Consider the following 288,358-nt stretch of genomic DNA (forward strand, 5'->3'; position numbering starts at 1 on the left):
CATCCAGAAGTGACTCTGGGTCCAAGAAGTAATGCTGCATGAAGGAGAGTTGTCTTCCATGTCGCAGCTTGACAGATGTCTTTAATTGATACACCAGCAAACAGCGCACAGGACGCAGATATAGCTCTGGTAGAATGTGCTCTCAGGCTTGCAATGGTCTACCTGCTTTCTGATGGCAGAATATGATTGAGTCTTTTTTCCATCGGAATATAGTCAGTTTCGTTAGAGTGACCTTTTCTAGCGGCACTGAAGGCTACAAATAACTGAGTGGACTGTCTGAACAACTTTGTTCTGTCCAGACAGAATTTTATGTACCTTTTAAGGTCGAGTAAATCGAGAGTCCTTTCTGCGGTAGTTTGCGGGTTCGGGAAGAAAGACTTGATCACCACTGGCTCATTGATATGGAATTCCGAAGGCACCTTAGGAATGAACCTGGGGTTGGTGCGTATGATGACTATCTTGTTTGAACTGCAAAAATGGTTCTTGTATAGTGAATGCTTGAATTTCACTAACTCTGCGTGCCGAAGTAAGGGCGAGACGGAGAGCCACCTTCCAAGAGAGGTACCTGATGTCTGCCCTGTGAATAGGCTCAAAAGGCTCCTTCATAAGCTGGCCAAGGACGATGTAAAGTTGCCATGCCGGAGGTGGAGGCTTTACTGGAGGACAAGATCTGAAGAGACCCTTCACAAATTGCTTGTCTAATCTGAGAGAGCATAAGGACGGCTTGCCTGGTACTCTTCTGTATCTGGAGATGGCCAAATGGACTCTAATTGAGGAATGGGCCAGTCCGGAACGTGGCAGTTGTAAGAAATATGGCAACACTGCCTCCGGTGCAGAGGAGAGGGTGCATTTTTTGGGTTTCACACCACAGAATCGCTTCCACTTTAGGGGGTAAGATTTGTTGGTGCTAGCTGTACGTGCATTAGCTAGCACTTACCTGCACTCAGTCGGTAGATCTAAATGGCCGAATCTGTTGTATTCTGGAGTCATGTGCATAAACTCAGACTTGGGATCCGGGTGCCTCACTTGCCCCCAGTTGATGGTAAGCAGCTCCAGAATTGGTCTGTGTCTGATGGGTGGACAAGCAGACAGGAGAAGCAACTCAGTGTACATGGTTTCCCCGGCCACGCTGGAGCTATTAGGATCATCTGACAGTGTTCTGACTTCATTTTCCTGATCACCCTTGAGAGGAGAGGAATTGGAGGAAAAGCGTACGCATAGATCCCTGACCATGCGATCGTAAATGCATTCCCAAAAGATCCCTGTTGGTGATGCCAGCTTGCATAATGTCGGCATTTGGCGTTCTGGGAGGATGCAAATAGGTCCATATTCAGTTTTCCCCACTGGTCAAACATTCGATCTAGTGTCCTCTGGTCTAATTCCCACTCATGGGAGGATGTCACCAACCTGCTTAGTGAGTCCGCAATGGTATTCTGTAGGCCCGGGACATGCTCTGCTGTTATGTGGACTTAGTGGTGAATGCACCATTTCCAGAAGGTTTGCGCTTCAAGAGAGTATGTGAGAACGTGTTCCTCCCTGCTTGTTTAGGGTTTAGGTAGAGCATTGTGGTGGTATTGTCTGTCCTGACAAGCACTGCCGACCCTCGTATCCTTGGAAGGAAGATTTGCAAGGCTTAATAGACTGCTCTCTGCTCAAGAACATTTATGTGGAAAGATGGTGAGAAGGTGGCCACTTGCCGCTCACCCAAAGGTCCTGCAGGCATGAGCCCCATCCTGTGAGCGATGCATCCGTAGTTACAATCATTGGAGGAATTCATGCCAAGAAGCCGAGTCCTTTTGAAATGTTCCCAGGAATTGTCCACCAATCCAGAGAGTGGAACATGCGCAGTGTTTTGAGGATGGTATCCTTGAAGGAGCCTCATGCTTGTGTCCATTGCCTGTCCAGCTCCTCCTGAATTGGGCACATTCGCAGGCCGCAGAATGGAATGAGGCTTATACATGACGACATCATGCCTAGTAAGGACTTGTACAGCCGAACTGAAAGACACATCTTTGGAAGCGCCTTGCCAGTTGTATTAACCTTGCTTGTCTGTCCGGCACTGGAAAGGCTTTGGCCTGTTGAGTCTAAGATAGCCCCTAGGAAGGCTAATCGAGTGGATGGCTGTAGGAACGATTCTTTGTTGAGCGTAATTCCTTGAAAAGGCACAGAGTCACCTTGACTGAGTTCTCACTGGACATCTGGAGCGTTTACTAGCCAGTCATCGACGTAGGGAAAAACCCGGTGTTTCTCCTTAGGTGGGCTGCCACTAGCGCTAGACATTTGGTGAAGATTTGTGGTGCTGAACTTGGGCCAAAGGGAAGGACCTTGAACTGGAAGTGTTTGCCGTTGACCACAAACCTCAGGTACTTTCTGTGGAGCGAATGAATGGAAGTGTGTAAGTACACGTCCCGAAGGTCTAGAGAGGCCATGTAGTCTGCTCTGTTCAGAAGCTGGAGGACGTCTTGTAGGGTGATCATCCAAAATGTTTGCTTCTTGAGATACTTGTTTAGCTCCCATAAATCCAGAATTGGCCTCTATACGCGAGACTTCTTTCGGATGAGAAAGAAGCGGGAGTAGAAACACTTTCCCCTCTGGGAATGCGGAACAGACTCTATAGCCCCTTTCTTCAGCATGGTTATTACCTCCAAGCAGAGCAGACGTAGGTGTTTTTGTCTGGTCTGGGATAGATGAATTGAAGGGGGAATCTGGGTGAATTCCAACAGGTGTCCGAATCAGATGACATCCAGCACCCACTTGTCTTTTGTTATTTGTTGCCAGCGTTGGGTATGAAGTTTTAAAATTCCGTGATAAATTGTAGGAGGAAAGTGTAGAGGACGTGTTGTTACAGTAATTGTCTATGTGCGGATTCCTTAGGTTGTTGCCCCGACTTGTTCTTGTGGTAGGGCATGGTATAGCCTGCGGGAGGCGGTTGCCTCGGCTGGTATTATGTCCTAGAAGGCTGGAACGTGGAGGAATAGGATGGATACCTATATTGCTGGTATCCTCGGCGAAAGGAAGGTTGACCTCTGCCTCTAGCACCACAAAAGGGCACTTTCCTGTATTGTAGAGTGCCTAAGGATTTTGCTGTCTCTGTACCAGATTTAATGGCTTGAAGAGCGTCGTTGACGTGCTTCCCAAATAGTGCTTCCCCGTGATATGGAAGATCCAGAATTTTTGTCTGTACCTCGGGATGAAAGTAGGTGGCTTTGAGCCAACCTTTACGCCTCAACACAGCTGAACCCGCGAGTAATCTGAAGCCCATTGCTACTATATCTAGTGCACAATCGATCTCTGCTGAAGATCGCTGGCCCTCTACGAGTACTTTTCTAGCTTCTGTTTTGGAAGCGTCTGAATGCTCTTTCAATGATTGGGAAATGCCTGACCAGAGCTGTCGATCATATCTGCCAAGTAGAGCAAGGGAATTGGCTGCCCTTACTACAATAGCGGACATGGAGGAGAAACGCTTGCCGATGTTATCTAAGCATCTCCCTTCTTTATCCAGTGGTGATGTCAATGGCGTAGAGGGGTTCCTGGAGCGACATTGGGTGGCTTGCAAAATCAGAGTCAGGCTTCGGGTGGCCTGAGAGGCAAGCCAGAGCATCCTCCGTGAGTTTATATTTTTTATCCAGTCTCGGCAACACTGCAGGGACCATTGCCGGATTCTGTAAAATCTTTAGCAGGCTCCAAATATGGTCTATGATGGGCATAGTTCTGACCATCTTCCTGTGGGGTTCTTTAAAATCAATCCTGCTGAGTTGCGGGCATTGGAAGATCAAACTGCGAGGTGGCACGCTCAAGCAGGTTATGAAAGCCACCTATATCTTCAGGTGGGGACTCTACCATGGGTGCTGTAGGAGAAGCAGGTGCCAGTATGATTTAATCATCACACTCATCGTTGTCAGGCTGTATTTCACCTTCTTCCGCATCCTCATCGCAGGAGACCTAATACTTCGGTGTGGAAAGAACAGAATGCTGTGATCTTGGCTGAGGTGTATGATGTGGCTGCTGCAAGTGAGGAGTTGTTGGCTGAGGCGGAAGTATTGGTTGTTGAACCAACAAAGGCTTTGCTGGAAGACGTTCCCGATAGTCCACCAACATTGCTTGTAAGTCTGAAACAAGCCCAGGGGGAAGACCTACCAACCCCAGCTGCTCATAATACCTGTGCATATAGTATGAAGCATCGTAATCTGAATATTCTTGGCATTTAACCCGTAACTGGGAAGGGCTGCTGGCTACTTCAAAAATACCCTCCTCAGAGTCATTGTTGTCTAAGAGATGTGAGGGTAGAAGGCTGGAAACCTTGCTAGGGGACGTGACTGAGGGCGTTAGGTGATACTTCTTTGCCCTCCTGTGTGCATCCTGGTTCGCTGGCGAAAACAGAGGCAAGGAACATGGTCTCTGTACTTTCACTGCAGTCTTCGTCAGACGAGAGATGTATCGTTGACGGTCGAAACGTCAGCAGTTGAGACATCGACGGTTGGAGTGTCTTCAGTGGTGGGACTGGCGTCGGTGAAGCCGGCGACTGTTGCTCTGTCAACGAAGCCATCGTCGGTGGAAGCAGTGTCGACGAGGCCATCGATAGTGGAAACCGCATCGACTAGGCCGTCGTCGATGGAAGCGTGGACCGCATGAACGCCAACGATGAAGATATACAACGCGCCGTTGACAAGGATGAGCATACCGTTGAAGAGCCGGATTTCACCATAGACACAGACAGTGTGGTGCCGTGGAAGTCGTAGTCAGGACCTGAGCCGTCGACACCACCATCGTTGATGATCTTGTCGACGGAGTAGAAGTTGGTTTCTTGAAGGTATGCTTTACCTTGAATGGTGATGTCGATGGCTCAGAGACCGGCTTCTTTTTTGACTTCCTTGAAGGGCTTCCAATTTTTGAGGATATCCAAAGTAGATTTTTTAAAAGCTTTTCTGGGTCTTTCCTCTGAAGAAACTTCAAGTGTTTTCACCACAGAAACAGAAGAGGCACTGACCTCATCAGAAACTGGATTGTCTCTGGATTTAAATTTTTGTAGCCAGATGAGGAGATGACCCTCTTTGTCCTTGAGAGTCTTAGTAGAACAGGTTCTACTACCTTACAGTCTCTAGGTTTATGGCTAGGATAGAGACATTATATGCAGTCCTTCTGCTGATCATCCACATGAAGCCTTTTCTCCATGCAGGTAGCACAGGCTCTAAAAAGCTCCTTTTTAGGTGTCTGACATGGTAGCCAGGTTGACTAAAAAAATTGAAAAAGAGGGCGAGAATGGGATATTCAGAGAACAAACTCCTGGTCCTGTGTGTAAAGTTCCCAATAGTCAATAAATCAAAAAAGGTTACACACGGTTCCAAAAAAGGAAGAGGGTTACTTTCAAGGGAGTGGTTCAATCAATAAATGGAAACCAAAGTTTTCGAAGCAAGAGCCCTCGCTCACCTTCTGGTGACATGCATCATAGGGCCAAGCTACTCGTCAGGCCGGCACTGCAATGCCTGACTCACCTCGATTGATTTCTGAAGAGAATAAGTATCCAAATCTCTTCAGAAAGGATTTCTGAGAGAAAAACTGAGCCGAGCTCAGAGGAGACTCCTTAGCAAAACATGGTGGAAAATCTGAGGGAAATCAGCTCCTCACAGGAGGGTTTTAAAGGGTGGTGTGAGCTGATTGGGTTGTCTGTTAAGTTTGGTCCTTTTTTATAAAAGGACTAAGATGTTACTAAATTAAGAGGCCTAGTGCCTCTGAGCTTTATATGCAATTGAGCATGGCTTGTGTATTACACCGGGGGCTCCCATCTCGACGACGGGGAGTGATTCAAGCATGTGAATCTATGAAAGTTCCAATACTGGAGTAAATGGATGCTTCATTATTTTCCTGGTTCTGCATCGTTGTTATCACAAGGAAGGTTAACATCAATACTGAGTGCAGGGACCCTTCAAGAACAAGTTACTTAAGCTTTGCTAATGAGGTTTCTGGTGGATACTTTTATCGAACCACAGATTCCTCACCTTCAGAATATCCACTGGAACTAGTCTGGATCCAGAGTTTTTTCCTCAGCAATTCCCTCATTCACCAGTAGGTGGCATGTGTCTCCGCAAGATCTCCATCCTGTCCTGGAAATTATACCAGAACCACATATAGCCACCACCACTAGGCACCGACTTCATTTTTTTTTTTTTCCTGCACCTTTGGACATGGAACTTCAGCTAGCTGCCTTGTTTTTGGTCTTTTGACAGAACTTGTTTTTGTCAAAATTGTATGAAGCGTGTAAGGGATATGTCTTCCCCTAAAGCTATGTGCTTCAAACCCTACAAGGACTTCCATAAGCAGATTTTGGCACAGAACTCCCCCCCCAGATCGGTCTGTGGTGTTCCCATTACAGTTAGAAGTATCCATTAGAAAACTATGTGTAGAATGCCTCGATATATCTCCCCATTTATACATGTGTCTCTGCCACTACCCTTTTAGGACAAGTAGATTGCTACTAGTCTAGCTTAAATGATCAGTGTCAGAGTTCTGGCCAGTGTGAGACACCATATGGGTTTCGGAGAAAGGATGTGGGTTGCTTCAAGAAAGCCATACTTGTTGGATACGCAGTATGGCATAACGGTCGATTTAAATGCCACAGTTGTCTCCGGGGACAGAGCGAGCGCTGTTTTCACATCATGTATATAGGCTACAAAGTATGGTGCAGGGTGAAAATTTGGTCTATGAACTTTTAAGTTCAACAAGTATAAAACATTGTGTTGCCATGTTTAGGCCATTATGTTGCTGAAAAGAAATCGCCTACTACAACCTAAAGTCTAGTTTTGGATGTACATCAGTTCTGTGTAACCTCGCTATCACCACTTACAGGCTTTTTAGGAACCAGTGGGTGCCGTCTTTATTGAAGCAGTATGAACAAGGAATTGACACCATTTGCCACTTGCCTCTCACTACAAAACATATTTTTGTGCATCAGGTGCATGTGGAAGCATGCATGCTTTAAGTCTAGTGCAGCGAGGAAGCCCTAATCCCCAAGCAGTGGTATGTAATCATGCACGCTTATTAAAATGAATGCTTGAAACGCTTCTACAACTAGTATGTAGTCTGCGACTCGTGTATATTATGGGTTCTTAAGCTTTTTGTTCTTTGTACAAACTAATCAGTATTTTACATTCTGCAGCTTCCACTTGCCTGAATGTATTGCATACCAGATCTAAAGTTCATATGCTTGCCACTCAATTGGAAGTCACCTACTGGGGGAGATGGGGAAGGTAACCTTTATTAAAATGACCACTTGGTAGGTACTGAACTTTTGATGGTGTGGCTTCTTCCTTTTCCTTTGCCTTGAACAATAGGTCCTTGAAGTGGTGCACTCTACTGCCAGAAACTGGCCAGTTCATGTACATAGGCTAGTTGGAAATGTATGAAAGGCACGGTGTTCTCCATGGTGGAGAAGCTAGTAGTCCCTGCCAGTGTCCATGTGAGGTCAATCGACTCTTTTTCTTTCTGACTGATCTACATTTTTTTTCTCTGCAAGACAATCACGATGAGTGATTTCTCCGGTACTCCAATTCTGAATGCAGCTTCACTCTGCTGGCTGGAGGAGGTAGGGGAGGGGAGGGCAGGGTTGGGGGACAAACTAGCCATGCCACAATTGCTGATGGTAGTTTAAAAATGTCATGAGCTACATTACGTTATAACTGCACTCCAGTAGAGTACAGCCTACTGGCTCGCACAGCGTAAACATGCAATGACTAGACATCGTCATTGTACATAAAGTGCATGAAAAGTTGGGTACATAAGAGATTTCATACCCACAGTTAGGCTCCCCATGCAAGATGCCACTAAGGTTTCTAGGGTGCGCCACAGTGTTTAAGGGTACTTAGTTTTTTGCTGTTTCCCCCTTTCCTCCCCTTGTGCTACACTGCAGAAACCATTTTAAGTCACATGTATCTGTCTGGATGGAAATCACATTCATTGGATGGAAATCACATTCACTTGAATGAAGCACAGATTATTTTAAGCTTGCCTTGCCTGGACCAAGAGGGTTCAGTTCCTGGTGAGCATGTGGCCTGACAGGAACAACACTTACCCAAGGATTGTGTCCAAGAACAAGGCCTAAGCTGCACACCTAGGACACCGATGGCATGCCTGCCCATCTTCCACATTACTTAAGAGTAACACTTACTCAGGTAACTCGTTGACACACCTGGAGGAAATTAACTTGCCACTAATAGAGGACTCTAAAAAGTTTGGGTACAGTTTTAAAACTGAGTGACTGTTCGATCCGAACTACTACAATACTACATATAATCTGACTCTTCTGGTTTATATAGTATTCACCTTTTACGTGGGACAGCTCTACACATCTCGCAGGGAGGGGAAAGGAATACACAAGGAGCAGACCGCACTAGCGTAACCCATAGAAAATGATACAAGACCGTGTCATGTAGATCTGCGGTTCAGTGCATCAGAACCTGACCCAAAGAAATCTAATTACCAGCTATGAAAAGTCCTGCGTACTGGAAACCTGCAACCGTTGCCCATGACAACGGGTGTTCCCTGTGACAGACTGATTTCCGGATGAAGGTTTGAGTGTCATTGTACCTGTTGCTTCATCCGAAATTCCTCCCACTACTTGCGTAAAGCCGCAACCTCAGACTACATCGCACACAGGTAAGCCTCTGCAAACTACGCTAACAGCAGCGTAAGGGCCAGTGTGCATTCAACTCATCACCAAGCCTGCGATCCCATGTGTGTGTGGAGCTAACATCCAGAAGGGACCCAAGATCACTAAACCTTGAATCTCCCTTGTCACGAACATATAACACAGCATATAGGTCTGTGTACGACAGCCGCTAAATCTTTACTTTGCTCTTTACAACTGCAAATTCCGAGTCCTCAAAGGGATAAGGGAGTAAAGAGGATGCTGCCTACACAGACAGTGCTCAAAAAGTGCAAACATCTACTTACAAAGTAATATGAAGAGCTTTGAGCATGCTCCAGTTACAGAACAGATATCACTGTATGACCATGTCGGCAATAAACCTACATTGCACTTGGGCTAAATCACGGAGAGAATCCTTCGAAACGGATCTTCGCTTTAAGCGTGCACAGGTAAAGCATCCAAACAAAAGAACATTTCATTCAGAAACCAATTTTTAAGTTGAAAGAATTTTATTTTCAAATACACTTTCTTAAAAAACCCTTATGGAGAGAACAGTATATTAGACGTCCAATTATATAAAATACACTACAATTATACTGGCTGTAAAAGAATTGTCCCCAGCCCACTTTCCTGGCAACATTGCATCCAAAGTGACTAATTACACAGTAACAGTTATATACAAAAAAGCCTTATATGATGTAATTTGTTGTTCTAAATAAAAAATCTTTAAGGAACAAACGAAGATGCTTTTTATCCATTGCCAATGTCTGGATTTAAAGCTTTGTTAGATCACATTTTATATGTCCAGAAACAATTCTTTTTGGCGCCATGTTATATATCTATTCTGTGTGAGTCGAGAATCTCAGAAAAATAGGAAATTCACAACTAACCCACCAAGCGGTGCCACAGTGAATATTACCTAGATTTGCATTTTTAATACTGTGTATTGCAAAATATGAAGCTTACACATACCTTAGACAATTGTGACACTGCATGATGAAAGGTGTGAAGGTGCTAATGTTTTTAACATCGTTGTCCATAAATCCATACAATCACCTTTATTTATTTTTTATTTTTTAAGTATTTCACTGACATTCCTGAGAGATCAGTGAGTGGGTTCTGGCAGGTAGGTCTTTTCATCAGAACATCTTAGTGTAAAACTTAAGTGAATACATCATACAGGTATTCGAAAGCAAAACCAAGGGTAGTCACTTAAAATGTAAGTGAGTCTTTTGCAAAACAGAAAAAAACACCATATAGGACAAACCCCAAAGGAAGCTGACCGTGGCTAAAAAAAATGTTTTGCCTTGCCACAATATACACCTTCAAGTTTGCACCTACTTTGCAGGTACAACTAAATACTTGATGGCAAAAAACTAAAGTTAAAATGAAGATGTCAAACCTGCAACAGGAGGTCATCTGGGCGATGCAAAAAAAAAAAAAAAACCTACAATTGTCTATTTTTACTATACTTTAAAAATGCACTATTTTCCTCTAATTTGCCACTATTTACTCGTTAGTACAAAGATTGCTCATTTAAGGAATGTTTAAGATAGTCTTGAGCGTATAACTGTTATTGTGACAAGGCAGTATAACAGAAGAAAATGTTGAGAAATTACATCTGACTTGAATACCTGTAAGCAAGAGGAAACTGTTTAAAACAAGAGATCAAGAAAGGAAATCATATACTAAGATTAATAAACATCACTTCAGAATCTTGTTAGCCGCTTGTTGCACAGAGTGCTGGATAGTGCCCGCAGCGTAAGGCGGCTGCTGGGTTTAAATGAGAAGGCACGTTGACTTTTTCTTGCCTCGCCTGGCTTGCAAAGCTGCTCTCGTAGCCATTTCAAAAACTTCCCGTACACCATCTTTTGTCTTGGCAGAGCATTCCATGTAGCCAAAAGCACCAATCCTGTTAGCCATGTCCCTGCCTTCCTCCGGTTTCACAGGCTCCTACAAACATAGTAAAAGAAAAGGTGATCAGACAACGTCCGTGAAAAAAACTAAACTATTGACGAAATGAAGCAGTTAGCTCTTTAAATAAAAATGAGGCAGGATTCAACAGAAAAACAATCTACAAACTTTCTCCAGTCATCAGGACGAGTATAAAGCCCCAGAAATCTGATACGCATGTCATATTTTCCAGAAACAACCATGAACTGTGGAAAAAATATATATATTTGTTGGGAATATTCGTGCTAAAGGATACCTTAACCCCGGGGGGTGGGGAGGGGTAGAGGCACGAACAATCCCACCGTTTGGTCAGGTGGGTCCCAGAAGTCCTTGCTTACTATGGTAATTTTCAAGCAGTACCACTGTGCACTGATCGGTGTTGTCATTCAGTGCTGTGTCAGCGCCATCCACGTCGGAAGTGATATGAGTAATGCTTATATAGGCACCACCCCAGCATGCTGTCATCAGTTGCTGTTTACTGCTTTTGACGCAAGACGAGCTGAGTCACAAAGAATGCGGTCACATTGGTGTGTATTACCCTTAGAAGAATGACACTATGAAATCAGGTTGCAGAGCAGGGAGGGTTGGAAGATCGGTAAGTAATCTGCAGCTAGATAGTCTCAACCAGATAAGATATTTTCGAAAATAACTGGTTCATCTTAGAGACTTCTAGCTACAGAATCCTTACCTTTGAATAGATATCCAAGATATCCCTCCACAGTGGTGGCCAGTGACACAGATTAAAACAAAAAGACCCGCAGGACCAAACAGGCAAAGCCACCTTCATGACACACTTAACCATCCAGGAAGTAATAAATGCTGATCATGTGCAAAGATGTCTAGGGACACAACAAGCTAATACAGTGGTTGTAACCTTAGATATGGTAGAAGGAGCATGAAAGCCCTCAGGGGTTGCTTTCTGGCCAGTGCCTATCAGATATTTATGCAGAGAACTATCCATCGTGAGATGGTACTCTACTGCACAGCCTTCCCCTTTATTAACACCAACATACCCAGAAAAGAGTTCATCATCCACCTGGAACTCTTGTTCCATCTACCCAGAACAATGTTCTTTTTGGGCTCAGATGATTGTATTCTCTCCTCTTATCTAGAAGGGTGAGGCAGAGCAATGAAGGTAAGCAAGGTGATGTTTTGACCTACATGAAATGGTGTCACAACCTTCGTGAGAAATGAAGCACAAGTCTGTGGAACCAGCTTGTCTGGGCAAAAGTGGTACAAGAACAGTGTACAGATTGCCTGCAGTTCGCTGAACCTCCTGGCCGATGTTATGAGTAATAGAAAAGCCATCTTGATGGTAAGCGGGCAAAGTGGAAAGTTGTGCAAAAGGTGCACACAAGAAATTAAGATACCATTGGGGCATGATGAATGGCCAGGGGGAAAACGTGTTGTAGATTTTGAGGAATTTAGTGCAACAGGTGACTTGAACAAAAAGGTTGGCCTGGCAAGTTTAAAGAGTCAGAAATGTCAGACAAGTAACCTTTACCAGTGTTCAAAATAGAGCCCTGCTGAGCCAGAGAAAGAAAAAGCAAAATAACTTTGATAAGGATTCACAAAGATCAATACCCTAGGATGCACACTATGCCACAAACTTGTCCCAACTGCAGACATGTACCATCTTGGTTGAGGGACACCTGGCTGCCAGATAGAGTCTTATGGAGGAAGGTCAAAAGCTGTCAAGTGCCTCTGCTAAGTCTCGAAGCATGAACTTAGAGCATGCGCAGTTTCGGGTGCTGGACCCTGCCTTGTTGCCGAGACAGAAGATCCTCCTGAAGGGGCAGCCTTAATGGAAAACCAATTGTCATGTTCAGGAGCTTGGGACCCCAGACTTTCTGTGCCCAATTGGGAGTCAAAAGAATGACTTGGGCCTGGTCGTTCCTTATCTTTTTGAGAACTCTGGGCAGGAGTGGTATCGGTGGAAAGGCGTACAGGAAGCCGGAGTTTCACTAGTGATGAAACTAATCTTTAAGTGAGAGCTGCCTTGGAAACTTCAAGGTGTAGCACTGCTGATATTGAGCGTTCTTGGCAGTGCTGAACAGATCTAACCAGGTTCTCCCCACTGTGGAATAAGCCTTGCATCACCTCAAGATGGAGACTTCATTCATGGTATGCTAGGCATCGAAAGCTGAATTAATCTGCTCTGGTTGTCAGAGAGCCCTGACATTCCAGCTAAATCAAGGCGCAGGGCCTGTTGACAAAAGGATCAAGTACTCCCAACCCACCCTGCATGTTGCAGTACCACATGGCAGTGGAGTTGTCTGTATATGCCTGAACACACCTTCCCTGGATTAAAGGAAGAAAGGCTTTCAGTGTCAACTGGCTTACCTGGAGCTCCAACAGGTTAATGTTTAGCTCAGCTGGCGACCATATTCCTCTGATCTACACCTCTCCCAGACGGCCACCCCAGCCCAAGAGTAACGCAACTGTCACTACGGTCAGTTCTGGTTGGGGAAGGGACAAAGGTCTGGCTGACCAAATTTCAGTTCATCAGCCTTCTCTGCAGGTCTTTTGCAATACCCTCTGAGATCTGGACCAGGTCAAAGAGATTTCCCTAATACTGCGGCCACTGTAACTTCAGGTCCCGCATGTGTTACCAGGATGTAGGAAGCCATGAGGCCTATCTAAATCCAGGATATTGGCTAAAACATCTGTATTGGATTCAGAATATCCTGGACACGACATTCAGGTGGATAGGCCCAAAACTGCAATTTCTAGAACAGCTCCAATGGAAGGGAGCATTTAAGAGGGAGTCAGGTATGACTTTGGCATGTTAATAGTGAACCTCGGAGAATGCAGGAGGTTCGTCAGTCTGGAGGTGGGAGACGGCTGCCTGGGGTGAGCATATGTCAACAGCCAATCTTTGAGGTAGGAGAAGACTGGAATTCCCAACCCACTGCCCCCCCCCACCCCCCTCCAACAGACCTCCTCAGACGAGCGATGCAGTCACCGCCATCACTTTGGTGAGTACCTGAGGGGTACTGGTGAGCCAAAGAACAGCATGGCAAACAATGTGTTCTTGGCTCGCAGTGAACCGCAGATATCGCTGTGTACTGACAGGAAAGGTTTTTGGAAATATGCAGCCTGCAAGTCCAAAGCTACCTTCCAGTCGTAAGGGTTCAAGGCAGAAGCCACCTGATCTAAGATGAGCACCTTGAACTTCTCCTTTTTCAAAAAAGAAGTTGAGAAGTGGCAGATTTAGGATAGGACAGAGGCCGCAGTCCTTTTTGGGCACCAGACAGTAACAGGAATAGCAACCACAACCTACTTCTGGTGCCGGAATCTTCTGTGGCCACTATGGCCAAAATTACCTAAGCTTCCGTTTGGCGCAAGGAGACCTGGTCCTCCATCAGCAGGAGGTAAGTGGGTAGGTGAGTCTCCTGAAAGGGAATAGGTGAGCCCCTATCGGCTATTTGTAAATAGCAATTGTCTAATGTTTGGAGTGCCAGGGGCGGGTGATGGTGGATCCCCCTCCCACTGGCTGCCCATGTTGGTGTAAGGACAAACCTGCCCTCTGGCTAGTGGTCCCATGTGATCTGCATCCATTGTCACAAAGGGGTGGGAAGCTTGTTGGCCTCTGTAGCTGGGCGGGAAAGGAAGCAATTTGTAGCCCCGTAGCCACGGAGGCAACAAAAGGTGGACTTGGGTTGGCGTGGGGCCATGGCTAGGACAAGGACCTAGCCGTAGCTCTGCTATCCTTAAAGCACTCCAGCACTGAGTCTGCTGTCACATCAAGGAGGTGACAGCAATCTAAAAGCATGTCCATGAGTGAAGCTTGGACATCCTCTGAAAAAACAGTGGTTCTTAACCAGGCATGGCTTTAATAGCCACAGACTATGAAATCACTCTGCCCTGCAAGCTGACTGAGTCAAGTCTACAGCTGATGGTTAACTTTGCTGCATCTTGCCCATCAGCAATAGCTTGGGATGGGATGGTATGGCTGGTGCATCCTCCGAGACCATAGGTAGCACTAGCGCAACCGAATCCCACAAAGGTTGGGAGTATTGGCCCAAAAGGCACACTGTGTTCACTGACCACAGTGCTAAACTGGTGGAAGAAGAAATCCGCTCACCAAAGGTATCTAGCCTTTTGGATTCCCTATCAAGTGGAGTGGTTGGGAACACATCAGAATTGATCCTGGAGGTGGAGGCTTGAACCTCCAAGCTCTCCAGGGTGGGGTGCTGGGTGAGGAAACTGGTGTCCCCGGAGTGAGGCGATGACACAAGTCAACTGTTCTGTGCATGGCTCTGACCAGGCCCTAAGTACATCTGCAAGGTCTTCGTTAAATGGGAATAAAGGTTTGGAGAAGGCCACTTCCAACTAAAGCAGCCAGAAGCGATGTCACCGGAGCAGGCATCAAGGAAGGTTTCAGTTTTGAGGGTGGTTCTGCTCCAGATCCAAGAGCACCGAGGTGGAGAACCAACTGGCAGAGAACCAGTAAGGGCAGATGCCAAACCCATGGAACCCAAAGGTGCTCCATAAGGTTCTGGCCACACAAATGCAATGTGCATGGCCTTAAAACTCCTTGAGTTGGGCGGTGGTCGCTCCAGGGAAGTCGAGGAGGTACAAACTGAGGCCAGGAGTGCTGACACTCTTGCACCTAGTCTGATGACATGGACTGGTGCGAGGTAGTTTAAAACCGCTTCCACTTCTTTCGCTTGTGGGACTTACCTGACAATCATCAGGAGAAGCTCTGCAAGCGGTCTTAGGACCTTTTACGTAACCAGAATCAAGAGCGTTGAGGGGTCGTCTTGCAGCCTCTAAAATAGTGCCTAACATGATTCATCACAATTAAATTCTACTGCCAGGCTTTTCCAGAGTGGGTGACAAAACATAACCTTTGGCTTAGGAATGTAATCTGTAGAATTACATGTAACATGCCTATCTGTAGGCTTTAATACAGAGTAATAGAAACCTCCACCATTACATTTCTATTAAATTTAACATATGCGTTTCATTAGAAATACTTCGAGCCTACTACCTTTTCTGTCACATTTCAGAATAAAAAGATAAGTCCTACAGCCAGGATTATTAGCTTGCCACTAAAGCCAACTCAGTCCTGCTGTACTGAGTTTAAGATCTGCCACAAGCGAAAAAGAACAATCCAAGCACTCTTTTTAGAGAAAGCACTCAATTTCATCCCAATCGAACAAGTTACTTACCTTCGCTAATGCCTTATCTGGTAGAAACTATCTAGTTGCAGATTCCTTACCTTACAATATTCCCTCCAGTACCAGACTGGATCCAGAAACTTTCGAGCAATCCCTTTTCATGCTGGTAAGAGACTTCATGATCAGATGAACAAGTAACTTACATTCAGTAACACCTTATCTGGTAGAGAGTACCTAGCTGCATATTCCTTACAGACCCTCTAATCCTCAGGAGTTCTGCCTACTCTAAATCATATACACTCTAAGAGATCCTTCAGGACCTCATTTTGGCTCAGTAGTCAATTGTCCTCAGTTTGGCTCTACTTCTGGTGCGCAAAAACAGTCAAGAAAGGAAATCAGGTCTCAGCGGTGGAGCCTATATAGCCATTGCACATGTCACTTTTGGCACAGATGACACCATGCAGAGCTGAAAAATGCTACCGATCTGCACACATGGGAACGGCTTGCAAATTCCCTCATCCAGTCTGACGCCTGGGGAATATTCTATTCTAAAGTAAGGAATCTGTGGCTAGAAGTCTATCAGATAAAACTCTACTCCAGGAAACCAAAATATGGGTGGAGTCTAAGCCCCTTTCTGTAGCACACAGGTCGGCTTTTTTTTGGGTTGTACTGTTAAGCCAGACGGACTAGGAGTTAAGCACTAGGGACAAGGGGAATACCTAATAGTTAAAGGTGGGAGAGTACAGCGGTAGGTCACCACCAGTAAAATAAAAATAATTAAAAAAAAGAAAACCTTAAAGAATTAAGTAAAATGCTGTTGTGATCTTTATAGTTTAAATAACAGGGTGGGAGGAACCTATAGTGGCAAACAGTATTTAAAAAAAAAAATCTTGTTGATAGTTGAACCTTGCATTTACAGTCTACACCGAAAAAATATCGGATGACGCCAGTTATATCCATCACCATTTAATACGCAGAAATAGGTTTAAATATAGGTACCCGTAATTAATTACCTCATAATTACTCCCACAAGATTAATCTCAAAGTAATTAACGGATAAAAGTAAATGGATCAAGCTGTCAACTACTTGATGATTTGAAGCAAAACTAGTCTCCTACCACACCAAGCACAGAAGAGAGGTTTTCATCAATATGAAACAGGACTCTTAATCCTCTTCAAATGGGACAGGAAAGGTCTTATTGCTTCTGCAAAATGTCACTCATCCTCTCAACCCTAAAGTGGAAGCAGCACTTTACAAAAGAGATGCAGAGTCATCCAATGGTTTGACTGCCACATATTAGTTTGGTTCACTATCGGATCCGAAGTGAAGTGTCTGGACAATCTGCACCCTATAGCCTTGTAAGGTCTTAGAAGCTCCTCTTTTCACTTGGCTGATCAGCATAAGGGCACTTAAACACAGTACATGGATGCTCTGAGGTTACATGTTTAACTAAGTGAAATAAACCATCAGTTTTATGAGCAGCCAGGACGATCACTGGAACATTCTTTGTTCTGGAGACAGAGCAGCCTGAATGTCAGCAGTAGCACTGGAGGAACCATAAGAAGGCACATAGAAAGTCCATACAAAATATTTTAAGCTAGCTATGAGAAACTGTTCTCCTCCCAGGGCTGCTGCATATTTCGAGCTATAACTTCAGGCAGAATTTCCATGAGCTCATCAACGGTAAACTAATGCCACTCCCTGGACGTAGGTGGTCCACTATACTAGATCTGTATAGTGGTACTCTAGAGCCCAACTTTTTTCTCAACTGATTTACGACTGCTGGATTTTAATGCTTAGATAAAAGAGAATTTGTCACATAAAGGTGCAACTGACACCAAAGTGGGTACCCTTGTTTCCAGCACAAGCTCACCTTAGAATCCAAATACTGCTTTATTTGTCTCAGGAGTGCCTATGCTTGAGCGATCAGGTGCAATCTCAGACCAAAAACCCTTCTTTTCATGTTTTTGTACTGCCAGTCCCGCCAAGGCATTCAAATGGAAACCCAGTCACAAACGTGGCAGGAACTAGTCTACCCTTCAATCTTAAGGAGTATGCAATTTGGTGGCAACAATGCCAAGATATCCACTTCCTTTCTTGAAAACTTTGAGCCTCTGGAAGGTTAAGTATTAAATTAATAGTAGTCATGCTTAATACCATATACAACAGTAAGGTGTGTCAGTCTTTGGCACCACATTATTGTATTTCTGAACCTTTTTGAACATGAAGGCCCTTTACTCATGTATTTTGGTTTGAGAGGTAAAGCGGGTGCAAACATGAAAAACAAAGTAAAAGTTGAACTTGTGGGATAATTGAAAACCTGGGACACAGCTCCCACTGAGTTATGAAGTCCCAATTATATAAAGATATCAACATAGGACAAAGATTCCCCTGATGGCACTTGTCTGCCCCTGAAGGTATCTGCCTGAGGCTGCAATATTTCCAACGTGCTATTGTAGTGTTGCAGGTTACCATACAAGCCTATTAGCACAGCGTTGTGATGTTAAGTCTCTGAAGGAAGAGAACATACAACCATTTCAGTCAGTCACATACTCATACCTATGTATGCTATAATTTCAATGATAAGTAGTATCAGTGGTTAATTAAGTTATTCTGTTCAAATTACACTCGTTTTTCAAACTCCATTCCTCTTCCCACTACCTAGTTCCAGTGACAACTACTGGAGATGATGGATGAATGCACTGACCACTCTGTTAAATTCAAAACATTTTTTCACAGCAGTCCCTCACTAGATTGGTACGATAATGCAATTACAAGAAATACGTTTTCTTTGTCAAATCGGTATCCATGGCATGATTGTGGTATCTCCTAATCATCTTGGGCATTACAGCAGGTATTAGAATTGGTCTGTAGCTTTAGTTACACTGAATAAGCATCTTCAATTCTTGGGTACAGAAGAAGATATTCCGCAAGACAGGTGGTTCAAAGTGTAGTTGCCACGCCACAAACTGCTTTCATTCAAATGGTTCAGAGAAACATATCTTGTATGTATAGGACATCGAAAGGAAAAAACATCCAGTGTTGAGGTTAAATTATAACCTTAATACCCTCATAAATGGACTATGGAATATCATTGGTTCCCTTGTAAGTATTCTCACCTCAAGTAATATCTTGTAACACGTAAAATTTGTACTACCTCAGTTTAATAACATTTCAGTCAGACAGCAAAAGTCTAGTGGAAGGTTACAGCTTGAATGGTAACTTATGGAGGGAGAGCTGCATTCATTATGCACCAACCTATGAAGCTACAAGTGATAGCTTAGCAACACGTTACTAATTGGGTAAATGAGATTTTTAACCCATTCTAGCCAAACTTGATTTTAATTAAAACGGTGCTTAGGACTATGCAATTAGGACTAGGTTGCAGGCTTCAATAGACCTGTGGAAAAAAAAGTCTTAGCTGCAGGACTAGCTCACCGAAAGTAAGCTTAGATATTGTCAGGGATTGGTTTTGCAAACCAGCCCGAAAAACAGTCATGTGCCAAAGCTTCTGAAAGTGAATTTTGATCACTACAAATTAAAAAATAGAGAGCTTAGCAGACATCTTTTGGCTTCCCTTTCAAATGTAGGGTGGAAATTTAGAACAAGTAACACTTGTGTTTAATGTCTTTCCTCTCAAAATCACTATTAGGCGAGTATCGAGACATAACTTTGTGAACAAAGTTAATAAAATTTTTTACTGTGCGGCTAGGAGAGTATGCTAGCGTACCACATTAAAGGGATGATATGGAGGACAGGTTGTTTGAACTCTGATTCTTAGGTACAATGCCACTTTTGTCTTGATTTAGGCAATTCAAAAAACCTCTGCTCAGAATTAAGGCAAATAAGCATGAAACAAATCGATCCACATAAGCAATGAATAAAACATTTATCAACTTTAAGTGACCTACAAAATGTATCCTATTAAATAATTCTACCAACCCTCTGTCCTGTTACATGCACTTTAAGTCACAAGTGAACATCTGTGAGAGGGCTACTTTTTTATCCAGAGAAACAAATTGAAATTCAACTAGAGACCTAAGAAAGGGACACATCCAGTTACCTTTCTTTGGATTAGCTATATTACTGTGTTCTTAAATAAGGTGCCTGTGCCCAACAAGATCAACTGATTCCATCTCATGTAAAATGGCCAGTAATACAACCAACGCCCTGACCCAGCTTCAAGAGTATTTTATTAACCCAAAATATGCATGGGACAGATAAGTAGGTTGTGGACAATAATGTTCACCTGCCTTGACTTGCACTTACGTAAACATTCTCAAATTCAATGGAGGACCTGAGACTGCTCTTTCACTTTCCGGAAAAGGGCTTAGTACAACTAATTTGGGTGAGGTGCAGAAAGGCAATAGGTAGAGCCCTCAAGTATATATTCATTCCCTGTTTCGCCTCCTGCATGTACAGCATTTGCCTAGTTTTCATAAGAGCTATATAGAGTGTGTCCGCATCAGATTCCACAAGCAAGCTTACCCAAGCATTATTTCTGAGACCGTTATTAGTTTGTTTTGCTCAATCCCATTCCATACTTACTTGTGGTTTATGAACCTAATAAAGGGCAAGATGCGGCTCATTCCATATGGAGTATCCCAGCACAAAGCTATAAAGAGGCGGCAAAAGAAGCGCAAGGTAAGGGCAGGTTTAAAAGGCATGTTTTATGTTTTAATCAGTTTTTTTTTAAAAGTCCCAAGGTATTGCAGGATCAAATATGGCCATTACTTATTCCAGTAATAAGGGGCCAAATCCATTTTGAGTTGTTCGAATACAGCTGGAGTGGGGGCGGCTAGTGTGATATTTGAACGCTTCATGGCCTTGGCTGGATAGTAAAAATTGAGACAGGACCGAAGGTACAATGGGCCAGCCCCATACATTGTCTTGCGGTAAAGACAAAGAAGCTTGAAGAAGCATCTTTACCTACCACCAGCAGCCACTGCAAAGATTTCAGCACCTGACGTATTTTGGAGCCCAACGGAAACTGGCAAACCAAACGCAATACCATATTTTGGATCAATTGAAGTCTTGTCACCAGGGATGGAAAAGTTACATACCTGTAGTTCCATGTCTGTACACTGAATAATTTCCCTGCAACCTGTGCGGACCCTGGAACACCATCTATAATATGCTTAAACCTTGAGGAAAATGTAATTGAGGAATGGTCGTCATTTGAATGATTTTCCTTAGAGTCGCAGTGTAGTCTGTCAGATTTATTTTTGTTTTGAATACTGTAGAAACATAGTAGATGCTATTAAATAGCCCTTGAACGTAGAATACTTTTTCATGGAAAAGGCTACCTTTATAGCAAAAAGCACGAGGAAAAAATGCATCCTGATAGGCCACCACTGACAGGTTAAAAGAAGCATGTTCCTTTAAGAAATTCAGAGGCACCCCATCCCAAAGTGCATTGCAGTGAAGGTTTGCCTGTTGGAGTCCGTTCATTTTTACATTAACTACAAACGCATATGCCCTTACAGCCAGGGGGAGAGGGTCGTTTATCACTAATAAAGATACCTATGATGCAAAACTATAACTACAGGTATGTAGCTTTTCCTTTTGCATCAAAGGATCTCAATTGACAGTCAAATGCTGAATAGTGTAGCACGCTCTAGGAATCTGTATTGCGGCTGTCCGGTATATGTAATATTATGAGAAGTAAAATCTTATTGGTGCTGGGGTGAGTTAGTCCAACCACACTGTACCTACGCATCAAGTTGAAAGGTTTGCAACTATTTAAACAGATTCCTCAATGTTTCCTATCTCAACTTTGCTCTGGCGTCGGTCTCTAGACAAAAGTGTCTTGTAAAGGGGTATATATGATCTCCAAGTAGCTGCCTTATGCCATTATCTTGAATTGGAGCTTGTCTATCCCAAGCTGCTGCTGTTGCTTTACCTCTTGCACAGCGGGCCTTAGGTTTGCCTGGTAAAGGTTTATAAGCAATCTGATAGAAAAAAGAAATAACAAGAAACTGTCAATTTTGATACAGATTGTTTTGAAGCAGCTAAGCCCTGCCATGCCATAAGGATCCAGAATGTATAAAAGATAATTCAACTTTTTATCACCTCAGATTTGTCTACATAGAAACGTAGCACTCTTAACATCTAAAAGAGTGCAGGGTTCTTTCTGCTTCTGTAGTATGGTTAAAAAAAATGTCGGAAGCGCAACTGATTAATTAGTATGAAAATCTGGGGCCTACTTCAAGTAAACAAAGGATGTGTACCCTGAACTATTCTATTGATATGAAATACCTGTAGTTTACTAACAAAACGTGCAAAGAGAATGGGCAATAAAAAGGCAATTTTCATGACAAATGTTGTAATGTCAGTCTATGGATGGATTCAAATGGAGGACCCATTAACTTTGATAGTACCAAGTTTAATTCCAAAGGAGGAGATGATTTCCTAACTGAATGAAAAACGGTTTTAAGTCCATCTAAAAAATCTTATCACAGGAATCTTAAAGAAAGAAGGTTGCACTGGAGCTTTTCTGTATGCAGTAATCGCTGATAAGTGGACTTTAATGGAAGAAACTTGTAAACCTGACCTGGCAAGTGAAGTGTGAGACTGACATTCTCTTGTACATTAATAGGATCACAATTGTTTAGACACCACATACAAAAACATTTCCACTTGAGGGTACAGCATGATCGTGTTGGACACTATCATGTTAATACACTCTTCAGGTAGATTTAAATAGCCATACTGCCATTTCAGTAGCCATGCCGCCAAATTCAAGGACTGGAATTGTGGATGTAAGATTTGTCCCTGAAGCCTGGAAGGAGATCCAGTGAGTGGAACTAGCCTGTGACGTGTTATGGACTCCTGGAGAAAATCTGTGTCCCACCACTGATACGGCCAGTCCAGAGCAATTAGGATCATTCTGCATCTCAATTTCTGTAATTTCTGGATTACTTGAGGTATTATTGGAATCTGTGGAAAAGCATATGCAAATGGAGTCGACCAGTTGATCAAAAGGGCATTGCCTATAGAGTGGTTCTGGTACCCTGGAAGCAAAGTTTCTGCATTCTTTGTTTTGTGCTGTTGTGAATAAATCCAACGTTGGTGTACACCACTGTATAAAGATGCTGTTTGCCACCTCTTAGTTGAGAACCCACTTGTTTTCTTCATGAAACCGGCTGGGAAACACTGCTCTACATTTTGGATTAATGGAATGTGGAAGGCTGCGAGTAATAAACCTCTTTCTAGAGCCCAATTCCACATTGCTTTTGTTTGGAGTCTTGATTTTGTTCCACCATGTTCGATGATATAGTGCATTGTAGTGGTACGGTCGGTTTGAATCATTAGACCTTTGGAAGTGAGAGATGGAAGAAAATCCTTGAGAGCTAGATGTACAGCCTTTAGCTCTAGCAATTTTTTGTGATAAGGCTTCTCCTTTTGACATCAATGCCCTTGAATTGTGAGGTGGTTCATGTGTGCGCCCCATCCTGAAAGTGAGGCGTTTGACTATAGTTTTTGAGGGTGCTTCCTTCAGAAAAGATACTCTTGCTAGTAGACGGATACTTGATCCACCAGGTGAGACACTGACGTGCATGGTCTGTCAGATAAATTTGATCTTCCTAACCACTTTTCTGAGACCACTGATCCTCTTAGACATATCTGCAGGTCAAATGGAGAGTGTTGCATCTGGGACTATGAATTTGCAGGATGCCAAAGTACCCCCATGAGAGATGCGGACTAATAGTTAGTCTGTCTTGCTGCATTTCCTCTGAATTGGTGAGAATCTCTCCTCTGAATGAAACAATTTCCTTTTATGTATTTATTTTGGCTCCTAGTAAAGTGAGGCACTGAACTGGTGTGGAGATCGATTTGAAGTTGATTTGTAAACCTAGCTTGGACAGTAGGTTTGTTGTGACTGAAGTTTTTCTTCACCTTACACAGAGAACCTGCTTTTAGTAGCCAGTTGTCTAGGTAAGGATACAGATTTTTAAATGTGATGCTACCGCTGCCATGCTTTGGAGAAGGTTTTGGGGTGGGGGTGGGGGTGAAAGGAAGCTCATCATATTGGTAATTATTGTTAACCTATGGGGAATCTAGATATTGTCTGTGATGACAAGAGACTGGAATATGGAAATAAGCATCTTGTAAGCCTTTTGCAAATAGCAAGTCATATTTTCTTATGTGTGGATATATTTACTCAAGGGAGAGCATCCTGAGTTATTCTTTTTTTGATACTTTGTTTTTTAGGAATCCGAGATCCAGAATTGATTGGCTGAAACTGCTTGGAAAGACTTCTTTTGGTCTAGAAAGTATCTGAGTGAACCTTCTCTATTGCTCATTTTTGCAGTAGAGCAGATGTCTCTTGAAAGAGGTTTAGACAAGTCGCTGACAGGTTGTGGATGAACAGGTGGAGGAACGTGCTTGGAGCAGAGTGCATATCCATTTTGTATGACGTTAAGCACTTATCTGACCGAGGATACAGATTTTTGTCTTTGGGCTGTGAACATTTTGTTGGAGTGAACCTACTCATACAGAATCACCCTTGATATGGCCTTTAGGACGTCTCTGCTGTTGCGAATATTGATAAGGCCCCCCAGGGGTGTGAACCCTATGGTAGTAGTAACTTCTGTCTCAGTATTTGTACTGCTGCCTGAAAATGTAATTTTGTTCTTCAAGACTTAATTGTTTCCACCTCAGACTTCGTCCTCATCTTTTCTTCCTAAGTATGCTGTCCAAATAAAGAGGGACCTGAAAAAGGTAAATTCACTATCTTCAACTGGGCATCAGGTTGTAGAGAAGATAGTCTCAGCCAGAATGTGTGTCTTACGGAAATGCCATGATAGAATGAGGTGGCAGAGAGTTCAACAGAATCCACTGCTGCACTAACAGATTGGTTGGAAATTAGTAAACCCTCATTAACCATTTTCAGAAAATCATCTTGTCTGTGAGCTGGTAACTCAGACATAAAGGACTTCATTTCATACCAGATTTCTTTTGGATATCTATCTAGTAGGGCAGCAGCATTGGCATTCCTTAACTGGGTGGAGACTATTCCACATACATTTTTGACAATAGTATCCATTTGCTTGCCCTCCCTATTCAGTGGAGCTGTGGATTCAGACACAGAAGCATGTCCACGCCTAACCACTGTAGTAATTATTGATTCCAGTTTAGGATCCATTTTTTTAAAAAGTTGAATCCTGTTGTGGATTCTTGCACTTTGAGTAGTCTTGGTGTAGTAGACTTTACTGTAGCCAGAGTAAGGAACTTTTCCTCGACTAAGTCTTAAAGGCCTGGAAGAAGAGGCAGAAGAGGCCTTGGAGTCATTCTTGGCTGCAGAGTTTCAAGGATCACAGATACTGCTGGTTGAGGTGTACCCAAATTAGTATTCACACTTGAAGCCCCTCTTACGAACGCATCTTGAAATGTAAGGATATCATCTAATGGTGCTATCCTAGAAGTGGGACTAAGGAGGAGAGGTCAAAGTCAGTCTGCATTCTTGGTGGTTGTGTCCATATACGAGGTTTCCATTTCTTAATGGGTGACATGGACGTGGCTTTTAAAAATAATTTAACTGAAGACAGATTCAAAGCGTGTTAAGGAATCTGTAGAGGATATTGTATGTATTATAGGCCTTTAAGGAAAAAATGAAGTATCTGAATAAACCAATGGAGCTTCTGACTCCTGAGATGTGGCTGAAGGCACAGAAGGAGACGGGCCATTCTGGGGAATAAGTCAGACAGATGTGAGGTGCTCTTGATGGTGCGACTGGTGTGATCGTCACCATACAAGTCTGTTTTGCTGGTACTGGAATCTTCAATGAAAAGTGTCTTTTTGACGTCAAATGCTGCATCTTCGATGTTGATTGGTGTGTCTGACGCTGAACACGAGTCTGAAGGCAGTGAATTTGGTACAGCCAGTCTTCAATGTCAGTGATGACTGTCACCGTCGACTTGGATGCTGAGCGGTGGTAATGGTGTGTTAACCCTTCCCTAGAAGGAGAAATGGGTTGAGCCAAACCTATCAACAGCCACGTTCTCTCCCTGTCATTGGTGTCGATGAGTGACGATGTCAGGGAAGAAACTTTCTATCTGTAGATCTCCCTCTGTGGGAGTCCTTACCAGATTTTCAATGCTATTCAGCAGAAGAATGAGATTAACTTTCTAATCTTTTTCTCTTCTTCTGCTTTCAGGTCTTGCCTTTTGTTGTGTCTTTGTTTAGTCTTTAAACGTCCTCTGATATTTTCTGAAAAATGTCACATCCTTTTGTCTGGTGCGATTGTGAAAAACAAACCTCACAGACTATGAGCAACAGAGCTCATCTCTTTTCTTCAACATGAAGGGCAGTTTGTAAAAAGAGAAGGCATTCGGACTGAAAAATACGGTAAAGATAAATGTTTTGGAGGTGTGAAAAACCACCTGAGGAGTTCAGAGATCCTGCCTGAAGGAGCAGGAAGAAAGAACTGACTCACAGGCAAACTGCCACTACAATGCATTGTGGGATGGGGTGCTTCTGAGGTTTTTAAAATAACAGGCTTCTTTTTAACCTCCGTCAGTGCTAGCCTATCAGGCTGCATTTTCTCATCATGCTTTGGGTACAAAGGTACCCTTTACCATGACAAAGTGTTGTACATTCAAAGGCTATGTAATAACTAACTTTTTGTTTACAGCATTCAGAAGGAAAACAAGTATGACACACAACATTGAGACTCTACGGAGAATTATTTTGAGTGATGAACATTCTTCAATTACATTTTCCTCAAAGTTTAAGTATATTGAAGAATGTGTTCCGGGGTCCGCCCAGGCTGTGGTGAAATTATTCAATATTTAGGACTATCATTGAAAATCATAAAAAGCAGTACTAGTCTTTCCTAAGCTTACAATCCTATGTCTAGAGAATAAACCAAGGTATATTCATTTTAACCCAGCTTATTATAACATTTGCTGGTCACTGACACTGTTAAGGGTCCTCTGCTTCTCAGTTAATTGAGAGTCAGAACTTTAGCCTAAACGTCCAGTTATTTCAGATAGCTCTGGGTTAAAGGTGTATATACAACTAATGACAGTGATAGGAAGTGTATGCTTTTTGGGGTTGTACATCTGTTTTATACAGTGCAAGCATCTGGCTTATACAGAGTACCGTTGGTAACACCTTGCCCTCATAAGATCTAAGAGTGACAAGAAATTCCACCAAAAAGTAATCTGAATCGCTAAAGAAAAAGCATTATTAGTTTAAATACTTCATGGGTCACAAGCGGTCCAAGGAGAGGACGAAGTAGGCGCACGGCGAGCGTCCCCTTTGATGTATGTGTGACTATAAGGGGACACTCCCCCTCCTGGATACCAGAGGCTAGCTGCCTCTAAGAAAAGGGCCGCCTCAAGGTAATTCCTTGGGTAATGTAGATCATTCTTTTTTCATTCTCTCACTCTTTGATTTCCCCATAGAGTATTTTCCTCCAACGTGAGACGTAGGGATCCTAGGCCCTGACGAATGCCCCGAGACCTTCATTGGCTCACTTTTGAGGGCAGAAACATGTTGGCTAGTAATTAGTTAGGTGACCCTGTGAGTCCTTGTCCTCACAGAGGTGTCCCAACCCCCCTTTTTAACTACACCAGACAGACACCACCATTAAATTTGTTGCTCTTCACAGGTGTCTGCTTAGGTGTTTTTAGTTTTTCAGTAGATTAGCTGGATCCCGATCTTTCCAGAAACAAGTTTATTTACGCACTCCCTCCTGTTCCTTTAACAGTGAGGTTGAGTCCGCCCAGGTGGCAATGTCCTACCTGGGTGGGTCTAGGTGGTCAAATGATGAAGCATGACACTATATAGTGTGTGAGACCACCTAGTCCGTAAAAGGAAATTCCCTTCTTCCCACCCCTCGCTGTTCCACTCGGTAATTTCCAACTGACATTCCACTGACGTTACCCTTCCAAATAGGAATACATATAACCTAGGACTACGCTAATATCCGCGACGTCCGCTTCTAGAGAACCCCGTACTTTCGTGTGTACTTTAAATACTTCATGCTCCAGAGTATCCTGAATATTATGTGACAAGTGTCCTATAAAACCCATCCCCAAGTATTGATACGGTGTTAGTAATTGTAGAACAAGTTACTTACCTTTGGTAACACCTTATGTGGTATAGACTATCTGGCTAAAGACTCCTTACCTTAGACTGTTCTCCAGGCATCAAAATGTATCTGGAAATTTTCAAGCAGTACCTCTGCACACTGGTAGGTGACACTGATCAGCTCTGTCGTCCACACCAGTTGCGACTCGTGCAGCACCTTCGTAGGTGCCATCCCAGGGAACTAACATAAGTTTCTTTTGTGACATTTCTGTGCAAGAAGCACAGAGCCACACAGAGAAATTATGAATCAGTGTGAACACTAAGGCCCTGCAGGGGCCTTCTAAATGGAAAGAATCTCTTAGCATAAGCGGGAAGGATAAGAAATCTGTGACTAATGTGTCTACTAGATAAGGTGTTACGGAAGTAACTTCTTTAGTTCATCTGATAGATGCTTCTACCCACAGATTCCTAACTTTGGAATAGATACCCAGGCAATATATCCTTAGAGGAGGGTCTGAGAATAGATTAATCCAAGATGCCCTGGAGGACCAAATGGGCAAAGTGCTTTTAACAACGGCCTTGACGGTCCCGGCAGTAGTGTTTAGTGAACGCGTGCATTGATGTTTACATAGCAGCCTGACAAATGTCCAGGATGTGGACTCAGCAACTTAATGTAGTGATCGCAGCCTTAGCTCTGTTGGAATGAGTCTGCCAACTCTCAGAGGGTAGCTTTTTGGCCAATGTGTAGCAGATCTTAATGTACAACTCAGTCCATCTGGAGATGGTTCGCTTCTGCACAGCCTTTCCTTACTTTGTTCTGGTGAACCTAATGGAGAGTTGATTGTCTACCCAGCTTTCTTTGGCGCAATCATGTTGAATGACAACACTCTTTGGGTCCAGTTAGTGTCTCTCCTCCTCTTTAGAAAAAAAGAGGTGGACAAAAGGTAGTCAGCAGCATGATGCTCTGGCTGACATAGAAAGGCATCACCACAACCTTTGGTAGGAAAGTAGTACAAGTATGGAGAACTAGTCTATCTGGATAAAGGTTGGGGTATGAAGGGTGTACAGAAAGTGCCTAAAGTTCACCTATCCTCCTGACTAACGTAATGGCCAATAAAAAGACTCTTGATGGTCAAGAGGGTTAGATGGCAACCATGTATGGGCTCAAAGAGCGAGCACATCAGAACCATGAGCACCAAAGCATAACAAAAAATGAATTTGGAGTAAATAAAAGTTGAAGTCTTTAGAAAACCGATTGCAACTGGTGACTTGAACAGAGAGGGTTGATCTGGCAACCGTAAAAAGCCACAATGAGTGAAAGATACCCTTTAACTGTGCCCAAAGCAAAGCCTTGCAGGGCTTAGGACAATAAAAACAACAAGACCTCGGACAAGGGTGCAAACATGTATTAACATTTTTGTCAGAGCACTAAGCCACAAACTTTTCCCAATGGCAGCCATGTACAGTGTTAGTTGAGGGACGCCATTCTGCCAGAATTACATTACATACTTTCAAAGAGATATCAAAGGCTGTCAGCTGCTGCCGCTCAATCTCAATACATAAAGATAGACAGTGCACAGGTGTAGAACTCTGGCCTGCTGCTGTGACAAAAGATTCTTCTGAAGAGACAGCCTGGCTGGTGGGCCAATGCGGTTGCTCATGAATTCAGGATTCCATACTCTATGTCCAATCCAGGGCCACAAGGATGACTTGGGCCCAGTCATTCTTGAGAACTCTGAGCAGAAGAGGTATCAGCAGAAAGGCATATACAAGTCCTGAAGTCCACTCAAGATTAAATGTGTTTCCGAGTGAGACCAGCGCAATGTTGACACTGAATATTCTTGGCAGTGGCGAATAGATCTAACCAAAGCTCTTCCCAGTTGAATGGCACCACTGGAACAGGCTCTTGTAAAGGTCGTAGCCTCCTGACTGGAGCAGATTCAAAAACTGATCCAAAGGACCAGACTGGCTACGAGGGTGAATAGCCAGTGGGAAACCAGTAAGACCACCTACCAAACCCATGTGGTCCAACAGCGCTCCACAGGGGGTCATCCCATCCAAATAATAAATGCATGGCCTCACATAACTCCTTTAACTGGGCGGAGGTCGTTCCAGCTCGGGAAATTCTAAGAGGTGCAAAGTGAACTTACTCTGTGGCCGACTAGCAGGAGTAGGGCGTATACTTGTGGTGTTGTCCAAAGACATGGATGGGCGCCACAAAGGTGAAGAGCCTATCAACTTCTCAGATTCCTCCTGGAACATACCAGATTTGGAGTACGGGGAGCACCAGAAACAACTCAGCAAATGGGCCAGCGACCATCCATGCAACGCATGGGGAACGTTGGCGTCAACTGGCATTGAGTAGCCAAGAGCTTCAGGGAACACTCCTGAATCACCTTGGGATTCATGGCACCACAGTCCAGGCAGGCCTTTGAGTCACGGCCTGTCTCCAGGCCCCAGAGGCAAACCAGATAGGGGTCTGTCACAGACATGTGCCTGTGACAGGAACGATGGGGTTTAAAAACCATATGTTTTAGAGAACATCCCTATTTGCACACCAGGAGCAAAAGCTCCAAAAAAGTTTGCAAAAAATAGTCTAAAAATTTAACTGAGATAGCTCTCTCCATATCAGCATTGATGGCAGGGAAAGAAAACAACTGATGCAATGCGCTGGGGTGGCACCACTCACGTCATATTCAGCACAGATGACACTGACCAATGCCTCAAACCTTTACTGCTTAAAAATTTCCTGATCCAGTCTGACTTCTGGGAATATTCTAAAGTAACAAATATGCGGCTAGAATTCTCTGTCAGATAATTTAGTCCTGTAACATAAAACAGCTCATGGCAAAAACTGTATCCTGTGCCCCTTGCCTCAATGAAGACACATCCAGTTGCTTTTGTGGGTCTACTGTGGCCTGCTCTAGAAAAACCGTCATCTACGCACATCAACTATTTGCGTGCGCCTACATTGCTTTAGATGAGAAAATCTTGTGCCACAGTCAAGAGGCCATTAAGGTCTTGCATGAAGAAAGAAAAAATAGCAGGGAATGGCATAAACCCAACCCAGTTTTAACTTGTTTTTAGACCTTGCCTACAGACAGTTTCTTCCTGTTTGAGAAAGGCCTATTACGGGAATTCCAAAAACAATGAGCTCAGTGCTGGCCCATTTCTTACTACTGGCTGTGTGTGTTTTTTTTTTTTTTTGTTTTTAAACTCACTGAGATGCTATCTTTTACACAGCTTCTTTTACATCCCAGCATCCCTCTCCTGTTACTCCTTGACTTTGCTTCTCTGTGACCAGGTACAGTGAACCCCTTGCTTTTAGGCTACATCTGTGCTAATGAAATACCAATTACGTATATACATACTTGTATGCTACCATCGCTCAAATTTAGGTAACTACTTTATTCTCTCTCTCTCTAAGCACTCCATGAGAGTGGGTGTATTTTGTTAGTATGTGCGCTGCTTACTGGAAATGAAAGAAAACCATGCTTATCCTCAGTGTATGGGTCACATTGTGTGACCACATCACTACTATAAAAGCTGAGTAAGCTGACTAAGTCTTGAAGGTTTCCAACCGTGTGATAAGTTATTTTGGCTTTTTCATTGATGTATTACTATATAGTTCACCCAGTCAGAAGAACAAGTTACTTACCTTCAGTAATGCCGTATCTGGTAGGCTGGGCAGCATGTGCAGCACGGTGTCTGGCAGGGAATGGACGCAGTTGGAGGCCCCTTCTGTAGCTACGAAAGGCAGACTGGGTGGGACAAGGGGCTGCCGACAGGGCCATGGACCTGGCTGTAGCCTGAGAATTCTTGAAGCACTTAAGTGCCAAGTCTGACTTGTCTCAGAGGAGAGGGGTGCCATTAAAGGGCATGTCCATCAAGGAAGCTTGGACATCCCCTGAAAAGCCAGACATCCTCAGCCAAGCGTGGCGCTTACAGGCCACTGGCAAAGAAACCGATCCACCTAGCAAGTCAGCAGTGTCCAGTCTGCAAAGAATGGTTAACTTTGCTGTGTCTCTCCCATTGGCAACAGCCTGGGAGAGTACAGCCCAGGAGGCAGCAAATGGGTGACCGTATCCACCAGCATGTGAGATTAACAGCCCAAAAGGTATGCAGTGTTCATGGACCACAATGCAAGGCTGGCATTAAAAAAAATGTTTTCCCAAGCGAGTCCAACCTTTTGGATTCCCCATCTCGGAGAACAGAAGCGAACACACCCTGGTAGGTAGAGGCTTGACCACCAAGCTCTCAGCGGTGGGGTGTTTCATCAGAAAACTTTGGGTACACAGGTGCAGGCCGATGGCTGCGGGCAATCGTCCTGTTCCCAAGAGCACCAGTGATGTGATGTGATTGGACCAGGTACCAAGTAGGGCGTGTCAGTGAGGACATCACTGAACTGCAGCAGGGGCTTTGAGTTGGAAGCTCCCAGTTGCAGCACTTCTGTAACAAAATTAATCTTGAGGACCACCAAAGGCAGCTGAAGGTTCAGGACCTCAGCTCCTCACCTCACCACCATAGCACAAGAAGCACCATAATCCACAGCCACAGTAGGGGAATAAAGCATGCCAGTATTTGGAGAAGCATCCAGTCCATTTCTTCATGGGGTTGATATTCTAAAGGGTCCAGTGACCCCCCTCCTATTCATCTACAAAGCCTAATCCATAGTAAATTGGCTCAGGATCCTATCTAGGAGAAAAGGCTACTGAGTGTCATACGATGTCCATCCAGCTCCACGTTAGAGTCTGGGATCACAATGGTAATGGCGCCGCCATAGGCGTGGACAGCACCTGACGCATTGGGGAAGGTTGAGGTGGTACAACCACTGCCGGTCCAGGTCCAAGAATAAATCCCTGGGAGCTCCTTGGCACCGAGGACAAAGCTTCCAGTGCAGAAACCAAAGGGACCCCTTCGACTCTGCTGGGTCCAAAGGTGCTCTAGCTGTGTCGGGTTGCCCAAAAATGAGGCGCATGGCCTTGTAAAACTCTTGGAGTTGGGCAGGGGTCATTCCTGGAATCTCAGGGAGGCAGAGTCAGCCCAGGCTCCACAGAACAAGGCCTAGAGCATCAACCCTCCCTTGTCTCATCAGCTGAGAAGTCGAAGAGCGCTTCAACATCTTAGATTTTTTCTTGTGCCTTGATTTACTGTATCACCCTGAGGACTTGTAGTGGAACGATGACGATGGGGGACTCTGCGACCAATCTCAGGACCCTCTTTTCAACAGAGATCTCAATTTGTGCAGATTCAAGCTTCAGGCCACCATCAGCTTTAGGGATCGCTCCCTCAAAGCCTTCGGACCCGACACTGAGCACGACTTTGGGTCGTGGTCGCCTTTCAGGCACCAAAGACACAGAAGGTGTGGATACTTCATGGGCAATGCCCGATGACAGGATTCACAGGGCTTGGAGATGGTCTTTTTTTCAGGACATCCTCTAGGCACTAAGAGTAGAAAACTCAAAAAAGAGTAGACAGTCTAAAAGAGCTGGCACGGAAAGAAAAAAAAACTGATGTCAGCAAGCCAGGGTGGCAGTTATATAGGAACCACAACGTCATCTGGTGTGGACCACGCTGAGGGACAAGGAGCTGATTAACGCCACCTAACGGGGTGCAGGGGTACTGCTCAAGAAAATCTTCCAGATCTAATCTGATGCCTAGGGAAAATTCAAAGGTAAGGAATCTGTAGATAGAAGTCTCCATCAGGTGATGAACCTTTTACTCCTGAACCAGCACCCATGACATGGTAATCAGAAATGTACTACTGCCCCTTTGTTATTGGCTTTTGTAAGGTCGTTTGCTAGGGTTGAGAGATCACACATTACCAGGCTAAGGCTTTACCCTGCACCTGGAACATCAGGACTGGTATCTCAGGGTCACAGTACTATTACACTCCGAATTAGATGGCCAAGAGGCACCCTTTAGACACTTTACGCTTTCAGGGTGGTAAGGGTGCTCATACAAAGCTTCAATCAGGAGGCAGAGGGGCTTTTAGAGGCTGCTCAAAAACTGTGGGCATGAGTGGTAATGGGGGGGAAAGGCTTACAGGAGGCCAGAGCTCCACTCGAGAAGAAAAAAATTCTCTAAGCAAAAGCAGCCTTGGAAACTCCAGCACACAAAACTGCTCACATTGTGCATTCTTTGCAGAGGCAAACCTATCCAACCAAGGTTCACCCCACTTTTGAAAACTACCTTGCGTCATCTTCAGGTGGAGACGCCTTTGATGATCCGCTGTGCAAAGAGGGCTGAATTTGTTTGCTCTGACGTTCAGAGAGCCCTCGAGGTGTTGAACCACTAGTTAAGTTCCCTAGTGTTCCCAGCATGTCCAGATGTGCAAGGCACCTTTACAAGGGGTCCACAACCCCACACTGCCTGGTTTGTTGCAGTACTACATGGTGGTAGTGGTGTCCAGGAACACCTGTACTAGCCTTCCCCTGACTGAAGGAAGAAAGGCTTTCAATTCCAAACAGATCAACTGAAGCTCCAATAGATTGAGCTGGAGTCTGGATTCCATTGGAGACCAGAATCCTCTGCTCTCCACATTTCCCAGATGCCCACCCTATCCCAGGAGTAAAGCATTTGTCGATACAGTCAATTCTGGTTAGGGAAGGCAGAGGGGTCTGTCACTGACTCAATCGAGGTTAGTTAGCCACCACTGCAGATCTTTTGCACTTCCCTCGCAGATCTGCATCATGTCGCAGAAGTTCCCCTGATGCTACATGCACTGGAACTTAAAGTCCCACTGCAGTGTCTGCATATTCTAGGGGACATGTGTTACAGGCACGATTCAGGAGGCCATGATGCCAAACAACCTAAGGACCATTCTCACCGAAATCCAGGACAGAGGCAGAAACATCAGTATCACAGCATGCATATCCTGAATTCTCGGCACGGGAGGATAAGCCCAAAACTGCTCTGTGTCCAGATGAAGGGGAGTGTCTGAGAGGGAGTCAGGTGTGACTCCAGCTCTGAGTGAATCCAACGAGTGCAGATACTTAATTGTAGCTTGGAGGCGGGAGACAATCTGAGGAAAGTTGGCCTTCAACAGCCAATTGTCTAGGCAGGGAAAGACGAATCCCTGATCTCTGCAAATGAGTAGCAACCACTAGTGGGAGAGCAAACATCTTTAATTTATCCTTTTTCAGAAATAGGTTAAGAAGGCGCCGGTGTACTTAGGTCCAAAAGATTCTGTCCTTCTAGGGCAACAAAGTAGTGGGAATTTCAAGCCTGACCTACTACTGATGCAGGCTCTCTCAGTTAAGAGAGCTAACAGATCAAGGAGCGGTGGTTCTTGTCTCGAGTGTGCCAGGAGGGCAGATGGTCAGAAAGGGAAGAGAGTAGCCCCTTTAGATAAGCTTCAAAACACAACGGTCAGATGTTAAGATCCAAAGGTGCAGGTGATGGCGTATCTGGAGGATGCTCAGGTTGGGGGGGAGAGGGGGGGTTGAATTATGGGGCTTGGACTGCCCAGACTTCTGGCTGCCTGTCCTACGTGGTCTGTGTGATTTGCGTCTTCAGCCATGAAAGGATTGGTAAACTTGCTGGCCATGGTAGCTGGGAGTGTAGAGACGCAGTTGGAAACCCTTGCTGTGGCCATGAAAGGCAGAATAGGGTTTGTGAGGGGCCACAGGAAGGCCCAAGGACTGTAGCCCTACTGTTTTGGAAGTGCTCCAGTGCAGAGTCTGCCTTCTCACTGAACAGACGGGAACCATCTAGGGGTATGTCCATGATGGATGCTTGGACATGCCCTGAAAAGCCAGTGGTTCTCAGCCAGGTGTGGCACCTAAGGCCCACTGACAAGGAAGAAAATTAGTTACTTACCTGTAACTGCAGTTCTCCAGTATTGGTATCTTTCATAGATTTACATGCTTGAATATTCCCCGAAGTGGGGGTCCAACGGTACATTAATAAAGCAGTATATATATATATATATATATATATATATATATATATATATATATATATATATATATATATATATATATATATATATATATATACACACACACACATATATATACACACACACACACACATATATATACACACACACACATATATACACACACACACATATATACACACACATATATACACACACACACACATATATACACACACATATATACACACACACACACATATATATATACACATACACACACACCCTTATATATATTAGCAATATAGGTTACAATAGGAACAACATGTTATCTTAGTAGCCTAATTACATCCTTATCTTTATATAAAAATAAATAAAATAAAATAAAAAACACCAAAGTTCACTTTAACCAATCAAGAGAGCACACTCTAGAATCTTCCCCACAGAGGCTGAAGCCCAAGAATTTGTTAGCACTAGTGTACTTTAAATTATCTGTTTATGCGTATGGGGAGCCTCTGAGGGGGAGGAAGGTGTGTTGCATGTGACTATGAAAGATACCAATACTGGAGAGCTACAGGTAAGTAACTAATTTCCTTCTCCATATTGGATCTTTCATTGATTCACATGCTTGAATAAGATTAATAAGTAATGCACTAAACAACCATATATCCATTATAACAACGATAAATAGTGGATGGTGGGAAAACCAGAGGGGGGAAAAAACAGACTCTTCCAACCCAACAAGAGGGCACAGCACTGCCTGTAACACTGCTGCATCTGTACAGGGAACAGAGCCGTCTGTGAGGCTACAGCTCTAGTAGAATGTGCTTTCACTCTGCCCCGCAGGGGTTTTCCAGCTTGTGTGTGGCTGAACCGTGTAGTAGCAACCATCCATCTGGCAATGGTTTGTTAGGTAACTGCAAGTCCTTTTCTAATGCTTCTGTATGCTAGAAATAATTGGTCTGATTTCCTTATGTGATGCATTCTTTGTAGGTAGAATTTTATACATCGTTTAACATCTAAGGAGTGTAAAGACCTTTCATCTGGCGTCTGAGGATTTGGAAAAAAAAAAAAAAGGTTTTTAAAACCACAGGTTCATTTAAGTGAAAGTCTGAAGGAATTTTTGGAATAAATTTTGGGTTAGTCCTCATAAAAACACCATCTGTAGTGAATTGTAGGAACGGCTGTTTAATGGTGAACGCTTGTATGCCACTCTCTTTGCAGATGTGAGAGCTAGTAGTACAGCAGTTTTCCATGTGAGGAACTTGATGTCAGACTCGTGAATTGGCTCAAATGGCAGTTTCATAAGTTGGGCCAGGACTATGTTAAGATACCACAAAAGTGAGGGTGCTCTGACTGGTGGAAAGGTCCTGAAGAGACCTTTGAGCAATTGTTTTATAATGCGTGCGGACCATAAGGATGGCGCATTACTGGTTCGACGAAATCTAGAAATTGCTGCTAGGTGCACTTTAATTATTTTTTTAAATGTAGCAAATATGGGAGAATTTGATGCAGTTGTGCTGTGAGCGGGTGGATGTTAGATGACACACCAAAGACAGAACCGTTTTCATTTGAACTTTTAAGTTCTTTAAGTTGCGTCCGCTCTCACCTTTGATAGAATGTCTCTACATTCCGATGGGATATTTACCCAGGAGAACTCATTGTACTCAGGATCCATGCTGACACGTGTAGTGATGTTGAATCTGGATGTTGTGCCTGGCCCTGGTTCATTGTCAAAAACATCTGTTACTTTCAGTTGGAGAGGAGGTTGCTCTGAGAGGAGTAGAAGGCTGGTGAACCAGAACTGTCTGGGCCACGTCGGTGCTATGAGGAGTATTTCTCTAGGTGCCCTCTTTATCTTGCTGATGACTTTTGGGATCAACGGGATCAGTGGAAAAGCGTAGACATATATACCTGACCAGAATATCGAAAAAGCATTCCCCCACAATCCTTTCTGGGGATGCCAGCTTGTGCAGAACAGGCATTTCTTGTTCTCCTTCATCGCAAGCAGATCCAAGTGAGGTTTGCCCCCACAACAGAATAGAAAGTTAAGGATCTGTTGCTCTAGCTCCCATTCGTGATAAGGAATGAGGGTCCTGCCCAAGGAGTCTGCCAGGAAATTGGACCTTCCTAGTAAATGTTCTGCCTGATGGTTATGTGGTGCCGTAGTGCCTAATTCCATATCTCTTGAACATGAGTGTCTGGGAGCGGGTCCTCCCTGCTTGTTCAAGTAGAACATACTGGTTGTGTTGTCTGTTCTTATAAGGACTGCAGAGAGTCATTTTGGGGAAGAAAGACTAACGCTAAGGCAATCGCTCTGAATTCTAGTTGATTGATGTGCAGGTTTTTCTCCTCTGCGGACCATCTCCCGCTGATTTGTAAGCCCTGGAAATGCGCTCCCCAGCCTTCTAATGACGCGTCCATTGTTATTATGAAACTAGGTATCCATTGTAGATATTCAAATCATTTGGACAATATTTTGGCCAAGTCTACCAGATTACTGCTTTTCTCATAACTGGTGTTAATTAAACGAGATCTTCGAATGAGCCCTGTGTTTGACGCCACTGAATGTCTATCTGCTCTTGCAGTGGCTGTAGATGTAGCCAACAGTTCGGGAGTAGAAGGATGCACGAGGAAATCATGCCCACGAAAGCTTTGTAGATCTGAACTAAAACAGACTTTTCTGGACAGTCTGCCATGTGCTGGATTTTTAGTTGTCTGTCTTTGGAAGGATATGCTTTGTTCTTTATGGTGACTAGGATTGCTCCCATGAACTGTACCTTTGTAGTTGGAGTTAATTGGGATTTGTGGTAATTTGTTGAAAGCCCTAATATTTTGAATAGTAACAAGCAGGTGGTTGTGACCACTGCAGTTTGCTGCGATTTAGGAGCTTTTATGAGCCAATCGTCTAGATGAGAATACCTGGATTCTCTGCTGTCTGAGATGTGTTGCTACTGGAGCCAACATCTTTTTTAAGATTCTGGGAGCCGATTTTAGGCCAAACAGTAGCACCTTGAATTGAAAGTGGATCCTGGTTATCTGGAACAGTAGTAAATTGCGATGATTGGGACTTATTAGGATATGAAACTATGCATCCTGTAAATCGATGGAGGTCATATATAATCTCCGTTGTTCAGGAGCTGTAGAATCTCCCAAAGGGTTACCATGCGAAAAGTCTGGTTTTTGTTTTAGTAATTTGTTGAGCTTTCACAGATCGAATATTGGGGGCCTATCACCTGAGAGTTTTTTTTTTATGAGAAAAAAAGTGAGAATAGAAACCCATTTTCTTTTGAGTTTTTGGAATGATCTCTATCACTCCCTTTAACATATTGGAAATTTCTCTCACTAATTGCTTCAGTCCAGGTGGAGTTGGGCCTGATGGTGGAATGTAGAGATTATTGTGGAACATTGTTGGAAATGATTTGATATTCTCCCTCCGACTCAAGATGTTGGTAAGCCATATGGTGCTCCTATGCTGTCCTTGTTTTCTAGAAACTCTGCCTCTTGCTGGCAACTTGCCTCTGGATCCGGGTCTATATGCAGCTGACAGAGGTCGTCTGTATTATTGTTGCTGTGAATACGGAGGTCGGTACTGCGGCTGTCAAGGCTGATATTGCCTATATGGTTGGAAGCCTGCTCGAAAGGAATAATGTTCTCTTCCCCTAGCTCCTCGAAAAGGTTGTTTTCAGTACTGGAGCATTTCAAGGGACTTTGCTGTTTGAGTCACTCTTTATAGTTTGCAATGCATCTTCTACATGCTTGTCAAACAAACATTCACCGTCAAGCGGCATGTCTAGAATTTTTGTCTGTATTTGTGGGCGGAAGGAAGTGGATTTCAGCCATCCTTGTCTGCGAAGCACTGCCGCCCCGCTAGCTGTCTGTAACCGTTGGTAGCTATGTCAAGTGCACCATCGATTATTTCTGCCGAAACGCGCTCCCCTTCTTGTAGGATCTTGCGTGCTTCTAATTTCTCGTTCTCCGGCAAAAGGTCTATGTATGGTGTCATGTCCGACCACATTTGACGATCATAACGAGCTAAAATAACCATCGAGTTTGCTACCTGTACAGTAGTGGCTGTCTTTGTTGAGAATCTCTTTCCAATGCTGTCTAACTTGCAGCCTTCATCAGGGGGCGATGAGATTGGTGCAGAAGGGTTCTTTGAGCGCCATAGCACTGCCTGGAATACCACTGAATAAGGTTTTGTTTGTCCAACAAGGCAAGCTGGAGAACTGTCTGGAACTTTATATTTTTTATCAAGGCGTGGGATTACTGGGGATACAGTAGTCAGATTTTTCAAGCCTTTTATCCCTTCTTGCCATATAAACACTATTATTGGAATAGCTCTTACTGACTGCTTTTCGGGTTCTTTAAAGTCACATAGGAAATAGTGTCTTCCTTGTTAATAGTGGCTAGTCAAACCTTTTAGCTGCTCTGTCCGTAAGGTTATGGAATCCCCCAATGTCTTCTGGAGGGAGACCACTGAGTCGCCAGAGGTCAAGAGGGTGCGGAAATAAGGTAGTCGTCCCACTCATCTTGCTCAGTTAGTGTCTTATTTCCTCTTCTTCTACATGCTGCCCGGATGATATTACATCTTCTTCTATTGGTTGTGATACTTCCTGTGTAGGGATAATTGGTGTTGGACGTATCAGAACGGAATGTGGTAACAACATTGGGGTTTGAAATAGGCATTCCGATTGTGCCCTCTGACCTATAGGTGTGGCAGGTGTTGACAGTGGGAATCTACAATAATTGTCCTGTAACACATTGTAAACTTGATACTAGGGAAGCAGGCATTGGAATAGACTGTTCTTGATGTTCTCCATCGAATGGTTCAGCTTGTTCGCCTGTAGTACAGTACTGATATTCTTCATAGTCATCATCACCATAATCCTGATGTTTTACCTGTAAATGGGACAGGCTACTAGCAACACCAAAGGAGCTTTCATCGTCTGACTCCTCGTCCTCATCCAAAAGGTGTACAGGTGGATAAGGCAGTATTTTACTTGGGGAAGTACTCAGGTAAATCTTTTGATTTTATAGATATTAATGATATTTGAGGAAATATTTTTTAAGCCTGATTGGATATGTCCATACCTTCCTGTATTTGATGACTATCTTGCTTACAAAGTTTTTGGTCAATAATGGTGCCGTTGATGATGTCTTTCTTCTCGGTCGACGGTGCCTTCGTCGACAGCGTTGTTGTAGTTACCAATTAGGGGGGAATTAAAAAAAGCTGCCGTCGATGGAACCTCCGCCGCTTGAAAATTTTAGTGGTGACTATCGTAGTTGAAGAAGCCTGTGATGTTCTAATTAACGGAAACCTGGCTGTTGTGATTGTCGTCAGAGACGGCGTAGTCTACGGTACAGGCTGGTTTAGCCTTGATTTTCTCTGAGGAGTAGTGGGCTCTGACCTAATTTTAGAGATAGGTCCTTCATGTTTAGAGGTCAAAGGATGAGCCTTATGCCCAGTTTCATAGTCAGTGTCATTATTTCTTTTTATTTTTTACTGACTTTTGATGGTGGCTCTGAGGAATGCTTTGTTTCCTTTCTTTTTCTTTTGCTAGAATTTGTAGTGTAAGAGGAGACTCCACTGTCATTGTCTGACAATGGATACTCCCTGGTTTTCAACTTCTGGAGCCACAATAAGAGTCTACCTTCCTTGTCCTTCAAAGTCTTTTGTGTAAAGGTGCAACAAAACTTACAATCCTTTACCTTGTGGTCTGGATAAAGGCAAAAAATTCCCCTATGAGATCTTCTGAATGGAGCCTTTTCTTTCCACAAGATTCACAATCTCTAAAAAGTCCTTTAGATGTATGAGACATCTTTACCAATCTGAGTAAGTAGAAAAAATGAAATAATAGCAACTCTAAAGAATTTTTTCTGGATTAACTGAGGAAAAGAGATTTGAGCAGAGCTGAAGGAGACTCCCTTCACATGACGTGCGGTAAAAAAAAACAAATCTGAGGGCTTCAGTCTCTGCGGGGAAGGTTCTAGAGGGTGCTCTCATCTGATTGGTTAAAGTGAAGTCTGGGTCTTTTTTAAAGAAAAGGATGCAGATAGGCTATTAAGACAACATGTTTTTCCTATCGTAGCCTATCTCGCATACATATATATATATACATACATACATACACACACGGAAAATGTCACGCAGTGTACATCTGTTTGTGGCATGTAGTGCTGCAGATTCACATGCTGTACATATATCGCCATCTAGTGTTGGGCTCAGAGTGTTATAAGTTGTTATTTCTTCGAAGAAGCTTTTTTCAAGTCACAGGATCGAGTGACTCCTCTCTGTGCTAGTGCACATGGGCATCAACTCCTTTGTTAGATCGTTTTCCCGCAGGAGGGTGAAGTAAGGAGCGAAGAATTGTGTTTGTATATATATATCATATTTACTTACAACGGCTACAGGTTTCCTGGGAGGAGGGAGGGCGCACGTGAATTTGCAGCACTACATGCCATGAACAGATGTACACTGGGTAAGTGACATTTTCCGTTCAATGGCATGTGTAGCTGCAGATGCACATGCTGTGCATAGACTGAAAAGCAGTTCTTCGCCACAGTAAGCGGTAGCCTGCAGGAGTTGAAGTAGCTTGAAACAGTGTTTTAAGCACTGCTTGCGCAACATTTGCTTGTTGTCAAGATAACACATCTACACAGTAGTGTTTAGTAATTGTGTGTGGTGTGGACCATGTGGTTGCTTTGCAGATGTCTGCCATTGGTATATTTCCTAAGAATGCCATTGAAGCACCTTTTTTTCTAGTGGAACGTGATTTAGGAGTTACTAATAGTTGCCTTTTAGCTGTAAGATGGCAAGTATGAATACACTTTACTATCCATCTGGCTAATCCTGGTTTGTAAATAGGATTACCTTTATGAGGTTGTTGGAAAACAACAAAAAGTTGTTTAGATTTTCTGAAGTCTTTTATTCTGTCTACATAATACATTAGAGCTCTTTTGAGATCAAAAGTGTGGAGAGCTCTTTCAGCAACTGAATCTGGCTGTGGATAGAAGACTGGCAATTCCACTGACTGATTAATGTGAAACAGTGAGACTACTTTGGGTAAAAATGTTCAATTTGTCCTAGGTACTACTTTAGGTTTGTGTACTTGGAAGAAGGGTTCTTCTAAAGTGAATGCTTGAATTTCACTTAGTTTGTAAAGTTGTAATTGCTACTAGGAAAGCAACTTTCCATAAGAGAAATGGATGAGGACAAGAATGCATGCGTTCAAATGGTGGACCCATAAGTCATGCGACTAAAATGCTAAAATTCCATGCTGGAGCTGGAGGTGGAATAACTCTGAAGACCTTCCATAAAAGCTTTTATCACAGGAATTCTAAAAAGAGAAGTATGTTGCCTGTTTTGTAGGTATGCAGATATTGCTGTTAAATGATTTTAATAGATGAATATGCAAGATTGGCTTTCTGTAAATGAAGCAAATAACACAATATCCTGTCCGGTTGTTGTAAGTGGATCAATGTTTTTAGTGTGGCAGTAATATTCAAAACGTTTCCATTCATTTCCGTAGCACTGCCTGGTCGTAGGTTTACGTGCTTGTTTCAGAATGTCCATATATTCAGATGGAAGATGTAGAGATCTGAATTCTATAACCTCAAATCGCCAGTTTGAGCATACTGTGTTTGGGATGTCTGATCTGACCACTGTTTTGAGTCAATGGGTCTGGTCTGTTTGGGAGTTTCTGATGTGGTACTACTGACAGATCCAATAGTGTTGTGTACCAGTGTTGATGTGCTCACGTGGGAGCTATGAGTATCATAATGAGGGAAGTGTGAAGGATTTTGCTGACTAGAAATTGAACAGGAGGGGGGACAACTGTAAGAAAATATCCCTGACAAAAATTATCCATATAGCATTGCCCTTGGATCGAGGGTGTGGGTATCTGGATGCAAAGTTTTGGCATTTTGAGTTTGCGCTTGTTGTGAAAAGGTCTGTTTGGTGTTCCCCACATGTGAAAGTAATATTGGATTACTTGTGGGTTAATCTCCCATTCGTGTATTTGTTGCTGCATCCTGCTTTAGAGGTCTGCTAACTGGTTGTGTATCCCTGGGATATATTCCGCTAGCATGTGATGTGAATCGCCGACTTCCAAATTGTTTGTGCTAGAAGGGACAATTGGGATGAGTGTCTCACCCCCACCCCGTTTCTACAGATAATAATACATTGTCGTCATGTTGTCTGCCCTTAAGTCTGTTGTGTATGATTTGTGGCTGGAATGCTTTTATTGCCAAGTGGTTTATGTGGTACGTGTTCTGGATTAAGTCCCATTCCACTTCTATTGTAAGATTGTTGAGATGGGCTCCCCAACCAGTCATCGATGCATCTGTGGTGATTATATTCTGTGGCACAGGGTCTTGAAATGGCCGCTCTTTTGATAGGTTGGTTTCATTTCACCATTGCAGAGATTTATAAGTTTGGCAGTCCAACAACACTAGATCCTGTAGTTGACCCTGTGCCTTAGACCATTGTTGCGAGAGACACTGTTGCAGTGGTCATGTTTAGATGTGCCTTGGGCACCATTTCTATGCATGATGATATCATTCCCAATAGCCTCATGACAAACCTTACTGTGAAGGTTCGATTGTAACTGTGATATGAGATTGTGATTGGATAGTATTTGTTGTGGATTTGAGAAGGCTAATGCTGACTGAGTGTTTCCGATTTTCTCCTAGATATGGTTGGAATTGTGCTGGCTGAAGGTGAGATTTCTGGTAATTGATTGTGAACCCTAATTTGTGTAGGGTATCTATTATATTTTGTGTGTGCTGTTGACAGTTTAGAATGGTGCTGGCTTTTATTAGCCAGTCTAGATAAGGGAAAACATGTATGTGATCCCTTCTGAGGTATGCTGAGACTACAGCTAGGCATTTTGTGAATACTCTTGGTGCTGTTGTTACCCCCAAAGGGTAGTACCTTTAATTCATAGTGCTTGCCTGCTATTACAAACCTTAGATACTTGCGGTGAGCTGGGTGTATGGGAATGTGGAAGTAAGCGGCCTTTAGGTCTAATGCTGTCATGTAATCTTGTTTTTGTAGCAAGGGAATAACATCCTGTAGAGTGACCATGTGAAAATGCTCTGACAGGACATATCTATTTAGAGGCCTGAGGACGACAATGGTTCCGGGAGTGCCATCCTTTTTTGGTATGAGGAAGTATAGAGAATATACTCCTGTCCCTTGTTGACTGATGGGAACTATTTCTTTTGCCTCTTTTAGTAGTACCTCTTGTTTCAGCAGAGCAGTGTGTTCAAGAGAGCCTGTGAAAACGGGGTAGAATGTTTGGTGGAGTAGAGAAGTGCAAAGCAATAACCATTGCGGATATTTGACAGTACCCATTGATCTGTTGTAATTTGTTGCCAGTGAGAATGGAAATGTTGCAGTCTTCCTCCCACAGGAGATGTATGTTGTTGTGGAACGGATGGGAAGTCATTGTCTTGAGGAGGTAGAAGCACCCCTTGAGGCAGGGGATTTACCTCTGGATATAAAATGTTGTCCTCAGTAAGAACCCCTAGTGTAGTATTGTTGCTCCTGTTTTGAGTGGGACGTGGAAGCCTCTGGAGCTAGTGATTTTAATACTACTCTGAATTGAGTAGTATGAAAGGAGCCCCGAAATGGTGAGTTATAAAGGGCTCCCATGGGCTTTGCTCTCCGAGTCCTTTTTGCGTTTATCAATGGTTGTGCCCTCCTCTGGTCCAAAAAGCTGCTGTTTATTGAATGGCATATTAAGGACCGCCTGCTGTCTTTCAGATTTAAAACCCGAGGACTTTAACCAAGCATGCCTCCGGATGGTAATGCTAGTGTTTATTCCTCTAACTCCAGTATCAGCTGCATCTAATGCAGACCAGATTTGATTATTTGCGATAGCTTGCCCTTCCTCCACTCTTTGGTGCACTCTTTTCTGATGTTCCTTGGGGAGATATTGCAAGAATTCTTGCATCTCAACTCAATGTGCCCTGTTGTACCTATCTAAAAGGGCTTGGGAATTAGCAATACGCCATTGATTGGCTGCTTGTGTTGCTACCCTTTTACCTGCCACATCAAATCTGTGGCTCTGTTGGGGGGGATATCCCCAGAGGACTGGCTGTTCACACGCTTCCTGGCTGCACTGACTACAATGGAGTCTGGTGGTAACTGCTGAGAAATAAAAATTGGGTTTTTTGGTGTAGGCTTATATTTTTGATCTGTCCTGTTAAAGACTCTGGCTTTAACAGGCTCCTTAAAAATGTCATCCACATGTTTGAGCATACCAGGGAGCATTGGTAAACACTGGTACTATTTGTGAGTTAAAGATAAGGTGTTGAAAAGGAATTCTTCTTCTAATGGTTCAGCATGCATTTGCACCCCATGATTTGTGGCTGCCCTGGAAATAACCTGATTGTATGCTGTGGTATCCTCGGGTGGAGATTATCTTGTGGGATACAATTCAGGATCGTTAGGTGGGGTTGGATCAGAGACATACATATCCCACAGATCTATGGAATAACTAGTATCACCTGTGTCTTTGTCCTTTGAGGAAGTAGGAGAGTGTGTGGGTGAAGGTGGTGGAGTAGAAGGTTGTGAAGAAAAGCAAAGTTGAGGTGAACGTGTTGGAGCAAGCACAACAGTTTGATTTATGTTTGTACATTTACGCCGGTGAAGGTGCAGTATACAGACTTTCCTGGAATGCTAACTTCCCTTTGGTAAGCGGAGGAGAAGCAATTTTTCCTGTCTCTTTCTGGATATGAATTCTTTGTTTATGGCCCATAACCTCCAGGATGGGTTGAATGTCCTTCATCCTCTGGTTGTTCTGAACTATGTTTTGTGCCTTCAAAAGAATGTTCTGTAAATTCACTGGCAACATGCTTTGTTCGAGTCGAAAGTCCCGTTTCCTGGATATAGAAAGGTGTTTTCGATTCCGAAAGTGGACTCCAATGCTTCGGCTCCGAAGAGGAGCGAGAATATTTCAGCTATGATGTAGCGGTGTGCTGACTTGGTTCAGAGGTGGAAGCCTGTATCTTTCGGCTTGACAGACACAAACAGGTGTGGTAGCCTGTTGGCGGAGTGTCATGGCCTTCTTTGGCGCCGAACCGAAGGGTCGGTCGACAATGGTATGTTTTCGGGTGGAACCATGGCTAAGAAGCAGTGGTGCACCCAAGGACTTGAGTGTTTTTTACTTGCTGGGATTGGGCCTGGTGTACTCATGTACTGCGCAGCAGATAGTGCCTTGCCGTCCTTGTCAGAATCTCGGTCGGAGTCTGAATCTGGAATGGAAACTGCCGTTTAAGCCTGTTCCTCCCAAAGGGTGTTGAGCGTAGATTTCAACGCCATCTCCAAATGCCTTGCTCTCCGATCTCGTAGTGTCTTCTTTGATTGAAAAAGTGGACACGCCTCGTAGCTTTCTTCACTATGGTCTGGAGAAATGCTGGCCGGTGTAGGGGAACTTGGTGTGGCGCCGAGAGTAGAATTGGAATGGAGTCTGATCCATGAGCCTATGATGCAGTAGGCCCAACGAGGCCAGAGAAGGGCGTGGGCGCCTAAAAGGGCTTTTAACCGATCTAGACGGTACAATCGGATTGAGTGCAGTGGGAAACCACATTCAAAACTATACTGACGGTAAGAGAAATGATAGAAAGTTCAGAGAAGTACTGAACCGAAAATCCCAGAGTGAGAGGGAACACATCGTAACCCTACTGCCGAAAGAAAATCTAACAAAGGAGTCGATGCCCATGCGCACTATCACCGAGAGGCAGAGTCACTCAGTCCAGTGACTCGAAAAAACTTATTTGAAGAAAAACAACTTGTGGCACTCCAAGCCAACACTAGATGGCAATATATGCACAGCATGTGTATCTGTAGCTACACAAGCAGTCACGGGATCGAGTGACTCCTCCTCTTAGGCTCCACTGGCATGGGCATCGACTCCATCTTAGATTGTTTTCACGCAGAGGGTAAGGTAGGAGTGATAGAGTGTAAAGAAAAGAGATGTCCATGCAAATGGAATAAAGATAAATATATACATAAATTCAAGGGTAACTTAAACAGCTACAGGCTCCTGTGGAGGAGGGAGGATGCATGTGAATCTGCAGCGGAACATGCCACGAACAGATGTACACTAGGTAAGTGACATTTTCCGTTCGATGGCATGTGTAGCTGCAGATACACATGCTATGCATAGACTACAAAGCAGTTTCCCCCTCATAAGCGGTGGTCAGCCTGTAGGAGTTGAAGTTGTTTGAAATAATGTTCTTAGTACAGCCTGTCCTACTGTGGCCTATTGTGTTGCTAATATATCTACACAGTAATGGTTGGTAAATGGATGGGGTGTTGACCAAGTGGCTGCTTTACAGATTTCTGTCACTGGTATATTTCCTAGAAATGCCATTGTTGCTCCTTTCTTCCTGGTGGAGTGTGCTTTTGGTGTTACTAATAGCTGTCGTTTAGCCTTTAGGTAACGGGTTTGGATGCACTTTACTATCCATCTGGCTAGTCCTTGTTTTGAGATAAGATTACCAGTATGGGGTTTTTAGAACGCGACAAATAGCTGTTTAGTTTTCCTAAATGATTTTGTTCTATCAATGTAATACATTAAAGCTCTTTTAATGTCTAATGTATGGAGCGCTCTTTCTGCTACTGAGTCTGGCTGTGGGAAGAAGACTGGAAGTTCCACTGTTTGATTTATATGAAACGGTGAGATGACTTGAGGTAGGAATTTTGGGTTTGTGCGAAGTACAACTTTGTGTACTTGTATAAAGGGTTGTTCAATATTCAATGCTTTTATTTCACTAACTCTTCGTAATGAAGTGATTGCAACGAGGAATGCTACTTTCCACATTAGATATTGAATCTGACACGAGGGCATGGGTTCAAACGGTGGACCCATGAGCCGTGTGAGTACAATATTGAGATTCCATGAAGGTAGTGGTGGTGTTCTTGGTGGTAGGATACGTTTTAGCCCTTCCATGAAGGCTTTGATGACAGGGACTCTAAATAGAGACTTGTTTTGTATATTTTGTAAATACGCTGAAATAGCTGTGAGATCTATTTTAATGGATGAAAAAGCTAAATATGCTTTTTGTAGATGAAGTAAGTAACCTACAATGTCTTGTATGGATGCGGAAAGAGGCGTTGTGTTTGGATTGCCAGTAAGAGACAAACCTTCACCATTTGTTTGCATAGCACTGCCTGGTAGTGGGTTTTCTTGCTTGTTTAATTACTTCCATACATTCTGGTGGAAGACGTAGATATCCAAACTCTAAAATTTCAGGAGCCAGATTGCTAGATTTAGTATTGCTGGATTTGGGTGCCTGATCAGTTGTTTGGTTTGTGTCAACAGATCTGGCCTGTTTGGCAGCTAGATATGTGGTACTAGTGATAGGTCTAACAATGTTGTGTACCATGGTTGACGTGCCCACGTTGGTGCTATAAGTATGAGTTTGTTTTGACGCAGTTTGTTGACCAGAACTGGAATGAGCGGGAGAGGGGGAAAAGCGTAAGCAAATATCCCTGACCAGTTGATCCATAAAACTAGAGGTTGTGGGAACCTGGATGCAAAGTTTTGGCATTTTGCGTTCTGGCCGGTGGCGAATAGATCTATGTCTGGTGTTCCCCGGTGAAAGTACTTGAAGTACCTGGGGGTGTATTTCCCACTCGTGTGTTTGCTGATGATCCCGGCTGAGAACATCTGCTAATGGATTGTGAATCCCTGTAATGTACTGTGCTACAGGGTGAATGTTGTTGTGAATTGCCCAATGCCAAGTTTGTTGTGCTAGAACACAAAGTTGTGATGAGTGGGTCCCTCCCTGTTTATTTAGGTAGCACATTGTAGTCATATGGTCTGTTTTGATGAGAATGTGTTTGAACGAGAAGAGGTTGAAAGGCTTTGAGTGCTAGGAATACGGCTAGCAATTCTAAGTGGTTTATGTGACGTTGTTTGAGTTTGTTGTCCCATTGTCCCTGAATGTTGTGATTGTTGAGGTGTGCTCCCCATCCAATCATTGATGCATCTGTTGTAAGTGTGGCTTGAGGCACAGGGTCTTGAAATGGCCGCCCTTTGTGGAATTCCACAACTGAAGCGAGATATGTGTTTGGCGGTCTACCAACACTTGATCTTGAAGTTGACCATGTGCCTGTGACCACTGTTTTGCAAGGCACTGTTGTAAGGGCTGCATGTTTAGTTTTGCATTGGGGACAATGGCGATGCATGATGCCTAACAGTTTCATGACAAATTTGACAGTGTACTGTTGGTTTGGCTGGATTTGTGGTAATATTGTGGAATGATTGTACCCTTTGTGGACTTGGGCTTGCAAGTGCTGTTTGGGTATTTAATGTGGCTCCTAAATACTGTTGAACCTGCGCTGGTTGTAAGTGAGATTTTTGGTAGTTTATTGAGAACCCTAGTGTGTGTGTAGGGTCTGTATTAAATAACGTGTATGGTGTTGACACTGTTTGACTGTTGGATTTTATTAGCCAGTCATCGAGATATGGAAATACATGGATATGTTGCCTTCTTATGTAGGCTGCGACTACAGCAAGGCATTTTGTAAATACTCTGGGACCTGTTATCCCGAAAGGTAACACCTTGAACTCCGAACCGGAGATATTTTCTGTGCGCTGGATAGATGGGTATGTGAAAATACACATCTTTGAGATCCAGTGTTGCCATAAAATCTTGTTGTAAGAGTGGGACTACATCCTGTAGTGTTACCATGTGAAAGTGTTCTGATAGGATGTAAAGATTGAGAGTTCTGAGATCTAGTATTGGTCTCAATGATTGTACCTCTGCTTGCAACATTGAAATGTGTTGGGAGGAGAGTTTGTGTGGTTTTGGAGGTATATCTGGAGGAATGTGTGTGAATTCTATGCAGTAACCATGTTGTATAATGGATAAGACCCAATTGTCTGTTGTGAAGGGTAACCAGTGTGTGTGGAACTCTTGCAGTCTTCCTCCCACGGGGGAGTGTGGTGAGGGAAGATGTGGTGCAAATCACTGCTTTGTGTGTGGTTTGCCTTGAGGGCTGATATTTTTCCCTAGTTCTGGGAAATTGGCCCCTGTAGGTTCCTCGAAACCCCCCTCTTTGGTACTGTGGCTTGTAAGGCAGTTTTGATTGTGAGGTAGATGCCTCAGATGTTTGGGCTCTAAAACCTCCCCTGTATTGAGGCTTTCGAAATGAGCCTCTGTACTGTTGATTAAAGCGCTCCCATAGCTTTAGCAGTGTCAGCATCCTTTTTCATTTTTTCAATGGCTGTATCAACCTGTGTGCCAAACAGCTGTTTTTCATTAAATAGCATGTTAAGGACAGCTTGCTGGATTTCAGGTTTAAAGCCTGATGACGGAAGCCATGTGTGTCGCGTAATGGTGACCACTGTATTGATAGTTCTTGCGGATGTATCTGCGGAGTCTAACGCTGACCTGATTTGACTATTCGTAATGGCCTGCCCTTCCTCGACTATTTGCTGGGCTCTTTTCTGTTGATCCTTGGGGAGATGCTGGATGATGTCTTTCATCACGTCCCAGTGGGCCCTATCGTATCTAGCCATTAGCGCTTGGGAATTGGCTATTCTCCATGGACTAGCCGTTTGTGATGCTACTCTTACTAGCAGCATCAAATTTCTTGCTTTCTTTATCTGGTGGTGGTGCATCACCAGACGACTGGGAGTTAGCACTTTTTCTTGCTACCTGAACACTACAGAATCTGGGGGTAGCTGTTGGGTAATAAAAGTTGGGTCAGAAGGAGGCAGCTTATATTTCTTTTCTACCCTAGGAGTGATTGCTCTTGCCTTAACTGGTTCCTGAAAGATTTGATGTGCATGTTTTAGCATGCCAGGAAGCGTGGGTAGAGACTGGTACGTGGTGTGAGTTGAGGACAACATATTAAAAAGAAAATCATATCCCCAAGAGGTTCTGTGTGCATGGCTATGTTATAGTATAGTACGCTGCACTAGCTAGAACCTGAGTGTATGAGGTGCTATCCTCTGGCGGTGATGGCTTTGACGGATAGCACTCTGGACTATTGTCAAAAATGGGATCATCATAAAGGTCCCATGGGTCGACATCTTGGTTTGACTCAGCAGAGTGTACTGGAGACTGTGCAGTGGGGGTAATAGGTGGAGACACAGTTGAGGAGAATGAGGAGGAGACTGCTGAGGTGAGAACTGAGGAGGTGGAGATTTTTGTCTGGGTTTTGGCACTTTAGCCAGTGGCTGGTCAGTGTCCAAATGTCCTTGAAAGGCCAGCTTCCTCTGTTTTTAGAGGAGGTGCAGTGAGGATCTTGCCAGTGTCTTTATGAATTTGAATTCTGGACTGTTTCATCAAATTCCTCCATTTGCGTAAGTTCCTTTGCAAATCTATGGCTTTCTTTCAATTGTTTGGAAAGTCCATGCTCCTCTGTATATATGGGTCTTTTCGGCTCAGAAGCCAGTTTCCTCGGGATCGAAAGGCCTTGACTAGGCGTTGGCCTCTGCTCCGAGATGGATTTTCAAGGCTTCAACTCGATGGGTCAGTGCTTGACTATTTCAGAGCCTGCGCTTTGGCTCGAGTCCGAAGGCTTCAGTGGCGTGACCTTTCTCGGTGCTGAAGTTGTTGCTTGGTCACCAGCAGTCTTTTTACGGGTGGAGCCATGTATGTATGTATGTGTATATATATATATATATATATATATATATATATATATATATATATATATATATATACACACATACATACATACACACACACACACACATACACATATATATATATACACATACACACACATATATACATACACACACACACATATATACATATACACACACATATATATATACATATACACACACATATATATATATATATATATATATATATATATACACACACATACACACACACACATACATATATATACACACACACACACACACACACACACACACACCCCTTTACTAATGTACCGTGGGACTCCCACTTCTACGACAGGGAATATTCAAGCATGTGAATCTATGAAAGATCCAATACTGGAGAAACTGCTCTGCCTACATCTTATGGTGAACGTGGCTGCATCTCTCCCATCGGCTATCGGCTGAGAGAGTATGCCTCCTTCGAGACCATTGGCAGCACTTGCACAACCGAGTAACCAATCCGATGGGAGTATTGGGCCAAAAGGTACGCAGTTTTGACCAACCGCAATGCCAGAGGCTGGCAGAAGAGAACATCCCCTTCCTGAAGGTATCCAGCCTTTTGTATTCCCTATTTGGTGAGGCAGTAGGGAATGAGCTTGAGTTGATTTTGGATATGGAGGGTTGGACTGTCAAGCTTTCTGAGGTGGTGTTCTCTGTGAGGAAACGGGGGTCCCCTGGGGCAGGATGATGGCAACAGGCTATAGTTCTATGCACAGAAGACCCTGTGCAGGGCTTGGACCAGGCCCCGAAAAAGACTTCAGTAAGGGCTTCATTAAATGGGAGTAATGAGTCAGTGGCGGCAACTCCTGAGCTGAAGCACCTCTGTGAAGAAGTGTGTCTTGATAGCCACTGAGGGCAGCATAAGGTCCAGGACCTCAGCCACCGCTGCACCACCATAGCAAATGAGGAACCCTAGCCATGGCAGCCACTTGTAGCCATGGTAGATTGAGACCAAGCAGGTGTCTGGGAAGGTGTCCAGGCCACTGGCATCTGCCAGATCCTCATACCAGGTGTTTTCAGGATCTTTTGTATGATAGCCAAAAATGTCCGCAGAACCCTCCCACTCATCACCCAATCCAGGCATGTCGAAGAAATAAGGCACTGGCGCCAATATGAAAAATCTGCCCCGGTCAACGCAGCTGGTGTTGGGAAAGGTTGAGGCACCTTGACCTGCGCCACCCCAGAACTGTCAATGGATCCTTGGGGCCCAACGAGCACAGAGGGTGAAAGACCAGTACGGGCCCCTCGTAAACTCACTTGGCCAGAGGGAGCTCCAGAGGTGTCGGGCTACCCAAATATTAGGTACATGCCCTTATAAAATTCTTTAAGCTGTGTAGGGGTTGCTCCAGGAAACTCAGGAAGGCAAGGAAACAGCCCAGGCTCCACCACAGAGGTAGGCCTCAAGGGCCAACGTCCCTGCAATTCGTCCAAAGATTTGCACAGGTTTATCCTCACCTGTCTGTTGTGGCCGGGAGCAATACAAAAGATGCAAACCACATGCAGGTTTGTTACAACATCTTCCGGTGACGGTCACTGCAAGGTTTAAAACCTACTTTTCTGATTGACATCCTAGAGACCAGGAGATGGTGTCAAAAATTAGTCGAAAAAAGGTCAGTCAAAAAGTGACTGGGGTAGCTCTCTCTGGACTACGCTGACTGGAGCGGAAAGAAAAAGTACAGATGTAAGGGTGCTGGGGTGGTGCCTATATAGGCACCACACACATCACTTCTGGCATGTGCGACACCAGAAGGAGCTGAACAATGCCACCTAGCATAACACAATGGTACTGCTCACCATAGTTTCCAGATCCAGTCTGATGTCCGGGAAATAGTCAAAGGTAAGGAATCTGCAGCTAGACATCTGTATCAGATTGACTAGTTATAGGCAAGAATATTGGTCAAGGTTTTACTCGCATATACCCATCAGTAGCCTCAAAGAATACTTTAGACTAAAAGGAGGCACCCCTAAAAGTAACCAACACAAATATTTAAAAAACAGCCCCAAAAAATTCACTAATCAATCAGTATTCCCACCTTTGGGCAACATCCGCCAATGTCTGGTGGCTTGTCATAGATGTCCACAATGGGTCAGAGTTTGAGTGACAGGAGTCCAAAGACTACTTAAGAGCCCAACTGGTTCCTCGACTGTAAATATTGGGACAGACAGAAAAACTATTTCCCAAAGGTTCAGGTCCATCTATCCAGTTTTCCACTAGTTGCACTGGAGAGTTTCCAGTAGCTGGTAACCATCACAGACCAAGGTCAGAAAGAGGTTCCTGGCGACAAACCCCAAACAGTAAGAGCTAGAGCAACAATTGTTACTGTTTTGGGAAGAGCACAGATTCCACTTGCTCGCAGGCCCAGACTCCTACAACAGTAGTGTGAAATAAACTGTTTCCAGATCCAGTCTGATGTCCGGGAAATAGTCAAAGGTAAGGAATCTGCAGCTAGACATCTGTATCAGATTGACTAGTTATAGGCAAGAATATTGGTCAAGGTTTTACTCGCATATACCCATCAGTAGCCTCAAAGAATACTTTAGACTAAAAGGAGGCACCCCTAAAAGTAACCAACACAAATATTTAAAAAACAGCCCCAAAAAATTCACTAATCAATCAGTATTCCCACCTTTGGGCAACATCCGCCAATGTCTGGTGGCTTGTCATAGATGTCCACAATGGGTCAGAGTTTGAGTGACAGGAGTCCAAAGACTACTTAAGAGCCCAACTGGTTCCTCGACGGTAAATATTGGGACAGACAGAAAAACTATTTCCCAAAGGTTCAGGTCCATCTATCCAGTTTTCCACTAGTTGCACTGGAGAGTTTCCAGTAGCTGGTAACCATCACAGACCAAGGTCAGAAAGAGGTTCCTGGCGACAAACCCCAAACAGTAAGAGCTAGAGCAACAATTGTTACTGTTTTGGGAAGAGCACATATTCCACTTGCTCGCAGGCCCAGACTCCTACAACAGTAGTGTGAAATAAACTGGCTCCTGGCAACAACGACCAGAGGGCAGGCTCACAACTCCAAACTGCAGGGGACACACTGAGTTGCTCTTTCACCATCAGAAAATCTTTCTTCTCCAGCTTCTCGTAGCTTTGGAGCAGATTATATTTGTTGAGTCCAGCTTCTCATGCAGGTAAACAGGTTGTCTCTCTTCCAGACCAAGAAGCAAGGCAAGAACACAGGCTTCCCATGCTTAAGCCCAGTCTGGAGGATGAACAGCACAAATGCTTGGTCCTTATATAACTTTTGACAAGGATGCAGAAGTCTCCTTGGTGCCTTGTCAACACAAAGAAGTCAAGTAGTGAAAGAAGGATCAGTATTTATCCTCTTATGACAGAGAAAGGCACTCTCTCCTGACGGAGAAAAGCAGAATGGTCTGTGCCAATCAAAGGGGCTGGAGTTACAGAAGTTCAACAGTCCCTCTAATTACAACACAGCATCTTTCCAATGGCTAATAATCAAAATCATAGACTTCCTCAAAGGTAACCGCACAGTCCACTTTTGTTCGGGGTGTCTGCCATATGCATTCAATTCATTTGTAAGCTTCACTGTCTGGGGAGATGGCCACAACTAAGGAAACTGAGGAGGGATGGGTTCTAATCAAGCAGGGCATACCTGGATTAAAATCAAAAGAAATGGGCTGGGACCTCCCCTTATCCATGAGGAGGCTGGATTAGTAAATACATACAGAATGGGCTGTCCATAATGGACATCACAATTCTAAAAATACATACAGAATGGGCTGTCCATGATGGACATCACAATTCTAACACAAGTAAGACCACAATCTTGTGCAGCAAACACAACACACAAGCTGAGTATAGCGAGCACAGCACTCGCCAGGCCAACACCTAGCAAAATAACTGCTCTGAATAACCTATGCTGGACAGCCTGGCAACTGTGATTGCTAGATGACCAGGAAAGCTGACCTGGACCAAAGCACCATCAGTATGGCAATAGCTGGATGCCCTGAATATCAGAAAAAGACCCAGTCATCTTTACCAAACACTACTGAAATCAAACAAGGAAGATCGTTGTTTGCCAAGCTTGAGCTGGGGCCTCTTATCGTTGGGTGCTGGGTTAGTGTGTAGGCTGGAGGGCTGGTTGAGGTTTATGGCAGTTGAATTCAAAACAATCAAGCACCTACAACTGAAACAAGTAAAAACAGATACAATCACTCTGCTTTGAAGCATGCCATTAATACTACCTGTCAAGGGTATTTTTGCAGTACTGAGATGTGGCCTCTGTGTTGCTGTGTAAAAGATGTTATTTTACAAGATACGCTGGCTTTATACATGTTGAATACAGGAGTCTCACTATGGTCTTGGCAAATATCTTGGATTACTTAATATGGGGGCTTAACTGCACCTTTGGTGCACACAGGCTATAATACTGTTTGGGCTAATATCTCAGTCTACAATGCTGTCAGAGACTTCAATTTTCCACTGCTGATACTAGTTACATGTGCAGTGCTTTATTCACAGATTTAGAAACTCCTTTGCAAAGTATGGACTGGATGGTACCCTTATCTGGTAATTCTGGGCCAGATGTAGGCAGGTTTTTTCCCCATTCTGTGTCTATGGGAAAAAGTGTTCGTTCATATGGCCCACTGTGTAAACTTGCATTTGAAGTGAAGCTCATATCACCTTCTGGGTAAGCCTTTGACTTTGCAACTTTGTTACTCTGAGTCAGTCCAGTTATTAAGGGGGTGTGGGAGGTTTGGAAAGAGTACTTGGTCAAGTGTTGACAACGGCTGAAATGCTATTGTTATAGAATGGAGAATGCCCTTGCCAAGGTGCATTTTAGGACCATACAAAAACTGTGAAAATATGCCATATAAATAAGCAGAATGAATCATAAGATGTAGGTAGACAGAAAGGTCCAATAGGTTACAGCTTTCATTACAGTGATACTTTAGACTATGTGTTACTTAGGGTGCAATAGTTACAAAAGAAACAAAAAAGCAATCTTGACTGCTTGCTGGTAGTAAAATATAGCAATCTTCAGTGGAATTCCTGGAGATTTAGGCCCCTGCGCCACTGCACCACTCAGATCATGGCCCTGGTGGCTGCAAAGTAACTGAGCTTGTGACTACTTGCTTGACAGCAACATATAGCTCTAATCGGTATTCAGTGGGGTTCCTGGAGCTTTTGGCCCCTGTGCCACTGCACCTGCAGCACCATGCGACAGGGTCGTCCAGGGAGCTGCCTTGGCGACTGTTCATGGAAATGAAACCAAAGTTGGATCACTTGCAATGGCCGGTGCCCTGCAGTATAACTACTGGGTCCTGCTCCTCTGGCTGGTTGTACCTCCTCTGATGAACACAAGACACCTCCAGCAGCTGTAGACAGAGTAGGTTGCATTAAGAGTGGGGTTTAATGAAGAGACCCAGCCACAATTGCTGAAGGAAAGGAGGGCCGCACTGAGAAAGGTTTATCTGTAACAGCAGCGCATGTGAGGGGGGGCAGGGCAGTCAGAACATCAGCGGCAGAGTAAGCGGGGGTGGCGAATTGTCCCAGACTTGATTGCAGAAGGAGGGGAGTGCCACTGAGCATGCAAAATGAAAAACCCCATGGTACTGCTTTGTGTGAACGCGAACAGAAATTGAGGATGTCAATCAATTAAGGTGTTAAAATAATTTGTAATCTGGTGTAATTTTGTAATGGCCCTGGTGCCTGCAAGGTAACTTTGCTTGTGACTGCTTGTTTAGTAGCAACTTTTTAAAATAACTGGTGCTCAGTGGCCTTCCTGGACCTTTTGGACCCTGTACCACTGCACCATTCAAATTATGCCCTGGGTGCCTGCAAGGTAAATGCGCTAGTAACTGCTTGCTTAGTAGCAACATATAGCTATAATAGGTGTTCAGTGGGTTTCCTGCAGCTTTTGGTCCCTGTGCCACTGCACCATGCAACAGGGTCATTCAGGGGCCTTTCCCTGGCAACTGTTCATAGAGATGAAAGCAAAGTTGAACCACTTGCAATGACTGATACCCTGCAGCACAGCTCCCAGGGTCTGCTCCCCTGGCTGGAGGTTCCTCAGACGATGAGAACAAGACACCTCCAGCAGCCATGGACTAAGAGGGGGGACACTTTGAGGGGGATTTGCGAGGAGCAGCGACTAAGTGAACCAACCCTGATAGCTGAAGGAACAGGGGAGGGTGTCACAATGAGGGAGAGTAGCAGTACAGCTCACTGTGCCTCCTTTGAGGAGAACTAGACAAAATTAACTTTAATATTTATGTATATATTTAATAATGTTGGGTGGCACTCAAAGACAAATGAAGGTATAAAACTGCTTTAGACTACAACCAAAGATACTGCAACAAAAGATATAATAGGGTTTATCTGTAACAAAAGCATCGGATGTGAGAAGGCAGTCAGAACATGAGTCGCAGACTGAGAGGGGAGCTGTGTTGCTGGGGGTTTGTTTGTGAGGAGCAGCGGCAAAGTGACCCAGGTGGGATTGCTAAACTAGAGTACCAAAAATCAAAGAAAAGGGGCAGGACAGAGGATGTGGCGTAACAGCCAGAACTCCCTACCTCGCACTGGGGAGCTTAGTTTGAGTCTTTGTATGGTAACGGTATGGCCTTTAGGAAAAAAAGAAATGCAGTGCAAGGCTGTACGTCCAATGAAGTTCCTAACACTACCACTAAACAGCATAGCCATTCCGAAATGCCAAATAAAACAACAAATAAAAGTAGTGCAGGGCTGCTCGTCAGACAGATTCAAAGCACTACCAGTAAAGAAGCAGACAAGTAACGTATTAAAAAATAAATAAATCTAGTGCACGAAAACAATAGATAAGAGCAACAGTGGAACAATTCAAGTAGTTAGTCCCTCTCCAGTGGAGGAAACAGATGAGCATAAGGCAGGACTAAAAAGATAAATTACCTAATAGCAAAGAAGCCTTTTTCAAGGACACACCAAATAAATAAAAAGCTACTGGGTGGGATGAAAGCACATTAACCGATTACAGCATGTCTCGAAGAGACAACACATGCGCTGCCTAGGTTCCACATAAAAAAAAATACTGGTACCTTCTGCTGCAAGCTACCACCCAAATGTACTTTCTACAACACTGGCCTTATGACCAACATTATTTTTAGGGGTTTGGGCTTGCGTAGTTTCTGGGATCTGCAGGATTACTTGAGCTGTGTTTAGCACAAAGGTTTTTCCCTCGTACGCAATACAGTTTAGTCGCTGGGATACATGATAACACAAATTCCACCACGTCCTTGAAAGTGGAACAGGTCTTTCAATGCTCATCTGCACAAGTAATTCAAATGCAAAAGTTGCCCAATATCTCAAAACTGCCCTTAGATATTAGACTTGAGGTCTGGCTACTTTCTAACACCTGGAGCAGGTTCACAACCTAAAGTTATGGCACTAGGTGCCCTTAAGCACTTTAAGTTGTGTTCCTGGTCTCCAGGAAGAACAGGTTTTGACTTATTGTTTCTCTTCTTTATCTGGATGAAGCCCTTTTAAAAGGCATGGCTTAGTCAATAATGTTAGGGGGATGTGATCCTCAGATTTTCTAACAAGGTGTACTAAAAAAAAGGATAAAGGATAAAGGTTGGCTGCTTCCCTTGGATGTTGATAATATACAGAGTTAGGGGCGGTAATTTTCAGTTAATTGGAAAAGTAAGGCCAGCTTGTGTAGGGCCCCCATGGGATAGTCTGTGCTATGTTGTCCGCTCTAGTCCAGTTTCTACTCAAAGCAATGTAGTGCAGAGAGGCCCAGGAGAGCAGGCTAGTATAAGCCTATGCCTATCAGCAGGACCAGGCGCTTTGAATGGGCAGTAAGACTAGGCATTTTTGTAGCACAGATTGTATGTTTATGAAGTCTGAACACCTTTATGAGCAACTCATAGTGAAAAATTCAAACTGCCTTTAAACTCCTCTCCAGAACTACTCTCTCATGTGCCACCACCAACACTGACTCACAACAAGAAGTCACTCAGATGCCTAGAAGTGACTCAGTTCACATAAAAGTCAAACACTGCAGGAAGAAATTACATAGAGAAAAAAATATATATATATGCCACTACATCCCAGACCTGTCAGAACCTGAACTACTTAAAGCTTTGCAGGTTTCACACTGATGTGAAGTGAGAGACAGGCAGGGGCCTAATCAGGTTGATGCCCTCTAACCTACCTGTGCATCACACATCTTTGTATGTCACTCTGAAAATACAGGCAGAGTCTTAGGTGAGCAAGCTACTGAAATCGCAGACCAAATTACTGCCTCAACTTGAGGTCCTCTCGGACCCTTGCAACCAAAATAAGCTCAGTTTTCTTGTGGTCTCTGCCTATTCCACTTTGTTCTAACCTCATTTGCCAAGAATTAATGATAAAGAAAGTTAGCTCTCATGTAAAACAGGAGAGAGAAAGATATCCATGAAGCAGTTGAAAAACAATGTGAAAACAAAATCAGGGGTCAATCCTGGCTTCCCCTCTTGAATAAATTCTGGGATCCAAAGCAAGTACAGCCTCCTTTTTCTTCCTATCATAAATGAAAGCAGCTTCAAATGCATGAGTTCAGGAAGAGTGCTGTACAATAACCTTGTGTTTAGCAGACTAACGGTAGTCCATGTATAAAACTCTAGGTCACATATAGGGTACACATGACAACTGACTTGCCTCTGATTTCACTACTGGCATTGCCATCAGAGCAGGCGGAAGCATGAATATTTCTAAGCTTATGTTTTAAAACAATAAATGTTAATAAAAGTCTCTGAATGCAGTCATATAATCTGAAGTACCAAGAGGAAATGCATCTGCATGTTAAATACACTTTAAGATTTCACATTTTTACATGATGTTACTGCACAATTTAATTGCAAACTATTTTCATGTCTGTTAGTGCATAGGCTTTTAGCACAAAACCCAAATCTTGGCTCTATTCTGGCTCACCCAACGCTACCCAGTCTGGAGCAACAGTGACTTCACATTGTTGCTGCAGACAGCCGATTCACACAGCTAAGCCAAGACCGACAATTTTTTTTGGGGGGGGGGGGGGGTCGTCCCACCCTATACACACACCGGGGGGCCTATACACACACCCTGAAGCTACTTTCCTGCCCCATTTTGCATCTCCTAGATACAAGCATCATAAGTTACAATGCCTAAACCTTTTGCATTATAGGTATTTACCATCAGCAATGTGGATTACTACAGTGGTTTGAACCCAGTAGAAAATACCTTCTTTGTGCCTTGCAAATGACAGGCTGGTTTGATCTAGATGTTATCACCCTTCATTTTGGAGTCAAATGCTACCCCACATACATAACAGAATTAAAATGTTATATTACAATTTTTAGCCATATTCTTTTAGTTTTGATTATCCATGGCCTTAGTCATTATTTTAGACTTATCTAAGTTAGCTTTAATATGTAGGTCATCCATGAACTGCACTTAGCTTACTACAAGCCACTCAAATCCATGATAGTTAATTTGCATAGAGTATTTTCCCTCCAATTCAGGTGAATTTGATTGGACCTCTAGTACCTCCTCCAAACGATTAGTGTTAAGGGCAAAAGGGGAACGAGCTAGCACACACCTCTGCCTTACTCCTTTCATGAATTATGACGGTAGTATTCCAGCATCCCAAATGGGTACATCTGATGCCAGCTTTCAAATTCATGTGAAAGGTTTCATTGAGCCTCCAAGCTCATTACTGTATCTGGGCTTCAAACTCTTTCATAAGCAAAAAAAGTAGTTTAAAAGTCAAGTACAAATTTATATGAATTTAGGTTTAGATCTCCCGCTTTCTTGAACATTAAATATTATATATATATATATATATATATATATATATATATATATATATATATATATATATATATATATATATATAGAGAGAGAGAGAGAGAGTTTTCAATATGTCAGGGTTAGAATTAATTTTTATGACAATTTATCATGAATTACACATTTACATTTTTGAAAGAATTAACTTTCAATAACTCAGTAAGTCAAAGAAATGGAACTGAAGGAATGGCATGAAAAACAAAAGTGGTTAAATAATTGCATATAACAGCCCACATAATCATTTGACTCTAATTTGAAAAATGAAGAACATTCAAGAAGAAAGGAGGGAAGCAAGCAAAAACTGTCATCGACTAGAAAAGTGAGTTTTTAGATGAATACGGAAGAATGACATTTCATTCGTAGTCAAATGGTCTAGCTATCTAGAAGAATCCTTGATAAAGACAGCCACACATAAAAATACTTTAAACATGGACAAAAGTTGCATTGCTTTGCTGTATAAGCATAGAATACCATGGTCGATCCAGATTATTGCCACCCACTTTAAACTCAATGTAAGCTATTAAAGCTTGAGATGGACAGTAAAAGTACTGTGTGAGACAGTGCTCAAACATTTGTAGCAGTAACTCCAGTTTTACAATTTCCCCAACAGGTCATTTGTGGTGAGAGATTCTGAATGATACAGACATTTCTGTACCTACAAGCAAACTAGTTAATGTTAGCAATACAAAGTCAATCCAATCTTTAAATGAAGCTGATAAATGACAGTTTTACTTCTGAAAGCCAGAAAAGGCGCCTTTTCCTGCTGTTTCACAAAATAAATTCTGCATATGTGGCAAAGTTCTGGAGGTTATTTTATTATATGTTTTTTTAAACGAAAAGAAGCACTGTGTTGTATCATGGAAGCTTTAACCAAATAGTCTTGCACTGACTCTCCCTAGCCTTAACTTCGTTGATGAGCACTGAAGGGGTACTCATGGCTGAACTGTTGCCAATAACTATACTACAGACCAGGCTCTGATCAGCAAGAGTACCAATATCACAAAAGGTTTCTTTTTGGAGTCCAACATGCATTGTTTGGAAACTGTAGATACTTGGTGCCAACCTGCAGATAGTAGTTGGAGTACTTACCACTCTCAGTCTCTATATTGCCAACTACATAACCTCTAAGTACTGAAGCAATGTTAAACACCCTCTAAGATGAAGCAAATACATATCCAAAAGAACCTGTTAAGTATTTCTACAATCAAAATCCAGACCAGAAGAAATGGTTGATTATTTTCTGCGGGTACTAGTGAACACAACTAAGAGGGTGGTTGAGAGGTACCACCAGAGATTTATTTGTGAAATAATAAGTGCTGGTTCCCAAAGATGTCTCAGAAACCCACAAACTGTGATGCCATATGTCAGGGCTGCTGGATACCAAGGCTACATAGTCTTGATTCCACCTTCTGCCTCTTTCATTAACCAGCAGACACTCAACCACTTTAACTCATTTGTGCCGTTTTTTTTCTTCTCTGCTTTCACACTTTACTATTTTTCAGTCTTTCTCTTCCATCTCTTTTCTCCTTTTTGTATTTTACTGGTGAATGCTCTGGACAAGTCTGTTGAGGAAAAACAAGCACTGGTCCCAAAAAACCAAGTGCCAGTGGCCCCCACCTACAAACACTGGCCCAAAGCAAGCACTGAGTACTGCATGACATCAGTATAGTTTTCTCACCTTCCTACGATTTCTGCTTGCTAAAGTGAAGCACTAAAGAGGTAAGGTTCCTGGCAAGGTCTCATACCAACACATGTGCCACTGTATGGTAATGCATATACAATAAGTTATGCCTTATGGAAACCTGCATAGGATTTGTAAGAATTTGAATATTGTCTTGCAACCACAAACCAGATGAGTGGCCCGAGTGAGAGCTGAGCTCAATCTCTGACTGAAGAGATTTGGCTTACAAACCCTCTTGGAATAACAGCCTATACTTGCATCTCACAGGAAAGGAAGCCACTGCTTTCTTTATTCAGGTACAAATGCTAAGAAAAAAAAGACTGAAGCCAAACCTACTGCCACCGCTAAGCCACTAAGGTTTTCACACAGCAAATAAAGTCTCTTAATAGAATAAGGTAGATAATAAAGTACTGTCACTAAAGAGATAAAGTCCCAAGGCTTACCTGTTTCATCTTAGCCAGCTCCCGGCGCGTGTGTTCATCATTCCTCAGATCTTTCTTGTTTCCCACTAGAATAATGGGTACATTGGGGCAGAAGTGTTTCACCTCTGGGGTCCACTTTTCTGGGATGTTTTCTGTGCAAAACAAAGTTCATCCGGCAATCATTTTCATGCCCCTGCAGTTCTCATTGGTGATCACATGTTAGTTTGTACTCTGCAGCCATCAGGTTAAAATTAAAGAAAAAGAATCAAATGCACACTTGACAGTGAGTGCAAATAGATTAAACTTCTAGATTATAAAGTGTCAGTGCAGAAATGTTAGGCTTTGTCACAAACCCACTAAAGAAATGAGAACTCTTCAATAAGCCAGAAAAGGCCAAGGCATAAATGTAGCACCAATTCTGCAATACCCACAGCTAAAATTTTGAACAGGTTACAGTTATCTATATGTACCCATTGAGTTACATCAACAAATCTGCCCTATCTTTATATTGCTCTTAAGGGGATCGATGTGGTTGCCCAATCTCTTCGCCATAGAAATCTATAAAAAGTACAGTAAGCAGAATGGCAAATGAGTAACAGTTTCAATATCGATCTTAAGAAAAGCCTTTACAGATCTCAAGGGTGTTGAATTTGTACTGTCAGATTGCCTAGGTATGTGAATTTCTGTCAGGCGCAAGAAGGAACAAGCATGGGCAAGGTCAAAAGGTTTCCCCTTTGGCTGCTAATTCACAGCTATTGGTTTTACCAATTCGATACTGTTCAACGTCAGCAAAAAAACAAAAAATTATATATATATATATATATATATATATATATATATATATATATATATATATATATATATGTTTTTTGCTTTGCCACTGCTGTGTTGCATCACCAAATAAATATGCATGGGCACATACGTATCATGGCATTACAACAGCCCATCGTGATATCATATACACCTGCATACATCAAGACAACCATTAGTTTTTAGTCTAAGGTCATAAGATACTGGAAGCCAGTCTTGGGGAACTAAATAGTTTAAAAAAATAAAAATAAAAATAAAAATAAAAAACACGTTCACAAAGAACATTGTGATAGGAGTGAACTGCAGCTGCTGAGCTCTCCAAAATAATTTCATAAATAATGCAAATCAAGGGTGCAAGAGCAACATAGGAGTGGATTGTGGTGGGAGGAGTCAAAGCAGGGCAAGTGTGTAGCAAAAGAGGGTCGAGGGTCAGCAAAGCAAATTTAAAAAAAAAAAAAAAAAAAACTGTGCAAGTAGGGGTGGAAGAAGAAATGGACGAGAGTGAGGGGAGTGGGGCACACAGGGTCAGCAAGCGTAACTCAAGGTAGAGAGCAGGAATACAAGCATGCCAATGCAGGGCTGAAAGAACAAAAATGAGTCCACTGAATGTGGGTAGTGGAGACATACAAGTTATCTAATCAAAAGTTTGTTAAAGATTCTATTTTCCAGGGGCATAACAAAAAGCAAGAAGGAATTACATTGAATAAGCAATAATAACATTTTTAACAAGAAAGCCAATCAATGGTAAACAATGGGCTGACCACAGGCCCACTAAGATATAATAGATCTCCAACAAAAGAAAGCTAAAACACTCAAAGTGGTGGGGCCTACAAATTACTTACTTCTTGTAATCCTGTATCTGATTAAAATTTCTACCTTAAATTCCTCACCTGTAGAATAATCCCAGTTGTTAGAATGGATCCAGAAACTTCAATGCGCTCACATCACCAGTGAGAATAAATTACTTATCTGTAATCCTAGTGGGCAGGACTATTCAGTGCTTATGACTATTGATGAGGACCACCTGGAAGAGAAGGGGTGGCTAGCTTCGGTATTGATGCCGGATATGGCATCATGTGACATCAAAGTCATACAGCACCCACCATGGTATAACTGTCAGCCTGACAATGTTCTTTTCTTCTTCCTTTGACACAGATCCAGAGCTCGCTCTCTCCTAAGCATCACAAGTTTATCTCATGTAAAATTGCAGTATATTACCATGTTCTTCTTGGCCCAGGAATGTGACAACATGCAAGGTGGTCATTGATTGAGACCAAAGTCCAGATCTCCTTTCTCACACTCTTTAGAAGCAAAGAAATAGGAAAAACAAGAAGCATGGACAAGGCAAGTTGCTTAAATGACCCAAGACACCCACAGGACCTACCTACATCCTGAGCCAGTTCGTTGTGGTGGATCTTCCAAGTCTGTTCCACAGCTCGACTGATCGCGCGAGCAGACTCCTTCAGAGCTTTGGGATCCATCAGAGGGCATTCTGGGGCCACGCCCTTCCTTTCCAGAAGTCCTGCCATCAGGTACACACTCCCTAAGGGCTCTTCAATACAATGTTTGGAATCTGCATTAGGGGAGAGTAATTCATCCACCTTCCAGAATTTCCTAGTCGAACCCTCCATCAATCCTACTCCTAGATGTGGTATGGCTCTGGAATCTATTCTATTGGTGAGGGATCTGCAGGTAGCAGTATTCATCAGAAGAAAAAGTTACTTGCATGTGGTAATGATCTATCTGGTAGATACTAGGAAAGGGAAGTTAAATAAGATTTAGGAATACATTTTTTGGGACTGCACGACTCGATCAATGCAAGTCCGTCAGCTCGCCTTACAGGCTTGGAAAAAATAGATGGAAACACATTTTTCAGTGGGGTGGGAGCTATATGGCTTTGGAGATGGCCCTTCCAGTGGTGATATGAAGCCAGTGTCCCATACTACCAATGTGAGAGCTTTCAAGTTTCCATATCCAGTCCGACACCTGGGAACCAGCAGGTAGACAGACCATTAGTTACCACAGGTAAGTAACTTTCCTCTTTAATATGGATATTCTGTTTGACTGGAGAAAGGGTGCAATATCTTTGAGCATGAGATCCAGGAACACAAAATGTGTGTATTCCAAATTAAAATCAACCAGAAAAAGTGCAGTGTATTACAGAAAAGCTAAGACTAAAAAGTGTACCTTAAAATAAAAAAGCAGCAGACCGCTGGCTGATATGTGGCTTTCTGTAATGCTCATTCTGGTAGATACTTTAACTAGAGATTCCTCATTTTATGGATATTCCCAGGCATCTGTCTGGATCCAGAAACTTTAAATCAGAGCTCCTACTTGGCAGCAGAACATGTCATGAAGCTCCATGCCAACTGCTACGGAAGTGGCGAGCGGAGCCACATTTAAGCAACATAATTGTACGCTGACCTCAGTTGCTTGCTTATGCTGTCTGTGCACTCCGATGCAGAGTACATCAGGTACTATGCAGCGGTAACAGCCTTAGCTCTGATGGAATGAGCCCTTAAGTACCCTGGAGGGTGCTTGTTCGGCACTGCATAGTCGTTTTTTCTTTACGGATTAAACAATGCATCAGGACATGGTCCACTTTTGTACCACCTTGCCCTTCCTTGAGGGAAAAAAAAAGCCAAAAAGCTGATGGTCGACCTGATGGGGTTTGGTGTGATCAATGTGTAAGCTTAATTGCTCTCTTGTTATGAAGATGAGACCATTTTCGATGTCAAAAGTCTCCAGGCATGAATGTGCAGCAGCTCAAAAGGGGTGCACATCAAAAAAGTGAGGGCTAAGATCCCCCTGTAGCATTACAAAAGGTGTTGGTTGCAACAAGAGTTGTAATCCTTTCAAAAATCCCATCACAACGGGTGACTGTGACTTAAAGACTAATCTGGCAACTGAAAAAAACGAAAGAGCGGATAAATAGCCTTTAACAGTGCCCAAAACTTGTCATTGCTAAGCCAAGGACCAAAACAACAAAACATCAGACAACCTGGCTTGTAGTGGGTCTATTTGCTGGGTGCAGCACCAAGTTACAAATGTGTCCAAATGACTGGTGTACACAAATTTTGAGAAGGGACGCATCCCCACTGAGATAACATCAATGACCTCTAGAGAAAAGCGGAAGTAGATCAACTGCAGTCACTCCATTCCCAAATACAGAGAAGCAAATTGTGTAGGTCTGGGTGTGGTACTTTACTCTCTTGCTGAAACAGGAGATGGTCCGGAAAAAGGACAAATGCTCACGCCCTGAAGATCTACGTACCGCACGCCCCTGGCCCAATTTGCTGCCTCTAGGATGACTTTGGTCCGGTCATTCCTGATGACCTTCAGAACCCGAGACAGAGGCAGCAGCAGTGCCTAAAATATGCAGCATGGCTTCTCTGAAGGATTCTACTTCCTGCAACATCGCAGATGGACTCAGGAACTCTAGGTCCATCAGGACAGGGCTCTGAATCTGAATTCAGCTTTGATGGAGATCGGAGTGAGACCAGGAAGCATGCCCTCGTGCCCTAGCTGGTGTGAGTGTAGCAGGAAGGGGCCAATACTCTCTCCAACTTCTTATGCTTTTTCTTGGACTTACCTGAAGACGTTGATCAGGAATATTTGCAGCAAGAACAGAACTGGGACATTCCATTTGACTTTGACCTGTCAAGAGGTAGAGTCTTATGTTTAGCGGTGTAATACAGGAGCAGCTTGCGGTGCTTCCAGGGGGCGGGGCGGCGCGGCGCACGGAGGGGGGACTTTGTAGGGAAAATGGGCATGAGAGAAATAAACATCAAAATAAATTTTAAAAAATAAAACACTTACCTTGTTCATCGCGGCACACGCAGTGCTCCTAAGTTGTCTTGCTGCTGCAGACACATGCTCCCAGCCTGCCCTGTGGTCAAATTTGGGCGCTGCTCAAAGCCCCAGCCAGGGTGCTCCCAGGAAGACTGGGAGCCTGTGCAGGCCGTCTCCAGCCTGGCAACTGTGTTGCTGGGCTGGAGACAGCCTTCTGCGTATGTATGTTTGGCCAGCCCTGAAGAAGCCACCCCTGGTGTAATATTCAGAACTGCGATTCTGTATGTCCTTCCGATCAATCTAGGTGAAGTCATTACAAGCCCTGAAATCGTGGTCAGACCTCAAGCACCAAAGTTACTTGATGAGGGTCCTTCACAGACATCTGTTTGCAGCTGATCCTACACAGCTTGAACTCCGTTGTCTTAGGAGATGGCATTTTCAATTGCACACTGAAAATGTTTGACAAAAATAGAGTCCCAACGCCTAAAAGGAAGCTCCAGTTCAGCCTCTGAAGGCGTGGAATGAAAGAAACCAACAACAGTGCTCATTGATGAGGCGTTCTATGTGGCTCCGCTCATCACTTCCAGGGTGGAACTAAGTCAGAAGACAGCCTCATGACACTACCTACCAGTATGCAGAAGCACCACCTAAAGTTTCCAGAGCCAGTCTGACAAGGCACGAAATCCATGGTTAGAAGTACTAGAGAGGAAAAAAATCTAAAGGTGAATGAAAAATCATAGCTGTAAATGGAAATTTTACCACAGGAGGAAATCCTACTCCAAAGGGGCAATTCCTCATCATCCTAGAAGTTTCTGGTTTCGGTTTCCAACACTGACACAGGATGCCTATCTGTGTTGGGAGCGGTTCCTTGATCCTACAGCACCCCCTCTTCCTGAGAACCAGCAGCCAACTCCCTGCACCTACCATCTTTGGGCCTTGGTATCCACCACCTGGACCAGACATCTCAGCGCTGCATGTACCAGCACAGGGAGCAGCGAAGGAGTCCCGGTGTGTGGCATAATCAGGGAGAGGGCTGCCCGTGGGAGCTGCAATACCTACATTGGGGCAAAGCGCAGGGTCCCAACTTAAAGCAGGAGTAGGGGGAACTGGGGAAGAAAGCATTAGACTGCAGGTCGCTCACATCTCGTGGAGATGACCGCATTAGGCTGGTGTGGCTTGCACACATGCAGCTGTCTGCGCCCTGCCCTGTCCCGAGCCCCGCCCAGCCCAGCCCGCCTGAATTTTGGCCCTACGGTTTGTACCAGCAGGGCAAGGAAAAGAAAAGGAGAAAGCACACAAGGCCCAAACATAAATACAGTAACACAGCAAGCATTACGAAACAGAGACCTCAAGTAATCAAGTAATCATACTGGCACTAAATAGACATTGGTAATGGAGAACTGAAAGCTGAAAAAAGATTGAGAGCGGGCGCACTAAGCAAGCACCAAATTGAGGTGCTGCTGTGCTGCCACGCCAGCTCAGCCAGACACATTCAGGGATTGCCAGGCACAGCCTCCTGATCAGTACCATGTAGGAACTTTGCAGGCAAGAAGGGGGGAGGGGGAAATCAATCAATGCCTCCAGCACACGTGTAAAGTGCAAAAAGTGGCTGCAGAGGGCACAACAAAGGGTGGTCCAGCACAAGCTCCCAAACAGAAGACAAGGCCTGATTGACCTGAATCATCCTGTACCACAAATTCCAACCCCCCCCTTCCCACCTCTAAATTTACCTGAATCATCACAGGGTAATTTCTGTCCTGATGAGAAACCCGAAGGATTCCCAATTCATTGGACTCAAGAACAGAGAAGTGCCGGAGAGACAAACCAACAATGCCATGTACTAAGAAAAGACACACAAGGATCCATAGTGACAGAACCTTGAGGACTTAAAGTTTTAATCTGCATGAGAGCTGCAGCTACGGTTAGGAGGAAGGCCTATTAACAGCAACAGCCTGAGCTACAGACGAGAAAACACCCTGTATCTACAAATGAAGAAAGGGCCCCAACGCTCTTGCCATACAGGGAGTGCAGAATTATTAGGCAAGTTGTATTTTTGAGGATTAATTTTATTATTGAACAACAACCATGTTCTCAATGAACCCAAAAAACTCATTAATATCAAAGCTGAATATTTTTGGAAGTAGTTTTTAGTTTGTTTTTAGTTTTAGCTATGTTAGGGGGATATCTGTGTGTGCAGGTGACTATTACTGTGCATAATTATTAGGCAACTTAACAAAAAAAAAATATATACCCATTTCAATTATTTATTATTACCAGTGAAACCAATATAACATCTCAACATTCACAAATATACATTTCTGACATTCAAAAACAAAACAAAAACAAATCAGTGACCAATATAGCCACCGTTCTTTGCAAGGACACTCAAAAGCCTGCCATCCATGGATTCTGTCAGTGTTTTGATCTGTTCACCATCAACATTGCGTGCAGCAGCAACCACAGCCTCCCAGACACTGTTCAGAGAGGTGTACTGTTTTCCCTCCTTGTAAATCTCACATTTGATGATGGACCACAGGTTCTCAATGGGGTTCAGATCAGGTGAACAAGGAGGCCATGTCATTAGATTTCCTTCTTTTATACCCTTTCTTGCCAGCCACGCTGTGGAGTACTTGGACGCGTGTGATGGAGCATTGTCCTGCATGAAAATCATGTTTTTCTTGAAGGATGCAGACTTCTTCCTGTACCACTGCTTGAAGAAGGTGTCTTCCAGGAACTGGCAGTAGGACTGGGAGTTGAGCTTGACTCCATCCTCAACCCGAAAAGGCCCCACAAGCTCATCTTTGATGATACCAGCCCAAACCAGTACTCCACCTCCACCTTGCTGGCGTCCGAGTCGGACTGGAGCTCTCTGCCCTTTACCAATCCAGCCACGGGCCCATCCATCTGGCCCATCAAGACTCACTCTCATTTCATCAGTCCATAAAACCTTAGAAAAATCAGTCTTGAGATATTTATTGGCCCAGTCTTGACGTTTCAGCTTGTGTGTCTTGTTCAGTGGTGGTCGTCTTTCAGCCTTTCTTACCTTGGCCATGTCTCCGAGTATTGCACACCTTGTGCTTTTGGGCACTCCAGTGATGTTGCAGCTCTGAAATATGGCCAAACTGGTGGCAAGTGGCATCGTGGCAGCTGCACGCTTGACTTTTCTCAGTTCATGGGCAGTTATTTTGCGCCTTGGTTTTTCCACACGCTTCTTGCGACCCTGTTGACTATTTTGAATGAAACGCTTGATTGTTCGATGATCACGCTTCAGAAGCTTTGCAATTTTAAGAGTGCTGCATCCCTCTGCAAGATATCTCACTATTTTTGACTTTTCTGAGCCTGTCAAGTCCTTCTTTTGACCCATTTTGCCAAAGGAAAGGAAGTTGCCTAATAATTATGCACACCTGATATAGGGTGTTGATGTCATTAGACCACACCCCTTCTCATTACAGAGATGCACATCACCTAATATGCTTAATTGGTAGTAGGCTTTCGAGCCTATACAGCTTGGAGTAAGACAACATGCATGAAGAGGATGATGTGGTCAAAATACTCATTTGTCTAATAATTCTGCACTCCCTGTACAAGCAGCACCCTAGAGCACCAAGAGTTATCAATTCCACCGGGCATCGAAGGAGAAAAAACACATGTAACAGTAGGAAAACTGCAGGGGAAAAATCACTGCATACTTCCCAATAAAAGAGAAGGCTATATCCTCCATTGAAGACTCCGGCCCCCATGATTTGGCCAACGTTATCAGCCCCCTCAGAAGCAGATCAACTCAGTGGACAAGCAAAAAAAAAAAAAAAAAAAAAGCTTAAACCCAAATCTTGAGGATTCAAGCTCAATTACAGAGCTATCACCTATAGTCCATCATCCACCCAGGCTAAGCAAGGGACGAACCACAGACTGCACAAGGAAGGCACTCTCCTCTTTCAACACAGCACAAAAAAGTGAACAAATCGCTGTGCAGTTACATCAGGAGTACGGCCATGATTCCAAGGTGTCTAGATCTCTTTGTAGCTCCCCTGTAATGTAAGTTCAGTGAGCGAATTTAACTGGGATGCCTCACCTCAAAATTTCATAACGTGGGAAGATACTGCTCTTGACATGAATGTCCCTCTCATTTTGGCGCTTTGGCGTTTTTACAGATAACATCCACTCAGCTTCCCATGGATCTGTCCTACAATCAGGATACATTATTGAGGCCCCTCAATTCATCACTGATGGCCGCCACAAACACCTTGACATGGCAATCCCATAAACCTGGAGTCCAGATGGGGACTTTACAGATAATGGCACATGACAAGGCAGAAATGGCCAAGAAGATTAAAAAACAAACTGACGAAATCAACAAGAATGTTACATCACAGGGTTGCCTCTGTGCTGTTACACTAGAAAAATGGGCAACACTGCCAGCTATACGCACCACACTAGTTGTTGATCTAAAGGATTTAAATGGCCATGGTTTAACCACGCAAAGGAGTAGAGAAACTGAAGTTGAAAAATGTAATTCTAGCAACCAGTTTCTGATGTCAGAAAACAAATTTTTTTTAAACTGCCAAATGGAGCATGAGAAGGAGGTAGACTCCCGCAATCTAGATTGCACTGAAAATGTAAATACTGTAGCAGAAAGTGAAGAGCAAAAGGGACTAAATGACGGCACAAATGGAGGGGCATGATGGGATGGAACTGCAGAAAGGCGGAAAGCAAAAAAACACCTAAAGAAATGCCAGAAGTCTTTAAAAACAGAAGAGGTAAAGCTAGGTGCACTAAAATCCCATCAAGATTAAGAGAAGAAAATGCAACTGATATCTTTAAGCCACTTTATTGTATATTTGTAACAAAAGGGAAGTGAGAGACAGGCTCCCAAAAGCAGCTCGACCTGCATCCCGTGGCAAGTAACAAAGTAAACTACACCCAAGTCACCCAGCAGCAGGTCTGCAACATTAATAAAGTCCCAACAAGGACAAACTCAGACCCTGAGAATGCACCTTCACCGGTAACAGCACAGGGGAAGGAGTCCAAAGGAGTAACCACAAGCAGGGGGCCTCACATTTATGTAGACTCCCTTTTGACTCAGACCAAGTTGCAATATTTGACAGTCAATATGCAAAAATACAAACACAGAGGACTACTTTGAAAGTAAGGACACCTTGCCCCCACTTGGAAATCTATCATGAGGAATCTAGGAGGTTGTTAGGCTCAAAGTAAACAGGAACGGGCCAAATGGAAGAAGTAAAATGACAAATGTCAGAGTCCACAAAGCTCTCCAAAGGGGCTACATCCGCAGATCCAGAGTGCATTAGGCCAGCACTTCTCCCAAAGGAAATTGAACAAGTTGACACAGGCATAACTTTTTCCTGCAAATCTATCAGGTCCTCAGAGGGGCAGGCACCCGAAAAAACTACATGGCATAGGCAACAATCATGCAGATGGAACAGCCGCAACTTAGAAAGTGGCGGTGACCCATGCTAAAGAATGTTGACCCCCCTCCCCCAAGTACACATCTAAGGGCCAGACTGACGTTCTTAATCGGTCTAATATTCTCAAACTGGTGCAGTACATTCCCACACTTTTTCCATCAAGAGCACAGATATAATGTGTACAATTCGATCACCAGGACCTGGACATGGGTAAGGAATCAACAATCATAACATGGTGCAATCCAGATCTGCCAGGAAAGGTGGTGCAAGAAAAGGAACAGTTTGCAAGATGGGGGAATAAAGGTCCAAACATAGGAAAGGGAAAAATACCTCATGTTCTAAATAAAATTAATAAAAAAAGAAAAAAGAAAAATCTGCATTCTAGCTAACGAAAAGATACCATGAAAGGCCCTAAACAGAAGCCAGTCAACCACCAAAAAGATAACACTATGAAAGGGCTTCTAAAGAGTGCATTGAGCAGGAACAGCAACCCTGTCTATTCAACTCATCTTATCAGAGTCCAGCCAGATGCACTGGAAGCAGACCGAAGGCTGATAAAACTGTAGGGCCAATCTCTTGAACATCTAACGGAACAACATGATTGGGGCTGGACTGCCTCCGCCTTAACCCAAGTAAAGAGGAGGCATCACTAACATCATGTACCTGGAGAAGGGGCATACGAACCAGCAGGCAGACAACCAAATTAGTGTTCTAGAACATAGCAGGCTTCACTAAGATCTTGCACAGTAAGGCTGTACCATCCTTCCTGAGTGATGCAGATGTCATTTGCTCAAAGAGAGACAGCCCCTCTTACCAACCTTCCTATCAGGATATGCAGAACATTTTGGCAACATGTCTAGTATGTGCCATGGGAAGATCAGCTGGGCAATTCGGTACCCGTGAAAAAAATGGGTAGCGCATGTCAAGACACTTTACACAGGCGCCTCAGATACTTTATCAAAAACTGCTGCAAACATCCTCCCAGTATGGAAAGGGTGTGGACAAATGCCCCCCACAAAGGAAGGAGGACCTGACTGAAATGGATATCCAAGCAGTAATTAAGGTCCTGAAGCACATACAGAAGGCGCCTCTCCCAAATGGACTGCCTGGCTCACTCTTCAGAGAGGATCTGAAGTTCTGGGCGTCAGTTCTCTCGCCATTATATGCAGAGTGCAAATTACACGAAGACTTCTGATTCCTGGAGGGGCCCGCTACTCCAGTTGAACTTTAAGAAGGGGGAACAACACCGACCCATAAAACTACAGGTTAATTTCCCTGTTAGACATTGAGGGGAAAGCCTATGCCAGAACCATACTACAGGACATAGTTAAATCGGAATCTAACAAGAGGTTGCTCCCCTTCTACCAAACAGGATTCCAAGAGTGTGGTTCAACAGTTGACATGTGGCCCCATCCGATATTGCCTACCAAGCCGTCACACAGAATACGTTGCCCGTCTTTGCCGGTTTCATTGATTACTCCTCAGCCTTCGACAGAAGTTTGCAAAATGGAACATCCGCCCAAAGCTAATAAAAGCTATAATGTAACTTTACAATCGGATACGGGTCACAGTCAAACTGTACGGTGATGTAGCAGCAACAAAAATTGCAACGGATAGAGAGCGCAAACAGGGGTATCTGTTTGGCCCAATGTTTAATGTATAAACAGCCACCCCAAGGATTGGTGAAAAAATTATTTCCCTCACACATGCGGATGATCTTGTCCTACTAGATCACCCCAGAAGGCGTTGAATGCACTGAACATCTACATCTCAACAAATTACCTAATCGCCAACCTGAGTAAAACCAAAGTAGTGATCTTTCGACACTATCTGAAACTAAGAGTTAGGAAATGGTGACTAGGGTCACAAAAGCTGGACTGCGTGCAGAGTTAAACTACATGGGGGCATAGCTAAGTGAAACCGGAAAAACGATGGGACACCTGCAAAAAATGAAGAACAAAAGGAGAATGATTACTCAAGCTCTCTGAAAATTAAATAGCTCACTTGATAGCCCACAACCACAGCCATCAAGAGTAATCACAGCAAAATTCATGCCTTCTCTCAACTACACACAGTAAGCATTTCCAGGCAAGCTAGTGGACGAACTGGACAAGCTTCAATGCACGTGCTATAAGCATGTCTTCCAAACACCTACCTGTACGCAGAATACAGTAATCAGACTGTAAATTGACCTGGTGTGCCAAACATTTGAGCATATGGGCGTACTGGCGCAATACTTCTATCAGACCGCTGTTGCCCAAGAATTCAATGAAGGTCTTAAACAATCTTCACAACCAAATGCAATCCATGCCACAGGCACTTACACCTAGCAGTGGAGAAGCTTTATCTCGATTCAGAGAAGTGGGCCTACTGCCCTGGTAACCTCTCAGCCATTAAAGCTGCCTTAAAAAGGCAGCTTCGCCTCTGCTCATGGGAAGCGGAGCTAAGGACCTTCCAGGAACGGGCTGTTCAAGCTCCTTTAATACAATCCTACACGTCCCAGTGAAACTGCTAGCATTTAAAACAAGCACTGGGAAAACACAGCCTAAAACTTGTACTGTGGGCAAGACTGGTGCGTCTCCCAAATAAAAATAAAATCTGAACGGCAATGGAAATCACTCAGGAACACAAGCTGTCGGTTGTGTGACTATAAAAAGGAATCGCTGGCCTACCTGCTATGCAGTTGGTCAGTATTATCTGGGCTCTAAAAATCTACTCGACCACTCGCTATGGTGAATTTTATTTTATGAGTTTGAGCTATTTTTAGATTCTACTCAACCCTTCTGGGCAGTGGAGAAAGAACATGTGTTCTGTTCAGTCAAACTGAATTAGCAACCAAGATACCTTTAAATCTTATTCTTGTCACATTTGCTCTGTGTTCAGACCGGTCAAAAGACAGTTTGTATTCTTGTAAAACAAATACTTTTCCCTGTGGCTGCAGAGTTCCCGGATTTTTTAAGGTGAACTGTCTGACCTATGTGAAGTGAGAGGCTTTTGGTATCAGGTTTTTCCTAACACAACATTTATATAACCAAGTCAACTTTACAAACATTTCAAAATATATTTCAGTAGCTGTGAAAGACCATTTGTTGTACTTCTGTATGATAAATATTTTAATAGGATGACAAAAAGGTCAAAACACTACTTGGTGATGTGCAAATGATAAATGATTTCTGAAACCCAATTTTCAGAGATTGTTAATAAAAATTAAAAAAAGGCGACTGTAAAATACAAAATTTGCCTAGGATCACACAATTTGAGACCCGTTTCTGGGTCAAGTACATTACAGTTAGGTCGAATAGATTATTCAAGCTATACAACTTGCAGGTCTAGTAACATTTTTATGATTTTTCAAGGCCTGATAATATAGTGCCAGTTACAAATGGAGGCCAATTTTTTTTTTTTACATGTATATAGATTGTCCCTTGGAAATTATTGAAGCCAATTTGTTTTTTTTACAACATGGCGTACGAACTGTGAGAAGCCCAGAATCTCCTATTTATACTGGACAGTGTGTCAGACATTGCGAAGTTTGGTATATTTATGTACTTGACATGGTCACTGTTAAAGGCCAAACTGCAGGAAGCAGTGCCTCTCCTTCGGCATACGCTTATGCATGTTAGCAGTAATTGGAACAGTGCACTTTAGTAAGATACATTTTATTTTCATATCTTAATAAACAACCAGAATACATTATGAGAGGCCAAACGCATTGGCTATTTTTTATTATTCAAGATTTTTTTTTATGAACAAATTTTATTGATTTTTGGAAATAAAACACAGGTAACGAAGAAAAGAAAACTCAAGACAACCTGCACAGGTATGTTCAAGTACAACCAGATCTGAGTTGCATCTAGATTGATAAGGAACACAAAGGTTATTAATGGCGCCATTAACATGCCAATTCACTGGAAAGCACAACCACATAAATGAATTCATTCAAGTAAGCCCAGCCACTTCCCCCACACCCTCCCATGTTTGTGGGGACAACCCCTAGACTCCTACACCACATTTTCTTGATTCGCGCACCAGTCTACTCAACGCCTCCATTTCAAGAGGGAAGGTCCCATGGTGGAGTTCCAGGTGGCTGCAATGTCTTAGCCACCAGCAAGGTCGTTCCAACAAAAGTTCGGTCTGATCAATAATTCTTCCATCGTACCGAATAAGATCAGTTTTGGGGACAACCCTTGTTCCTTTCCCAACACATTGTTCAGCTCTAGATTTATCTTTCCACAATAAACCTGTATCACCGGACATGACCACACCATTTGAAAGAAATCGGCCGGGCCCCCGGCACATCGCAGACACTGGGCAGATATCCGAATTCCCATACGGTGCAGTCTGTCGGGAGACAAGTATGCCCTGTGTTGGAAGTAAAATTGTACCGCCCGCAGCCTCGCTGACACTGCCGACACTCGAGGCGCCATCAAGGCGTCTGTCCACACACTCTCTTCAAGTGGCCCCAGCCAAGCCTCCCACCTACACCTAATTTGATTTAGGCTACAAGGGGTGTTGTTTATTAACAATTTATAAACTTGGGATACACCTTTCTTCCCCAAGTTACTCATAAGCCACTTAGCCTCGAGTGGGCTGAATTCCAGTATTGGGTCAGAGCGGGTCAAGTGAACACCCAGGGCATGCCGGAGTTGGAGGTATCTAAAGAACTGTGTGTGAGACATTTGAAACTCGGTCTGCAACTCCTGGAAGGATTTCAGTGCATTCCCTCTCCAGACATCTCCCACAAGAGAGATGCCCAGCGTGTCCCACCCCGTGAAGCTTTCTAGTGCTGCAGTTTCACTCAGCCATTTACCTTCCCACAGTGGGGTCTGCTGGGTAACAACATTGTTCCATCTGGTGTGTCGCAATGCCACGAGCCAAGCAAGGAAGACTGCTTAAGTTATCAGTTCCCTGTCCCGGGGGACTGGTGAGCCGTAGAGGAAGTCTAGGATACGAGGAAAACCCAGCGATTCCAGTTCTATCTGATAAGCTGGGTCTGCCAATTCCCCCATTGAACCAATCATGAACAACCAGTAGTTGTGTCGCCAAATATTACAGACAGGGATCGGCCATACCCAGTCCCCCATCGTACACCCCCCTTTGACAGCATTGCAACACCACCCTAAGCCTCGCTCCACCTCAAAGAAATGAAGTGGTGGTTCCTTCCAGCGCCCGGAACCAGGAACGCGGGAATCACAAAAGGTAAATTTTGAAGCACATATAGAAGTCTTGGCAAAACCATCATTTTATATAGGGCTACATGACCCAAAACATTCAGCGGCAAAATTTGCCACCATTGCAGATCCGCCCTCACATAGGACATGAGCGGTGCCAGTTTCAGAGGCTAAGAGAGTTCCGGAAGGAGTGTCACCCATACACCAAGGTATTTAAAACTCAGCCGGCGTAAGGGCACCACTTCCTGTCAATCAAAACAGTCTCTGGAAATCGCCAGGTGGACCAACACTGATTTGGTGGGATTCATTTTGAGCCCCGAGGCCTCCTCGAAACAACGTAGAAGATGAAAACTTCTGGGACCAGTCACGCTGGGTTCCTCCATATACAGCAGGACATGATCTGCATATAGCGCCATTCGGTCTTTGTACGAAGAAACCCATTTGGAGAAGTGTGGCTCAATGGTTAGAGCGGCAGACCCTGAGGCAGAGATCTGGCTCAAGACCAGGGTTCAAGTCCCGCTTCGGCAGGTCTTGGGCTCAATTCCCCTTGACCAGATAATTCTCGCCTCGGTGCCTAATCTAATTCATGGGTCCCACTCTGCAACTCTGGGCAATAGCTTCCTTAATCTCCACAACGGCCCCAACAGCGCTTGGATGCCTGGCTTCACCCTGGGGGTGCTCAGGAGTGGGCGCCTCACAGGGAAAAGCCAGGAGGGGTTCCATAGCGGTATGAGTACAGCGCCTTGAGACCCTAACGGGTGAGTAGTGCGCTATACAAGTGCTAATTTATTATTTATTATTATTTCCTACCCTTATCAGTTGTGCCAAGGGCTCAATGGCCAGGGCAAAAAGAGAGGACGGGGGCAGACCTGTCGCGTTCCCGGATGGATAGAAAAAACCAAGGACAGGGTCCCATTAACCTGTACGCATGCCGTAGGATTGACATACAAGGTGGACCATTCGGCGAAACCTCGGACAAAAGCCCGCCGGAGCACCAGGAAAAAAAGCCCCCAGTCAACAGTGTCCGAGGCCTTCTCAAATCAATAAATAGGAGGGCGAGACTCCGGGGCAACCGGTGACGCCTCACAAGGGCCACGTGGAGCCATCGTATACAATGGTGCGTACTGCGGGCGGTCATAAATCCACACTGGTCTGGGTGTATCAGTAATGGCATCACCTTCTTAAGGGGGGAGGCTAGAATCGTAGCATAGATTTTCACTTCGCTGTTAATCAGGGATATGGCTAATGGAGTGACGGGGGTTGGGTTTTTGGTAAAACCAAAATAGTGGCTACATCCAGCCCCTCCAGAAAGGAGCCCAGTTGGTCCACCTCCGCATAAAAAGCCGAGAGATGCGGCACCAGGTTGTCCCGAAACACCTTATAGTACTCTAGCGGAAATCCATCGGGCCCAGGTATCTTACCCACTCCCATCGCAGAGATGGCCTCTCTGACCTCCATTTCAGTGAAAGGTTCATCCAACAATTGTACCTCCCTCGGGGGCAATGTCAGGAGGGGAACATCCACCAAGAACTGATGGGCATGACCAGGAATAATCGTTGCCGTAGCCTGGTATAATACCCTGTAGTATGAAGCGAATGCCTCAGCCACCTCTTGGGGTTTGGAGACGTGTTCCCCCTGAGAGTTACAGATTTCGGGGATGATTCTAGAGGTCTGTTGATGGGACACCAGCCAGTACAGCAGTTTCCCGGTCTTATCCCCCCAACCATATACCCTAGTAGCAGATGCTCGCCAAAGGTGCTTAGCTGCTTCTAAAGAGTGGTTGCGAATCTCCTCTTGTATCAACAAGAGTTGTCTAGTCACCCTTTCACTGGGTTTAACACCCTGTGCCCGCCTCTAAACTCAGGGCCGCGCCTCTAGCTGGACAATGTGGGATGTCTGGGAGCACTCCCGAGCGCGGAGAAAGCTCCTGGCCGTCCCCCCCAGCACTGCCTTACTCGCAGCCCACAGGACCCCGAACGAAGTCACTGAGTTCTCGTTAAGGGTGAAGTACTCAAGCAGCATCTTTTGTAACTGACTTGTCTTGCAGGTACCACGCATTCAATCGCCACATGCGGCGGACCACAGATTGCGCTGGACCCATAATGAACCATAGTGGTGCATGATCAGCGATCCCACGCGGTAACATTTCAATGTGTGTGAGGTGACAGCAGTCAGTGGCCAGCATGAACACAAGGTAAATTCTAGATTGCGTATTGTGGGCCGCCGAAGTATGTGTAAAGTGTCTGCACCGCGGGTGCCATATCCTCCATGCATCACAGAGCCCAGCAGCCGATAACCACCTGGAGAGGCCAGCGGTCATTGTCTGACTATGTGCCGATGGCACCCCACTCGCATCAAACCTAGGATCAGGAACTGCATTAAAGTCACCTCCCAATATTGTGTCCAGCAGCAGCGGAGTTAAATCCCTAAGGGTCCCGCGCACCATCGTCGGCAGAGCGTAAACACTAACAATCGTGCGACCCTCTAGTTTCCCAGAGAACGCCACATATCGCCGCTGTGGATCCCTCAATAGTTGGACTACCACCATGGGAAATGAGCGGTGAAGCAGTATCGCCACGCCCCGTGAGCCCTGTACAAACCCTGCATAATATACTCTGTCAAAACCCTTGCAGGCCAAAAAGAGGCAGTGGTTCCCTAGGAGGTGGGTTTCTTGCATCATGAGCATTTCAGATTTGTGTCGGTGGACATATGCAAGTATAGCCGTGCGTTTGATCTGGTCTAGGAGACCAGTAACGTTCCATGATATATGTGTCAGACCCATCTGTTTGTACATGTTCGTTCACCTCGACTATATCCCTTAACTCCTGTTGTGCGCCCCTGGAATCTTCTCCCCCTCGTGTAAATACTACTTCCCATTGTGTTGTGCGCTGTCCATTCCGTGACATCCTTGATCCACCCCCCTGTGCAGTTGCGAGAAAAAACAAAATCAACACTAAAATCAATTAACACTAACAAGCGCCCTATTACAAGGCCTGAACTCCCATACCTCCCCAACTCCCACCCCACCCCATACTTCCCCCAAGAAGCGTCTGTCTCCCTTCAGCTCACTCACCAACGGTGAGTTTGAAACACTAATTGGTTGAGCAGTGTTGGACCCCCCTCCATCTATACGGATTAAGGAATGTTTAGTAAGCAGGCATATTACAACAACACTAGTCTTTGTGAGCCATACTGGCCTCACCCTCCCCATCCCATTTGAGATTTACAGCACTGGACTTTGGGACAAATTGGTGTCTTTAGCCGTCCCCAAGCGTAATTGTGTTGGGCCCTCGTCCTCCCCACTACCCCCTGGGCCAGTATCAGATGGGTGCTCCGAGGTTGTCTGTTGTAGGCTCCACAGCGGAGCCGGACCGTGAGCCCCATCGTGCCCTGCACTTCCTGGAGCGTGTTCTTTGGCAGGGGCCTGGCAGACGGTGCAGCTGGTTGACCGTCTGTCGTTTGACACAAGCTTGCCATAGGCCTCCACCGGGGGGGCCCCAACAGGACCTCCTCTGTAAGCCATGTCCAGGCCACATCCGGGGTCTCAAAGAAGTGAGTCTTATTATTGTGGGCCACCCTAAGTTTTGCAGGAAAGAAAAGGCGGTAGGGCACGTCCATCGCTCTCAGTTTCTGTTTCACGTCTGTAAAGGAGCGGCGCTGCAATTGCATGTCTCTCGTGTAGTCTGGGAACATAAGGACTTTTGCTCCTCCACAATGTAGGTCACCCCTAGAGCGCGCCTCCTGCAGTACTGCGTCCCTGTCTTTGAAGTTGACGAGGTGGATTATCACTGGCCTAGGCAGGGAGCCCAGCGGTGGCCTGGCCTGTAGAGCCCTGTGGGCTCGATCTATCGCAAACCACGGAGTGAGGCGGTCCCTGGGCATCCAGGAGTGGAACCACTCCTCCAAGAAGGACGCCAGCGAAGAGGCCGCTGTGATCTCCGGAAGGCCCACAATACAAAGTTTGTTACGCCGAGACCTTTTCTCAGCATCTTCAGCCCTACGGTATAGTTCTGATGTGCGGGCTGTTAGTGTAGACATTTGTGTTTTTAAGGCAGTCAGGTCGTCTTCCACAGTGGATATTATTGATTCTGCCTCTGTGATCCTGGCCGTTGCGTTGCAGAGATCCTGGCACACTAATGCCAAATCAACCCTTACCTCTCCAATCTTGGCCTCGACCGCTGTCTGGGACGCCTGAATAGCCTGGAGGATGTCTGACAAATAGCTGGTCGCTGCTGATTTCCCGCCACCTCCACCCAGCTTTTGGTCCTCTTTACGAGATCCACCCAGGCCAGTGGCAAACTCGTCAATGCGTGTTTGTGCAGCGAACGGTCGTGCCTGTTTGTTTTTGCCCATTGCAGCAGAAGCAGTCTCGGCTGTTGTCGAGTCTACCCCTGCTCTCTACTTCACAGAGTGACCCACAAGAGCCTATTTAGCTGGGTCTCAGTTTCTGCAGATCCACTTCAAAGCGGGCTGATATGCGAGTGCATCTTCACCCCAAAATAGCTGTGCGTCCTGCAAGGTTCTCAAATCTATCACCAGCACTGTAGACCCTGACCTCCTCTCTTATGGCGCGATCTGCCAACAGTGACCGGGAGGCTCTCCAGTCCCAGACTCGACTAGTGTCCTTTTCCGGCAGGAGGGGGGCGGGGGGACTCTCCCATGTAAACTGACCTGCCTGCTGTACTTGCAGTTCCCTCCAGGTATCCTGTAACCACTGCTGCGCTCCTACCTCCGCCAGCCTCCAAGAGGGGGAAAGGAAGCGAGAAGCCCAATCTCCTGCAGCGCCTCCCCCCTGCCTCCCCCCCCTCCTCCTCCTCCCCACCCTCCCCCCCTCTTCCTCCCCACCCCCTCCCCCCCCCTCCCACAATGTTTAGTAAAGGATTTGTGGGCAGAGTTTAAACTGAAGAAAGTGACATATCCAAGAGGATATGATGGGAAGAAAATAAAATTGGTTTTATGCATGCAAGATTTGATTTTGAGGGTAGAGAGCTACAAGGAAAAATGTGGCTGATAGCGGAGCAGCTATAATTGGTTGAACACAGCAGTACATATTGCATATTCTTTTGGATCCTAGGTTGGAATAAGAAAATAAGTTATTTACCTGCAACTGTAGTTTTCCAGTATTGGATCTTTCATTGATTCACATGCTTTAATCATTCCCCCTCGAAGTGGGAATCCCATGGTATCATAACAAAGCAGTAAATAACATTATCATAGGCTATAATGGCAATGAACATTCACTTTCATAACTTAACCATATCATTTGAAAGGAACAGAATGCCAGTCAATGAGGCAGCAGCACCCTCTAGCATGCACCCCACAGAGGCGGATTCCCTCAGGTTTTCAAGCACTGATGTCAAAGGTAATAAGGGGGCCTTTATGAAGGAGGGTGGTTCGCATGTGAATCTATGAAAGATGCCAATGCTGAAGAACTACAGTTGCAGGTAAATAACTTATTTTCTTATCCAGTATTGGATTTCATTGATTAACATGCTTGAATCAGAGTAGCTAGAAGTAACAGTATTGGAACAATCATCATCGTATCACAATAGCAGATGGGGGGTATAAACACTTATACAGAGATATAAAATTATTAAGCTGAGCTATGTAATCAAATGAGTAAGAGCTCACCTTATTGATATAAATGATGCAACACTGCCTGTCCAACAGTCACATCACTTTGTTGCGCAGATTCCGGGCAATAACGCTGTGTGAATGTATGCACATTCTTCCATGCCACAGCATGACATATCTTCTGGAGAGGCAATCCATCAAACAGTGCTCAATTTAGAGCCTGCTCTAGTAGAGTGCTCCCTGACTTTAGTTGCCCATGGTCTGCCAGCTTTGGAATCAAAGAACTGTATATCAGATGGGATCCATCGAGAAATGGTTGCCTTTATGACTGGGACAACTTTACGGTTATTTCAATATGTTTCAAGCAGTTGATCTGTTTTTCTGAACTGTTTAGTGCGATGGAATGAAAATGTCACTTACCCAGTGTACATCTGTTCGTGGCATTAGTCGCTGCAGATTCACATGTTTGGCACAGTCCGCTGCCTGGTGTTGGGCTCGGAGTATTACAAGTTGTTTTTCTTCGAAGAAGTCTTTTTGGTCACGGGACCGAAGGACTCCTCCCTCCTCGGCTCCATTGCGCATGGGCGTCGACTCCATCTTAGATTGTTTTCCCCGCAGAGGGTGAGGATGGAGTTTGGTATAAATAGTGCCCATGCAATGGAGTGAATATGTATGTACGTTAAGAGTTTATAATAACTATTTACAAATGTTCAGATGTTTAAGATTTATGATCTACTTCTAAACGGCTACAGGCTTCCCGGGGAGGTGGGAGGGTACATGTGAATCTGCAGCGACTAATGCCACGAACAGATGTACACTGGGTAAGTGACATTTTCAGTTCGATGGCATATGTTGCTGCAGATACACATGTTTGGCATAGACTATAAAGCAGTTACCTCCCCTAAAAGCGGTGGTTTAGCCTGTAGGAGTTGAAGTAGTTTGGAATAATGTTCTTAGTACAGCTTGGCCCACTGTAGCTTGTTGTGCATTTAGTACGTCTACACAGTAGTGTTTAGTAAACGTATGAGGCGTAGACCAGGTTGCAGCCTTACATATTTCGCTCATAGGAATGTTTCCTAGAAAGGCCATTGTAGCACCTTTCTTTCTGGTTGAGTGTGCCTTTGGTGTAATAGGCAATTCTCTTTTGGCTTTAAGATAGCATGTTTGAATACATCTGACTATCCATCTAGCAATGCCTTGTTTAGAGATTGGATTTCCTATGTGTGGTTTTTGAAAAGCTATGAACAGTTGTTTTGTTTTCCTGATTAGCTTTGTTCTGTCAATGTAATACATTAGTGCTCTTTTGATGTCTAATGTATGTAGTGCCCTTTCAGCCACAGAATTTGGTTGTGGGAAGAACACTGGCAATTCTACTGTTTGATTTAAATGGAATGGTGAGATTACCTTTGGCAGAAATTTTGGATTTGTTCTTAGAACTATTTTATTGTTGTGTATTTGAATAAATGGTTCTTGTATGGTAAATGCCTGTATTTCACTTACTCTTCTGAGGGATGTGATTGCAATGAGAAATGCGACCTTCCAGGTTAGATATTGCATTTCACAGGAATGCATGGGTTCGAAAGGTGGACCCATGAGTCTTGTTAAGACGATGTTAAGATTCCATGAAGGAACTAGTGGTGTTCTTGGTGGTATAATTCTTTTTAGCCCTTCCATGAATGCTTTAATAACTGGTATTCTAAATAGAGACGATGAATGAGTAGTTTGTAGGTAAGCAGATATTGCTGCGAGGTGTATTTTTATAGATGAAAAAGCGAGATTTGCTTTTTGCAAATGTAGTAAGTATCCTAGTATGTCTTTAGTAGAGGCATGTAATGGTTGTATTTGATTGGCATGGCAGTAGTAAACAAATCTTTTCCACTTAGATGCATAGCAGTGTCTAGTGGAAGGTTTTCTAGCTTGTTTTATGACCTCCATGCATTCTTGTGTGAGGTCTAAGTGTCCGAATTCTAGGATTTCAGGAGCCAAATTGCCAGATTCAATGATGCTGGGTTTGGATGCCTGATCTGTTGTTTGTGTTGTGTTAACAGATCTGGCCTGTTGGGTAGTTTGACATGCGGTACTAGTGAAAGGTCTAGTAGAGTTGTATACCAAGGTTGTCTTGCCCATGTGGGTGCTATCAGTATGAGTTTGAGTTGGTTTTGACTCAACTTGTTTACTAGATATGGAAGGAGAGGGAGAGGGGGAAAAGCGTACGCAAATATCCCTGACCAACTCATCCATAGAGCATTGCCTTGTGATTCGCGGTGTGGGTACCTGGATGCGAAGTTTTGGCATTTTGAGTTTTGTTTTGTTGCGAACAAATCTATCTGGGGTGTTCCCCAAATTTGAAAGTACTTGTTCAGAACTTGGGGGTGAATTTCCCATTCGTGGACTTGTTGGTGGTCTCGCGAAAGGTTGTCTGCTAGTTGGTTTTGTATTCCTGGAATAAATTGTGCTATTAGGCGAATGTTGTTGTGAATCGCCCACTGCCAAATTTTTTGTGTTAGGAGGCACAATTGTGTTGAGTGTGTTCCTCCTTGTTTGTTTAAATAATACATTGTTGTCATGTTGTCTGTTTTGACAAGAATGTATTTGTGTGTTATTATGGGTTGGGAGGCTTTTAACGCTAGAAATACTGCTAACAGTTCTAGGTAATTGATATGAAATTTTGTTTCGTGTATATCCCATTGTCCTTGAATGCTGTGGTGATTGAGGTGTGCTCCCCACCCTGTCATGGAAGCATCTGTTGTTATAACGTATTGAGGCACTGGGTCCTGAAATGTCCGCCCTTTGTTTAAATTTTTGCTGTTCCACCATAGAAGCGAGAGGTATGTTTGGCGGTCTACCAACACCAGATCTTGAAGTTGACCCTGTGCCTGTGACCATTGTGATGCTAGACACTGTTGTAAGGGTCGCATGTGTAGTCTTGCGTTTGGGACAATGGCTATGCATGATGACATCATGCCTAGAAGTTTTAGCACAAATTTTGCTTGTATCTTTTGGTTTGGAAACATAGCACTTATTACCGTGTGGAATGCCTGCACTCTTTGTGGACTTGGAGTGGCAATTCCTTTTGATGTGTTGATGGTTGCTCCTAGATACTGTTGTGTTTGACACGGTTCTAGGTGTGATTTTGTATAGTTGATGGAAAACCCCAGTTTGTGAAGGGTTTGTATGACAAATGTGGTGTCGTTTGCGCATTTTTTTACTGTGTTGGTCTTGATTAGCCAATCGTCTAGGTAAGGGAACACATGTATCTGTTGTCTCCTGATGTGTGCTGCTACTACTGCTAGACATTTTGTGAACACTCTTGGTGCAGTTGTTATTCCGAATGGCAACACCTTGAATTGGTAATGTATTCCTTTGAATACGAACCGTAGGTACTTTCTGTGATAAGGGTGTATTGGTATATGAAAGTACGCATCCTTTAGGTCTAATGTGGTCATGTAATCTTGCTGTTTGAGCAGTGGAATGATGTCTTGTAGTGTGACCATGTGAAAATGGTCCGATATGATGTAGGTATTTAGTGTCCTGAGATCTAATATTGGTCTTAATGTTTTGTCTTTTTTTGGAATGAGAAAGTATAGGGAGTAGACTCCTGTGTTTTTTTGTTGTACTGGTACTAACTCTATTGCATCCTTTTGCAGTAGTGCTTGAACTTCTAGTCCTAAAAGTTCTAAATGTTGTGGTGACATTTTGCGTGTTTTGGGGGGGATGTTTGGTGGGAAGTTGTGGAATTCTATGCAATAGCCATGTTGGATTATTGCTAATACCCAATTGTCTGTTGTAATCTGTTGCCAAGATTGGTAGAATTGGCTTAGTCTTCCCCCCACTGGTGTTGAGTGAAGGGGTTGCGTGACTTGAAAGTCACTGTTTAGGTGGAGGTGTTTTTGGAGTCTGGAATCTTCCCCTACTCCTTGGGAATTGACCCCCCCTATATCCCCTGAAACCTCCCCTTTGGAAGGAACCCTGATATGGTGTGGTTCTTGTTTGTTGGCTGGTGGTGTCTGTGGGTTGGCCACGAAACCCCCCTCTAAATGGAGTTTTTCTGAAAGAGCCTCTGCTCTGCGGGGAGTAGAGTGCGCCCATGGCCTTGGCCGTGTCTGTGTCCTTTTTAAGTTTTTCAATGGCTGTATCCACTTCAGGGCCAAAAAGTTGTTTTTCGTTGAAGGGCATATTAAGGACAGCCTGCTGGATTTCAGGTTTGAAGCCTGAAGTGCGGAGCCAAGCGTGTCTCCTTATGGTGACAGCAGTGTTGACTGTTCTCGCTGCAGTATCGGCTGCGTCCAGTGAAGAGCGGATTTGATTGTTTGAGATCGTTTGTCCCTCTTCAACTATTTGCTGCGCCCTTTTTTGGTATTCTTGGGGAAGATGGTCTACGAGAAGTTGCATCTCATCCCAGTGAGCGCGGTCATATCTGGCCAGCAGCGCTTGAAAATTTGCGATGCGCCACTGGTTGGCTGCCTGTGATGCTACTCTTTTCCCTGCCGCATCAAATTTTCTGCTTTCTTTGTCCGGAGGTGGGGCGTCACCAGATGTATGGGAATTTGCTCTTTTGCGAGCTGCCCCTACTACTACGGAGTCAGGTGGTAACTGCGAAGTAATAAACACTGGATCTGTGGGTGGTGGTTTGTATTTTTTATCCACCCTTGGGGTGATGGCTCTTGATTTTACGGGCTCTTCAAAAATTTGTTTTGCGTGCCGTAACATCCCCAGTAGCATTGGGAGACATTGATATTGGCTATGTGTAGCCGAGAGGGTGTTAAATAAAAAATCATCCTCTATAGGGTCTGAATGCAGTTGGACATTGTGGAATTCTGCAGCCCTAGCCACCAGTTGTGAGTATGAGGTACTGTCCTCTGGCGGTGACGGCTTTGTGGGGTATGAATCTGGATCATTGTCCGGCACTGGGGTGTCGTATAGGTCCCAGGCGTCTTGATCCTGATCATTTTGACTTATGGTAGTTTGCGCTGGCGAGTGCATTTGTGGCGGTGTTTGTGCCGGCGATGCCTGTTGTAGTGGAGAGGGCGGAGGCGTGACTTTTTTGACCACTTTGGCTTGTGGTTGTGCGTCATCCTTGAGGAGACTGATCCTTCTTTTCCTCATTATTGGGGGAAGGGTTGATATCTTCCCTGTGTCTTGCTGGATGTACAGTCTCTTTTGTGTGTAGTCTGATTCTACACTTTGGAGCTCTTGTCCAAATCTGTGCATCTGGCCACTTATTCCTTGTTCCTCTGAGTAGGATGAAGGTGTGGTATTTTTCGGCGCCGAGAGAGAATCTTTTTTCGGTTTCGGCACCGACAGAATTTTTGATCCTTTCGGCATGGATTCTCGGTGCCGATGTTTTTCGGTGCCGGTATCTTGTCTTTGTCTCTCGGAGCCGCTTTCTCGGCTCCGAGGTTGCTCCATGGCGGTCCCTCGACCGGAGTCGGGTGTCTTCGCTATGGGCGTGCCCTTTTTCGGCGCCTTCGACAGGTCGCCTGTTTTATGGGTCGAGCCATGGCCTGTTGGCAGTGGCGTCCCCTGGGCTTTCGTTTTGTCGATGGTTTTACTTTTCGACGTCTTACTCACAGTTTGTTGCTGTTGTTCGACGTCGGAGTCTCCGGATTCTGATTCCGGAACCGAGAATGTTTCCTCTTCGTCGTTGAAACGTTGTTTTGTCGGCGTGGACGCCATTTGTAGACGCCTGGCTCTTCGGTCCCGGAGTGTTTTTCTGGACCGGAAGGCTCGACAGGCCTCACAGGTATCCTCCTTGTGCTCGGGGGACAAGCACAAGTTACAGACCAAGTGCTGATCTGTATAAGGATACTTACTGTGACATTTTGGGCAGAAACGGAACGGGGTCCGTTCCATCGGCTTCGATGTCGCACGCGGTCGGGCCGACCAGGCCCCGATGGGGGAATCGAAGCTACCCCAAAGTCTTCCGATGATCGGTGTCGATGTACCTAACTATCCCGATACCGAACGGAACAATACCGACGCTTTCTTCCGAGATTCTGACTAACTTTCCGAACCGAAACACGGAGCGAAAAGGAATACGTCCGAACCCGACAGCGGAAAAAAAACAATCTAAGATGGAGTCGACGCCCATGCGCAATGGAGCCGAGGAGGGAGGAGTCCTTCGGTCCCGTGACCAAAAAGACTTCTTCGAAGAAAAACAACTTGTAATACTCCGAGCCCAACACCAGGCAGCGGACTGTGCCAAACATGTGTATCTGCAGCAACATATGCCATCGAACATAACATTTCCTAAACATTTTGATGTCCAAGGTATGCAGGGATCTTTCTGCTGCTGACTAAGGTTTTGGAAAGAAAGTGCTCAGTATCAGGCTCAGTAAGATGAAAATCCGAAAGGACTGTAGGAATAAACTTTGGGTTGGGGCTGAGTATGACAGTCTTCTGTAAAACACATAAAAGGCTCTTTAATCGCAGGTGTGTGTATTTCACTCAATATGTTAAAGCCAGCAGTAATGGACAACTTCATTTCTTCGGTAATGCCTTATCTGGTAGAGACAATATCTAGTTGCAGATTCCTTACCTTAGAATTTCCCCCAGGCATTAGCCTGGATCCGGAGATTTTTCTTGAGAATTACCCCTAAACACCATTCGGAGGCATTGATTGGTTCAGCGTCCATCGTTTACGTTGTGCATGACAAATAAGACATTGCCACCCCTGTGCGCTGACAGTTTTTCATGACTTTCTAATCCAGAAGCGCAGAGCCATGAAGGACACTGACCACTGGTGTGTCAAAACGAGGGTCCTGAAAAGGGATCCCTAGAAATCAGTTTGCAGGACAAGGAGGATGGGTGGGTCAGTATTGAATCTGCAACTGAATATTGTCTCTACCAAATAAGGTGTTACCAAACAAAGGTAAGTAACTTGTCCATCTGATAGAGACATCTAGTTGCAGACTCCTTACCTCAGAATGGATACCAGAGCAATACTATCGCTGGACACGGGTCTGCAAACTACAATCACACTAGAAAGTCCTGCAGGACCGAACAGGCAAAGTACTTCTCCCTACAGACCTGACGGTCCAGGAAGTAGTGTGTAGTAAACGTGTGCAAGTATGTCTACGTTGGCCCCTTCTAGATGTCCAGTACTGGAACTCCGTGTGCTAACAGTTGCAGCTTTAGCTCAGGCGGAGCGAGCATGCAAATCCTCAAGGGGTTGCTTCTTAGTCAATACATAGCACATTTTAATACAGAGCACAACACATCTGGAGATGGTTCACTTATGCAAAGACAGACCTTTCTTCGCACCCCTTAGCCAACAAAATAAAAATAGTTGATCATCCACTCGGAGCTTTGGTATTATCAAGGTAGAAGGCTCTTTTTAGGTCCAGGCAGTGGAGTCTCTCCTCTTCCTTAGAAAGATGTGGGGATGCGTAAAAGACAGGTAAGGTGATGGATTGATCTAAAATGGAAGGGTGTGACCACCTTCGGCAGAAAGGAGGCCCTATTGCAAAGCACCACTTTGTCAGGATAAATGGAAAGGTAGGGTGGCTTAAATGATGATGCCTGCAGCTCACTCATCCTGCGGGAAGAAATGAGGGTCACGAGAAAGGCTGTTTTCAAAGTGAGAAGCCTGAGAGGACAATTGAGGAGAGGCTCAAAAGGAGCGCACAACAGAAACACCAGAACCAAATTCAAGTCCACTGGGGCATAATGAATGGCGACAGAGGAAACATATGAGTAAGGCCATTAAGGAACCTATGTACAATAGGGGATTCAATCAGACAGCTGATCAGGCAGTTGTAAGAAAGCAGAGACGTCAGACAACCTTTGAGAGTGCCCAGAGCGGAGCCCTGCTGGGCCCATGAAACTATATAAACAATGGAACCACAGGGGGGAAGGTTTAACAGACTTGTCTGTGCACAATGCCACACATTTCTTCCAACTGTAGGTGTATACCATTTTGGTGGAGGGACGCTAGGCTGCAAGGATAAAATTACAGACTTCAGGCCGAAGGTCAAAAGCTATCAACGGCTGCTGCTCAATAGGTGGAGACTGGACAGGCTCGGGTGGAGAACCCTCCCGTGCTGCAACAGAAAATTCTCCCGAAGGGGCATTCTTATTGTAGGATCAATGGCCATGCTCATTAGCTCTGGATACTAGACTCTTCATGGCCAGTCCGTAGCCACAGGGATAACTTGGACCCAGTTCTTGATCATCTTGAAAACTCTGGGCTGAATTGGTTTGGGTGGGAAGACATACAGGAGGCCTGAACTCCACTTGAGATGAAAAGCATTGCCGAGCAAGTGTGGCCTTGGTAACTCCAAAGCTCAATATTGCTGACATTGCAGGGTGCAGAGGTGAACAGATTTATACAAGTCTCTCCCCACTGCTGAATAAGACCTTGCACCACCTCCTGATGGAGATTCCATTCGTGACTAAATATTGTCAGCAGAGCTTCTTGGCTCTGATGTTCAAAGAGCCGGCCAGATGCTTAACCACAAGGGGTATGCCCTGCTGCTGTTCCAGGCTTGTCCAGAGGCACAGAGTCTCTAGACAAAGTGTTCACGACCCCACTCTACCCTGCTTGTTGCAGTGCCACATGTCTGTGGTGCTGTCTGTTAAGACCTACACTACCTTCCCTTTTTTTGGGGGGGGGATGACTACTTTCAGTGCTAGTCTGATCACCCGGCACAACAACAGGCTAATGTAGAGCCCAGACTCTGCCGGAGACCAGAAGTCTCTGATCTGACTCTCCCAGGTGTAGGAGGATTGCTCTCTCTATAGTGTACTGTGCAGAGCCCAAGCAATCCCACCGGGGCTTACAGCAGTAAAAACTAGACCCCATTAATGCTCCAATCTTGTGGTAGCTTGGTCGAGCAGATAGGCCAATCTTGGAGAAGTGCTAAGCATTTGTTGCACTGACCGTATCAAGAAATGTGGAGACACTCAAAAGAATAACTCAAGACCAATTTACAAAATTACTTTAAATTTTTATAAAATGTTCAAGTCCAAGATCACCAAAATTGCATAAGTACTTTTTAAGTTATGAGTTTTCAAAGTTAAACAAAAAATAGACTTTTTGAGTAGCTCAAAAAAATGCATCTAAAAAAAAAAGAAAAAAAAAAAAAAAAAAAAATCAGGCAATGCATTTACCAATGTCTCCTGTTTGTAGGTTGAGGTAATCAAGGGGTCCTACAGACCAGCCAGAGAAGTTTGGGTAGTTCCTGGTTCAAGCGGGAGCAGCTGCTGGGAGTCTTGGAGCTGGTGCAGCACAGGCGAGGGGGGCTAGTTGGAAATAAACTGCACAGGCAGACTTCAAGGTGAGTCAAGTGGGTCCCCATGGCGTGTAGAGGTCGCAAGGGATGTGGGGACCCTTAGAGCACAGCTATTTCTCCAGTGCAGGGGCCAGGTGGCCGAGCAGATGGGTCAGCCAAGAGGTGTGCACAAAGGTGCCATTGGAACCAAGAGGCAGGTCACTTGCAGGGGATGGTTCCTGCGTGTCCTGAAGTCCCTCAACTGGTGCTTGATTCTGGTCCTCGGAGTGGACTTTTCTTCTGGGTGTCCAGTACCCCTGGCTATTGTGCGATTCAGCCACTGGAGGACACAGTGCCACCAAACTTGGCATACTCGCTGGATTTGTCCTCTGGATTTGGTTGGGTGAAATTTGGTTCAGCTGCAGTGACTGGTTTCTTGGTCAGTTACCGATCAGTGAACTGGACTTCACTGGTTTCTACTTCTTGCTTGCAGGGAGTGATGTCTTCACTCTGGAAGGAGGTCCTCAGCAATTTCTAGAAGGTTGGAGGTCTTCTGGGGTTTTGTAGAGTCTGTCCGATGTCCAGTCTACTCCATCAGCGGTGATTGTTGAGTCCTCAGTGCAGCAGGCAGGGATTGGCGCCTTTTACTTGGTGCAGCAGGACTTAAGTTCTCGAGCCCTGGGTCTTTGCTGCTGGTTTTCTTGGTGCATCGAATCGGATCTGCAGGTCTATGGATACTCACTAAATACTGCATTTAGGGGAGCACCTGGTAGTGGCCAACGGGGCATCTACTTTAGGGTGGCTACACCCACTATGTGACCACTTCCTTTGAGCAGAGGTCACTTCCCTATCCCTGACTGGCTATTTTCCTCCCATAATTGATAAAGAAAAATTAAACTGAAGGGTCACCTTGCTTGTAGCACCTAAGGGGTGGTTCAGGTTGGGGCTGGCCACTTTTCCTACCCTTTGTGCATTTTCCCCCCATTGCTCCTGCCAAAAGTGGGTATTTGTAACAGTGGCAGCCATCTGTTAGCAGCAGTGCTGGGGGCGGAGTTCCGAGCTCAAAGGGTGCTGGCAGGGCACTGCACATTCCTAGGGGAGGAGGTGTTACACCTCTGCCCCAGAAGGGCTTTGTTTTCTGGTCCCAGAGAGCAGATATCCTCACCCTAGGGATCCAGAATCTTGTCTTGTGGTGGCAGGCTGGTGAGAACCAGCCAGCAACCATGCAAGCTAATTGGCTTTTGCAGGGGTCACCTCTAAGGTGGCCCCTGGGTATATTTCGCAATAAATCCAATACTGGTAACAGTCTGGAGTTATTGTTCAGTGTTGTTTGATACCTAGCAACCCAGGGTTCAGAGTGGCCATCATGTAGCTGTGAAACTTGTACTCACCAGTGTCCACCACATGCATTTCAAATGGCTGCTCTGTACTCTTATGTCCCAGGTTTGGCAAGGACACAGTAGGGGCATATTTCTCTTGCACCTACACCCACACATACAGTATAGTGCACCCTGCCTTATGGCTGGAAGGCCTGCCAGAGGGGTAACTTACCTATATTGCATGCAGTGTGTGGTGGACAGGTCACACAGGCTGTGTGCCATATCGAGTTTCCATTTTAAGATTGCACCAGGACACTCAGCTTGCAATGGCATGAACGTTCCCTGATGGTGGCACTATCTGTGCTGCTGCCCACTGCGGCCTATCCTTAGTACCCCATGCCCTGTGTACATAAGTACCTTTTACTAGGGACTTGCGTAGCACCTAAAGGCGTTGCCAATTGTGCCAATGCATCCCCACAGTTTTGGGAAAGAGATCTGGCCCAGGGAACTTGTTTAGCAAGGGCCCGGGACACTACAACTTTGAAACCACTTCATATACCAAAACATAAAGGGGGAGCTAACCATGTCAAAAGAGGTGCTTTCCTACAACTGTCCCATCCCAGAAGTGACTCATCTGTCACGACTATCAGATCTGGTTGGGAAAGGTAGAAAGATCTGCCTCTGAGCCAACCACGGTTTGTTAGCCGCCATGATAGATCTCAGTTCCTTCAGAGATCTGGACCATGTCAGAAAGATTCCCCTGATGCTGCACCCACTGGAACTTCAGGTCCCACTGCAGAGCCTGCATGTGCCACCTGGCATGCATCATCAGCAGGATGCAGGAGGCCATGAGGCCCAGCAGCCTCAGTCATTCTCACCGAAATCCAGGACAGATGGAGAAACATCAGTATCCTAGCCTGAATATCATGGCCTCGCTGCTTGGAGGATAAGTCTGAAACTGCGCTGTGTCCAGAACAGCTCCAATGAAAGGGAGAGTCTGAGTCAAAGTCAGGCGTGACTTTGGCACGTTTACAGTGAATCCCAGTGAATGAAGGAGGTCTGCCGTAGTCTGGAGGGGGAGGGGGGAGACGACAGCCTGGGGAGAGTTCGCATTTAACAGCCAGATAAGCTCTGACCCCCACCATCACCTTGGTGAACACCCAAGGGGCGCTGGTAAGACCAAAGGGGAGCACTGTGAACTGAATGTACTTCTGGCCTACTGCGAACCGCAAGTAACGTCTCTGGGCAGGCAGGACGGGACTGTGGAAATTAGCATCCAGAAAGTCTAACGCTACCATCCAGTCTCCTGTGTTCAAGGCAGATTAAACCTGAGGCAGAGTAAGCATTTTGAAATTCTCTCCTATGATGATGAGATTGAGGGACTAAAGGTCTAGGATAGGGTGTATGCCCTTGTTCTTTTTGGGTACCAGAAAGTAGCAGGAATAATAACAACCTACTTCTGGCACAGGGGCCCTTTCTAAGGATCCCTTGGTCTAGAGAAACATAATCTTGTGGAGAAGTGGCAAGTGATCCTCCGTCATCTGATCGTAGGAGAGTGGCATGAATGGAGGGGTAGTCTCAAAGGTGAAAGAGTAGCCCCTTTGGACTGTGCAAAGGACTGCCAGAGGAGTCAGTGATAGCGAATCCTACCTTCGACCAGTCCCTGGTGGGGACTCGCCAGACTAGAAAGGTTTGGAGGCATCTGAAGGGGGTGAGGAGGTGGGGCAGGTGGAATGTCCAGACCGCTGGCTCCCTGATCCACAAGGATGGTGGATCCCACTTCCCCAGCCATTCAGAGGCTGAGCAGCATTCACAGCACAATGACTTGAGGGGGAACTAATGTGGTGGGACGCCCCTTCAGAGGCACTGAAAGTGGCAAAAAACAGACTGTGGAGGGTGAAGGGCAGCCGTGAGGCCCAAGGACCTGGCCGTAGCACGGGAATCCTTGAAGCACTCAAGCGACAATTCTGCTTTGTCTCCAACGAGACAGTTACCATCAAAGGGCATGTCCAGAAGGTTGGCTTGGACATCCCCCGAAAAGCCAGACGTCCTCAACCAGGTGTGGTACCTAAGGGCCACTATTGATGCAACCGCTCTGCCGAGTGAGTCACTTGTGTCCAGTCCACATCTGATTGTGAACTGTGCTGCGTCTCTCCCATCAGCAGCAGCTTGGGAAAGTACAGCCTGAGCCTCCTTTGGAGGCTGACTCAGCACTTGTGCAACCGTATCCCATAGCAGGTAGGAGTAACGGCCCAAAAGAATGGGATGTTCACTGATCGCAATGTCAGGCAGGAGGGAGAAAACATCTTCCCAAGGTGGTTCAGCTCCTTTGATTCTCTATCCAGGAGTGCAGAAGGGATAGCACCCTCGGAGCTAGAGGCTTGGATTACCAAGCTCTCAGGGGAGGGGTGATGGTCAGAAACACTGAGTCAGGTGGAGCAGGTCGTTGGCAGCAAGCAATATTCCTGTTCACAGAAGCCTATCTGCTGGGTTTGGACCAGGTACCCAGCAAGACATCAGTAAGGGCTCGATTGGAGGGCAATAGGGGTTAGAGGATGAATCCCCAGGCTGAAGCACCTCTGTCAGGAGGTCAGCCCTGACGGCCTAGGACTTCGGTTGCTCTTCGCACCACCATGGAAGAGGACACTCCCCTCCTCCATACCCACAGTAGGGGAAGAAAGCATGCCAGTGTCAGGGTTAAGTGTCTAACCCACTGGCTTTATCCAGGTCTGTACTCCAGTCCAAGGGATCCTGAAGCCAGTACTCCAATACTCTAAAGGGTCCAGCGACCCCTTCCAATCCTCACCGTACCACAACCCATAGGAATAAGGGTCAGGATCTGACAAAGGGGGTAAGACCCCTGTCGCAGTCTGAATCTGCATTGCACAATGCCAACCCAACTCCATGTCAGGAGTCAGTAATGAGAATGGAAGGGAGGGCGAGGGCGGCATGGGGGAATGCCACTTGGGGGCACGGGCAATGTTGGGAGCATGGAAGTCGAAAAATGCCATTGGAGAAGGTTGAGGTGCTACAGCAGACACCAGTTCAGATCCAGGAACAGATCCATGGGTGCCTCCTGGAGCAGAGGCCAAAGCCACAAGTGCAGAAACTGAGGTGGGCCCTTCAGACCCTAAGGCCCAAAGTCGCTCCAGTGGAGTCTGGCTGCCCAAAGATGAGGTGCACGGCCCTTATAGAACTCTCCAAGTTGGGCCGGGGTCCATCTGGCTCCCCGAAACTTGGGGAGTCGTGGAGCCAACCCAGACGCAGGTTCTGAAGACAGACTCTTTGCCTCTCATCTCATCGGCTGACGGATTGGGTGAATTCAAATAACGCTTGCTCTTCTTTGACTTCTACTTATGCCTCTACTTACCAGATCACCCCAAGACTTGGAATGGGACAATGAAGACGGCTCAGTGACTGTTCTCAGGACCACCTTCTTGACTGAGACCGGAATCAATGTAGAGACGAGCACTGGGCCATCAGTAGCTTTAGGGACCGCTTCCTTAAAGCTTTTGGAATCATGGCCTGGCAGTCTGCACATGACTTTGGGTTGTGCTCCAGACACCACAAGCACACAAAATGCAGGTCTGTCATGGACATCACCCAATGACATGATCCGCACGGCTTTAACCCGGTCTTCGGCAAAGACATTTTCAATGCACCAGGCGTGTGAACACGCAAAAAACTTTGACAAAGTCTAAAAAGATCAGTCAAAAGACGACTGGGGGGTAAGCTCTTCACCGGATCACAGCTAGGCTGATGTGGAAAGAAAAGAACTAATGTCAGCGCACCTGGGTGGTGCCTGCATAGGACATGTAGCTCAATACCCGGTGCGCGCACAGCCAACGACTGATGCAGAGCCGATCACCACTTAACGCCGCACTGGGGTACTCCTCACAAAAAACCTCTGGATCCACACTGAAGCCTGGGGGAAATTCTAAAGTAAGGAATCTGCTAGTAGAAGTTCCCATTTTCATGACAGGAACTGGAGGTCTATTGTGCATTTGTTCAAATGGACATTTCTTCAACTGTTAGCACTACATTCAGCAGCCCTTACTGCAGGGGCAACCCTGACTAGACCTCTAATGAATTCTTTAATGATCCTATTAGACCACAAAGACATAGTCTGGAGATGATCTATATATTGATATCACAGCCAGGTGTACTTTAATTGATGCATGAACCAAACCTTATTTTGCTAGTGACGGGTTCTGGAGATGCTGGCAGAGGATTGATATTCAACTTTTAGCACCATAGACAAACATTTCTATTTCAATCTATACGTTTCTGTAGTAGTCTCTCTGCTTGGGCTTTTGAAAGAATGTCTCTGCAGTCTTGAGTGATCTTTAGGTGTACAAACTCATGGAATTCAGGAGCCATGAGGATAAGTTAAGAGAAGTTAGGTTTGGATGAAGGACCTGTCCTTGGTACATCCTCAGTAGTGTCCTGGATGGTGTCAGTTGAATGTGGTTGGTTTCCGATAATAGGAACAGCTCTGTGAACCAAGGTTGTCTGGGCCATCTGAGGGCTATGAGGATTATACAGCACTGTTCTTTCATCTTGCTGAGAATTCTTGGTATAAGAGGGATTGGGGTAAAGCATATGTATAGATCCCTAAACATCTTATCAAAAACTCATTCTCCACAACTAGATGTGGACGCCAACTTGTACAAAACTGGCATTTCCGGTTCTCTCTTTTTTTTCCGCCAATAGATAAACTGTAAACTTCGTACTTGTATAGCGCACTGAGAAAGACCTTATTTAGAGCTGAATGATCAAGCTCCCATTTATGACAACTTGTCTTTGTCCTGCTTAGCGTGTCCACTAGGATGTTGCTTGTCCTGGGAACATTCTCTGCTTGAAGTGTATTGTGTGTGTCATAACCCAATTCCAGTTCTTTTGGACCTACCTGAAAAGGGCTTGTGATCTTGTGCCCCCTTGTTTGTTCACATAGTGCATGCTGGTGATATTGTCTGTGCAAACTAAAACCAATGAATCGGATAACCTTGGCAGGAAAGCTTGATGACTGATAGATAACTCTGAGCTCCAGTTGATTGATGTGCATGCTCTTATGGTCCAGAGACCATATTCCACATATTTACAGGTGGCCATCCCAGCAGCCTTCTAAAGAGGAGTCTGTGGTTAAAATGAATGGCCTTTGTCCAGCAGGTTAGCGCTTCTATCACAGAAGCAGAAGCCCTCACACACACACACCAATGGGTGTTATGCTTCATCACTGGGCCTGCTCCTCGACGGGCTGGCGCTGTAATGCCTGACGGGCACCCCTGAATTCCCTTATCTCATAACAGTGCACCTATTTGTTTTGTATTTGACTGTTGGGAGATTGTGCACTGGACTGAAAGTCTCCTAGCCCCCCCCCCCCCCCAATTGTATTTAGTAGAGCTTGTCATACCTGGAGTGATCTAGTGTGATCAAAGGATCGCTTTGTTTGGATCCATTGCTTTTCCAACTCCTCCTGTAGGTCTCATTTTCAGGCAGGAGACCGGGACGAGAAATAGCCCAGAAGCCATCATCCCTAGGAGCAATTTGAACAGCTGTACTGAAACAGACTTTTCTCAACAGCCTGGGGGTTAACAGCTTGAGCCTTTGTTGTCTGTCCCGAGATAAAACTTTGTCTTGCTTGCTAGCATCCAAAGCTGATCTGTTAGAAATTGGGTTTCTAGGTGGCAGAGGTTTGCAACCTGTCCATGTACGGACCACAATCCCAGTCAGGTAAGTAAGGCACTCTCTAAGTTAACCTGAGCTCACCCTGTGGTAGCTTGGTGCAGAGTAGATGGGCTTAACTTACGAGGCAATGAGTAAAGTATTTGGTGCAACACACATGCAAGCAAGGCAATGAAAACACCACAGAAGCACTCCATGTGGGTTCAGAAAAATAGGTAGTTTTATCTGACAAAAATATGACCAAAATGATACAAATCCAATTTATATAACAACTGTTCACTCTTTTGCAGGGCTTTTGATAAGTTACTCTGTTTAAGCAATGTGGGGAAGATTGATGTGTCGCGCATCTCTCAGAAATGATACGCTAAAATCCTCAACTGTGCTTCACTCCGGAGATCGGTCTTGTGTCGTGGATTTGAATGCAAGCAGCGGAGATAAATGTTGCTTTAGGTTGTGGGGACGCAACGCCCTGGCCAACACTTTGTGAGGGTCAAGGTGTGGCAAGAAGAAAGGTTACCTAGCCCAAGGCAGATGCTGCCATGAGAACTTGACTAGTGAGCTATGGCACTTAGGGGGTCATTACAACCCTGGCAGATGGTGTTAAAGCGGCGGTAAGACCTCCAACAGGCTAGCGGTCTTTGATTATTATGACCATGGCGGTTACCGCCATGGTCATCTGCCGCTTCTCCGTTCCGCCCGCTGGGCTGGAGACCTGGGTCACCAGCCCAGCGGCCGTCACAATACCACCGCCGGTATTTTGACCCGGCTTACCGCCGTAGATTTCCAGCGGTAGGAACCACCATGAAATCCATGGCGGTAAGCACTATCAGTGCCATGGAATTCCTTCCCTGGCACTGATAGGGGTCTCCCCCAGCCCGACTCCCTCCCCTACACCCCCACCACGCCCCCCTCCCCCACCCGACCCCCAACATCACAGCACAAACACACACACACACGACACACACGCACCACCAACACACACACCGACATACATGCCTACATCCATATACAGACATGCACGCACACATCCATACAGACATACACGCACTCATTCCCAAAACACGCAACACCCCCGCAAGCATACACGCACTCACACACCCCCTCTACATACACAGACGCACACCCCCATGCACCCACACAACACACAACACCCGCCCAGCCCCCCTCCCCTAACGGACGATCGACTTACCTTGTCCGTCGATCCTCCAGAAGGGGACGGGAGCCATGGGGGCTGCTCCGCCGACACCACACCGCTGCGCTGAATCACAGGACGTGATTCGCTGGGCGGTGTTCTGTTGGCGTGGCGGTGGAGGTGGAGCAACCTCCACTTCCCCGCCACCCGCCAGTATGGCTGTTGGCAGCTCTCTGTCTGAAAAAGGACGGAGAGCAGCCAACAGTCAATACGCAGAGAGGAAAACCGCCACTACTGGTGGTCTTCCACACGGCGGTCCCTCGGCAGTCTTGTTAAAAGACCGCCGAGGTTGTAATGACCCCCTCTTAGTGGTTTCATAAATGTGGCAGGGGAGGGGGGGCTGCACAGGAGGCGCGGAAGTGATTACTGCCAGTGACACAGTACTCTTGTAAGGAGATCCTGCCCTCAAATCCCTCTGTACCTGCAGAAAGGTGACTGTCACCACCAAGGGTAGTTTAGGTTGTTCCTCGTCTTTGAGTGTGCAGCCCAAGGCAGTTCCCAATAGAATGTGCTATGGGGCAGCTGCGTAGCACTCGCCGGCTGGTGAGTGGGATGTTTCCTCCTCTCTGGTCGAGTTGCAGCTTTATGGGTGCACACCGTGCTGTCTGCAGGAAGACGTGCTGCCGCCAAGCGAGCTCCATCAAGGGGATACTTGTCACTCAGAATGAGTTTGTGCACCACAGCCAATGAGATGCATAGGGCAAGCCCTTTGACCTCGCGAAGAACAGGGGACAAGCCAACAAGGGGGGGGGGGGGGGGCGGAGGGTAGTAAACCCCTTTGTGTGGGCTCAGGCCACTACCCTTTTAAATTACATTGTGAGCCCTTCCCAACCTCCTCCCCAGGAAGACCCACCAGTATGCAGAAGAATGCAGATAAAAGTTGAGTATCCCGTGTTGAGGGTGTCTGAAGGGAATGCACAACTGTAGCTGTCACCAAGCCCACACCAGACGTGCATTGGGATTGGCTTTCAGGCACATAGGGCAGAGAAATGCCCACTTTCTAAAAATGGCATTTCTAAAATAGTAATAAGTCCTCTGTACTGGTAAAGTTGGATTTATTATCATTAACACTCCAATTATATCAAATATGATGCTGCTACTCCTTTCTGGTCAGGAATTATAGCTTAAAGCTATTTTAAGGGAGTCCCAATGTTGGCCTTTGAGAGGAGCAGGCCTCTGTAATGAAAAACTACTCTGGGAGTTTTTCATTACCAGGACATGTAAAACTTAAAAGTACATGCCCTGCCTTTTACTACCATGGCACCCTGAACTATGGGCTACCTAGGGCCTGCCTTGGGGTGACAGTTAGGGAAGCTGCCACAGGAGTCAGGCATTTCATGAAGATGAGGGGAGCTGATTTAAAGGCCAAATGGGAGGACTTTGAACAGATAGTGAGTTTCGACTACAGTGAATCTTACAAATGGACGATGCACGGGATGTATGGGGATATAAAATGTGCATCCTGTAAAACCATGGTTCTCCAGTAACCTACGGTTGAGGAGATGCAGATGTCGGAGAAGGTGACTATGCGGGAAGATTGCTTCCATAGATCTTTGTTCCATTTTGAATCTCCGAAAATTGGTTGCCATTCCCCCAATTTCTCTTTTTTACTAGGGAAACAATGGCAGTAACCATTTTCTTTTGGGATTGGGAAACTGTTTCTATTGCACCCTTGTTTAATATGTTGAGTGCTTCCATCCGAAGTGAGTGAAGGCGAGGTGGGTGTACTCACTTTGGTGGAATTTTGTGAGCAGTGTTTTGATGAATTGCAGAGTATGACCGTAGGAGATGGGGTATAATACCCATTTGGTCAGTGTTATTGTCTTCTGTTCATGGGAGAAGTTGGCGATTTTTTAACCTACAATTTTAGCAGGATGGGGCATAACCGGAACTTGTGTGAGGTCATTGTTTTCTGTTAGCATCTCTTTCCTGAGGAGTTTGCTTTTGTCTAGACGCTTGCTTATTATAAGATGCTGTAGGTGGAGATCGATAGGACTGTCGCTGAAGGGGTAGCCCTTTACTGTGAGTGGGAGGGTTAATATTGTGGAAAGCAATGATCATTTCCTCTGTAGGATGAAAACCCCCTTCCTTGTGCTCCTCAAAAGGATACTTTCCAAAATTGCAGGATGCCCAAAGATTCTGCTGTGTCATATCTGCCAGAGCAGCCTGTAAAGTGTCATCCACGTGCTTTTCGAGTAGGGCCTCAATATCATAGGGCATGTCTAGAATCTTGGTCTGTACCTCAGGGCAGAAAAATGCTGCCTTCAGCCAGTTGCCAAAATCCAGTTGGGGGTATAGCCACAGCACAGTCAATCTCAGATGTTCTCTCTTTCTTGTAGTAGCCTTTACCCCTGCTCTTTTATCTTCAGGCACGGGATCTATGAAAGCATCAAAGTCAGACCACATTTGCCAGTCATAACCACCCAAAATTGCCAAAGAATTGGCAGCATGAACTGTCATGGCAGACATAGTGGAAAGTCTATAGCCGATGTTGTCCAGGCACCTGCCCTCCCTATCTGGTGGAGCCAATATACCGCCTGGGGGGGGATTTTCGGAACAATGCTGAGCCGCTTGGGAGATCATAGTCTGGCTTTGGGTGCCAAGGCAGGCGATTTTTCTGTCACCTTATTTTTGTCTATTCACTGTAATATGGATCAAACCATTGCGGGATTCACCATTATCTTTGTGCCCTTTCCCCAGATATAATCCAGTATTGGGATTGAGCGCAGAGATATCCTGGCACGTTCCTTGAAATCATATAGAAAGAACAGTCACTGTTTAGCAGTGACTGGCAGTTGAAACCTTTTTGCCAATCTTTCCCTCAGTTTTTGCAAACCAACCCTCTTCCCCGCTCCCAACCCCTCCCCCCCACCCCCCCCCAAATCCCTCAAATTGTATCCGGAGGAGAAGCTACTATTTGTTGCTCAGGTGGCAATGGAGTAGGAATTAACTAATCATCCCATTCATTGGGCATGGACTGACTGCCTCTGCTATTTCTCCCTCTTCTCTATCATCATCTGAAGATGACAGATCATCTCTGGGAGATACCGCAATGTTGGACTTAGCTGTCATTCTGGGTGGCAATGGTGCCGGAATAGGCCCTGGCGTTCTTGTGAGCGTTGGAGGAGATTTAGGTTGAGTTTGAGAAGTTGGCTTAGTAGGTTCTGGAAACTTCTTATAGTAATCCTGCAGCATCCCTTGGAGATCCTCAAACAGGGTCAAAGGAATCTGTACCATACATTCTTGTGAAGGAGAATGTCAAAACTGGAAATATTCCCTGTGCTGCTTAGGCCTTTCAGCGTATCTCATCTGCTGAGGCTCATATTATTCTTCATAAAACTGCTCATCATCCTCCCTCTGGCATTTGACGTAGAGTTCACAAGGGCTGTGGGCCACCCTGAAAGGTACCATCATCAGACTCTTCTACGTCCAGAAGGTGACTTGGAGGGAAAGGAGACACCTTACTCAGGAAGTATGCTCAGGTAACAGGGAGGGCTTTGGAATTTTGACTCATTGACAAGGTCATTGTTGACTCGTAGTTAAAATTTGTTGCTGCAAAGGCTTTTTTGGGGCCTTCAACGTCGACAAAGCCGATGGTGTCATCACCAACTGTTGTACAGCTGTCATCAACGGAGCCTTCATGAACGATATCTTAATCATTGATGGCATTGTCAATATCGAAGTCACTGTAGTTACAGTCATAGTTGACACTGTCATTTGATGAAGGGGTCATAGTTGTTGACACAATGCGATATTTGTCAGACTATTCAGAGAAGGAGCTTTCTGATCTCACGCCAGATTTAACAGATGAGTGGAGGTATGTTTTTGAGAATGTTCATCTTTTGTCTATTTGAAATGAGGCACGGACAGACTCATGGCGAGTCTTTAAGGCCTTTCTAGATTCCTCTGAAGTCCCCTGGTCACTTGATCTTTCTTCTTTTGTTTGACCTTTTTTAAGAGGTTGAAGAAGTACCACTATCTTCTTCCTCTAAGAGGAGATCTTTTAGATTGACTTTTGAAGCCAAAGAATAAGTCTCCCTTTCCTTAAGGGTTTTAGTAGAAAAGGTATGATGGATCTAGCAGTTTACCTTAGGAGTAGCGTGGAGGCAATAGTCTTTGTGGCGATCTTCAGAATGAAGCTTTTTCTTCCCACAGGGCCTCTGAGGACTCCAACATAGTAGAATGTGGCAAATAAGTTATTCCACACAGGTTGGAGAAACTGAGCAGAGCTCAGGGAGATTCCTTTCACACGAGGTGCAGTAGAAAATCTGAGGGAATCAGCCTCCTTTTAAGCTCCTTTTAAATAAAATGCATAAATAACGTGAATGTTCATTGCCATTACAGCCGCTGCTAATCTTATATACTGTTTTATTATGGTATCATGAGACTCCTACTTAGACGACTGGGAATGCTTCTAGCATGTGAATCTATGAAGGATCCAATGCTGGAGAACAAGTGTTAACTGTACTGGGGGAGGAGAGGGGGGGCAATAGACAATCTCTCCGGCCATTTCTCTGTAGTGGTTCAGGGGAAGAAAAAAAAAATATGTAACAATGAAAGCTGATATACACACTTTGAGGCTTAAACAGGGGCCTATGCCACTTAAACATGCCCTTGGGAGGCTCTCTTTAGTGACAAGGGAAGAGGCCAGGAGAATGCCACTCGAAATAGAGTAAGAAGGAATTGTTTTAGCATTTGTGTTTTCTGAATGGCTATCGCCAGTTATCACAAAACAGATTGAAAGGCTCCTGAGATTCTGTGGCGCACTCAGTAGTCTCAATCTGAATATTGTAAAGGATAGCTTGTCTACTTAAATATTAATGAAATACTTTTACTTTAAACAATTTTCTTCTGGATTAGATTTAAAATCCACATACTGGGGGCATGTACAAAATGGCTGAGCGTATACTCATTTGCCTGGAGCTCTGCCAAGTGCTTTCGTTTGAGGTGGAAACAGACCTTTTCCAGGTCTATCTGTCATCACCACATCCCAAGAAGACAGATGGAGGCTGGGGCATGCTCACTGCTGCAAAGATCCCCGTAACAGCAGCTGATCCCAAAGCAACCACACCAGCCAGGACAAGATTGCAGGTGCCACAAGCCGTGCTCCTCTACTCCACCGCAGGCTAAACCGCAAGAAGCCCACATTTTGTTTTGGCCCTTGGGTGGGCACTTGGTGAGTCCTGACTGTTGGTGCCACTACTTTGCGACCTCAGTTGACCCCCTTCCCTCACCCTTTAGGAATTCAGAGCAGTGGCAGCAGCTGGAGGAGTTTGATCGGCAGCTGCAGCCAGCGTCTGGGTGCAGAGGCACGGCAGGTGGTGGGCAGTGGGACAAGAGTCTAGTGCTAGGAGACCTTCCATGGCCTCCTTGAGTAGCCTGTCTGGCCCATCCTGCCTGCTTTCTGCCCCCATCCCCTTTTTTAAATTCCGTTACTGAGGCATCCCTGCTGGCATCCACGTACCTGGCAGCTAGTAGGGCCTGCATCCAGCTGGCTGAACATCCTACAGCTGCAGATGCCTCACTCTCACCACTCTGCCCAAATCCTGTTGCCCACTACTGGAGCTGCTGCAGTACCCAGAGGAGCACCGCAGGACGAGGACCACCTGTAGAGGATGGATGAGGACCACCTGTAGAGGACAGACGAGGACCAGGACCAGAGGACCTTTGCATGGTTGGGCCAGCTCGGCCTGCTGCCTTGCCTCCCTCCCCCAGCACAGTCCCCATAACAAGTGCCTATGCCCAAGTGGACCTGGCCCTGAACGAATGGACATTGCCTACCTAACTCCCCAGGGCTTTATGAGCATGAGAGACATCTGTTCTTGCTTTTGACATGCCGCTCTCCCTGAGGGCAAGCAGAGCCTCTGTTTGTGGCCTCCGCAGCCTAACTGCAACCCAGGCTGAAAGGACCCTGCGCTGCAGGTCCACAATAGGAAGTCAATCTAAGATCATATATCTGGGTCTCTGCCTAACAAAAACGATTTAACCAACTCTCATCTTTGCTTTTAACACCTCCTCAAAGTCCCTCCAGGATGAGTGGAGCAGGTCTTCTAGACTACTCACAACTGCAGGGTGGACTCCTGAAGGGCACACTGACTATCCCCAGGCACCTGTGTGTTCTTGACGGTGGCTGTTCAACATTTGACCGGGGCCGGTCTGGTGAGAATTGGGGCTGCAGTCTTGCCTGTTGCTCAGCCTCAATTCACAATCTCTTCTCAACACAATATTTAAAAAAGATACCACGTTAAACGACTTGTTCCACAAGACACAGGTGTAAAAAAAAAATTTTTTAATGGACAAGGTGCATAAGGCATCCCCAAACACGTTGCCCCCTGATGGGGCCCATTGCAGAAGGTGCACACACAGATGAGGCTCCTGTCACAAGGGCTTTACTGGAACAATTATTTTGAGCTCTCCAGGATGTTTGTGACTCTCGCATAACCAGGAGGTGAAGGACCTCCACCATGAGACATGGGCCAACGCGTAAACTCCCAGGAACAAACCCATGACTGCATATGGGAGGAGGAACTGGACAGCCATCACCAAGAGCTTTGTAGTTGCGAGACAAGAATCAAGAGCTTTGCTGCCAACTGGAAGATCTCAAAAACAGCTCTTGGCACTCGAAAAGAACCATCAAAGGGGTCCCATCACATGCAGTCTCTGGCAATCTTGAGGAATTTGTTAAACGCCTATTCCACCAGTGCTAGCAGACCAAGAGATCATCCTTGATCGCTCCCATAGGGCAGGCCAGCCAGCCAATACTCCTGGTCACGCCTGTTGACATTCTCACATGCCTTCACTACTACAGGCAAAAGGAAGCCATTGTGGGTACGACACAAGACAAGTCCACTACAGAATTTGAGGAACTGAAATTGTGAATATATCAAGACCTCTACCCCAACCACGTTACAACGGCATAGAGAACTGCAGCCCTTGATGGAGGCCCTCCCGGAGAGGGGCATCAGATATAAGTGGGGACACCCCTTCCGCATTAGTTTATTTGGAAAAACGAACTGCACAGCATTCGTACTCCGTGCGGGAATCAACCACTGTTCCCATTGATCTGCGCCACTCCACCCAACAAAGGAAGAAAAAGATACGCAAATGCTCAGAAGCTGAGAGTCGTGAGGAACAGGAGGCACTGCTCCAACAGTTACAGCACCACAAAAGTGCCACAGAAGCTTAAAGTGACCACTAACTCCCACACCGGCTGTCCGGACACCCCTGTCAAGACGGAGTGACAACCAAACTCCCCCTCATGGATACCAATTCAGAACGCATAATGGCTCCTCTCCCCACTTGCCCAGATGGCGCTTACTGAGGCAGAGCTCCGTGGCTCTACCCCCGAATTGTAGAGATTGCTGCTGATGACGCAAGTCTTACCTAGTAGTTCTGGATGTTCCCAGGCTGGGGAATTTTGTTGTTGAACTATTTGTATACTCCGTGCCTTTCCCCCCCTGGGATTCCTCCGATTACTGATGCCCTGTAAGACAGGTTTATGTTTTGGTCTGGTCTACCCTATCGCCCAACTATGGCCCACACTGGCTCCCCATGCCCTTACACATAGATAACTACTATCCTCAGCCTTAACGTCAGTGTCCCCAACGCTCCAGGGAAGCGCCTGGCACTTTTGTCTTTTCTCAGGGATGCAAAATGTGACATCTATTCCCAACAAGAGAGGCACTTGCTTAAGTCCGACTGGAAGTGCCTATGATCCCGGTGGTTTGACCGTCAACATTTGTCTTCTGAGGCAACGAAGACGGCTGGGGTTGAGATCTTACTGGCAACCCACTTCCTGGAGTGAGTGATTCAGGTCCATACTGAACTGTCAGGCTGGCTTTTGGCCCTGCAAATAGATCTGAGAGGGCATGTGTTTATATTAGCAAATATTTATGCCCCCAATGACCACCAGGAAGCCTTTCTATAGGATGCCAATGGGGCGGGTGCTGTCCATGCCAGACATGGACATTGTTGATGGGGACTTTAAAGTTGTAATGGAGATGCAGAGGTTCACGTTGCTCCACAGTCTGGGACAAACCTGCGCTCTTACACCAGCCTTTCGACAGCAGCTAACAAATGCATACATGACAGACATGGCGACGTACCTATCCAACGGACCCGAGTTACACGTTCAGACATACGCCCACACTAACCTTTTTCTCACCTTCCCCATATCACAACGGCAACAACATGGGTGGAGATTGGACTGGCCTCCCTGTCCGATCACTCCCCTATTGTTCTTCATTGTGCCCTCCCTACTGTCCTCCCACCAGCGCAGACTTGACACCTTAACATGAGACTTCTCACCCACGGCTCCATTACCGAAATATCAGCCAATATAGACACCTCCTTAGAGACTAACGACACACCAACCACATCCTTCTCACTTTAGTGGGACAGCCTGAAAGCAGTCCTAAGGGGCCAGGTCATTGCCAATGCTACACACTAACACTGATCGACACACCTTGTGCATCCAACTAGAAAGTAATGAGCACGCGTTGGAAGATTCTTACAAACACTCTGGCTCACTGGCGATCCGAAATAGGCTTGGAGGGGAACAGGGCAGGTGTTTAAAGGCCCAATGCCTATGAGCTTAGGCGGTGGACCTCAGGGTGAATGAATTAACAGGCTCAGATGGTATTGCATTGTGGCAGGATAAGAGTATTGCACAGGAGTTTGAGAAGTTTTATACTGCTGTCTACTTGGCTGAGGCATTTCAAAACAATTATATTAGTACTTAACTGTCCACAGTTCCATTTATAGGCATATGAAAGGGCCCTGTCCCTACTTTGGACAGAGACATCACTCCTAATGAGGTTCTTATGGCCATACAGTGCGTACAACCGAAGAAGGTAGCATTCTATAAAACATGAAGCCCACTGCTGGACCCTGTATTATCCTGTCTATACAACGTGTTTAGCTCTAATGGTGCGCTGACTGACTCAATGCAACTTGGCACCATTACACTAATTCACAAGACAGGCAAAGACCCCAAGCGCTGCACTTCCTGTCCCCGGATTTCTATATTGAACGTTGATGCTAAGATTTTCACTGGTATCCTGCCACATAGACTAGCTCCCTATATGCGAGGCATAGTGAATCCCGACCAAACTGGATTTAATCCAGAAAGGGGATGCAGTTATAACGAACCAAATCGGTCACCTTCTGGACAAAAGGCAACGCTACCGCATCCCTGCTATTCTTTTGTCTACTGACAGAGAAGGCCTTTGATCAGAACCACTGGCCCCCCCCATCTCCATGCTGTCTTGGCACGCTTGGGTCTGGGCCCGTGGTTTCATCAATGGGCCCAGTGCTGATATACTTCACACAAAGCCAGTGTACCAATAAATGGGATCCTATCTAAGCCCTTTACCATTATTCGGGGGTACCAGGCAGGGTTGTCCCCATTCACCCTTATCTGCCCTTTATAAAAAGCCACCTGCATAACGAATATGCAATCACCCACAAATTGGGAGCATCTGAATGGGGAGCAGGGTCCATAAAAGTATGTTATACGCTCATAATGTCTTCCTGACCATATCTAACCCTCGTATCTCTACGGCGGTGACTGAGTAGTTGGATGCCTTTGGGGGAGCATCTGGTTTTAAGGCTAACCCTCAAAAGTCATCCATACTCAACTTGTCCCCATCAGAGGCTACCTGCAGGAAGTTGGCTCTGTATATACTATTTCAAAGTAAGCAATAGTGTGCACAGAGTCCAAGGGTTCCCCTTAGAGGGAAGATAGTGGCAAAATTAGATAATTCTAATGCTCTATTTCGTGGTAGTGTGGTTGACCAGTAGGCTTATCAGAGGGTGGTGTTAAGCATTTGTTTTACACACACAGGCATTAAATGAGGAACACACACTCAAGACTTACTCGAGGTCAATAGGTTTTTATATAGAAAAATATATTTTCTTAGTTTATTTTAAGAACCACTGGTTCAAGATTGGAAGTAAATACATAAATTGCAAGGTACTCCACACAGGCAAGTTAGGAACTTTGAATAAAAGCAATATCATATACAGTCTTTGTTAAAATGGCAATAAGCTATTTTAAAAGTGGACTCAGTGCAAAAATCAACAGTTCCTGGGGGAGGTAAGTAAAGGTTAGATTGTGAGGTAAGTAAGACACTTACAAGTCTCAGTTTTTGGTCATGGGCAGCCCACCGTGGGGGGTTCAAGGTAACCCCAAGTAGGCACACAAACACACCCCCAGTGGCACAGCGGCGGCCAGGTGCAGTGTGCAAAGCAGGCGTCGGGTTTCAGATAGGAAACAATGGAGGGACCTGGGGGTCACTCTAGCGGTGCAGACAGGCACAGAGGGGGGGCTTCTCGGAACAGCCACCACCTGGGCTAGACAGAGGGTCGTCTGGGGGTCACTCCTGCACTGAGGTTCGGTTCCTTCAGGTCCTGGGGGCTGCGGGTGCAGTGCTGGTTCCAGGCATCGGGTCCCTTGTTACAGGCAGTCAAGGTCAGGCGGAGCCTCTGGATTCTCTCTGCAGGCGTCGCTGTAAGGGTCCAGGGGGGTCATCTCGGGCTACTCATGGGGTCGCAGTCGCCAGGGAGTCCTCCCTGTGGTGCTTGTTCTCTGGATCTCGAGCGGGGGTTTTGTTAAGTCTCACGCTTCCGGCGGGAAGAGTGAATTCTTTAAAAGTTGCTTCTTTGTTGCAAAGAAGTTGCTGTTATTGAGCAGAGCCGCTGCTCACAGGAGTTTCTTGATCCTTTAGTCCAGGGCAGTCCTCTGAGGCTTCAGAGGTCACTGTTCCCTGTCGATGCGTCACTGGTTGCAGGTTTTCGAGTCAGGAGGCAGGCCAGTAGGGCTGGGGCCAAAGCAGTTGTTGTCTTCCGTCTCCTCTGCAGGGCTTGTAGGTCAGCAGTCCTTGTTTCTTCAGGTTGCAGGAATCTCCTTTCCTGGGTTCTGGGGTGCCCTGTGTGTTTTGATCTGGGAGAGCAGTAGCCAATGGCTACTGTCCTGGATGGTGGCTACACCCTCTTTGTGCCTCCTCCCTGTGGGGAGGAGGGCACATCCCTAATCCTATTGGGGGAATCCTCCAAAACTAAGATGGAGGATTTCTAAAGGCAGGGGTCACCTCAGGACACCTTAGGGGCTGTCCTGACTGGGGGGTGACTCCTCCTTGTTTTTCTCATTATCTCCTCCAGCCTTGCAGCCAAAAGTGGGGGCAGTGGCCGGAGGGGCGGGTATCTCCACTAGCTGGGATGTCCTGGGGCGCGGATACAAAAGGGGTGAGCCTTTGAGGCTCAGCCAGGTGTTACAGTTCCTGCAGGGGGAGGTGTGAAGCACCTCCACCCAGTACAGGCTTTGTTCCTGGCCACAGAGTGACAAAGGCACTCTCCCCATGTGGCCAGCAACTTGTCTGGTTTGTGGCAGGCTGGCAGGAACTGGTCAGCCTACACCAGAAGTCGAATTGGTAGTCAGGGAGCATCTCTAAGATGCCCTCTGGGTGCATGTTACAATAAATTGTACACTGGCATCAGTGTGCATTTATTGTGCTGAGAAGCTGGATTCCAAACTTCCCAGATTTCAGTGTAGCCATTATGGTACTGTGGAGTTCCTGTTTGATAAACTCCCAGACCATATACTCTTATGGCTACCCCACACTTACAATGTCTAAGATGTTGCTTAGACACTGTAGGGGCATAGTGCTCATGCACATATGCCCTCACTGGTGGTATGGTGCACCCTGCCTTAGGGCTGTAAGGCCTGCTAGAGGGGTGACTTACTTATGCCACAGGCAGTGTGAGGTTGGCATGGCACTCTGAGGGAGTGCCATGTCGACTTAGTAATTTTCTCCCCATCAGCACACACAAGCTGTGAGGCAGTGTGTATGTGCTGAGTGAGGGGTCCCCAGGGTGGCATAATACATGCTGCAGCCCTTAGAGACCTTCCCTGGCATCAGGGCCCTTGGTACCAGGGGTACCAGTTACAAGGGACTTATCTGAGTGCCAGGGATATGCCAATTGTGGAAGAAAAGGTACAGCTTAGGGAAAGAACACTGGTGCTGGGGCCTGGTTAGCAGGGTTCCAGCACACTTTCAATCAAAACTTAGCATCAGCAAAGGCAAAAAGTTAGGGGGTAACCATGCCAATGAGGCATTTCCTTCCACTACCCAAATGCAACTCACCTCAGACTTCCCCTTTATGTGGGTGACACAAGGAATCACCTACTTAGGCCTCTGTATATATAGCCCACACCTGACCTACAGTAGCTTGTAATTATGACAGCCTCTTGTCTGCGCAGTCTGACCTCTCCAGACGGAAAACTCATGGCCCCTCCTGGCTAGGCCGCCTGGTGATTGCCAAGGTGACACTCCCTCCAAAAAATTGATATTTGATGCAACCGGTGCCTCATCAACCTCCAACGATCACGCTCAATAGGTTGCAATCCCCTAAATGGGACTTTTTTGGGAAGGCAAGATAGCACAGATGGCTGAATCGCAAGCATATCTTTCACAGGCAGAGGAAGGACTGGGTATCCCTAATTTACAATGTTACTATCAGCCAGCGCAGTTACATTATATAGTGGAGTGGTCTCGGCTCAGCACTGAAAAATGCTGGTTCTTTATTGATCAGGTGGTGGCAGGCACTTTGAGCTGGAAGGTGCCATGGCTGCCGAAACTACACAAGCCTGTAGGAGTATATATTTCCCCAGTAGTGTGAGCCAAAGTGGGAGTGTTTGACAGGGTGCAACTTTGTCATGGACTCTCCACACCTCTGTCCCCACAGACACAACAATAGGAAATTCCGACTTACCCCCTTGAAATCTTCTAGAGGGGCAGGCGGTCACTCGCTGTGGCACTGGGAGCCCCCACAACCCCCAACACAGGAGCCCCCTCCACCAAACAGGTTCTCCTTTCTAAATGGGGCACAGATGACGCTCTCACAAAACTGGTCTGACTGCATAAGCTGTGGGACCTAGTAGGAATGGAAAAACTGACTGCTGTAGTGACCCACTCCTTAACCGCTATTTGATAAAACTTGACCTTGTATCTGCTACCTCTCGGACAAGTTTCTAGAATTATCCTGCCCACTACACCTGCAGATCCTATGACTGATTCACCCAGAACAAGGTCCATCCATACTCACTGCCTGCTAAGCTTCCTAGCCATGTGCATTCCCCAGACAATACAGCTTGGAACTGGTGTCTACTCCCCCTCCCCCACTCCACCTGTCCTTGCTATTACCCACTGTTCTCGCCTTGTTATGTAGTTATTCTGTACTTTATTAGCCAGTGATCATTAATCTGATAACTTCCCACCGGCCAGTGGATGTAGGTGGGCTACTGTTCTATCTTTGTGCTTTATTGATACAATAAAACAGATCTTAAACCTACAATCCAAATACCATCAAATAAAGCTACACCACAAATCCAAGTTCTTAACAATGCTCATCACCTTAGAATAAGTATCAGTTTTAAAAGCTGCCTTTTGAACTGGTGTCAGGAGCCAGAGTATTTCAGCGGTATGATCAGGTATTCAAAGGGAAGCCCAATATACAAGATATTTTGAATGTACTGAAAAGAGCTGGGCTACATTTGCATAAAGAAAATGTCATTTTTTTATTTTAAGAAAAAAAGTATTTGATGCATACCATTTCTTGTTCATGAGTCAGACCTAGTGAAGACCAAGTAAAATTAATCAGATTAGCACATTTCGACAAGCTAAGGAGCAGCTATGATCCCTCTGAAATCGAATACTATTCGAAATATGGGAAGAACTTTGCAGGGGAGACAGAGTCCTTCATAGTTTTTAAGAAAAGGGAAGGTGTTTAAATGGGCTGAAGAACAAGAGAGCCACTTCAGGGAAATCAAACAGGAAATTCCACATGCTAGGATCTTGCATCTGCTTGATGTTACCTCAAAGTATTGACGGTAGATACAAGTAACAGGTGGTGTGTACAGTACTTTTGAAGTTGAGAGAAGGTATTGAGATTCCTTAGGCAGTCACAATTGTCACTCAATGATGCAGAACATAATTATTATGTGATTGAGAAAAAAGCACTTGCTGCAGCTTGGGAGCTGAATATTTCTCTACTTGTTTGTGGGGGTCTGAATTTCAAATTTAAAACAGACTTGAAAAAGTACAAGGATGGCAAGATTTGCTTCCAGAACGCAATAATATCAGTATGAGGTAGTGTGTGCGGCTGGTTGGAAGAGTGTACAAGAGGATTGCTTGTCTAAGTTGCCTCTGAGGCTGTCTGAGGCAGAATGGCTCAAGAATGATTTGACAGTGTGTTTGTTAGAATAGAAGATGCCTTCGAAAGTGAATGCACAACAGTTTCTCATGAGGAATGGAATAAGGCTTGGTTGGAGGATGTTCTTGTTTAGTAAGTATTTAAGTGTATAAAAAGGTGAGTAATGAGAGTAAAACATCTTAAAATGTTTAAGTGAAAGTTGGTAAAACCAAGGGACTTGGTCAAGATCAAGTAAGGAACTTAAGGAGAGGCGATTAATAAATGTTCAAGTCTTTGGAAGTGAACACATTTTGAGGTATATGGGTTTTTGTAGTATGGACAAGGATGGAGTAGAAGGAAAGTAGCCAATAGTGACACTAAAGGTGTGGGTGGTGAGTATGGGGAAAAGAGTGTGTAAAGAAGGTGGAGCAAGTTGCAGTGGATTTAGATTGAGTAAGGATGAGGTAATGATAAACGAACCACTATGGTTTGAGGAAAATGTGAGAAAGGGAGAAAGTGGTGATCCAAGAAATGGTAGAGACGGAACGCGGTTAGGTGAATTGGGCAACCTAGGGAGAGGAGCATACCAGGGTCACAAGATTGTTTTGGGATACCTGGTCTTGCTATAGTTTATTTTGCCAGTTCAAATCTACATGTATATATTTTAATTCCAATTCTCACTGCTCTATTTCTTTTGGTGCAATACTGTATTCTCTTGCTGTTGAAGAAAGGAGATTTTTATAATAAGTTACATGAGTAGGTCATCAAGAATCAACTTCAGGTTAGGGAGATGGTTATCTGTTAGAACAGTGGTTCCCAACCTTTTGTGGGACCCCCCCACCCCCTTTTATCATTACTGCAACCTGGGGACCCCCAAAGAATCATTACTGGAATCCAGGGACCCCCCCCCCCCCAACTGAGTCATTACTGGAAGCCTGAGATCCTGACCTAAACATTGTTGATGATTTGAATTACAAAACAGTACACAAAAATAGAGAAACCAGTATTCCATCAAACACACAAATGATAACACTATGCAATTAGCAAACAAAATAACACAAATAAATATTTTAATAGGAAGATTGGAGCTTTTGTAGATTTAATTGAAGCCATGCTATATTCGGTTTGAAGCACCTGCACTGCTCCCATGAATCAATCTGAGGATACTAATTTAATTGTTAGCATCCAATTTCAAATTCCTTTACATTTGCAGTAGGTTTTAAAGTTTTGATTTGTACATTTAGCCACTTTATTTAGATACACTATCTGTTAATATCAGTTAATTTTCTGAGAAGTGACAGACCCCCCTGAGGAGGCTTCACGGACCCCCAGGGGTCCCCGGACCACAGGTTGGGAACCACTGTGTTAGAACACTCGTATGTCATTAATCCTGGTAGCTATGTGATGTTATAGCTTCCATGGAGAGATCATCTGAAATGGGACAAGCACTGGTAGCTTTATGGCTCTGCTGATGGTATAATAAAAGAACATAAGAATACTCTGATGGTATGTGACCCCCTTCACTTCAGTAACCACCCTCAAAATGCCATGGCCTTAAGTGACAGCTGAATTACACACCAGAAAAGCACGAAAAGACAAAGCCATTTGTTGGAAACGGCTGCCACAAAGCCCGCTCTGTCTATACTTTATTCTTTTTTGATAAATTGATGAAAAGAGCTCTAACAACAGCTAATGCAGTCATTGTCTGTCAGCACAGAATTCTTCTAGTGCTCATGACAATCAATGAGGATCCTATGATGCAGAACAGATAACTAGCATATAATGAAAATCTACTGGAATAAAAGTGCAAAGATATTTCTAATATATTTTGAAAATGACTGAAATGAAGTAGTGCTATAAGGGATTTAAATCTATGACCTTAAGACTGTTCTTTTGTATCAACAAATGATTGAAACATGACAAAGGTCATTCTTTTAAGAAAAAGGGGGCAAAAATGAGCGCTGAAAAAGGTTTAAAATATGAAATAGTAAACAAAATTGAAATGACGATAACCACAGCAAAGCACAATGTTGAATACACAAGGATTCTATAAACAATTTATGGAATACATTAGCAGAGAAATACTCCCTGAAATTGACTTACCTAAACTATCAGGGCTATCAATTGAAAAGCACATCAATATAACGTCTGTATCCGGATAGGAGAGGGGTCTAAGTCGATCATAATCTTCTTGACCTGCTGTATCCCACAAGGCTAACTCCACCTATGGGAAAGTGGCAGATTATGAGCCAGACTCCATGCTTGATTTATGAACCACCATGAAAGTAACATGGAAAGGAGTTAAACCCGCTTGTGCATTAAAGTAAGTGTTACTTATCTGTAACCTCTAGTTCTCCAGCAATAGTAAATTTCATAACTTTTAATACTAAAATTCTTCCCAGTCGTCAAGATGGGAGTCCTATGTTAACTTTACAATAGCAGTGCAAGGTACTGCAAGCCTCAAAAGGCCACAGAATAGTGATACTTTAGTAACCTACTCATGTCACTGGAAAAGATCCAAACTTCCGCCAGTGATGTGACTGCCCTTAGCCTCTCATTAGGTTTCTTTCATGCATGATATGTCAATATATGAATATGCTAATCTAGGTGAGCCACTTTATTGGAAAGGAGAGCCTCACATGTGAATCTACAGCAGATACCATGCTGAAGAACGGTTACAAGTAATGAACTTTTTTCTTCTCCAGCTTCAAAATCTTTCTTACATTCACATGCCTGAGTCAGAACATCAAACAGTACACATGGGTCATCATACATATTGCATAGGCTCATCTAATTTGAAAAGATAACGCAAACCTGCTGCGCCTCCGCTGTTTCTTTGCCCAACATGGCTTCCAGACATTAAAGCTACATGAAGGTGTGCTCATATTTCCAACTTACTACTTGGCCAATGTCCACCAGAGGGATCCCAGCAAAGAGTGATGCTGTTTTCATAAGCCTCATGGAATGGGATTTAATTGTTCCTGAAAGAGGTCTGCCTCTTTTTGAATGACTGTTATTAGTGCCACTACCAATGTAGAGATAGCTTGCTTTGACTCTAGGAAACTTTTGCACGGATCGGAAAAGGATACGGGAATTGGTTTGAGTTTTTTTCTCTTTATAAATCTCTATACATCTAAGGAATGTAGTGCTCTTTCCACTGCAATGGACTCATTCTGAAAGAAAGTTTTTCCAGATTACTGGTTCGCAGATCTGGATGTTTGAATGTAATTTTGACGTAAATCAGGGATTACAGCACAGTATATCTATGGAAAAATGTAAATATGGCTCCTTTATTGTAAAAGACTATCTCACATACTCTTCTTGGAGAGGAAATAGGCATGAGCAAAGCAATTTTACCTGAAAGCTATTCCAGATGGGTTTGTGGATGGATACAAATGGGGTCCTCACGAGTTTTGACAGTACTATATTAGGGTGCCATTCTATTTTTGGCTTTCTATATGGACGAAAATCCCTAAATAGACCATTACAGAACCCACTAATGATCCTTTGTGACCATACCAGAGGTGAGTTTGGACATCATCTGAATCTTGATATAGCTGCCAATTGAACTTTTATGGATTGATTCTTTAGTCCTGATCTGCCAAGCTCCAACAGATATGGTAAAATCTAATAATATATATAATAAATCTAATAAATATAGTTGGCACTGTGCTTTCAGAACAGTAATCAGATAAAGAAATAGGAATCCCTTTTTTCAGATAAAGAATTTTGTGATTTGCTTATTTGTGTACCAATGGAATCTTCATTGAGAGGGTCTTCGATGTCCAGAGTCAGAGGCATAACCAGTCAATGACACTGCTGTCAATGGGGTCGCGCGTCGACAGACCTGAAAATATCAATGGGGACACATCACATTTCTAGGTCACTGACTGTCTTCAAGGTGGATTTTTCTTTGTCTACATCTCAGGCATTGGTTCATTAGACAGTGTAGTCATTGATACCTTGTAATTTTGGTACCAGTTCCAAATGTATTATCTTCAGCAGATTAGGAGGCTCAGATTTATGTCGGTCTGAAATGGACTTTAATGATCTGTTTTTTTTTTGGGGGGGGTGTTGGGGGGGGGGGGGGGGGAAGAATCGAGTGCCTCAGATGACCGATTTAACCTATGGCAGTTTTATGCTGAACCTTTTTGTGAATCTGCGTAGATGGTTCGTTCATCAGTAGAGGATTGGAGGAGCAACCTCGATCTGGATGTGCCCTTTTGTGGGCTCTTCTTGACATACAAGATGACTCTTCAGGGTTCGGTTTTGATTCTTGTAGCCATAACATGCGTCTACCCTGCTTGTCTGAGGGTTTTTTGTAGAGAACGTACAGCATATTTTGCAGTACTTCGTCCTGTGGGTAGCACGTGGACAGAATAGGCATTCTCTATGGAACAATTTAGAAAGAGGCCTTAACTGCTCCTCAGAGGTCCAGTACGGCCTGCAAAAAGTCCTTTTTTTAGACAATTCAGATGTGATCTGTCCACTCTGACATAACAACCAACTATGATCAGAAGACTGCTCTTGGATGAGGAGAAATAATTTTGTTGGGATATATGTGGATTAAATAGACAACTGTCAAAAACTGAGCAGAGTTCAGTGGGCCCCCTTCACTTACAACATGAAAATATCGGAGGCATGGAGACCTCTGAAGTGGTATGGAAGGTTTGGATAGAATTCTTGGTCTTTCAGAGATTTAGACATGTTCCTAAATGTGGCCATGTTTAAAGTCTTCCATGCTATGTTTAACATTGGACTGCTTTCTAGGACTACATTGAGACTGTCAGTTAACGAACAAGGCTGATTCAAGCATGTGAATATATAAAACCTCCAACTAATAAGTATTTAATCAGTAGGTCTGTCAGGTGGACACTTCCCCAAGGCACAGTAAGACAACGAACTTCCAGGCAAATAACCATGGCCGTCATCAATTTGAACCCAGTCTATGCCTATCCACAGGGCCTTGCAACAAGGAAAGACCACTTTCCTGCAACACCTTGTAGGTGAAGGTATTCTCAAATTATAGGTTTGGAAGGTGGCGATACAAAAGAGAAGCAGTAGAAAAGGAACAGAACCTAAACTGAATCAATGTCTCCATTACCGTATATTCTGTTCGGGGGGGCAACAAATGATCAATGATGCTTCTACAGGGCATGACATTACAAAATGCAGAGAAGACAATGATGCCATCCCTAGCAGCAATGCTATTTCGGATTTTAGGCACACATTCCTCCCAAAAAAAAAAAACACATAGATTTTAGTGTTTTTTACATGGTTCACAAGACATCTGCCTCCCTTATTTTGCAATAATCGATTATTTGGGCAAATTAAAAGGTTTCATCTCCCGTATCACCGGAATACTGCCTTGTTTAAAAACAGTGCCTAGGACCTAGACGTAACCACCTAGCTTTTGCCAATAAGCATGATTTCTTAGCACTGAGTAGATAATGGTTACCCCCCACCCCCTCACCCCCAACTGATTCATCCACTTTATTTGGGCTCCCAGCGGTTTCTGCCCCATTACATTCACCCATGCTCTGTCTATTCTGTCGAAGTTAAACATTTCCATTATTTCCTTTCCAAACTGCTTCCTCAACATTAAAACATTTATGGAGGATATACATTACAGAGTGCATCCAGCAAAACACCAACTATGATACATAAGAAACCTTTAATGAAAGAGGTTAGAGGTCAGGACTTACCTGTTTGCTATCAACCTCAATATCAGCAACGTAGTTTTCAAACACTGTTGGTACATAAACCTCAGGAAACTGGTCTTTACTAAATACAATCAGCAAGCAGGTCTTGCCACAGGCACCATCACCCACTATAACCAGTTTTTTTCGAATGGCTGCCATATCTAGAACAAAAACAAAAAAAGTACATTAAGTTTTCAGTGTTTGACAGACAAGTAGGACTAGCATTCCTCCCCCCCAACCCCCCCCACTAATTACTAGTTCTTATGTGTTGAATGTGGGGTCACACACTGTTACAGAAACAATTAGTTGCTAAAGTTGTCAGGCAACAAGGTATGACCTAGTGGTACAGAAGTAATTTCCTTCTGGTGCATGCTAAAAAGAAACAGTGTAACAGTTTCCATTGCACGGCTCTGGATGCCAAGACTGCCAATCACAGAAGTCCACTATAGACTATATAAAGGGAGTCTGCTAATATCCCCGTAATCCTAATCCAAATTACTTGGAACAATTTACAGTAGAAACACTGGAGCACTTCTTGCTTAGGTGCCCAAGGCTTTCTCACCATGGTTTACAGTGCCCTATCAAACTTGGATAATTTACTCTGGAGTACTGCTAAAACGTATCATTAAGGCACAGTCCAAAAGTCTTTTGTAGGGGGCAGGATTAGACAGATTCCAAACAGCCACCTTTTACTTGAGTCCCTTATAGCGCACCAGTCTTTTGGCACTTTCAGTTGTATTGTGGTGCTACAGTGCAACCACTAACGTATGAAAACTGAGGGAAGTAAGGCACTAGAGCCTGGTACAAGGATTACAATTTTTGGACAACGATGGAAGCCAACTGAGATGCATCTAGAAAACTGATTTAGTAAAAAGGCAGTTTGTGTGGCTGAATGAAAGGACAGGAAGCCATCCAAAGCCCCAGTACTGGAAATTAGAAAATGCACAAAGGGGAATACTGGCATCCTGGATACGGACAGCAGGCACGCTGGAAACCGAGCAAGGGCAAAGACGCCATATCCTCTCGTACCTGAGGGCCCAATATTTATAGAGGTCTGCGCCTGTCTACAACAGCGATTTTGGGTTCCTCCTAGTGGTAGGCCCTCTGAGCAGAAGTAACCCCTAGGAAGTGCTGCTCCGTGAGACACCATTTAACAGAAGAGCACGACTTAAGAGAAGGACAAGCTTGAGGCAAAAAAGGACCTGATGAGGGGCTGTAAAGAGGGTGCATCCTTCCAACTTGGGAATGGAGCCCTGCCTCAAGGTTAAAGGGTACTATGACATTTAAATCTGCCCTGTGCAGTGATTTGAATAAAGAAACTGGCACCACCAAATAAGCCCTACAGTGGTACGAAGACAGACCCTGAAGACTAGAGTCTGGGCATTGGAACAAACAGTTGAAAATACGGAAAGGAATATGTTCACCCTTAAGAGCTGTATGAAGGAGCTGGATGCCACATGGTTAAAGTGAAAACTTGTGAACAAAACTATGAAGGAGCTTGTCATGGTGGATGACATGATGGAGGAACTTGACAACTTGAAAAGAGGTTCTGCCATAATAATGCTGGTGGCCCAGGAGGAGGTACCTGCAGAAAACCTTGAGAATTGTCTACAGAGGATGTTTGTTGAACTTCTGGACATACTACAGGTTGAGAATTTTGAAAGGCATACAGGTCCCCACTTAGAACAAACAGATCCAAACACAGTTTGGATGCTACTGTGATGGCAGGGCAAAAGCACAACATAGAGGGGTGCTGTGGTGGGCAGAGAGGCTATTGCTGTTTTTGGATTTGAGCCCACTGATTCTAGCCAGAAAGAAATTCCTCGTGGACATTCAACAGAGTCCAATACAAAAAAGGTTAAAAGCATCTGCGACCTACCCAGTACGACTGAAAACAGATTGGCGGAGGAATAAATACACGTTTTGTTGTTAAGTGGACTTTAAGGCATTTCCTGAACCAAGTGCCTAGCTGAACTCCTCAAATGCTTTTTGTTGACTCAATGATGTATACATCTCCTTGTGAAGAGAAGAATTCTCCACTACTGTACATCGGCGTACAAGAAGTGATTTTGCTAAGTTATCCTTTTCTTTTGATTTGTCACTCTGCCTTCCCTTTTCATAGTCTTGGTTTGAGAGAGCGAGTGGTTTGCACTTTTGGATTCAAATTTGAATATGCTTATTTTGTTACCATGTGTTTTGTTTGTTAGTTTTTCACATCCCAGTTTGGTGGCAAAAAAAAACAAGGATATTTCTGGCAGTTATGGTAAGCTATTATGATAATAAGTGTACCACCCTGCCTTAGCTGCCCCCTAGTAAACCACATTTAATAGTAAAGGAATGTTGTCAACTACTTGATGGTGGATCTCAGGACAAAGACACAATTAAGATCTCTTCTGGTATAGACTGGTCCTAAAGAGTCTAATTAAATTCTTGAAATTGAGTAACCAATGGTTTAGTTACAACCAAAGCATTTCTCAGTCTGTCCAATTAGGAACTGCCCGTACCGGTCTCTTTAGTCATGCTTCCTATCCACCCTGGGTTCCACTAGGAAAAAACAAGCTGACCATTACAAGACAGGACATGCTGCAACTATACGTTCTTAGACTGTTGTAAAGAGTTCTGCCATTCAATGCAACACATGTATTGTAAAGAAAGTTAGGCTTCTGCTTACACACCAACACTAGTTTCCTTTAATATTTATTACTAAATATTTAACTACATATGAGTTACCAAGTTAAGACATTTTCGGGACAGAGGGTGAAGGACAGTGAAGATGAGCGGAAGGGGTGGAGTTTGTGGATCAGATGTAACACACAAAGGGACAACTGAAACAAACAAAAACTATTTTTTGGTTGCAGCTTCTTGATTTTCATAGATCCAGTATAATTTTCCAAGGCTGTCTAGATGCCAACAATAGTACTGCAGCCCTACAATTGCATTTCATGTACTTGGAAATCTATGAATTGCCAATGCAAATGTAGCAACCATTTCCTCAATATCCATGAAGTGGGGAGTGGTTCCGTGGGCGGGATCCACCACATTGACACCATGTTTTGGTTTGGTCATTTATCCAAAATATCTAGCTCAGCTGAAGTTCAAAGAATACAGCTATTGTATTTCTATTACTCAACCCTATACATATGGAATCACAACAGTACAATCAATCAGTAAAGACCCTTGGCCCCAAAACACGAGATACAGAACAATTCATCTGGTCAGCACGTGCAAAATAATACATTTAGATACAAGCAATTCAATGTAATTGTTAGCAGCATCATTATCTATCAAAAACAATTTGTAGAACTCGCCACTCCACCATAAAAGAGTCTTCCATTTGATTGCATGCACACTTCCTTCAAAACATTTACAAGTTCTGTGCAAAATAACTAAGTTACCTGGCTTCAATAATGCTCTTTCAGGTAGATATTCTAGCCACAAATTACTCCTCTTTAGATTATCCCCAGGCACTAGACTGGATTTGAAAGATTTAAACAGCATTGTACCCTGGTGCTAACTTCACTCTGCTCTAAAAAGGGACAACAGAGCTGCATATATGGACCGCCCTTACAGGTCGATATTGGTTTCTTTGCCCCCACTCTGTTCGTGCCCTCAGATGCAGAGGCCAACAGTAATCAGACAAACCAGTGTCTAGAGCTCTAGTTCAGGACCTTTTAGGTGGAAAAAAAAGATCCTTCCATAGAAAGGATATAAGGGAGGGTGGTAAGGAATCAAAGGTAAGTAACTTGTTCTTCTGATGGATATTCCTAACCTCAGATTTCTCACTTTGTGAGCAGATGCCCAAGCAGTACCTGCTTATGGAATGCCTCAGATCCAAATGTCCTGCAGGACAGAACAAGCGAAGGGCTCTTGTCATACAGGGCTGTCCAGGAAATAGCACTTTTTAAAAGTGTCACTGACGCCTATAACGCAGCTTGGCAGATATTAACAGGCACTCCGTATGACGAAGCATGTGGTAGGAGCCTTGGCTCTAGTGGAATGGACCCTTAGTCCTTCTAGAGGCTGCTTGTAAACTACTGTGCAGCAGTTCTTAATGCAGAGGACTATTCACCTTCACTGCACTGCCTTGCATTTCTTTGCCTCACAGAACTCAACCAAAACCTGATCATCCACATGATGATCTTTGATGTAATAGCTGTAAAAGCTCAAGGCTATCTTGGGGCTTAGTGGATGAAGCCTCATCCTCTTTCAAGAGGTGAGGCAGAGCAAAGAATGTTGAAAGTATGATGAGTTGTCCAACATGAAAAGTTGTCACAACTTTTGGAAAAAAGGCAACCCTAGTCTTCATCACCAGTTTGCCTGAAAAAAGCTGGTGCAAGATGGCTGCATTGAGAACCTGGAGCTCACTCCCATGATGAGCTAAAGTTACTGATACCAGGAATATAGGCTTCAGAGTCCGGAGACATTGTGGGCAGCTGGGCATCAATTCAAGGGGAGCGCACACGAGGACCAAATTGAGATCCCATAATGGCATCACAAAGTGTTTGAAAAGCAAAATGTGTCAAATCATTAAGACATCTCATTACAACCGGTGATTTGAATAAGGATGGTTGGTCCAGCAAATGCAAATAAACCGAAAGGGCCAGATATCCAAATATAACCTTTAATGTGCCACTGAAACTCCTTTCTGGGCCAGAGGTTAACAAGACATCCAACAGTTTGGCCTCCAATGGGCCTATATTGAGAGTACCACACCAGGCCACAAACTTGTCCCAGGGTCCATCATGGACAGACTGGATTAAAGGACACCTAGCAACAAGGATGACAATCACAACTTTGGCGGAGAATCAAATGAAGCCAACTACAGCTGCTCAATTTCAATGCATGTAGGAGCAGATTGTGCAGGTCAGGGTGTCAAATGAAATGCTCCTGATGAAGCAGCCTGATCAGAAGAATAGATTTTCATGCCTGGAAGTTCCAGGTACCACACTATGCTTACCCAATCCAGACCCTTCAAGATGGCTTGGGCCCAGTCAATCGTTTTCTTCTTCAGGGCAGGAGAGACAGCGACAAACAGGAGTCCCATGCTCCACTCTATGTGGAATGCATCTCTAGAAAGAGCCTTCTTGGCAACTTCAGTGCCCAAATGTTTTTACACTTCATATTAGACGGTGGCAAACTGATTTAGCAAGGGTACTCTCCACTGTTGGAAGATGCCATGTGCCACTTCGGAATGTAACTACCATTTGTGAACTGCAAGGCACTGGTGGCTTAGTTTGTCCGCCCTGTCATTCAAAAGTCCCACCAGGTGGTGGATGTCAAAGGAAATGCCCAGACGCTCTACCCAGCAACAGGGACTCCTGGCACAGAACTGCTCCATACTTGTTGTAGTACCACATGGCAATGGTGTTGTCCGCGAGAAGCTGAATTAGCCTCCCTCTGGAAAATGTAAGGTTTAAAGCACCAAGTGAATGGCCTGCAACTTTAACGGGTTGATGAGGAGTCTGTGCTGGAACCCATATTCCTATAATATCCACCTCTCCATCCCAGCAATGACATTCGTCACCATCCCCACCACCATCAGTTCTGGCTGGGGCAGGGAGAGAGATATGCTGCTGGTCTAACTGCAATTGAGAAGCCTCCACTGCAGGTCTTTTGTAGCCTCCAAAACCTGGACGGAATCCGAGAGGTTACCCTGATGGTTTGCCCACTGAGCCTTCAGATTCCACTGCAGAGCCCGCAGATGCCACCTGGCATAGTTGACTAATGAGATGCAGAAGGCCAACAGGTCAAGAAGTCTCAGACACTCACGCTATGGTACATGACAGACTGAAACATCAGGATCATAGCCCAAATATCCTGTGCTCCTTGTAGTGATGGGAAGGACAGTCAATAGCACCATACCTAGAGTGGTCCAGATGAAAATGAGATTTCACAAGTAAGGTATGCCTTCAAGGTATTGATAGTGAACCCTAATGAAGTCAGGAGGTTAGCCTTCTTCTGGAGGTAGTCTACAACTGACTGTTGCAAAACACCTTTCATCAGCCAGTCATTGAGGCAGAGGAAAACTGGAATCCCCAATGTCTGAAGAGTTGTTTCGACCACCACCATCACTTTTGTGAACTCATGAGGGGCACTGCTAAGGCCAAAGAGGAGCACTGCAAATTGGAAATGCTCCTCAACTACCCTGAATCACAAAAGTATTAGTTGTGAGACTAGTGCAGGAGCATGAAAGTACAGGTCCTGCAGGTCCAAAATCAACATCCAGTTGCCTATAACCAGTGCAGATAGAACCTGGGCCAAAGTGAGCATACTAAATTTACCCTTCCACAAGAAAGTGTTTAGAGGGCAGAGATCTAAATTAGGCGAAGGCCTTAATCTTCTGCACAAGGAACTAGTGGGAGTAACTGTCAGTCTCTATTTTCAGGACCTGAACCGCTCCATTGCCTCTCTGGTCAAAAGAGCTGGCAACTCTTTCAGCAAGATAAGAGAGGTGCTACTTTGAAACTCGCTCTGATGTACGAGGAGGATGCAGCAGGTCGAAAAAGGAATTGAAAGGCATTGCCCTTAAAAAAATATCTGAAGGGGCCAACTGTTGAAGGTTATATTTTGCCACCCTTAGAGAAAATGCCTAATCCTGCCTCCCCATAGGATGGCCCTACAGAGATAGCCCTACAGAGGAAAAAATAAAGCAATTTGGGGCTGTTGCCGCACAGGTGGGGGGACTGGAGAGTACTTTCCCCCTAGAGCACTGGATGTGGTCGGCTTGTTCCCTAACCCTATAAGGGCTGGGGTGCTTGTTGCAGAGGTGGTGGGCCTTGGTGTTGCAGGTGTGCCAAACCTTGAAAGTAGCCTTGAAAGGGGCAAAATTGCTGGGGACACCATCTAGTAGGGGTAGAAAAGCCTAATGAATGCACCTTGGCCATGCTCTTTGAATCATTCAAGCGCAGAATCTACCATCTCACTCAAGAGGTGAGATCCTTTGAATGGGGAATATCCATCAAAAAGGCATGCATGTTACAAGAGAATCCTGTGATCTCTTCCAAGTGCTATGCCGAAGGACCACGTTGGTGCGGTCTACTTTGCCCGTCCAATCGATGAGTGCAGCCCAGACCATCCTGGATTGTTTGAACCAAGTTGACCCACAATTCCTCAGACTGCTGGCAAATTCTCATTGACAGCTCCCTAGCAAACAGATGGGAACTGACTGAGTAGGGATTAAAATATCCTATTTACGTAAGGCTTAAAGTCCTGGAGGGCTTATAGGAAATGATTGGAGGTCACCCTGCTAGTAGGCATCTGAAACACCGAACATACTTTTATTTGGTGCTATCCCAAAAGTTAGGGTTGCCTGGCTGTTGTACTTATCTACCTGCCTGTTCACCAGAGGACAGGAACAAGGCTTATATCAGGTACCCGTGCGAGTGTCAATCAGGGCTTCTTTGAAGGGCAGCAGAGGCTCATATGAAGCCTGCCTATGTTGAAAAACGTCAGTTAAAACATTATTTTTAACTCCTATAGATGGCAGCTGTAAGGAAATACTTTTGCTGCACATATCACCACAGTGAAGAATGCACTCTTCTGTTGATGGCCCAAGGAGAGAACACAACTGATGGGTGGGGAGTAATTCAATACACGGGCTTCTTGCAAATCCATGTAAAAAGTTATCATGGGAGGGAGAATAATCTCCATCTCCGAAAGCGTGTTGACCTTGATAACAGTCTGAACTAAATATTATTGGGAGCACAGCACCAAGGTAAAGGCACGGTTCTTTCGGATTGGACTGGGACAAGACACATCTGAGGACACGTCAATCAGGGAAGAGGTGAACTGGGCTTAGAGTCAGATAGAACTACTGGGTAAGGTTTGTCTCTGGTGCAGACGATGTAGAGGGCAAAGAGACCAGCACAGAGATTGGTGCTGGATTAGAAGTCTGTTCCGATGACAAAGCAGAACTCCAAACAAGATCAGGAGGCACAGACAGTACTGAGGAAGAATCCACCAGCAGTAACTTAACAGGAGGCCTCCAAAGAACATTGTGACCAAAATGGTCACCAGGGAGACCAGGAAAAGTGACTGGGGTTCACAACATGGCCTCTCTAAAGGCATCAACCTATTGCAACATTGCAGATGACCCAGAAACGCAGTGTGTGTTGGGATCAGCTGCACCAGAATCCGTTCTTCAGCGGGGAACCAGATGCAAGACCAAGAGCCACCCTAACTTCCTCAAGATTTATTTGGGAGAAAGTGGAGAAACTGGGACAGATACCACTTAGCCTTCTTGTGCTTTTGCTTCAACCTTTCCCCCCCCCCCCCCAGAAGGTTTGGGCCGCGATGAGGAACCTGTTGCAGGGTCTTATTTCAGTGACAAACATATGCAGTTACTACTAGCCTTAGCTTTTGAAAGGAACACTTTTTATTGATCATCCATATGTATTGGGCCTCATATGCAGCTCAGGGCCCTAACTTTAAAAGCAGATAGTTAATCACTGCTGCCCATAGTGACAACAATATTGGTCATTAAATATATTCTTCAAATCCATTTAATGATCTTTGAAAACGTTCCTAAGGTTACGTAACAGGGTCATCTGAAAATGCCCTCAGCACTGCTAATGTCGGTCAACAGATTTACTAAATACTTACTGATACTTCATATTCAACTTCCCTGCTCTTGTCATGCAGAGTTGGGACTTCAATGGTCTTGAAGACAGTTATGGCTATATTGCTACTGGATTACCCAGTAGACTAACTGCTTTGGTCAGTTTAGAGAGTCCTTGAGGGATGTGCTATGAAAAGAGGGAACTGGAAACTCCTGTTACCGAGTCCCATGAAAAATTTCTGCAATGAACTGGAACTAAACTATCTCTTGCACACCTCAAAAGCCTCATCAGATACGACCAGTGGTTGGTATGTGAAGGTTTTGGGAAAGAATTCAAAAACTATGAAGGGGCTCGAGTCAAGCAGGATTAGGTCTTACAGCAAGATCAAACCCATTCCTACCTGAATAGCATGCATAAAGGTCTTTGCCAATAACACTTCAGTAATGCTGCCCACAGGGTCATTTACCAAGAAATGGTAAAATTATAAAGATGCTTCAAAAGTTTATGCAATGAAGCCAGACCTGAAACTATAACACTTGTTCATTTGCTGACCACCGTCTTAAATACAATAAAGTTATATTTTCCAAAGTGATAGATTTGGAGTAGATAATAGAGGGTTCTGGTATTTTAAGTCTCATCTTGGTGCAGAAGATGTAGACCATTTAACTTACAATGATCAAGATAGCTTTTTCTAGCTAAGATTTGCTGCCAGCATGCAGCAAATATTTGGCCAGAACTGGCTTCTAGTGACAACAAAACGGACATGCTCTTAACTTCACTATATATAGTCGGGGAAGCACAAAGAATCACAGAGAGCAGGCAGAAGGAGCAGCAAGCACACCTCAGAGGGTACATTGGAGGCATTTAATATCACAGAAGGTGTTTTTTGTACTTTACCTGCTGCATGTTTGCTCTAGTACTCTGTGGTGCCATTTGGGTGCATTGATAACAGATACCTCCACATTACATAAGTGCCTATTCATACGTGCCCCGGAGGCTCACAAGGAGTTCTTGCCTGCCCAGTGTGCATGTGACATTTAAGGCATTTATTCTTTTCTGCACTGGAGGAAGCATAAAAAGGCCACACAACAAATTCCTTCTTGTCCCTAGTTGGTGGTGGTACTGTACATGTTTGAGGCACCTCAATTAGATCTTTATCCTAGGAAGATGGTTTTAAGTTACTCCTGGTGCTTGCACTGGCCCATTGCTCCTTCTCTTTCGGTTTGCTAGATGCCATGATGAATGTGTGTATAACTTTTTCCAGAGCTCTAACTTTAGAGCTCTGTCTCTAAAATATCAACGGGAAACACTATTCAGGAACGTTCTTCCTGTTTTTCTTTAGGTTATGGGCTTGTTTACTTATTGCCCACTTTCTGGCCAATCAGAATGGGTGCTTTCATATTTTTTTTATTATTTCCCATTAAGAACTGCACTATTCCCAGAGGTCCCAGAGAGCTAATGAGGGAGTGCAACATCACTCCCACTGGACCCTTACTCCCTACACTTAGAGCAGGACCTGGAAGTTTAAAAAAAAAAAAAATTATGTTGAGGGTTTCCTCACAGGCACAAAAAATAAAAAGGTCTTGACGTTTTCAGTGGAATTTCAGCTTTTTTGTTTTAAGAGCTGCAGTACCTGCAAACAGTACTGCAGTACCGCTGACTCACAGAAAAACACCTTTGCACTGGATGCAATTAATTTGAGGAATTCTTAGAAGTTTCTACCCTCTTATTAGAAAGTGGGATCTTACAGCATTCAGACCCCCATCTACTGTGCACTCACTTTTTTGGTGCTGGAAATTCTTTTGGAAATTTATCAAAAACAATGGCATCTCATTAGGAGTGAGGAGATGAACACTCCTAAGAACAACAAGATGAGCAGCAAACCACAGCTTTGTCCAATGTATGGTACTTCCAACTGTGGAGATTAGCAAAGCTGCTCACTGGTAAGCTTTACAGCCATGAATTTCCCAGGGTTTCTGGGGAGGGGGTGGAAAAGCACTCTTGTTGCTTGTTTTAGGCATGGTGAAACGCCTAAACATTTGGCATGCCACATAGCTCTCTGAAGCAAGAGCATACATCACAAAGACAAAAGAATCTGCATGTCCACTTTACCTGTACACGCTGTCCAATATGTCCAGTGATATAATCCCCCTCTACCACTGGATCACGTTGTACTGTTTGAATTGTGGTACAATAATGTCTGCTGGACAGCGAAGTACCCAAGGTAGGAGCCAGCTCAGGACTGTTCACAAGAAAGTCTATGAAAAATACTCTGCCACCTTATATGTTATACTTTATAACAAATTCAGGACAAAGGGCAGAGATCTGGTGTCCTGTAACAGCATCTGCAACATTTCAGCCAATCATATTGTTTGGTACCACAGTACTAGTATCAGTCCAATGGTACGGAAACAGACAGCAGAAAAAATATTTCACCCAAACAGAGGCTTGCTTTTTTTTTTTTTTTTTTTTTATTACAGGTTCCAACCACCCAGATATTACTATATTTAAACCCCTTCATGAACACACGAGCACCTCTTAAAATGTAATCTTGAAAATGGCTGAACGGATTTACACCAAATAAAGAAAAGTAAACGCCACCATGTATGTTTTTTACTGAATCAAGTAATTAATAACTATATAAGTTGGTTCAGGAAACTGGCAGATTTATGTTCCATTCCAGTCTAAGAACTGAGCAGAAGCAGGAGTTATCTAAAAACTGACTGAGGAACGCACCAAGGTAACAGAGGAACAGGAATTTAAATCGTTATTTGATGGTCTATACGAATGGAGATTGGTTGTGTTTTTCAGAGTTACCATCGGAAATGTAGTTGTTAGGGTTCTAGTTTTTACTGACCGCTGCTTTGCAAATAAAACAACCATTTACAATGCAGTGGGTCTTGCGTTTGGTCGAGTTAGAGCTATTAGCGCTGTAAATTCCTAACTGGACTTTTGTCACAAACGGAGAATAAAAAGTAAAACAGTTGACATAAGAAGTCAATTCAAAGTGCCGCCGTGAGTAAGACAAAGACAAAAGTATAAAAGTTCGCTCGCAGTCAAAGTCATCGACAAAAGTGCAATTAACCATGTAAAAGAGTCGATGGTCAAGGCGGTAACAAAACCGCCCTAAGGAGGTTCAAACGTAAAGCAGTTACCAACGGAAAAAATGATTTTTGAAAGGCAGGCCCATGAACGAGTGATCGTGATGGGCGGGAGGTGTGCGTAGTTGAATATTCAGTTACACACCAACAGGTCGGAAAAGGAGCGCTAGCGCGCTGCCATGCTCGACCTAAAAAAGGAAAAGATATGCAATCTTTGTCCCCATGACTTAAGACTTTAAACTTTCCTTTACAATAGCAAAACATTTTATATTTAAAATGTGCTCACTTCCAGCCTGCCCAAGAGACTGGCTCAGAGAATGTGTAAATCAAACAATAAACCATTTATTTTAACATTGCAAGTGTTTTGATTCAATAAATTTATATTGGTGAGTATTCTCTCATTTTTAAACTTTTATAACCCCAAAATTAGATTGAATTCTAAGAAGAAAACCTCCCGAGTGCACCGACTTTGTAATTAGTGAGCCAGACCATAAATGGCCGTCACTCTTACATGTGCAGCAAAGTTATCGTTTTTTTAAGCCAAAGGAGAGTAAGGATTTTGGTCTTACATAATTCACACTCTGAAAGAGTTACTTATAGGTACACCAAAACAGAACAGTGAAAGAAAACCTCACAAAGGGATGCAATGCGATTAGCCTAGGATTACACAATGTGGGCCCGAGAGAGAAAAGGGATTCGTTCTACACAAAATTAGAAAAATGCGACTATCGTCGCCTCTGAAGCGGTTACAGCGACAAAAGCAAAAAAATGCTCTTTCAACGTAACAAGAGTGCAGAAATCTACGTGGATTAAAAAATAAACATTGCTATTTTCCATAATGATAACTTACTTAACTGCACACTACATTTTAATATTAGCGGCTTCCACTGGAAAACGTTCAAGTTATAAGCACATTGTGTTTATGTGGACAATTAAATCTGCAATACTGTGGTCCCATGGCGTTTAGCGACAGGTGACCTGCTTTCAATCGGAGGGGCATATCTTTGAATAGCAGTCCTAGTATTTCAAACGTGTGCTTTGCTTACGAACACATTAGTTTAGTAGGACGCCGCACTGATTACCTTCTCAGAACTGCTTTTGGGGAGAAGGACAGGGACGCGAGCTGCGCGCAAGGTGATGATGGGCTCGGCTCAAATGTCACATAGGAGAACAGCGCCAGACATCTGACCGTAGAAACAGACGTAAATCTAATTACATAGGAGTCACAATACAAAGTTTCTTTAGCTCAGCCACGCAGGAGCACTTACCCACTTTACTTATCGCCGTATTCGCCTCCCAGCGGTTTTTCCGGACTTGCATTACGTCCTTTTGCAGCCGTGAAGACCAGATTTTGGAACAGTCCACCAGAGAAGGCCAAACCATGGATGTATGGCTTCTCATATTCTTTTCTTACAACTTACTGCGCAGACAGTATAGGGAGCAGTCTACAGTGGAAAGAACCACCCATCGAAAACACTAATGCTCCTGCGACTGCAGATGGCCGGATTTAATCAGCTAAACAGCTTAGACCATACCTAGCTGCTCAGAATGCAGGGGTTTTTCAAAAGCGTATCTAACTTGGAATCGTCCAACTGCAAGTAAAATGATTTTGCTGGTAGGCACCTTAGCATATTCGTTAAACCTTATTAAAGCATCACGAAACCAGGATACATATACACAAATAGACTATGATGAATAATGATAATAATCTACACACAAAATTAGGTTGTGACACGAAAATTAGAAGTCTCTCCTTAACGGGGAGAGAACTCAACTCACCTCTAAGGCTCTCGCTACAAGCGGACCGGTCCAATGGCCCAGAAACAAATTACAATACCCATTTATTATGGGTCCTGTTCTTTCACATGGAGATTTGAGCTGTTAAATGAAGCCGAAGTCTCCAAGAGATACTGTGGTGTAAAACCAGGAAGAAATCGGCAGAGAAACGGATTCTAGCATGTAATAACTAAAACATGTAATGCCCGTTATCTCCTCACACCCCTGGATTTCAAGATTTCCGGTTCGACTCCCCCGGACAATCAAAGCAAAAACTAATGATGATCTTCAATGTTACAAGTCATAAATAAAGCAGCAGTGGATGAAACGCACACCCAAGGCTTCAGTTTCAGCATTTTGGTTTTAAGGGCATCAAATAATGAGATCTAGGCTTGTAGTGGTTTGGTTTTGATGCAACTGCTATGAAATGTCCCACCTAACTATTAGACTACTCATGAATGCACCAATACATCACCCAAATTCTAAGAGCCCACCTCAAGCCTAGTATAAAAACAAAGTCCGTTAGGTGCGTCTGGGTAATGTGAAGTAAGATGATGTGCTGAGGCAGGCTTCTGGGGGACATGGCGGTTTAGAGTGCCTCTCCTCAATAATGTCCCTTTCATCTGGTGGCCAGGACACAGAGTTGCAGCTCAAAACCCACCCGTTGTAGTACTTATTTTCTAGGGACAATACAACCATTATTGCCATCAAAGATACCAAAAACAAAAAGCTGGAAACCATGTTGGCACTAGGATCGTGACTGAGGTTTCAAAATGATCTACAAACGTCTCGTGCTAGTATAATTCCAAGTGCTGGGCGAGAATGGAGACTTCTGCCCGATACTTTAAGAGATACCTAGGCCAGGGAATGAAGCTGAAGATAAAACCTAAGTCCTTGAGAGGGAATACTGGAGAAGAAGATACAAGCACCCCACAACAAGAGGTGTGGGTTCATGGTTATAGTAGGGACATCATGTGCTGCCATTTGGAGGCAATGAGCTTCCTCAAATCCTAGATGTTGCCATGCTGTACATTTTGTTTCAGTATTTAGATGTTGGTCTACCTTCCTTGTGACTCCAATGCAGACAAAGAGCAACAGGCAATCATACACAAGTCTTTCAGGGCAGCTTGGCTCTTCTCTTGTGCAGGTTTGTTACTGTTCCTTGCAATGTATAGATACTTACACAGGTGGGTAGGTCTTTATCTCCATGCGGTTCAGCAACAGCGTTTTCTGCCTCTTCCATACTTGGAGCCTGTCCAGGTCCTGGCAGAGCATCAACAAGGACAGGTTCCACTTCTTGACTAAGTTTTATATGAAATGCTCAGCTCTTCGGAAAAATCAGGGTCATGGGGGAACTCCTCCAATTCTGAAGGTGATTGACAGCAAAGTGATTAGCCCGTGGCCAGATAATGGACCACTGCAGTTTATCCTGTGTCCAGCTGAAACAGAATGCACTCTGTGAAGGTGGATGAGTTTTGGCCCTAAATTGGAATCCATATACTGTAGAAATATAGATGCAATGAGAATAAGTGGCATGGTGGAATTCACTCCGACAGGGAAACTGGGCAACTTTCAAAGTGCTGACTGTCTTTCGAATTCTAACCCCACTCCAAAGAGATGAATGCTTTTAGGGAGAGAGGATACGAGACTTTATGCACGTGTGGGCTCCAACGTGCAAGATGGACACTAGGCAAGCTTTGTGAACATGCAGCTGGCACCACGGCACATAACAATCTAGAGCTGTTTAAGTGTTTAGGACTGCTGCTTATCACTTTTCCTGTGGGGTCATTCTATAGTGGTGTTGTTTCAAGTGAAACACTGGATGTTAACACATTCAAAACTTGAGCGCAATATGCATGACAGTAACTCCTAGTAACGCCAGAGCACAGGAAGTGTTCTTTCTTGAACGGATGTTAGGTATCTGAAGAGTGGCTTATTTCGGAATCTGGTGGGTTAGGGAGCTCACAATCTGGTTTCCTTTGTAGAATTTGATTCACAAAATTGTTTGGTCATTATCGTAAACCAGTGTTCGAGACTTAGTTTTCGTGCATCGTCGTTTTCGTACATTTAAGTGCCCGTGGTTTAACATGAGGAAATATTGCTAGTGGCCAGTTGTATTTTGTATTCTATTTAAGATTTCTTAATCCTGATCCCTCTTGCAGTGAAATCAAGTCTTAATGGTTTTAGTGTCACTTGGTGGGTGCCACTCATACGGACTGTAGCGTCGGAACTCAAGCAGTAATTCAAATCGTACGTTCTTGTTGTGTGAAACCATGACTCCATTGCATCTTGATGCAATAACCTATGCCATAAACACTGTGCATCAAATTTGTATTATTCTATTTGATGTAGTGTGGTTAAATAGGTACCCCTTGACCCAAGCAACACGATCTGACACTTCATTTTATTTTCTCTTTTGGCTGCCACCCATAAATATGCTGTAAGATTTGTGGACTTCTGAAACGTTGCATGGTGCTTGAGGAAAGAGGTGTGTGTGTGTGTTTTTGAGGGGGGAGGGGGGGGAGAGGGAGTAGAGGGGTATCAACCTGCAGAAATTGGCAGTAATGCATCCGACCTGCCTGCCCCGGTGGCATTTTAGTTTTTTTGTGAAATGTCTTTGATTTTATCATAGGAAAACAAACTGTACACAAAAAGTCAAAAAAGAAATGGAGGTGAAGGAGCCTATCAATTCTAACATCTACTTGACATTTGTCAAAGCGATCCTTGACAGTGAACAGTCTAAACAGGAAAAAAACAACGGAGTCACCTAAAATAGGCATGTCGCTCTTAGTTTAATATGCTACATAAGTGTGATGACTTAGAAAGCCCCTGTGTAGGCTGTATTGGTATATGTACTCGACCCTTGGGGGAGCAGAGCTGCATCAAGTATACTCAGGGGTATCCACCCACCTTCAGCGTCTGTGTATGTGTAATTGTGAGGAGAGCCGATGTCCGTACACGAGCAACCACCCTCCAGTATAAAAAAAAAAAAAAAAAAAAACTGCCACGAGGTCTGACGTGAATCCCCATCTGCCCCATCCCAGCAAAAACACCTCACAATTCCTTCATACGGGACCAATTTTTGTTCCGCCAGCAAAGAACACATGGGGTGGACTGGCCAGCGCACCCGTGTGCTCCGAGAGTCACCAGAGAAACAGTATCAAGAAACAAAGGGACGCTCCAGGGTTACACTTCTCAGCTTTCGCCTCAAAGTTATGAATGTGTGTGTCCTAGCGCCAGACCCCTGTGTTCCCATCCGTACTCACAATCACCTCAAGGACATCTCACTCCGCTTTTGATTCCACCTCAGCAACGTGGTAAACCAGCATTGTACATTTGGGTCCGCACTAGTGCCATTTGACTTTTCCAGTCCCTACATTCCCACTGATGTACAAGAGGTCAGTGCCACAGGAAACTGCATCCACTTATCAGTTGCAGTTGATCCTGGAAAGGAGCTGTCATCACATTCAGATCAACTTCTTTGATTTAGCGAAAGCACCACCCCACATCTTTTCTGTACAAAAATAGCTAACCACCACTGTGCGGACCATGTCCTCACCCTGAATGATGCAGTGCAGACTTCAGTCTAAACAGTTAACGATAAACCTGTGTTCCATCACCACAATCCCCTTCTAATTAAGAACTCACACAGTCTGTGTTCCTCGTACTGATAAGTACTCTCCTCTGTAAAAGGCATTGTTCTGGAACACTTAAAACAGCACCAAAAAGAGGCCCTTGTTAGAACTTTAAGACAACAGAGAAACCGGGATACCAGGTAAGCTTACTGTAATATTAGGTCTGTTTTTTTAAGCTGCATTGTACACTGAAATGAACGACGCAAAGGTCTCTGCTACTTGTCAATCAAGTGTCTGCTCATAGCAAAACAACACTGTCCCATGCTGACCTGGAGACTCCTGTGCTGGTTTGATTACAATGTCGAACGGTAAGTGAGTGGGTAAGTTCGGCATTTTACCATTGCCTAGGGGATGTCATTACTTTCGCAGTTTTGTGTTCATTATTTATTACTGCACATCTTTACCTGAAAACAGAGCTATTTTTTTTTTTAAGTGCTCTTCCTGGACATCGAATGGAGTGTGATTATTGTCAAACGTTTGAGTTGCAAACTTAAAACCTTTTCAAGTAACCCTCGACTTCTCAAGCGAGTACCCTGGAAAGTCAAGTGAACACAAGAAAGTAACTTGAGTGTCTAGTTACAGGGAATTAGTACCCAAGGCCCTGAATATCAGTGATGAATCACCTTAAGGTTGCAAGGTAGGAGGCTGTTAAAAATACTCAACAGGTGGTAACTAAGGATGTGGAAATTGACTGCCGCTCTGATCTCCTTGCATCTCAAACGGACTGCTGCTTGTTTTCAGTTTCCTACCCTGCACCAAGCATACATCTACTGGTTAACAATACTTGGCACCGGTAGTTGCAACAAGTGTCAGAGCCAGGGGCTAAAGTCATGGAGAAAGCACAGATTCCAGAGTACCTCCACACCCTTCACCTACTGCAGGCATCGAGACTGGAGAACATAATGCCAGAAAGAGATATTGTGCAAAAACGTTGCTAATCAATTGAATACTCTCACCGAATCCCCCCACTTTTTTTCCATAACAAAAAAAGGTTCTATTTTTAAATGAATTACGTCATGATTAAAGATAAATTTGCTTGCGTCCCATTAATTAAAAACAGAAAGAGCCAACACTCTCCAATTACAATTTTTATACTGAGGTGTGCAAACGTCTGGGAGAATAGCACACCGGTTTCAGTCACATTAGAGGAATTAAGACATCCTGCAGGGCAAGCAGGCATATACACTGCAGCCACGCTGCTGTACAACAAGGTTAAACAAAACATTAGCAAAATCCAATACCTTGTGTAAGAGATTCCTACCGACTCAGCCAATGCTGGTTTCCGCGTTTCTCCTGGAAGTCCCTTGACACCTTAGTGACTCAAGGCACCCTTGCAGCAATACTGGCATCTCTCCGCCAGGCACCTACGCCTGGTATGAAAAGCTATCAAAGTTATAATGCTTGCTTAGCATCACGCTGTATGGATTACGCAAAGCCTGCACAGGCAGCTCCGTGCATATAAACTTGCCTTTCGATGCTCCCGTTATAGACTAGTGAACATGCTTCCAAAGCATTTTTTAACCCCTAGCTGGGATTGGCCTAACCGCAATATGCTTTCCACATTCTGAGCAGCACCCATGTCTTGATAAACTGGTTTAGGTCTAGTCGCTGGGCGTGGCTGTGAGCTCTAGTGAATCCGTGCATCATGGCGCGAGCGGTGCGCTTGGCTGACATCTGTGAGCAGTGCTGTAATTGGAAAAAAATGCCTGGGAACCCATAAATTGGGGGTCAGGGTGTGGCAGATAAAAATGGATAGAATCCTTAAGAGCAGGTTTTGAAAAGCCGACAGTCAACTTGTGCATATGAATCTACTGCAAAGAAATTGCCAACAAGGACATGTGTGACTGTAAAAATGTGTTTTAGATTACTTAACTGGTCACAAAGACTTCATTTTAATATATCTTACAGGGTTAAGATTATAATAACAATAAAATAACAAGTAGTTAACAGTTCTGGGTTTTGCCCACTCACAGATTTGACTCAAAGTAGCATACAGGGTTAATGTATATGCTTCAGTGCACATCGTGTAACAAGCAAAACAGATTTGTATTTTATTTAGGGAGATACGTGGGCTACTGCGTTTGACACCGTCATTGTGTTGCTTTCAGTTCATAAATTCCATGCCATCTAATTTAGCACAGTGCTCTACTCAATGGCATCAAGAAAGTGCATGCAAACTAAGTCACAGGTTTAGATCCTTATAGAGAAAAAATAATCTGTTATTCTAAGTCTGCAAGGAAGTGATCCCTTTGGAAGTAATAGTCTTGTTAGTACAGACAACCATAATCACTGTGTTACGTTTTATATCTGGATTTTGCATTTCTCCGACCATTCACTCAACATATAATGTCTATAAATATGGATAAGTGATTGCTACTCTTTATAACCCTTCTTGCGTTAAGTAACTTTTCCCATAAATTGATTGAAATTCTTGTAGGATTTATTATGCCTCAGTGAGTGATGTAAAGCTGTCGGACTCCCTACTGTGGGATGACTAAGGATATAACAAAACAAAAAAATGAGGTGCCATTTAAATTAATATTTGTGCAATTACTCAGACAGAAATCCTGCATTCTTGCAATGCAAGCACACCTCTTGCATAGAGAGTTGAACAAAGTTTTTTTTTTTAAAACTGCCTCCAACAGTTTGTTAACTACTTGTGAAGTAGTAAGAACTTGTGGACCTTTGATTCCTTCCGTGGCACTGGCCGTTTCAAGTTTTACAGTTTCAAGTTTTTTAGGTGTTATGCTCGAGATGGCTCCTAGCCAGGATAATGCCTGAAAAAGGGGGCTGTTGGTATTTTAAAATCAGACTTTTATGCCAGGCTGCATGTTAAAAAAAAAAAAAAAGAATAAATATTTAACAAACCTTGCTGCCTGCAGGTTACTGCTCCAAACGGAATGCAGACAATGTGCAGGCGCTGCTGAATCCCGTTCTGGTATAGTAAAGTGACACAAGGCCAAACCCAGAATGTTTCCCTTTGTCGGCTGGATCCCAGATCTGGCCCAGAAATAGCTGCGGGGACCAGGATCCTCTACTTTCCAGCTAAGTATGTGAGGTTTCTTTATGCAAGGTACGGATAAGTTAGGTGTACTAGATTCTAGCAACAGAAACATGCCTCTAGGGGCAGGTCTCTTAATTTCTGCAGGCTAGCTGTCATGTGTGTCAGGTGACTCCGAGGGATAAGCTGAAAAACAGGTACTGGTGTGCATGTGTAGGGTTAGTTAGTAAGGAGCTGCTTTCACTGGTTTGAAGAGATGTTGTAAGTAAATAATTGTGGAGCACTGAATGAGGCTGCAATGCAAAACACCACATGGACTACTAAGATGACTAGTGCACCACATAGACTACTGCAAAGGATATATCGAGCTCCGCGCACTTTACTTGAGCATGGTGCTGGTTGCTTTCACTCATACACGTTTAGCTCGTGTTTGGGAATAGATTCTTGCTAGTAGTTTGCACTGTTACACTGGGTGCCCTAGTGCATGTTTGATATTAAGGCACGTCACCCCGTTCGCCAAAAAAGGCATTTCTGTACATACTGTATATAATGTAAATATGAGAGCAGGTACCTTCAGAAAGGTGTTAAAAATAAATTGCGGAAATTAATACTAGCCTGCTTGCACAGCAGCAATATGCGTTTTTTGATTATTCTAAGCAACCCAATGATTGAGAACGGTTTCTAGTAGTACCATATTTGAATAATTATTGCCATGCAAGTGCCTTAATTTCTTTTACAAGCATGAACACGCTTGGACATTTACAGGTACTAACGGCTTTGCACTGGAGGACAGCTCTAAACCATGTAGAGTTTTAAGTAGTAGCCTTTTATGGCACCTTTTCAACACAATTTATGGGAACCATGACTTCTGTTCAAAAAGTTGTATTTCTGGTATGAATGTGATGTGAGGAGGCAGAGGGGGGGCATGTAAGGGGGCAAAAAGGACAACATGTGTAGGCTGAAGAAAAAAAAGGCTCCAGCGCTGGGCATGCCCGACCACTTACAGTTGAGATGGGAGGCAGCACGGAGGGTAGTCAACATGGACAGTGGCAGCAGCTGACCAATAAGGAAGCAAGCAAGTGAATGGCAATGAAGCCAACCAATGGTAAACAATAGGCGGCCTCAGAGCCCACTGTTACAAAACAAAGATCTAGAGAAAACAGTGCATTCGCTGCGAAGGGCTTTAGTAGCCTCTGCCACGTTACATTACTAGTGATTCTGAAAACTAAAGGCACTTTGGCAATGTACTAGACAAAGCCTGCTTTCTAAACAGGCACAGCTTAGAGAAACTGCCTTTATTAAATTATAAATAGGAAGTATTGCATTACCAATCAACATTTCACCACTGCTCTTTCAATCCAGCCCCTCCAGAATTATGAGAAAGCTAGCAAGCACCAAGTAACGTTTTTAACATACTTCTTGGTGAATATTCTGTAATGCCAACTAATAAAGCCACATAAAAATGTGTCTTGGTCATTTGTACTTTAAATAATCAAAACACAATCAGATTGCTCTCTGTATTTTAGATACTGTCCCTAAAACCTTCCAAGTCAGTCACAGCTTGCTCACACATCTTTTCATAATTTGTAAAGTAAAAAATTTGATAGGTATTGACAATTTTGTAAACGGAGTGCATTGAGTCTTCAGGCAGAACTATATTATTTGCACGAGAGGGCTCAAAATAAGCAGTAGTAAAGCCAACAGGTCCAGCTTAGAATACATTAGTCGACCTTTTGTCGATGCTTCTCAGGTTTGACAACAAAACAAAAACCAGGCTTATTGATGCTGGATGGCATTGATTAAAAAAAAAAAAAAAAAAAAAAAAAATGCTGGGAAGGTGGGAAACTTGCGAGCACTATCTTCTCTCCGAAGGTGGATAGCGGTCTATATTACCAGGGATGTCCTGTAAATCTGTGAGGGATGGTTGGGCTTGCTCATCCGAATCATTAAACTGTTAATAGTTTCTAAAAGTCTACTACTAGAGCCAAGGTAATTTTGTATTTATATGAATACACCTTTCACTTTCCAATGAATTGCATCTTACTTGACAAGTCCTTGACTCTTCCAACAAAAACATGTAATTGTATACATAAATGAGAGCTGACAAAGCCTTACAGGGCCATTGAAAACTATGCTACAAAGCAGACTGTATTTTTGTTTCATCAATCTTACTTTGAGCTGGTTTCTGAGAGACTGGGATATTTGCCACCATTTTCAAATACATAGGCCCTCATTACAACTGCTGTTTTGTCAGCAGCACCGCCAACAGGCTGGCGGTGCTTTCCTTGGAATCACGACGCCGCGGTCGCACCGGCGGTTTTCCGCCACTTTGGTCCCGGCGGTTGTAATCCCCCCCCCAGGGCAGCGCTGCCCAGGGGATTACGAGTCCCCCTCCCGCCAGCATTTTCATGGCAGTATGAACAGCCATAAAAAGGCTGGCGGAAAGGGGAGTCGCGGAAACCCCTGCCACGGCACCATGGAGCTTTTCACTGTCTGCACAGCAGACAGTGAAAAGCGCAACAGGTGCAACTGCACCCGTCGCACCGCTGCAACACCGCCGGCTCCATTTGGAGCCAGCTCCCGTGTTGCGGCCGACATCCCCGCTGGGCCGGTGGGCGGAAACCAGGTTTCGGCCAGCCGGCCCAGTGGGGATCTCCAAATGGCCACCGTGGGAGTGCTGCCGCGCGGCGTATACAACTTGGCGGGCGGCGGTTACCACCTGCCAATGTTGTAATGAGGGCCTTAGTGTGTGATGTTAAGTACACACATTGTATTTATTTATTTGGAGGTGATTTGAACATCAGTGTATTTATATATTTTCAAATAAGAAATTATTCGGGAGGAAGCAACCCTGATGATGGAATGCTAGTCTGTTTGTGCCAGTTAAGTTTGGGGAGCCTTATGTAATCCAAATGCGGTCAAAGCTGCAAGGATCAGTAAATGCAAGAAGAAGAGGTCCAAAAATAAGAGACCGCCTTAAGGACGCAGGGCGAGACATGAAGCTGGTATGTATTACAAGTGCCCGCAAAGAACACAGTGAAAACTGGATCACATGCCTAGACTCAACCACTGTGTATTGCTTGCCCACGATTGGTCTAGACTTCATTCTATGCAGTGAATAACCTAATGGCGTTACTTGCAGTGTTGCCTTCTGAAAGCGTAAAACCAGCACAATCTCCCCTGAACGGAAGACCAAAACAAGCACAAGTTCTGGCAAAGGCACCGAAAATAAGCCACCCTAACGCAACGACCAAAGCAGGCTACACAAACAGTGCACAAAAAATGAGAATTTGAAAAAAATAAAAAATAAAAATAAGGTTATCTGGACTAGGCACCCATTTACTTTAATTTCCATGGTTGAGAATTAAGAGCCCCGGTAGCAAGGAACTGCTTTATCCCTTGACAAACTACCAAAGCAGTGGCAATGCCTTATGTTAGTTACACAACACGCAGGACAGGGCCAATAATTAAACTGGAAAGAAGAGGGGGGTAAGGGGGGTGGGTGGCAGGAAGGAGAGGCGAGCATCTCAACAGTTGAGTGACTGGAAGCAACAACGCAAACCTGAAGTGAGGAAGCAACATAGGGATTGAACGGTGTGTTTATACAAGAAAGAAAAACAACTAAACCGGTAGGGTGACACGGGTAGGGGACGCACAGGGGCAGAGGGAGGTTAATTCCATCACCAGGGAGGTTACATGCGAGAGAAAAGTGGCACATAGGGAGAGATACAAAGAAACAAAATGCACTCCCATGAAATGCTGAAAGAAAAACAAGTAGTTCCCTGGCGTCAGTTGTGAAGGACAACAGTCATCCATTTGAAAGGATGGTAAAGAAGCTATCCCCTGGGTAGGGAGAAAAGAACAAGAGGAGGCAGGAAAGCTTTTGATTAAGAAACAAGCAAATGAGATAGGCTAAAAGACCAACTAAAAATGAGCAGGGGCTGACCCAAAGCCTACCCCAATTAGTGGTATTTTACAAAATAGGCATTTGGAAAAACTGTAGGCTAGGCCTAAGTATGTAAATCACCTTTAAGATTACTTCTGACAAAGTTTTTCGCTACTGGCACTTACACCATTTTTGGGAGCGGCTGAAAGTCTTAACCTCCATGTACAATCCTCCAATAGAAGGAAAAAACAAACAGCCGACACTACTATGCTATTCACAAGCTGCAAATCCCGACTTAGAATGACGTTGTACCAAGTATGACACTGTACCACATATGAGCTGCACAGCATTGTAAGAAGGGCTTCAAATTAACTATAGCTATTTAGCTTCAGCTTAAAATATAGAAATTCTAAAGTTCTGAAAGCCAATCAAGAGCAGCTCCATGGGAAGAAAGCCGACGCATAATGCCCAAATACTTTAAAGGCACTATCTCAGTCACAGAGTACTTGCCAGCATCGCCAGGTTTTCTTAGCACGTCGTTTTTAACTGTGTATTTTAATTACCCGTAGAGTCATATCCAGTTCTTCACTGAAGATATGGCACTTGCTGAATCCAGAGTTTATCAAGTCCCATTTTCTGCATCATTCCACACCAGAGATTCTAACCCCCAGAAACTCAGTGACCTTGCTGCCGTTTGAAAGTCAAGTGTTTAAAAAAAGAAAAAAGAAAAATAACTTTGGTGTTTGACTGGAATGCTGAAGTGGGTGGGACACCACGAATAAACCATCATACCCGTGGCGGACTATGCCCGATGTGCCAAGGACAACACGAAAAGACCTCATGTGTGATGCAGAGGGAAGAGGCGTGGTTTTGCATGGCTGTGAAGATATCAAGAATATCTCTAACTGGCATGTTCAAATCCTTCCTGGGGGAAGCTTGAAACATGCCAATAGTCCAGTGCATCACTACATAGGTGGGATGAAAATATTTTGAAAGTTGTCCTCAATGTCTGTTGCCCTGAATTTGTGCAGACCGACAAACCTGCAGACGCTGGAATTAATTTCCTTAGGTAGTGCGTAAAGTGGTTGGGAAGAAGAGTAAAATCTGTGAGCATACCAAGACTGATTCACCCTTAAGCTACCTAAACTACAGGAGTAATAGCATTCAGAGAGGGTGTCAGATTTCTGTCACATGGTATGGTCTAACTATTAATCAGTATCACAATTTGGGTCCGGATCCTTTAGAGCAATACCTTGTTCAGGATGCTCAAGCACAAATGTTGCAATCATTTAGGCGTTCTTTTGAGTCTAAATGATGGTTAGGCTGAAACAATGAGAAGCAGGAGCTACAGGATGATATTTCAGAATAAAGCAGAGTTGAGAGGAAGTAGGCGTCTAGGTATTTTTTCGAAAGCCTGCATTCACAATGAATGATCAAGTTAACACCATTTGCAGCTCAAGTTATTTCTTTCTACGCCTTTCAAGAGAAGCCTTGCTTTTAATGTCAAATATGCATGCTCTCCTAATCTCAACCTGTAATTCCTCTAAATTCAGTCACTTCACAGCATGTCTCACAGCCAAGAGTTTCTTTTGTATGCAAAGGATAGAGAACCTGGCAGCCAGGCTCATGTACCAGCTGAGGAAATCGGACCATGTCTCTGCTGCCCAGAGATGGCTGGATTGGCGCCTCGCTGAACAATTTTTTTTTTTTTTTAAACGGCTCTGCATTATCCATCAAGCATTTTAACTGTCTACCTTTTACTGCCCGTCATAATTATTTCAGCTTTATATACCCACAGGTCAGATCGGAAAACAACTCCTCCCAAAGACTCCACGATGATACTAAGCTACCAAAGACCAATGTTCTCGAATCAACTGTAACTCATAATAAGCAAAGTATCAGTTTCTTTCATTCCAAAAACAGGGTTAATTAGCAAAAAAAATACATTATTTCAAAGATCTTGGCTTTACTGCAGTTATTCACCGCCATGAAACCTTGTGGTAAAAGTGTGCTTTGCAAGAACCAAAAATCAAATCGGAAGTAGTTGCTTTACTTTTGAGAGGGGTTAGAGTTTTGTCTAGCGTTTGCAGTCAAATGAAGTCACTTGGATTCCTGATATGTAACTGTCACATGAAGCACTGACAAATTCCACCTTCTCCAGAGGTAGATGTGAGTGACACAGCCAGTAACATTGTAGTAAGGGCCAGAAGGAGTTCACAGATAAATATCAGTATCATCTGCATGTATTTCGAATCAAAGTTGGTGCTGAGAGGTACGTATATTAATACATAACAAGCATTTGCAATGGAATGCGTCTTGCATTTGCTCGAGTTAGAGCTATTAACTTTGTAAATTCCTAACTGGACTTTTCTTGTCACATAAATTGAAAATGAAAAGTAAAACAGTTGACATACGCAAGCCGATTCAAAGTGCCCTGGCCGCCATTAGGGCGGAGGAGAGACAAAAAGAAAATAAGTTTGTACGCAGTCAAATGCATCGGCAATCGTGCAATTATCCATATAACAGGGGCAGTCTTCAAGGCGGTAATAAACCCGCTAAATGTAAAGCATTTACCAATGATGATAAAGAATTTTTGAAAGGCAAGCCCACAAACAATTGTAAGTGATGGGCATGCGGTGGACATGGTTAAAAGCCCACAATACTTACAACAAGTCAAGGCACTTGCGGGCTCGACCTAAAAAATGGCAGCATGGGGCCTTGGTATGTCTATATGTGAAGCCCTTTACTAAGCATATTTAGGTCTTTTGGCTGTTAGAGTAAAAAAAAAAAAAAAAAAGATCCATTTTAATCACATGCCTAACCCTTATGCGTTCCCCACCAATCCACTTCAAGGGATACTAACAGGATGTTATAGCAGTCACAGGCCACAGATATTTTTTAGTGCACGAAAATTGCCTTATTGTAACATTAAAATCAGGTCAACAAAGGTCCTGGCCATTGCCCTTCTGTTTAGGAAAGGGAAGGTCATTCTGTGGGGGAGTTTGGAGAACAGCATATTTAAGCATATAAACATAACATACTCATACTTTAACCCCTCGGATGCATGGGATGAGCTGGTCTCACCTTCGACCATGGTTGCTGTGTACCGAGGACGAGGCCAGCTCGTCCTGCACCCAGCCCACGAGGGGGAGGTGGGCAGTGGGGAGGGGGGGGTGTAGGGGCAGGGAGGATGCACTAGCGCTCCATCCGCGGGCCTCCCCCCCCCTCCCATGGGCAGGGAAGGAAGGGGAATAGCTTCCCCTAACTCCCCCACCCCCACCGATGTCTGATGATGTCAGCGGCCTCAGCTTTCAGCAGTTGGGCCTATTATAATTAGGCCGATCTAGTCCAAGGGGGCAGAAACCTCTAGACACCAGGGATCATTATTTTTTTATATTGTTTACAGGTGGGGAGCAAATTTTTTTTAGGCCATTTGCAGATCGACGTATTTGTATTAGGATTTTTTTTTTTTTTTATCTCAGTTATACGGATGTGGAGCGGCCCCCAAGGGTCACTCCCCTGGGGGTCAAAAATATTTTGAGGGCAGATCGTCCTATTTTAACCAGGCCAATCAGCCCCTAAGGGGGGGCAGAAACCACTAGGAACCAGGGATTTTTATTTTTACAGATGGGGGGGGCGACCCCTTGGGCAAGGGTCATTCCCTTGGGGGGCAAATTTTAGGCCATTTCTGCCGTTCTTGGGGGCAGATCGGCCCATTTCTATTAGGCACATCGCAGAAACCACTTAGGCACCAGGGATTGGTGTTTGTGTGTGTTTTCTTTGGGTGGGGGGGCGGGCAACTTCTTGGTCAAGGTTCGCTGCCCATGGGGGTACATTACTGTTACCTATTTCTGCCCCCCTTCTGGCCAGATATGCCACTTTTTTGTAAGGCCCATCTGCCCCCACGGGGGACAGAAAGCCCAGCAGAGACCAGAGAAGAACGTTAAAAAAAAAAAAAAAAAAGTGGGGTGGTGGCTACCATCCAACCAGTATGGGCATGGTTATACCCCGCCTCCCCAACTTTCAGCCCTCCACCGTACACTAAAAGATTGTATCCCAACGGCTAGTAAGACGACATTTGATAATTTCGGGTTTTGGTTTTACATTTGGGCCATGAAAGCTTGTCTAACTCTCAAAATCGTCCCACTTGGAATGGTGAGAGCTTCACTTTTTGGACTTTGGGACGCGTCCACGTAGAAAAATCTACAAGACCTAGACACATCTGAAAACTAAACATCTGGGCGAGTCCAGGGTGGTGTGCTTCACATGCACCTGCATCATTTTCCTACCCACAATGCCCTGCAAAATTCCAACTTTGCTTGAAATCACATATGTTCCCACATTTTTGTGATGGAACCTTCCAGAATCCGCAGGAAGCTGCAAAATTCCTACCATTCAGCATCGTCGTATCTATACCAATAAAAATTCTGCCCCACTTGTCAACCTAAATTATTTTTTTTTTTTATTATTTTTTTTAACTGCCCTTTTGGACCCGCTTTGGTTTCCCCTCAATTTCAACATGTTTTTGGCTCTTCCCTGTCACAGGTACTTGGCCCACCTAAACAAGTGAGTTCTCATTTTTAATCGGGAGGACTGAAGGGAACGTTGGGTGGTAGGGAATTTGGGCCGGTGCTGTTATCCCACACAGACATGCAGGAAACATTATATATATATTTTTTTTAGCTAAATTTGAGGTTTGCGGAGGATTCTGGGTAAGAAGACACTGGGGGTTCCACGAAAATCACACCTCCCTGGAATCCCTCAGGTGTCTAGTTTTCAGAAATATCTGCGTTGGGTAGGTTTCCCTAGATGGCTGCTGAGCCCAGGACCAAAAGCGCAAGTTACTTCTGCCCCTTCCCCCCCACCACCAAATCCCCATCAAAACAGGTAGTTTTGTATTTGATAATTTTGATGTGTCCACGTAGTGTTTTGGGGGCACTTCCTGTCTCCAGCACTAGGCCTACCCACACAAATGAGGTACCTTTTTTAGTGGGAGACCTGGGGGGGGGGGGGGGTGAACGGTGGGTAGAAGGAAGTTTGCAGCGCCCCTGAGATTCCAGAACTTTGCAGCACCGAAGTGAGGAAAGTGTTTTTTTATGCTAAATTTTGAGATTTGCTAAGGATTCTGGGTAACAGAACCTGGTGAGAGCGCCACAAGTTAACCCATCCTGGGTTCCCCTAGGTAGCTAGTTTTCAGGTCCTGGTACCATTTTTATCGGGAGACTTGGGGGAAACAGAATAGAAGCACAAGTGCTACTGCCCCTTGTCTTTCTCTACATTGTTTCCTTCCAAATGTAAGAGGGTGTGCAAAAAAGAAGTCTGTTTCACACATCCCCTGCAATTCACACGCTAGTATGGGAACCCCGAAATTCAGAGTTGTGCAAATAACCACTGCTTCTCAACACCTTATCTTGTGCCCATTTTTGAAATACAATGTTTCACTGATACCTATTTTTCACTCTTTATATTTCACCAAATGAACTGCTGTATACCCGGTATACAATGAAAACCCATTGCAAGGTGCGGCTCATACCTAGGGTTCTTGATGAACCTACAAGCCCTATATATCCCCAAACCCAGAAGAGTCCAGCAGACATAATGGTATATTGCTTTCAAGAATCTGCCATAGCTGAAATTAATTATAGAAGAAAACGTGGACAGAAATGGCTTTTTTTCCCACCTCAATTTCAATATTTATTTTAGCTGTTACTTTCTGTAGGAAAACCTTTAAGGATCTACACAAATGACCCCTTGTTGAGTTCAGAATTGTGTCTACTTTTCAGAAACGTTTAGCTGTTAAGGATCCAGCATTGGTTTCACACCCATTTCTGGCACGAACTGGAAGGAGGCTGAAAACACACAAAAATAGTAAAAATGGGGTCTGTCCTAGTAAAATGCAAACATTGGGTTGAAAACTGTGGTTTTCTTATTCAATTGGTCTGCCTGTGCCTGAAAGCTAAGATGATGGTGGGTGATCTTAGCCCCGCACGCCATTTGTTGATGCCATTTTTTCCCCAAGGGGGAGGTGGGGAGTGCGGCAAGCTTTTTTCTGCAGCCCTTTTTCCCTTTTTTTTTTTTTGTTAAAACAAAATTTTCGCTGTATTTTGGCTAATGTATGGGTCTCCTCCAGGGGAGACCAGAAACTCTGGGTACCTCTAGAATCCCTAGGATGTTTGGGTGGGGGTGGGGGGGGAACGACGACAACATTAATTTGGCTTGGATACTTTGTGGGCAAAAAGTTATGAGGGCCTAAGCGTGACCTGCCCCTAATAAACAAAAATAGGCCTGGCACCAGAGGATGGGAAAAGGCCTGGCAGCGAAGGGGTTAAATGCACTGAGTCTTAGGTACAAAAAGCTGCATGTAAAATGGATGTTTAGAATACGCATGTTGAACTTTGTCCGACTTCTACATAGAAGATCACTTCTTACACTTGGCTTGGAGCTAAATGGAATTACGACTTCCTCATTCCAACATGCATGAATGCCAAGTACCTCAAGAAACACAATCACTCCTCCCCTCCCCCCCACGAAAGCTTAGGCCAACCAAATGGACTAGCAAACCACGTGTCCATCTTGAATCACCTGCTTATTAGTAAAATGCAAGGTGGGGGGTTGTCACACCATCTTCAGATATTCATAGAATTCACAAATTTGCTACATAAAGCTGGGTTTCGAATCTGGAACTGATTAATTGTTTTTGATATTTGTAGAGGACACCCACAAAGAGGGTGTGCTGGTGAAATAGTAAGCAGCTACCACATATAAACTTATTTATTTTCCACTCCATTCTGGGATTTAACAGTTTATGGAATTTGGTGAAAGTATTTTCAGTGCAGAGACTTGAAAGGGAGTGTTTGATGCTTTGGCAGAAACCACGGATGGTAACTAGGGATTCACAAAGTGGAGGCAGTCCCTCTACAGGAAGAGGATTGTGACAGCTATCCTGGAAGCTCACCTTGCCTCATAACAGCAACGGTCCTGTGTGGAGGCCCGCAAATGTAAAAGCACCCACCCTGGAAAAACCTACGACCTGTGCAGGTCTTCTGTCCTGAGATAGCAGTGGCGATGAAAGAGGAACTCTGTGATCCAACCCCCACGCACAGAATCACTGGATACCGGGGAACCAATCTTGTGGGACTGCCTTCCAGGGAGCACACAGGGGCTTTGGCCACTCCTCAGGGAGGCGGCATGCACCAAGAGCTGTCTGCCAAAAACACCTGGACTCTGCTCAGTGCCCTATGTAAGGAGTAGGGTCACAATTTTAAGGATATTGTACAACAGGCCCTGAAATTCTTGTAAAGGATGGGAGAAGAACTACTGCCATAGCTCAAAGAGGTGCATCCGGCCCCCGCAGTATGACCAGCCCCGCCCCCCCCCTTCAGGGTCAGGGGAACTAGCCTGTAGCAAGCAGGGGCCTTGGGGCCTCTTGGTATAGATGGTGCTATCCAGTACCACACACTCTGAGCTGTGTCTGAGCACTTTGAACACTGGTGGTGACTGTGTGGCGAAGTGGAGGGTAGGGGGTGCAATCAGGCTCAGAGGGGTGAGGAGGGTGTGCGGCTCATCAGACCCTCGGAACTGAACTTGGCACACTTGTGCTTCTCTGACTATTGGTGGTGTAAGCTTTAGTGTGCCCAGGCTGCTGGTTGGGCACAGAATTCACACAGCACTTCTTGACTGTTCACTTCTTTGCGCCCAGAACAATGGGAAACAACCTTCTAGTTGCCTCCCTGAAAGTCATTCTGACTGAGGTCACCTGGTCAGCAGCACAGTCATGGCACCCCATTACCTCCTCTACCTCATTCCAACGGATATGAGTTGCAACACCTGGCGGCACCCAGGATTGGAGGAAACCATGGTCTGGTCATTTCTCAAGCTGGAAGCCAGCCACTTCAAGAGGCGGGTGTGCTCCTCAATACCCAATCTAATGCACTAGAGAGGAACAAAGCCAACATACCAAGCCTCAAGGACAGATTTCTTCCACACTCTTGCCCTATCACATTCTTAACACCTCAGCATCCACTTTCAGCTGGTGTGAGGACTCACCACCACAGCACCTAACACCCACAGACACCTATCGAAGAAACTACATGATTAAACACAAACCCCAAAAAGAGCTCAATCTCCGATAGGTGGCATTCATTTTCAGCATGATAGTGGAGCACAAAAGCCGAATTATCCCCTTTTTGTGAACAGCAAATTTAGGAACCACACCCACCAGAAAATATATGGAACGCTTCCTGACCAAAGTAGGTGATCTCAGGACACACTTTAAAATATACTTGCAAGAAGCATGTATAGATGTCAAACAGAAAACGGCAACATACCTCCAAATGAAGGCTCTAAATCAGGAGTCTCCAACGAGTAGCTCATGAGTTACCAGTAGCTTTCCAGCTACTTGTAAGTAGCTCTCCTGTGGTCAGTCCAGCCTACTATAGTAGCATTTGCTAGGTTGAACTAATATATGTATGGCAAAATTAAAAAGTGCATATTTGAGATGAAAATTTGTGTATTTTCAGAACTTATAAACTGATGTTTGGAGAAAAATGGTCCAATGTTCAAAATGTACTTAAAAGCTAATATTTGAGTGATAAATCATGTGGTGCTGGAGAGACATATTAGTCTTTACTTTGGGGTGCCACCCAGATTCCTGCTATGGCTGTTGTGTTACTCTTGTAGAGGCATTTCAAATTGATAATTCCTTATTTACTTTACTGCTGTTAACCCTGCCGGATGCACTGATGTGATCACTGCGGACAATCTTGGATGGGGTGGTCACCAGCACATCACCAATATTAGTAGCGCGGGGTGATTTTCATTGAACATAAGTAGCCCTTAGAACAGAAAAGGTAGGGGGCTCCTGCTCTAAATAGGGAGTCCTTTTCAATCAAAATATACAACTAACACAAACTGAAAACAATAAATTTACACACGGGGTAGACTGGCACAACAATTATGAGATTCACTCGGAAAACAGAGGAGACACCAGTCAAGTGCTAGGGGTTAAATCACCACAGCACAGGGCCCATGAAGACTTGAGAGAAGCATAAACAATCCTGAAGTGTTCTGAAAGAAACAGAGTTCCAAGTCAAATGCACCACTAAATAAACAGCATTGATGTCAGGCGCCTGCAGGAAGGGTTTAAAGGATTCAAGTGGTGGAAAGAAAAGAGTACCAGTATTATTCAGTGCGAAGTGCACCAAGTTTAAGCACAAATTATATTGAGAGACTAGATTAACAACAATGGTTAAAAAGGGAAATTAGAGAATAATATGAATACACAGGACGATAAAGATTGATCCCATAGACATACATATAAGATTAATTTGTGACGCCAAGAATATAAGAATAAATATGGACAGTACAAAGGACAACAGAAATTGTGATTGCATATACATAAATCATGCAGATGTATGAAGAACTAGGTATGTACATATGAACAATCATAAAATGTCATATGTAAATATAAAAAATATATAAATATAAATCTGGACATATACATACATGAGTAGGGAAGCACAAACAGCAGACTGGAGGAGTCCATTAGTGTCCATTAAATAGTTACAATGTTCTTCAGCTCATCAATTCCATTTAAACCGTTACAGGTGGGGCTGCACCTCTGAATCCATCTGCATTCCCATTTCGATAGCAGTTAAGCCATGTTTCCTCCCATGCAAGGCATCTGCAGTACTTCCACCACCTACCATCTGCGGTTTCGAGCCATTTGGCTAAATTTGACAAAATGTTTTATAAGGAGAGAAAGTTATTGCACCAGATTCTGCTCAGATGTTGCCCAATTCTCTGTTTAACTTACTGAAAGATTGGTCTGATGTAAATTAGCCTGCAAGGCACCAAATATATCAATTGTATGGTATTATAGTTTTTTTTTTTTTAAAAGGTGCAATTGATGCTGGGTATTTCCATGTGTGAACTTTTTGGAGGAAATTGAAAGGATACAAACAGTGCAGTTACCACAGCGATGGTGACCTGGCCTCTAGAAGGGTCTAAGCACCATATACTAATGAAGGAAGTTTTTGAAGAGGAGGAATCACTAGACTGAACCATGTTTTCCTTCAAATTGTTGCCTCTTGCAGGGGGTGGACAGACACTAAATGTTGGTCTCAGAAGAGCCCCAAAGGCCACCATATTTTCTTAACTTTGTTTACCTAACAAAAAAATAGTCTAAGCTACTGGAACAAACTGATATTTAAGAAAGCACAAAAACAGTTATGCACTGTGCCACTGACAGATATTCCAAAGTCTGACTAACAGAATATTGTGGGATACCATATCAAAGGCTGCCAAGAGGTCCAGTCCATTACGGTAAGGGTCCTAAACCTTGGGCGTCTAGTATTACATTGCCGGCAGAGAACAGTAGCACCTCAGTGCTCATGTTGGATTAAAGTCTGATTAACAGGCAATTGTCAATATAAATGGACAGTTGATCAACAAAGCTTTCTGAAACCTAAACAGCAAAGCAACAAAGAAACTGGGGCGGGTGGGGGGGGGGGCGATAGCGGACATGATAGGAGGTTTTGCGGTTGTCCTTTTCTGGAGCATGTGTGTGTTGCATACATTTTCTAATCGTTCTTTAGAAGCAGGGTCAGCCAATATGAATTGCACAAAAAAAAACATTTTATAGATTATTAGTGTTTTATCAGCTGTGGTGTTTTCCTATTTGCATAGGATATTATCCTGTCGCAAATCGCATCCATGGATACAAGAGGGTCTAATTCTGCTCGGACACCATGTACTGTGCATGCCAAAGCACTCTAGCCTAAACACTCCATCAATGTAATAAAAATAAATTTGTCACAACTTTTTTTTTTTTTTTTAAACATGCCTCACAAGGAGCAGTTAATTAGTAATACTCCATAAAGTTATTTTAGATGAAAAGGGGGATAAACAAGAAAATTCATATCAATTTCTAAATTATAAAGGCTACCGTTTCTTACATCCTTATATTTGTAACTTGAAAAATTGTAACTTATGGTTTTCTTTTGAATTTGCACGGGGTGAGAAAGCAAGCCCTGACAGGTGAGATCACAATAACTACAGATTATCATGAGCATATCCCAATGTCAAATCACTTTATGGCTTTGCTCCAACAGTTTAAATCATCATGATTTAACTGAGATCTGAACGTGCTTCTATTTTGGTCCAAAAGACAGTGATACTTATTCTGCCCATGATAAGAGCAATGACTTGGGATTCTTGTTTTCCTTTTTAATGGTGTCCAATGCAAATAATTACCTCAAAATAACATTTTGAATAGCAATATTAGAGAATATCCAAGCAATCTTGCAAGGCCATCAAGTCAACTAAAGACAAGATGACTTGGTAAGCTACCTCCAATATGCCCCATAACCTACATGTAAAAAGACTAATTACATAAATTAGAAGAAAATAGATACCAATCTTAACCCTGTACAAATAAGGAAAGAAGTAATGGGAGAGGATAAACAGACCTGTACCAGAAGAAGCCGGGTGAATGTAGGTGGACAAGAAGGCCTAGAAAAGTCTACAGAATAAACCCATGCCAGAAACATCTAACTACTAACTGTACAACAGATAATACAAATTACATAGTGGAGCTCTGCAACTCCACGAAAATCAACATGACAGACTGGATTTTAACATTTTGCCCATAGAGCAGCATTTTCAATCTACTTTCTAAGAGGATTCTTGTTAGAGCATCTACATACTGGATTGCGAGGCAATAAAATCTACTGTCTGTCAGTTATGTTTGACTGTTACGGCTTAGATGGTTGAGGAATTTTATGTTATGTTGATCTGTTAGGCCAATGTTACTGGTAAAGAAAAAAACTATTTTATTCAGGTTTTAATTATGTACTAGGTGAAAAGGTGTGAGTGTGGAATATTATTTCTGTTAATAGTGACAATAACCAAACCTACACTGCATTGTAATTGGTGACAAGTCTGCATAAGACACCAAGACTTAAAAGAAGGAAACTGGTAGTCTTACAACACAAAACACTGCAACTGACCATGGCCATGTTCGCACAACCACATATCAACTGTGGAACAAACTCAATTTTGAATACTTAGGAACACAACTAACATCAAACACAGATCTAGACACAGTCTGAAACTGAGTGGCTCCAAGAAGATATCCTAAACCCACTAAAACAAAATAGAATATAGGAAAACAAGCCTCTTGGATGAATGGAGTACTAAGAAAGATAAAACAACAACTTGCAAAGCTGCAATGCACCTGGCTCAAAACAAGTAACACGCAAGACGAACTTCGCCTACACAAACGTAACAAAACAAACAAGTCCGCTATCAAAAAACCTTAAAAAAAGGTACTATTCAAACAAAAATCAAAATGCTAAATGTGCAAATAAATAATTCTCTAAAATTCCCACTATATTTCGTACAACTAAATTCACAGAAAGAACTCATCTGATTCAAGAAGTTACTGACAAACTGGCAAATCATTACACAGCCAAAGCAAACATGCTGGATTCCTATTTAACACAGAGGAAAACTAACAGCACCAACCCATTTCCAATAATTTCTTCCAAAAGTAGGCTAACCAAGCCTCCATATCCCTTCGAACAACTAGCAGAAAATACATTTATGGACATTGTCTAAACAAGCAGGCTAGTTGGCTGTCCTTCTGACCCTTGCCCACCACAAATCTTCCAGAACCTTTTTTTTTTTTTTTTTTTTAAACTGCCTCTGCTGACTCACCAGTAAGAACATTTAATCAATAACTCTTTAACAACAGGGGTCTTTCCAGAAGACTTTACAAAGGCCTACATACTCCAATTATTTAAAAAACTGACCTGGACTCGCATGACCCAAAATACTACAGATTGATTACAAACAGACCCTTCCTGGACAAACTGATAGAGTGAAAGCAGCATTGACCCAGATGAAACAATTCACTGACGATACCTCTATGCTTTCTGACTTTGAATCAGGATTCTGTCCAGTAAGATGCACAGAACATGTCCTCATCACCATCTGGGATACCCTTAAGAACACAGAAGGCCACAACAAGGTGGCTGCTCTACTCCCCTTGGAGGATTCAGCTGCCTTTGACACAGTTGATCATAACACTGTTATCCAAAGACTCCACAAAGCTGGCATAGAGGGGACTTCTCTTGAATGGATCACATCATATCTTCAAAACAGAATAAATACCATCCATACTACCCATTTTCTCATCCAAACAGTACTTCAAAAAAGCAGCATCCCACTAATTCTTTTTCAAAATCTACATAAAGTCATTACCAGCAATGATCAATTAATTTCAGGTGACATGTTATAACTAGACAGGTGACACACAAAAACATCTTAAACTAGAAAGCCTTTAAGACCAGAGTAATTCAAAAATCTTAAATTGCCTCTAAGCAGTTGATCAGTGGATAAGACTGAGCCATCTCAAATTGAATGCGTCCAAAACTGGCATACTCATGTGACAATTGGAACAATTATGTCCCACTCTCCGCCTGACCTGACGATCTGGGACCACATCCTAAAACACCCAAGAATGTAAGAAATCTTGAAGTTACCACAGACTCCAAACTATCATGGAACACCCAAGTGGATAAATTGGCAAGATCAAGCTTCATTATTACAAAAACTGATGCATGTTTCACCCACCTAGGATTTCCACATATCTCTCTTGCACTGCCATAATGATTACACCAATGGCCTCTACCACGGATCATCTTTATCAACTACAAAAAAAAAAAGAAAAAAAGAGTACAACGAATTTAAAACTCTGCTGCCAAACTACTCCGACATGTAAAGCGATAATCCTGCATCTCCCCTGCCTTGAAAGCCATACATTGGTTACCGGATGCCAGAATATCCACCTTTGAGCTCCTTTGTATCACTCACAAAGCAATACAAGAAATGGAGCCACTTTTCTTCAGAAATAAAATCACCAAATACATGCAAAGGAACCTCCACTGCAGATTGCCACATCACCTCAAAACCCCAGCACACAATAAGGAGAAGAAAAAAAATAAACGTGTGGTACATCTTTCTCTGTTCAAGCAGCTAAACTATTAAATTCATTACCCCTAGATATAGGATCTCCGCAGATAACAAGCTTATCTTCAGAAGACCACTCAGGAGCTGGCTCATTCTTACACAAAACACTGATGTACAGCATATGCTTGTGTAAGTAAACATGTATAATTTGATTATATTTATGTGTTTAGATAAGTGCCAGTCTTTGTACAAATATTTACTAGTTCTGGTTTTAAAATGTATAGATATTCTAGATCGGCTTCATAAATGTATACATTACTTATGGTTAAAATATATATTATTTTAACCCTTAAGTGTATATAGATCACTTCAAAGTTTACATTGAAGTTATCTGATTATATGCTTATGGGTCTCTGTTTTATTTGCAAATATGATCATAATCAGTAAGTGCTTCACTATTTAAGTGTGTGGGAAAATATAACAAAAGTAAATAACAGAAATAGATACTATAACATTACCAAACAAGTTCATAAAAATAAATTGGCTTTATATAAAACAACACTTGAAAGTTAGTTTCTAAATATTTATCCATAAGAATACATATGGGACTTAACATAATACCACTTTATAATTTCCCATATATGGTATAACTTTTCATGTTATGTAACTATACATAAATGTAACTTTACTCCAACTGGGTGGTAGTGGTGGGGGGGGCGGAGCAAAAAAAAAACTTTCAACTCTCTCTAATTCACTACTGTCTCAGCCTATACCTCTCAATACATCCTCTATCTCAATTCTGAATCATCCAAAATCTGGTCTTACTACTGTGATCTCCGAAACAACACTTCTTATAATCTTCCTTACTCTATCCTTCTTTCACCCTATCCAATTTAACTAACAGACTCAAATGTCCACCGCTACAATTAACAACTTATATTTCCCTATACTAATGCATCACTAATCGACTTTGGGTTCCGCAGCAGTGTGCTACTCACAGAAAAGAGGTTCAACGTCTCATCGGGGGTCGTAAAAGCTATATAAATACAACTACAAATATTGTATACACATTGCCAAACACTTTAATTGGGTAAACATCTGTGGTTTTCCTACCGCCATAAAGCAATAATAAAGGACTATATTAAACAACCAGACTGAGTGCTACATATCCTTTTTACAAACAAATAGGAGAGTGTTTTGTGTATACCTAATCAGTGGAAAAAAATAAGGTCTAAAGATCCATCAATACATGTACACTCATTTAATAATATAATCCAAAAGGTTATTACAACAAAAGACCCTACATAATTAGGAAAATCACTGATGCTAGCTCCCTACATCCAACCTACAGTTATACTCTGGAGGAAAGCAACAGGGCCAATACGAATAAGCTTCTAATAAGAAAATTTCACAGGAAAATTGTTACTCCCTTATCTTTCGACTGCAAATCTTTGAGTAGAACTTGTACACATGAAAAAACAGTGCTGCATTAACCAGATATGGAGATCTGCAGATATTATATTTGCTTTTAATCTTTATAGAGGCAAAAGTGTTAAGACCCACTCCAGACAACTCGTGTTACAGCACCATACCACATTCAAGAACGTAATAGACATAACAGTGCACTCAGTGCTTCTAAACAAATTTTTAATTTGTTTGAAGAAGAAAGGGTACAGTGGCATTCGAAGATCAAAAACAATTAAAAAAACAAAAGGGGACCAAAGAAGGAATGTAGTAATCAGAATGAAGAAAAACTATAAACTCTGGCGTTCCACAATTTTGGTTAGCTGTGCAACTATAATTAACCCCTCAGTAGGCTGCTCAAAACCTCACAAAGCCCTAATCAACGACATCACTAATGTAGGCACCTAGTTTACACTACAGAGACTAGGAACTTTAGCAAGTGTACTTCCTAGTTATGCACTTCCTGACAGACATTAATAACAGTTGTACAACACCCAGGACATATTGTCTGGGGTCAAGTGCAACAAGTTTTCATGTTTGTTTTGTTCCTGGGCAAGTAGGCACAACCCCTTTGGCTGCCAGTTTACAGTACCACATTATGAATCAGGGAAGGGCATTATCTACAGTTAAAGTAACACTTGTGTCCATATATTAATGTGGTTCAAACTTTTATTTAGGATTCATTAATTAAAAGTCTGTTATTAGGGAGAGCACCCTAAAGAAATGTTGTCATCTCAGATCACATTGCTGATAGTGGTTCCAGTATAAAAATGTGTACACACATTTGCAAAAGTTTAACAATATGAGGGTACGTATAATGCTCTCAGTATGCTCTCTGGTCTGATGCAAAAATTTGCAGAAGCCTGAAAGAAAGTTGGTGATTCTTTGCTTTCAGAATATAATGTTCACGAAAAAAATGCTAGTAGGAAAAAAGTTTTGCTAAACTAATGTGAAATTTAAGTACCATTTCTTTAAAGCATCATTCACTACAATGTGTTGATGCACACTGGTAGTTCTTAAAAAAAAATAAAAAAAAATCATTATGGAAAAATCAATGTAGCCGGTTCCAACAAGAAATTAGGAAACATTGAGATAAAGAAGCATTGGCAAAGTCAGTAGGTTTGACATTGATGTCAGCGTTTTGGTTTTGTCAATGCACATGGGTTTTATACAACTTTACTGTTGTGGGTGTGATTGGATCCTCACCATCATAAACATTGACAAAAAAAAATATTTTTGTTCTCAAAATGCACACCTTGCCATTGTAGCTCAGGGCACTGAACAAAACTACTTTATATGCTAATATGCTCCTTGTGAAAAAGTAGAATGTTGTTACTCACAGTGAAGCCAATTAATAAACAGATAATTGTAATACAAACAGAAGGTCTTAGATAACCAATTAGGGACCCAAATCTTACAGAAAATCACATAAATGCACACATAAGCTAGGTCCTTGCATTAGAGCAGATTTATCGCTTTCATGAATTCACAATTGACAGAAGTAGGTCGGGAAATAGTACTCCTAGAAAACATTTGTGAACCGTATTTTGGCACAATTAAATATGCATGTGTAGATTTGCTCATGCGAAAATCTGTTGAGTGGTTACAAGTTTAATTTCTGCACAACCACTTGTACCCAACCCTGGAGGAAGTTTTACTTCAGCCCGTGCCAGGAGTAAATTGCCAACCTTTCTCTATATGAGAAAAGATTAGAGAACAGCTGGTGAAAACCCAAAACATGCAAGTTAGCAGGGTTGCACAGACTCAAAAGGACTATCCAACCTTAGTACTATTGCGTAACCCTATCTCCAGCATCAGGATGTAGATCTGCTGAAAGGTGCCAAAACAAGGAAGTTGCCAGTATTCAAGCCCTATTATCCTATTATAGTATGAGCCCTGGCATGACCAGAGAAAATGTTGTCGGAGCTCTCATGTAATGAGATTGCTGCCATAATTTGTCTCCGCACTACATGGCACCAAAGGGACAAGAGGATTTTTTTTTTTTTTTTTTTTTTTTTTTTTTAACATGGCAGGTAGATTTATTAAGCAACCTGTCCCATTGACAAGTAGATATTTTATACAAATTCACACCCTGAAATTTGCTGTATTACTTACCTAGATGGCCACATATACATATTAAAGAGATAGTTTGCTTAATTGCACTCAAATCAAAACCATCAAACTAAATGCAGCACTAGGGGCTTCAGTACCACTGTCAACATCTAGATACAGGTCTTAAATAAACAAATATTTGAATAGTACCTATGATTACCCTTTCAAATAAATGCAATCAAACACATTAAATACAGTTAAGACTGCATGCTCTACTGTATTCAAGATCCAGATGCTGTGCCTGAGCCTACAGACCCAAACTACACCAACAAATGGAGCACACAACATCAGCTCTCTTGAAACAGGACAAAGGAAGGTCACCAAAATGTTGGCAAAACGTTAGCCAGAACCAAACTCTGGCGATCCAGCCAATCTTCGCTGAGTGGAGAAGGCAGTCTAAGGTTCTAACATGTCCCATGAAGTCAACTCTGATAAAGGAAAAGTACCAATTCTAATTCCAGCAATTGTGCACCATGATCGGGGCTTTAATGGAAAGAAGGCACAGTGCCAATCTGAATACACCATTTTTTTCATGCAGCATTCAGGGCTTCGAAGGGCATTCTTGCAGGAATAATGCAAGGCCAATGGGCCTGGAAAAGCACCTTTCTGCAGAGAAGTCTCTGAAGGACTGGCTGCCAGCGAACATAGCTGCCAATCATCTTTCGACATTCTTTCCAGTGGAGAGGCCTCAATGGGACACAATCCCCAAACCTATGCTGAAGACTAAAAGTGTTCGACTGTTTATCTACAGAGACAAGGGTGTAATTTTGCAGCATGTCAGACAGCTGGATTCGCCACATTCAAGAATAAGAAAATATCTATGTGCCTCAACTATACCATGACAGTCCATCAAATGGGATGGTCCTCTGAAAAGGTGAAACAAATTGCAACTTGGGCTTTAAGTCAGACCCTGCGATTCACAACAATGACAGTCTTATTTCTTTGCTCCCCCTCCATGCGAAGATTCTTGGTGGGGGCGGAGTGTGAATCGCCAGTTATATACTTGTTTGGAAAATAACTTTCTGAACCCCTCTCAATCTAGTTTCCTGCAACAGTACAGTACAGAGTCTGTCTTCTGATAATATTATTGCACTAACCACCCGGGTGCAAAAGCCACGATCTTCAAATATAAATACATTTTTGCCTGCTTCATAAACTACTCAAATCACTTTGGATAAGGTGGATAGTCATCTACTCTGGCCCAAATTAGCTCTCTGGGACATAGATCCAGGATTACGACATTTATTCATTGAATTGTGCAGTGACACCTGGGTCAGGGTAAAACTGATGAGTGGACGATGCCAAAATCGGCACAAACACACAAACAACGTAATAAAACAAGACTGTATCTTGTGCTCTGATGTTTTTTATTTCCATTTCTGACCTTTTTGATATTTTTCAACCAAGCAACGAAGATGCAGCTAAACTAGCAACTGTTTGATTCCCTTTGTGGCCTATGCAGATTACCAAATTATCATTCCCACTACTCAGATGGGCTTACAATGACAATTGACAACACTTCATACAGTTAATTTAAAAAATAACTATCAGATCAATTACAAGCGGACTAAGGTTTTTTTCGTTCGGTAGTAAAAAGGCCAAAATTGAATTGGGTAGTGGGTTCAACAAAGATGAAACACATATTTTGGAGTCAGTGTATAGAAATTGAAATTGGAAACCACATATGGAGCATCTATGTAGTGAACATCAACTGCACACTCCTCAAAGCCATATAAGACTTGTTCTAGGACTTACATCATTTAAGGCATTTTCCCAAACTGGGTCACGGCCCCTTGGTGGGTCATGAAAGTCCAAACAATAAATAAAGATGCCTTTAAATTCTGTGAAAGAGGTCAAATGTCAGGCTGTAACTTCTGACAAATTACTACTTATTTTTTCAAGATAGGGAATCTGGTTTATAAACTCCAATCACTTAGTCTGAGAAAGAAAAGTGAAGTGAATTAGGTGGCAGTCTTACTGGGATACATGGAGTGTGAAAAATGGCTGTAGGGTGTAATTTCTGTAACACACAACATGTAAATACCTGTAAATTAACTGTACACATTCAGATGTTAGTAAAGAATATGTTTAATGTTTTTCGCAATGCAATAACTACGGATTACATCACATTAAAAGCAAGAATGCATTTCAGTGAAAGTGAAATCCAACAGGCAAGAAGTCTCAGATGTGGTTTTACAGAGTCTCTTCAGTTAACATGTCTCTGCAAATGTTGGTGAACTTCATTAAGTATGAATCACATTACGTACAATATCAGAAAATGACAGTCAAACAACGATCAACATAAAACACACATTTATTAATAGTTTGGAGAGTCTGGAGACTGAATGAACTCATAAGGGTCATGCACTGTTTCATGTTGTTCCCCCATGCTCAGACGGGAAGGGCTTCCCATATTATGATGATCGCTTTCAGAGGCATTGGAAAGAGAACTCAGGTTGGATGACGGCCTTGACCCTACTCTTTCAGCCTGAGCCTCATGAAGATCCTGCAGGAGCTTTGCTGTTTTATCTAGATTTAAATGATTGTCATCTTGATCCAGCTCCTTCTTCACTTTACCCAATGAATTTAACATGGGGATATCAAGAGACATATCCGAGTAAGATTTCATCGACATGAAATTCAAAACTGAATTGCTGCAAACGCCAATTGATTCTCCAACTTTCATTTCTTCTGGATGCTTCACAGGGATGTTTCTGCGATGCTTTATTTGATACATCGTTTTTGAATGATCACCTCCTGTTATCTGATCGAGCATGTCATCCACCATTTTCTTTGTGGAAGTTCCAGAATCTTTCACAAACTCCAGCAGGCTTAATGCACAGTGAACACCAGTATCATCCCCATAGCCAGAATACAGAAGCTCCATTTCATCTGGTTTTAAATCATTAAAGATGCTGTTATTCTGCAGGGACAATGCCGTACTTGCACTACTGAGAAACGTAACTTTACTTCTGCGTTCATCTTTGAAACCCAAAGTTGTGAAGGAAGGTAATAATTTGCTTGAAAGAGAACTCAAGTCCACTGGGTGGGTTTCTTCCTCTTCAGCATCTGGGTCTGACGAATTGACCACACTGTACAATAAAGATCCATCTACTGTCTTCTTGAGGTACCCCATCTTACAACTTGGTAGATGTCTGTTGATTTTATCATGTGCTTCATCTGCCGCATGCTCCACCAATGCTAGGACATGTTCTTCAGCTGTGCTGTCTGTTAAACTGCATGCATTTCCTTCAGGCTCAAACATAGAACTGATAACTTCTTTTGGCTTTTTCGATTTCTTAGTTGGCTCCACTGGCACAGTTATGACTTCAGGGACAGGTTCCTCAACTACAATGCCTTCATCACCTAGTATAGCTGCCTGCTGAGTAAAATCCATTTCCTGCATAAATGACATGCTTCGCTTCAAAGCTAACAGCCGTTCTTTGCTCATCATCTTAAATCCTGTGTGAAGCAGCTGTTTAGCCAATTTGTAGTACACAGTCTCTGGCCTATTGTAGGTCATTGCGTTATCGCACATCAATTTAAAATCTGCCTTAAATTCAGTCACCGATTTGTATTCACTCAATGCTATCTTGTCCTTCATCGTGCTGAAATCCATGGGATGTTTTATTATTTCAAAATAGCCTGGTGCAATAGCATCAGTGACTGGGAAAGCGAAAAAGCCATGAGGGTCCTTCCTCTGTAGCTGGCGAAGGAAGTGTTCTAATAACTGTTGTATAGGGGTACTTTCATTTTCCACTGAATGCGTCCTGCATGCTCTCACTGATCGATCTATTGTTTCAGTCTCTATTTTCAAGGCTGGATCAACACATTCATTTTCTCCTTCAGTATCACATAGCTCCTTCTCCCGTTTTCTTTTTTTCTCTTCCTTTCTTTTTCTTCTCTCTTCGTCATCAATATACTTTTCCTTTTCAGATTTCTTCTTCTTTTTTTTCTTCTTTTCTTTGTGCCTTTCCCGCTGCTCATGATCTGACCGGTCATCATAATAGCTAGAATCATGCCCAGAACCAGAAAGCTCTGTTACTTCGCTTCCTCCAACTTTTAGGACAAGTTTCAATGGTTTCTCTAGAGGTTTGTCCACGTAATCAGCATCGTAGGACCGCCACTCAGCACGGTGCTTCTTGTGTTTCTTCCCCATTGCTCAAATCAAAAAGAAGAAAGCGAAAATGAAGCACATTTTTTTGTAACTCTGAAGTTGATGGAAACAGATTTTAATGGGATCAGATTAAATCAAGACACTACTTGGTGATGTACAAATGATAATTATTCACTGAAACAAGATAGTCACACATTTTTATCAGTAAAACGGTATATCTGTGCAAATTTAGAGGACATTTAAATGAGGTGTCTTGTCTGCAAATGACAGCCTGCTACCACACGATGCTTTAGCCACATTAAAAAAAAATTGCCTGTATGATGTCCATTACAGCTAGGTGGATCACAATTGTTTGTCATTCTAGAAACTGGGTTGTGTTTCTAAAATGTTTAGGAAACACTTTATTGGTCAAATAAAGTACTTTTAGGACTGTCAGTCTTCATGAATAAACTGTCTAAAGGCAGTAATCAAAGAACTAGCTAGCCAAGACTCTGGAACGTAACATCACCAATGTTTCATAAATTTTAATCTTCCATCATTGAACAACAACAACAAAAAAAAAATCATGTTCAAAGATATTAAAACAGGAAATACATTTTCTAATGACTAGAGAAATCACTAACAAGTGAATATTAAATATATCACAAACTCTACAGATTCAACCATACTTTGATTCAATATTACTAAAAAGATAAAGAAATATTTTCTGCATTTAAGATTGTTGTAACTCCCTTTCAGTCAATTTAATTGCTCCTGAAAACCACTGAGGAAAGAAACTGCGCCGCCTTTGTGACATGGACTTGAATCTATTTAACATGCATTTTGCCTGTGCCCAGAACTCCTCAACTTAAGTACGAAATATTGTTAAATGATTGAAAGAATCAGAACTGCTTCTGGGGCAATTTTATTCAGTTTCAGGGTTACCTCACCTCAAATTATAGGTTAAATCACAAAATATTTAGGCTTCGCTGTTAAGACATACAAAAACGATAACATTTAATGTAATATGTTTACAAAGTTATGATAACTGTTTTATACAGTTTAATATTTATAGTATAGTCCATTTTTAAAAAATAATGCTTCAGCTTTACATAATATTTATTGTATAGATTTTAAGGCAAACAGTTTCATCCATTCAGTATAGTCTGCCTTGGTGAAAGTCACTGACAACCTCAGAATTTCTAGGACAATGTAAACTCTTCTGTAATTTTCCTATTTGGTTTGCAGGCAACTTTCGATATGGTCTACAATGCTGTTCTTATTCTATAGCTCTTTAAACTAGGTGCCTGTAAGAAGATTCCCTGCTGGTTAGGTTATTTTCTTTCAGACATATCAGAACATGTGCCCCAGTTTAAACCCAAGGTATTCAAACTCACATGTGGTATTCCTCAAGTCTCATTCCAGAGCCCTACTCTTCAACATCTAGCTCTTCCCTCTGGCTGCCCAGGTCCAATCATTTTGATTTAACCTGGTTTCTTACATAGATAACACCCAAATAATTGTTTTTATTTCCGATAATCCTGAAGTTTTGCCTTTGCCAGAGTGCAGTTGCTCACTGGATAATGACAACAGCATTAGGCTTAACAGTGATAACTCAGAAACCAGGTTTTCTTGCAAGTAAAGGTTTGTTCTTCTGCTTGGTGGCCTAACAAACCCTACTTTCCCCAGCCCCCTCCACCCAGGCCAGAAACTTGTAAGTTCTGTTTCATTGTGACTTATCCTTTGCCAAACATATCAGTCGGGTTTCGGGCACATATTTTAACCTCCTTCTGATGCTCAAAAACATTACTTATGCCCTTATTACAACTCAACTGAAATAAATAAAATTATATTTATGTGGGCCTACACATCATCCACTATCCCAACGCTAAAACGACCCTCACTACCCCTTCTCTAGCCTCCATATCACCCCATCTTAACAGCCTTCATTGGCTCAAAGTTAAAAGTACTCAATGTAAAGCCCTTGGTTTTGTCCATCACACCATTTACAACACAAGTCAAACACACCTTAGAGCTACATTTATATTACATCATCCACCCTGTATATCGAGGCTGTTTCTTCTCTAGTGGTAACAGTCCTGGTCTTCAAAAAGGCCAGACTAGCTGGTCGATGCTTCTCCTTTTTGGCTTCTAAACTCTGGAACCACCTCCCTCTTTCCTTGAAGATTATTCCAGAGTTTAACCTTTTCAGGAAGAATATCAAGACCGGGTTTACCAGTTCACGGTCATCTCCTTTTGCTTAATACCATCCACCCCCTCCAGCACCATGATTCCCCTTGGGTACCGTCGAACAATCATTACTGTAACATACAGGTTCTTTTTTTTTTTCCCTAAATGAGATTACAAGTTGTGGGTGGTACTAAATTCTAGTTCACCATTTATCCTGCAGAGTTATGATGCCAGGGTCACTGGAAAACCTATACCTGGCTGATGAGCCCTAACTAGGGCTCAACTGGTTTAGGTTTGCATTCCAATAGGACCTAGCTTGCAGTACAGGCTCGACTGTTCCCATTGTTGATTTGCATATGGTTGGGTCCAAACTGAGGCGGGGTAATGGTGAACAAAATAATGATGCACTGGGATGCGGCTCCAAATAATTACCAGTGCAGCCATCTTTTCTTTGTAATCTATAGTGAATAACCATAACACAACAACTTCAGCATTTGCTTCTTCTCTGTCATAACTTCTTAAAAGGTTTTTCCGTTAATTTCTGGAATTCTGTAACCATTTGTTGATTTTCAAAAAGGTTATCTAACACAGGAGTAGGGTTCCTGAATTCTAATTGATCACGGTCACAAATTGATTTGTGAACTCGGTTGCCAGTTTGGAAATATGGTGTCTTATTTGAGGTATGAGATTTATGAATCATGTAACATTTCATGAAGCTCAACTGATCAAAAATCACTAGGCATCTTCAGTTTGTGACCCCTTCAACTCTACCATGGATCGCCAAACCACTTTAAATTTCCTGAAATGATCATCAGGACAGGTGCAACAACCAATTTAAGTTCATTACCACTTTTAAAATTTCCGAACACTTTTCCTCATGGAGTGGGGAAATTTCCAACCCATCTTGGCATGCCCACATTTCCTCTCCCACTGCAGTACATGCATCCCCATACCCAACACAGACAGCATGAGAAGCTTTGAATTTGTACAGTATGCATAGCACCAGTGAAAGCCACACATGTACAGCTCAAGTAAAATTATGTTTCTTCACACGTCCAGCTCAAGCCGATCAGTCGACAGCATAATCAGCAGTGACAGCTCACCTAACAAACAGAACATACACAGCACAGGCACTTTCTTCACACAGCATGTAAGTGCAGCATTCAACAGCAGTGCCAGCTTTCTGTGCACAAATGGCTTATCAGTAGCACACACTTCTCTACAAACATGCTTCAAACACATAGTGGGTCAATTATCACCTTGCAATACAACCAGTGCAAAACGAGGTTATACATACCATTATGTTCAGAGATTTTATCCCTATAAGCCATCTTTCTGTGGTACTACTATCGACCCTTTTACTTACGATCTGCTCAAATGCACAGATCCTCCAACTACAGGGAGTGCAGAATTATTAGGCAACTGAGTATTTTGACCACATCATCCTCTTTATGCATGTTGTCTTACTCCAAGCTGTATAGGCTCGAAAGCCTACTACCAATTAAGCATATTAGGTGATGTGCATCTCTGTAATGAGAAGGGGTGTGGTCTAATGACATCAACACCCTATATCAGGTGTGCATAATTATTAGGCAACTTCCTTTCCTTTGGCAAAATGGGTCAAAAGAAGGACTTGACAGGCTCAGAAAAGTCAAAAATAGTGAGATATCTTGCAGAGGGATGCAGCACTCTTAAAATTGCAAAGCTTCTGAAGCGTGATCATCGAACAATCAAGCGTTTCATTCAAAATAGTCAACAGGGTCGCAAGAAGCGTGTGGAAAAACCAAGGCGCAAAATAACTGCCCATGAACTGAGAAAAGTCAAGCGTGCAGCTGCCACGATGCCACTTGCCACCAGTTTGGCCATATTTCAGAGCTGCAACATCACTGGAGTGCCCAAAAGCACAAGGTGTGCAATACTCAGACATGGCCAAGGTAAGAAAGGCTGAAAGACGACCACCACTGAACAAGACACACAAGCTGAAACGTCAAGACTGGGCCAAGAAATATCTCAAGACTGATTTTTCTAAGGTTTTATGGACTGATGAAATTAGAGTGAGTCTTGATGGGCCAGATGGATGGGCCCGTGGCTGGATTGGTAAAGGGCAGAGAGCTCCAGTCCGACTCAGACGCCAGCAAGGTGGAGGTGGAGTACTGGTTTGGGCTGGTATCATCAAAGATGAGCTTGTGGGTCCTTTTCGGGTTGAGGATGGAGTCAAGCTCAACTCCCAGTCCTACTGCCAGTTCCTTGAAGACACCTTCTTCAAGCAGTGGTACAGGAAGAAGTCTGCATCCTTCAAGAAAAACATGATTTTCATGCAGGACAATGCTCCATCACACGCGTCCAAGAACTCCACAGCGTGGCTGGCAAGAAAGGGTATAAAAGAAGGAAATCTAATGACATGGCCTCCTTGTTCACCTGATCTGAACCCCATTGAGAACCTGTGGTCCATCATCAAATGTGAGATTTACAAGGAGGGAAAACAGTACACCTCTCTGAACAGTGTCTGGGAGGCTGTGGTTGCTGCTGCACGCAATGTTGATGGTGAACAGATCAAAACACTGACAGAATCCATGGATGGCAGGCTTTTGAGTGTCCTTGCAAAGAAAGGTGGCTATATTGGTCAATGATTTGTTTTTGTTTTGTTTTTGAATGTCAGAAATGTATATTTGTGAATGTTGAGATGTTATATTGGTTTCACTGGTAATAATAAATAATTGAAATGGGTATATATTTTTTTTTGTTAAGTTGCCTAATAATTATGCACAGTAATAGTCACCTGCACACACAGATATCCCCCTAACATAGCTAAAACTAAAAACAAACTAAAAACTACTTCCAAAAATATTCAGCTTTGATATTAATGAGTTTTTTGGGTTCATTAAGAACATGGTTGTTGTTCAATAATAAAATGAATCCTCAAAAATACAACTTGCCTAATAATTCTGCACTCCCTGTAGAGTGGAATAGATGTTATGGGTTCTCCTCTAGTTAGCACTGGGTGGAATCACTAGTAAATGGTTTTATTTTAAGAAATAGGCATTCGTTATGACACTACTTAGTAAAAGATATTTGATCATGTAACACAGATTTCCCTGATGATTTAACAGTAACGGTGCATAGTATAATAAAAATAGGTCATCTGCTAACTGAAGATTCAAGAGCTCCTTTAACTTGTCTAGGTTATGCATCATAAGATTTACTTGACGTCATGTTGAATATAATACAACTGAATAATCTTACTGTCACGATGCAGACTGCCAATCAAATGTTCTGTAATTAACACCTCTAAACCTCTTAGTTTGACCCCATATCCCCGATATATTTAATGTGCTGTCACAGTTCACAACTTTGCAAGTAAGTTTGTGAGCACTTCGCATAATCTTAAAGGCTGTGTGACGAATATACGACTGTTAGGAGAAGTGGTTGGTAAAAGGCAGTCATAGGTGTTGCCCCTGATATACTAGAAAGAAATTCCCAGAATGAAGCAACATCTTCGGCTATAAAAGTGTGGAAGCTGGGAGTAAAGCCACATTGCAGTACAGACTGCAGAAGCAGAGTTAAGATGTACCCTTAAAAGAAGAGTGTTATGAAAAGGGACCAGAAGATTTAGTTTGTGTTCAAAAGTGGTGATCGTAAAAGTGAAAGAAAGCGAAACCCTGCATAAAAGGTACTTTTGACAAACGGCCAGTAATCTGCCTGTATCTCAAAGAATGTGTGGACACGTCTCTATTTTGTGAAGAAAAAAAAAAATCTAGACCTGACATGTCATCATGACAACAAAATAAAAAAAACACACACAAGAGTAATTGTCCTATAGCACTGTCTCTTTACAACAAACTGAACGATCCAAACAGCATGCAAGTCTAAACAAACACAAAAATAGCTATTAAAACGTGTTTGTGTCTGTAAAGTAAATATGCTATAGGACACGTTCCGTCTTAAGCACACGCTACATGTCGCATCTGTAGTCTAGCAAAAATGATACATGATGCCCAATCACTAACATCTATCGGGAACAAAAACAGGGCGAAGTACCAATCTTTAAAACGCTATAGCCCCGATGGAAAATACATCGAAGAAATGGCAAACCACGAAAAACACAGGAACGCCACTGGCTGAAGGGGTGGACCCAAAGCCCACTTTCTCTCCGTAAATAGTCGTATTGTGTTTTTCTTAATTTGTAACACGAGGCATTTCAGACAGCTCAAGTAGTTTGTGGTTGGATACGCCTGCTGTAAAGTTTTGCACAAGCTGCAGTGCTTCCCTATGTACTTTGGCTGCGCACAGTATCCCCTCCCTGAAGAGCCCATGGCTACTTAAAGGCATCATAGTGAGCTTATTACCTATCATGGCACAGTTTTAGACAATCGAACATTGTTCTCTTGAAAAACAGCGTTGATGTGATAACTTTTGATGTTCTGATGGGGGTGATAGTAAACCACGTGGTGGTTCTTTAATTTATTTCATACGAGTCAACTCTACAGCCTCAAACTTTGAAACCGAACAGACAGTAGACCACTGTTTGGTGCCGGACCAGCTGCAGTGAACGGAGAAAAGGAGTTGTCTCATGGTGCGTCCTTTGATGCTGGGTTCCACTGCCGTCAATCGGGGAACAGGATGGTGCAACCAGCATTATCATCGTAGGTGGCTTAGTCCTCTTCTACTTAAATTGAAAATCTACTCGAAGAAGATCATTTTAATATAAAGCAAAAGAACAGTCAACCGACTACAAAAATAACCATATACATGTAATGTGATAATCATCTCTGATGAACGCAAAATGTAAAAGAAATGCGTGGGGTTGGTAATGCGTAGAATCATAACAAAAATATAGGATTCGCGTAGGTGTACACGCTAACTAGCGCAATATATGGATAAACAACACTGTTATCCGGCAACTGATGTGGCATTTTCGTAGCACGTTCATTTTCACTAGAAAAAAGCTAGTAGTTTACTTCCCCTTTAGGCTGTGGGTTGAAGCGGAGGTATCAATCATGGAAAATGGGGGTAGCTCAGGGGTCAGACTAATGCAATAAATGTTGGTTTAAAAGAAAAAAACTAAAAAACTAAAAAAAAATAAAAAATAATCAACGAAAAAAAAGTGATAATGGACTGAACAAAATGAGCCAGAGAATGTTTTTTCGGAGGTTTATTACACCTCCACGTCCAGCCACACTCCTGGGTGTGGCCAAGTATTTCAGAATAAGACGTTTCCGCCCGGCGACAACCAACTCTCACTTGGATGGCGGCTATTTTCCAACACAGACTGCCATGCTACGGCCGGTGTCACAACATCGAGTTGAAAATTAAACCAAGCACACTGGGGAATATACTGATTCGCCGACATCGGGGAAGATGACAGTCCCGTGTACTGCGCTACATAAAAAAATTGAAATTCATTCATCTTCTCTGTGGGAGGCGCCGCCAGTGCATTTCCTGGGGGTTTAACTTCTCTCACTCTGCGAAGGCCGTTTACACATCCGACCTCAAAATAGAGTTTCAACCTAGGCCTGGGGAATAGAAGGGCTCAGTGTCCACTACCCACTTCGGGGGTACGAGAGCCTGTCACCGTAAACAAAATAACCAATATACTCAAGAGGCGCAGTGTGCTCCCACTTTAACGCAGAAAGGTCAGGCTGTGGACCTCAACGCACTGAGCAGGGATCAAGTCTACGCCTCAGAGGAAGGGAGGGGTTGTTAGGTTTATCTAACTATAGTGCAGAGGAAAGCTATGGTCACCCAATACAATATTTTCAGACTAGAGTGTTTCACGGATCGCTGAAGTATCAGTGAGACGTCTTATTCTCCTGTCGTTCATCACAAAGTGGAAGACATTTCGCCACCGGTTGGGGGTGTCAGGCAGCTTCTTATTTACAATAGAAAGAAGACCCCCCCCCCCCCCCCCCCCCCCGACTTCATTGTAGGAGCCTGACGCACTTCAGACAACTTACCTGAAGAGAGAGGTTGATCTGTAATCAAAATATCCTGCCCAGTTCTGGCCTCCTCCACTGACAACTAAGAGCAGACGCCGCCGTTGACTTACTAGCTTCAGGGAGAAAGGCGCGCGCACTTCAGGGAGAAAAAATAGTGCAGCAGGTCGCGCACGCGCACATACTCTTCCACCCTCATTAGCGGTCTCGGCAATGTATCGATGATGAGTCAGACTGACGCGCGCGCGCGCGCCCCTGGAATGTTTTTACGCTGTAAGTAGCGTGTACGCGTTGTCAGGGTGAGGCCATGGTACAGCCAGGCAAAACACCTCCACTTTGAATAATGTGGTGACGTCATGTCTGAACACACCAAGCCTAGTCGTAACCTGACTTTGGTTGGGCATTGAAGAGAAAGAAGAGGATGCAGTCAATGAATATTCAAATGATAAAATACAGTGGCTGTCGGTGCAAAATCGCTTTAAATGAAATGTGCGATACACACATCGTAAAGTATGGAATAATTGATGTTTGAGCATGTAGTGGGTGTGGTGGAAACAGAGTCTGAGCCTCGGTAAGTGTTATTCTTTTATTCGAAAGGCCGGTACAATGAAAAGGGAACAGGTCTGTACTCCGGTGCGTCCTGGCTCAACTGACAGGAGAAGAATTAACACTGGAACTCCTTCGTGTCACCGGCCACACATTCCATCAAGGAATGTGCATACGGACAAAACACACCACCTTCCCTTATTTTAAAATACATAACTAATGAGGAAAAAATAAATAATACGCACACAACAGAGCAGGCACTCAAGAAGCGCGTTACGCTTTCAATTAAAATAAAATTTATTATTTTGGCCTTTACCTGGCCGTGTTTTATTGCGGCTCTTGCTGTTGCGCAGTTGCACCATTTTTGTAGTGAAGACTTAACATTAAACTTTGAGCAAGAGTTTAATAGTCACAGGGCACAACACCAACATGGCCGCCGCGCGGGACAGAAAACGAATTCCCTAGTTCCGTAACTACTTCCCTAGCATTTCAGCCGATCCTGCGCAGGTGTTTGCCAGCTGGAAATATTCAACAGAACGAAGGGCGGGGATATATGTGCATTGTTTGGCAGTTGGGGGCGAGGCAAATGTAACTCGGTGACTCAGAGCCTAGTTAATTTCTTTTGCCACCGTTTCACAATACTTTAGAGCTGCTATATTTCGAAAGGGGCGTTAAGGTAGGGAGTAATTGTGTCTCCTTAACCAATCGAGACTAGTCAGGGCGGGGCTCTGGCAGGCCTTGGGTATAAAATCCAGTGTTACTATTTGTGCTTCGTGTAGACAGCATAGGAAAAGTAAGGGAAGAAAGATGTGTCATGCGAAAGGGTCTGAGAGGAGATCGTTTTTTTCCGCGCCCGCCGTGGGCGCGCTTAAGTTCATGAGTGTTCAGAGCGAGTTGCTGATAGGTTCGTAAACTGTTCATTCTGGCATATGTATTGGCACTGTTGGGTAAACAAAACTTAGAACAACGGTTTTTTACGCTTGTAACACGCGCACAGATATACTTATTGGATCCTAATAAGGCGATTCCAAGCGCCTCATAATTGTGGTGGATGCGTACAGGCTCGGTTGGCATTTTTCTAGTGAAAGGAATTAGAACCACATTATAAACTAGTCGGTGTTACTGATAACTTAATTCGTCTAAGAATATTTCCTTCCCCACACTATGTGATCATCTATGCTACGCCCCTTTCTCGAGTGATGGGCATTACTCCTGAACTCGTGTACAGACAGGGTGTGTAGTGTGAGTGATTCATGTAACTATTTTTAGATCTTTTGTTTTTCCCGCTTCCTGTACACTTGGCTTAGAGCCTTTTTTCTCAAGAAGAGGTCACTGAATATATACCAACAGACGCTATTTAGGCTGTTGACTCCCAATTTTCTAATACAATTTTTATGTATTTTAGCAATGTCCTGCTAGTCACTAACTGTTCGTGTTTGGCTATTATGGAAGTGTACGCAGCTGGTACTTGAGTAAAAACCTGTCTAACATCTTCTGTTCTTTGTTTAACATAATTTTTTCTCAGTTTGATTAATCATTGAAGACATAGTGGGTCATTAAGAACTCGGTGGGAAAAACCTGCCGAGTTCAGCGCTGGCAGTCAACAAAAGACCTCCAGTGTGCAGAAGCTCCCACTGGTCACATAATGTACATTCAGCTGGCCCGGCGGTCGGAAACAGTGTTTCCCCCAGCCCGTCTAGCTGAATGCAGGGCCTGCACATTGATGGCAATGTAGCAGTGTGGCAGGTGCAGGCGCACCTGTCGTGCACTTTACTGCCTGAAAATTGGGCAGTGACATGCGCGACGGGGCTGTTCACGGGGGCCGCAGAGGCACCCATTCCACCAGCTTTTCCCTGGCGGGGTAAACCGCCAGGGAAAGGCTGGTGGAGCCAGGAGCATTATTCGGTGTCTGATATGTAACTCTGCCAGGCTGCCTGGCGGCGGAAGCAGAGTAACAATAGTGGCGGTTCTGCACATATATTATATGGCGGTCTGGGCTGCCATGCCGGTGGCAGTAATTACTGCCACTGCCGGCATGGCTGACCAGACCGCCATGTTCGTAATGAGGGCCTTAGTGTGGACAACCCTAAAATATTTCTGGAGAGACTTACTGTATCTGTGGTTTTTAGTTTATGTTTAAAGTGGATAAACTACCAGTTTTTGATATGTTTATTATTATAATTGGCACTACTTTAAAATTAATTGGCCTTGGCATAAAATGCCAATCTTGTCAGTAAATTACTCCCCAAGTGGCAATCCTACTTCAGTCTAACTGTTGCTAAAGTTATGTCCTATATATATTTTGGAGTTTTTTTTATTCTCACTGAAGGTTAAGGCGCACTGTGGTGTGACAAAAACACATTATTACATGTGAACGCTGAATTTATTACTAATGAATTTTATCTATTACGAGTTATGAATTTGCATAGAATTTAGTTAATATAGAAAATAATGTGCTACTTGGAAAATGTGGCCACCAAAAAATACATAATGACGTTAGAGAATGCATATTAATTATTATACAAGATGTGTGTGTGTGTAGGGAAATTATAGTAGTGTGTTACATTACTGATTTAATGTTATGTATTTGCTTAATAATCGTAGGCCTTAAGTTAGCAAGGTTTAGGCCTAGTTTGCATAGCCTCATGTTAAACTGCAATGTCTGAATAAATCGTGGGAATGTATGTTAAGAAGATTTCAAAATATTTATTGTTCAAACTGTGTTGGCCAAACATTAGCAGAATTCTTTAACTTTCTCATGAGAATTGCTTGCTAAAATGTCCTGTATTTGTTACAAGGTTAACTTGATGCACGAGACAGAGATATTCTCAGGAACCAACAAGGGATGCACAGACTGGAGTATGGAGTGTTACAAAATTGTTGACTGGCGATGGGAACCAGAGAAGAGGAGCCAATCATTAACATGTGAAATACATTTTAGTTATATCTGTGATTTGGGGTTTAATTCTTATTGGATTGACTGTAAACATACGATTTTCTGACCAATTGTAATGTGGGAAGTTCTTTAGGAGATTTTAACTTAACCCGACTACACTGAGGGGAAGGGCCGCTTTTTCTACATTGAGTTCCAATGTAGAGGTTCTGTTGGAGCTGAGCAGTTCCCGATGACTTTATTCTTAACTTTAACTTTGAAGCTTGATGGGTAAATGAATTTGACGTTGCTCCTAGTGATTGCTTCTTACATGGTTCAGATTGCGTAGAGACCCCTGTGTCTGAACCATTCCAGTTTCAATGTCCTTTTATGAAGAATTCCAGGCGGATGTGCAACTGACGAGAATCACAGCTTGCCGATCCACATTGACGAGAGGTATAACAAAATGCTATTGTCTTGGTTGTAGGTTTGTGATTTGTTTCTTTGTACCCACCACTATTTTGATAGAGCCCTGGTTGGATGCTTTCCAAATTACTTTTGATTAAAACAATTTTTGCATGATACCGAAACTTGCTATTCGAATCTGAAGGTTAGTTAGGGAGACACAGAGAATGCTAACAAATCACTCCTAAAATAATTTGTTTGTAAGGAAATGGCTTCCTGTTGCAGTTACCCCCCACTTTTTGCCTGATACTGATGCTGACTTGACTGAGAAGTGTGCTGGAACCCTGCTAACCAGGCCCCAGCACCAGTGTTCTTTCACCTAAAATGTACCATTGTTTCCACAATTGGCACACCCCTGGCACACAGATAAGTCCCTTGTAAAAGGTACCAGTGGTACCAAGGGCCCTGTGACCAGGGAAGGTCCCTAAGGACTGCAGCATATGTTGTGCCACCCGAAGGGACCCCTCACCTAACACATGCACACTGCCATTGTAGATTGTGTGTGTTGGTGGGGAGAAAAAGCCAAAGTCGACATGGCATCCCCCTCAGGATGCCATGCCCACAAAATACTGCCTGTGGCATAGGTAAGTCACCCCTCTAGCAGGCCTTACAACCCTAAGGCAGGGTGTACTATACCACAGGAGAGGGCATAGCTGCATGAGCAATATGCCCCTACAGTGTCTAAGTCTGTTCTTAGACATTGTAAGTACAGTGTGGCCATATTAAATATATGGTCTGGGAGTTTGTCAAAAACGAACTCCACAGCTCCATAATGGCTACACTGAATACTGGGAAGTTTGGTATCAAACTTCTCACAATAATAAATCCACACTGATGCTAGTGTTGGATTTATTAAAAAATGCACACAGAGGGACTCTTAGAGATGCCCCCTGTATTTTACCCAATTGTTCAGTGCAGGACTGACTGGTCTGTGCCAGCCTGCTGCTGAGAGAGAGGTTTCTGACCCCATGTGGTGAGGGCCTTTGTGCTCTCTGAGGACAGAAACAAAAGCCTGCTCTGGGTGGAGGTGCTTCACACCTCCGCCCTGCAGGAACTGTAACACCTAGCAGTGAGCCTCAAAGGCTCAGGCTTCATGTTACAATGCCCCAGGGCACTCCAGCTAGTAGAGATGCCCGCCCCCTGGACACAGCCCCCACTTTTGGGGGCAAGTCCAGGGGAGATGATGAGAAAAACAAGGAGGAGTCACCCACCAGTCAGGACAGCCCCTAAGGTGTCCTGAGGTGACCCCTGCCTTTAGAAATCCTCCATCTTGACTTTGGTGGATTCCTCCAATAGGAATAGGGATGTGCCCCCCTCCCCTCAGGGAGGAGGCACAAAGAGGGTGTAGCCACCCTCCAGGACAGTAGCCATTGGCTACTGCCCTCCCAGACCTAAACACACCCCTAAATTCAGTATTTAGGGGCTCCCCAGAGCCTAGATTCCTGCAACCTGAAGACGAAGAAGGACTGCTGACCTGAAGCCCTGTAGAGAAGACGGAGCCACAACTGCTTTGGTCCCAGTCCTTCCGGCCTGTCTCCCCACTTCAAGAAAAACTGCAACAGCGACGCGCCCCCCAGGGTCCAGCGACCTCTGAAGCCTCAGAGGACTACCCTGCATCTAAAAAGACCAAGAACTCCAAAGGACAGCGTCCCTGTTCCACAAAGACTGCAACTTTGCAACAAAGAAGCAACTTTTAAAGACCACACGTTTCCCGCCGGAAGTGTGAGACTTTCCACTCTGCACCCGACGCCCCCGGCTCGACCTGCGGAAAACCAACACTAAAGGGAGGACTCCCCGGCGACTGCGAGCCTGTGAGTAGCCAGAGTTGACACCCCAGAGCCCCCACAGCGACACCTGCAGAGGGAATCCAGAGGCTCCCCCTGACCGCAACGGCCTCCTTCAAAGAACCCGACGCCAGGGAAGCACCCTGCACCCGCAGCCCCCAGGACCTGAAGGATCCGACCTCCAGTGCAGGAGCGACCCCCAGGTGTCCCTCTCCGTAGCCCAGGTGGTGGCTACCCTGAGGAGCCCCCATTGCCTGCCTGCATCGCTGAAGAGACCCCTGGGTCTCCCATTGAAACCTATTGCAAACCCGACGCCTGTTTGCACTCTGCACCCGGCCGCCCCTGTACCGCTGAGGGTGTACTTTCTGTGCTGGCTTGTGTTCTCTCCCCCCCCCCCCTGGTGCCCTACAAAACCCCCATGGTCTGCCCTCTGAAGTCGTGGGTACTTACCTGCTGGCAGACTGGAACCGGGGCACCCTTATCTCCGTTGAAGCCTATGTGTTTTGGGCACCACTTTGACCTCTGCACCTGACCGGCCCTGAGCTGCTGGTGTGGTAACTTTGGGGTTGCCCTGAACCCCCAACGGTGGGCTACCTTGGACCTAACTTTTAACCATGTAAGTGCTTTCCTTACCTGTGAACCTAACAAATACTTACCTCCCCCAGGAACTGTTGATTTTTGCAGTGTCCATTTTTAAAATAGCTTATTGCCATTTTTGCCTCAACTGTACATACTATTGTGATGATTCAAAGTTCCTAACATATCTGAGTGAAATACCTTTCATTTAAAGTATTGTTTGGAAATCTTGAACCTGTGGTTCTTAAAAAAAAAAAAACTAAGAAAATATACTTTTCTATATAGAAACCTATTGGCCTGGAATTGTCTTTTGAGTGTGTGTTCCTCATGTATTGCCTGTGTGTACAACAAATGCTTAACACTACCCTCTGATAAGCCTACTGCTCGACCACACTACCACAAAATAGAGCATTAGAATGATCTCTTTTTGCCACTATCTTACCTCTAAGGGGAATCCTTGGACTCTGTGCATGCTATTTCTTACTTTGAAATAGTACATACAGAGCCAACTTCCTACATTGTTCATTTGCTGAATCTAAATGTATGCTATTTCTAATGCACAGTTCTTCTTGTTGTTGATTTGTACCACGATTCTAGAATGCTTGACAATTCATGCCTTAGCTAAGCTGAGATTCTTTAGAAGATTTGGCCAACCAGTGTTTGTGCAGGTTTATCAGTTGATTTTGAGATTGACTAACATGATATCAGCATTGTTAATCTAGGGAAATAAACATTTTAACTTTTACTAAATGGTGTTGTTATTCATGACCAAATGGGTCATGGTGTGTGACAATTAATGAGTAAAGAGTTTTGACGATGTTTATCAATTATGATGATGTATTTGCAAATTAAGTTTGGACTTATGTTGGAATCACTCTAAGCGTAGTCAAAAGGTTGCTCAACCTATAACGTGTTCCCGTAATAAATTAATAAAAGACCAAATATGTTGATTTAATCATTTGTGTGGTGGGCTGTTGTAAAGTATGAAGCACTCCCCCTTGTATAGTAAATATGAGTTTTATTTGTTCAAGTTAGGAATATCAATAGCGAGGCCACGACCAGCACGTCTTCTGCCTCAGCCATCGAGCTGGTAGATAGAGCAACGCGATCATGGAATCCCATCTTAAACATAAACCCATACTATAGTCACAGGTAGCATGAGTACACACGTTGCAAAGAAATGCACATGTGTTCAAAACACTGAAAGAGAACCAACCAAACATAAAGGTACAACACCGTCCCCTTTTTGGAAAATAAAGTTAAAAAAATTGTAAAGTGAAAATAACAAACACCAAAAAGTAATCGAACAACCAGATTAAACAGAAAACCCTTCTCAATTCATGTAACAATCCTTAAATTTCAAAGGAACCCCAACATTTCTTGAGCTTTTAAATCAGGAACCTGGAATACATACAGATGTCTACCTATTTACCCTTTCGTTATACCCAACATTATTATCATTATGGTTGACGCTGCTGGAATTGCTATTTAAGGTCATTGCTTCAGGAACTTGGCACCAAAAGCTGGAAATTAAATCATTTACATGGTTATCACCCTTTACTGAGTGAATTTTAGCATTTAGAATGGAAGTAACTTTGAGAACAACTCTCTTGCTCCACCATCCTTAACCAGGTAAAAGTACAGAACCTTTAGATACTTTATCAATGTGGGTAGGTTTTGACAATTTGGATTCCCCTTTTCTGACGTTTGTGGGAATATTTGTTAAAACCCGGTCTCCCACCATAAACTCAATTTCTTTAACGTGATGTCTCCTGTCAAAATTCTCCTTGACTTTATCGTGCCTCAATTTCACTTTGTCAGCCACAGTGGATAAAGCCTTGCTGTCATGTGCTCCACTTTCAGCCAATTGTTTAATCCATTCTGGACAAACAGATGTTCTTGGAGCCGTTTTTTGTAACAGAAATAATGGACAAACCACTGTAGTGCTATGAGGGTGTTATATGATAAGTCCAAATCTTTTCCCCTGAGAAAGACTCAGTATCATAACCCATCATTAAATCTGTCTGCACACCTTCCTTTAGAAGTGTGTTCATCCTTTCTACTAACCCATTTGAAGAAGGGGCGCAAAGTGCTACCTTGAGATGGGTGATAAGAAACTCACCAATACATTTTTTCATAGGTGGAGAAGTGAAATGTGTACTATTATCAGTTACAATCTCAATGGGTGGTCCTTCTATTGTAAAGATTTTCTTTAAGAACCTGAAAATGGATTGAGTATTAGGAATAGATGTAAATTAATCGTAAAATTGTTTTGGAATGAGTCTTCACTCAGATCAGTGCTAGGAACAGGAAGATTTGTGATTTGGATTGGTGGATCAACCCCAGAAACCAACATTAACCCCAACTTAGCCAGGTCCCGGCCAGCCCACTATCTGCCTTCCTTTAATGGTTTTGTGGATTTAGATTATGGTGTTCCTACCAAGACATCACTTGGTTCAGGAAGAATCATATCATGTCTATATCTTGCTCCCCGTTATTCCTTGTGCTGTATATCAGCAGATTCTAACTTCTGATCAGCACCCAAATGTTGATTAAACAATGTGTCTGAAATAATAGTCATTGGAGCACCAGAATCACACATCATCATGTCTATAAGTGAGATTTGAGCCTAATGTTACATTACAAATCAGATCTTTAGGTTTTTTAGCAACAGTTGCATTAAAGTGGGACATAAAAAATAAATTTGAAAAATCTAGGGAGGGATTATCATCCTCTACTTTGATACTGTGTATCTTCATTGGGTTTTTCCCAGACTAGCATACACTGTGAAAACGACCAGTCTTTTTGCATTTCATGCAATGTTTACCTATAGCAAGGCAATGTGCAAAGCTCCTCAAGTGTGACTTCGACCCACATCTAGAAGAAAATACATTAGTGAAACATTGTCACCCTTTAAAGATTTTCTCCTTCAAGAGAAGGGCATCAATATCTTTAGATCCTCCTACTGCTTTTACAACAGGCGTAGAGATGTTGCCTTGCTCTTGAGACATAATGCGTGTTGAAAGAATACAGTGTTCAATGCTTTTAGCAAGGTCAATAACTTCTGCTAGCAAAGGGTCTCTGCAACTGAGCAGTCTTTCCTGGGTTTGTTTAAAAAACAGCTGTAGATGAATAGGTCTCTTATGTACATATTGAAAGATGCTCCTAAAGTACATGTAGCTGAAAGCTCCCTTCATGCAGAAATTAACTCTTCCACCAATTCTTCTGAAGTTTTCTTTATCTTAAAAAAATAAAGAAATCTAGTGCACTGGGTTCATCGGCAAATTTGAGTTTCAATCTGCTAATGACTTCAGAATATTCACTTCAATCACTAGATTAAACAGATGGAGGAGTGGCATGAGGTAAATTGTCAAATATTTGTCTGCTTTCATTACATAGATGGCAAAAAAAAAGTTGATATCAACTGATTTGTTGGGGGATGGGAGAGGGATAGGGTAAGAAGCCATGCCTTCAACGGCCTGCCTGTAATCTACTGCCCCACACGAGAGGAATGTGTAGCCGTGCCTTCTTCTTGAGCAATACTACCAGGTCTCGCAACTTAATTTCCTAGTCAAATAGAGTAGACCCCTCACAGAAAAATACTGGTGCTCAATGGACAAGGTGGTGGCCGGCCCCATATTTGGAAGGAGCCCTGGCTCCCCAAAAAAGCTCAGCGCATGGGGACTTTACTCCTCCCTGGTAACAAGTGCCGTCTTCCAGTTGTGGGACACAGTGACTTTGAAGGCAGATCTAACTACCTTCCCCTCCTCAATGACTCCGACCCTTGGTAACCTGGAGTTTACTCCAGGACTTGATGTGGACTGATTTGCAAAGTGGTGGCAGGAGAGAGGTTGCAAGCACTCCGGTTTCATGTTCAGCTCCCAGGAGATAATCCCCTTTGAATGACTCGAGGAAGGCTACGGTTTAGAAGAAACAGAAAGAGTTCAGTACCTCCAGGTTTGCCACTGGCTGCTCCACCCTACCATGAGACCTCTTCTGGGGAAAGCAGTAACACCCTTCTAGAAATGGTTAATCCAGAAGAAGTCAGACAGACTCCTTAACTCTGAGCTATACACTCTCCTATCCAATGCCAAAGCTCCCTCCTGCACCCTAGAGCAGAAACAGTAGACAGAGCTAGGCCAGGTCTTCTCCGACTCAGATTGGGCTGATATCTATGACAGAGCACAGCATTCAGCCCACAACACCACCAGCACTGAGACTGTGTTTAAGATTCTGTCTTATTGGTATTTAACCCCGCCCTGGCTGGGTGCCTGGAATCCTGAATTTCCCAAAGAGTGCTGGTGAGGTTGTGGCGCTACAGCCACCCTCCTTCACCTGCTCTGGCATTGCTTCAAACATACACGCTTTTGGGCCCACATGCTGGACAACGTTGACACCGCCTTTGCCACCACCCAACCCTCTGACATTCCCCTTCGTCTCCCGCCTGGGCAAGTAAATGGCCCTGGACTTGGGAGCAGCACACCAGGTGATACTCGCCCTCTGGACGACCAACAGAATCCCCCAGCATCACTCTTGGCTGCATAAACTGTGGCAGATTTTAGGCATTGAACGGCTGTCGCTGGCCCTGGACAAGTGAATAGGCTGATATGTCTCTGATTGGGCCCCCTTTATACTCCTATCGACCTAGTTCAAAGAATTAACCTGTCCTCCTTATTTCAGACTATCACGCCTGAGTTCTCTCCCCCACCCCCAACGGACCAACAACTAACACGTAAAGCCCAATCCTCCTCTCCCCCAGTAGGACAGCAGCCTATTGAGTGTACCGAAATCCCCAAATCATTTACACTTCTAGGAGGATGGAAGGCTGGGGGAGTGGTGGATTTCTTACGTTTGTGATGTGTTTATTGTTGATTAAACAATTTAATTACATCACATTTACTACAGCGCTGCCGGACCCAGGGTTGTAGACGAACAGCTGTGTTTAACTTGCACTTTGACTTTCCTAATGCGCTGCTGGCCCCCTGGGCTGTAGGCTAACAGCTGTGTACAGGTCAGACTTGCTGTGGATTAATACACAGAAATGATCCATAAATGACAAAAAAGAATAGCCGCTTTTCATTTATGCTGTAATCCATCCACACCAACAGCAATTAGATAATTTGCAAATCCTCTTAGCCAGGCACTCCACTTGAGAAGTGGTTATCCAGTAGCTTGTAAGAAGGGATAACTTTGAGCAAATCTTTGAAGCCATGACAACAACTTATACTACAGTAAATTAAATTAGTCTCACAAAATACTAAATCCAGTAACTTTGCTGGATTTAATTTGAAATCCTGTTTTCTCTTTATTCTCCATTGGAAGACAACATATACAGTTTTATTAAAAATCCAATACGTAAGTAGGGCTCAAAGCCTTGCTTGAACATGTTTCCAGCACCTGGTGTCAGTTGCCACGCAACCAATGCTGAGCACATAGCTAATTAGGACCTGTGCATCTTTTGAGGAGTACGCGTTTGTGCGTTTGTTGAACTGCATGTCTTCAGATCAGCACACGCCACACCGGCTGAGGAACATGCATGATGCAGCTCAAACTTCCCAAATTGCTGTCGCTCACAGCCGCTGGGCATTCAGGACCCCCCAAAAAGCTGTGGCAACAAGCCAATGCATACAGCTGAGCCACCACGCAACAGGATTCGCTGCTTGTAATTGCCCTCAGACACCGGAGGAGAGCGAAGCCGGAAAAATCTGTCCCAGTCACAGCATAAACCTCGGGAGCAGCAGTGTGGGCTCCAATGATTTCTCGCCCATCCTCATTGCCAAATGTTGTAAAGTATGAAGCACTCCAACTTGTATAGCATGAGCTTTGTTCAAGTTAAGATTTCAATAGAAAGCTCACAACCATAGCGTATGTGCCTCCACTGTCCAGCTGGTAAAAGTTGCAGCTGGTAGAAAGAGCTGCTTGTTAATGGAACCCCATGTTAAATATAAACACATTGTACATTCAAAGGTAACATGAATACAGTTGTTCCAAATGAATGCACAAGTGTTCAAAACATTAAAAGAGAACCAACCAAACAAACATAAAGGTACAACATGGACTGAATCTAAAATCTGCAATAAACATCTGTTAGAAATTGTGTCACTAGTTGGCAGAGTTATGCATCCTGTCCAAGTAGGTACCACAATCCAAGTCAGATACATAACCTAATTGAACCTGTACTCACCCTCTGGTAGTTTGGTACAGGGAAGTCAGGCTTAACTTAAGAGGCATTGTGTAAAGTATTTGTGCAACACATACAGAGCAACCCCAATGAAAACACCACAAAAAGACTCCACGCAGGTGTGAGAGGAGGCGTCTTTTTGCATGGTTAGCCCCCAATTTTTTCATGATGTTGATGTGTTCTAGAAGTTGTTAGTGCCCAAGGCCCCTGCTAAACAGGTTCCCTGGGCCAGAGCTCTTTCCCTAAATCTGCTGTGACGTTTGGCACAATTGGATACACTCTTAAATACCCCTATACGTCCCTAGTAAATGGGTACCCTAGTACCCAGGGCAAGAGATATTAAGAGTAGGCCCCTGTGGGGGAGCAGAACTGATTGTGCCACCGCTAAGGGCCCTGCACCCTGATGCACCCAGCATTGCCATTGCAGGCTGGATGTCCTGTTGCAAACCTAAAAGGAACAAACTCGGCATGGCACACTCTCTGTGTGCCCTGTCCACCTTACACTGCATATATTATGGGTAAGACACCTCTCTGGCAGGCCTTCCAGCCCTAAGGCAGGGTGCACCATATTGTATGTGAGGCCATAGCTGCATGAGCAAGGTGCCCCAAACTGTGTCCTTGCCAAACCTAGGACATAGTGAGTGAACAGAGCAACCATTTAAATGCATGTACTGGACACTGGTCAAACATGTGTTTCCCAGTTACATGATGACTACTCTGCACCCTGGGTTGTTTGGTATCAAACACCTCAGAATGATAAATCCAAACTGGTGACAGTATTGGATTTATCCCTTAACCTCAACTGGCATAGTTGCTGACTGGTTCCATCCAGCCTGCCACTCCGAACAGCCAATCTACAAATCTGGGGGAGAGCCGTGGCTCTCTGGTTTATAAGACAATGCCCTTCCTGGGTGGACGAGCCAACACCCTCTCCCTCAGGAATGTGCAACACCCTTGCGGTGAGCTTCAAAGGGCTACAGCCCCTGAACCGCGAGCCCCCAGGCCTGCTTCAAGCAGCAGAGAGCTTCCCCCCTTGCAAATCTCCACTTTGGGCAGGAGCCGGGGCGGGAAACCAGACAAAGGGTAGGAGGAGTGGCCTCACTAAGCGTGCACCACCCCTCAGGGCTTGCATGAGAAGTGGATTATCTGATTTAGTTTTCTCCATCTTGGAATGGAGGAAATAAGCCAATGAGGTTGAGGGAAGTTACCCTTCCCACAGGAAGTAGTCACTGTAGAGGGTGTAGCCCCCCAAGGGTAAGTGTCCCATTGGACACTACCCAGTTCCTCCTAAAACGCCCACTAAATTCAGTATTTAGTGGGCTCCCCTAGACCAAGATTTTAGATTTTAAAAGGACCCCAAGAAGAAAAGAAGACCAGCACCAAAGAACCTGCCAAGATGAGAACAGAGGACATGCTGCACCAAAAGTTTCACCAAGACCCCTGCTTGCTGCACCAGAGTCCTGACAATCGCGACTGCGGAGGAGCTGAACACTGGACCGACCCCAAGAAACCCAGGGGAACTCCAGGGTTCAAGGATCACCCCAGAGCTCCCTCCTGAGTGGAGGCACCACTCAAGAAAAGCAAGAAACCTGCAAAGGACCAACATACCAGTGAGGGTCACTTCACTGAATCGCTGATATCTCCACAACCGGAAGTCACAGCTGGACCCGACAACACACCGACGACCACCCGGACGTGCCCCACAACTATGCCAAGTGGTGCTGCTCCCCCTAGTGGCCGAGATACAGCAATACCCTGGGTACTAGTCAGCTGACGTCAGACCAGTGGAAAACCAGCTCCCCCAAGAGCTGAAAAAGGATCAGGAGGAAGCCCCAGTCGAGGGACTCCAGGAACATCCTGGACCTCCGACCAGAGTGCCCCTGTTGTCCTGTAAGTCGCCCACAAAGAGACTCATCTCCAGCTCCAGTGGACTCCGTTGCGCACAGCATCCAAGACCTCCAAAACGCCCTGCACCTGGTCGCCCTGGGCCTTGCATCGCAGGATCTGCTGTGTGCCTCAGGTCCCCAACCCCTTGCAACCTCATCAGCCCAAGGGGACCCCTAGGCACCAACGATGCTCCTGCCGGAACCGGGAGCTGCCCGAGACTCTCCAGCTGGCACAATGTGCCCACCAACTGCTTCGACCACCCTGCAAAAAAGAGACTGTTAATGCTTTTTTTTTTTAAGTGACTGCCTATTGATTCCCATGGTGCGTAATTACGCACAGAAAGACTAACTTTGCTAAAACTTAAAAAAGTTATAAGAAGAAAAGTACTTAACGTATTCTAAAAAAATTGAGCTTAAAAATTATATAAAATTCTGAAGTATTTTTATAAATTCTGGTCTTGAGTTATTCATTGAATGTGTGTGGTGCATGATTGGATTTGTGAGTACAGCAAATACTTGGCACATCTCCTGGATTAGCCTATCTGCTCGACCAGCTACCTTAAAAATTGAAGCACTAGGTGGTCTGGTTTTTACCTCTGGAAACCAACGTGTGGCAGCCTTAACCATCTGCATAGTGTGCTTGGTTCTGCACACTGCATAGAGGGCCAGCCTCCAACAACAGGTTTATGAAAATAGCAATCATTTATATGTGTAGATCAAGACCAAAATGACAAAAATCCAATAAATATATCAGGAGAAATTCACTTTAAAGTACATCAAAAAGGAGTGTTTTATACTGGGCTCATTTTAGAGCCTTTACAGTTGTTTTGAAAAACACGATTACTCCACTGCGAAGAGCCCAGTGAGGAACTGTTGGATCCGATCAGGGTATTGGTACAAAAATACAAGCGTGTCTATCCTTTGGTGGGGGAGCCCAGCAGAATCTCCAAGACCGTTCCGGTCAAAGTTGCCAGGGAATGTACCACCACGGACTGAGAACAAGGAGATATCTGATGCGAACCGCCGCTGAGGTGGGACACAGAGTTGTGCTGGAGAGTGGAAGGCTGAAGAACTGTCGGCTTGTGCATCGTATCACTGTTGCCTGGGCAACCAGGCAAGGCACCTCGGACTGCAGTGCCTGAGAGAGCAGGGAAGGCACTGTGTGCACGCTATCCGGGGAATCCTTGGCAAGGGACGAACTGGTCAGGTGAGCGGCGAACTCCAGCAATTTAGGTAAATTTGAGAAGCCCTGTGATAGAATTACATTTTTGTATCTGAGGCATTGATTAAATAAAGTATTTATATTGGAATTAAGAAAGCCATACACAAAATGCAGTTTCTAGGGATACGGTTTTAAAACAAAATCTTTATTCGGGTGTCGTTTACACCTGGTAAGGTGCATGTATCATGAAAATAATCTCACATGTCTCTGAGATCAACATTAAACCAGAACCTTCTGATTGTATATTGTCCATCTTTTGCAATAGAGTGTGCAGAAGAATTAGGTTGATGCATGGGGCAGTTGGTGTTTTCTTTGAGTGCAAAGAGCTACATTTTAGTGTGGCAACTGTGAGCCCAATGAACTCATTTACTGCTTCGCTTTTCAGAATTATTTAATAAATGAAAGAAATACCTTAAACTGTTGAAAGAGCGCAGTATACAAATTGTGCCTTATAGTTGCTTGCCCTTAGTTTTATGTAACAATCCCCTTGCTACAGTCTCTGGTAGTAATTGTATTAAATGCTGCTAATAATGAAGAGTTTAAGAAAAGTTTTGCTTATACCTTTTTTTGTAATGTACTATGATTATGTACAATTTAAGGTTTTCTTGATACTCCAAAATAGCCTTTCTTATGTACATTGTTTATGTGGACGAATTGTCTTAAGAAAATTAAAATTGTCCTCTGACTGATTCAGTGCAAGTTAATGGGACAACATTTGTTGCGCTTGTTTAAATTCAAGTTTTTTGTCTACATACCCCTCTTATTTTCTACTAATGCTCAGCACCCTCAAAAAGAACAGTATTCATGAAGTGGGTAGAATCAACTTCAGAAAGCAAGAAAATGCATTAGTCTGTGTTTAGTTACTGTATTCTGTTTATTTCTTCCTTGATTATGTAAATAGGTTGTAGCCTGTAGCCAACACATTTGGTTCACCAAGAATGCCTTCAAGACACAGTTATAAGTGGCCAACTAGGTTCCAAATGTTCTTCAGAATTCTGTCTTTTCTTATCATGCCTTTATGTACAGTTATGCAATAAAACTGTCATGTTCATCTTAGAATGTCTTGGTGTTGATGTGACTATATATATTAGTACCTTTGCTGCATATCACAATAACAAAGGATATTTAACTCTTTCTGAGAAAGGAAGCAATATATTTGTCACAAGCAGCAATGTCAACAGGACTAATCACTTTTCTAATTCAAATTATAAAATTCCTATAAGAAGTATGGTGGCCATCTTGAAATGTCAAAAGATCAGTGACCGCTGGATACATTTAAATGAACTGTAGTCAGGAAATAGCATTGTCAATAAGTAGAGGGCCTTGTAGCCAAAGTTATATACTATATTGTATTTCCTTCACCATACCCTCCTAAAGAATACCAAGGCCTGAGATCAAAATACTACCTGGGCACCATGTAGGAAATGGTGGCCATCTTGAGAGGTATAACAAATACGGGAGCTGATCATGAAAAAAAATCACTGCCTGGCTAGAACATGCTATCCCACAAGCCATAAGATGAAAAAAACGTGTGCAACACACATAATAAAGTATAACACACTTCAGGTTTAAGTCAGTAACTCTCTTGTTGATGTACTCATGTGTAACATGAGGTAAACCATCTTTTGATGCAGACCAATGTTCATGGGGAAGGTAAGTATGATGTGTCCTGTCATGGTGGGTATTATAGACCAGATGTGAGTAGATGAGTATAAAGGTATGTAAGCTATACAGATGGTCTACCTATGCGGAGGCAAGACATGTTCACAGTCTCATAAGTAGTGTAGTTCTGTATCTGTGTTATGCCCTAGTTCAGTTGATCTCAATTTGCTAATCCAGTTAGTCTCTACCTTTCTGAGGGATAGTTCCCTGTCTTCTCCAACTTGATTCTCGAGAATGTTGATGACATTAAACCAAGATAGTTATGTATCTAGATGTCTGTCCTTGTAATGTAGTGCAAGTGGGTGGTTCCAGATGCACTGTGTTGAAGAAGCCAGGGAGAAACATGCGCTGTTTGTTCTGCGTTGATTCTTCAGGTGCTTGGCAGGCGCTGCGTCGATTCTTCAGGTGCTGGGCAGGTGCTGCATTGATTTTTCTGCTGTAGCATGTTGGTGCGTGGATTTTCAACTTCAGGTCACCGGCTTACACTTCCAAGGGCCCAGGGACTGGCGTTGGCACCACTTGGCAAGTCTGTACTCTCAGCAGAAGAGCCAAAGCACTGGCAGATGAAGTCTTACATCCCCCAGAGACTTCTGAATAGGAGACATGCTCAGTTCAAGCCCTTGGAGAACCTTGGAAAGCAGGGTGTAGAAAGCAGAGTCCAGTCCTTTTACTCCCAGGACAGAAGCATCAAGCAGCGGACCAGCACAACAAAGCAACAGGCAGAGTGGCAGTTCCTTCTACAGCATCCAGCTCTTCCTGGCAGAATGTTCTCAGTCCAAATGTGTTCTTGGGTTGTGGGGTCAGAGGTCCAGTACTTATAACCAGTTCTGTCTTTGAAATAGGCAAACTTCAAAGAAAAGTCTTTGTAATGTACAAAACCCTGCCTTTCCTGCCGTGGCCCTAAACATACTCCAGGGGCTTGGAGACTGCTTTGTGTAAGGACAGGCACAGCCCTATGCAGGTGCAGGTGTCAGCTCCTCCCACCACTCTAGCTCATGAAGACCCCTCAGGATAAGCAGGGCACACCTCAGCACCCTTTGTGTGACTGTCTAGAGTGAATTCACAAACAGCCCAACTGTCATCCTAACCCAGGTGTGTATTCCAACAGACAGGCAGAGGCACAGAATGTTTAAGCAAGAAAATGCCCACATTCTAAAAGTGGCATTTTCAAATTTACAATTCAAAAACCAACTTCACAGAAAGATGTATTTTTTAACTGTGAGTTCAGAGACCCCAAACTCCAGATCGCTATCTGTTCCCAATGGGAAATTACACTTAAAAGATACTTCTAGGCAATCCCCATGTTATCCTATGGGAGAGATAGGCCTTACAATAGTGAAAAACTAATTCAAACACTATTTCACTATCAGGACATGTAAAAAAACACCAGTACATGTCCTACCTTTTAAATACACTGCTCCCTGCCCATGGGGCTGCCATGGGCCTACCTTAAGGGTGACGTACAGGTAGTAAAAGGTAAGGGTTGGGCCTGGAAAGTGGATGCACCTTGCCCGGTTGAACTAGCAGTTTAAAACAGCACACACAGACACATCAGTGGCAAGTCTGAGACATTTTTACAAGGGTACTCCTGGGTGGCACAATCAGAGCTGCAGGCCCACTAGTAGCATTTGATTTACAGCACTGGGCATACATAGTGCACTTTACTAGGGACTTCCTAGTAAATCAGTTATCATGGAGAAACCAGTCACTAACACCATGTACATGGGCTGCACTTGCACGTTAGCACTCATCAGCAATGGTAAAGTGCCCACAGTCCTAAAACCAGCAAAAACTAAATGCAGCACACAGTCAAAAACAGAAGGTCAGAAGCAAAACATTTTGGGGTATCCCTGCAAAAAGGGGCATTTCCAACAAACAGGTTTGTGGGTTTTTTGGAAAGAAATGAGCAATTGGGAATGAGTGGGCATTTTTAAGTCTGCAGTTCCTAAAAAATAAGATTTTAAACAGTTTTTCGCACATAACTTTGTTTGAGAAGAGAAAAAAGAATAACAAATGTACCTGAACCCCTTAGCCGCTGGGCATTTCACCCCCCCCCAGTGCTGAACCCTCTTTTTGGCTAATTGTGGTAGTTCACGCTTAGGCCTTCATAACTTTTTGTCTACATAAGCTATCCACACCAAATTTGCGTCCTTTTTTCCCCAACATCCTAGGGATTCTAAAAGTACCCAGAGTTTGTGGGTTCCCCTGGAGGAGACCAAGAAATTAGCCAAAGTACAGCTAAAATTGTGTTTTTTTCAGACAAATGGGAACAAATGGCTGCAGAAGAAAGCATGTGTTTTTTTTCCGGAAAATGGCATTAACAAAGGGTTTGGGGTGCTAAAATCCCCATTTTCCCATCTTTCAGGAACAGGCAGAAATGAATCAGAAAGCCAAAGTTTTCAACACAATTTGGGCATTTTACTGGGACATATCCCATTACTACTATTTTGTGTGCTTTCAGTCTCCTTCCAGTTAGTGATAGAAATGGGTGTGAAACCAATGCTGGATCCCTGACAGCTAAACACTTCTGAAAAGTAGACAAAATTCTGAATTCAGCAAGGGATCATTTGTGTAGATCCTTCAAGGTTTTCCACAGAAAGTAACGGCTAAAATTAAAAAAATATCAAAACTGAGGTTACAAAAAGAGCCATTTCTGTCCATGTTTTCTTCTTTAATTTTTGCCAGCAATTGCAGATTTTTGAAAGCAATATTTTGTTACGTCTGCTGGACTCTTCTGGTTGCAGGTATATATATGTCTTGTAGGTTCATCAAGAACCCTAGGTACCCAGAGCCAATAAATGAGGGGCACCTTGCAATGGGTTTTTATTGTGTACCAGGTATACAGCAATTAATTTGGTGAAATATAAAGAGTGAAAAATAGGTATAAAGCAAACCTTTATATTTCCAAAATGGGCACAAGATAAGGTGTTGAGAAGCAGTGGTTATTTGCACATCTCTGAATTTCAGGGTCCCCCTACAAGCATGTGAATTACAGGGCATTTCTCAAATAGACTTCTTTAGTAAACACTGTCTCACATTTGGAATGCAAAAATGTAGAGAAAGACAAGGGGCAATAACACTTGTTCTTCTATTCTGTGTTCCCCTAAGTCTCCAGATACAAATGGTACCTCACTTGCATGTGTAGGCCTAATCCCCATGACCGGAAACGCAACATGGACACATCGCATTTTTACATTGAAATCTGACGTGTTTTTTTTAAAGTACCTACCTGTGGATTTTAGCCTCTAGCTCAGCCGGCACCTAGGGAAACCTGACAAACCTGTACATTTTTCAAAACCAGACACCTAGGGAAATCCAGGATGGGGTGACTTGTGGGGATCTCACCAAGGTCTGTTACCCAGAATCCTTTGCAAATGTCAAAATTTGTAAAAAAAAAAAAAAGAAAAAAGAAAACTTTTCCCGCAGATTTTGGTGCTGCAAAGTTCTGGAATGTGAGAGGAGCCACAAACGTTCTTCCACCCAGCATTCCCTCAAGTATCCCGATAAAAATGGTACCTCACTTGTGTGGGTAGGCTTAGTGCCCACGACAGAAAATGCCCCAAAACACAACGTGGACACATCACATTTTCCCAAAGAAATCTGAGCTGTTTTTTGCAAAGTGCCTAGCTGTGGATTTTGGCCTCAAGCTCAGCCAGCACCTAGGGAAACCTAGCAAACCTATACATTTTTGGAAACTAGACACCTAGGGGAATTTAGAATGGGGTGACCTGTGGGGCTCTCACCAGGTTCTGTGACCCAGAATCCTTTGCAAACCTCAAAATTTGTAAAACAAAAACCAAACAAACAAAAAAAACACTTTCCCCTCAGATTTTGGTGCTGCAAAGTTCTGGAATCTGAGAGGAGCCACACATTTCCTTCCACCCAGCATTCCCCCAGGTCTTCCGATAAAAATGGTACCTCACTTGAGTTGGTAGGCCTAGTGCCCGCAACAGGAAATACCCCAAAACACAACATGGACACATCAAATTTTTACATTGACAACTGACGTGTTTTTTGGAAAGTGCCAAGCTGTGGATTTTGGACTCTAGCTCAGCTGGCACCTAGAAAAAACCTACCACCCCAATGCATTTTTTAAAACTAGACACCTAGGGGAACCCAGGATGGGGTAACTTGTGGCGCTCTCACCAGGTTCTGGTACCCAGAATCCTTTGCAAACCTCAAAAGTTGGCAAAAAAACACTTTTCCTCACATTTCGGTGATAGAAAGTTCTGGAATCTGAGAGGAGCCACAAGTTTACTTCCACCCAGCATTCCCCCAAGTCTTCCGATAAATGGTACCTCACTTGTGTGGGTAGGCCTAGTGCCTGTGTCAGGAAATAATCACACATCTGGATTAGCAGGGGCTCCTGTTCTCCCTGGACTCCTTAGTGCTTCTTGGAAATGGTACCCTTCTTCCACAGGTCTTCAGGTCCAGGAATTCATTGTTGGTGTATTGCAGTCTCTTCTGGTTCTTGCATAATCTTCTATCACAACTTCTTGTGTGTTTTAGGAAACTTAATGTGATTTACTCCTGTTTTCCTGGGCTCTGGGGTGGGTTCTATTACTTACCTTTGGTGTTTTCTTACACTCCCAGCGCCCCGCTACACACTACACTTGCCTAGGTGGGAAATTGACTTTCGCATTCCACTAATTTAGTATATGGTTTGTGTTCCCCCTAGGCCCATTGTAACCTATTGTGATTTTCACTATTTGCACAGTTTTCTAACTGTTTACTTGTTTTTGGATTCTAGTGTATATACTGTGTATATTACTTACCTCCTAAGGTAGTATAGTCTCTAAGGTATTTTTGGCTATTGTGTCACCAAAATAAAGTACCTTTATTTTTCTAACACTGGGTATTTTCTTTCAGGTGTGTGAGTACTGTGTGACTACAGTGGTATTGCAAGAGCTTTGCATGTCTCCTAGTTCAGCCTTGGCTGCTCAGCTACCCCTAGACAGCCTGGCTTCTAGACACTGACTACATTTCACTAATAAGAGATAACTGGACCTGTTATAAGGTTTAAGTACCTTTGGTACCCACCACAAACCAGGCGAACCTCCTACAGCCACCAATCGCTGGAATCTTGAAGAGGCATGGGACACCTGTCGGCCACAAGGTTCAAGTTGCCTGGAAGATACTCTGCCTTGACTGAAAGATTTAATTTGACTCAAAACTCCCAGAGACTTTTAGCCAAATCTGCTATGGGTTTGGATTTTGTACCCCCTAAGTGGTTGATATATTTGACTGCAGAGAGATTGTCAATCCTTAAGAGAATCATGCATTTGATTTATTTTGCCTTTGGAAAAGGTCTGGTTGGCAAAGGAAACTGGAAGCATCTCTAAACAATTTAAGTGCAAGTTTGACTCCTGAGAAGACAATGTACTTCCAGTTGAGAACTGACCACATCTTGCGCCCCAACCTGTCCGAATTGCACCGGATTCTAAGACAAGATCTCAGGCGTCAGAAAAAATTGTTCTGCTGTTCCAGGCGTGTAAGTGCTTCAGCCACCACTGGAGTTTGTCCCCGGAGTTGAAATCTATAAAGACTGGATCTGAGTAAGCTACACCTTTGCGAAGATTGCAGATCTTTAACCTTTGTAATGCGCAATAATGGGGAGGGCCCAGGAAAATGGTCTGATTAGAGGAGGCCAAAAGGCCTACAAGGCAGGCTAACGACCTGAGAGAAATATGCTGAAAAGTTAGGGTGTGACAAATTTCTTTCTTGATAAGGGACACTTTATGAAGAGGTAATCTTAGGATATCTTGTGAGGTGTCCTAGGAACTCCAGGTACCTCGCGGATATGAGAGATTTCTGAGAGTTGATGAGAAAACCTAGGTCTTTCAGAAGAGACTGTCAAAGATCCGGATGCGAATGGAGACAAACCTTGTCTTTCGCCATAATTAGAAAGTCGTCTAGCTATAATATGAGCTTGAAACCTTGGGCTCGAGAAAGGCAAATACTGGTTTTAGAATTTTGGTGAAACCCCAATGGGCAGAGGTGATACCAAAGGTCAGTGACTTGAAGCGAAAAAATGAATTTCCCCATTGAAATGTAAGGTACGTCCTATAAAGAAGATGAATTAGAACACCAAGGTAGGCATCTTGAATGTCCAGTCCTACTAGCCACTTGTCTTGTAGAAGAATATTCCTGCGGCAAACTATGGATTTCATTTTGAAGAGATGATAGACCACAAAGTTGTTAAAGTGATAACTGGACGAAACATTTTGTTTTTCTTTTGAACCAGGAAAATGGCACTGAGGAAACCTGACAGATTGAAGGAGGTAAGTTTTATCACCTGTTTCATGAGAAGAGAAGGAATCTCTTAGTCAACCAGAATGGACTGCTTCTGAGAGAAGAGGACGGGGTAAATGAATTTGCATCAGAACTTGGTAAAGTCCTATTCAGTATCTTGAAGCGACTCCGTGTCCAGAAAGTAGTGCTGCCCGAAAGTATGATCTGTCCTTCATGGTGCAGCACGACAAATGTCCAGTATCGGCACACCTGCGAACAGAGCACAGGATGTAGATATTGCTTTGGTGGAATGTGCCAGCACACTGGTATGCAACGGTCTACTTGCCTTCTGTTGGCAGAAAATGTCTTTAATCCATCGAGAAATAGTCTGCTTCATCACAAGGTGCCCTTTCCTAGAAGCACTGAAGGCTATGAACAGCTGGTTAGTCTTCTGTTCTGTCCAAAATAAATTTGATGCACCTTTTAAGATCGAGTGAATGCAGGGTCCTCTCTGCAGTAGTTTGAGGGTTCGGGAAAAATTACTTCAGCACTACTATCTCATTGATATAAAAATACGAAGGCACTTTAGGAATGAATTAGGGATTGGTGCGTAGAATTACTCTATCATTTTTGAATTGCAAGAAGGGTTCCTAGATAGTAAAAGCTTGCATTTCGCTGACCCTTCGTGCCGAAGTAAGGGCGAGAAGGAGAGCCACCTTCCATGTGAGGTACTTGATGTCTGCCCTGTGAATGGGTTCAAAGGACCCCTTGATGAGCTGGCCGAGGATGGTGTTAAGTTGCCATGCTGGAGGTGGGGCTTTCACTGGAGGAAAGGACCTGAAGAGACCTTTCAAGAATTGCTTTATTAACCACAGAGAACACAAGGACAGTTTGCCTGGTATTCTTCTATATCGGGAAATAGCTGCCAGATGGACTCTGATGGAAGCATGAGCAAGCCCAGAACGTGCTAGCTGTAAGAAGTACGGTAACACTGTTTCCGGGGTGGAGGAGAGAGGGTGTATATTCCTGGCTTCTCACCACAAACAAAATCGCTTCCACTTTAGGCGGTACGATTTATTCGTGCTAGCAGACCGTGCTTTAGCTAGTACTTCCCTGCAATCACTTGGTAGGTCTAAGCAGCCGAATTCGTGGAATTCAGGAGCCTTGCAGATAAGCTCAGAGACTTGGGATTTGGGTGCCTTACTTTTCCCTGGTTGGTGGTGAGCATCTCTGGATTTGGTCTGATCCTGATGGGTGGACATGAAGACAGTAGAAGTAACTCTGTGTAACAAGGTTGACGTGGGCACGCTGGAGCTATCAGGATTATCTGGCAGGGTTCTGACTTTATTTTCCTGATCACCCTTGTGAGGAGAGGGATTGGAGGAAAGGCGTATGCATAAATCCCTGACCATGTGATCAGAAATGCATCCTCCACGATCCCTGTTGGTGATGCCAACTTGCGTAATATTGGCATTTGGCGGTGTGGTAAGTTGCCAACACATCCAGATTCGGTTTTCCCCACTGGTCGAATATTTCATCCAGTGTCCGCTGGTCTAACTCCCACTCGTAAGGAGGGGTTGCTAACCTGCTCAATGAATCCGCAATGGTATTCTGCAGGCCCGGGACATGCTCCAATGTTATGTGCACCGAGTGCTGGATACACCATTTCCAAATGGTCTGTCCTTATCATGATAGCAGGTTGTAACGCGTTCCTCTTCGCTTGTTGAGAAAGTGCTTTGTGGTGGTATTGTCCATTCTGACAAGCACCGTCGACCGTCGAATCCTCGGAAGGAAGGCTTGCAAAGCATAATACACTGCTCTCAGCTAGAGAAGGTTGATGTGAAAGAGGTGGTGAGAAGGGGGCCATTTGCCGCTCACCGGAGGTCCTGCAGGCATGCACCCCATCAGGTCAGTGATGCGTCTGTCGTTACGACCATTGGAGGAATCCGTGATATTAAGTGTAGACCTCTTGAGATGTTTTTGGGAATTGTCCACCAATCGAGAGAAGCTATCATGAGTCGTGTTATGAGGACCGTGTCCTTGAAGGATCCTTGTGCCTGCTTCCATTGTTTGTCCAGCTCTTCTTGAATTGGACACATGTGAAGTCGGCAGTGAGGATGAGGCTTATGCACGACGACATCATCCCTAGTAAGGACTTGTACTGACGAACTGAAAGAAATTTTTTCTTTGGAATCACTTCGCTAGGGAGAATAACTTGTTTTGCCTGTAGAGCATTGGATGGGCTTTGGCCTGTTGTGTGTCCAATATAGCCCCTAGTAAGGCTAAACGAGTTGAAGGTTGGAGCGATGATTTTTTTCCTGTTTAGAGCAAGGCCCAAGTCCTTGAAAAGGCGCAGAGTCGTCTTGACTGACTTGTGCGCTGACTGGACGTCGGGAGCTTTCACTAGCCAGTTGTCTAGATAGGGAAAAATCTGGTGCTTCTTTCTTTTTATGTGGGCTGCGACTGGAGCCAAACATTTGGTGAAGATTCGTGGTGCTGAACGTAGCCCAAAGGGGTGGACCTTGAATTGGAAGTATTTGCTGTTGACAACAAATCTCATGAACCTCCTGTGTAGTGGATGAATGGGAATATGGAAGTACATGCCTTGAATGCTCAAAGACACCATACAGTCTGCTCTCTTTATAAGTTTGGGGACATCTTGTAGGGTGACCATTCGAATTGTTTTTTTTTTTTAGATATTTGTTCAGCTCCCCCAAGTCTAGGATTGCTCTCCATAAGCGAGATTTATTCCAAATGAGAAAAAAGCGGGATTAGAAACCCTTCCGGGAATATGGAGCAACCTCTATGGCCCCTTTGCTCAGCATGGTTTCCACTTCTAAGCTGAGCAGACGAAGATGTCTTTGTCGAGTCTGGGATGGAGGCATTAACGGGGGAATCTGAATGAACTCTAAGAGGTGTCCAAATTGAATTACATCCAGCACCCATTTGTCCTTGATTATTTGCCGCCAGCGCTGGATATGATGTTTTAATATTCCATGGGAGACTGTAGGAGAAGAGTGGGGAAGAACCAGGTGCAGGCAGTCACTGCCTACATGCAGTTTCTTTAGATTGTCGCCCCTGCTTGCTCTTGTGATAGGGTCTGGTGTAAGCAGCGGGGGCGGCTTCCTCTGTAGATATTGTGGTCTAGAAGCCTGGAATGTGGTAAAGTAAGATGGATATCTAGTATCCTCCACGAAATGAAGGTTGTCCTCTGCCCCTGGCTCCTCGAAAAGGCACCTTCCTGTACTGCAGAGTGGCCAATGATCTGGCTGTCTCTGTGTCTGACTTTATAGTCTGAAGTGTGTTATCAACGAGCTTCCCAAAGAGCTCCTCTCTGTCATAGGGAAGATCTAAAATTTTCATCTGAACTTTGGGGCAAACACTGGTGACTTTGAGCCAACCCTGAGGTCTCAAGACAGCTGACCCAGCAAGCGGCCTAAAGCGCATGGCGGAGATATCAAGTGCGCAATCAATGATTTCCGCCGAAGATCGTTGTCCTTCCATGAGCACCTTTTTTGCTTCAATCTTGGAACTCTCCAAGAGTTCTTCTAAACATTGGGACATGTCTGACTAGAGCTGCCTGTCGTATCTACCAAGGAGCAAAAGAGAATTGGCAGCCCTTACCACAATGGCAGACATTGAGGAAAAACTTCGATAGAAGCATTGTCGATGAGGCTGTTGTCAGTAAGGTCATTGTCGACAGTGGAATCGATGACAAGTGTTCCGTCTACGGTAGTAGCGTCGACGAGGTGAGTCACATCGACTCTGTCAGAGTCACCAGATCCACGGGGTCTGTGCACGTTCCCAACACGTCCACCACTGAACAGCTCCAAGACTCTGATAGATAAATCGCAGAGACTGAGAGAGTTCAAGAGGGGAAGAGGGGATTAGGAAGGGAACAGCTGGGAAGGAGACCTGTAGTAAGAAAAAGGTTAGAACACACAATATGAAAATTATATATCCTGAAATCAATACTAAACAATGATTCTAAGTCTAGTCACTCTGAAAACATGAACAATCTAAGAGTTAAGTTTAAAATGACTAATTTTCAAGATGGCTGGATACCTGTAGGGGAATCAAGATGAATTAAACGAAAACTTTCTTATTCAAGTACTTTCCTTTACATGAGAATCAGATAAAACATTCTGACTAAATTTTAAACTAGTCATCTAAAAAAGCTGATTTGAAAATGTATACTTAGACCATACAATATTGCATCTAGAAACTATGGCCTTCTGTGTACTCTTAAAAAGTTTCAACACAAATTGCAAATATTACATATATATATATATATATATAGTAAACACCATTAAAAGTATTGTGCACCATGAATAACGCTGTATGGATTCAGGAAACAAGTCACATAACTTGTAGACTCAAACATTATATAATAAGTATCTTAAAATAGTAGCATATAATAAAACAACATGAATTAAACCTGAGGAAAAAATCGTGCGTCTTGCCAATTCGAGTGTTACCCTGTAAAATACCAAGAAATGGTAACAAGTAATAAATATCAAAGTCAAAACCTCATTAATCGACTTGCGCGTCTTGCCGATTCATAAAACACGATATAAATGTCAAGGATTAACAGCTCACAAATAATAACAAGATTAAAGTACAATGAAACACATCGCTCTCTTTTGCAGATTTTTTAAGCCTCCATGTAATTGTCAAGAAATGGTAGCGCGTAATGAACAACAACATTAAATGTTCATGAAACGAGTTGCGCGTCTTGCCAACTCGTAAAACATCATGTAAATGTCAAGAACTATCAGCGCGCAATGGACAACAATGTCCAAACACCATTAAACGAATTGTGCGTCTTGCCGATTCTAAAGCATCACGTAATTGTCAAAAAATGGTAGTGCATAAATGAATAACAAAGTCAAAGACTTTATGAAATAACTTGCGTGTCCTGCCTATTTGCAAACCATCATCTAAATGTCAAAAAATGGCAGAGCACAAGCAATCTGTTATTCTTTTTAGAATTAAAATCAGGAACATGAAAATTCTCAATTACGGTGTTGGTAAATGGCTAACCACCGTCTTACTGCCTGAAACAATGATCACCAAGGAAGGATGAGGGCAGAAGACTGGAAGATCCAAATAGGCCGCCGGGACAGGAGCTCAGGAAGAAGCTGCTGCTCTCCACCGGGACCTCTGATTAGTGAGCACTGGGAGTTGGGCTGACTCTCTTTTATAGAGTCTTGGCCCAGCCTAGAACCACGCCCAGGCATGTTGCAGGGAAAGTCTCTGGAAGGCCCTGAAAGGGGCCACACCCTGCACACACTCTGAAAACCTGCAGCAATACATTGCAAAGGAACAGTATTTGTAAACATATTAAAAATAAGTTTTCAGGATTGAACTCTGCAATGCAAAAGGTTAAAACACAACATATCAGCACAATGCATAAATTACGTTGTTTTGAGAGTGCCGGGTTTTTGCATTTTTGTCGCCAATAGAGTACGTACTGCTCTGGTGTTGACAGAAGTAGACTCCTGCAATGGCAAAGAGATGGGGCCGTCAATGGTGCTACCGTCGATGATGGTCCCGTCGACGGTGCAGAGACTGTTTTCTTTTTAAGTCTGCTTAAGCTTGAATGGTGGCGTTGGGGGCTCAGAGACAGCTAGATTTCAGATCTTTGATGGGCTACATATTTTTGAGGGCGCCTCAGATGATTTCTTTGAAGCTTTTTTATGTGGTTCCCCTGAGATATCTTCAGTCTGTCTCTTCACAGGTGTCCTGATGACAGACACAGAAGAGGAGGCACTGTCCTCATCAGAAATTGGATTGTGTCTAGATTTTTGTTTTTGTAGCCAAATTAGAAGACGACTCTGTCGTTTTGGGGGTTTAGTAGAAAAGGTCCTCCATTCCTTGCAGTCTCTAGTTTTAGGGTTAGGATAGAGACAATATATGCAGTCCTTATGCTGGTCATCCACATGTAGCCTCTTCTTCGTGCAGATAGAACAGGCTCTAAAAAGGCCTTTTTTAGGTGTCTTTGACATGGTTGTCAGGTTGAAGCACCCACTTTGTAAGAACTTTTGATGAGAAAAAGAATCCAAATCTCCTCAGAAAAAATATCTGAGAGAAAAACTGAGCAGAGCTCAGAGGAGACTCCTAAGCACGATGTGCTGTGGAAAATCTGAGGGAAGTCAGCTCCTCACAGGAGGGTTCTAGAGGGTGGTGTGATATGATTGGTTGTCTTTTGAGTTTGGTCCTTTTTTTAACAAAATGACTGTGATATGTTTCTAAGTTAGAGGCCTGATGCATTTAATGTTTAATATGCAATTGGGCATAACTCCTGTATTACACCGGGGACTCCCATCTCGACGACGGTGAAGGATTCAAGCATGTGAATCTATGAAAGTTTCAATACTGGAGTAATGTGAAGCGCTGGTCTGAGGAGACATTTGTGAGGCTTCCCGCCAAATGCAGAAAGAGCAGCTTTCCAAAACTTGAAGAGTCGACCATGTAAGGTAAACATCAGGTACAAGTGAGTGAGCATGTGCTTGCTAATAGAAACCAAGGAAACCCCAATTAGGCTCACAAGTGAAGCACCAGAATACTGACACATCAAAATGTTAAACATGATTTTTATAAACAACTACAAACATTAAGCTTATAAAATAAAGCAGAGTTTAGAGAAAATGTACCTATCCTGACTGAGAGCAGCAAGAAAAGAAGGGAAAGAGGGCAATAATCCATCCAATATTTCAAGGAGGTAATAAAGTTCATCCTGAGAATTACTGATTGATTACCTTAATGAATGTAGAGGATAAATACTATGCTGGGTTACTACTTGAGCATCTCCGCAGCTGGGCAACCGAGAACAATATTATTCCCTCTAATCAGACAGGCTTTGCAACGGGCCCCGGAACGACTACAAATATCTTAACTCTTTCCATTGTCATTGACAAATGCAAACAAAAAAGTCATCTTTTGTATTTGTGTTTTGTAGATTTCAAATCAGCTTTTGATTTGGTACAGTGAAGCCTTCTATGGGAAACTAGCTGCCTGGGGCATACCAGAGAAATTGTTAAAGGCCATTCAGCATTTATTTACTGATACATGGATCAGAGTAAAAATAGGGGACAGATCTTTCCTCTCAAGAAAGATTGAGACAAAATAAGGTCTGAAACAGGGTTGCCTGCTGGCACCGCATCTTTTCAATCTCTATCTATCAGATATGACCGTTAAGCTTAATAAGGTGAATGCACACTCCCCTAAGGTTGGAGACATGCTTATCTCTAATCTGCTATATGCTGACGATGTAGTACTTCTGAGCCAAACTAAAGTAGGACTACGACGGCTCATCATCAATTTAATCGAATACGTTAAACAGAACGGAATGGAAATCAATCAGAAAAAAAACAAAGTGATGGAAATCAGCAAAAAAAAGTTACAGATAAAAAATGGCATACACAAAGGGGAGTCTTAGAACAAATCAATCACTATAGATACCTGGGTGTACTATTTGATAACCGGTGTTCCTTTCTCCCTCAGAAGCAGGATTTATATAGAAAATGAAATGTTCTACTGCTTGCCTTTTTCACGCTGAAAAAGTCGCTAAGCGGCCCTAGTTACCGTCCCCTGCTACAAGTTGTGACAGCTAAACTAAATTTGACGAAAGGATACGGTAGCAAAGCCCTGCGTGGGAAAGATGCCGCCAACCTAATTGGTATAGTTGGAAAAATATTTAGGTCTCTGTTTCAGTTACCAGGGTATACTTCCCAAGCTCAAATCAGACTGGAGTTTGGTTACTTAAACCAAAATATAGCAAGGGAATGCAGCTATACTAAAACCTGGAAACACCTACAGCTATCAAGGGGAAATCAACTCTGCCAGGTGATTTAGAAGGAGATTAGTTTGAATCCTGCAGCCAAATTCAGACAGTACCTAGATCAGGCATTAGAAGATACGAAAGGACTGGAACTATGGGACTCAAGCCTTTCCTATTATGCATTAAAAAAAATCTTAAACTGAACAGCAGAGAAGAGATCAGTAATAATGGATAAGAACCTGTTAGCAGCCAGGTCGAACTCTTGTATGGTAATAAATGAGTATAAACTCCTGAAATATCAGCCATACCTGGAGGCCAGAAGGTCAGAAGCTGAGAAGGATCTTTTTTATTAAACATGGATTTGGCCTTAATCCTGGCGGTGTCCACCAAGCCCCATGGGAACATACTGCAACAATTCCCCAGTGTAGGCTCTGTGGCTGTGGACTGGAAGACATTACTCATCTGATCTGCATTTTTAATGGCCTACTGAATGAGTGTAATACTCTATTAAAAGCAGCATTCAATCAGAGGGGAATACGGTCCTGCAGAGAATCGGTGTTCGCCTGCTTTAAACCTTCTTACTATATCTTGAATACCAGATTGACAAAGTTTTTATGCCTGACATCTAAAAAACTATTGCAAGCTCACCAATTAGTATAAAATTAATATATGTTTCTGCTGGCCTACAAGGCCTCCGCACAGTATCCAGGAAAGTATTTTTAGCTCCGGATTATTAATTTTACTGTAAATAAGTTTACAACTTATTTTAAAGAATTGTTTTTAGAAATCTTTAAAATACCTTTCTAACATGCTAAGAATCATATACATAAGATGAAGAGAGTGGGAAATCAATGCAGTTTATAGGAAAACCTATGTGGCTATGACTAAAACGTACTAGCTCTTATCAGGGGGTATTTTGCTAGCAAAAACAATTAACAACAGTAATATTTTATTAAATATATGATTAGAAGAAAAGTTATAGTTAGTTATACTGATCTTATATTTTATCAATTTAAGAAGATTTTTTAGACTAGAATGGAAGGTATTTGCTTTTTATTTTGTATGGGGTTAGTATCTTTTAAAAATGTATGATGTATCGGTTTTTATTAACTACACATTTAAATAAACTTGAACTTGACTGACAGAAGCAAGAAAAGAGGACTTGTTCTTAGTCAAGATAATTATCAATATGCACAACATCTGATTGGATGCCCTATTGTGATGTCATTTGGTAGTTCTGGTTCCTATTTTTCTGGTTTGTGTCGTTTTCTTTTCTGTACTGGGCTCCTGTTGAATTAAAGGCAAGAAAAGTTAGCATAATATGAGCCTCTGTAATAAAATCTGTAATTTAGATTTTGTTTGTATATTTGCACATATTGCAGTTTGACATTTGAAAAAATCCTATGGGTTCTTACCCAGTCAGTTTCCTGTGGTGTTAAGAGTGATATGCAGGCCTACATAGCTAGGACATAACATGTTTTCCTCATCTATAAACTATTCTGGGTCTATTGGGTCTGATGTCCTTTGAATTTGTCGGAGTATGCCAATGCTTCTTAAAGATATTATAAATATCACTTTGTACATTATACAGTGTGATTAGTGCCTATGAACAAGTGCTGAAAATGATATAAAGTGAAACTTGCTGATTGAAAAATGTCCACTGTCAAAAGTAAAGTACCAAAGCTAAGCTGTGTTTATTGTTATGTTACTACTATATTGGTAATCGATAAAATGATAAAGTGTTAAAAACAAAAAAGAAATCATCATGTTATATGATGCTGAGTGCAAGTTGTATTCCAATTCCTCAAAGAGATATGTTTCTAGATCCTTAACATTAGGGGAATATGAAAATTCTAAAGCCTTGTGGCAGCGGCTTATTTTATACATATTTCCAATTGGTGACCCCATTCCTCGATTTTGCCATCGCCTGCTTATTTTGATCTTTCCATCCAATGGACTTGATTTTTAGGCCTTCATCCTTCCTCATGTTAGTATCTTTTTGAACTTCTAAATAATTAATCAATTAATCCTTCTCTTTTATCAAAGTCCATATTTTACGTCCAAGGCAGAAGTGCCAAATTGTTATTGAATCTGATAGTGCCAGTTAACTCTAACACCACAGCAACTCATTTACACTAGGGGATTGGGATAATAGTTATCACACAAACTGAGAATAGTTTATATAAAAACCTTAAGAAACATGTTAGGTCCTAGCTATGTAGCCCCACATAACCCCTTAACTGCTGCCCCCACTCTCCAGGTGCTGAGCCCTTTTTTTTGGCTAATTGGAATAGTTTGTGCTTAGGCCTCCATAACATTGTATCCAAATAAGGTATCCAAACCAAATTTGTGTCCTTTTTTCCGAACATCATGGGAATTCTACAGGTACCTAGGGTTTGTGGCTGTCCCTGGAGGGGACTGAGAAAATAGCCAAACTATAGCTAAAGTTTGAGTTTTTGGGGGAAACTAGGAAAAAGTGCTCTGCATAAAAATGTTAATTTTCCCTTAAAAGGGCATGAGCATCTTCCCAACTTTCAGGAACATGCAGAGCTGAATCAAAAAACATATTTTCTTACCACAGTTTTGGCAATCTTCAAAGAAAGTGCCCATTTTCCTTATTTTTGTGCTTTCAACCTGCTTCCAGTTTGTGATGAAAACTAGTGTGAAACTCATGGGTGATCCAGGAAACCTATACATTTCTGAAAAGTATACAGAAGTCTGAATTTAGCAAGGTGTCATATGTGTAGATCCCTAAAGATTTTCCAAATAAACCAACTGTTGAAATAAAGACAAATTGAAATTAAGTAGGAAAAACAGCCATTGATGACAGTGTTATTTTCTGTAACTTTTTGTCACAGTCACCAATATACAAAAGCAATGTACCATTACATTTGCAAGTCCCTTTGGCTTGTGGGGATATATAGGATTTATAGGTTATCCAAGGTACCCAGGGCCAACAACTAAGCTGCACAGTACAATGTTTTTTCATTGTGTACTGTGTGTAGACCAATTCATAGGGTGAAATATGTAGTGAAAAATGTATCAGGGTTATCTATGTATTTCTGAAAGGAGCACAAAATATAGAGTTAAGAAGTAGTGGTAATATGTAAATCTCTGAATTTGTGGGTACCTGCACGAGCATATGACTTAGAAGGTTTTTTTCAAAATGTCTTCTTTCTTAAACACTGGCTTGCATTTGAAAGGCACAAATGCAGAAAAAAAGTTGGATAATAAAAAAAGTCCTACTATTCTATGTTTTCACATGTCTCCTGATAAAAATGATACCTCACTTGTGTGGGTAGGCTTAGCCCCGCAGCAGGAAATGGCCCAGAATGAAATATGAATACATCAAATTTTTTGACGCAAAACTGACCTGTACAGCAGGTAGCTGTGGGTTTTGGACCCTAACACAGGGGGCACTGAGGTGAACCTAGCAAACCTGCACATTTTTAAAAACTAGACACCTGGGGAAATCCAGGGTATGTTGACTTGTATGGCTCTCACTAGGTTGTTTTACATAGAATCACTTACAAACCTCATACTGTGATTAAAAAACTCCTTTTCCCCACATTTCTATGATGGACAGTTCTGGAATTTATGGGGAGCAACAAATCTCCTTCCACGCAGCATGCCCCCTAAGTCTTCTGATAAAAATGGTACTTCACTTTGGTGGTTGGACCTAGTGCCCGCAGCAGGAAACGGGCCAAAATGCAACATGGATACATCAGATTTTTCCAATCAAAACTGACATGTTTTTGCATAGTGAGTAGCTGTGGATTTTGGGCCTAAATCAGGGGGCACCTAGAGAAACCTAGCAAACCTACACATTCTTAAAAACTAGACACCTGGGGAAATCCAGGGTGGGGTGACTTGGTGGCCCTCACTAGATTATTGTACCCAGAATCCCTTGCAAACCTCAAACTTTGTGTGAAATCACACATTTTCCTTGCAATTCTCTGATGAAAGCTTCCAAAATCTGCAGGAATCCACAAAATTCCTACTATCCAGCATTACCCCACTTGTGCCAATTAAAAACACTGTCCCACTTATGTGATTGGGCCTAGTGCCTGTGACAATAACATAAAAAACCAAGGTCAATGGGAGCCCTTGCATGGGGCTCCTATTGACCTTGGCTTGATCCTTTACTGTCGTGAGCACTAGGCTCAGCCACATAAGTGATGCAGCGTTTTTATCGACAGAAGTGGGACAGTGCTGAGTGTTAGGAATTTTGTGGATTCCTGTAGATTCTGGAAGTTTCCATCATGGAAATGTATGGAAAATATGTAAATTCAGGCAAAGTTCGAGGTTTGTAGGGCATTGTAGGTAAGATATCCTCAAGGGGTTCACACAATACACACTCCTTGGAATCCCCTGATTGCCTACTTTTCGAAAATGTCTGTGATTGGTAGATGTACATGGGTGGCGGCTAAGCACAGCCCCAAATCTCACAGCTATCCTTATTGCTAATCTCTCCATGTAGCATTTTAGACCCTTTTGGGTCAAAGTCTCTCTGTCCACCCACACAAGTGAGTTACTGTTTTTATTGGGAGACTTCGGGGAGTGCTGTATGGTAGGAAATTTGTAGCTTCCACAAATTCCAGAAGTTTGCATCACAGAAATGTGGGAAAAATGTGTGTTTTTAGTCAACATTTGAGGTTTGCAAGGCATTGGGGGAAAGAAAATGGTGTGAGATGCATGCGATTCCACTAAACATCTAGTTCTCAGAACTGTCTGGGTCTGGTATGCTATAGTCCATAAGGGCGCAGAAAGACTAATGTTTTAGGGGTGAGAGTGGGGCCTGATTTTCGGCTGGCAAAACCCACCCCATTATTTTATTTAAAATGTATATTGCTGCCATACACTTGCCTCTCTGACCACAGTGGTGCTGGTTGGAGTAATTACCCCATATGCCCCCAGGGGGAGAAAGGCTGTTGCCCTATTTACTTGTGGGGTGCATGCCCCCATCCCTATATTTAAAAAAATCAGATCTGGTGAAATTATTCTAGTGTGTCCAAACCCCCCCCCCCCCCCCCCACTGGGAGGGAGTGGTTAGAAAGGCTGTTGTCCCATTTAGGGTGGCCGTGGTATGTATATGTATATGTATATATACTTATATATATATATATACACACACAAACCCTGCACTTAAAAGGTTAACACTTCAGGAAACTGGCTGGGTGCGAAAACAGGGTTTTTTTAATGTGGAAAATGCAATGTTATTGTGTGGTCGGCCCTATTAACCGAAATATTCATCCGGGGCTGATCACATCCTGCCCCGGGTGGTACGTAGAGAGAACACCTGATCGACGTCAAAGAGTCCCCACGGCAAATCCAGAAAAGGAAGTTCCGAAAGAGGAGGGCGACACGAACGCCGAGGAAGAAGACGGAAAGGAGACGCGAGAGGAGGAGCGACCGGTGTGGGGAAGAGAAACCCGAATGAGGAAAAGAGTGCGACCCAAAACTCTGGCGGGGAGGAGCCGTGACGAGAAGGGGACGCAGAAGGAGAAACAAGTGCCAGCGAGGGCGGAAAACCCCAACCTTTGGACCCAGCAGCCTACCACGTCTCCGGAGAGACGTGGCTAGCAAAGGTACTTCTCGATGGAGAATTCGACGCAGCACCTGCTTTGCGGCGGAAAAATTTGGCTCATCATCTTCCGGATCGAGGCAGCGCATCAAGGCTTTTCAAAGCATCGCTCCTGGGCGTCAAAATACCCCCGCATCACAGTGAGGAACCAAGACTATGTGCCGGAAAAACAACACAAACCCTTGCAGCATGGAAAGAAATGACACATTGTCTATGCCGTGCCAGAAAATCTGATGCAACACCTTATTTTTCCACGCATCTCCTCCTCTGCGGTCCCCATACGTCGTTATTTTTGACGCATTCCAGGTACTGTGTGTAGCAAAGAAGCAACTATTGATTTCTAAGGATTGAGACTCTTTTAAACCCTTTAAAAGTGGTAATTCAACTTCTGCTTATTGGATCTTTGTTGTTTTGACCTTATTTTATTCAGATACATATTGGCCCTCATTACAACCCTGGCGGTCAAAGACCGCCAGGGCTGTTTCGTCGGAAGCACCGCCAACAGGCTGGCGGTGCTTTCCTTGGAACTACGACCACCACTTTGGTTCCGGCAGTTGCCGTCGCACCGCCACAACACCGCTGGCTCCATTTGGAGCCGGCTCCCGTGTTGCGGCCAACATCCCCGCTCGGCCGGCGGACGGAAACCAGGTTTCTGCCCGCCGGCCCAGCGGGGATCTCGAAATGGGCACCGCGGGAGTGCGGCCGCATTGGCAGCTGCGCGGTGGATACAACTTGGCGGGCGGCGCTTGTCGCCCACCAAAGTTGTAATGAGGGCCATTATCTATTTTTCAAAACCTGTGTGGTGTATTTGTGTGGCATTTTCACTGTGTTACTGTGTGATTTATTGCACAAGTACTTTACACATTGCCTTCTAAGTTAAGCCTGACTGCTCAGTGCAAATATACCAGAGGATGGGCACAGGATAATTTGGATTGTGTTGTGACTTACCCAGACTAGGATTGTGGTCCCTAATTGGACAAGGGTGTATACCTCTGCCAACTCTAAACCTCATTTCTAACACCAAGCTTCTGACTATAACACCAGAGCCCGCCGTGATCCTTCTGAAAGGATTAAGAAATGAAAACACCAAATCTCAGTCCTGCAAATCTATTCTTAGAAGCGCGAGAGTCAATATTCCTACACTACAAAGGGGAACATATTTGTTTACTCTGCTGTGATTTTAGTTTCAGCTGCTTGAGTCATACTAGGTGCAAGGCTGGTTCCCTGTGGGGAATTGCAGGGTCCGGTGTCAGTGTACAGGAATGTCCATTGCAGACAACACAAATGTTTAGGGACCTGTATCTGGTAGACCACTGATAGTTGTCACAAAATTCTGGCAGGGGTTAGAACAAGAGGGATATCAGCACAACCACCTTCAGAGACAGATGAAAGAAAGAAATCAGAAAGGTTGTCTAAACCTTTTAAAACCCAAAATCCAGCCAAAACAGTGTAAAATCAAAAATGGTATCCGTTTCTTAACAGACTACCATAATGGACACTTCAGAAGTACAAAAATTCTCAAACGCTATTGGTACTTACTAAAGAATAATGCATCAATCACCACAGAGATTGGCAGCTACCCTCAAATAAGCTTCCCCAAAGCAAAAGACTTGAAAGAGTTTCTTTGCAAATCAGAATTTATTGACATTTAATGATAAAAGAAAGCCTATGGGCATCTTTATATGTCATAGCTGTGGAGCCTGTAAATTAGAACAAAAGAAAAAGAAAGTATTTTCTCCTACCCATGAGATTAACCCACAGAGTACAGATTGGATTAATAGTATCAGTAGCTACTTCATCTAGATAAGTGAATGCCCATGTACGAAGATCTAAGTTGCCAGAACCATTACACCTTTACACATTAGAATACAGGAACATTATCAAAAATTGAATAAACCAGAGATTGTTCTACCACTAATGGAACACTTTCAACAGCAGCACCCTAACCAAAACATTTTCACATTTTTAGATTGGAATACATTAAAGCACCATCCCATGGCGGCAACAGAGAACTAATACTGATGAAATGAGAAAGTGAGCTAATATTAAGGCTTATTACTACGAAAACAGAACTCAACAAGGATGCAGAAATGCATTGCTGGCAGCACGTACAATAACGTAATATGTTCTCTGTCTACTCCTGCAAATAGTCAATCAAGTAAATTGATTTTTTTTTAGCATCCCCACATGAGGTCTTATTATATCACAAGCTGAATCAAAACTCCACATTCTAAATTCTCTGTCCTCCTAGCTCTGTGATCAACTAACCATTTCAATAATGATTTTTCCCTTGTTTGACATATGCCGGATACTGTGAACTCACTAATAAATAAAATTCTCTTGTTGGACTTGCGTTTGCTAATAAACCAAACAACTGATACCCTGTAGGCCTTTTCTGTTAATAGACTAAGGCCCTCATTACAACTTGGCGGTAAATGCCTCCTACCGCCGTGCTGACCGGCGCCAACATACCGTGACCGTGGCGGTAAACCGGGTATTATGACCCACACAGAGAATACCGCCACAATACAGACACCCACACAAGTCTGCCACACCAAAGGTCAGTGATAAACTGACGATAGCTAAACCCACACCGTCACGCCAATAGGAACATGCCCACAGTATCACGAATCAATGCAGCGGTCTTTCAACCGCGGTAAACCATTGGCGGTACACACCTCTGCGCTCAAAATACACACACACTTACAAAACTACACCACATTGGACAATTCAAGATACACACACCTGACACACATACACACACCACACCCTCACACTCATACCACTATAAAACACACACACACATTCCACAACCCTTTCAATGAAAAAATTAGAACAAGCAGAGAGAGAAAAGCAAAGAGCACACCTTCACTCAGAGGCACAGAACACCATCACTCATACACCATCCACGCACATCACATAATACATCACAACACATCACCCCACACATCACCTCACACATATCACTCACAACACATCATGGCACCTCAAAGACACCCCAGGTTTTCTGAGGAGGAGCTAAGGGTCATGGTGGAGGAAATCAACAGGGTAGAGCCACAGCTGTTCGGATCACAGGTGCAGCAGACCTCCATTGCAAGGAAGATGGAGCTATGGCGGAGAATCGTTGACAGGGTCAACGCCGTGGGACAGCATCCAAGAACCAGGGATGACATCAGGAAGAGGTGGAACGAACTACGGGGGGAGGTGCATTCTGTGGTATCAAGACACCAGATTGCTGTACAGAGGCCTGGCGGTGGACCCCCACCTCCTCCCCCACAACTAACAACATGGGAGGAGCAAGTCTTGGCGACCGTGCATCCTGAGGGCCTCGCAGGAGTAGCTGGAGGACTGGACTCTGGTAAGTCAAATTTTTACTACTGTTTCCCCCCACCCTCCTACCTGCATGCCGTCACTAACTCCTACCCGTACCCTCACCCCATCACTCCACCACCTCACATATACCCCACTATCACAACCCACACATCCCAATACCAAGCCCTGGATGCTCCACCAATGCATGGACCCCTTCACAGACCTGCATGGACACCCATCATCACAGCATGCACACTAGAGGGACTCAACTACCCCACATAATCAGCAATCACACAAGGCCAATGCAACAGGGAAAGCACAATTCTATTAGGGAACGAGACCCATTGCGCAAGATGGCACACACAGATACAATAACAATGCTTATGCATCCCAACAGGACCCCTACCCAACGTCACCGGACAGGAGGTGCCAGATACATGCAGTCCCTCCACGGAAGAGGCCCACAGTGATGACAGCAGCTCTGCACGCCTGGATCAGGATGACCAGCCTGGCCCATCTGCGACCTCTGGACAGTCGGTTCCCCTGCCACAGTCCCAACCCACCACTGATCCTCCCCCGTTAGCAAACACCATCACAGCACCCACCCAGCAGGCCCATGCCACTGTCCCCAGGACACGTGAATCAGCAGTGTGTCCACCACTACAGGGACCCCAGGCAATCCCACTAACCCAGAACGATCAGAGACCTGGGGTCAGTGGCAGTGGGCACACAGTTCAGGAGACAGAGGCACAGGACAACAGGGAAGCTGGGAGGACTGCTGTGCGACAGGGGGAGGACAGGCCCAGGGAACTGACCCTCCACGAGGCACTCACCAACATCAAGGGAGCATACCACCATTCCCAGGAGACCATGGGCACGGTACTGGCCAAGTTTCAGGAGACCCAGCGGCTGCAGGAGGGACAGTACATGGGGATCAGGGAGGACCTCACCAAAATCTACACCATCCTGGTCACCATAGCAGGGGTGCTGGCTGAATTGGGCAAGACCATGAGGGAGGCAGTGGCTCCACAAAGGGCCCCTGACACTAGCCAAACCGAGGAACAGCCTTCCACCTCCGCCGGTGCTAGTGGACAGGAGGCACTGCCACAGGAGCAACAGGCCACCAGCACCCCACCCCCTGCAGAAGGAGAACCACCCCGCAAACGGTACCTGCGATCCAGGCAGAAGACAGAGAACATTGCCAAGACCCCTGCCAGGAAATAGGACCCTCCTGATTGTCACCCTTCTGTCCCACTCTGTTTCCCTGGCCACCTTGAACTGCCATTGCTCCCCTTCCTATGCCCCCTTGGACAATGCACCTGTGATACCAAAAGACTGGACTCTATCCTGGACTTTCCTCAACCATCACCCCAGCCCCTTGCACATACCCCTATACTCATTAGCACCTAAATAAACACCCTTTCATCAAATACGAATCTTGAGTCAGTCTGATGATTCACAAATGTATTATTACATTAGCAAAGCATTGCAAGGTATATGTTCTTTTACTCATACCAATGTATGACAATTGTTGGGCAACAGTACACATAGCAGAAGGCAGAATTGGGTACACAGATCTGAAAAAAGGGAATCCAAAGGGAACAGTCAGTGTCCATAGACAGAGGTCAAGAGGCTGCCATGTACAATGTCCTAAAGTAAACTGATACGTGAAGAAGAGTTACAGTCTCTTACCTGTGTGTCACTGGAAGTACTGCAGAATGATGTTTGTCCTGTTGTCAACCTCTTCTTCCTCTGCCTCCTCTTCCTCACTGTCCACAGGCTCCACTGCTGCCTCAAGACCATCACCAGGCTTATCCTCCAGCAGAAAAGGCACCTGGCGTCTCAATGCCAGGTTGTGCAACATACAGCATGCCACGATGATCTGGCACACCTTCTTGGGTGAGTAGTACAGGGAGCCACCTGTCAGATGGAGGCACCGGATTCTGGCTTTCAGGAGGCCGAATGTCCTCTCAATAATCCGCCTAGTTCGCCCATGTGCCTCATTGTAGCGTTCCGCTGCCCTTGTCCTGGCATTCCTCACTGAGGTCAGTAGCCATGAGAGGTTGGGGTAACCAGAGTCACCTGCAAATATCGAGGGACAATTGTGAGACACACACTAACCCTTAGGTACTACCCCATACCCAGACACCTACTCTTACTGTGTGGGGACCTTGGGCTCACCTATTAGCCACACCCAGTGCCACTGTAGTTGTCCCATCACATAAGGGATACTGCTATTGCGCAAGATATAGGCGTCATGCACAGAGCCAGGATACTTGGCATTCACATGGGAGATGTACTGGTCCGCCAAATACACCATTTGCACATTCATCGAATGGTAGCTTTTTCTATTTCTGTACACTTGTTCATTTCTCCGGTGGGGGACAAATGCTACATGGGTACCATCAATGACACCAATGATGTTGGGAATATGTCCCAGGGCATAGAAGTCAGCTTTCACTGTGGCCAAATCCTCCACCTGGGGGAACACGATGTAGCTGTGCATATGTTTCAGCAGGGCAGACAACACCCTGCTCAACACGTTTGAGAACATTGGCTGAGACATCCCTGATGCCATGGCCACTGTAGTTTGGAAGGAGCCACTTGCCAGGAAATGGAGCACTGACAGGACCTGCACAAGAGGGGGGGGTACCTGTGGGCTGGTGGATGGCTGAAATCAGGCCTGGCTCCAATTGGGCACACAGTTTGTGGATTGTGGGATGATCAAGTCTGTATGTGGTTATGATGTGTCTGTCTTCCATTGTAGACAGGTCCACCAGGGGTCTGTACACCGGAGGATGCCGCCATCTCATATGCTGCCTCAGCGGTTGTAGCCTATGGAGGAGAATGGTAAGCAGAAGGTCGTTTACCACATATGGAGCACAACTGTGTCTGAACTAATGTTACAGAAGCCTTGTGTTAAATCGTGAGTCAGTATATGTCCCAATATGTGCTGTGATGCAGTTAGGTGCCATGCCATGTTCTCCCCTGAAATGGCGGCTGCTTGACTAGTGAGGAGGGACAAGAGGAAATGAGGTAACTGCACTGGTGTTGTGCAGCGTCGCGGTAGGCGGTCAAAGACCGCCGCGCAATTCCGCATTGGTTATCATTAGGCCCTATGGGTCCTAGAAACCAATGGCGATATATGCCGGTGGTGACGGTACGCCCGCCCCGGACGTCACCACCATTTTCTACCCATTCACTCACTTGATACCTGACCATCAACAGGAGAGGACCTACACTGCAAGTGCTGCTGTGACCTGAGTCTGGAAGCGACAATGGCTACAGTGTCTGGGAAAGGGCCCCTGCCTTCACTGCGGAGGAGTTGGACAAAGTGGTGGATGGGGTCCTCCCCCAGTACATGCTACTCTACGGTCTTCCAGACAAACAGGTGAGTACACTGTGAGCATAATGCATGGGCAATGCCTGTTTGGAGTGTTGTGGATGTAAGCCACATGTTGGGGGGTGGCCTGAGTGCTGCATGTGAGGCGGTCAGTGTATGTGCTTCAGGGCATGGGCGGGAACTGGTGGGCAATGAGTATGACGGTCCGGACGGGTGACTAATTACATTTTTTCACTCTGTTTACCCTCTAGGTCAGCGCCCACCAGAAGAAGGGTATTTGGCACGCTATCGCCAAGGAGGTGCGGACCCGGGGGGTCTGCCACAGGCAGAGCACCCACTGCTGCAAGAGATGGGGGGACCTGCGCCGCTGGAGCAAGAAGATGGCAGAGGCCCAGCTGGGGCTGGACTCCCAACGTGGAAGGGGTGCCCGTCGCACCATGACTCCCCTGATGTTCCGCATCCTGGCAGTGGCCTATCCGGAGTTTGATGGGCGCTTGAGGGCATCACAGCAGCCACAAGGGGGTGAGTACAGTTTCAGAAAGCTGACTTTGTGCGCTTTAGGAACTACATGGCTGGGGGATATGGGCTGTGGGTGCCCTTAGGCCAGGGTGATCATGCCGGGGTATGTCCCTTGTTTGCAGGCTCAGAAGCACCCCTACCCCAATGGTACAATTGGGCAACCACAAGTGTGCAGGGTCCTGTGGGTGTCAGGTGTGCAGGTGCTGGCGTTAGGCATTGTACCCCATGTGGTGGTGACTACCATAGTGAGTGGTTGGGCAAGGCCTAGTGCATAGGGCAGCTCAGTGTCTGTTGTGTCGCCAACAGTAGTGGTGTTGATGGCATTGACCATGTGTGTCCTCTGTCTTCCCCCTTCTTGTTTTGTCACCCTGTCCTTGTGTGCATTAGCATCATCTGGCGGAGGAGCTGAGGCACCGGCGACGGAGGGAGCTGCATCCCACATGGCCCATGAAGGTGACTCCACGGAGGGTGAAAGCACCAGTGGGACGTGGGCGAGAAAAGCTCCACGACAGGGACAGGAGGGGATAGCAGTGACAGCGACTCCTCCTCTGATGGAAGCTCCCTGGTGGTGGACACCTCTGTGCCTACCCCACCAACAGGTACAGCCGCCACCCCCCCTACCAGCACCGCCCTCCCAGCAGCCCCTCAGCGTGTTTCCCGTGCCTGCTCACCCAGGAGGGTGGGCATCTCCTTCGCCCCAGGCACCTCAGGCCCTGCCCTAGTCAGCCCTGCTGCCCTCAGTGAGGAGGCTATTGACCTCCTGAGATCCCTCACTGTTGGGCAGTCAACCATTCTGAATGCCATCCAGGGTGTCGAGAGGCATTTGCAACAAACAAATGCATAACTGGAGGGCATTCATTCTGGCGTGGTGGCCCACCAGAGAGCATTTCAGGCTCTGGCCTCAGCACTGATGGCAGCCATGGTCCCTGTGTCCAGCCTCCCCCCTCCAACTTCCACTACCCAGACCCAATGCCCTCTACCTCAGCCTATCCCAAGCACACCTTTAGACTAGCAGGCACACACATCAACACACAAAAGTGGTTCAGGAAAACATAAGAACCACACATCATCACCCCGGCACTCACACAAGCACCATACCCATGCACACATACCAACATCCACTTCCTCCACTGTGTTCCCCTCCTCCACATCCTCCACGTCCCTCCCAGTATCGTCTCCACTCACACCTGCATCTACTACATCATCAACCATTGTCTCCATCACCAGCACGCCCATCACAACACACCGTTCACCAGCAATCACCACCCCCACAACCATTCACATGTCCCCTGTGTCCTCTCCCAGTGTGTCTGTGAGCCCTCCTCCCAAAGTACAGAAACGCAGGCACACACCCACTCAACAGCCATCCACCTCACAACAGCCTCCAGCCCATGCACCTTCACCCAAACTCAGCAGACGTACACCTCCTACAACCACTACCTCTTCCTCCACTCCCACACCCCCTCCATCCTCCCGTCCCAGTATGTCAAAAAAACGTTTCCTAGCTAACATTAACCTCTTCCCTACATCTCCCCCCCATCCTTCCCCTAGGGCCAGGATGTCTAGATCCCAGCCCAGTACCTCAGCCACCAAATCTGCATCCGCTGTGGTCCCTGCAAGTCCGGGAGGATCGAAGGGGGTACCCGTCAGAGCTGCCAGTGTGCCACCTACAGATGGGAAGGACCACCCTATTCCGCCACCTGCCAAGGTCAAGAAGGGACCGGCATGCAGCAGGGGAAAGTCGCACCACCCACACAGCAAGGCCTCATCCAAGCACAAAGAGGACAGTGCCAAGGTCCCAGCTGCGACTACCAAAGTGGGGAAGGGACACAAGACAAAGGCCAAGTCACCTCAGGGCACGATGACTCCTGGTGAGGGGCTGGTGAACATTTCCCCAGAGATGCCAGCGACCTGTACCACGGTCACCACCGCCGCAACGACCGCCACCTGCACTGCCACTTGCACCGCCGCTGCCACAACGTCAGTCCACAACATCCTCCCCAAGGATCAGCCATCTGAGGCTGCCGGAGACGGTCTGGTGTCTCCCTCCACCACTACAGACACCTGCACCACAGGCAGCACCGGCAGTATCTCCGCCGCAGCCACCGCCACCTGCACCACCATCTGCACTGCCTCATGCCCAGCCGGTGCCAAAACATCGGACGTCAGGGGCATCACCAGTGGGCAGCCGTCCAATGCCCCCTCCAGAACCAGTGGAGAAAGGCATCCACTCCCCCTATCCTTGGCAGGATGAAGCACTCTGGGCACAATGCCCCCTCCAGAACCAGTGGAGAAAGGCGTCCACTCCCCCTATCCTTGACAGGATGAGGCACTCTGGGCACAATGCCCCCCAGGAACCAGTGGAGAAAGGCATCCACTCCCCCTATCATTGGCAGGATGAAGCACTCTGGGCACAATGTCCCCTCCAGAACCAGTGGAGAAAGCCATCCACTATCACTATCCTTGGCAGGATGAAGCAGACTGGGCACAATGCCCCCTCGAGAACCAGTGGAGAAAGGCATCCACTCCCCCTATCCTTGGCAGGATGAAGCCGACTGGGCACAATGCCCCCTCGAGAACCAGAGGAGAAAGGCATCCCTCCAGAACCAGTGGAGAAAGGCATCCACTCCCCCTATCCTTGGCAGGATGAAGCACTCTGGGCACAATGCCCCCTCCAGAACCAGTGGAGAAAGGCGTCCACTCCCCCTATCCTTGACAGGATGAAGCACCCTGGGCACAATGCCCCCCAGAACCAGTGGAAGAAGCCATCCACTTGAGAGACTGTGTCTTTGCACTCCTGAGGACTAAGCAGTGGGCAAACCACCCACTTGAGAGACTTGAGAGACTGTGGCTTTGCACTCTCCAGGACCAAGCAGTGGGCAACCCACCCATTTGAGAGACTTGAGAGACTGTGGCTTTGCACTAACCAGGACCAGGCAGTGGGATGGAGCCCCTTCAGGGAGCAGTGGCGTCGTACCATCTTCCGTCTGAGGTGACCCCGCGTCCCCTTCCCCCTGAGGTGCCTGTGTTTTTTCAACCTGATGCCCCTGCAGTGGTCTCTGCGTTTTGAAGCAGGTGTCATGTGTGGGCTTTGCCCATGCTTTTTGGGACCACTGGTCTGCGGACAGTGTACAGCCTTGTGTACTTAATGTAACATTTTGCGTATACTGATTATTTAAAATTCTATTGCTATACCTGAATGTTCCAATATAACACTGGTTAAACTCATTTCCTTTTGTCCTTGCGTTCTTCCAGGGGGTGACGGGGTGTATCAGTAATGTTGTTGGATCTATTAGTGTGTATGGTGTTGTGGGTGAGGGTGGGGGGTGGGGGTGTTGCGTGCCACATGTGTGTGTGTCACTCTCTTTTCCCTCCCCCCCTACCCTATGTGCTAGGTGCAGTACTCACCCTCATCGCCGCCTTCTTTCTACTTCCTGGTGTATGAGAAGATACACCAACATGGGGAGGATCTGCAATTCGTGCTCCATGGCGTCCTGGTTCTTAATGGAGTGTCGGAAGGTGAATGGTTCCCCTTCGATGTACCGTTTCCGCCATGCTTTTGATGTCGTTGGGACCGCCCTTGAAAAGCTGGCGGATTGGCCTCTCATGATAGGGTGGGCGGTACATTGTTTTCCGCCTGTCTATTGGCGGTGACCGCCGCGGTGTTTGTTGCTAATGCCCTTGCGGTCGGAGTGTTAAAGTGGCTGGCTATGTTGGCGGTTTCCACCGTGGTCGTAATCCCATTTTTATACCGCCGGCCTGTTGGCGGTGTTACCACCGCTTTAACACCGACCACCAGGGTTGTAATGAGGGCCTAAATATCTATAGTTGAATGCTTTAAACAATGACAGATGTCTTCTATCATGATTGTTCGCCCCTTTCTTCATTTGCTCCCTTTCATTTTTTACTTTATGTGAAGGGTTGTTTGTAAAGTTTTGCATTTCTTATTTTCTTCTTGCTACTGTGTCTCTAGTTTTTTCAATGTAAATATATTCTAAATGGGATTTGTCAAAAAGTGTTACTCAGTTTTTTCCTACGATTGCACAGGGTAATTAAGTGCATAATGCTTCTTCATGCCTTATTCCACTAATACAGTGCCCACTTATCCATAAATCAATGTATTAATTTGGTGTGAGAAAGTTCACTGAATATGCCCATTCTTTTCCACTCCCTTTCAAGATGGCTGCCCCACCTTTTTTCCCTCAGTGGTTGCAATATTTGTGAAGTTCTTCTTGTAACCTTTGATCTGGAGCTGCTGTACCAATGCAGTGTTTCTGAATTTGCTCTTTTTAAACCATGCCCGATATTCCCTTAGTCAGGGGTATCTCGCCTTGATGACCCCAGTGACCGGACCACATACCACACCTCTCTTTCTGACTGATTTGGTAAATGGACTTCCTTGACGAACTGTCACTGGCATTGATATAATTCTTAATGACAGGTTGTGGCACTTTATTTACTTTTATTTACTATTGCTTGTCCTCTAGGATTTGTTTACTTCTGGATTTTTACAGCAATTACCCTGTAAGGTACTGTTGTTTCCTTTTCACCTATACTCCATTGGGCCTGACAAGGCCATTTAAACCAACAATATAAATTAAAAGTAATCATACTACCCTCGCTACAGAGACTTAAAACCACATATCCCCTAACCAACCTCAATGTGACCTACAAAATGAGTATCTTGATTGATAGGAACCCTGACCTTTCTTTTCCATCTCTTGTTTGGTTATCTACTGTTTCTGACTTGTGGATTTCCGTATGTCAGTTCACTAAAAATACTTACACTGCATACACATGGACTTTGAAGTAATGCTGCTCTAGTTCAGCCTCTCACTTGACACTTTAAAGGGCATTACTCTATATTTTGAACTCATAGGCCCTCATTCTGACCCTGGCGGTCGGTGATAATGCGGCGGCCAAGCCGCCAACAGGCCGGCGGTCCAAAATATGCAATTCTGACCCTGGCGGGAACCGCCAACACAGCCCGCCGCATTAACACTCCGCCCGCCACGGCGGAACAAACAAACAGCGCGGCGGTCCCCGCCAACAGCCAGGCGGCAGACAATGTACCGCCCACCCTATCACGACCCACCAATCCGCCACCTTTTCCGGGGCGGGAGCACCGCCGATAAAAACACGGCGGAAACAGACTACGAACGGGAAAACGCTCACCTCTACGCACTCCACGCGAGATTCCGGCAGTATGGAACCCGAGTTGCAGGTCATCCCCGCACTCCTAAACCTGCTCCTGTACCAGGAGCACGCCCGGCGGCGCTGAAGACATCGGTGAGTACTGCACCTACGACACAGGGGAGGGAAAAGAGTACCGGCACACACCCACCCACCCACACCCACTACAACACACACATCAATGCATTCCCACAGATCACTGTCACAACCCACAACCCCCCCCTCCGAAATAATGCAAAGACCAAAAGAAGAGATCATAAACGGGCAGATATATTGAAATATGGACACCAGTAATCCCAATAAATAAATAAACTATGTACAAAATATATACAGCTACTAAATGTAGTCCAACCACTGTCCGTGGACCAAAGGGGTCCTGTGCAAAGGGGCAAGGCCCAGTCCCACGACAAGAACTCCACGGAGAGAACACTGCAGGGGCATCAGAAAGAAAATAGGACAGGCACCTCAGGGGGAACGGAAGGGGGGGCACCTCAGCCACTTGCGTACACGACGCCAGATCCACGAGGGGACTCCATGACCACTGGCCCATCCTGGGGAGAGCAAAGCCACAGTCCATACAGTCCATACAGTGGGTGGCCTGCCCACTGGGCCATCCTGGGGAGAGCAAAGCCACAGTCCATACAGTGGGTGGCCTGCCCACTGGGCCATCCTGGAGAGAGCAAAGCCACAGTCCATACAGTCCATACAGTGGGTGGCCTGCCCACTGGGCCATCCTGGGGAGTGCAAAGCCACAGTCCATACAGTCCATACAGTGGGTGGCCTGCCCACTGGGCCATCCTGGGGAGAGCAAAGCCACAGTCCATACAGTCCATACAGTGGGTGGCCTGCCCACTGGGCCATCCTGGGGAGAGCAAAGCCACAGTCCATACAGTCCATACAGTGGGTGGCCTGCCCACTGGGCCATCCTGGGGAGTGCAAAGCCACAGTCCATACAGTCCATACAGTGGGTGGCCTGCCCACTGGGCCATCCTGGGGAGAGCAAAGCCACAGTCCAAACAGTCCATAACAGACTCCACTGCCACTGGAGGAGGCATGTTGGCCAGAGGACATCCTGCAGCCCTGCCCGAGACAGATCCTGCCCTGCCACGTCTGCCAAAGGGCCAGCGGTTCTTGCCTTGAAGGGCCCAGTTCAGCGCTTCTTGCCTTGAAGGGCCCAGTTCAGCGGTTCTTGCCTTGAAGGGCCCAGTTCAGCGGGTCTTGAGACGGCGGTCCCCAGCGGAGCGGTGCTGGAGACGGCGGGGCCCAGTTCAGCGGTTCTTGAGACGGCGGGCCCAGTTCAGCGGTTCTTGAGACGGCGGTCCCCAGCGGAGCGGTGCTGGAGACGGCGGGGCCCAGTTCAGCGGTGCTTGAGACGGCGGGGCCCAGTTCAGCGTTTCTTGAGACGGCGGGGCCCAGTTCAGCGGTTCTTGAGACGGCGGTCCCCAGCGGAGCGGTGCTGGAGACGGCGGGGCCCAGTTCAGCGGTTCTTGAGACGGCGGTCCCCAGCGGAGCTGTGCTGGAGACGGCGGGGCCCAGTTCAGCGGTGCTTGAGACGGCGGGGCCCAGTTCAGCGGTTCTTGAGACGGCGGTCCCCAGCGGAGCGGTGCTGGAGACGGCGGGGCCCAGTTCAGCGGTTCTTGAGACGGCGGTCCCCAGCGGAGCTGTGCTGGAGACGGCGGGGCCCAGTTCAGCGGTGCTTGAGACGGCGGGGCCCAGTTCAGCGTTTCTTGAGACGGCGGGGCCCAGTTCAGCGTTTCTTGAGACGGCGGGGCCCAGTTCAGCGTTTCTTGAGACGGCGGGGCCCAGTTCAGCGGTGCTTGAGACGGCGGTCCCCAGCGTAGCGGTGCTGGAGACGGCGGGGCCCAGTTCAGCGGTGCTTGAGACGGCGGGGCCCAGTTCAGCGTTTCTTGAGACGGCGGGGCCCAGTTCAGCGGTGCTTGAGACGGCGGGCCCAGTTCAGCGGTTCTTGAGACGGCGGGGCCCAGTTCAGCGGTTCTTGAGACGGCGGGGCCCAGTTCAGCGGTGCTTGAGACGGCGGCCGGTCTATGGCCAACTGCTCATTGCCTGGTGGTGCCCTCCTGGGCAGCGGGGATGGTGCTCCTTCAATGCCCACCTGGGCTGTGGGTGGTGGGGCCCTCCTGGCCAGCTGGGCTGGGTCCTCCCTGGCCAGCGGCTATGGGGGTGGTGGGCTCCTCCTGGGCAGCAGGCCTGCAGCCTGACCTCTCCGACTTGCTGCCCTTGCCCTCCTTAGTCGGGAGTCTGTGGCCCTTTCCTCCCTTTGGAGCTGTGGCTGGTGACTGTGTCTGGGTGGTGTCCGGGGGGGATGTAGAAGCCGGGCTCCTGCGGCGCCCCTTCCGCCTTCTGCTCCTCTTCCCAGGGGGTGGGCTGGCTGTCCCCTTGCTGCTGGGCGAAGATCCAGACATGCGGGCTGGTGGGCTCCAATACCCCTGCACCCTTGTCAAGGGGGCTGCAGGGCTGGTGGTGGCTGAGGTGCTCTTCTTACCCCGACGAGAAGGAGGGGGGGGCTCAGGGTCAGGAAAGAAGTTAGCAGTGGCGAGGAAGAGTTTCTTGGGACAATGGAGAGTGGTAGGTACAGTGGGAATGGGAGTGGAGGGAGAGGATGTGGTTGTAGGTGAGTCACGTTTGCTGTCTTTGGGTGCAGGTGCAGGAGGGATAGGCTGTCGTGAGGTGGATGGCTGTTGGGTGGGTGGGTGGCTGCGTTTGTGTGGTGTGGAAGAGGGGGTGACAGACACAGTGGGAGAGGACACAGGGGACGTGTAAATGGCAGTGGGGGTGGTGACTGCACATGTGCGGACTGGACTGGAGGGTGTGCTGGTGATGGAAACACTGGCTGATGGTGAGGTGAATGGAGGTGTGAGTGTAGACGTCACAGGGAGGGAGGAGGGAGACGAGGAGGTGGGGGTCACAGAGGTGGTAGTGACTGTTGGCATGTCTGCATCGGAATGTTGCGTGTGTGAATGTCTGCGTGATCTGTGGTGCTTATGTTTGGATGAGCTTCTCTTGGGTGTTGAGGTGTGTGCAGGCTGGTCTGATGGTGTGGGTGGGACAGGCAGAGGAACAGGAGACTGGGAGGAGGGAGTTAGTAGAGGGAGGCAGGAGACAGGGACAATGGCTGCCGTCAGTGCTGAGGCCAGAGCCTGGAACGATCGCTGATGGGCAGCCTGACCCGAATGAATGCCCTCCAGGTACGCATTGCTGCGATGAACCTCCCTCTCCACCCCCTGGATGGCATTCAAAAGGGTAGTCTGCCCAACAATGAGCGTTCGGAGGAGGTCAATGACCTCCTCACTGAGGGCAGCGGGGGTAACAGGGGCAGGGCCTGAGGTGCCTGGGGCGAAGGAGATGCCCGGCTTCCTGGCAGAGCGGGCACGGGGCGAACGCTGAGGGGCTGCTGGGAGGGCGGAGATGGTGCGCTGGGTGGCGGCTGTACCTGTAATGGCGGGGGGCACGGATGGTGCCACCCCCGCAAGGGAGCTCCCTTCCGAGGACGTGTCCGTGTCGCTGCAGGGTCCAGTCGTCCCCGTTGTGGAGCTCCCCTCGCCCTCCGTCTCACTGGTCCAGTCAGACTCTGTGGCATGGCCCTCCTGGGCCATGTGAGATGCAGCTCCCTCCTGCCCCGATGCCACTTCTCCTCCGCCTGATGATGCTGATGCACACAAGCACAGAAAGACAAACAAAAAGGGGGGGGGAGAGAGAAATAAAGGGATATTGAGTACATGGATTTCCGGTACAGTTAGCGGACATGACAGACACAGATGCCCCCTGCACTAAGTTGCGCACTTGGGGTCCGCTACGCATTCCGTGGAACATGCCCTACACGCCTAGAGTTGACAACTGCACCCATGGATGACACGGCCCAGGGATGGCTGTACTGACACACTACTGAGGGTGGTGGCTGGGGACACAGGGGCTTACGGGGGGGCCCAGCCTACAGATATCGCCCTGGCCTAGGGGGACCCACAGCCCTCCTCCCCCACCCAGACACCTCCACTGCGCGACAACAGAGTAGATAATGCTTGGACTCACCCCCTTGTGTCTGCTGTGCTGCCCTCACGCGCCCATCCAAATCAGGGTAGGCCACCGCCAGGATCCGGAACATCAGGGGGGTCAGTTGACGGCAGGCACCCCGCCTACGTTGGGAGGCCATCCCCAGCAGAGACTCAGCGGTCTTCTTGGTCCCGCGGCGGATGTCCTCCCACCTCTTGCGGCAGTGGGTGCCCCGTCGATGGTGGACCCCCAGGGTCCGGACTTCCTTGGCGATGGCACGCCAAATCCCGATCTTCTCATGGGCGCAGACCTATGTGACACGTACAGGGAGGGAGAAATACCACGTTCAAGTTTGTCTGCATTTTCGTTGCCAGTGGCCCAACGCCCCCCCATCCCCGCCAGGCCCCCCGCCATGCCCCCCGCCAGGCCCAACATGCCCCCCCATCCCCGCCAGGCCCCCCGCCAGGCCCAACATGCCCCCCATCCCCGCCAGGCCCCCCGCCATGCCCCCCGCCAGGCCCAACATGCCCCCCATCCCCGCCGGGCCCCCCGCCAGGCCCCCAAGCCAGCCAGTGGCCCCAAATCCATATTGAATTAAACTCACTTGTTGGTCTGGAGGACCGTAGAGTAGCGCATACTGGGGGAGGACCCCATCCACAAGTTTCTCCAACTCCTCTCCAGTGAAGGCAGGGGCCCTTTCCCCAGTCGCAGCAGCCATTGTCCCTTCCAGACCGAGGTCACAGCAACACTTGCAGTATAGGTCCTCTCCTGTGAAAGTTCAAGTCGCAAGTGGATAAGTAGATAGAAAATGGCGGTCACGTCCGCGGCGGTGCGTACCGCGGCGGTGCGTACCGCCACCGCCGGCGCCCTTCGCCATTGGCTCCTGAAACCCATAGGCTTCAATGTTAACCAATGCGGCTTCGCGCCACGGTCTTCGACCGCTGACCGCCGCGGTGTGCCACGCCAGCGCATTGACCTCACATCCCATTGTCACACTTCACAGGTCAGGCAGCCGCCATTTCGAGGGTCCACATGGCTCAATTTCAACTGCGTCACACAGGCCTAGGCCTTGCATAGCCACTCAGACACGCCATTCACTGCATAGAGAATCGTTTACTGTGCTAGCTGTGAGTACGTACCTGTGGGTTGCTTGACTGTGTGCTCCATGTTGTCCTTCCTAGGCACCGTCCGCTGGGTTTGGCGAGGAGACGGATGAATCCTCCCGTGTACCGACCGCTGGTGGACCTGTCGACAATGGAAGAACGCCACATTATCCTGACCTACCGTCTTAACCGTGCCACTATACATGAACTGTGTGCCCAGCTGGAGCCCGACCTGATGTCCCCCATCCGCCAACCCACAGGGATTCCCCCTCTGGTGCAGGTCCTGTCAGTACTCCATTTCTTGGCAAGTGGGTCATTTCAGACAACAGTGGGAATTGCTTCTGGGATGTCTCAGCCCATGTTTTCGAAGGTGTTATCCAGAGTGTTGTCTGCCCTGATGAAATACGTGAGGAGCTACATCATTTTCCCTGAGGTGGGCGAATTGGCTGCAGTGAAGGGTGATTTCTATGCCCTTGGACATATTCCCAACGTCATTGGTGCCATTGATGGGACCCATGTGGCTTTGGTTCCCCCAAGAGACAGGGAGCAGGTGTACAGGAACAGAAAAAGTTACCATTCCATGAACATCCAGGTGGTGTGTTTGGCTGACCAGTACATCTCGCATGTAAATGCCAAATTCCCTGGGTCAGTGCATGACGCCTACATCCTGAGGAATAGCAGCATCCCTTACGTGATGGAACAGCTAGAGAGAGACACCGTGTATGGCTATTGGGGGACTCTGGGTACCCCAACCTGTCGTGGCTACTGACCCCAGTAAGGAATCCCCGGACCAGGGCAGAGGAACGGTACAATGAGGCCCATGGGCGTACTAGGAGGGTGATCGAACGCACCTTTGGCCTCCTAAAGGCCAGGTTTAGGTGCCTGCATATGACAGGTGGATCCCTAATGTACTCACCTAAGAAGGTGTGTCACATCATCGTGGCCTGCTGCATGCTTCACAACCTGGCTTTGCGCCGCCAGGTGCCTTTCCTGCAGGAGGATGGTCGAGACGGTGGTGTTGTGGCAGCGGTGGAACCTGTGGAGAGTGACGAGGAGGAAGACGACGGGGCTGAAACAGACAACAGGGACAGAATCATTGAACAGTACTTCCAATAGGACACAGGTAACAATTCAAAGATAATTTAGTAAATCTGAACTACTCTCCTGCATCTCTGCTGCCTGTCTATTTGCCCCAGTGTATGATGACTGAGTTGTGGCTTTTCCCTCCCTATTTCAGATCTGGGGTCCCCACTACGAGTCCTGTGCTTCGTTTCCCCATGGACTACAGCTTTGTGGCAGCTGTTTGTTGACTTCACTATGTACAAGGACATATTTGCACTGTCATGTCAATTACAATATTTTGAAATCACAGCCAGACTCCAGATAGTTTTGTGCAAAATAGGTGTTTATTTCAGTGCTCAAAATGGGATGGGTGGTTTCAAGTGGGTGGGGGCTATGGTGAAGGAATGTCTATGGCAGAGTCCAGAGTAACAGTCACACAGGTGCATTGTCCAGAGGCCTGTGGAGAGATGGAGCATGGGCAGTTCAAGGATGGACAGGGTGACAATGTGGGACAGTGGGATGACATCAGGTGGTATCCTTTGCTGGCGGGGGTCTTGACATCCTACTCTGTCTTCTTGCGAGATCTCAGGGCCCTCTTGCGGGGTGGTTCTTCTCCTGCAGGAGGTGGGGGTCTGGTGGGCTGCTGTTGTGCGGGGGCCTCCTGTCCACTAGCGCCGGCGGAGGTGGTTGGCTGTTCTTGGTCCAGGCTAGTGGCAGGGGCCCTTTGTTGTTGTTGAGTGTCCGTCCTGGTGTTGATGAGGTCCTGCAGCAGCCCGACCATGGTAACCAGGGTGGAGGTGAGGGCTCTGATGTCCTCCCTGTACCCCCGATAGTGTTCCTCCTGCAGTACCTGGATCTCCTGGAACCGGGCCAGTACCGTCGCCATCGTCTCCTGGGAGCGGTTGTATGCTCCCATGATGGTGGTGAGGGCCTCGTGGAGAGTGGGTTCCCTGGGCCCGTCCCCCCCCTGTCGCACAGCTGCCCTCCGAGTTGCCCTGTTTCCCTGGGCCTCTGCCCCCTGGCCGGTGTGCCCACTACCACTGCCCCCAGGTCCCTGTTGTTGTTGGGGTGGTGGGTTATCCTGGGTGCCCTGTAGTGGTAGACACACCGCAGATTGACGCGCCCTGGAGACAGAGGCATGGGCCCGCTGGGTGGGAGCTGTGCTGGTGTTCCCAGAGGGGTTTGGGTCTGTAGTGGCCTGTGCCTGTGTGAGGGGAACCGACTGTCCAGAGGTCCCCGATGGTCCGGGCTGGTCATCGGTGTCCAGGTCGACAGAGCTGCTGTCATCGCTGACGGCCTCTTGGGTGGGGGGTGTGGAGAATTCTGGGCCCTCCGCGGCGGTGTGTTGACGGTCGGGTCCTGCAGGGGTATAGAGGAATGGTTATAGTTTCAATGTGTGGCATATGGGTGTATCTGTGGGTTCCCGTGTCCCCAAGTGCTGGCATTCGTGTGTGGGGGCTTTGGTGAGGGTGGCTTGTGGGGGGGATGTGTATATGCATTGGGCATGCTTTGGTGATGGGTGTCCATGCTTAGTGGACGCATGCAGGCCTCGGTTTTGGGATGTGTGGGTTGTGATGGTGAGACATTGGCAGGGAATAGGTGTGCTGGGGGTGGGGGTGAGGATGGTGGTGGGGGTGAGGATGGTGGTGGGGGTGAGGGTGGGGGTGAGGATGGGGGTGGGGGTGAGGGTGTGGTTCGAGGATGGGGGTGAGGGTTGGGGTATGATTTGGCATGCAGGTGGGGGGGAAGCAGTAGTGAAGCTTCAACTTACCAGTATCCATTCCTCCGCCGACTCCTGCGAGGCCGTCAGGATGCAGGATGTTCAAGACTTCCTCCTCCCATGTTGTAAATTGTGGGGGTTGAGGTGGGGGTCCTCCGCCAGTCTTCTGCACGGCGATGTTGTGCCTGGATACCATGGAACGCACCTTCCCCCGTAGGTCGTTCCATCGCTTCCTGATGTCTTCCCGATTTCTGGGGTGCTGTCCCACAGCGTTGACCCTGTCGACAATCCTCTGCCATAGCTCCGTCCTCCGGGCAATGCTGGTGTATTGGATCTGTGTGCCGAACAGCTGGGGCTCTACCCGAACGATTTCCTCCACCATGACCCTGAGTTCTTCGTCTGAGAAGCGGGGGTGTCTTTGGGGTGCCATGGGGTGGTGTGTATGATGTGTGGGGTGGAGTATGTGTAGTTAAGTGTGTTGAGTGTGGTGGTGTGTGTTGTTTTGTGTGTGGATATTGTGTGGGTGATGGTGTTGAGTGGCTGTGGCTGCTAGTTTGTGGATGGTGGTGTCTCGCTCTGGCCTTCTTTCGGAATTTTTGGTCGTAGGGGTTTGTGGGTGATGTGGGTGTGTGTTTTATATTGTATTGTGTGTGTGGGAGTGGTGTGTGTATGTGTATCAGGTGTGTGGAATTCAAATCGGCCAATGTGGCTGAGTTTTGTTCGTTTGTGTGTATTCTGACCGCGGCGGTGTGTCCCGCCAATGGAAAACCGCGTTGGAAAGACCGCCGCGTGGATTCGTGGGTCGTAATGGCATGGGCGTATTTCTGTTGGCGTGACGGTGGAGGTTTTGTCACCTCCACTTTTCCGCCGACCGCTGGTCTGGCGGTCTGTTGTGGCTGTCGGATTTTCGGAGGTTTGGCTGCTGCGGGTCAGAATGACCGTGGCGGGTTTCCGCGACCGCGGCGGGATTATGGAGGATTTCTGACCGGCGGTAGGCGCCTTTTACCGCCGAGGTCAGAATGACCACCATAATCTCTTATACATGATTACGGGGGACCTTCCTCCTTCCCCCTCTCTGATTTGAGCACTGATAGCACACTTGATTATATTTGGGTAATATATTGAATTAAATGATTTAAACATACTATGTAATGTCTGCAAATTAACGGAATTTTTTTCTATCTGTTGTCTTTTTTATGTTGTGTCTATCTTTTTTGTGATACCTTACCTGGCTCATTTGGGGGCACTGTGGTTTATCATTGGGCCATTATTTATACTATTCATCTTATGATTTAGTTACTGTACTTTTCTTTTGCATTTGTATATTATATGTACACAGCCATGAGAAAGCCCCAGGCTGCGCGCCATAGAGTGGGCAAAAATGTGACATCTGACTCATTGTCACAAAGCTTTGTGACAAATGAGATTAAAATTGTAGGAATAAAAACTAAGAAAAGAAAAATATTACTTAACTTTCGAACAAATCACTTGTGTTCTCAGTAAATTTAAGAACATGAAAATCGACTAAAGTATACTTATATCTATTTGGAGTGGGAATATTAATCTAAAGCCTCCAAAATCCAACACTTTCCTTGCTGTTGCCTACACTGGAATGGAAATAGTAAATCTAACCCTCCTGAAGTCCAACACTTACCCTAGTGTTTCTTAAATGGAAGTGGGAATAATAAATCCAACCCCTCTGAACTCCAACTCTATCCCTACTGTTAGTAAACCTGGAATTATTGTATTATTTATGTATTTGTTTATATTTAATATTTATATTGTTTGTTTTTATTTGTTATTCATTTTTTGCGGTGTTTGTATTAATTTTAGTAAAACGCTTTTGTAGGGGGGTTAATATTTTACTATTTTATATTAGTCAAATTAATTGTTACATTTAGTACTATAGAACTATTTACAATTTAATGTTTTTACTGGTTATATATTTTTTTTTATAAACACGTTTTTATTGCTTTTCATGAGAAACATACAAAGCACAAAAAGGACAAACTCATTACAGCCTGCACCTGTGCGGGGGGGTTACCAATTCTGTTATGTCTCCATTTGATATAAAACACACAGGATATTGTTGATGCTACATATCGGAATAACATGAAAATGCAGGTACACACAACCACTGGCTCAGCTTTAAACGAGTAAGGCCGTCCACTTCCCCCACATCTTCTCATGCTTATGGGGACACCCCCTTGATTCATACACCACTTTTTCTTATGCTGCACACCAGTCCACTCCCCACCTCCATTTCTGGAGATAAGGACCCCTGGCGGTGTTCCATGCAGCTGCAATGTCCCTCTTTGCCACCAGTAAGGCCGTTCCAACAAATGCTCGGTCCGCTCTAGAGCCTTCCAACTCCTCCATTGTACCCAGTAGGACCAATTTTGGAGACAACAGTTGTGGCTCCCCAAATGCTGTGTTCAACTCTTGATTTATCTTTCCCCAATACACTTGTATCACAGGACATGACCGTACCATGTTGAAGAAATCGGCAAGACCCCTATCGCACCCTGGGCATTGGGCAGAATTCCGGAGGCCTATCCTATGTAGTCTGTCGGGAGATAAGTAGGCTTTATGTAGGAAATAGAATTGTATCGCTTTCAACCTTGCCAATACCGCCAATGATCGAGGAGCCATCAAAGCCTCTGTCCATTCGACTTAATCAAGCGGCCCCACCCACGCCTCCCACCCGTTCCTAAGGTGGCTCAAGTCCCCGGTGGCGTTGTTTATTAACATTCTGTAAATTTGGGAAACACCTTTCCTGCCCAAGCTTCCCATGAGTATTTTAGCCTCAAGTGGGTTGAATTCCGGTATTGGGTCTGCGCCAGTCAGGTGCATGCTTAGGGCATGCCAGAGTTTAAGGTATCTAAAGAACTGAGTTGGGGACAGCTGAAACTCACATTGTAACTCCTGGAAGGACTTCAGTGTGTTCCCTTTCCATACGTCTCCCACTAGGGAGATGCCCAGTGTGTCCCACCTCATGAAGCCCCGCAGTGTGGCCGTTTCATTCAGCCATTTACCTTGCCACAGTGGAGTTTGCTGGGTGATGACATTGTTCCATCCAGTGTGCCGTAGCGCCGCATGCCATGCAAGAAAGACCGCCTTAGTAACTGGCTCTAAGTCTCAGGGTATCAGTGTGCCGTAGAGGAAGTCTAGAATACGAGAAAACCCCAACGCATTCATCTCTACCTGATAGGATGAGTCCGTTCATCCCCCGTTGAACCAGTCATGAGCGACCAGGAGTTGAGTCGCCAAATAATACAGGTATGGATCGGCCATGCCTAATCCCCCATCATACACCCCTCTACGACAGCTTTGCGCTGCCACCCTGTGCCTCGCGCCGCCCCACAGAAATGAGGCGGTGGTTCCCTCTAATTTTATGAACCATAAGCGAGGGATCGTAAACGGCATATTTTGGAGCACATATAGCAGTCGCGGCAAGATCATCTTATATAGGGCTACACGACCCAAGACATTTAAAGGGAATGTTTGCCACCGCTGAAGATCCGCCCATACGCGAGATATAAGCGGTGTCAGGTTCAGAGCCCAGGATAGCTCCGGAAGCAATGCAACCCATATTCCGAGATATTTAAGACTCAACCGGCGCAAGGGCACCACCTCTTGCCAGTCAAAACATTCTCACGACCTCGCCAAGGGGACCAACACCGATTTGGCGGGGTTCATTTTGAGCCCAGAGGCCTCCTCAAAACACCCGAAGGAGATGAAAACTTCGGGGTCCTGTCACACCAGGATTCTCCATATACAGCAGGACATCATCTGCATATAGGGCCACTCGGTCTTCATACGAAGAGCCCCACTTCCACCCGCGATATATTGGGTCTCGCCTTATCAGTCGTGCCAAGGGTTCGATGGCCAGAGCAAAGAGGAGAGGGGGCAGCCCTGGTGCGTTCCCCGATGGATAGCGAAGGGTGAAGATAAGGTTCCATTCACCTGTAAACGCGCCGTAGGGTTAGCATACAAGGCCCGGACCATTCGGCAAAACACTGGCCCAAATCCCGCCCGCTGGAGTACCGAGAAGAGGTACCCCCAGTCAACGGAGTCAAAGGCCTTCTCAAAGTCTAAATATAGGAGGGCCAGATTCTGGGGCAGCCGGTGACGCCTCGCAAGGGCCACGTGAAGCCGTCGTATAGAATGGCGCATACTGCGGCTGGCCATGAAGCCACACTGATCGGGATGTATCAGCAGGGGCATCACCCTCTAGAGACGGAAGGCGAGGATCGTGGGGTACATTTTTACTTCACTTTTAATCAGGGATATGGGTCTGTAGCCCGCACAATGAAGGGACGGGGGTTGAGTCTTGGGCAAAACGACAACGGTGGCTACATCCAACCCCTCTGGGAAGGAGCCAAATTGGCCCACTTCTGCATATAAAGTCGCGAGACGCGGCACCAGGTCATCCATAAACACCTTATAATATTCTGGTGGAAACCCATCCGGCCCAGGAGTCTTGCCCACACCTGTCGCAGCAATGGCCTCTCTAATTTATGTTTCGGTGAACGGTTCCTCCAATGCCCGGGCCTCCACCAAGGGCAGCGCCGGGAGCGGAATGTCCGCCAAGAACTGATCGGAGTTGCCCGGCACCTTCACACCCGCCTCCCAATATAGGACCCTGTAGTATGCGGTGAACGTCTCGGCCACTTCTTGGAGCTTGGATACATGCTCCCCGTGCTCATTACAAATTTCAGGGACGATTCGGGAGGTCTGTTGCTGGGATGCCAGCCAGTACAGCAATTTCCCAGTCTTGTTTCCCCAACCATAAACCTGGGCCGTGGATGCATGCCACATGGGTTTAGCCGCTTCTAAAGATTGGCTACGGATCTCCTCCTGTATCAGCAAGAGCTGTCTGGTTACCCTTTCACTGGGGTGAGCCTCCTGCTCCGCCTCCAGGCGTGAGGCCCGAGCCTCCAGCTGGGCAACGCTGGAAGTCAGGGAACATTCGAGCGCGCGGACAAGGCTCTTGGCCATCCCCCTCAGCACCGCTTTACTCGCGGCCCATAGGGTCCCGGGCGATGCAACTGAGTCTTCGTTAATATTGAAGTACTCGCGCAGTGTCTCCTTTAGGCGATTGACATAAGCCTCGTCCTGCAAATACCATGCATCCAGCCTCCACATGGGGCAGACCACCGAGTTCGCAGGGCCCACAATGAACCGGATTGGCGCATGGTCAGAAATCCCCAGTGGCAGAATCTCAATGTGTGAGAGATGACAGCAATCAGTGGCCGGCATGACCACAAGGTCGATTCTAGTCTGAGTACTGTGGGCCGCTGAGATATGTGTAAATTGTCTGTGTCGCGGATGCCATGTTCTCCAGGCATCGCAGAGCCCCGCCATCGACATCCACCCGGATAGACTAGCGGCCATTCCCTGCCTAAAGGCCATTGACACCCCGCTCGCGTCCAGCCCAGGATCCGGGACTACATTGAAGTCTCCCCCCCCAATACCGTGACCCCGGGGGGTAACTCCAGAAGCAGTCGAGTCAGGTCTCCTACGGTCCTGCGCACCATGGTCGGAGGAGCATATACGCTAACAACGTTCATTGTGCGACCCTCTATTGTCCCTGAGATCGCCACATACTGCCCTTGTGGGTCTCTCCATACCTGTACCACCACCATGGTCAGTGAGCGGTGAAGCAGTATCACCACACCCCGTGAGCCCCTTACGAACCCCACGTGATATACCCTGTCGAACCCTTTACGGGCTAAAAATGGGCAGTGATTCCCTAGGAGGTGAGTCTCTTGCATCGGGAGCATACTGGGTTTGTGTTGGTGGACATGTGTGAGCACTGCTGCCTGTTTGATCTTATCTAGAAGACCATTAACATTCCAAGATATGATGTGAGTCGACCCCATTCATCTCGTTTGTTTTAGACGCTCACCTTGCCCCTCTCCCTCGGTCCCCCAAGTGTGCCCGAGACATATACCATTTCCCCTGTGTTGTGTGTGTTTCCTGCCATGACCTCTTTGTTCTACCTCCCCTTGCTGGTACGTGAGGTAACAAATCAACGTTAACTTCAGATAACATTAACAGCAGCCCTGTGGCAGGGCAAAGCCCCCCATACCCCCCAACTCCCACCCCTCCCCATACTTCCCCCAAGAAGCATCTGTCACCCTTATCAAACAGTTTACTCCCTAACATAGTGAGCTGAAAACACCAATTGTCTGAGCTGTGGTGGACCCCTCCATTTCTGCGGATTAAGGAGTGTTAAGTAATAAACAGACACACTGCGACCACATCGCGTTTGTGAGCCATACTGGCCTCGTCCTCTCCCCACCGAAGGGGAGTCACAGCACCAGACTCTGGGACAGATCGGTATCTTCCATCGTTGCGGGCGTAGCTGCTCCAAGTCGTCCGCCTGAGAGCCTCCCCCTGTGCCTCCCGGTTCAGCGGCCGCTGAGGGCCCTGAAGATACTTCTTTTGTAGGTCTCACAGGGGAGCCGGAGTGCGAGTCTTGTCGTTCCCTGCGCTTCCTGGAACGCGTTCTCCGACGGGGCCCCTGTTGCTGCTGCGTTTGACTGTCCGTCTGCCGCTTGACACAGGTTTGCCGATGTTCTCCTCTGGCAGAGCCCAGCGGGACCTCCTCTGTTAACCATGTCCAGGCCGCACCCAGGATCTCAAAGAAATATGTCCTGTTGTCGTGGACCACCCTAAGCTTTGCAGGAAAGAGAAGGCGGTAGGGCACGTCCATCGCTCTTAGTTTTGGTTTTACTTCTATAAAGGAGCGGTGCTGCACCTGCACGTCCCTAATGTAGTCTGGGAACACCATTTTTTTTTAATCCTTCACAATGTAAGTCTCCCTTCGAGCGCACCGCCTGAAGTATTGCATCCCTGTCTTTGAAATTGAAAAGGCGGAGAATCACTGGCCTTGGTGGAGAGCCCGGTGGAGGCCTGGTCTGTAGAGCCCTGTGAGCTCGTTCAATCGCAAACATGGTGTGAGGCGGTCCCGGGGCATCCAGGACCGCAACCATTCCTCTAGGAAGGCGGCCAGGGAGGAGGGCGCAGTGTTTTCCGGAAGGCCCACAATCCGAAGGTTATTGCGTCGGGACCTGTTTTCAGCATCTTCAGCCAGTACAGTTCTGCTGTGCGGGCCGTTGGCGTTGACACCTGTGTTTTAAGGGCAGTCAGATCGTCTTCCACTGTGGAGATTCTGGACTCCGCTTCCGTGATCCTGGCCGTTGCGTTGCGGAGGTCCTGGTGTACTAAAGCCACATCCACCCTTACTTCTCCAATCTTGGCCTCCACTGCTGTTTGGGACGCCTGAATAGCCTGAAGGATGGCCCCCAGATCGTCGGTCCCCGCCTGCCTCCCACCACCTCCCTCCGATGCCTGATCTTCTTTCCCTGCTCCAACTGGGCCCGTGGCAAACTGGTCTATGCGCATCCGTGCAGCAGCCGGGCGGTTCTGTCTGTCTTTGCCCATTACAACTGAGGCAATCAGACTTGCCTGTAAGCCTGTTCCTGAGTCCCGCTTCACGGACCAGCCCCTGTTAGTCCTTGGGGATAGGTCTCCCACCGCCTATGGCCACTGTTCTATGACAGAAGGCACTTATGTAAGCGGATCCTCGCCCTTGCAAATATGTACTGCAAGGTTCACCCTTCAGAACCTGATGTCACGACCTCCTCTCTCGGGGCACAGACCACCAACCGCGATCGGTGGAGTCCAGAGGTCTGGATCTGAGGCCCGGTGCCCCCTTTTTAGCAGCGAGGGGCTCTTCCAGGGGCCCCAGTCCTCCACCAGAGCCCTGCTCCCGTGCCCTGGGTGCCCGGCGTTCCAGTCTTGCCTCCAGCTCTGTTTGCCTTCAGGGGCCCCCGGCGCCAAGCTGGACAAAGGGGCGATGGGAGGGAGAGAGAGAGAGGTGCTTTGTCTCTTCCTGGCTCTCTCCCCCCCCCCCCGGGGCAAATCTTCATTTCAGCTCTGCTCCCCCCGTCATCCAGCAACTTTCCTCCAGCATGGAACCAGAGCGGGGGGGGGACGCCGACCGGAGTGGCACGCCTCCTCCAGCACCCTCCTCGCCCTGGGGGAGGCCAGGTCCCACCACAGCCTCCGAGCTGTGTCTCTGCCCGCCTGGGCGCACTATGTCTCTGTTTCGCCACCTGCTCTTTTTCTCTCGCCCAGCAAGGTGCTCCGCATCTGTCTCCCCCTTGGGACTACACCCATCTGCTGGCCCACCCGGGCCGACCTCTTGCTGTTGCTCCCCCCAAGCCGCCTCACCCACAGGTCACCGCTATTTTCTTTCGGCTCGGTGCGGCCGCCGATAACTCCGTGCTTTGATGGGCGCGCCCGCCATTTTGAATGCGAGCCGCCCAGCGCAATCGTCTCTCCTGGGCAAGCAGCGGGATCCGAAGCACGGTCCGGGCACTCCAGGAACCTCCAGCGGCCCCCTGAAGTCTCCCCCTTCCGTCAGGAAGGGCAAGCAGTAGGCGCTGCTTGAACGGATGACGGAGGGGTCCGGAGCACTACGAAAATGCGACCGCCATCTTGACGCTCAAGCCACGCCCCCTTTTTACTGGTTATATTTATGTATATTATATATATATATATATATATATATATATATATATATATATATACTGAAAGAAATCTAAGGTTACAGGGACATTATAGTTATGTTGACGTTTTAACCACACAAAACCACAGAAATTCAGCAGTTATAATTATATGTATAATTCTACTTATCTGAAGAAACTATAACTTATGCTGCAATGTAACTTTGGGCAACGAGTTATAGTTTGTTAACTTAAGTATATCTAACTGTTGAATTTCTGTGGTTTTGTATGGTGAAAACGTCAGCCTAATTATAACATCGCTGTAACCTTTGTTTCTTTCATTGAATTTCTGTTTTTTTTGTAACTCACACGTTAATATTTTTGTCAGATTGCGACCAGCCAAGTAGGACCTTGCTTGTCCCTTGTATTCGAGGAGGATCCACAGAGGATTCGAGGAGGATTCAAGGATCCACAGATTGCCTAGAAAAAAAGGGCATTTTTGGGTCCCTGAGGGGTCCTTAAGGGACTGCCTCATGTCCTATGGGCTAAGGATACTCTTTTTATGGTTTTACAGAGTTTTTTCCCCACCCCCCAGGTTTTGTGAGAAACAAAATGGCAGCTACAACTTTTCTGTCAGGTTGTGGCCAGCCAATCAGGGCCTTGCTTTTTTTCTGAATCTACAGAGGATCCGAGAAGGATCCGCGTCCCTATATACACAAATTTGTTTTTCATTTAATAACTAGAACACTACGGAATGGATTTACACCTAATCACAAAAAAGGCGCTTTCTTTTCTGCCAAATTTGGTGTAAATCCATCCAGCGGTTTGGGCTGTAGTGGTGTTCAAAATCCCAATTGAAATTAACATAGGGAAAACACGTTTTGGGACACCCCATATTTCTCAGTCCCCGCTTGAAAGATCACCCCAAAGCCTTTCAGACAGCAGCTGCAGTGAGTGTCAAATATTTTTGGAAAATTTCATGAAGATTCCTTAACTGACGCCAAAGATGTAGGCAAGCCAAAAAACGCTTTTTCAGTGGAATGTTGGAAACTAGGAGCTAACTATATGATATATATATTCAGTCACAAAGCCTACGGTCAAAGCTTAGTTATAGTTAGGAAAACATTTTCCCTATGCAAACCAAACTTAAACTACCCAAACATGTAGAAATTCTAAAGTTATCGTTTATCTACCACTTTAAAATGTATCCACCACCTTCAAATCATTATTAGTAGTGCACTTCCATACACACTCTTTGAGCTCACTAACCAGACAACACTGAATATAGAGCAAAAAGTACAGTAGTGTGTCAGACTGTAGAGTTACGTAGAGTGGATTATTGTACAGTAGGGTAAAGTGAGGTAAAGTCTTTTTACAAGGAGTAGAGTGGAGTAGCATAACAAAGCATGGAGCAAACTATAATACAGTATATTGGCGTGTTGGAGAGCAGAGTGGAGTGTTGTGGCATAGCATAGATAGTAAATGTTAAAAAGTGGATTGGGGTCTTGTACAGTAGAGTGGAGTGCTGTGTCGTAGGGTATAGAAAAGCAGAATAGAGTGTTTTACATTGGAGTGTACAGTCATAGATTGGAGTACAGAGTTGGACAGTGAAGTGTACAGGGATAGAGTGATGTAGAGTGCCATAAAATGTAGCAGACCTGGAGGTATATAAAGTGGAGGAGAGTGTCATACAGTGGAGCGGTGTAGAGTGGAATGTTGTACACAGAAGTGGCATAGAGTGGATTAGCATACAGTGGAATAGGGTACAGAGGAATACCTCAGAAGAGTGTAGAACAGTGGAGTGACATAGAGTTGAATAGCATTGAGTGGAGTGGTGTACAGTGGAGTGGCATAGAGTGGAGCAGAGTATAGAGGTTTAGTGCAGAATGGAGTGGCCTTCATTGAAGTAGCATAGCGTAAAGTTGAGTAAACTGTTATAAATTGAAGTGACATCTCATACAGTAGAGTGGAATGCCATGTCATACAGTGTTGGAAACTGTCATAGCGTGGAGTAGAGTGTTGTACAATAGAGTGTACTGGCATGGATTTGAGTACAAATTTGGACAGAGTGTAGTGAGAGTACACTGGAATGCTGTAGAGGGGAGTGGCATACAATGGAATGGCATATTGTAGAATAGCATACAGTAGAGTAGTGTGGACTGGAGTAGCATAGAGTGTAATAGCATATAGTGGACCAATGTATAGTGGAGTGGTGTAGACCAGAGTGGCGTAGAGTGGAGTGGAGTGTAATAGCATGCAGTGGAGTGGCGTATAGTGTAGTGACAATCCAAACAATAGCATAGAATGGAGTGACATGCAGTGGTTTGGGGGTAGAGTGGAATATCATACAGTAGAGTGCAAAGACTGAAGGTGCGCACAGTGGAGTAGCATACAGTTGAATAGTGCTGAGTGGAGTAAAGAAGAGTGGCGTAAAGTGAAATAGTGTATAGTGGAGTGGAGAAGAGTGAAATAGCGTAGAGTGGAGTGCCATCTAATGGATTAACATAGAATGGAGCAGTGTAGAGTGGAGTAGTGTATAGTGGAGTGGCATACAGTGGAATAGCATAGCGTACCGTGGAGTGGCGTAGAATGGAATAGCATATAGTAGAGTAGCGTACAGTGGAGTAGACTGAGGTAGTGTAGACTGTAATAGCATAGAGTGAACTGGCAAACAATGGAGTGGCGTAGAGTGAAGTAGCATACATATAAGCGCATACATTGAAATGGCATACAGTGGAGTGTTCTAAGTTGGGTTGACATACAGTGAAAAAGCATAGAATTGAGTGACAGAGTGGAGTGGCATAAACTGGAGTGGTGTACAGTGGGGTAGCGTATGCTGTAATGGCAGGCAGTGGAGTGTTGTACAGCAGAGTGGCATACAGTGGAATAGAATAAAGTGGACTGACGTACAATGGAGTGGCGTACACTGAAGAGGTGTAGAGTTGAGTAGTGTACAGTGGAATAGTGTGGAGTGGTGTAGGGTGAAGTGGCCTAGAGTGTAATAACATATAGTGGAGTAGCATCCAGTGGAGTGGAGTAATTTGAATGAGGCCTCTAGCGATATCCCTGCTGTAGTGCCCCTAACTAACTTGTAAACTCACAGTGCGGTGTGACAATGTGGATGTGCCTGTGTAAGGTGATTTATTGAAATTTTAAGCCCTCAATATGTGCTAAATAATAACATTCTCTATGTCTTTGACCTGTATTATCATGATGTAATTCCATACATGAAGTCTTCCTTGTTTCTGTCAAAGTATCAAGTTTCTCATTCATGGAAATCTGTTTTTTAGCAAGCGTGTTTGCAATGTTTTGTTAACCATATGCAATGCTTTTCTCCTTGATTGTCGGTTTCTCATTGACATTTTTTTTTGTTTTATTTGCAGGCTCTGAACCTTCAGCATTGATGCCTCCAAGCCTCTAAATAATAGCACAGTTTTCTGCGCACATAACATTACCTAAAAGTTGTTGGGATTTTGTGTTGAAAACACAGAGAATACAAGCTCCAGATCTTCCATGCAGTTGATTTCACATCATTATAGGTTCCTTGGTAACAATCTGTGTGCTTCTTCCAGCACCTTCTTCTAATGACTGCGTATGCTGTGTGACTAGGGGACTCATAAATTTAGCTTAGGGTGTTGTATCCTGGCTGTCAATATCATTTGGGCCCTCATCTTCTGACCCATTGATTCCATAAGCATGGATATCTGTTTGAAAATGGATTTGTTTTTAGGATTGTAGTTAAGTATGAATTCAAATGTTTAGGTCAAGATTCGAAGACCTTTTGTATATACTTTAGTATTTACTTTGTGGGCTTACAACCAACCCACTGCTTTTCATTTGTTTGTTTCAGCGTCATTTAAAAATCTTTGCTTGCTAGTGATCAATCCTTTCTCTTTGTCCTTCCCTTTTGTCTGTCGTTTCCTCCCAACAAGGCCCAAGTACTGTATCTTTATGCTTTGGTTGTTTATCTGTTAGTTCGGGGGTCTATTTTTTTCTTTGATTCCTGCTGTCTTCCCCGTGCCCACTACCTCACCCCACCTCACCCCCTGCCTGTTTAAGAGGCACACAGTTCCTGGCCACCCCTGGTTATCAAGTCACTAGAAGCATGATGATGACACTTTCACAAGTGATTCAATCGGTGTAGTTCCGCTCTGAAGGGAAACAGGGACTTTTTGGTTATTAGCATGACAGGAACATAGTATCTGTGATTTAAGTCAATTGTGAAGAGTAGGGTCATAGGAAGAGTGGGGGGAGGCAGCACCAGTACTGGCCTGAAAATCAGGGCCCTGGCCGCTCAAGGATCCCAGGCACAAACAGCTGTCTTGGGCAGTCTGTGCGCAGACTACCTCCCGAACTTGCACGCACAACCCTCTTGCACGCTAGTCTGAGTAACCTCCCAGCATGGGGATGAGACCAGGCAGAACAATTACACTGGAAGGACTCACTTCTGTGGAACAGAAGGAGAGGGTGCGCCCTGCCCCTCTTCACACATCCAGGCAAGTGAACATGATGTGTCATGAAATATTATTCACTGAATTACCGTATCTCACCATTTAAGTTATGAACCACATTGCTTGCCAACATAAATGTGATGAAATAAATCAGTGTTTAATTTGGTGTCCTATTCTAATGTTAATATGAATATGCTAGGACCTCAACCGAGATTCTTTATTTTTTGCACCAATATCACAAATATCTAACTTTTCTTGTGTCGTTGTTTTTTTTTCTCCAATGCACTTCAACCGCTGTCCATTGGACATTGCCGGTAGACTCAGAAGCCTTTGGGGGTGATTCTAACCCTGGCGGTCGGTGATAAAGCGGCGGCCAACCCGCCAACAGGCCGGCGGTCCAAAAAATGGAATTCTGACCCTGGCGGGAACTGCCAACACAGCCCGCCACATTAACACTCCGACCGCCACCGCGGTACAGACAAACAGCGCGGCGGTCACCGCCAACAGGCAGGCGGCAGACAATGTACCGCCCACAGTATCACAACTCACCAATCCGCCACCTTTTCCGGGGCGGGAGCCCCGCCGATAAAAACACGGCGGAAACAGACTACGGACGGGAAAACGCTCACCAAAACACACTCCACGAGTACGGAGGACAGCATGGAACCCGAATTAAACATCCTACCTGCACTCGTCTACCTGCTCATCTACCACGAGTACGAACTCCGGCGCAGACGACAACGGTGAGTACTGCACCTACGACACACGGGAGGGGGGAGGAGGAAAGGTTACGGGCACAACATATGCGACCCCCACCCCCCCAAACTATGTACACACCAATGCAGAGCAACAATGCACAGTGACACCACCCAAACCCCCCTGAAAAATGCAAAGACATAATTAAATTGTGAACCAAATTTTTATATAAAAAATAGACTCTGAGACGTATCGGCAACTATGCAAAATATCCATAACAAAATAATACTATACACACTGCCATGGCGAACCGAGGCAATTAGTCCGCTACATCCAAGTCAAATGGAACAGTCCGTGGGCTACAGTGTAGCGACACAAGGGCAAAGCCCACACAGGAGACCTGAGTCCTTTGGAGAGAACACTGCAGGGGCATCTGATGAAAATACTACAGGCACCTCAGGGGGAAGGGAAGGGGGGGGCACCACAGCCACATGAGTCCACGACGCAAGATCCATGAAGGGGCCACCATGCCCACTGTGCCATCCTGGGGAGTGCAAAGCCACAGTCTCTCAAGTCTCTACAGTGGGTGGGTTGCCCACTGTACCATCCTGGGGAGTGCAAAGCCACAGTCTCTCAAGTCTCTACAGTGGGTGGGTTGCCCACTGTACCATTCTGGGGAGTGCAAAGCCACAGTCTCTCAAGTCTCTACAGTGGGTGGCTTGCCCACTGTACCATCCTGGGGAGTGCAAAGCCACAGTCTCTCAAGTCTCTACAGTGGGTGGGTTGCCCACTCTGCCATCCTGGGGAGTGCAAAGCCACAGTCTCTCAAGTGGATAACAGTCTCCACTGGTCAAGGAGGAGGCATGGTGGGCACAGTGAACCATAAACAGTGCTTGAGATGAAGGGGCCCAGCGGAGCGGTGCTTGACAGGAAGGGCCCAGCGGAGCGGTGCATGAGACGGCGGGGCCCAGCGGAGCAGTGCTTGAGACTGCGGGGCCCAGCGGAGCGGTGCTGGAGCCGGCGGGGCCCAGCGGAGCGGTGCTTGAGATGAAGGGGCCCAGCGGAGCGGTGCTGGAGCCGGCGGGGCCCAGCGGAGCGGTGCTTGAGAAGAAGGGGCCCAGCGGAGCGGTGCTTGAGACGGCGGGGCCCAGCGGAGCTTGAGATGAAGGGGCCCAGCGGAGCGGTGCTTGAGACGGCGGGGCCCAGCGGAGCGGTGCTTGACAGGAAGGGCCCAGCGGAGCGGTGCTCTTCTGCACGGCGGGCCCTGTTCAGCGGTGCTCTTCTGCACGGCGGGCCCTGTTCAGCGGTGCCTATCTTCACGGCGGGCCCTGTTCAGCGGTGCTCTTCTGCACGGCGGGCCCTGTTCAGCGGTGCTCTTCTGCACGGCGGGCCCTGTCCAGCGATGCCTATCTTCACGGCGGGCCCTGTTCAGCGGTGTTCTTCTGCACGGCGGGCCCTGTTCAGCGGTGCTCTTCTGCACGGCGGGCCCTGTTCAGCGGTGCCTATCTTCACGGCGGGCCCTGTTCAGCGGTGCTCTTCTGCACGGCGGGCCCTGTTCAGCGGTGCTCTTCTGCACGGCGGGCCCTGTTCAGCGGTGCTCTTCTGCACGGCGGGCCCTGTTCAGCGGTGCTCTTCTGCACGGCGGGCCCTGTTCAGCGGTGCCTATCTTCACGGCGGGCCCTGTTCAGCGGTGCTCTTCTGCACAGCGGGCCCTGTTCAGCGGTGCCTATCTTCACGGCGGGCCCTGTTCAGCAGTGCTCTTCTGCACGGCGGGCCCTGTTCAGCGGTGCCTATCTTCACGGCGGGCCCTGTTCAGCGGTGCTCTTCTGCACGGCGGGCCCTGTTCAGCGGTGCTCTTCTGCACGGCGGGCCCTGTTCAGCGGTGCACATCCAGTAGGTTCAAGGGAGCCAGACCTGGCCTGGACTCCGTGCTTAGACGCCCTCCGGCCGTGATGTTCCTGGGCCCTTCGGTGACGGAGTCCTGGGCCCTTTGGTGTCCTCCTTTACAGCTGGGATGTGGCATGTGGGGCCCACCTGCTCCGCGCTCCTGCTGGCTGACGTCTCCGCCCTGCTGCCCTTACGCTCCTTAGATGGGGCTCTCGGGCCCTTGCCTCCCCTAGACGTTGTGGCTGGTGAAGTGGGCGAACTCTGCTCCTTGGGGGCAGCCGTGTCAGTCTTTGCACGGCGGCCCTTGTGTTTCCTGGTCCTCTTGCCGGTGGGGGGGGCTGGATGTGTCCTTGCTGCTGATGGAGGTGTCACTGCTGGCAAAGGGTGGGCTCCAGAACCCATGCACAACAGTGACACCCGAAGTTGGGCTGGTGGTGGCTGTGGTGCTCTTGGGACTCTTTGCAGATGGAGGGGGTAGATCATCGGAGGGGAAGAGGTCAAGATTAGCCAGGAAAAGTTTTTTAGGGCCAAGGTAAAAGGTAGGAGAAGTGGAGATGGAAGTGGAGGAAGAGGATGTGGTTGTAGGAGAGTCAGGTGTGCTGTCATTGGGTGAAGGTGCAGGTGCTGTAGGCTGTTGTGAGGTGGATGCCTGTTGGGTGGGTGTCTGCCTGCGTTTGTGTGTCTTGGAAGGGGTGGTGACAGACACAGTGGGAGAGGACACAGGGGACGTGTAAATGGCAGTGGGGGTGGTGACTGCACGCGTGCGGACTGTACAGGAGGGTGTGGTGGTGATGGAAGCACTGGCTGATGTTGGTGTGCATGCAGGTGTGAGTGGAGACGTCACAGGGAGGGAGGAGGGAGACGAGGAGGAGGGGGACACAGGGGTGGTAGTGACTGTTGGGATGTCTGCATCTGTGTGTTGCTTGGGTGAGTGTTTGTGGGATCTGTGGTGCTTGTGTCTGGATGAGCTGTCCTTGGGTGTTGAGGTGTGTGCAGGCTGGTCAGATGGTGTGGATGGGATAGGCTGAGGAACAGGAGACAGAGACAGGGTGGAGGCAGTCAGAAGAGGGAGGCTGGAAACAGGGACAATGGCTGCCGTCAGTGCTGAGGCCAGAGCATTGAATGATCGTTGATGGGCAGCCTGACCCGAATGAATGCCCTCCAGGTAGGCATTGCTCCGATGCACCTCCCTTTCTACCCCCTGGATGGCATTCAAAAGGGTAGTCTGCCCAACAATGAGTGTCCTGAGGAGATCAATGACCTCCTCACTGAGGGCAGCAGGGGTAACAGGGGCAGGGGCTGAGGTGCCTGGGGCGAAGGAGACGCCCGCCTTCCTGGGTGAGCGGGCACGGAGCGTAGGCTGAGGGGCTGCTGGGAGGGCGGGGCTGGTGCGCTGGGTGGCGGCTGTACCTGTAGAGGCGGGGGGCCCGGATGTTGCCGCCACCGCTAGGGAGCTCCCATCCGAGGACGTGTCGCTGTCGCTGCTCTCACCAGCGGTCCCCGTCGTGGTGCTCCCCTCGCCCTCCGGCTCACTTGGGCCCTCAGTGTCTGTTCCTGTGCCCACCGGGGCCTTGTGGCTTGCAGCTCCCTCGTGCTCCGATGCCAAATCTCCTCCGCCTGATGATGCTAATGCACACATGCACAAGAAGATGAAGAAGAAGGGTGGGGGGAGAAAGAGAAGACCTGGTTGAGTGCATGCAATGTCAACACCGTTGGCTGAGAGGACAGACACAGTAGCCGCATGCACTAAGCCGCGCATTCGGGGCACACTACTCAGTACTTCTGACTCGGACAAAAGGTCAGGAGACGACAAGCGCGCACATGTGTGAGGCTGGACCATCAATAGCTGGACTTGTCACCCTACGGAGGTGGGGGCCGGGAGCACAGGGCCATGCCTAAGGGAGAGGACTACACTACAGAAAGCGCCCTGGCCTAATGTCACCCCCAACCCTCCTCCCCCACCCACACGCCTCCACTGCGCAGAAAGATAGCTGAATGTGCTGATACTCACCCCCTTGTGTCTGCTGTGATGCTCTCAAGCGCCCATCCAAATCAGGGTAGGCCACCGCCAGGATCCGGGACATCAGGGGGGTCAGGGTACAACTGGCACCCCTCCTAGGTTGGGAGGCCATCCCCAGCAGTGACTCGGCGGTCTTCCTGGTTCTGCGGCGGATGTCCTCCCACCTCTTGCGGCAGTGGGTGCCCCGTCTGACGTGGACCCCCAGGGCCCGGACTTCCTTGGCGATGGCACGCCAAATCCCGACTTTCTGATGGGCGCTGACCTATGTGACATGTACAGGGTGGGAAGGAAACAATCATCAACTTACTGCATGTTAGATGTGATTGGCCCCCCCTCCCCAACCTTGCAATATAGCACATGCTCTCATCTGTCGTGCGTTGCACTCCTCATTCGCCCCCCACCCCACCAACTTACATCCACCCCACTCCACACAGGCATCGCCCATTCCATGTGCACCCGGTGTACTCACCTGTTGGTCTGGAGGACCGTAGAGTAACGCATACTGGGGGAGGACCCCATCCACGAGCTTCTCCAACTCTTCATACGTGAAGGCAGGGGCCCTTTCCCCAGTCGCAGCAGCCATTGTCACTTCCAGACCGAGTTCACAGCAGCACTTGCAGTATAGGTCCTCTCCTGTGGATGATCAGGTCTCGAGTGATTAAGCAGATAGAAAATGGCGGTCACGCCCGCGGCGGTGCGTACCGCGGCGGTGCGTACCGCGACCGCCGGCGCACATCGTCATTGGCTCCTGAAACCCATAGGCTTCAATGTTATCCAATGCGGCTCCGTATAGCGGTCTTCGACCGCCTACCGCCACGGTGTGCTCCGCCAGCGCAGTGACCTCACATCCCATTGTCCCACTTCACAGGTCAGGCAGCCGCCATTTCAAGGGCCCACATGGCATAATCTCTACTGCGACACACAGGCCTAGGCCTGGCATTGCCACACATACACGCCTTTCAATACCTAGATAACCGTGTGCCATGCAAGCAGTGGTGAACGTACCAGTGATTATCTTGACTCTGTGCTCCATGTTGTCCTTCCTAGGCACCGTCCGCTGGGATTTGCGAGGAGAAGGATGAATCCTCGCGTGTACCGACCGCTGGTGGACCTGTCGACAATGGAAGAACGCCACATCATACTACGATACCGACTTGACCGTGCCACCATCCATGAACTGTGTGCCCAGCTGGAGCCAGCCCTGATGTCCCCCATCCGCCAACCCACAGGAATTCCCCCTCTGGTGCAGGTGCTGTCAGTCCTCCATTTTCTTGCAAGTGGCTCATTCCAGACAACAGTGGCCATGTCATCTGGAATGTCTCAGCCAATGTTTTCTAAGGTTTTGTCTAGAGTGCTGTCTGCCCTGACGAAACACATGCGGAGTTACATTATATTCCCAGAGGAGGTTGATTTGCCCACTGTGAAGGGTGATTTTTATGCCCTTGGACATATTCCCAACATAATTGGTGCCATTGATGGGACCCATGTAGCCTTAGTCCCCCCAAAAGACGATGAGCAGGTGTACAGAAACAGGAAGAGTTACCATTCTATGAACGTCCAGGTGGTCTGTTTGGCTGACCAGTACATCTCCCATGTGAATGCCAAGTTCCCTGGGTCAGTGCATGACGCGTATGTGATGCGTAATAGCAGCATCCCTTTTGTGATGGAACAGCTACAGAGACAACGTGTGTGGCTAATAGGTGACTCTGGTTACCCCAACCTGCCTTGGCTATTGACCCCAGTGAGGAATCCCCGGACCAGGGCTGAGGAACGGTACAATGAGGCCCATGGGCGAACTAGGAGGGTCATTGAAAGAACCTTTGGCCTCCTGAAGGCCAGGTTTAGGTGTCTGCATATGACAGGGGGATCCCTGATGTACTCACCAAAGAAGGTGTGCCAGATCATCGTGGCCTGCTGTATGCTTCACAATCTGGCATTGCGACGTCAGGTGCCTTTCCTGCAGGAGGATGGTTCAGATGGTGGTGTTGAAGCAGCTGTAGAGCCTGTGGAGAGTGAAGAGGAGGAAGACTCAGAGGACGACTCAGACAACAGGGACAGAGTTATCCAACAGTATTTTCAGTAGCACACAGGTAAGAATCACACACGCCATTTTAATTTTCCTGACTGCCTCGTTTTTCTCAACTTTGTCTATGACCCCCCAGTTATTTGAAACTGATGTTTGATTCTCCCTTCCCTTTTCAGTGCTGTATGACCCACTGCGTGACTTCTGCTTGGTTAGCCCATGGACTAATGCTTATTGATCTCGGTATGTGTTCAGCACAAAGTTTACAGAACATAATTGATCGGTAATGTGTTTTACATTTGTAAATAATACAGCCTGACTCCAGCATGATTTCAGTGCATTGAGTGATTTATTTTTGGTGCTAGATAATGGTACATGATATTAACACGGTGATGGGTGGGGGTGGAGTAATGTCCATGGCAGAGTCCAGTTCTCAGTCTCACAGGTGCATTGTCCATATGCCTGTGGAAGGATGGAGCAGGGGCAGTTCAATGTTGGACAGGGTGGCAATGTGGGACAGTGGGATGACTTCAGGGGGTATCTCATGCTGGCGGGGGTCTTGACATCCTACTCTGTCGATTTTTTTGATCTCAGGCTCCTCTTGCGGGGTGGTTGTTCTTCAGCAGGAGGTGGGGTTCTGGTGGCCTGTCATTGTGGTGGGGCCTCCTGTCCACTAGCGCCGGCGGAGGTGGTAGGCTGTTCCTGGTCCGGGCTAGTGACAGGGGCCCTGTGTGGTGCCACATGGTCCCGCAACGTGTCTTCTATCCGGTGGAGGGCCTGGACTAGGCTCCCCATGGCGGTAGAGATGTTGGTGAGATGATTGTTGAACCCCATGTAGCGTTCCTCCTGCTGTGCCTGGATCTCCTGGAACCTGGCCAGTACCGTCGCCATCGTCTCTTGTGAGCGGTGGTAGGCTGCCATGATGGTGGTGAGGGCCTCTTGGAGAGTCGGTTCCCTGGGCCTCTCCTCCCCCCCCTGTCGCACAGCAGCCCTCCGAGTTGCCCTGTTTCCCCCGGACTCTGTCCCCTGGACGGTGTGCCCACTACCACTGCCCCCAGGTCCCTGTTGTTGTTGGGGTGGTGGGTTAGCCTGGGGGCCCTGTAGTGGCAGACACACCGCTGATTGACCTGTCCTAGAGACAGAGCCATGGGCCCGCTGGGTGGGAGCTGTGCTGTTGTTCCCAGAGGGGGTTGGGTCTGCTGTGGCCTGTGTGTGGGGAACCGACTGTCCAGAGGTCCCCGATGGTCCGGGCTGGTCGTCAGGTTCCAGGTCGACAGAGCTGCTGTCATCACTGGGTGCCTCTTCCGGGGGGGGATGGACATTTCTGGACCCTCCTGGCCGGTGTGTTGGCGTTCGGGTCCTGCATGGGGTAAGAGAGTATGGTTATTGTTTCTGTGTGTGCTATTGTGTGCGATTTATGGGTGCCCTTGTCCCCCAGTGCTGTCATTCCCTTGGGGGAGGTGTTGTGGGGGTGTTGGGGGGGGGTATGTGCAGTGGTCATGCTTAGGTGATGGGTGTCCATAGTTTGTGGTGGCATGCAGGGGTTGGTGTTGGGTGGGTTGTGCTGGGGAGACATTCTCAGGGAGGATGTGTGATGGGGGTTGGGGGTGAGGGTGGTGGTGGGGGTTGGCATGCTGGGGGGGGTGAAGTAGTTGAGATTGTACTTACCAGAGTCCATTCCTCCGTGTACTCCAGCGAGGCCATCAGGATGCAGGATGTTTAGTACCTCTTGCTCCCATGCTGTGAATTCGGGTGGTGTGGGTGGGGGTCCCCCGCCAGTCTTCTGCACTGCGATGTTGTGTCGCGAGACCATCGAGCGCACCTTTCCCCGTAAGTCGTTCCAATGTTTGCGGATGTCCTCTCGATTTCTGGGATGCTGTCCCACCGCGTTTACCCTGTCCACGATCCGCTGCCATAGCTCCGCCTTCCTGGCTATAGTGGTGTGCTGCACCTGTGAGCCGAAGAGCTGGGGTTCGACTCTTATGATCTCCTCCACCATGACCCGGAGTTCTTGGTCCGAAAAGCGTGGGTGCCTTTGGGGTGCCATGGGGTGGTGTGGATGAGGTGTGGGGTGGTGTATATGGTGAAGAGTGTGTTGGTGTGTGGTGCTTTGTGCTTCTATGTGGTGTGTGTGATGGTGTAGTGTGCCTCTGTGTGATGTAGCTCTCTATTCTGTGATGTGTCTCTCTCTCCTTCGTCTATGATCTTCGGTCGTAGGGGTTTGTGGGTGATGTGGGTGTGTGTTTTATAGTTGGTTGGATGTGTGGGAGTGTTGTTTGTATGTGTGTCAGGTGTGTGTATTTCAAATTGTCCAATGTGGCTGGGTTTTGGAACTGTGTGTGTATTTTGTCCGCGGCGGTGTGTCCCGCCAATGGAATACCGCGGTTGAAAGACCGCCGCGTGGATTCGTGGGTCAGAATGGCATGGGCGTGTTTGTGTTGGCGTGACGGTGGAGGTTTGGTCATCTCCAGTTTTCCGCGGCCCGCTGATGTGGCGGCCTTCCTTGGATGTCGGGATTTTGGCGGTTCCGCCGTTGTGGGTCAGAATGACCGTGGCGGTTTACCGCGGCCGCGGCGGTAGAATGGCGGACTTCTGACCGGCGGTAAGGGCCTTTTACCGCCGAGGTCAGAATGACCCCCTTTGTGATTTGTTTTTCGGGAGCAAATGAGAGCGTCATCTTCAGCAATGCTGTCCTATAAGCCCCTTTTTCGTCCCTATCTCCTCCATATTTGGCTAGCTGGTGATGGACTCAAAGCCATGCCAGAAGCCTGCCCACCACTCAATAAAAGTACATTGAAAGTTGGCAGGTCTGTTCTGGCCACATTCAGTCATCCCTTCTGGCCCAGTGTGTGGTGAGGCCTGAGCTGCAGTCTAATCTATTTGTACTGTCACCCAATTACTGGAATCGATGATGACACTGAGGGGCACATTACAACCCGGGTGGTAAAAACCACCTACCGCCGCGGCGACTGCCGCCAAAAGACCGTTGCCGCGGCTACCAGGCGCCTGCCCTATTATGACCACAGCTGGATTTCCGCCAGAAGGTTGGCGGAAATCCATCTGTGGTCATGCCAGCGGATGGCAGTAAGGTGGTGCTGCTGCCAGCCGCAGCGCCACGCCAGTAGACCGCCGTAGACCGTATCATGACCCATGATACGGCCTGGCGGTGTTCTGCTGGTGGACGCTGCTGTTGGCAGCAGCACCCCATCCCGTCTCCTGCCGGAGGACCCCCTGATATCAGGTAAGTCGGGTGCTCCGACAGGGGAGGGGGTAGGGGTTGTTGTGTGTGTGTGTGGGGGGGGGTGTATATCTGTGCATGCGTGTATGCAGATGTGTGATGTGTGTTGTATGTGTGCATGTATGGATGTATGAGTGCATTTATCTTGTGTTGTGTGAATGCGTGTGTGTTTGTATGTATGTCAGTGTGTGTGGATGTGTGTGTGAATGGATGTATGCATGTGTGGATGAATGTGGGTATCAGTGTGTGTGTGTGCGTGTGTTTGTGTGTGCATGAAGGTGCGTGGGTGGGTCTGGGGAGAAGGGAGGGTGGGGGGAAACCAGGTGAGGGGATTCCCAGTCACTGATAGTGTCTACCGCCATGGTTTTCATGGCGGTAAGGTTGCCACTAAAACCATGGAGGGAGGCGGGGTCATAATCCTGCAGTCAGGCAAGTGACGGCTCCCAGGCTGGAGACTGAAGTCTCCAGCCTGGCGGTTGTTACCACTGTGGCGGTCGGTGTGGTACATTGGCTGTTTGGCTTTAGCTATACCGCGAATGTCTTAATATGGAGAAAAGTACTGCCAGCCTGTTGGCAGTACCTTCCTCCATTATAACGCTGTTCGCCGGGGTCATAAAGACCCCCTAACTCTTATTGATCGCATTAAAGCTAAAGGTTGGGCTGCAGCTTCTTTCTTTGCTCAATATAGATCTTCAAGCCAAGAACAGAATGACATTGATTGTAGAAGCTTAATCGCATATGTAATTAATTTCCTTTTTTCCTATTTCAGACCCGCAAGTGCAGGATGGAACAGTGCTTAATTTGTGGGACCATAGTAAATGCAGGATTGGAAGAGGTATGGTTGTTAGTAGCTGCTGGCCAAGGCTGTGCGAAATCCGTACAAAAGATTCCAGAGTATTTATGAAACAAAGAAGTGCCTTTTATATGTAGCATGATTGCTGCCACCATCTTGCTATTTTTTATGCTGCCAATATTCTTGTGTAAGTGTGGTATTGTAGTGTGGTTCTTATTTTATTAAACAAGAAAGAAATTGGGCAACTGGGTTCACCCCATCGGGATTCAAACCCAGTTGTAAGAGGAATGAAGAATTCAGTCAGTGCATTGATACGCTCTGCCACCTAAGCAGTATCAGAACTGTGGAGCACACGCATGCAGCTTGATCACATCCAGCTGATACTTATTTCCACAAATCGATAGTAGGTCGGTGGGGGATAATGTGCTGCATGGCTAAACACATATAGGGTCCCAAAGGCGAGACCTATTGGCTAAACCAAGGCCTGTTTGTTCTGTCAACACTGATAATTTTTTTCAAATTAACCTCATGCTCATGTATTTTTACTACATCCATCATACTTCACTATGAAAGATCACTGCTTTTATTAGTGAAAGAGATATACTGAATTCATCAGCTACCTAAAGACGCAAGAACGATTACATAGCGTAATCAGAAAATTGTTTTGGCTACCATACAATATTACACTTACCATGAGAGGTTTCTGGAATGTCAGAATTATCAGTAGTAAGAAAGCCACCAAAAGATGCTGGCTTTGGAGTAGTTTCAACCAGTTCTTCAATTGCAGTTAGTAAGGGGACTGTGAAGCGACCCCCTCCAGTTACTCTGGCCTCACTTAGCCCATTTGCTACCTTCTCTTTAGTCCTGGATTTGAGGTCATACCATCATTTTCTCATTTCCTCAATGGATCTCTGTCTCTCCAACAGAGTTGATTTGTTTCCCCTGCATTACTCTCCGTTTATTTTCTTCTGATTCAGACAGTGTGTGGGATGATTTTCCAAACAGTTCCTGGTGGTGCTCAACACACTCCTCTGTCAATATTTCCAGTCCGTTCACATAAAAAAATAATTTACATGTTCTGGTCCCAGCCTCCTTCTCTGTGTCCTTTGTTGACGTTTTCTTTACATTGTCATGGGTGAATGGCACACACACAGGGAGATTTAAGCCAGATACTATACAAAATCTCCAGCATAAATACTCTCCAGTTCCCAAATGAGCAACACTTCCTGGTTGTGAGGTCATCAGTCAGTGCTAAAAAGCGATGGTCGCTAATTACTACCAGATTAGCATTTGGGGAATAACTAAATGCAGTTACCTAAATAGCGCACAGAGTAAATACTGATTTGCTAAATAACGCAGGAGTATAATTGTACATACCAAATAACGATTTCCTAATTACAATTTGCTATAAATCGTAATTAGGAAATCAATATTCAGATGCTGTGTTCATCTGGTCCCTAGACACAGAAGCTATGTATTTTGTAAAACTGCTGCTGAGGGAACTGACGTCATGGGTAACCCACCATAATGTAATATCTTATAAACAATCATGATTTATTCCATCAGGAAGCACCACAAATAAACTGTGCAGCCCTGCCATGTTAATCGACAAATCAAAAGCAAAGAAACAATGTATACAGCTGTTTGTCGATTTTGGTGCAGCTTTTAAAGGTGTAAATAGAAAATTATTCTGGCAAAAATTAGCTGCTTGGAAAATCCCAGACCACTTTCTCCGAGCGGTACCACATCATTATTCAACAATCAATGTAAAGGTTTGTTGTCTGCAACGATCTAAAGCTTTTCAGGTTTGAAGCAAGGATGCCTAGAGACCCACCTGCCCAAACTGGGCTCTTGCCATGTCACTGGTTTGCTTTATGCATCTTTACGTACTGCAAGGCATTAAAAGGAGTGGTAGGTCAAACAATGAAGGCTTATATTTGGTCAGAAATCACTGCAGAACATGGTATGCATATTAACTCTTGGAGTAGTTACTTTAATTCTACAATGGAATCACTACGCACAAAAGATTTGTGGGTGGCAAATTTAACATATAAATAAAAACATGAACCTACTTCACGCTGCAAAATGAGAAATGAGCCTTTAGCAGCAGAAGGATTGCTCAGTTTATCATTAATAGCTACAAATAACGGCAACTACAAAAACACAGGACATTTTGACAATACGATCCAGCCTACTATAAGCTGACAGTAATGCGTTTACGTTTTGGGCATACTCCAACCTTGGAATTTTTACTTCCTTGAAATCCTAAACCAAGTAGAATAGAATGAATACCACGTAGCTATAACCTAGAGCCACTGACACACATAGGGCCCGATTACGAGATTGGCAGTCTCTAGACTGCCACACCTGCAGTGATGGCCTGGGCTGCCGCCAATGCAGCGATCCAACTGCCACATTACAACCCCTGGCGGCCTGCCCTGGGGATTATGACCCCTTTCTCCTCTAGCGGTTTCATGGCGGTAGCACCATCATGAAAAGCCTGCCTGAGAATGGCTGTAGGGGGCCCCTGCGCTGCTCATGCACTTGGCATGATGCCGGGCCCCCCTGGCCACCACCATTGCAATGCATTTGCACTTGGAGACAGTGAACATTGCAAAGGTGCTGGTGTAGCCTGTTTTACCGCTAGGCCAGCCGACGGAAACTCAGGTTCCCGCCAACCGACCTAGCAGGAAACTCTTAATAACACTGGTGGGGAGGTCGCCGCTTAGGCAGTAACCACCCTGTCAGGAGTTTGGCGGTTGGGATTTCCTGTCCGTCAAACTTATAATAGGGCCCATAGTCTGCACCTGCCCTGCGCTGCCAGGTGAACTCGGATTCTACCTACATTCTATTCAACTTGCACAACATTCGCACTTGCCCTCAAGCAGTCGTTTTCTGTCTTATTGGTGAGGCAGTCTCAACTTGTGACTAGTTTCATAAGATATTTGTCTAGTATGGAACAACTCTTAACTAATCCAACTTAACAGCTGCCTTTTCCTTTAACTGGCACACGTTTTGTATTATCAGTGCACCAAGCACTTTCACTTTGATCTCTACCTCTAACTATAAGCTATTTCTTTAATAAGTGCATGAGAAGCCTTGGAACCTGGACTCTATTACAGACTGTGCACCATTAATGGAAAAAATTAATGAAGCCCCAAATGTATCAACATCGAGCTACAACCCACATTGAACTTCAGGTACAGCTCTTCAAATACTGTTTAATATGCTGCTATTTGGGCTTATGGTTGTTTGATAATGTCTTTTTAACCCCTTCGCTGCCAGGCCTTTTCCCCCTCCTGTGCCGAGCCTTTTTTTGGCTATTTGGGGCAGTTCGCCCTTAGGCCCTCATAACGTTTTGTTCACATAAGCTACCCACACCAAATCTGCGTCCTTTTTTTCCAACATCCTAGGAAATCTAGAGGTACCCAGACTTTGTGGGTCCCCCTGAAGGAGACCAAGAAATTAGCCAAAATGCAGTGAAAAGTTTTTGGTTTTTTTTTAAATGGGAAAAAAGGGCTGCAGAAGGCAGCTCGTGGTTTATTCCCCGGAAATGGCATCAACAAAGGGTTTGCGGTGGCACGATCCCCATCTTCCCAGCTTTCAGGAACAGGTAGACTTGAATTGGAAAACCTGATTTTTCAATACAATTTTGACATTTTACTGGGACATACCCCATTTTTACTATTTTTTGTGCTTTCAGCCTCCTTCCAGTTAGTGACCGAAATGGGTGAGAAACCAATGCTGGATCCCAGAAAGCTAAACATTTCTGAAAAGTAGACTAAATTCTGAATTCAGCAAAGGGTCATGTGTGTACATCCTACAAGTGTTTCCTACAGAAAATAACAGCTGAAATAAAAAAATATTGAAATTGAGGTGAAAGAAACAGCCATTTTTCTCCATGTTTTACTCTGTAACTTTTTCCTGCGATGTCAGATTTTTGAAAGCAATATACCATTACGACAGCTGGACTCTTTCGTTGCTGGGATATATAAGGCTTGCAGGTTCATCAAGAACTCTAGGTACCCAGAGCCAATAAATGAGCTGCACCTTGCAATGGGTTTTTATTCTATACCGGGTATACAGCAATTCATTTGCTGAAATATAATAAGTGAAAAATAGGTATCAAGAAAACCTTTGTATTTCCAAAATGGCCACAAGATAAGGTGTTGAGAAGCAGTGGTTATTTGCACATCTCTGAATTCCGGTGTGCCCATACTAGCATGTGAATTACAGGGCATTTCTCAAATAGATGTATTTTTTACACACTGCCTTACATTTGTAAGGAAAAAATGTAGAGAAAGACAAGGGGCAATAAGACTTGTTTTGCTATTCTGTGTTCCCCCAAGTCTCCCGATAAAAATGGTACCCCACACAAGTGACCTAGTGCCCACAAAAGGAAATGGCTCAAAACACAACGTGGACACATCACATTTTTTCACAGAAAACAGAGGTGTTTTTTGCAAAGTGCCTACCTGTGGATTTTGGCCTCTAGCTCAGCCGGCACCTGGGGAAACCTAGCAAACCAGCGTATTTTTTAAAACTAGACACCTAGGGGAATCCATGATGGGGTGACTTGTGGGGCTCTGACAAGGTTCTGTTACCCAGAATCATTTGCAAACCTCAAAATTTGACCAAAAAAACACTTTTTCCTCTCATTTCGGTGACAGAAAGTTCTGGAATCTAAGAGGAGCCACAAATTTTCTTCCACCCAGCGTTCCCCCAAGTCTCCTGATAAAAATGGTACCTCACTTGTTTGGGTAGGCCTAGCGCCCACGAAAGGAAATGGCCCAAAACTCAACGTGGACACATCACATTTTTTCACAGAAAAGAGAGGTGTTTTTTGCAAAGTGCCTACCTGTGGATTTTGGCCTCTAGCTCAGCCGGCCCCAGGGGGGGCAGAAATGGCCTAAAATACCTACGGGGTCGCTCCCCCTGCATGACATTGACGCCAAAAAAAAGATCCCCGGTGCCTAGTTGTTTCTGCCCCCCTTGGGGGCAGATTGACCTAAAATCAGCTGATTTGCCCCCAAGGGGGCAGAAATGGTCTACATACAATTTGCCCCCCAGGGGAGCGACCCTTGCTTAATGGGTCGCTCCCCATCTCTAAAAAACAACAACAACAAAAAAACATTAAAAAATGTTGCCCTGGCGCCTAGAGGTTTCTGCCCCCCCGGGGGCAGAAATGGCCCAAAATAAATTTGCCCCCCTACCGCCCCCAGGGAGCGACCCTTGCCAACGGGGTCGCTCCCCTTGCGTGACATTGGCGCACAAAAAAAAATCCCCAGTGCCTAGTTGTTTCTGCCCACCTTGGGGGCAGATTGACCCAAAATCCGCCGATCTGCCCCCAAGGGGGGCAGAAATGGTCTAAATACAATTTGCCCCCCGGGGAGCGACCCTTGCCTAATGGGTCGCTCCCCATCTCTAAAAAAACAGCCAAAAAAAAACACAAAACAAAATTTGCCCTGGCGCCTAGAGGTTTCTGCCCCCAGGATGGGCAGAAATGGGCTAAAATAAATTTGCCCCCCCCCGGGGAGCGACCCTTGCCTATGGGGTCGCTCCCCTTGCGTGACGTTGGCACAAAAAAAAGAGATCCCCGGTGCCTAGTGGTTTCTGCCCCCCTTGGGGACAGATTGACCTAAAATCGGCCGATCTATGGCCTAAATGCAATTTGCCCCTCCAGGGGAGCGACCCTTGCCTAAGGGGTCGCTCCCCATCTGTAAAACAACAACAACAACAAAAAATCCCCGGTGCCTAGTGGTTTCTGCCCCTCTTGGGGGAAGATCGGCCTAATTAAAATAGGCTGATCTGCTAAATGGCCTAAAATAAATTTGCTCCCCAGGGGAACGACCCTTGCCTAAGGGGTCGCTCCCCTTGCGCGAAATTCACGAAAAAAAAAAAACTCCCTGGTGTCTAGTGGTTTCTGTCCCCCTTGGGGGCAGATTGGCCTCATAAAAATACTCCAATCTGCCCCCAAGGGGGGGCAGAAATGGCCTAAATATAATTTGCCCCCTAGGGGAGCGACTCTTGCCTAAGGGGTCACTCCCCACCTCAAAAAAAAAAAAAAAAAAAAAATCCCTGGTGCCTAGAGGTTTCTGCCCCCCCGGGGGCAGAAAAGGGCAGTAAAAAAAATGCCCCCCCTGGGAGCGACCCTTGCCCAAGGGGTCGCTCCCTCATGCCAATTTCATTTAAAAAAAAATCCCTGGTGTGTAGTGGGCATTTTAGCAGCCGGACTGCTTGCAATCCGGCTGCTAAAATGCTCAGAGAGACTTCAAAGGGAAGGAAATTCCTTTCCTTCCCTTTGAAGCCTCTCCGGCCTCCTCCACGTGATCGGAAGAGAAATGCTTTTGCATTTCTCTTCCGATCGTGCTGGAAGCTGAGCTTCCAGGGCGATGGCAGGTGGCCTTGTGACAATCAGCGGGCGATCGCTCGCTGACATCACGGGGGTGGGGTGGTAGGGGGTGGAAGGGGAAGGGCTTCCCCTTCCATCACTACCTTGGGGAGGTGGGGGGGGAACCCGGGCTCTGTGCCCAGGACGTAATGGTTACATCCTGGGCACATGAGCACTGTGCCTCAGGACGTAACCATTACGTCCTGGGTACAGAAGGGGTTAATGACAATGAACAAAGTTTTTTTTAGCATGGATGCAGCTTGAATTTTAAGTGTAGTCTTGGAAAAGTAAACATCTAGCACATTTGGCTTGAATGTCCAATATCGGACACAAACATAAATTGAACTTTAGGTCCTGCCTCACTTGTACCAGTCAATATGCTGTTATCTGGTTTTTATGGTTCTGATTTTTTTAATGGCAAAGAACATGGTTTTTAGTCTGGATCAAACTTGAACTCTATAGGGAACCTGAATTTGCTGACTACTGTTTTCCTCTGCACGGACTATTTAAATGTCAACTAATTTCTTATCGCTATGCTAAATTTATCCTTTTTATTTTGCTTCTTTTTAAGTGCAATTTTCTTTTGTTCAGCCAAGTACGGCTTTAACCAACTGAAATAAACTTTTCATTTGAGATTTTGTGTCCCTCAATTTACAGTAACAACTGATCATTCTTTCTTTTTTTCACTTTTTGTACACTCTCTTATCCAAGTAGAAATGCTGCTTGAAAATCTGTTACACTGTCCCTGATACTCATTCAACCATATAGTTGTAATAAAACAAATCTTACTGACATTCTTGCATTATGTGGCATGGTTTTAAGCCTGTCATCAATATTTGCCACAGTGAATAGCTTATGATCGGTTTGTGAACTCAGAACCCCACACATTTCAATGTTCCATTCCATGCACTTCATATCCTATATAAGTAATTGTTTGTACCACAAATTTCCTTTTTCTTGAATTCTGCAGCCTGTGCCTTGTTTTAAACATGCTCAAAACTGCCTTCAATAGCTTATCACAATCCACTTCTGAAGTGCCCATGATCAGAATATAATTCTGAAAATACAGGAAACTTTCACACTTCCTGAAAAGTTCATACCTTAAACTGTGGAATACAGTCGCAGCAGAAGCAAATCCAGAAGGCTTCTGGACAAATTGAAAACAATAAAAAGGTGCAATAAAGGCTCTAAGTTTATTACTATCTTCATGCAGTGGCACCTGGTGTTATGCACAAGCCAAATCAACCATTGAGGAACGCTTCACTCCTTTGGTCATGGCTAAATATTTGCTATTATTGAACAAGGGAATCGTATCCACCCGAATGTTCTTATTCAAGTCCATAAGTCCCACACATATTCAGATCTTTCCAGTAGCCTGTCTTGCCACAATCAAAGTGGAAAGCAATTCTGTGCACTTCACAACTTCTAGAATACATGTTTTTTGATGCTGGTCCATTCAACATTTGACTTCTCTTGATACTTCGCTGAATATTCCTTGGTTTATGAGACACAGGAACTACACCTTCTTTGAGCATAATGGTACAGGAGAGTCCCTCCAAACACCCTACTGCCCCAGAATACATGTGAGGAAATATCTTAGAAATGTTTCTCTCAAAATCCAAATTTCCCCCTATGACTAAAACCTGAAGACTCTCTCTCTCTGCAATATATAGTTTACCAATACATACTCCACCCTTGAATTCAAAGTTAATTCTTTGTACCCAAGGAGGGGAATAGTTTTTTCTTAAATCTTTCAGGTTTTACATCAATGTCTAATAACTCAATGCAAATTTCTTCAATAAATGTCCATTGGAAATGACACATTTTTTGCATGGTGTACATCAGTTTTTTGCCTTAACCGTTTTTGTTCGCTATACCTTTCTTTGCACTTCACTCCTGCTTACCTTTAGTAAAGTGTGTGTGCTTCCCCTTTAAACATGGTGAAATTGGTATACACAATTAGATCTTATCTTGCCTCTAAGACCCTAGTTTATGGTATAAAGTTGTCCCCAGAGTGTGTAAATTAAATGTCACTGATGGGGGTAGCACCCATTAAGCCACCCACTACAGTGATAGTGTAAACCTGACTGCAGCCCTACCATTGTAGCCTGGCTGTGGCAGTGTTAAAGTACATATTCCACCTGTCAAAATAACCTTTTTGACAGGTCAAAACGTTCCTTTCAACTATTAATGTAACCCCTAAGTAGGCCTTATAGCCCATAAGGCAGGGTGTATGATATTCAAAAGTATGATTTAAAAGTTTAATGCTATACATGTCCTTGCAGGGAAAAAAAAACAAAAGCTATTTTCATTGTAGTAAGGATGGCTCTTCCATAGGAAAAGAGTAGGTTACATTAATACATTTAAAACCGGTTTAGAGTGCTGCTTATTTCCATGTACCCACCTCTGGGGTGAACATACAGCTTTGCGCAGGGGAAGAAAAGGTTCTGCCGTGTTGAATTTAGATATTCGTGTGCAGTGTGGGATTGTTTGCAGGACTCCATACAGGGAATGCTGCAAAAGTGGGTACGGTTACTTCTGGGAACTACCTATTTGTTAGGGAGTGGCAAAGAGTTCACCCACTCGCAGGGTGGTGCCAGACATAAATGCAGCATCCACAATACTCTCCTCAGAATACTTTCTGGACCCATGAAAGGATCAGAAGAGGGGTGAACCTGCTGTGTGTGACCTGAGAAGAGCCCCCAAGGACTGAACATGCTCTCCCTTGCACTCAGGAAAAAGGTAACTCCAAGGTCAACTAGCTGACCTATTCAGGCTACAGGAACACAGCAAGCTACAAGAGGCCTTTTACTGCAAATGCCCAGCTAACCAGTTCCAACTGGACCTGACCTGGACCTTGCTGCTGGCCGCTGCTGAAATGAGCCTTGACCCCTGAATGCTGTCCCCAGGGTCATGGACCCTTGGCTAGCACTAAAGTGTACTCCTCCAAAAGAATCTTGAAACCAGGTACTTGGAAACTTGGTTTGCTCTGGAGACCTTCAGAGGACCGCAACAAACCTGCCATGCCAATCTGCTGAAGGTGCATTCTAGGTGAGCCAAAGATTACCGTAGCTCCCACTCAGAGTTTTTCCACAGCAACAGATCCTTTTCAACTGGACCTCACAGAGACAATATCTGGCCTTCTAGAAGCCTGTTTCCCTACAGCCTTGCACCACTGGAAGAATCTGAGCTCCAAAAAGTGACTAACCGCCGCCCGCCTCGCGGGAACCGCCATATGGCCGCTCCGCGGTCGAAAGACCGCGGAGGCCATTCAGGCTTTCCCGCTGGGCTGGCGGGCGACCGCCAGGAGGCCGCCCGCCAGCCCAGCGGGAAACCCCTCCCCACGAGGAAGCCGGCTCCGAATGGAGCCGGCGGAGTGGGTATGTGCGACGGGTGCAGTTTGCACCCGTCGCGTATTTCAGTGTCTGCATTGCAGACACTGAAATACTTTGTGGGGCCCTCTTACGGGGGCCCCTGCAGTGCCCATGCCATGGGCATGGGCACTGCAGGGGCCCCCAGGGGCCCCGCGGCACCCCCTACCGCCATCCTGTTCCTGGCGGGAGACCCGCCAGGAACAGGATGGCGGTAGGGGGTGTCAGAATCCCCATGGCGGCGGAGCGCGCTCCGCCGCCATGGAGGATTCTCCCGAGCAGCGGAAAGTCGGCGGGAGACCGCCGACTTTCCGTTTCTGACCGCGGCTGAACCGCCGCGGTCAGAATGCTCGACGGAGCACCGCCAGCCTGTTGGCGGTGCTCCCGTGGTCGGTGACCCTGGCGGTCACCGACCGCCAGGGTCAGAATGACCCCCTAAGTCTGAGTGTAGAAATCATTACGAGGGAAGGTGCCAAAAGTACCTTGCTAGTGAGGGACCTTCTCTGGGCACACAATTTGAAGTTCTCCTGCTCAGAGCTTTCCTACCAAAAATCAGTCACTTTACTTGGACTTCAACCAGTGGCTGTTAAATATTGTGAGGTCCTTTTTAGGCAAAGCCTTCTGCTTTGTCCCACTGAGAACGCTGACTTCCATTTCAGAGACTAGATCAAAAGACAAAACTTCTGACCATGTCGAACCTGGTTTCTGTATCTGACCTATGTTCCATCCTGGTTGGACTTAACGTACACCCTGGTACCTGTCAAGAACAACCAGATGACCGCTGTTGGTGTGTCTTGCTTTTTGATGCTACCTTTTTCATTCAGATTTTTTAAAAAACATCTCTGGGTTCTCTTATTAGATTTTTCTTGTTTTGATTTTCTAATAATTATTCAAATAGTCTCTACTTTCGAGGTTGTTTTGGGATTTTCCTTGTCTTTTTACTTTATTAGTGTTTTGGTACTATATAAATACTTTACACATTGGGGGTTATTCTAACTTTGGAGGAGGTGTTAATCCGTCCCAAAAGTGACGGAAAAGTGACGGATTTACCACCAGCCGTATTACGAGTCCATTATATCCTATGGAACTCGTAATATGGCTGGTGGTATATCCGTCACTTTACCGTCACTTTTGGGACGGATTAACACTCCTCCAAAGTTAGAATAACCCCCATTGTCTCTAAGGTAAGCCTGCCTGCTCTTCTGCTATGTGCCACAGCTACCAGTAGATGGAGCTCTTATTTTGTTCAGTGACCTTTGTGATTCTCCCTGACAAGGACTGTGATTATTATTTGAGGTGGGTCCTCTGCCCCCTCAACTAGTACTCCAATTTCTGTTCCCAAACAGCTTTATCAATAACCCTAAAATGTGAACCAGAATCTGCTACAAGTTCCATGTAAACCACCTAAATTCTTGTTTCATGTTTTGGTTTGCACCTAACAAACTGGTCAAGACTTAATACATCATAACTGAAGCAGCAAACATAGCTGTCATTCTTTGCATCCTTTCTGAACGATGATTCACAGTCTGCCCCCTTCACCACGTAATTCAATTGAGGAAAGGCACATCTCTTCTAGCATATTCTTGAAAAATATCCATCAATGTGGCAGTAATATTTTTGTTATTGTAGGGCAGCACAGTGGTATTTTCCCTACTGAGGAAGGTATGTAGGTTTTTCCTTCACAAACTCAATCTTTCCTTGAGAAGTTTTATACACAGATTCCTTATTCACTGTCTTGAACAAAGCTGGTTTGGCACATCTAGCTGACAATTCTACTACTTTTTGTAAAAAGTTTGTATTAAAGTTTCAGCACAGAAAAGTGTTTAGCACAATAACAAGGTGTAAAAACGTAGCTATTGATATTTTCAAATTAGTCAAAAAGTACAGTAACGCAAATGAAAAAAGCAAAGGTACACTTCAGGACATAATTGACTCTAGCTGAGAAGTTTAGGGTGATGTTATCCTGTATGAGTGATCATAACCCTTTAATTCTAGAAACAAGACTGGGTCTGGATAAGGACTCTAGGGTGGCGGAACAACAGCCAGTACTGAAGCTTTCTGACCAGAAAGGTTTGACTATTAGGTGGAAAAAAAATGATAATTATAGTTTTTTTAAAGATTTGATGATGGACAAAAGGGAAGAGGTCATATTTGTATTGGGGGGAAGACATGCCTGCTCATAAAATTGTCGAGACATTTTCTGCCTTGACAAGTTACATGGCTGACAAAATCCAGCGTTCAAATACTAGTAAGGATAGAGGACCCCGCTGGTTCAACCATGAATGTACCTCTTCCCTTAAAGATTTAAAGAAGATAACCAACTGTGTCCGACAAAATCAATATGCTATTAAAGCTGCAAGAAGGACATATAAGGCCACTCTTGCTGCTAGGAAGAATGAACTGAGGGAGATCGCCTGCGATGAGCTTATCGAAGCAAGCAATAAGAAAGACTCAAAGTCCTTTTGGCAAGTGGTCAACTCTGCCCCATTGAATGATAAGGATAAAACTATAATAGACGCTGTTATTCCAGCTCAAGCTTGGATGGACCATTTTCCCAAATTTTTTATAACAGCAAATAATGTCTCTCAGGAAGAAATTAATTGTCCCATGGCAGTGAGAAATGCCTTGGCAGGTGCAGCCTTTTGCAATGCAATAGAAGTAGCCGATTTAATACAGGCTTTTCAAGGCTGCCCTTCTGATAAAGCTCCTGGCCCAGATAGAACCCCAGCTGACATATATAAAATGCTGTCAGAATTCTGGGGACCATTGCTTACTAATGTTTTGAGATCTGCTATGACAGGTCCCTTAGTGGACACCTGGAGAGAAGCGATTATTGTGCCTATTTTTAAGAAGGGCGATAGGGCTGACCCACAATGCTATCACTCAATCTCCCTCTTAGATAGTTCGGTCAAGATATTATGCCAAGTGATTTTAAATAAATTGGAAAAATGGGCTACAGAGACCAATTGTCTGTCAAAGGTACAGTATGGGTTCCATCCAGGGGTGGGTACAGTTGAACAAACACTTAATTTGACCTTGATAGTTCACAAATACACAAAGGCAAAAAAAGGCTGTGTCCACTTAGCCTTCATGGATCTGTCCTGTGCCTTTGACTCAGTTGACATATCGAAATTGTGGACTGTTATGTTAAACATGGGGGTGGATAAAGATACTTTGGCACAAGTTTGTTATACTAAGCAGGGTGATTTACCAGAAATATTTGCTTCTTCAAAGGGGGTAAGACAGGGATGTGTGTTGGCCCCCTTTCTCTTCCTTCTTTATATAAGTGGGTTGGAAAACGTTTTATGTCCTAGTGGGAATGACTTGCCACTCATTAATACCTACCCAATTCCAATTCTGCTTTATGCGGACAATGCTGTACTTATTTCAAGGACAGCAAATGGTCTTCAAATTTAATTCAATGCTTTTAATATGTTTGTGGGAAACCTTGGTCTTAAAATTAACAGAACAAAGTCATTTGTGGTGAAGAGCGGCCCCAAATTATCAAAAAGTAAAGAATTTGTCCAGGAAAGTATGGAAATTCTTAAGGTGCCCAATTTTACTTTTGGGGGTCCCTTTTGAGGTGGATTTTAATTGGAAATTTTTAGTTAGCGTTCGTATATTGCAATTTCAAAGAGCCACAGATGCCCTTTTTAAATTTTCTAAAAAGTTGGGGTACAAACCTGTTAAAGAGATGTTGACTGTTTTTAAAAGCAAATGCTCTTCGATTGCAACATTTGGAGCAGGAATATGGGGTCACACTGATTGCTTAAGTCTCCTGGTAGTTGAAAATAAGTTTTAAAGAAGTTATTAGCAGTCCCACAATCCACTCCGACAGTGTTTTGTCATGAAGAAGTAGGCTTGAAAGGCATACCCGATTATATAAAACTCCAACCTGTATTGCTATGGCTAAAATTTTGGTCAAACCCTGAAGCCCATCTGTGCAGATCAGAGATCAAGGATTGTTTGTCACTGTCATGGTCGATGGACATACCCTGGCTTAGATATGTTCATTCCACACTCCTCCGTCTTGGGGAAGGGGAGTATTTTCTTGCCCCTGATTCTTTAGCGGGACGGTATATTAAAAGGATCAAGGAGATATATTGGCATTTAATTTATGATCCAAAAGTAACTACTGATACAGCCAGGGAGCAAGAGAGGTTGCCGTTACGGCAATTACATCCTATGTTATACTTGGATATTATTAGCTCTGAGCGGCATAGGTTTTTACTTACTAGGTTACATCTGAATACTATACTCTACCTAGAAGTATTCCCCACCCGAGGCACTTGGTTTAAGAAACGTCCGCCATGCTGTTGTGATGGTAAATCAGTCCAAAGCACTTTGCACTTTGTCCTCTTCTGTACCTTATATATTGTACCTAGAAGAAGGTTTTTACGCCCAATATTTTTGTCCATGGGCATTAGGGCTAGTTACCTTGCTTTTTTGTATTTATACAACTTAGGAAATGAAGGGATAATACAGGCTGTGTCAAATTTTATATATGCTGCTTTTCATATCCGAAATTCTTATTAACTTTGTTATTTATTGTATGTATGAGAATCATGTATGTATATATTTTTAAGGCCCTTTATGGTTTTTTAATCTGAACCAAATAAAGTATTTGATGATGATGATGATGATTGACACTAGCTGGCTGACCACTAGTCTGGGAACTAAAGCATAGGGGTATAGAGACGAGGAGAAACAACGGGCGAGAAATGTTCTCACAATGATACATCCAAACTATAGACAAGCTAATACAGTGACATAGGATAAACATGATCTAGGATATAGTCAAACATTAAGCCTCATCTTGAAATCTGCAATAAAATCAGGAAATATCAGCAATTAACAGTGTTACATGTCAGTGGTGGAAAGAGTTTATGGAGGCTTGACTGACTCAAGATAGCAATCTAGGTTGTTCAACAGGGACTTTTTGGCAGAGATCCAGGAATACTGGGTGGACAGAATCCACTGTGCTTCTCTGATGTAATGAAGACATTCCCACCAGGTATTACTTAAAGTATTGTCTAAAAGTTTCCAGGAGGACAAAATAGCCTTCTGAGCTCATGTAAGCATTAGATCTAGGTGTAAGCATTCCTCTTTCTGCAGTGTTAAAGTATGTATGGGGATGAAGGGGCCACAAACGGAGAATGGGAAATTTCTGGGCAGTTTAGTATGGAAAATATCATCAATAATGTTGTGAATGTTTTCCCAGAAGGTGGAAAGTGAGGGGCATACATAAGAAAATATTTTGTAAGGCAGCATTCTCATTTTTACAACTCCAAACAGTTGCCCTTGCCTATTAGACCCAAGAAAGCTAATCAGCATGGAGTCCAAAATATCCTATGCAAGATTTATAATTTGGTTTGGGCTAAATTGGGTGTAATTGTCTTCTGGAAGGGGGATGCCCACAGCCTCTTCCAGTTGGTAGATGATGGACTGGGGAAGCCTTCATGGGACCATTCTGATGTTCATTTCTGCTGTGTGGGATTACACAGTGAGAAGGACATTGGTCTACATTTTGGAAGCAACATGACCAGCCTTACTGAATATTGTAAAAAACGTAGGCAAGGAGGCGCCTTTAAAAAGAAACGCTGTGTGTTTAGCGATTGCCGCTTTTAATTCAAGGAAATCATAATAATCAGTGAGGTTAATGTTATATTTTCGTCTAATGTTGAAGAAGAAGAGGGAGTATTGTGTGGAACCAAGGTCCCCTGTGACTGGAATGCTGTTCACCTGCCATGTGTCTCCTATGGAAAGAGTAGGGTAGTTTAATATCTTTATTGTGACAAATTGAGGCCCTAAGAGAATGGCATAATTTCACCTCTGACAAGCGGGTGTCTATGTATAAGTTGGATCAGTGCTTAATTTGTAGGCAAATCAGTGCCAGGGCCCACATCAGGAGGCCCCTGTCAGCGCTGCCAATGACAGCACTAGTACAACTACTAACCATCACGCTCCTAAAAGTGTGAGAATGCAGACTATTCCAGGCCTCCAAAGCAATAAGAATGGGTTAGACAGCACATGGTAGTCATTTTTGATGTATAGCCAATTAATATACAACTGTTGTTCTCATCTCTAAATCAGACAAACAGCTCTACCATATGGCAGACTGTCACAAGTGCCGGTGTTGACAGTTAAGTGCTGGTGCTGAGCACTGTAAACCACTGGCTCAAATTAAGCACTGAAAAGGAAATGTCTAGTATGATTCAAAATACGTTTCATAAGAATGGGGTGATCTTTGGAAATGGAAGAGATGATAGGGAGAGATTTCCGACAAGCAGCCTCTCAAGGGTTAGCTACAGAGGGATGAAAGTCACTGAGCTATTTTGAGCCTTGGGCTGCTAAAAAGGCAATTGGTATTTCTTAATGTCATCATGGTTGGCACCTCCTTGATTCTTGGGCAGCTGCAGTTTCTATAAGAAAATACAGGGGGTTGTAAGCGGTCTATGTTAACTCAAAAATAATCTGAGCAAAGGATCAGGACCATAATTAGGAGGTAACTGACGATTGGTGTGATGATGGTTTTGATCGATTCTAGTTTACCCCGCCATGTGAGGAATTTTGGTGACCACTCGTCCAGGGATTATTTGACCTTTTGTATTTGAGGTATTCAAGAAAGTTGGGCTGGCATGCCAGTCCCAAGCCTTTGAGGGTTTCCTTGGTACAGAACAGGTTAAGCGGGCAAACATCTGATTTGTCCCTATTGAAAGTGTATCCCAATACTAAGGAGTAGTCTCAATTTTAGACTTAGTTTCAGGGGTGGCTAAGTCCTTGTGGTCAGTCATGATCAAAATACCATCCGCATAAGCAGCTGTTTTGAAGTAGCTAGCACCCAATTTTACTCCTATCAGATTGGATTGCTCATTGAGAGATAAGAGTGGCTCAATAGCTTAAAGAAATAAGGAAGGAGACAGAGGGAATTGCTGTCTGGTGACTTGTTGAAATGGGAATGAGTCAGCTAGGATACGTTGGTTCCTATTTTAGTTCAGGGCTTACAGTAAAGGGCCATTGTCATCTTTATAAAGGAACAGCGTAAGTTGAAGCTCGACATGACAGTTCTCAGAAATGGCCATGCTACCTTATGGAATGCTTTTTTTAGCATTGAGAGCCATTCCCACACAAGGAAGGACTTGTTCTTGGCAAGATGCAAGATATGGCCCAACAATTCAACATTGTCATTGGAGAGTCTACCTTTGAGAAAGTAGGATTGATGGTTGCCGATTAGGGAAGGTAATATTGCTTCAAATCATTTAGCTAGGATTTTGGAATATACTTTACAGTCCAAAATAATGAGCGATATCACTGTATAGTTTTTAGGGTAGGTATGGTCTTTTCCTTCTTTGGGAATGAGAGTAATGATCGCTTCTGCTGTGGTACCTTGGATATACTTAGACTCAGTATAGATATCAAAGAGATCAAGGCGAGTGCAATATAGTTCATCTGTGAACTGTTTACAGAAATGAGCAATGAGTCCTTCTGGACCAGGAGATTGCCCCAGCTTCAGGGATTTAATGTGTCAAATGCACATATTTGCAGATACTTACAAATGCATTTACAAAGGAGTTTTTGACACGGAGAGCCGGAGTGAAAAATCAATGACCAAAGGTCTGTTTATTTTTGCTGCAGCAAAGAGGACAGGTTTACCACTGGCATCCCAGGCCCGAAGTAAAGTGTGCTGGCATGAAGCGTTTAACAGTGATATTTATACTCATACATCAAAGGATACATAAAGTGTGTAAATAATGATATACCTCATACAGATATTTTAAGGAGTTAATTAGTTTTCCACACACCGGTTCCATTCCCAGCTTTGTCCTTGCCTCCCCTCTGCAGCTGCCTGACTCCCCACATTCTTGAGACCCTTCAAAGGATTGCGTGGTTCAAAGGTATAGATATCAGCCTTTCCCTCCCCAAAATACAACAGCCGAGGTCGGTTAGTTATTTTGAACACATGATTATAATGAGTAACATGCCCCAGTTAGGGAAAGAAACCAGCTGCAAGCCTGTGGTGTGGAACCAGGCTTATTTTACTTAAACAAATATACATAAGATAACATATGTGATAGACAGTGCGTTCAGAGACAAAAAAGCTCACACTTACACGTGTTAAAGAAACAAATCAATTCAAAATGGATTCTAACAATCGACCCTTTTTTAGTTTTTCTTCTCCCTGAACATAATCAACGTTTGAATAGTTCTAAATTTCCTCATATATGTTTCATTTTACTCCTACTTCCTTGAAATTTGCATTCATGGGGACATAAACAACCGATGGGTATGAGCAACTAGTATCTGTAGTGAGGATAGTGGGATCAATAGCCATTAGGGAATTTATCTCTTCTCTCTGCATCATAGCTCGATTGGTTTCTAGTATTTTCACTGGCGGAAATTTACACAATTTTAAACAGGAACAGAAAGCAGGTAAGCACTGTACTAACAAACAGCTTAATATAATAGCTATTATTATAAAAAGTATGTCTTTAAACAACCAGCCCCACCCCCCAAACCAAGACCATAACCATGATAAACTCAAATTGCCTCCTTCATATTGGCCCCCCTTTTCAAATACCTGTACTGCTTCCTTTATTTTCCCAATATCCAATTCTATCTCTGATGACTTGTTGACAAAATAGCAGCACTTTTGCTGGTACTGATGTTGGATTAAAACACATACTCCTCCTTGTTGTACCGTAATCAAGTCTAGGGCAAGCCGATTTTGTATCGCCAATTGGGCTGCAGAGTTTATCTCTAGCTGTACACTTTTGATGGCCTCCCTTGTGGCATTAAATGCAATGGCTAATTCAGCTGACATATTCATCATTGCAAGTTGTAAGTCGAAAATTCCAAATCCTGGAATAAGAACATGTAGTACTTGAAATACCCAGTTCTTTCGCTCCTCCAATATGGGTGTCCCTCGTTTGTACCTATGTGCAAAACTCCCCATGTTAAGGGGCTGGGAAGATGATATATTTGATATCACAGTAATGTTGGGTGCCAAATATGCCAGTGAACATATCCCTTCCCAGTTTAGAGGTAGTACTTTATATGCAGTTCTTCCACATACGAAGTACATGCCTCCCTGGTTTTGTGAATTTATAATACTGTATTTTATTCGGGGCAAACCCACACCCTCCGGGGTGTCATGCTCAGAATTATTGCAATACTTGTAATCCGCCCAAATTGTATTTAGCAATGATACATTTGCCCAAGGAGCAACATATGAACATCTAGCCGTCCAGAGGGGGCCAAGGAAAACCCGGGATAATATTACAGGTGAATTTTTCCCATTTCTATCTTGTTCCCTGGAGGGATCATATAACAACCCTTCTGGATCTACCAGAATCTCATTTTCTTCTACAGTCAGGTTCCAATAATTTACTGTGTAATTTTGCTGAGTCCCATTAATTAACGCAGTCCAATTTCTGTCTATTTTCTCTTTTCCTTCAAGATCCCAATTCCCTGTTTTGATATCAAATAACAAAGTGTAAACACATTGTTCAGGTGGGATCTTTCCCATGTATTTTGCCTCTGGGTTTTGTCCGTAAAAATAGGTACCAAAACATATGGGAAACATTTTAAGTGTGGCATTCTCTCCAGGCATCGGGGAGAGCTTGTATTCTGCCTGGGTATTAGGGAGCACCGCACACCTAGGGTACCATTGATATTCTTGTTGGTCACATCTCCAAGTGGTATTTGGTACAAGACACACTTCCCCTCTTTCAGATTCGCTTGGTGATACTGATACTTCATAAAGGCCTATAGGATCCTCAGGGTGTCTAGACAAGTGCCGGCAAATCCAGCAGTCAGTGAGACTTAATGTCTCAGCTAACTTTCCATGAACCTTTATCAATGGATGTAAGGTAGGATTTTGCAACAATGATGCAACACCACTGAACATTATACATATCAACATGAGGGTCACTAGGTACTTCATTGTTGTTTTGTAGAAATAGTTATAAGGCCACTCTTCTCTATTCTCTAGAGGGATATTTGTCCTGCCAAATGGATATATTTTCATAATTTTGTTCTGCTCTCCTCCTTGGTCCTACAACCTTTCTATGGTGCCGTTTTACTCGTCTCAACCGCCTATGTGTGTTCAAAAATATACCCACACAATTACCAAATATGCAAATGCAAAATATTGATATCACTATGCTAATAATTATATACGTATAGATACAGATAAGTGAGTTTTCCTTCAATGTTCACAACCCACTAGGGTTCAGCACCAGCGTGCTTCCCACTCTAACAGTTAGGCTGCACTGGTTAGTCCATGAACAAGTTTGTCAAATACTGGATGATAGATGTTGGCTTGATCCTAGGTCCCTTGTCGATACTTCAAAGTTCGTCTTCAGTATAGTTCATCAGTTTCGTTCAGTGTCTCAGCAAAATGAGGGCAGAGGCCAGCAATTGCAACCAGATCAGTGATGTGCTTGGGTATTTGACAGAAAAAGGCACCTTCTTTCCCGATGGGACTACAAACCGCACCAACCCTAATGACTGGCTGCTTCCGTAGAACTGGTACTTGGTATTTCTCGCCAGTCACAGAACTCTTAACTCCATTTACCCACTGCTCTTAGCACAGATAATAGCGTTGCACAAGCTGCATCCCACTATGCTTGTGTTCTCGTTGAGACAGTTTTTCTGACCAATGTTCTGGTGTCGTTGCACAGGCTAGTCACCCGTGTTCAGGTTCATGCTGAAAATTTTGTCATCACAGTCATTTACAACCTCGTCGCCCAAAGTGTGCGTAACAACAGTGAGGATAGCTCGTTTTAATGCTGGTACATCACTGGCATCGGAAATGCCTGTGGCGGTGAAAGCAGGGAACTGTATTTCATGAAGGCAAGCGTGCCGTATTCTGCTGAGCAAAGGATTCCTTGGCCATTCAGAAGAGACCTCAGTTTGCAGTTCCAAGCTAGGAGCTATTAGGGTGATGTAAATGTAGCTTTTCGTAGGGGTCACCACCTTACGCACCCTCAGAATTCTGTTCATTTGGGTGGGCGAGGACGAAGATTGTATCGATGAGTTTGTTGATCTTCAAACAGCAACTCTTCGTCACTGGGCTGCTGTGTCACCTCAGGAGCAGAAGTAGCACTTGAAACCTGTGGAGGTGTTTCCTGTCTCCCTACTTCTCTGTAATCAGGAGACAACGGTAATTCTGCTGTTGGAGTAGATTGCAGTGGAATTGGTGCACGCTTACAATGGCTAGCATGTATCCAGTTTTTCCTTCCTTCCACCTTCACCGCTGTCTGTGTTGCAAGCAGTACCTGGGCTGGCTCCCGCCACCTGGGCTGAAGACTGTTGGTTCTTTGAAAGTTCTTTGTCATAAGCCAATCCCCTGGCTTAAAAGGGTGACCAGGGCCTTCAAGAGGAGTCGGTAGGCTGGCCTTGACCTGTTGGTGGATCAAACGCAAATCTTTAGTCAATTGTTTACAGTAATCTACAAACAAAGGATATTGCACTTCAGAAAGCTTCTTTGGTCGTGGTACCCCCCAGATATTGGCTGGCCTCCCCATGACAACTTCATATGGGGATAATCGTGACTTGCTACTGGCAGTCATCCTGATGGACATTAATGCTAGGGGCAAAGCATCTGGCCATTTTAAGTTGGTCTCAGCACAAATCTTAGCTATTTTGCTCTTCAAGGTGTAATTATACCTTTCTACAAGGCCCGCTGATTGTGGGTGATTTGCAGCATGAAATCGATGTTTGATGTTAAGGGCGGTACAGACCTTCTCCATTACCTCATTAGCAAAATGACTGCCATTGTCACTCCAGACTAATCGTGGCAATGCGTATCTAGGAAAATATTCTTTTAGTAATATTTTGGCGGTAGAGAGGGCACCATTGTCTTTTAATAGGTAGGCCTCTATCCATTTTGAAAACATGCATACTACCACTAACACGTATTTCAGTTTGTTACATGGTTCCATGTGGATAAAATCCATCTGTATAGCTTCAAAGGGGAGATCAGGAGGGGCAAAATGGCCAGGGGGCGTAGGGGTCCCTTTTCCTGCATTGTGTACTGCACACACCATACAACTTTTAACCAGGTTATTAGCAGCTTTGGATATCAGAGGATTACTTCAAACGTGGTCCAAAGTTGTCTTGATGCCTTGGGCACTGATGTGTGCAGGACTGTGGGCCATAGTAACCATAGCGTGTACATAACAATTAGGTAACATCCATCTTCTTCTGTCTGTGTCATCTGTGTAACAACCCTCACTGTCTAGTCTACCGTTCTTCTCCCACTGTTCCCTTTCCTCTGCTGTTGCTTCTGCTTGAATATCTCTCACACACTGCATGGTATTTTCTAATACTTCATTCTGGGGCTCTCCCTTGATGCTACTCTCAACATATGCATTGTCAAATGGTGCTCGTGCTGTTGCTTTCGCTGTAGCATCTGCAAAAGCATTTCCTCGTCTTATATCATCAGTAATTTTTTTGTGGGCACTACACTTAATGATTGCGACCTGACGGGGCAGGCTAAGAGCATTTAAGAGTGTCATAATCAAGTTGCCATGCTGAATGGTAGTGCCATGTGACGTGATAAATCCTCTATTCGCCCAGAGTCGCCCAAAATTATGAGCTACTCCAAACGCATATTGGCTATCAGTGTAGATATTAACACTTAGATGTTCACTTATTTCACAAGCTCTGGTGAGGGCAATTAATTCTGCAGCCTGTGCCGAATTTTGCATGATTCTATGAGATTCAACCACTGTTTTTACTGTGGTGACGGCATAGGCTGCAGTGGTCGTACCATCTGGTAACTTGAAGCAAGACCCATCTACAAACAGCTCTCCCTGTGGGTCAGATAGAGGAGTGTCTGTTAAGTCTACCCGTCCCTTGGTTTCTTCCTCAGTGGCAAAAATGCAATTATAATCAAATTCCACATTGTCCTGAGGGAGGGGTAGTAACGTAGCTGGGTTCAAGACATTGCACCGCTTCAAAGTAATATTTGGACTGAACAATGTTAATTCGTAACCCGTTAGACGAGCACTGGTGAGGTGCTGCGTCTGTGTCTTGTTTAACAAAATATCAACTGCATGAGGAACCATCACAGTGAGCGGATTGCCACCAACAAACCCTTCACTTTGTTTCACCGCAGCTGCTGCAGAAGCCACTCCTCTAAGACAAGTAGGCAAAGCTTGCGCCACAGTGTCCAAGTTGGAAGAGAAATATGCACAAGGGCGTTGTCTCCCACCTTGATCCTGTGTCAAAACAGACAATGTACAGCCATGCTTTTCATGCACAAATAAAACAAATGGTTTGCTGTAATCCGGATTACCCAATACAGGAGCAGAGCACATCGCCTTTTTTAAATCCTGAAAAGCCTCCTCACATTTGTCAGTCCAAGGTACAGGAGAGGGCACATCTGAAAGTGTCAGAGCAGTCAATGGTTTTGCAATAAGTGACAAATTTGGAATCCACTGTCTGCAAAAAGATGTAAATCCCAAAAATGCTCGGACTTCAGAAGGGGTGCGTGGTGCAGTCATTGTATGAACCAGTTTAATTCTGTCAGGATGTAATCTCCTTCCCTCCTTAGAGAGGAGGTGTCCTAGATAGGTGACCTCCTCTCTACAATACTGCAATTTTGGGAGGGACACCTTATGGCCCGGGGGTGCTAAATGATGTAATAATGCAACAGTATCAGTCTTACATTGTGTCATGGAATCTGAGGCAATTAAAATATCATCAATGTACTGCAACAGTGCAGAGCCTGAAGGTGGATTGAATTGGTCTAGTTGACATTTAAGACATTGACTATATATACTCGGGGACTCCACAAACCCTTGAGGAACTCTTGTCATCGCGAATGATCTACCAAAAATCGCGAAGCTAAACAAATATTGAGATTCTTCGGCAATTGGAATGCTAAAGAAGGCATTCTTCAAATCGATTACGGTGAAAAAACACGCAGAGGGTGGAATCATGGTGAAAAGACTATTCATGTCTGGGACCACGGGAAACTGGGGAATTACTATTTTATTTATTTCTCGGAGATCAATAACTAATCGATATACTGTGTTATCAGTAACTGATTGCTCACCATCTAATCTATTAGCATCATTTTGTTTCTTTACAGCAGGAAGGATTGGACTGTTACATGGGCTGCTCACTATTTCCTTTATGACACCTGCTTGCACAAGATCAGATATGACTGCCTTGAGCCCTTTTTCGCTTGATTTAGGTAATTTGTATTGCGGAACACGAGGTAACCGGGCACCTGGTTTGACTTTTATTACAATAGGGTTGATATCCATAATGCCTACATCATTTTTGCCTTTGGCCCATAAGCGAGGGTCTATTTCCTTTAGCTCTGGGGGTAGGTCGTATTCCTGTGAGAACATGCACCGAGTAGGGGAAACACTATCCATAGTTACATAGACACCATCCATTGAACAGTGAATAACTGCATTTAATTTCTTTAACAAATCTAATGCAAACAAGTTTTCATTGCAACCTGATGTTAAAGAGAGTGGCGTGTATACTGTAAATGGGCCTACAGTTACTCTCATAGGTGTTGAGATGGGGCTCACCACGGGGATCCCAGAAATCCCAATTGATGTGGTATGAAGCCCAGACAGGGGAGCCCCGGGGACTGCAGAACGTGCAATAGATGTTCTGGTGGCACCAGTATCTAGAAGAAACTTATGGCCCTCTCCTTCGATTTTTACATCAATGTAGGGACCATTCTGATCTACAGGAATACTTACTCGCCCCTGGCCCTGTCTGTGGCTGTCCTAATAATTGTAGGATTCAGAAAAGGAATCATCAGCATAATATTGTCGTTCAAATGCATTGTCAAAAATATTAGTGTTACGTGGGACCTGGTTCTCATTCTGTGAATTCTGATCAGTCCTACCTCTTCCTCGTCCTCGTGCAGTACCTGCCGCGTTCCCTCTATTAAGTGACATACTTTGTCTTCCTTCCAGTAATGTGCAAGTATCACGCCAATGTCCATCTTGCTTACAGTAAGCACATTGGTTGATATTCAATCGGCGGTCTTGGGGTGGTGCAGATGCACCTCGGCCTCGACCCCTTCCCCGTCCCCTTGGCTGAGGGGTTGTATCCCGCTGGGGATATGCCTGCTGTAATAGTACCTTTTTCTTCAATTCTTTTACTGACGTCTCATTCTTTTCTAATTCTTCCTTGTACCTGCTCTCATAGTATTGTGCCATCTGTAAAATCTCTGCCTGTCCCTTCGTCATCCACGAACTCTCTGTTGCTTTTAATTTTTGTGATATTTCAGGTAGAAGGCCATTAACAAAGCGTTCTACAAATAGTGTGACACCCGTTACGGTGGCGAGGTCTTGACCGCTAAAATCTATGAAAGCTTGTTCAATTCTAGTAAAATAATCTGGGACATCTTCACCTATTTTCTGTTTATAAGTGGCAAGTTTTCCCCAATCCACAGTCTGAAGAGGTATAACAGTTTCTAACTTAGTCAATATCCGGTTAGGTAAGTTTAAAATATCCTGATGCGGCAGGGATCCTGGTGCCCTTTGTGCTTCCTGTGCTTCTAAACCCCCCCATGTATTTCCCAAAGTAGGCGCATCATCTACTCTTCGAATTTTATGCCAAACTTCAGGACCCAATAAAACACCAAAAAAATAGTCAATGTCTTTGAGTGTCATGGTGGTGGTGGAAATAGCAATTCTAAGGTCCCGATAGAATCCAGCTGGATTCTTTCGAGGGTCTGGCAAGTCTTTTTTTATAGTCATTACCTCCTCCCTTTTCCATGGGATATGGATATGGTGCTCCATATGGGTGAAAGTGGGTGAGTGGCTGTGCACTGTCGGCGTTGTCCATTTGGGGTATTAGGGGCAGGGGACATTATTGGTAACCTTGCAGTGCTGGCTGGTAGTGGTGGGGCAGGTGGCGGAGGGATTAGGACTTGGGCTATTGGGGTGGCTTGGGCTAGAGGCTGTGGTGGCTGTGGCACATGCTGCTGTGGTCGTGCACCTGGATTTCCCAAATTGTGCCCTTGCCCTTGCTGCTGTTGCTGTGCCCCCATGATAGGTTGGGCTACTGCAGGGGGTGTGTAAGGTGGAGGTGCAGTAGGGCTATTGTCTAATAGCTGTAGCAATACCTCATCTTCCTCTAATACATGTTTGGGTTCTGTTGGCTTTGATACATAACTTCCCTCCACCTGGGCCCTATGGACTCTATCTTCAGACTCAATTATTTTCTGGGTTTGGGAATGGTGGTACAGGGCGGCTTTCTGCATGATGGTTCTCCTGTTTTCCTTCTCTAACAGTTTATCTGACTTAATGTTTCTTTTGGTGGCCTCCATTTCCCATTTTCTGTATACCTCAAACATATGTTGTCTAGCCTTTTTATGAAACAAACATTCCTGTAGGTAGGTTAGTTTCTTTAAATCAAAAGACCCATCCTCCGGCCACTGGAGGTCAGGACAATGTCTAGTATATCTGCGCCATATACTATTATACAAATTATTCTCTAAACCATAATCCTTTAATGAATGTCTGAAAAAAGGGTGCCTTTCTCTGAATGGTGTCCAATTTACAATTGTTTAACTTCGGATTATAGGACCTTCATCTGGGAGTTTTCAGATATATTGATATGGACACTGATACCTATTATCACTCCTCTAATAGTAGCCTTGAAGGCATCCCAACGTTAGGGGAATAGTCTTCCGATCTGTTGTCTTTAATTAAATTAACATTGGCTGTTTAGATTGTTGCGAAGAGTGTAGGTCTTTGTAATAATTCCAAATTTAGGCCATCATTATGAACTCGGCGGGAAAACCCGCCGAGTTCGGCGCTGGCGGTCAACAAAAGCCCGCCAGTGCGCAGACCCCCTGCCGGCCACGTAAGTAACATTCAGCTCGGCCGGCAAGCGGAAACAGTGTTTCCGCCACCTGGCCCAGCTGAAAGCAGGGCCTGAACATTGACGCCGGCTCCAATGGCAATGTAGCATTGCGGGGGGTGCAGCAGCACCCGTTGCGCATTTCACTGCCCATAAATCAGGCACAGAAATGCGTGATGGGGCTGTGCATCGTGCCCCTGCACTGCCCATGCCAAGTGCAGGAGCACCCCGGGGGGCTCCATGACACCCATTCCGCCAGCCTTTCCCTGGCGGGATGAACCACCAGGGAAAGGCTGGTGGAACCTGTCATATAATCCGGCAGGCAGCACTGATTGCAGCGCTGCCCTGACGGATATGTTACTCCGCCACCGCCAGGCTGCCTGGTGGAAGAAGCCTGGCGATGGCGGATATAAAAGTGGCGGTTCTGCCATGTATACTATATGGCAGTCTGGACCACCATGCTGGTGGCGGTAATTACTGCAACTGCTGGCATGGTGGCCCAGACCACCATGTTCATAATGAGGGCCCTAGTCTCCAAGATTTGTCAGGGGGCTAGAAGCAGCCTGGTCCAACATGGGTGAGTCGTCTGAAATCAGGCTAGGTTCAATGGTAGAATCGTTGACTGATCCCGTTACATTATTGGATACTAAAAAATAATCAATCATGTACTATGATTAGTGAGGACAGGAGTAAAAGGTGTAATCTCTGAGGGGATGACCTTAGATCTCGAACTTCCATCTATAGTGGGATCAAGTGCAAGGCTAAAGTCACTATTATCAGTTGAGTGTCAGTGAGGAGCTCAGAAATTAGCTCATTTATACACTTCCAAAACTTCATGTCATTAGTATTAGGTGCGTAAGTATTTATTAAAATAAAATCAATGCCTGCCTTAGACAGGTTGTTGAGTAACCACCTTCCTCTGTGGCCTAAAAGAGTGTATAGGACCGTAATCTTTGACTGTTTAGTAATAATTGTAATTATGCCATTTTTTTCTTTTGAGTGGGCAAGCTGAAACCTCCAAGACCCAGGATGCCTTGAGAGAGGTTATGTCTTTGGCATCTAAAATGGATTCCTGTTAGGAAAGTATATCATATTTGAATTTGTAAGAATAATCAAGAATCCTTTGTCTTTTAACTGGATGGGTCACTCCCTTAGTATTTAAAGAGACCACCTTTAGAGAGTATGACAACATCAAGCTAATAGAGGATAGGATGTATTATGGTTAGTCAAGCCCCCATTGGGATGGAGTTTCAAGAACAAGAAGGTGGATTGCCCACCATGGTAAAGAGAGGAGTTCAAGTATGCACGGCCTTTTTTTACTACAAAACCTGCCATGGTATAATCCAAAAAAAGAGGCAATTAGAAGAGAGGGAAAAGAAAAGAAAGAGATGAAAGAGGGGAGTAAGATAAAACTAGAGTTCACCAACTCCAAAACCTCCTCATTCCATACCCACCCACTCCTCCCAACATTAAGGTGGAATAAAGTGGAACTCAAAGGAAATACCAACATGCCCTCCAAGCACCATAAATAACAGCAACATAACTAGGATGAAAAAATGCTGAAACTTGCATAATTGTGCAGCTCAACGGGAGCAAGAAAAGTGAATAAATAAACACAACATTTGTTACACCTGAAGGAGTTATGGATCACAGTAAAGAGGCTAAAACCCCCGTAGCATTACATTAAGGTTGGTGGGAGGTCAGGCGACTGTCAGGTTCTATCAGTAGTACAAATGTGAATATGAAAGATTTGAACCAAAATAAATCTAGGCATGGAAACAATTCAGTCATGAAAGAACAATCAGCATCAGAGAGTGACTTCTAGGGGTAGAATATCATCTCTAGTGTATTAGCAATAGTAGAAGGCAGAATGTATAAGGCACACAATAGATCATAATAAAGCAACAAAATATGTCCTACAGCTTTAAAGATAAGTGAAGGAAAAAAGGATTTCTAATGATACATTACAATACTCCTGCATTGGAGGAAGAACTGTCCATCTCAGGTTCCTGGACATTGTCCAGAAATGATGACAGGTCATGGAAGAGGCGCATAGAGCCTTTAAATGTGATGCAAGCTCCGGTAGGAACTTTAAAGGAAATGAGGTTGTTCATGCTTCAAAGTCTTTGTCTGGGGGAGAGGAAGCCTTTGCGAACTTGAATGGTAGCTTTGGAGTAGTCTTGTGATTTGGTTATCTGTGGCCTTCACATGCGATGAACTTTCGGAAGAGTCTAAAATGAGTTTGACATGTTGGAAGCATAGGGGTTTGCAAATGATCAGCCTGGATGGACCTGAGGTGGGAGCAGGCCATTTTGATGTGTGGGTATTCGATATGCTCTTTCAAGCACAAAGCGTTTATCGAAGGAGATATTAATGCAGGTAGCCAGTCTCTATGAAGGTAATGCACAAGCCATGCTTCCCCTCAATGCCCTCAGGAAACAAACAAAATCTGATGTTACCCCTCCTGTTCCTGTCTTCAAGTTCAGTGATGTCTGGTTGCACGGAGATGGATAGTTTGTGCATTAAACTGAGGTCTTTTCTGTGGCTATGAATTTATCCCCAAGGTCGCTGATGCGTTGTTCTGCCGCTGAGAGTTTGCCAATGATTTCTTTAATGACCCATCTCATTCCAGAGGCCTCCTGCAGCATGATGTCCATGCTGATGATCATCGTCTGAGCGAGCTGGAGAAAGTCAGATCGTTTTTTTAGGATAGTATCATTGTTCCTGCAGTTTGGTTTTGCCTTTAATAGGGGATTCTGGAAGTTGAGGTTCTGGTTTTGTTCCTTTTGTGTTTGGTTAGGATTCCTTTTTCCACCATGTCATCGCTTACCAACCCACAAACCGCAGTGTGGAATATATGTGCAAGGAGGAAGGCTCACTACCATGAACATGGAGGAGTAGCTCACTCTGACAAGAAGATGGGGGCCTCTAAGTGAGCAGATGATATAGCAGTGATTCAGGAAAGTCGGAGGAGGTAACTGGTTATCAAATAGTGGACGCTTGGTGATAAAAGAGTACCTCTAAGGTTTCTGTGAAGCATAAATGTAGTTGTCGGAATGGTTGCGAAGATAGTGCAGGAATGGTCAAGCAACACCAAATTGTCAATAAACCAGTAATGTCAAAAATCCAATTCTGTGGCAATGTATGGATGGTAATGTTCCAAGTCGCTGATGCAGTCAAGAAGCATAACTTCTTAAAGTAGGGAGGCAGGCAAACAGTCATAGATTATAATGTTGCACACCATGCCTTTCACACCTTTCAGAGATAAAGTGGTGGTATAGTAATTATTCTTCAAACACTTGTTCACAATCTAGTAATATGCAGAGAGGGACTGAAATAATAGAAGAAAAGAGTCAGTTCTGCAGCCTGAAGGTGTGGGTAGGCTGGCTGGGCTGGAGCAGCATAAGTATGAGCAGGCCATAAAATAAATATGGCCTACGACGTAAGTCTAGGCAGGCCTATTTGTAAGCTAAGGCAGCAAAGAGTCATAAGTTAAGCCTCTATCAGGTATTTTGGGTGTACATTCTTGTTTACATACTGTAGGTTGAAAGATTGTCAGTGTTCAATGAAAGAGTACATCAAGTGCCTTCCGAATACTTACTCACGGCCTAGTCACAGTGCAGGGCCTGGAGTGGAGGTGGAAAGCGTTCCGCTCCTGTGGTGCATTTGCGAGGTTGTCTTTGGAGGAAAAGAGGCTAAAAGGCTGAGTGTGTTCTCGCCTTCCACAGCTGCTCTGGAGTGCGGGAGTCACGGTGCCTCAGAGACCAAGCTCCCTGTCAGGTGGCCATTTTCCTTTGTATCAGGCCATGCCCTTGACGACTCTACTTTCTTAACCATGGCTATAATTTCCTTTAATGATGAGCCTCCATTAGCCTATAATTTTTCTTGTTATTTGAGTATATAACAAATTTTACATGAAATAATTCATTATGTAACGTTTCAAGTCTGGAAGGAATGGCTAATGTGTTTTTTAAACGCAGCTCAATAGTCATCAATGGATTCTGTACACCCTTAGATCCACCGTAAAAAACACAACTAGCCACTGCTGTTCCTAGAAATAAAACAAAATCAGAATTTTTAAACAAATCAGTCTACTGGAGTGTTTTTTTCTCAGTTTCACTGTAAATCATAAGACCGCTTGGACCTACAGTATGGAATAGAATTATTTTTATGAATGGTGAAAACACCTCATCTTCAATTATTGAAATACAATTCATTAAATATTATTTCCCCTCTTGCCATTTTATGACCGGTTCTCCAGGTTCAGTTAAAAAGGCTTGGGGAGAAGTAAGTGAAAAGGTCTGTGCTGTACACATTTCAAATACCATAGTAGAACTCTTAAGTACTAGCAACATTACACAATAACAATTGTATTAAGGTAAAGAGGTTGATGAAGTTTAATAAATAACACATTAATTCGACAAATAGATAACATATGCAAAGCTGATTACATTTAGGCTAACATTTCTTAATGTTGATCTCGATCTCAAAATGGCTGGGGCTGTCTGCAACCATCATTTCAGCATGTATTGTTCCTGTCTCTCTGCACATAGATGATTCTTGCACAAGAGACTGTGTAAACTCTGTTTTGAGACATAGGCCCTCATTATAACATTGGCGGTAAATTCCACTTACTGCCGTGCAGAAGACCGCCAACACACCGCCGCGGAAATCCACTACAGCTATTACGACCCACAGCTCAGAATCCGCCAAAATCTAGACACCCACACAAGTCCGCCACACCAAAGGTCAGTGATAAACCGGTGATAACCAAACCTCCACCGTCACGCCAACAGGAATACACCCACATTGTTACGAATCCACGCGGTGGTCTTTCAACCGCGGTATTCCATTGGCGGTACACACCGCCGTGCTCAAAATACACACACATTTGCAAAACACTACCACATTGGACAATTCCAAATATACCTGATACACATACACACACCTCTCCCACACACCCAATACAATATAAAACACACACCCATATTACCCACAAACCCTTACAACCAAAGATTTGTCAGAAGCAGAGAGACAGCAAAGCAAAGACCACACC

General features: G+C 45.1%; 2 protein-coding genes across 3 annotated transcripts; both read right to left on the reverse strand.

Annotated features, from left to right (window-relative positions):
• Positions 1 to 9,131: 9,131 nt before the first annotated feature.
• On the reverse strand, positions 9,132 to 176,169 carry RHOA (ras homolog family member A). 2 transcript variants are annotated; one of them, XM_069206855.1, is made up of 5 exons: positions 176,035 to 176,169; positions 122,294 to 122,451; positions 118,692 to 118,812; positions 64,239 to 64,369; positions 9,132 to 10,594 (listed from the first exon to the last, which is right to left on the reverse strand). In XM_069206855.1, exons 2-5 carry the CDS (start codon positions 122,447 to 122,449, stop codon positions 10,421 to 10,423), a joined length of 582 nt encoding a protein of 193 aa, XP_069062956.1. In that variant the 5' UTR covers positions 122,450 to 122,451; positions 176,035 to 176,169; the 3' UTR covers positions 9,132 to 10,420. The 2 variants fall into 2 exon arrangements, with proteins under 2 accessions (XP_069062956.1, XP_069062955.1); XM_069206854.1 differs by lacking the exon at positions 176,035 to 176,169 and adding an exon at positions 135,218 to 135,438.
• On the reverse strand, positions 165,867 to 176,169 carry BRD9 (bromodomain containing 9). The gene is made up of 2 exons (XM_069206853.1): positions 176,035 to 176,169; positions 165,867 to 167,955 (listed from the first exon to the last, which is right to left on the reverse strand). Exon 2 carries the CDS (start codon positions 167,951 to 167,953, stop codon positions 166,112 to 166,114), a length of 1,842 nt encoding a protein of 613 aa, XP_069062954.1. The 5' UTR covers positions 167,954 to 167,955; positions 176,035 to 176,169; the 3' UTR covers positions 165,867 to 166,111.
• Positions 176,170 to 288,358: the final 112,189 nt, after the last annotated feature.

This window comes from Pleurodeles waltl, chromosome 9 (assembly GCF_031143425.1).
Source record: "Pleurodeles waltl isolate 20211129_DDA chromosome 9, aPleWal1.hap1.20221129, whole genome shotgun sequence".
NCBI classification, from domain to species: domain Eukaryota; kingdom Metazoa; phylum Chordata; class Amphibia; order Caudata; family Salamandridae; genus Pleurodeles; species Pleurodeles waltl.

Bases quoted from the DNA above. Each gene is read 5' to 3' on its own strand.
- RHOA (XM_069206854.1), bottom strand. From the start codon at position 135,350: ATGAGAAGCCATACATCCATGGTTTGGCCTTCTCTGGTGGACTGTTCC. The intron at 118,813-122,293 runs GTAAGTCCTGAC...ACTTTCCCATAG, and splicing joins TTGAGGTTGATAGCAAACAG to GTGGAGTTAGCCTTGTGGGA. The intron at 10,595-64,238 runs GTAAGCCTTGGG...CTATGTTTGTAG, and splicing joins AGCTGGCTAAGATGAAACAG to GAGCCTGTGAAACCGGAGGA.
- BRD9 (XM_069206853.1), bottom strand. From the start codon at position 167,953: ATGGGGAAGAAACACAAGAAGCACCGTGCTGAGTGGCGGTCCTACGAT.